This window comes from Anthonomus grandis, chromosome 6 (genome assembly GCF_022605725.1).
Source record: "Anthonomus grandis grandis chromosome 6, icAntGran1.3, whole genome shotgun sequence".
Classification (NCBI taxonomy): domain Eukaryota; kingdom Metazoa; phylum Arthropoda; class Insecta; order Coleoptera; family Curculionidae; genus Anthonomus; species Anthonomus grandis.
In genome coordinates this window covers 7114740-7360160 of record NC_065551.1, presented here as the reverse complement: position 1 = coordinate 7360160, position 245421 = coordinate 7114740, and the positions used below count along the sequence as shown (strand labels likewise).

General features: G+C 32.7%; 9 protein-coding genes and 2 long non-coding RNA genes across 16 annotated transcripts; 7 read left to right on the top strand and 4 right to left on the bottom strand.

Moving 5' to 3' along the window:
- Positions 1-4829: 4829 nt before the first annotated feature.
- Positions 4830-88191, bottom strand: LOC126737765 (enoyl-[acyl-carrier-protein] reductase, mitochondrial). 2 transcript variants are annotated; one of them, XM_050442809.1, is made up of 3 exons: positions 88172-88191; positions 21495-21906; positions 4830-5508 (listed from the first exon to the last, which is right to left on the bottom strand). In XM_050442809.1, the coding sequence occupies exons 1-3, from the start codon at positions 88174-88176 to the stop codon at positions 4936-4938; spliced, it is 990 nt and encodes a 329-aa protein (XP_050298766.1). In that variant the 5' UTR covers positions 88177-88191; the 3' UTR covers positions 4830-4935. The 2 variants fall into 2 exon arrangements, with proteins under 2 accessions (XP_050298766.1, XP_050298765.1); XM_050442808.1 differs by lacking the exon at positions 88172-88191 and having other exon boundaries at positions 21495-22200.
- On the top strand, positions 41366-59578 carry LOC126737761 (chitinase domain-containing protein 1). Its single transcript, XM_050442800.1, has 6 exons — positions 41366-41762; positions 50810-50990; positions 58579-58782; positions 58836-58994; positions 59046-59271; positions 59332-59578. Exons 1-6 carry the CDS (start codon positions 41475-41477, stop codon positions 59474-59476), a joined length of 1203 nt encoding a protein of 400 aa, XP_050298757.1. The 5' UTR covers positions 41366-41474; the 3' UTR covers positions 59477-59578.
- LOC126737755 (sialin-like) lies at positions 66354-70473 on the top strand. Of its 2 annotated transcripts, none has more exons than XM_050442784.1 (7): positions 66354-66568; positions 66774-66961; positions 67024-67272; positions 69026-69311; positions 69370-69672; positions 69731-69969; positions 70025-70473. In XM_050442784.1, the coding sequence occupies exons 1-7, from the start codon at positions 66499-66501 to the stop codon at positions 70193-70195; spliced, it is 1506 nt and encodes a 501-aa protein (XP_050298741.1). In that variant the 5' UTR covers positions 66354-66498; the 3' UTR covers positions 70196-70473. The 2 variants fall into 2 exon arrangements, with proteins under 2 accessions (XP_050298741.1, XP_050298742.1); XM_050442785.1 differs by having other exon boundaries at positions 66431-66568; positions 66741-66961.
- On the top strand, positions 76652-102218 carry LOC126737757 (major facilitator superfamily domain-containing protein 12-like). The gene is made up of 10 exons (XM_050442787.1): positions 76652-76725; positions 92373-92570; positions 93574-93657; positions 93710-93908; positions 94260-94368; positions 94432-94613; positions 94663-94858; positions 94911-95019; positions 95096-95246; positions 102058-102218. The coding sequence occupies exons 2-10, from the start codon at positions 92396-92398 to the stop codon at positions 102206-102208; spliced, it is 1356 nt and encodes a 451-aa protein (XP_050298744.1). The 5' UTR covers positions 76652-76725; positions 92373-92395; the 3' UTR covers positions 102209-102218.
- LOC126737746 (integrin beta-nu-like) lies at positions 102210-127085 on the bottom strand. The gene is made up of 13 exons (XM_050442767.1): positions 126710-127085; positions 120529-120718; positions 120328-120459; positions 120073-120272; positions 119721-120014; positions 110461-110615; positions 110227-110398; positions 110009-110172; positions 109490-109573; positions 103071-103288; positions 102807-103016; positions 102596-102754; positions 102210-102543 (listed from the first exon to the last, which is right to left on the bottom strand). Exons 1-13 carry the CDS (start codon positions 126869-126871, stop codon positions 102365-102367), a joined length of 2319 nt encoding a protein of 772 aa, XP_050298724.1. The 5' UTR covers positions 126872-127085; the 3' UTR covers positions 102210-102364.
- A 270-nt stretch (positions 127086-127355) lies between these two features.
- LOC126737774 (uncharacterized) lies at positions 127356-159052 on the top strand. The gene is made up of 3 exons (XM_050442825.1): positions 127356-127522; positions 136633-136993; positions 158828-159052. Exons 1-3 carry the CDS (start codon positions 127459-127461, stop codon positions 158928-158930), a joined length of 528 nt encoding a protein of 175 aa, XP_050298782.1. The 5' UTR covers positions 127356-127458; the 3' UTR covers positions 158931-159052.
- Positions 137161-142313, top strand: LOC126737780 (uncharacterized). Its single transcript, XR_007661101.1, has 3 exons — positions 137161-141384; positions 141658-141802; positions 141868-142313. It is a non-coding gene; the product is annotated as an uncharacterized LOC126737780 (long non-coding RNA).
- Positions 143379-144157, bottom strand: LOC126737782 (uncharacterized). The gene is made up of 2 exons (XR_007661103.1): positions 144074-144157; positions 143379-143865 (listed from the first exon to the last, which is right to left on the bottom strand). It is a non-coding gene; the product is annotated as an uncharacterized LOC126737782 (long non-coding RNA).
- A 100-nt stretch (positions 159053-159152) lies between the features above and the next one.
- LOC126737756 (aldehyde dehydrogenase, dimeric NADP-preferring-like) lies at positions 159153-210753 on the top strand. The gene is made up of 10 exons (XM_050442786.1): positions 159153-159300; positions 180958-181066; positions 182765-182961; positions 189327-189567; positions 189632-189736; positions 190309-190483; positions 196680-196765; positions 196821-197025; positions 210249-210424; positions 210484-210753. The coding sequence occupies exons 2-10, from the start codon at positions 180970-180972 to the stop codon at positions 210684-210686; spliced, it is 1485 nt and encodes a 494-aa protein (XP_050298743.1). The 5' UTR covers positions 159153-159300; positions 180958-180969; the 3' UTR covers positions 210687-210753.
- Positions 210754-210815: 62 nt separating this feature from the next.
- Positions 210816-219165, bottom strand: LOC126737776 (uncharacterized proline-rich protein-like). The gene is made up of 2 exons (XM_050442827.1): positions 218998-219165; positions 210816-211164 (listed from the first exon to the last, which is right to left on the bottom strand). Exons 1-2 carry the CDS (start codon positions 219011-219013, stop codon positions 210941-210943), a joined length of 240 nt encoding a protein of 79 aa, XP_050298784.1. The 5' UTR covers positions 219014-219165; the 3' UTR covers positions 210816-210940.
- Positions 219166-219302: 137 nt separating this feature from the next.
- On the top strand, positions 219303-235531 carry LOC126737777 (proline, histidine and glycine-rich protein 1-like). 4 transcript variants are annotated; one of them, XR_007661097.1, is made up of 4 exons: positions 219303-219317; positions 223071-223260; positions 227351-234740; positions 234900-235531. XR_007661097.1 is itself a non-coding variant. In XM_050442828.1 (2 exons), the coding sequence occupies exons 1-2, from the start codon at positions 234719-234721 to the stop codon at positions 235109-235111; spliced, it is 234 nt and encodes a 77-aa protein (XP_050298785.1). In that variant the 5' UTR covers positions 234574-234718; the 3' UTR covers positions 235112-235237. The 4 variants fall into 4 exon arrangements, 1 of the variants encoding a protein (XP_050298785.1); XR_007661098.1 differs by lacking the exon at positions 219303-219317 and adding an exon at positions 219491-219505; XR_007661096.1 differs by lacking the exon at positions 219303-219317 and having other exon boundaries at positions 222868-223260.
- The last annotated feature ends 9890 nt before the right edge of the window (positions 235532-245421 follow it).

Genomic DNA, 245421 nt, shown 5'->3' with positions numbered 1-245421 from the left:
AGTACGTTTAGCAACGTAGTACGGAGCAAAGCAGTTTCATCAACTAAGACGGGTCCATTGTTAAAGTTTTGTCATGAAGTGTTTGGTACTTTTGGTACGCCAAAACGTATCATATGTGACCGAGGCACGTGCTTTACAAGCAAAGCTTTCCAAGATTACATGAAGAAGCTTGGAATTAAGGTGGTGCATAACGCAACTGCAACACCAAGAGCCAACGGGCAGGTTGAACGATACAACCGGACGATCCTGGCTTCCCTGTCGACAACGGTCGACGACGAGAGGAAGTGGGATACTAATATTGAGTCCATACGTTTCGGAATCAATGCCTCCGTACATAGTGTTACGGGAAAGAGTCCCCACGAGCTTCTTTTCGGATATCAACCTCGAGGTATGGATGACGCATTCATAACTCAGGAGATCAGTCTAAACGAAACAGACTGTAATAACGTAAATGATGTCCGAGAATAGGCTAAAGAACCAATCTTGGCTGCACAAGCCAAACAAAAATTACGTTATGATGCTAAACGAAAAGGCAAGCATAACTATAGCACAGGTGACTATGTGGTTTTACGTAAACAGATAGCATCTAATGAGGGAAAAAGTAAGAAGCTTCTTCCTAAATACAGTGGTCCATACGTAGTGACCAAGGTGCTTGATTTTGATCGCTATGTCATTGAAGATCTTCCGGGCGCACGACGAGCTCAAAAAAGATATCAGGGCATAGCATCAATTGATAAGTTAAAACCCTATGTCCCTGATCACGAAAGTAACTCGTCAGGTTCCGATGACGTTGACGAACTTGATGAGTAGATCATAAAACGATATATCTTGTTTATTCAAAGTATTTTACCAAAATAGAACTCATTCAAAGTATTTTACCAAATAGAATTCATTTAGAGATTTAAAGTTTAATCTTATCTCCTATTTAACACCTCTCTATTTAAAATTATTTCGAATAAACAATATATGTCGATGTTTTATTCTCATTCTGGTTCTAACATTATTCTGTTTCCTTTCACAGGAATAGTGTTTTCCGAGGACGAAAAATAGGTAGCATGGCCGACTAAAAGAAACCACAAGCGAGCCGGATTGTGATACGACCTTCATACAGACCCCATCTGCTAGGTAAATAAAACCCGCCCGAAAACTACCCACGCAGACAAACAGGCAGAAGGGTAGATAAGAAAAGTGAAAGTTACCATTAGTCTTCGTTCGCTATTCGGTGTAAAAACCACAGCTGTGTTAGATTATTTTTGAAACGTCTCGGAATATTATATTTTGGTTTTGAAGGAACTTTTGTTTTTTTATTGATTAGATTTTACGATCTTACATAAGAATTAAAACCAACATGTTACTAATTAATTAAATTTTTTAATAAAGATAAATAAAACGTTAATAAATGTACTCATTTAGGTATTTTCAATTTATATTGCGGAGGGTGGGCTCAGAAATAAAACAAAAACCTGATTACTTAAATGATCTGAGTGTTGTTAAAATCAAATTAGTTCAATCAACAAAACCTTACTAGAAATGGTATAGAGATATAATAAAGTAATGGTATAAAAAAGTACAGAGAAAGTATTAACAAAAAACAAGACATCGATGATCTGAGTGCAAGTTACCATAATTTAATTAATTTATTACCAAAAAGATAAAACTAAAACACAAAATTTTATTTTTGTCAAAGAGTGTATGTCCCAAATGTAGATCTCACAGTTTATTAAAAAATAAAGTTTCTGGTTTTGAACGTATATGTAGGGGGAGTACAGGGAATATCAATTATTAATCAATTAAACAATTAATTATAATATCAATATTAATAATATATTGGGTATTGTGTCCTAATTTTTTCAAAAAAATATTAGTTTTGGGAATAGAAAAATAATGCATAAGTAGCAAAATATGTTTTAAAAAAGTTTAAGTTTTATTGAAAAAAATAGTGTTACCATATCTGGTCGATATTAACCATATGCATTGGGTAATATCGACCACCTGGTCGGGTAATATCGACCATGAGAAAAACAGTATAAACGCCTTTGTTTGCTTATAACATTTAATAGGTATAAAATAAACATAATTCTGGAAAATAAATTACCTTATAAACTAAATAAACTTAAATATAATATACTCAAATTAACACTAAAAAATTACCACTTTAGGGTTGGCAAAAATGACATATATACACCTGTGTGATTTCCACCCCGGCACAATCAGCGTGCGAAGATTTTCCACAAGGACAGGTCACCCACCATTCCTTATCCTTTCCAAATTGCGTACATATGATACATGGTTCAGTAGCTTCTTCCAGTTAAACTTTCTTTGTATTATTTTTTTCTTCGTTCTGATTACCACTGCTTATTATTTTTCTTTTTGTTCCTTTAGCTTTTACTTCTTTTTTCTGACTTTCATTTTGTCCTTAACTTCCAATTCTTCTTTGTTGGGAGTTAAAGTAAAGAATTGAGAATGCTCTTTCTTTCGGAATGCTGTTTCTTGCCTAATGTTTTGTTTTTTACTTTTTCTTGTGTTTCGTTTCCTTCCTTTTCTTCAATGACAACAAATTCTTCTTCATTTATTACCTCTCGATTCATTGGGAATATTCCTGTGGTCTCAAATCCTTTTACACCTTTTTCTATTGTAGCTGTTTTATTGTATGCTTTTTTAAATAATTCAGCAATATCTGTCTGACGAATTTTTTGATAATTTCTAGCCTTTAAAAAATAATCACACTCACGATTATACGCGGTTTTTAAGGGCCCAAAAAAGCAAACATCTAATGGCTGCAACCTGTGTGATGTGTGAGGAGGCAGGGTTACTATGTCTATTCCATTTTCTCTACAAAAGTTGTAGACATTTATTGTGCAATGGCTGCAATGGTTGTCGATAATAAGTAAGATCCTATCATTCATTGAGCACTTAGTGTGTGTAGCAAAATGTTGAAGCCATTCCAAAAAGAAATCTTCATTGATCCACCCATTTTTAGAATTTTTGTAAATTGCATTTACTGGGCCATTTTTCGTAAGCTCATACTTCATTCTTGCTCTGCCAAATATAAATATAGGGGGAATTATAGTCCCCCGCAGCACTCATGGCACAAAGCACAGTAACTAGTTTGCCACGCTCCCCACTCGTAATGGCGCCAACTTGACGTTGTCCTTTGACAGCTAGAATTTTGGAAGGAATATGAACAGGAGTTATTCCGGTTTCATCTGCATTGTAAATGCGGTCAGCTCTGAATTTATGCTTTTTATACGCTTGAGAGAGATTCATAAAAAATAAATCAACTTTTTTCTTGTTAAATCCCTTAACTCGAGTTAGTGATGTACTTTCAGGTCTTCTAAGGGAGATCTGAGGATGACGTTTCAAGAAACCATAATACCAAGCATTGCCACATACTCCTTTTCCCTTATTGAAGTTATTAGGTATATTATTAGATTGAAACGCAATTTGCAAATTGAAACGCAATTTTCTTGACTTGAAACCTAGACAAGACATAAAACATTTTAGACATTTTAATTATATAGTTTGCTAGGTCTTCCTCTTGAACAGGACTTAATACTGTCTGCCTTCCAAGGCGCTTTTTTACATTATCAACTTTTCCCCTAAGAGGGTCTTGTAGAATTCCATAGGGCACATTATAGGTTCTGGCGGCCTTTCTTATGCCTAAAGTATTATTTTGAACGGCATTAATGGCTGACGTCATGTCTTCAATATTCCAGGAAGCTCGATTAGTTTTCCTGTGGTATTTAAAAGGCATGTTGAAACAAATCTATTAGGAGAAAAAAACTTTGTTAATAATCGGGTAAAACCAACCAATGTCGGGTAAAACCGATCAGTATGGTCGATTTTACCCGAAATTATAGTCTTATTACATTACCCTAACCTACAAAAAATCAAAAACATTTACATGGAAAAATTTATAAAATCTATACTTCAAAAGGTGTTATCTAAAATATAGTATCAAAAAAATGCCCTATTTTACAATGATTTTAACATATTTACCTATTTTGTGGGACAAAAATAATACATCAACACGCTGTAAAAACAACTTTAATTTACCACAGACCATAAACATTAGATAAAGTGGTGGCCACAATACTGGCTTCTAGATTACGCAAGCGGTCATAGGTGTCGCTGTAGTAAAATTGTTTTAAAGGATTTGATCAAAAATGGCCTGGTCGGTATTGCCCGTCTGGTCGGTTTTCCCCATATTACCCCTACATACATCTTCCTTATCTACTAATGCTTAGCTTATCAACATAACATCGAATCATAAAATTTAAATAAATAAACGCTCGGAAGAATAAAAACATTTGTTTCTTGGCTTATTGTTGATTCTAGCTTGCCCACAATAACACCTACAATTTAACCCATGTTAAAAATAATTCTACGCTCCTATTATAAATGTATTTTAATTATAACTAAAAAAAACTTAGACTTAGGTAATAGGTGTAATGTATATAAAATACATTTTTTTTTAACGGATTGTACCTGAATGTAATTTTAATTGTGGTTTTTGTTGTTTTAATTTTTGTACACGTAGAGAACATTTATTTTAACAATGTTTTTTATGTACTTGAAATTATTTTGTATTACTTGAATGTTTTTTTTTGTTGAAAAAAAACATTATCCATTTCAGTGTCCTGAGGATGACTTAATATAAGTCAAAACGTGGACATTTAAGTAAACAGGTTAGGTTTCTATTTTATTTCTGACCCCACCCAACAACTCTCCGCAATACTGAAGATATTGGGTCACAAAAACGAAACTGAAAATTTTCAATTTATATTAAATATTATTTATCAAATAATTTGTACGAAAAAAAGACAAAATTATTGATAATAAATGTATTTTCTTATTTAAAAAAGATTTAGCAATCAACATAAATATAGCAACAACAAACTTAACTATAAGCTTAAAACTAACAAAATAAGATAATTACTCGAACCTCAAAATGAATTTCTTGCCAATCATCCCTCGAATAGTCAAAGTATTAAGTAAAGCTCTTTTAAAGTCCTTAAAATCTACCATTTCATAAGCTGGTCCCTTCAACTCATTACTGGTCATCATAGAGATCAATTCTGAAAACATTTCAAATCTATCTATGCTAGTGGAATTCTCTTTAGACCATCTAGTCATCCAAAACCCCCTAAATTGCAAATCTTTAAAAATCAATGCTGAAGTGGGTACTGTAAGAGGATCCCTTGACATGCCGCCATAAGTTACCATGGAACTGCTATTTTTCAAGTATCTGAGGCACTCAAGTGCGTTTTTACCTCCTACACAGTTTAGTGCTAGCTTTGGTTTATCGAGTAACTCATTTTTGAAGATTTGTGTCGTTCGAAGCTCTTCTTCCGTGAGTACGTAGGTGGCTCCTAGTTTTGCTAGGTATGATTTTAGTTCTTGGATATTAGGGCGATCCCTGACTATGTTAACGGTCCTTAAGCCCCAAGCTCTGCAAATTTGAATCACGTTTTGACCGCAGGCTGAGTTGGCTCCGTTTTGAATCACCTAAGAACAAAAACCATTGTATAAAAAGTTATTTTCAAATATTTCTGCTAAAATATAACAAGTACATATAAATAAAATCTTACAAATAAAAAATAAGATTACAATTTAAATATATTCAGCAGTTAAAGTATTTTCTTATTTTTTCCGGTCATAATTTTTTATACTTCTGGAGCTATGTATCTTTTACGTTTTCAAACGCTATCTGTTTTTTTTGCATTACGGTGGTGGATTTGCTTTAGATCTAATTATTGTTCTTAGTTAAATATAAATTACGTCTAGTAATAGCTATTTATGTATCAAGGGCATTGTAACGACGATCATGCCCGGAAGGTGGAAATAGCAGCCCGAGGGCCTTTGGCTCGAGGGCTAGGTTTCCGCCTGATGGGCATTAGAGTCTAACAATGCCCGTGGTGCATACAATGCTTTATGTTTTACCTAAAAATTGATTTTTATGAACAAAAATAATTTTAATATTAATTAAAAAATAGGGTCTAAGTGTACAGGTAGGTATACGTACATACCTACCTACAGAAATTTATCAAGTGACTTGCAGTGATTATTTAAGTTTGACTTTGATGTTTCTGTCAGTTAGTCAGTTGGCATTTTTTGCTTAAATATTTGCTTAAAATGGAAGAAATTCCACAAAATATAAGAGAAAAGGCCATAAAAGCGACCGAAAATCTTTTGCCAGTTAAATAAAGGCAACAGTATGATCGGGAATATGGCATATTTGGTATTTGGAAAGATGCCAACGCAATTGTTCAAATAACCGAAACCGTTCTAATGACATATTTTCAGGAACTAGTAAGTTATTGATGTTATTTTAATAGGTACATATGCTTAACAAATTTTAATATTTTTAGTCGGAAAAATACAGTCCGAACTCTCTCTGGACCAAGTATTCTACCCTAAGGTCTACGTTAATGGTCTATAAAAATATAGACATCTCGCAATACCATCGTCTCATATCTTTTTTAAAAGTTAAGTCGAAAGGATATGTCCCGAAGAAGTCTAAAGTTTTGGAAAGAGAACAAATAATAAAATTGATTAAGAAGGTTCCTGATGATATCTACTTGGTACACAAAGTCATATTGGTGAATTGAATTGAATTGACGAAACAGTGGGCTGCCAAGGCAGTTGTGCATATAGGTCTCCTGATGGACCCGTCATGTCCCACCGGGGGTTACCAGAGCCCAACGGCCTTAGAGAAACCTATAAGGCTCTCTGGTCTGAAGGACTTAAAGTCGCTCGGTACACTGAAAGTGTTACCCAAGTATTTGAACCTGGCGCGCGTGAGTGCTGGGCTCCCCGACTACATGGTCAACGGTTTCATCCTCCTCACAGCACCATCGGCATTCCGGGTTGTCCGCAATACCGATAGTATGGAGATGGCTTCTTAAGTGCCAGTGACCGGTTAAAAGACCTGTCACTAGCCGAATTTCGCGTCTTTTTAGGCGTAGTAGATTTTTGGTGAGAAAGGCAGAGGGCCCACCTATGTGCGCTTTGGCCTGTCTCATACCAGGGGACTCCATCTTCGGTGTCCATCCAGTCCATCTTCGGTGGGTCCACTTGTCCAGCAGACCCTTCATTGATGCGACCGCAACGCATTTGGCGATACCAACTATGGGTTCCGGCCCCATCGGCACATTCGCGGATCCCAGTCTGGCAAGAGAGTCCGCTTGTTCATTACCTGCATGGCCTGCATGGCCAGGTATCCAGACGAGCTGGACCCTGCATCCAACCTGTACCAGTTTTTTCAGGACTTTTATGCACTCTAGTACAAGCTTGGAGCTTACCTTTGCGGCCGTGATAGCCTTAATGGCAGCTCTGCTGTCCGAGTATATTGATACGACTGTATTGCGGTGTCCGCAGCTTAGGATTTTCTGTCCGCATTTTAATACAGCGAATACTTCGGCCTGGAAGACAGTGGCGTGCTCCCCCAGCGAGTATGCCCTACTGGTATGTGGGATCCCACCAATAAGCCCTGATCCAGCTCTGTTATTCATTCTGGAGCCATCTGTGTACCAGATGGTCCCCCTATTTAGCAATGCAGGTCTGTTGGAATGCTGCCACTCCTCTCTGCCTGCAATATGCGTCACGAATCCCTCGCAGTCCACAGTCACTGGAGCCATGCAGTCACTGCCCATCAGAAGGAGAGGACATTCCTGTATGGCCCGTGACCAAATTTTTGCGTGACCGGTCTCGCCAGCACGTAGTTCGCCGAGGTCGTATAGCCTGTATGCAGTCCTCATTGCCTCGAATTGCACAACGAGGTCCAGAGGCGGAAGGCTCAGCAGAGTCTCAAGCGCTCTAGTTGGCGCCGTCCGCATGGAACCCGTTATGCTGAGACATGCAAGACGTTGGACTCTGTCCAGTTGTGCGCGAATTTTCGCTTTCTCAGTACATGGCCACCAAACGATAGCCCCGTATGTGAGAAGAGGTCTCACAATGCGCGAGTAGCCACCTAGAGGTATAACAGGAGGCGTTCCAAAGTTACGTCTCCTCGTGAATAGTAGGAGCTCTGCTTTTTTGGGGTTAATCCTGAGACCTCCCGAGAGGCATCATGTGTCCACCATACGCAGGGCTCTCATCATAGGGCCCCGCATTAAGACGGCGTCTTTCCCTGGGCAAAGGATTACCAGATCATCAGCGTAGGCCTGTGTGTATAGGCCAGCATTGTTTAAAAGATTTATCAGGCTGTCGACCACAAGGCACCACAAGGTAGGGGACAATACTCCTCCCTGCGGGCAGCCCCTAGCCGCCAACGTTTCGACAATCTCGTTGTTGAGCTGGGCAGATACATGACGTTTCGAGAGCATGGCCTCTATCCAGCTAACCAAACAGAGAAATAAAATTGGATAAGCAATAAAATTTCCGGACATTATCATAATGCCCTAGGTGTGATAGCAGGTATTATTGCTACCATAACATATTCCGTTTCTAAGGTATTATAAATCAATAATAGATAGGTAAAACATAAATTAAGTATTTGCCTTTAATTTTTCTCAAAATAAATCAATATTAGAAACTGCAGTTCATTTTAAGCTTTTTGTTTATTGAGGTTTTTTTCTAATCAAGAACTAAGAATGTCTGTAGAGATATCCATACAAGCAGAACTAAAATAAAAAATCTCGTCTAGATAGTTCTTTCGATATTTTCATTTGGTCTGTGTTTTGTCATTCTTCATTCTTCTACCATTTAGTGTAGGAAATAAGAGAAAATGAATCCCTTTACAACTCAATTATTGGAAAAATGTATGCTCTCACACTAGCTGAATAGCGAATGACTGCTAGAGTGGATGAATGATGATCCTAATAGCGAAACTCAGCTCGTTGGATAATTTTTTTTTCATTTGACACAACAGGGCTAAGATTATTATAAAAATAATTATCCGGTATTTTAGAGGCAGCATCATTTTAAAGCTTCACAGTGCAAGGCTTCGATGTTAGAAAAATAGTTCAAACATATTATGTAACACTCTGGACGTGTCTGTAACACTCTTTTCGAAAAAGACGTCCAGATAAGTATTCTTATCCCACATATGACAATATATAAAAATTTAATAACTTTTATTTCAGCTTTAATGTTTTTGGCATATCATCGGCACTTGTATCAGGTTCTGAGGCCCGACTATACTCTGTGCAACGGTCTCGTCTAGTCCCTGCATTAAAAAAAAAGTTAAAGCCTAGATCGTTATTTTTATATAAATATATTTCTACTTCACCTCTATTTGTAAATTATTGAAAATTGTTGTAAGTTGATTTTCGACTTGATACGCTCAATTTCTTAATGAAGGTGATTAAGTGAAGGTGATGTTAATGTTTTGTGGTGCCATACTATTTATTAGAACAAAAAGAGAAATTCCTCGATATATTCAACAAGTAAGGGAAACAGAACAGTCGAAGGATAACAATTGCTAGTACATACTTGTGCTTATTAAAAACCTGGATACCAAAAACAGGAAAAAAGATATAGCAGAGATTGCATCCAGGACTCAATTTTGCAAGATATCAAAAATTTAAAACATCCACCATAAGAAACATATACTTTGGTCAAGTTCAAGTTCAAAAAATTGTGCTTGGTCAAAGTCAAAGTACATAGATTGAAACAACGTAGCTAATGAAATATAATTTATGAAGATTTACTACGTATTGGAGTCTGGATTATGTAAATTCTGTGATTATTTTAGAGAGTTTTGACATATAAATTTGTAAACACAATGCACAAAAATTATCAAGAATTCTTTTGCTATAATTGCATTCCAAATATAGTGGAAAAAATAAGCAAAATGCAGACTTTCTTTGTAGACAACTACATCCCATCAATCAATCTTTGTAGACAACTACAAAGAATGATGGGATGTAATTTAAAATAGCTCAGATGGAAAAGGAACTAAAACTAGTACAGTACAGAGTACAGACATGATAAAGACGAAACAAACGGTGGTAGTGGCTCAAGGCGTATTAAATTTAAAAAAATTAAAATAAAAGTAACTCTATCCAAATACCGGGTAAATTTCTACCCAGCAAGAAAAACGTGAAACCCATAGAGATCCCATAAAGGCGGCAAGGTGCCGTTGCGAAAAATGCACGAAAACAAAGACAAGCTATCTTTCTTTTCGTGTGTTTTCGAAATAAATTTTCTTATTTTAAATGAACATATTTCGTGTTCTAAATTTATTTTTTTCGTGAATCAGTCTTTTATTTTTATAATAAAATGCTCAACGCATCCTGTAAGGCACGACGACGTCACGTCGATGCTGTAGGCGCAAGACTGAGTACCAAAAGCAATGTCTGCTTGAACATACATATTAAGTCGCGCTGTCGAATTTTGGGTTTTTAACTTATACACTAAAGTTGCAAATTATAATTTAATACAATAAAGTACTGTGCAAAATTATACAATTAAGGGAGTTGTCCTAAACGGACAATATCAGCGACCGGGGTCCCATACTGGTGTAGTATAATAATAGAGGCTTTAAGTTATATAATATTAGTTAGAATTAAGTTCATTATCAGATTATTTTATATTTTAGCATATAATAGGTACCTACATACGTAATATTTTATGTTACTATAATTACATATATTAGTCAATAGCTTAGTCAGGGTTCATGCTAGTTCATATGCAGAAGTATGTCAAATAATGTAGAAATATGTTTATTAATAATTGTTTTATGTGTAATAGTTTAGCTAAGTAATTTTGGATTCTTTGTACTAAATTATTAAATTAAAATATAGACTTATTTTAGACATGATGGAAACAAGTTGTTTTAATACAATATAAGTAAACCTCCCGTTATCACACTGGAAGGAATCGAGACAACCACATGTAAGTTCATTTCCATTTTTTACGTTGAGCGTTTATTACGGTTGTTTTCTAAACCATAACAAAATATAAAGTCCACTTTGATCAAATTAACTTCGTAATTCGGTGTATATTATATTTTCACCTGTTAATTTTTTTCGTAACACTAAAGTTAACTTTTTTTTTAAATATTAACATGGGCATAAAAAATTTTAATAAACAGAAACACGACGAGCAATAAAAAATTTTTGTGAAGATTTGGTCTTTTTATTCAACACTATAATGACTTCACCCTATAGCAGAATTCAACAAACTGGAGGTGATGTTATATGTATGAATTTGTCTGATTTTTATGTATTTATATATTTTATGTATGAATTTATAATCGTTAAATATTGCGCCTTTAGGCTATATAATTGGTAAAGTTAGTTTTAACAAAAAAACACATGACCTAAATTTTTTTGTAATAAAAAATGCTGCAGGCTCACCTCTCTTAGGACGTGATTTTTTTATTTGTTTCAGTTAAAAATATCTGATCTAAGTTATGTTGATTACCCTTTAGAAGTACAAAATTTAATAAAAAAAATATAACATTGTTTTTTCTCCAAGGTCAAAGGGTCTATATCTATCAAATTTTTAGAGCACGTCCTCATCCGTTTGCAATAAAGACAATCGTGGAGAAGGAATTAAATCCTCTTAAGGGGTTGGGAATTATCTCTAAAATTGATTTTAGTGAATGGGGATCACCTATAGTACCTGTATTAAAAAAAGATGGTTCTGTAAGGATTTGTAGTGATTTTAAAGTCAACATTAACCCAGACATCGAAATAGATCAGTCTCTGTTACCTAGGATCAACGAATTATTTATTAAATTGCAAATAATGTACAGTTTAGTAAATTAGATCTTTTAAGTGCTTATCAGCAAATATGCCTAGACCAAAGCTCAAAAAAGTTAGTAACTATTTCAACTCATAAAGTATTTTATCAGTATAATAGAAGACCTTTTGGGGTAAGAAGTATATCTGCAAATTTTCAAAAAATTAAAGAATCTTTATTGGAAGGGCTTGAAGGCGTAATCGTTTTTATTAATGATATTTTAATTTGTGGTAAGAAACGTAAACAATATTTAGAAAGATTGAATGTAGTATTAAAAATATTGAATAAAGCTAGTTTAAAAATTAGCCTAGAAAAATGCCAACTTTTTATGGATAAGGTTTCTTATTTAGATTTTCATATCGACAAAAATGGTTTACTTACTTCGCTAGACAAAGTGAAGGCTATTGAAAATGCTCCTTGTGCTTCCAATATCACTCAATTAAAATTCTTTATAGGGCTTATAAATTATTATGGCACTTTTGTGCCTAATTTAGCGAGAAATTTGCATCCTTTGGATAATATATTAAAAGATAATGTGGACGGGGTGTGGTCACTAGATTGTAATAAAGCTTTTAATCAAATTAAAAAAAAAATTAATATATGCACCTGTTTTAGTACACTATCAAACAAAATTACCAGTAAAACTAGAAACGGATGCTAGTGATTGTGGTTTGGGTGCAGTAATTATGCATATTTTTCCCGATAAAAGTGAAAAACCAAACCAAACCAATCTGCTGCTGAAAAAATTATAGCCAGGTGGAAAAAGAGCGCTATTATTTTTTCTTTGTTTAAATTCAATCAATATTTATATGGAAGAAAATTCATTCTTTTGACGGTTTGAAAAGCACTTACTACAATTTTCAATCCAGATAAACATATTCCTCAATACTGAGGAAACAGATTACGCAGAGAAGCAGTAATTTTATCTAATTATAATTATGAAATTCTTTATGTGAAGTCGAATGAAAATTGTGCTAATTTTTTAAACTAGTTTTCAAAAAATCCAGATTTACCGATACATATTGAAACCATTAGAACAGCCACTCTTGAGGATGAATTACTTTCTGACATAAAAAAATACGTTTTTTATGGGCATTTGCCAGTTAAAAAATCAGTAAACTAAGAAATGAACTGAGTATAGAATCGGAATGCTTAATGTGGAATAATAGGCTTATAATTCCATTAACAATGCAAACAAATATTTTAAGCTAATTACATTTATTTCATATGGGAGTGGTAAAAATGAAAAGCCTCGCGCTTTGCTTTTTTCGGTGGACGGATTTAAGCAAGGACGTCGAAATATTAGCTAATAACTGTGCATTACATTAGTCGAGGTCAGTTTTTAATAATGCTAAAACATTCTGTTCACAAGAATTTTCTATTGCATAATAATATTAAGCACACAACCTCTCCACCTTTTAACCCTTCTTAAAATTGCGCCGCAGAAAATTCGGTTAAAACTATAAACAATGCTCTAAAAAACGCTTTGGGAAAGAAAAACACAATTGAATTTAATAGAGTATTATGTAATTTTTTATTTGATTTTCGAAATGCGTCGCATTGTACTACTGGAATTTCTCCTGCTAGTATAATGTTTAATAGAAATTTGCGCACTAGATTCGATATTATGCTGCCATATACTTCAATTGGTAAATGTGACAATTCTAAAAAAAATAATGAAGTAAAAAAAACACGTTCTATAACAAAAAAAAATATCTTAAGGGTACTCGTTCAATAGAGTTCTAAATCCACATGGATAAAAGGAATTATTTTTTTAAAAATTGGCAAGTCTGTATATTATCTAAGAATTCATGTTTTAAATGGAATTATTTGGAAACGTCATATTAATCAAATTAAAAAAATTTATATTCAAGACAGTTGTATTTCAGAAACAAATGTTATGAGAAATGATAATAGTGAAAATTCAAGTAAAATGTAGATTTTAGCGGATAAACCAGGCGAATGTAATATTGATAGTGATAAAAATGTTCCTGTTTTATCAGAAAATGATGTTTTATCAGAATATATATTTGGCAGAAATAGGTGCTAGTAGTTCAAATTGTAATAATGTACGACCAATAAGGATAACCAAAATAGTAAATAGATGAATGTATACATAAGTGAAATTTTTATTTTTTTTGGTAGGAGGAGAGAAAGTTGTATATTAATTTATTATAACAATATTACATATCATATGGTCACTTGGTATATGTTATAAATAAATAGATTTGCATACCAACGTGTACCACTTTGTATAGGTAGGCATTTATAGCATGCGGAATGCGCTAAAACAGAACGATGTGTTGCGAGTCAGGAAAAGGCAGTTAAACAAAATTGTTATAAATACAAATCTCTTATGTTCCAATATATGGATTAGTTATAAGGAATTTGAATATTTTATTTCTTGTACCCAAGAATATTACGCCTTCAATTACTTGTATGGACGTAAATTTGGATTCAGAGCTGGACTTTCGATAATGGATGCAATTATATCTTTACATACCAGAATTTGAAATAACTTTAAATGAAATGTCTGTTGGTATTTTTTTGAATTTTGTCAAGGTCTTTGACACATAAAACACATCATCCTTTTAAATAAAATATCTCATTACATGTTCAGCTTTAGACTAACTGAGATCCTAATTATCTAATAGAAACCACACTGTTAGGCTAGGAAATAGGCATCAAACCAAACTTTTGGGTTGTGCAATTTATTGATAATGGAGTTCCACAGTATTTGCGGCCCATTCTCTTTCTCTTATTTATTAATTACTTGCCTCTTTCTGTTGATACGTCAACAGGTCAAGAGTATAAAACTCTACTATATAGCCAGTAAATGTTATAAAAAGAGTCAAAAGGTGTGTTAAAATAGTCTAAAAACAAACTACATAATCTTCACTCTGATCCGTGATATCTAGGATAGGAGCTTGTTTTTAACCTAATCCAGTACAACTCTGCTAAGTTTTTAAGTATTGTTGTAGATGAAAATTTGACCCTTAGGTGGAATCAGTCTGCAACAAATTGGCTTAATGTAATTTTGTTATTTTACAACTAAGGAATTGTGTCAATTCTTTAAATCTTTTACCATAAAAACCATTTATTATGCAGCAGTTCATTCTACTCTTCTATAGGGTATGTCTACTTGATTGTTTCAGGTGCATGATTGTTCTATGAATACCTCTATGACAATAATCAATTATTTGCCAGAACATATTCGTAGTATTGGATCCTTACCGGAATTCAAGCAGGCTTTAAAAACTCTGATATCTAATTACCCTTTTTACTCTCTTAATTCTTCAAGTGTACTTAGTTTTAATTAGTTCATGTTAGGTACTATCTACTATATGTTCCAAATCCTCGGAAATCTTGGGTTTAGTGGCAATTCCAATACATTTTAAATTATGTCTAACATACTAAGGTTGGTAGTCAAGTTGCCTATGCAACATACTAAGTTGGTAGTAAGTTAAAAAACGTTTATGCATTTCATTTAGTCATTTCTTTCAACTAGTTTTTGCTCACCACTGATAAGAATTATAAGAATCTATAATAAGTTTAATCTTAACACTTTTGCAGAAAACCTAAGATCTTTTAAGTCTAAAATGCATTAAAAAAAATAAACATTTAATTATTGTTGCAAAAACCAAATGTATGTGTAAAAAGTTCTAGATTACTATAGTTCTATATTCGCTTTCCCTTGTTTAAGATGATCATTTGCTTAAAATATTTTTTGTAAATTAGTCCTGCAGTTGAAATTTTAGAAAAAATTAATAATATGCAATGAGAAAATCCTTAAGCCTTTAATTTACCTTCATTCTATCTGCATTTCAATCACAAATATTTTTTTTTCTTGAAAATACATGCATATATACAATACTATATTGGAGACCTACTCAGAATTAAATAGAAAAACAAAAAGTCATAATATACAGGGCATCCCATTTAATAAATCAAAGTTACTACTATTTTGTATTTAAGCAGGAACATAGAATGCTCAAAATATTATAGTAATTCAACTCCAAAGAAAACTCGGGAGTGGGACATCCCATATAAATATGTATAATGTACCATGATAATGAATCACCCTGTATATACTTGATGTATTTTATACTAATTTCAGAAAAGTTCTATATTGTATTTTCAATTTACACAAAAAATTGCTCTTCTATTTTCACAAATCAAATTAATATTTCTGTATAATTTAGCTGTAAGTTGGTAAGAAACTATTTCCATTTTGTTTTGATGACAAAATTTTTAGTTTGATTTACATTTGCCAGCATATTTGCTTAATTAACTCAACTTATTATAAAGAGGGTTTGTTTACTCTTGGATGTCACACAATTGGTGCATTTCATTTGTGTTTGTAGTTTTTTAGTCTATGGGTCTTTTGGGCCAAGGCTTAGGGTTTTTGTTGCGTAAACAAGGAACATTTTTCATGAAAACTTGATATTTTGACTTTCCCATTGCAACACATTTAATAAGCACTCAAAATGTATATGCTCTTAATATGTCTATGCATGTTTCAAAATAAAAAATATTTATATGTTTTTTACATTTTATGCCATTTTGCAGTATTAGATGTAGTATTTAACTTTTATCACAATAGTTTAGTGCAAATATTTGAATCCTACTTAGTATTTTATTTGAACCACACTTTCTCTTTAAAATCTGTAGATTAATCTTTCTAAAAGCTATTGTTGACAAGTAATATATTCTATTTTATTCATGAAAACTTATATAAATTTAAAAAAACTTAAATTTAAAACTTATTAAAAATAGAAAAATTATATATTTTGTAAAAGAGATGCGAAATCTTGTATTCAGGTTTAATATTTTCATGTGTGGCTATCTACATATACAGTGCATCCGTAAAGTAATGGATAAATTCAATAAAAATGAAATGGACCGTTTCTGAAAAAAATGCACGAACCGATTTAGCTATTTGGTTTAGGGTTTTTCTACATAGAAATTAAATATGCAGGGTGAATCAAAAAAAGATATGACGTCATCAATATGTTTTTTAAATGGAAACCACCATTTTTTAATGCAGAATCAGAAAGAACGCATTTTTTTACAAAGAATATGGTACAAATGAATAGTGGTTACATAAGCAATTTTGAACGAAAAATTATAATAAAGTGGAAAATTAACGAAAAACCTATCTAAATTAAATGTTCGAATTGAGCACCGTTAACAACCTGACAATAACCAAGGCGATTTAAAAATTCTTTATGAACGTTGTTAATGACATCTGATATAATATTTCTAATTTCCTGGCGTACTTGTTCTTTTAAATCTTCTAAACTTGCTGGTTTCGTAACATACACATTACTTTTTAGGTATCTCCATAAAAATTAATTGAGGGGAGTTAAATCTGGCGATCTGGGTGGCCATTCAATGAACCCCCGTCTACCTATACAACAATTTAGAAAAACTGTATCTAGATAATTGCGAACGGGTAAAGCATCAGTGAGTCATCAGTGAGAGTCATCAGTGAGAGTATCATCAAAAAAATAAGGTCCTAAAGCTCTTCCTTCCACTATACCGCACTACACATTGACTTTTTGAGGGTGTTGTGTATGACAATCTGTGAGCCAATGAGGATTTTCGGTCACCTAGAATCGACAATTCTGTCTGGCCCTTTAGAGTAAACGTTGCTTCCTCAGAAAATATTATCCGTTTTACAAAATTATTGTTATCACAAAATTAATTTCGCCGATCAAAATCATCTTCCAATAGCTCTTGAAGTAAGAGTATTTTATAACGGTGAAACTTTGCTTTGTTGTTGATAAATTAACATTAGAAGCCGTGCCTGTGATTCTGGCTTTGGGATTATCTTTTACCATTAATAGAACTTTAAGCTCATCTTCTTCAGTTATTGAACCCCGACCAGCTTTTTGAGTATCCCAAACATGCCCGAATTCACGAAACTTTATTTAAACCCCACTTCCCATGCTTTGGCTAATAGGCGACCAATCAGGATGAGTTGCATTAAACAACTGAACCACCTCCTTTTGAGTACGCGATATATCTCAATCATGCACAAGATTTCGATTCTTTCACGTTCGTTTAATTTTCTCATATTTTATACAAACAGTAGGTAATAAAGTGTAGTTACTAATAAAACGCAGGATCACACTGCTTTCGCCTCTCAAAAAGAATGAACACCACTTGCAAATGTAAAAATACTTCAAATAGTCTCACCAAAATACATTTACTTTTTGACACTAACAACAACTAAAAAACCAAAATACCAACATTTAATTTAGATAGGTATTTCTTTAATTTTACATTTTATCATAATTTTTCTTTCAAAATTGCTTATGTAACCACTATTCATTTATACCATATCCTTTGTTAAAAAAATGCGTTCTTTCTGATTCTGCATTAAAAAAAGGTGGTTTCCATTTCAAAAACATATTGATGACTTCATATCTTTTTTTGATTCACCCTGTATATTTAATTTCTATGTAGAAAAACCCTAAACCAAATATTAAAATCATCTGGTTCAGGCATTTTTTTAAGAAAAGGTCCAATTATTTTTTATTGAATTTATCTGCTACTTTATGGATGCACTGTATACATAATATAGAGCTTGTAGAATAACTCTTTATATGAAACTAAAAATATTGCATAACAAGTTTGCAAAGTATTTTAATTGTGTATTTGTTTCTGATTAACCAAGTAGTTTAACTTTTAAAAATTACTTAAAAATTACTTTTGCAATAAATTATTTGATAAAAGAATATCTCAGATGCCATTAAAAAACTTAAGGGAAAAAACTATAGGACCTGATAGACTGTCTGGCTATGTTATTAAGGGCTGCAATGATATATTAATAAAACTTCTTATTCACATTTTTAATCTGAGTTTACAGATTTCAGTATATCCTATAGGTAACAGGACTAAAGTGGAAGAAGCTTGTTACAATACATGAAGTTATGGAAACTAATAACCTCTGTGAAGAACTTTACTGATTTGACAGTCAACAGTAAGTGACTGACAACCCATATTTTTTGACTTGTCCAAGGATTTTGATACCTTAGACCAGGCTATATTTTCTCCTTAGCCTGAGCAATATGAAAATGAGCAAGCAGAGTTGGAATTTATTCTGTCATACCTTCAACAGCATCCACAACAGGACTAAAGTGAAACAAACTTATTATGGAAAATAATAAACTCTGTGAAACACTTATATTTGATAATGAAATACCCATATCAGACGATCAATGAATCAAAGTAATATCATTATTTAAGAATGGTGCCAATAATAATGCAATAAATTATTGCCCAGTTATGATTCTCAACTTAATTATTGCATATGATGACATATAATGAATTCAAAGTTCAACAGATCTGAGCACACACATGGATTTTTACCTAAGACATCTACATCAACTAATCTTATATGGCTTTTTAAGTTTGTTCACAAGGCCCTAAATGAAAAGCCACTAGTAGATAATATTTATACTGATATGGAGAACGCATCTGATAAAGTAAAGCACAGCAATATTATAAAATCTGTTTATGAAAACAAGATCACTATTAACTTGATTTACTTAAGCTGTAAGTTCCTTGGTATTACCATTGATGGTCGCCTTCGCTTCAAAGATCATATCCTAAATCTTGCATCAAAATTATCCTCTGGATGCTTTGCAGTAAGAATGGCGGGGCATGAGCTGGGAGGGGTAGTTGCACGTTCAGTGTACTTTTCTCTTATTGAGTCCCACCTTCGTTATGGCTTGCCTTTTTGGGATTTAAGCAACAAGGGATTATTAAACATAATTTTTGTGATTCAAAAAAAGGCAGTTAAATACCTATGTTCCGCTGGGTTAAGAGATTCTTGTAAACCTCTCTTTATATCTCAAAAAATCCTAACTCTTTTTTCTCTTTTTATCTTAGAAACAGCTACTCTTATTCATAAATGTCCTAAACCTCCCTCTAACACTGGTCATATGACTCGCCAGGTTAATGATTTTCCCTTACCAATCCCTACATCCTCCCTCACCAAGAACTCACTTATATACCTTAGCAAAAAAATTTACAACCATGTTCCTCTATGTATCAGATAAATTTTAGAAATTAAGAGATTCAAAAAGGAATTAAAATCACTTTTATTATCCAGGGCATATTATAGCCTTGACGATTTTTTTAATGATACCTTTTAACCTGTGCTCTGACATCATTTTAGTGTTTTAGTTTTGTTTCCTGTTAAATAATTTAATTTACTTCTTCTAAATTCTGTTTTATTGACAGCTTTACTTATTTTTTAATGAAATTTATCAAAAAGATGCTTTTTTTTTCTCAATCTGTTTTGTTATGATTAATTTTGGTAATGTGTGTAAATTTTATGGTAAAGTGTTTTAGATGTTATGTTTGTTTGAAATTTGAAATTTAAAATGAATTTGGAATTTTTTAGTTTTTAGGTTGCTTGTACACAAGATTTTGTTGTCTTACGTAATATAGCACATTTTCTTTCTTTCTTCTTATTCACATATTTTTTAATCAGAGTTTACAGATTTCAGTATATCTTATAGGTAACAGGACTAAAGTGGAAGAAGCTTGTTACAATACACGAAGTTATGGAAACTAATAACCTCTGTGAAGAACTTTACTGGTTTGACAGTCAACAGTAAGTGACTGATGACCCATATTTTTTGACTTGTCAAAGGACTTTGATACCTTAGACCAGGCTATATTTTCCGCTTAGCCTGAGCAATATGAAAATAAGCAAGCAGAGTTGGAATTTATTATGTCATACCTTCAACAGCATCCACAACAGGACTAAAGTGAAACAAGCTTGTTATGGAAAATAATAAACTCTGTGAAACACTTATATTTGATAATGAAATACCCATATCAGACGATCAATGAATCAAAGTAATATCATTATTTAAGAATGGTGCCAATAATAATGCAATAAATTATTGCCCAGTTATGATTCTCAACTTAATTATTGCATATGATGACATATAATGAATTCAAAGTTCAACAGATCTGAGCACACACATGGATTTTTACCTAAGACATCTACATCAACTAATCTTATATGGCTTTTTAAGTTTGTTCACAAGGCCCTAAATGAAAAGCAACTAGTAGATAATATTTATACTGATATGGAGAACGCATCTGATAAAGTAAAGCACAGCAATATTATAAAATCTGTTTATGAAAACAAGATCACTATTAACTTGATTTACTTAATTCAACTATATTTTCAATGAGGAAACAATTGGTTTATCATCGTAACAGCTCACAAAAACACTCAAATGCAATCTTTTTGACCCAAAAACTAAAAAAAAAATACAGAACTTCACAAATGCTGAATGTAAACACAACGCCCTTTGATGAGATGACATTTTGCAAGATGACATCATCATCTTTTGCTAGTGGTGTTACCATTCCAAATTTTTTAGAAAAGGTTTCAGGAATAAGAATGTGTAATCTTTTTTTTTTGCTTAGAAGATGTTATTTTTGCTCTTAAAATAAGATATACCTATTTCTACTTTTCATTTTTAAACCAAAATTAACCTAATACCAATAAGTTGAATTAACATTATAATATGTCATGATATATAGCTGAAAATGTTCTCTTTTGAAAATTTGTGTAAGCTTGACAACAGAGAATCAGTGAATATGTTTGCAAACAAAACATCCCCCTTGTCCTTGTGCACAATCACAATTTAATGTTTTTCAGACAGACAAAATTAAGTCTTTTAAAATATACAGAGATTCTGCTGTTTTTATATTGCTTATATTGATGATAATGTATTTTTACAATAAAATTATAATAATCAAATACTTACAGTGTCTCCAGGTTTTAAATCAGCAAAATCTTTAAGCATTCTATAAGCAGTGCAAGGGTTCACTGTAAGAGTAGCTGCTTCAACCAATCCAAGTTTCTTGGGTACTTGCAATAGAGTATCTTTTGGTAGCAAAACATGAGTCCGCCAGGTGCCCAAATTGGGGTTTAAAGGAATCACATGGTCACCTTCAGCAAACTCTATAACATTACTTCCTACTTTAATTACTTTGCCTACTCCTTCATTTCCTGGGACTGCAGGAAGCTCTGGTTTAGAAGGATATTTGCCTTGGATTGTATTTATGTCTGCTGGGTTAACTGGAGCTGCTAGGAGTTTGACTAAAACCTCATCAGGCTTGGGATCAGGCAATTCTGTTTCAGTAAGTTGTATAACCTTCAGTGGGTCTCCATATTCTCTGTAAAAGAGTTTTTGAGCTACGGTACTGTTAAGTCTTTGAAATCTAGATAAAACAACTCGATTCTTTGAAAAACTAAGGAAAGCCATGGTTTTGTTTAAAAGGCCTGACATTGCTGCTTCAGGCTTTGGCAATATTTTTAACTATGATGTTCTTTGGAAATTAGTGAAATTGTTAAACTACACTTAAAAATTACCATGGAAGTTTAAATAAACAAAGACTTTGTATTATTTGTTGACTTTGTCACAAATAACATATACATGTATATATATAAATAAATTAAATTGTAAGGTTAGGTTAAGTATATTTTGATTTGAAAAATTGAGAGGTTAGGTGAAGGTTGGGGAATCGATCATTAGGATTAGAGCAGTGCCACAGCCGCGAAATGATAACATCGGCAACATGGCTTTCAGATCCGTTTTCATTTCATTTCTCATGGGACTTAATGGGGATCGTTTGAATGTTCGAATGATCGTTTGAACTTTTAAATGATAATGTTTGAATGATCTTTTAAATTTGAGTGTTTAAGTGAAATTTCGGAAAAGAAGATAAAAAAAAGAAAGTGAATGCAGTTATTATTAAGAACATACTAAGTCTTAGTAACATCTCCCAGCCAGTGTCGGTGTGTTATATACTATAAAAACAGTAATAAATGGTTATAAAGATAATTATTTTGAATAGGACTCTATTTGTATTCTGTTTACAAATAAAGAACTTATTTGTAAACAGAAACAGGTCGAGCCCGCCGGCTTCTTAAGTGAGTCATTGTGCTATTTATCGATTTTCAAGTTTATTATTTTATTTATAAACATATTTGCAGGAAATCTGATAGGAAAAACCCATAGTATTAGTAAGTATAGGTAAATCTATTAGCTTTATTTATATATAGGAATTATTTGAAGAATTTGTTTGCCTTTTGAAAAGTGCTAAGTCCCTGCTGTGTTCCTGAATGTACATCTAAATATTTCTGTTTCTGGCTTTCCCAAAGATAAACCACTTAAAATTAAGTGGCTAAAAGCCATACCTAGAGATAATTGGGCTCCTACTCAATATTGTGTTGGTTTGTGTCAAGCATTTTGACCCGAATGATATTATCCGCGAAGATGATCATCTTTTACCTGATGACACATTCACTAAGATTAGAGTTAAAGCAAGAGTAGTTTGCTCAGCAGTGCCTCAAATTTTTCCAAATGTACCTGCTTATTTAACAAAAACAGTGCTTTTTCCTAGAAAATGTCCAGACGAAAGAAATAGTGAACCACAAAACCATAAAGAACTTGCCAATGGAGCCTCTGAGCAACTTGATTTCATAACAAATTTTCAATATCTTATGAGTAATTATTCCCAAAAAATATAATAATATCTGACCTGTGGAATGTAAAAATTGTTGGAGATACAAAACTATATTTCTATACTTTAAACTTGTATAAATATTATTAATCAAATATCAATAGATAGTGACCTACATGTTAAAGTCGTTTTATAAAACAATGAGTTGTGCCAAAATGACCTAAAATGGATTTTACCTTTCGAATTGAAATTAAGTAGGTGACATTGCTGACATTTCATGCTTCTTGCGTGACTATTGGAGATTTATGGCTTAAAATAATCGTTGATTATCCTAACTTGCACTGGTTATGTGATGATTGTAACAAAAAGCACATTCTTAATTCAACCGCCACCAGCTGTGATAATGTCTTGCTAGAAAAGGAGGTGGATTGTCTGAAGAGATTAACCAAAAAGTTGCTTATAAGCTCTGAATATACTATAGAGTTGCAAAAAACAGTGCTTAATTCTCATAATTTACATGATTCCAAATCAAGGGACGTCTGACCTCCAAATAGTAGTAACTATATCTCTACAGCAGCTACTAACTCATATAATAATGTATTAAAATCGAGTTCTGTTCTTCTTATCAAAAACAATCGCGGAAACGGTCAGGACAATATCTTGGCTGAAATAGCACATTCAATCAATCCAGGGGATATAAAGGCTTATATTAATAACACCAGGAAAATACGTGGGGGTGTTGCTGTCCATTGTCAGGATGATAAATCGTTACAGGCTTTAAAAACCTCTCTAAGTGCTACAGTAGGCGACAAATACAAAATTGATGAAGCGCTAAAGTACAATCCAAGGTTACTTGTAAGGGATGTGCGATTGGAGGGATTGGAAACACCTGAGCAGATAATCAATAACATCACTGATTTAAATGATAACTTGGAGGCTGTTTCCTCTGAAATCAGGTTTATTACCAAGCTAAAGCACTCGAATAACATATATGACTTGGTAATTGAAGTCTCCCCTACGGTTCGGGAAATGCTTCTCAAAAAGGAATTTATTTTTATTGGATGGAGGACATCTAAAATTGAGGACTATTTACGTGTTATTAAGTGCTACCGTTGCTGTGGATACGGCCACACAAGTAGGGACTGTAGGGAGCGCAAGGATATCTGTCCCAAATGTAGTAAGGACCATAATCTGAAAGAGTGTAAGTCCAGTGAGAAGAGTTGTATAAATTGTGTTAGACTAAACAAGCAAAATAGGCATAAATCACCAATAACGTTATAACAAGGATTGTCCGGTATATGTAGGTTATCTTTCGAAACTAAGATCTAAAATTAATTATAACTGTTGATTTCTGTTTCTTTTTTCTTAAATGGTTCAAAATGCGCCTTCTTTGTTAAATATTGCCAATACAAATGTTAGATCTATTTTGCCTAGCATTGCAGAGATTAATAATTTAGAAACTGATGTATATGATATTGTAGGTATATGATATTGTTTCAGAGACTTGGTTAAATCCAGCTATCTCATCCAATAATGTATCTTTACCCGGCTATTCATTTTATAGGAAAGATAGAGTTAACAGTAGAGGTGGTGGTGTGGGGGTTTATGTGAGGTCCGTCATTCCCTGTGAGATTGTCAACATCGAGATCGATGTAAGTTTTGAGCTTATTTTTCTAAAACTAAAACTAAATGTCTCTAGTGTAGCATTGATTATGATTTATCGTCCTCTCCACACAAGGGTTACTAACATTAGTTAACTTGAATTTTTTGATGAATATATTCCTAATTTGCTTACTTTTTATGACTTTTCAATTATAATGGGTGACTTTAATATTGATATGCTTAAGCCAAATTTATTATTCAATGTTCTAGATGCTCACGGATTCAATCAACTTATAAATGATCCTACACGTATAACTAACTCATCAGCTACATGTCTCGATCCAATTTTTATAAGTTGCAGAAATATTTGTCACAATAGTGGCACTATAATTTCAAATATAAGTAACCATAACTATATGTCATTCTGTACTTTAGATATAAAAATGGAAAAACCGAAGCAAAAAATTATTAGTCTCCGTTATTTTAAGAATTTTAATTTAATTAATTTCGAAACTGATTTGCAAAATATTGCTTGGGACCACTTATTTTACATTAAAGATATAAACGAAAAGGTTTTATTCTTGCAACATAACATAACTTTCTTAGTAAAAAGCCAGCCCCATGGCTAACAGATAACTTAAAATTAATTCTTAATGAAAGGGATAGAGCACTTACGAAATATAAACAATGTAAGACACCTGAAAATTGGAGTCTTTACAAGGATAGACGTAATTTTGCCCTTGCATCCATCAGGCGTGAAAAAGCGGCATATCTACACCAGTTGGAAGGTGTCAAATCTGGTAAGGGACTTTGGAAAGGTTTAGGTAACTTAAATATTAAAACAGAATCGGAACTACCAATTGAGCTAGGTCAGCCCAATACAATTAATGACTATTTCATAAGCATTTTCAATAAGTCAAATGCTTGTCTTAACAAAATTAACTATTACCAAAACCATAAGTTTTGCGTAGATCACACCTTTCATTTTGCCCTGGTGGACCAGATTACTGTTTCTAAAGTCATTGATGATATTAAATCCAATGCAGATGGAATTTCTCTTCATATGTTGCGTTTATGCTTGCCACATCTTATTAATCATATTACTTACATTGTAAACGCTTGCTTTGTGAACACTTCCGGATTTAGAAAAGGTCATAGCACTACTAGTGCTCTTCTAAATATTACAGATAATATCATTACAGCCTTAGACAAAAAGTTGGCTGTGATTTTGGTGGCACTGGATTATTCAAAGGCATTTGACTTGATTGATCATGACTTGCTGGTTGCCAAGTTGTGTTATTTTGGTTGTGATGTTTTTTGTTGTCTTATCGTTTTTTAAATCGTATTTATGGAGACGGTCGCAGCGAGTACGGGTACAAAATGAATATTCTGAATCAAAAGTAATAGTTTCCGGATACCGCAGGGATCTATATTGGGGCCACTTTTGTTCCTAATCTATACCTCTGATCTACCTAACGTAGCCTTAAACTCGGACGTCTACCTGTATGCGGACGATACTCAGGTTCTTCACCTATTTAATCCACATAATGTTCAGCTTGCAGCAGACTCCATTAATTTTGATTTGGAGCAGATAATGAATTTTTCCAGTGAACATAATTTGCAGATTAACCCTATTAAAACTAAAGTTCTATTGTTTGCGAGTCGCAATCAACTGCATAACATAGAAAATACACTTAATGTTACGATTAATAATACTACTCTCACTTTTTCAAATCACGTAAAAATTTTGGGTCTCATTGTTGACACATCTCTCAGATTTAGGGATCACTGCAATATGTTATTACAAAAATGTTATTTACGCTTGCGACTGCTTTATGCAAATAAATGTATTTTAAATTACAAAACAAGAAAAAAACTTTCTGAATCCTTGGTTATATCTATCATTAATTATTGTATAATTGTGTATTACCACTATTTCCATGTCTAGATAGAATAACGCAAAATCGCTTGCAGCGTATTCAAAACACATGTTGTCGTTTTATTAATAATCTTAGGAAATACGACCATGTATCACAAACTATACTACAACTTAAATGGCTAAAAATTGTGAATATATTTAAGTTATATTTATTAGTATTTTTATATCGCCTATTTAAAACACGCACACCTTTGTGTGAAAAGATGATTTACAGAACTGAGGTTCATAGTCGTAATATAAGGTATAATATACTTTCAATGCCACGTCATACTACATCAATGTTTGAACGTTCTTTCACCTATCAAGCAGTCATTCTATTTAATCGTTTCAGGCCAAATTTTCATTTTACCATTTATTTTTGTCGAAGATTCTATAAAGATCTATTCTTGGAACATCAATGATTGGTTGTTCTTGGTTAATTTATTTAATTGTTACTTAGCTGATGGAACATATGTTTTACTTTAAAGTAGTATTAATTTTAGTTTGTTTATTTTTTTAAAACTGGACAGGTTAAGAGATAAAGAGTAGCTTTTAGCTAATCTTCGCCTGTTCAGGCAAATACTGTAATTTGCAGGGTTTGTTAAATAAAGACGATTTATTATTATTATTATTATTATTATTATTATCTCAACTTAAAAATCTATTAACTAGGTATAAGTCTTCTGATTATTGTGAGCTTAATATACCATACTCTTCATCTCTAGAGAAGTTTCATGACTTCATTAACCAAAATTCAGATTTCTTAAAACAGGCGTTAAATTTATTGGAAAGTTCTGATTCACACAACTTTAGAGGATGAAAAGACATTTGTAATCGAGTAATACTTTTAATAAACCAAATAGCTTTAGCCATTTTAAAGCAAAAACGTTATTGACCATTAACTATAGTAATGTCTTTTATGTTATATGTTATATCCCCTTGCGCATATGAATTGCTTAGAGATTAATTTAATCTACCCACCAAGAGGTACCTATAGTATCTTTCTTCTAGCTTTGATGTGTCACCAAATTCTGACTTAAATAAAACTAACGACACCACTATTTATTTAAACATTGTATCCACTTCTTTAGCACCGACTGACAAACTTGTTAATTTATTAATTGATGAAATTTATATAACTAAAAGACCAAAATATAGGGGGAAAAGTCTAATAATGCATTTATATAATTATTAACGGCGCCTATACATATTTGAAACAATAAATAGAATATTCTCAATTGTAAATAAAGCAAAATCAAAATTGAACGTCCATCTCGGCAAAGCCGCGCTTTCAAAGCGTAAACGAACAGATCCGAATCGCCCACGTGGTGTGACGTTGCCAACTGTTATTTCGCGGCTTGAGTAAAGTTGACTGTGGCGATAGCGTCAACCGAGACGTCATTAGATATTTTTGACAGTTCATACCAGACTAAAGCTGCATTCTGAATAGGGCGAATTTCGCGGATTTTTGACAGAATGTGTCAAATCCAAATTTAAAAATATTCGCGGCGGGAAATTTTAACTTTTCTCTGATGTTGATGTTTATCATGGGAAATATTCATAATCTAGAATTATTATTTGTTGATGTTTTGTGTTGTGTTACAACAGTTACTGTTAGCCATTTGCACTTATAAAAAGATAATTTAGTGATGAATGCACATCTTAACTATAATTATTATTTACGAAGATATTATTATACATTTTTTGTAATTCACATGTTTCATAAAAATCGTAGATCTGCCACCTCCTGGAGTCTCATCCTGCTGTACGTGAAAATGTTGGCAGGGATCTAATTTTGACCATTTTCTTACAAATGTCACAATAAATCTACAAAACACCAGAAATTAATATTTATGACATTACATAAGGTGCTTTATGTTACTTGGGTATCACCATCTAGGTCTGCGTATTCTATTATTGATTATTGTTCCAATACTTTGTTATTTACGTCAGTTTTTGCACAGAGCTCACACACCACAAAACAAATAGTTAAAATCTTTGAATAAAAAACAACCGTTTATTGTTTTCTATTTAAAGGTTAAAATAAACAAATCATAACGTAACAAAGAAAAAACTGACAATTAATGATAGCTGACAGAAGAAGTTTGCCAAATAGTTGAAATCGTTTTAACTTTCTTGCAAATATCCGCTTTTTCGCGTAGACGAATTTCGCTTTTATGTGGATGGGTAAAATATGCGAATGTGCGAGATAAAAATTGCTTGTCAAAAATCCGCGAAATTCCCCCTTCTCAGAATGAAGCTTAAAGCATTCCACAAACCGGCGCAAAATATTCGCTTTGGCTGCGAAAATTTCGCGGCGATGAATTCGCAATCATATTAAAACGCGGCGGTTTACAGACAGGCTCAGACTTGTGCGAAGCGAATGCGATTGTTCCAGCGTTTTTATCGCGGTGTATTTCAGTTCGCGCTTTTTGACCGCTTTTTTGACGCTGTTCTTCAAAAATTCGCAATGGCAAAAACAGAATTATTGATAAAAATAGTGAAAAAGTATCCTTGCTTGTATAATTTGTCGAATGATGAATACAGGAATGTGAGAAAGAAAGACAAGATTTTGATGGAAATAGGAAAAGAATTAAATACAAATGGCATGTACCTAATATTTTTTATTAACTTGTTAAATAATTTACGGTCTACACAAATGTAAAAACAAACATTATATATATTGGGCATTGGCATATCAGAATTAAAATAATTAACGAATTTGTCACGAGTAGAAAATGCTAGCCTTGCTGCCTGTCGAGGATCATTTGCTATATCAGTAAAAGCTCCAAGCACGGGCTCTGGGGATCTAAGAATTGAAAATATTTGTCATCGCTACTTTTACTTCTTAAAAAATTGTGTAAAACACATGCCGTACGTACAATTAGAATATCTACTTTAGTTTCTAATGGCCTGTAAAATATTCGCCATTTTTGAGACAAAATCCCAATAGCATTTTCCACGATCCTTCTAGCACGACAAAGTCTTACATTGTATTTCTCTTTTCTGACGTCCGTTAAAGTCTGCTTATAAGGAAATGGTCTCGTAAGGTATGGGTTTAAAGCAAATGGTTCATCATCAATTAAGACATACGAGCAGATTTCATATTGCCCAGGGAGAAATCTAGGTGGACAGTCATTAAATTTTGTTCAAATCGTTTTCCCATGCTTGAGGTTTCAAAAATACCCCCATCACTATTTTTTCCGAAACCACCAATATCAACACATATAAATTTATAGTCCGGGCCAACAATGTTCATAAGTATTATTGAATATTTATATAAATAGCACCAGTAATTGGAGCCACTGTAGTAAGGTCTCTTGATTGTTACGTATTTACCGTCCACGCTGCCAATGCAATTGGGAAATCCCCATCTATTTTCAAATTCTTCAGCACATTTTTTTCATATATTCTCTGTTGGTTCTGGTAAATATATATGCTCCATATGTCTGCATATCGCTTCACAGACTTTGGTTACGATTGCACTCACTGTTGTAAAGCCAACTGGAAAGCTATGCCCAATGGTAAAGAAGGTGTTACTGGTGGCAAGAAATCTATAAAAAAAAGGTTTTAGGTGTTTGAACTTTAAATGTCGAACGTGCATATATTTTTTTGGTCACAGTAGGAACTGCGCTTAGGTTCGCGCCGCGCAACCGGACGCGAGAGCCGAACGTCGTCGTCAACCTGAAGAGACAGACTAGAGACGTTACTAAGAACGGTTCATTATAATTTTGTGGTTTACAGTCTTGTAATTTTAATTGAATAAAGTCCACGACTATTAGTGATAATAATTGGGGTTAGTGATTGATTCCCAACAATTTTTGGTCCTTCGTCGCCGCATATAAGAAAAAGCCGGCATTTTTCAAGCAGAAATTCCTGAGTGTCGTTAGGTAGCCATCTTGCAGCATAAACGACCAGCCGAGACTCGAGATCAAACAGCGCAATTTGGTGAGTTTGTTCCTTTTTACCAATATTTTCCTTTTTTGCCTGCTAAAACCGCTAACAATCACTTTGTATTGCTATTTTTACTCTTGTCTGTTTCGTATTTAGGGTTTACTTACCGATTTTTGATCGATATTTATCTAGTAATTTATTCATTATTGCATTCCTTATCAAATCGATATTTTTACACAAGCTAAACGTAGAGCACTTAAATGGGATTTGTTTAAATACATTTTTTTTTGCTGCTCTAGTCTCAAATGTTTTTTTGAATCTTGCCAAGCGACTACTTACTTATGCGTAGACCCTCTAAATCTATATTAATTTAACACTTTAGATCGATATTTTTATTTGATTTTCGAATGCCCTAGGCCTTATTTACCGAGTTGCGATAGTTTACCGATCCTTGTATTTTACCTTTGTCAAATATCGATACTGTTTTAACGCTTTCGAATTTATTATCGAGTTTTGCCGCTCAACCGATTTTACGAATTCTATCGATTTTTCTTGGGCTCTAATATTGTTTGGAGTTATACAATATCCTATATTTTTATACTTTAAACTTGCTACCGTACTGAGCGCGTTCGCGATTTTTTTGAGTGAACTAGTGAAAAATTATATATTTTTTTTTTACCCAACTAAACAGTGAAAATCTAAAGCCGATATTCTTATTTTTTTTGTGTGTGTGTGTAAAATTATTATATGAGTACGCCATCTATAACGACACCTAAGAACCAACCAAATATTCGCTCTAAGCAGCTGATTACTAGGGATGGGCGTATAAATGGATATAAATACTAAAGCGACTGACGTTGTAAGTGGTTCGTTGTATCACAGATGTTGTTTATTTATTGCTTACAGCTATTGAACCGAAACTAATAAATGGATTTACCTATTTCATGCGGTGTTTTATTTACCCTAAACCCTAAATAAAGATATTTACCTGTGTTTTACTATTTTTTACTCGAGTTGATGCTAAGAGCTACTAGATGTTTTGTGGCCGAATAGGTATATGGTATATGGTAAGTATCTATTAATCTATTCACATATTTATTATGTATTAATACTCTAATGTTTTTTTGATTGATTTTTCCTTTTCTATTTTTACCTACAATTTATACATAATGACAGAGGATCCCGTTAAACTTTTTAAAATCAAAGCAAAAAATCTAAAGGGAAAGCTACGCAATTTTCTAATTATTTAAATAGTTTTAAGCCCGAACATGACCTAAATGATTTATCTGCTCGTCTTGAGAAGGTAAAATCGGTTTTGCTCTATGATTATGATGAATGTCTAACCCAATTGGAGTTTTTAGCTGTTGAGTCGGATTATGAGACTGAAAGAGAAGATTTTGAAAACAAATATTATGATAGTATTTCTCGTGCCAAATCTTAACTTTCAGCTCATAATTCTCCACCCTCTAGTGTTATAGCTGAGCGTCAAGCCTCTAACACCTCACCAGACATTCAGGCCGTTCGTTTACCCGCTATTAATCTCCCAGTATTCGATGGTTCCTTTGATCGATTTTTTCAATTTTTTGACACGTTTAAAATACTTATCCATGACAATAAAACCCTAGCACCGACCCAAAAATTTTATTACTCACAATCTTCCCTTAAGGGCGAAGTCTTACAAACCATTCAATCAATACAAATAAGTAATTAAAAGTACTCTATTGCTTGGAAACTTCTCTGTAATAGGTATCAGAATCAACGAATTATTATCAACAGCCACATCAAGGCTATTTTTGACATTCAATCATTAAACCGTGAGTCCAAAGATGGATTGCGTAATATTCTAGATTCAGTGCTAAAAAATGCACGACCCCTTGAAGCTCTCGGGCAACCCGTAAGCAAGTAGGATTCAATCTTAATCTATTTAATCAATTCTAAACTCGACAACAACACCAGAAGAGAGTGGGAGGGTTCCATAAAAGACCCAAATTTACCAAATTTTCAAGAACTTGTTGATTTTTTGAACAAGAAATGTCAGATGTTGGAAACACTTGTGCATGATAGCTCGAAATGTTCCGCACTAAGTTCTACGCCTAAACAAAGGGTTTTCTAGTATGTTTCCAATGCCTCAGGGGCCAAATACTTTTATTGTAAAGGCACGCATTGGCTTAATCAATGCAAAGATTTTCTTGACCTTTCCCCACAAAATCGATTAAACCAAGTTAAAAAACTCCATCTTTGCCTTAATTGCTTAAGAAACAATCATACTTCGAGTGAGTGCCGTTCGTCAAGTTGCAGAAAATGTAATAAAAGGCATCACACCCTGCTACATTTCGAATCCAACCACGTTGGGCCACAAACCTCTTCTGGTGTGCCTCAATCCAATTTATCGATTGAAAACTCTAGTAATCCCATATTGTGCGATTCGCAAACTATAAGCGACTCAATCGTGACTGGCGTATCGAGAAAAATATTTTCACACGTCTTACTATCCACAGCCAATGTCTGTATTTTTAACCAAGCTAGAGAGTCCATTTTATGTCGTGTTTTACTGGATTCTGGCTCGCAAAGCAACTACATAACCTATGACTTAGCAAATAAATTAGACTTGAAGCTAAACAAAATAAATTTACCTGTCAGTGGCATAAGTCAAAATCTAATTAATATAAAGCATTCTTTGACAGCGACAATAAAATCGGTGTACAACGGTTATACAGCTAATCTTGATTTTTTGGTGATAAAAAAGATCACTGAAAACTTGCCGAGCATTTCTATCAAAAATAATGTCCTATCTATTCCCCAAGATATTAAATTGGCCGATGTCAATTTTGATGAGCATGGTCCCATCCACCTTTTGTTAGGTGTTTGCATTTTTTACTCCCTATTATGTGTTGGCCAAATCAGACTAGGCGAAAATATGCCAATCCTACAGAAAAACCATCTAGGCTGTTTTTTTTTTGTTTTTTTTTTGTTGTTTCTGGACCATTGCCTTTATTTACAACTAACTCCCTCCTTTCGGTTAATTCTTTATCTACCAGTTGCAATTTAAATGTCTCCAACAAAAACATTGAAAATCAACTCGAAAGGTTTTGGGAACTGGAGAACTGTTCGAGCAAAATCACAAGGTATTCCCGCGAAGAGTCCGAATGCGAGGAACACTTTTGCAATACCTTTATGCGTGACGAAACTGGACGCTTTGTTGTGAGTTTACCGTTTAAGCAAGATGTATCAATTCTAGGAGACTCAAAGGAAACTGCCATTAAACGTTTTTATGGACTTGAAAAAAGGCTCAATAAAAACTCCCTATTGCGCGAGCAATATTCCTCTTTTATGAAAGAGTATTGTAGTATGTATCTCCTTGGGTCATATGTCTTTCAAAAATGAATCGAATCCCAATGAAATTGTTTATTTTCTTCCGCACCATCGTGTCTTGAAAGAAACAAGCCAAACGACAAAGTGTCGTGTGGACATTCGACGCTTCCGCAAAAACCACAGATGTGGTTCAGGGATGTCTTTAAACGATATCCTAAAAGTTAGCCCTACGATTCAGGTATTTTTAGGTAATTTTACGTTTTCGAGTACACGACTATGTAATAACCAGCGACATTGAAAAAATGTATCGCATGGTTGAGGTATCAAACAAAGATCGCAATCTTCAACAAATTCTCTGGCGGTTTAGTCACGAGAAAGAGCTCCAAACCTACACTCTTAACACCGTGACATACGGCACTGCTCCGGTATAATTTCTTACCATCAGGTGTTTACATCAGTTAGCCTATAAGAATATGGATAAATTTCCTGACGCGTGTAAGATTATACTTAGAGATTTCTACGTAGATGACCTAATCTCAGGAACTTCTACTAGATCTGAAGCTATTCAAATAAAAAACGAGATTTTTCAAATTCTGGAAAGTGTAGGATTTATTCTTAGAAAATGGGCTTCTAATGACGAAGAAATTTTAGAAACTTCGAAAAATAGCATTGACAATCTGCCTAACTTCTTTATTAGTAACGATAAAACCCTTAAAACTCTTGGTATTTTTTGGGACCCTAATAGCGATATTTTGCAATACCAAGTCAATTTTTCCTCAAAAATCGAAAATAGAGTAACAAAACGATTTATTCTAGGAGCTTTATCTCGAATTTTTGAAGGAATTGTGGAAGCAGAAATTAGAATGGGATGAAGTAGTTCCACCTCAACTATTTTCTGTGTTCATGCAGTTTTACAATCGACTTGTGAACTTAAACGATATATCTATACCAAGGCATTCTTTAAAAAAGGATGCAATTGAAATCACCTTGCACATGTTTTGCGACGCTTTTCAGCTGGCTTACGGAGCTTGTGCATATTTGGTTTCAGAGGATGCCCACGGCAACTACTCTTCACATCTCCTTACCGCTAAGTCACGAGTAGCCCCTCTAAAAGTCGTTTCATTGCCAAGACTGGAACTATGCGGCGCAGTTGTAGCAGCCCAGTTGGCAGAAAAATTTCTACATTCCCTGAGTAACATTTCCATTAAAGGGATATTTTTGTGGACCGATTCCACTATTGTCCTCAATTGGCTTCGCATAGAACCAAGCAATTTAAAAACCTTTATTTCAAATCGTGTCTCAGAGATTATTACTCTGACTAATCCCGATGACTGGAATCACGTCAGATCATTTGAGAACCCTGCTGATATAATATCACGCGGCATGTACCCAGACGAATTAGTCGATGCTAGTCTCTGGTGGTTTGGTCCTACGTGGCTGCAGTCCAGGCCATCTAATTGGACTCATGCAACCTATATTGACGTTAACATACCAAAGGAAAACCTTGAACTTAAAGCTAGTACTACTTTGAATTTTCTGAACACCTTTAATGATTTCAGGATTCTCCATCAATTTTCCTCTTTAAGCAAATTAAAGCATATTGTAGATTACTGTAAGTAATTCATTAATAATTGTTCCAAAAACAAGTTAGAAGGCCCTTTCTGGTCCACTTTCAGTGGAGGAACTTCAAGAATCCCTAAAGACTTTAATCTACATTGCGCAAATGCAAGACTTCTATAGTGACATTCAAGCACTTAAAAGGAATTCAATTTGTCGAAGTAGTAGATTGGGTCCTTTTCTTGATTCTGACTTGCTTAGAGTTGGAGGCAGATTAAGAAATTCAAGCTTGTCAGTCGATCACAAGCACCCTTATATCTCAGATAATAAAGATCCTCTTTCTAAATTTATTATAGAAAATGAGCATAAACGATTTGTGCACGCTGGTCCACAGGCTGTATTAATAAGTTTAAGATCTCAATTTTGGATTTTAAATGCAAAAAACACTATAAAGGGTGTCATATGAAAATGTCTAATTTGCTTTAAGGTAAAACCACGATTTGTAATACCTAAAATGTCCGATTTACCCTCGTCGCGAGTATTAATAAATAGACCGTTTTCCATTTGCGAGTTGGATTTTGCCGGTCCTTTTCTAATAAAAGACGGAAAGGCAAGATCAAGAACTATTGTTAAGGCATATTTGTGCGTATTTGTCTGCTTTGCGACTAGAGTGGCACATCTCGAGTTAGTGAGCTATTTCCCTTGACGCGTTTTTAAACTCTTTAAAGCGGTTCGTATCCAGAAGGGGTGTTCCCGCTGTGATATACTCGGATAATGGTACCAATTTTAAAGCAGCGGATAATGACTTGAGCAAAATCTGTACATTTATTCAAAACCAAGATTTAGAAGGCATTCGCCACTATCTTAACGAGCACAATATTAAATGGGTTTTTATACCTCCAAGATCACCCCATTTTGGTGGCCTATGGGAGGCTTGTGTGAAATCGGCCAAATATCACTTAAAAAGAATTTTGGGCGATGCTCATTTAACCTTTGAGCAATTATACACAGTGATTGTTCAGGTCGAAGCAATCCTTAACTCTCGTCCTTTAACTGCCCTTTCAAATGACCCTAACGATCTACAACCCCTTACCCCTTCTCACTTTATCATCGGGGATGTATTAACGAGTCTGCCACAAACCGATGTCTCCTTAATGCAAACCAACCGACTCTCGCACTACCACAGGCTACAGCAGATGATCCAGCATTTCTGGTCCAGATGGCGATCCGAGTATCTGTGCAGCCTGCAGCAGAGAATGAAGTGGAGAAAATCTCAAGCAGCCTGCGAAACGGCATGATGGTTTTATTGAAGGACGACAATGCACCTCCATACCAATGGAGCATTGGAAGAATTATCGGCATCCATCCTGGCAAGGACGGTGAAGTGCGCGTAATCGATGTGAAGACTGCAAAGGGAACTTATAAAAGGTCTTTTGCTAATGTGTGCCCACTTCCCATTGACATTCAGTAAGTGCCCTATTTGAGTAGCTCTTAATCGCCATTTTGTGTAAAGACTATTTTTCGCGATTTTGGATGCTCTGAACTTTGAAATTTTTTGATACCGTCTAATCACCGTGTTTCAAGGGGGGCGGTATGTTTGAACTTTAAATGTCGAACGTGCATATATTTTTTTGGTCACAGTGGCAACTGCGCTTTCTTCGCGCAGCGCAACCGGACGCGAGAGCCGAACGTCGTCGTCAACGTGAAGAGACAGACGAGAGACGTTACTAAGAGCGATTCAGTTTATATTTCTTACTTATAATTTTGTGGTTTACAGTCTTGTAATTTTAATTTAATAAAGTCCACGACTATTAGTGATAATAATTGGGGTTAGTGATTGATTCCCAACATTAGGTGATGAAGTAAAAAAAGGTGGAAGAATATCAGAGACACATATATGCAAAATATGTATAAAATCTATCCAACCAAAGACCGGCGCCAGCAGCGGGCCAATTTTTCCGTCCTTTTTTGGCATTTGCCAAAACGTCTAATGTGAAAGATTTTTTCTAATGTGATTGACGTCATAGATTATGAGACTGCCGAATCTAACTCAAATATATATCAGGAAAGGGCTGAAAATTTAGAAACCGAAAATTTAGCACACCGCGGCCATGGAAAAGATGAAAATGCTAATGTAGATGCAGAAGATACACAGAATGCCTCGTCAACACAGACAGCACATCCTTCTTCATTGAACACTACAGCAGTGACTACTCCAGAGAACACCTTTCCGCAGACCGCAACTACACTAAAATATAAAACGAGCAGAAAACGCTATGAACCACCATCTTCTTCTGTGCAACCGTTCATTAATTATTTTGAAGGTGAAAAACCTCAAAAAGAAGACGATGCCATTGATTCACTCTTCTTGGTACATGCACAGACTGTGAAAACACTTCCCTTAAAGCGTCTAGCTTGAATAAAACTAAAAATAGCCGAATTAATAGCGCACGAAGAATTTGAACATATTGAAGAAATGTCTTCAGCGTCTACCCAGAGTTTTGCAAGAATGTATGCTAGAAGGTGTTGTTCCTTCCCAAGCGGCAATGAATTTACTCCAATAATATACGCACCAAAAGAGGAAAATTCAGCCTCGAATTATCTAGCAACATTTAATCCTAGTGGTAACATTAGTCCAATTATTACAATAAAATATTTATTTCACGATCCCTAAAGTTTTCGTATTCCATAAGCCTACTAATTATAAGACATATAATTTTTTTACCTGAGTGCAATAGCAAGTCGTTCTTCTGGCGAGATAGCTTCACGATAATTTGTGACAGATTTTCGTATTTCATCTTTCACCAAGTTCAATATTTCGTCGAAACACTTTGGAGTTATTCTAAAATATAGGTAAAAGCGCTGTTCATCCAGCCGAAGGTATGGCGTCAAGGTATGGTATTCCCGAAATTTATTTCGTTCCAAGTTAATATCATAAAGCAACTTCCTTCGTTTCCTAAATAAAATTGAAATATTTGTTTTATGTACTTCGTTAAACTTAGTACATACCTAACTATCAAATGGCGTTAAATAAACAACTTACCGTGCATTTTGTTCCTCTTCTATTGCAAAAGACAAAAATAAAATTTACGCAACCTGTCGAAACCTTCACGTTCGCGGAGCGAATAATAAATAGGCTTTGTTATGGATAAACAGATTGCGAATTTCGCTCTGAATTTTGTGGCGAATACTTCGCCGCGATTATTTCGCGCCGGTTTCTGGGATGCTTAACGCTTGGACAAGCTATATAAATAGGTCGCTGGCAAACGACATATGCTGCGTACTCGATTTGCTGAATATGGATATGATGCTAGTTCACACACACACTCACCGGTATGAAGGTTGAATGTGGCGGGGCGGAATAGTCTGCCACCCAAGATGGCCGATTGATTCTGATTGTCTAATTTTTGACGTACATCAAATATGACATTATGACAATAGTGAAATTTTAACTGTCGTATTTGACGATTGTCTTTTTTAGGTTTTCTTTGGGTGGAAAACAAGCCAAGCCTCATGATTTTCTTCCAATTTACAGTTTTTAAGTAATTTTATAGCTTTTTGTAGTTTTTTTGAGTTCTGGGTTGATACATCATTTTACAAACGTGCCAACATCGAATCATCGTGCAACTACATAGAGCAGGAGACAGGTAAATTTCAATTATGACATACCTAAGTGTTTTCTAATAATGTTTAGGTGTATCTTGGATGTATTATCATTTTCCAGGATATAATTATAGATTTAATCCTATTTTGGACATATCTATGTCACTGTTCTCAATTTAACTTTTTTTTTACAATTCAGTTTTAATTCTTGAACCTTCACCGGGAAAATATGAAGTATTTCCTTTTCCTTGTCTTCATCTAGATTAAGATATTCATACAAATATTCTTTATTCACTAGTTTATATATGAGGAATTGCCCAGACAGTCACAGAAATCATAAATTTTTTTAATTGCCATTGAATCCATCCTTACAAAAATCTTGTCTGTCATGTAAGTCCGACTAAAAATGTTTGCTCCAAACACTTTTCTGGTTCTTAAGTAGAAATGATATTCACATGGAGTACAATACCTATTTGTTTAATTTAACGAAAACAGATTGACATATACTTCTCAAAAACTGATTTCCCTAATCGACTTAATCCACCTTAAGTTTCTACACATTTATGGATGGATAGCCATGGTCATTTAGTCAATTTAGAGAAAAAGTTTTGGTTGGTTTATAAATATTTAAAGTATAAAATCAAAAGCCAACTTCAAAACCACAACAACAATCTTTAAGTGTTGGTCATTCTAAAAAACAGAAAAATATTTGACAATCTAAAATGCCTTTAAAAAAACAAAAATCCTGATTATCCTCATTTAATACTCATGATTCTACACCTACACAGTCAGAATAATTTTGTTTTTTAACTTTTTAGCTAAGATTTTAGTATGTAATATCTTATTTTTTAAAATACCTAAATTACCTGAGACATTTTGATAGTAAATGCTTTTACAGTCCTATTTTATTTTTACTGACCCATAATTAAATTCATATTATTAGCTTAAAGTAAAATTATGGACTAATATCAAATCCTTTATGGTATTATTTAGAACCTTAATAATTGTAATCATAACTAATGTGATAATCAATACTTACTAATAATGAAAACTTATGTATTTTGGATCATTAGGATGAAATACTTTTAGGAGATTTAATTTTAACCCAATAGAATATATAATATTGTATACACAATACACTGTTTTAATCTGTTTTCTTATGTTTCATGTTGCATACTTACTGGAGACAACCCCACTGACTTGTGACATCTTTACCCGATTGTGACTAATCAAAAGTTATATTTTGTTTTTATTTGCTTATACTAAAGAAATAAAATGGAAAAAAACATGCATATTAACTCGTACATATGTATTTGTATTATATCTAGTTATTATTAATTAACTTATTTACAATGAAAAGCCAGATTTATTTCAAGAGATAGGTTCAGTTTCTGTCTTTATAAGAGCTTATATTTTGTTTTCCATAATTTGTGGATATATATTATTTTATTGCAATTGTATAGATGGTTAAAAAATATATATGTTTAATTTTTTTTATTTAGGTATGTTTGTTACATATTTCTTATCATGTTTTATACCATATTTTTTGTTTCTATAAACAAAAAAAGCAGGTAATTTTTTTCTGAAACTCCAGAAATTAGGATTTTTAGTTAAAATACGCTTTATACCTGCAACAATTCTATTTTTTACATAAAAGGTGTTATTAATACCATACTTACAGTTTGCAGTATTTCATTTAGAATATATTGTAACTTTTTTATGCATTTTAAAATCCTTTGTTAAATTTATTTTAATTCATCTTAAAATAAAACATTTAAAAGACAATTTAGCTTTGTTTTTTTTTAATTTAAAATTTAGTCCCATATCTATCGGGCCAATTTATAATTCTTGGTAAGTATCTATAGCTAAATATCTTAAATAAGCAATGTCTTGAGAACCAAATTTAAATTAAATAATATTTTAGTTGATGTGTTAATTCTTGATTAAAGTGATGAGGGATGTCTGAGATGCAATATTTTTATTTTTCTCAACATTTAAAATTAACGATTTTAATTAAATGTAGGTATTTCTAAAATAAAAGTATATTGTTTTTTTTTTTAATTCAAATAAAATTCTATTTAAATATATCTCATCACTCGTCAGTTAACGCATCAACTTTGTAATGCAACTGCAAATTACTTGAAATTTAAATACCAGGCAATGGATCAAGCTTAAATTTCCCGCCACACGCCACCCAAGATGGATGCCCCCGTCTGTGTCAACAACGTCAATAAACCTGTCAACAGAATTTCTGTCTGTTCATTAGGCAACACACATTTCTCTATATTTGTGTTCTGTGCACACACTTTTGAGCCTTGTTTATTGTATGATATGTAATCAGTGATGTGGTAGTACTTATTTGTGGTAGGAAGTAGGAACAGTTTAAATAAACATGTATTTCTTGCGGGCCTTGCTCGGATGTTTATTGATTTGTATTCTATTACTTGAATTAGAAGCTAGCCAAACCCTAACTCCAAGGAAACGAGGTGATAAAAAGCCTCAGGATGAGAAAAAGTTGAAAAAACCGGCAAAAGTTCGGTTAGGGCCCCAGAAATATTCCATGCTTGAAAAACTAACGGAAAATATAACTGCGGAGTCTATTTTAACCAATTATCAAGCCTTTTATGAAGAAACTGATGAATTTAACTTTGATGGACCTGTTTTAGGATATGTCACACCTGTAAGTTAACTAATATATCCCGAAACAGTAAATAATAATGCTTAAATTAATATATTATACAGGTTTTTAGGTTGAGTGAACCAAATTTTAACTATTACATCTTAATAAATAAATGTATTTTTTAAGTAAGCCACTGGGAATAATAAACCCTTTTTAGTTAATTTAAAGTTTGATGAAAAATGTATTTTTATCCAGAAGGGTACACTCAAGTATCAGATCAAGGTCTTTTCTTGCCAAGTTGAATATGCCAGGTGACACAAAAAAAAGGAAACACTTAATAAGTTTTTTACTTCTTAAGATAAACAAATGAAATTTGGTATATCAATAGAATAGTTTCAAGAGCATCTTTTGACATATTTTATTGTTTTCCATTACTTCTGGTTTAACTAAGTCAAAGTCAAAGATAGCTTTATTATCATAACATAGTTGTTGACAAAGCCATTTGGTAAAACAAAAATTTGAATGTAGATATAAGATATAAATTATAATAGTTATAATAGGAACCATGAAATACTAAAAAATACAATAAGAACAGTCATACATTAAAATTACATACTTAATACAACATAACACATAAGTAACCTAGATGTAATAAAATGAAAATTTCATCAATGGTGATAAACATAAACATTAAAAGAAGCATCAGATCAAATTTTCTGCATAAAACTCCTCCAAGCTATAAAATCCCTTATTTACCAAATGTGTCCTTGCTGCTCTTGTAAACTTTTTTGTGCACTTAAGTTGTCTTATGTTTAAGGGTAAATGGTTAAACAGTTTCCTACCTTCAAATACAAATGAATTTCTAACAAGACTAGAGTGAGGAATAGGCAACCCAACCAAACAGACCTGGCGGGTCCCATAGTATTGGCCAAGCTGAAGGTCCCCTCTAAATTTCTCAAAAATCAGTGTTACCGTTTCCAAAACAAAGAGGCAGCATAAAGTCAAAAAAATTTGTTCCAATTTTTAATATTGCTCTCTCTGTAATTTCAATACTAACGTTTTCTCACATACCTATTTCAAACACTTAAACCTCCTAAGCCAAATATGATTTAGATCACAATTTTATTAATTTACTGGTCATCCCAAACTCGAGGGTGGCCATTGGGATATTCAAAACCATAAAAGATAAAGCTTTACTTTAATTATGTCAAAAGTTGTGTAAGTCGGTTCTTATTAAAATGGAGTTTAAATTTTCAAATGGATAAAAACAAGAACATTTGTTTTTTCTCTTTCTTTCTGACAGTCTTTTTTAATTTTCTTCTCACATTATTTGAAGCAATAGAAAAAAATAAATTACTTTGTCATGGAACTTTTTCCACCCTACATGATATAAAAGTTTCATTTATTTTCAGAGTTTTAATCAGCATAAAAATACACCACTTTGCTATAATTTCATTTGAGATATTGAAGTTGCTGCAATAATTTTACTCGAAATGCTTGTATTTTAAAAATAATAAAAGATTAATATAAACTTAGTAAATTTTTTGTGTTTTCCATCAAGTTATAAAAAAAGAATTCTGTGTTTTGCAACCAAATATGATTTTTGTAAATGTATAACTTGGTCTACTTTTAAAAGAAATCCTGAATAAAATATAGGTTTTGCCATTGGCTATTACATTATAAAAAATTATCTTTTCCATTTTTTTTAGTTTAAGATTATTAATTATAATATTACTGTGTGGCCTAGGATGAGGGGAACACTACAACTTTACGTTAAAAGCGAAACAAGTGAAATTTGTTATTTAGCAATGTAAGATAAAGTAGCATTTTTTGACATATTCTATTCTGACTAAATTATTTTTTGAAAGATAATCCAGATTTTTTTCAATTTACATTTTACATTTAACAAATAAAGGATGACAGGACTGATTAGCAGACCTTACCCCACATAAATAGTGAACTGTAAATAGCTCTCTTCTGAAAAACAAACAAGCCATTAAAAAGATACTGAGAACAGGACCCCTAGAATGGGATATCATACCAAAGGTGCGGCTCAATTAGGGCATAATATGGGTTTTTAGATATTGCAAAATCCAAATGATTTGTTATCACTCTAAGAGCATAACACCCAGACGAGACCTTACTGCAAACACAAGAGATGTGTTCCTCAAATTTTAAAGTATCATCAATGGTTAAACCCAAAAATTTATTAAACTGTTGGGTTGCAGCAAAATGAGAGTATATAAGAATATTATTAATGGAACCTTTAAAATTGACAATATTAGTCTTTGAAACATTAAATCTGAACAAATTTGAGTCACACCAGGTTTTTACTTTGTGAAGACTCGCAGTTATTTTTCTGCTTAATTGAGATGGAATTGTATCATGCCATAAGATAGTTGTATCGTCTGCAAACATAGTGAACTTCCCTTCAGCAAAAATTTGGGGAAGGTCTTGACATACAAAAACATACAATAACAGTGGGCCCAAAACTAAATCCTGGGGAACACCAGCATTGACAGATAACTGCCTTGATATTTCATTATTGAAAAGTACTCCCTCTCGGAAGAAGCGCAATGGGACGGAAATTTGATGGATCATTAGGATCTCCACCCTTGTAAAATAGGATAATGACAGCCTTCTTCAAGCATGAGGGAAACACACCCCTGACGAAAGAGGTGTTTATCGCAGCTACAAGAATCTCCAGCACGTCTGTAGGAAGAGCCAGAAAAATATGCAAGGATATCTAATCCCAACCTGAACTAGTTTTATTTTTAATTTTAGAAAGAATCTCCCTTCTAAAACTAGTGACACTAACTGTCTTATTTTAAATGAGACATTTGGTATATTATTACCTATTTCAATAGAAAATAATATTCTGAAAACAATGATACTGTATTTACTACTTTTTATTTTAAACTCATAAAAAAAATCATTTTTTTATATTTTAAGATAGGGCGCCTTTTAAATAAAGTTGTATATTTCTCTATCTTTCTTAGCTTTAAAGATATAATTTTTTTTTGAAAAATAGGAGTTTATTAAAATAATTATCATCAGGTGGCCCAGGATCAAAAGAATGTTCAATAACTTTCTTGCATTTTAAGCTAAACAGATGATATTATAACATTGTAGATATGTAGGTTTGTTATTTAAAGGGCTTGAAATAAAAGAACAATGTCTTTTTATATGTAGATTTTTTCCAAACGTTTTGGTTTAATATTTTTCAAAAATCCCTTAAAAAATAACTCCATAGCAAGAAAACAATTAAGTCAATTGAAAACCAATCTCTTAAAGAGTTTAAAAGTATAGGTTTTTCAGGATATTGTGTAACTTATTGGATCTACTTTTAGGGTATTTTAAATTTTTAGATGTTATATTTTTCTGGCAAATTATTTTTATTTAATTTTAATAAAGCCTACACCAAAATATTTGAAAAAAATCTGGATTATTTTTCAAAAAATAATCTAGTCAGAATAGAATGTCAAAAAATGCTATACTTTCCCTTACATTGCTAAATAACAAATTTCATTTGTTTCGCTTTTAAGGTAAAGTTGTAGTGTTCCCCTCATCCTAGGCCACACAGTAATATTATAATTAATAATCTTAAACTAAAAAAACGGAAGAGATAATTTTTTATAATGTAATAGCCAATGGTAAAAGCTATATTTTATTCAGGATTTCTTAGATTTTTGTAGACCAAGTTATAAAAATTGTATTTGGCTGTAAAACACAGAATTCTTTTCTTATGGAAAACACAGAAATTTATAGTTCATATTAATCTTTTATTATTTTTAAAATACAAGCATTTCTAGTAAAATTATTGCAGCAACTTCAATATCTCAAATGAAATTATAGCAAAGTGGTGTAATTTTATGCTGATTAAAACTCTAAAAATAAATAAAACTTTTATATCATGTAGGGTGGAAAAAGTTCCATGACAAAGTAATTTATTTTTTTCTATTGCTTCAAATAATGTCAGATACAGTCTATTTTAATAAGAACCGACTTACACAACTTTTGCCATAATTAAAGTAAAGCTTTATCTTTTATGGTTTTATGATATATAGATTTACTTAACTCCATCTTAAAAATGCCTCAGTTGGGCTTACAAAAATCAGTCACATTTTCTTACTTTTACTATATAAAACTGTTATTGCTTTTGCACTGGTTTAAGTCACTGGCAAAAAGGTTCTAAACTTATAACATATTTTATTTAAAAAATTGTCAAGGACAAATAAGTATGACCCTTATATGAAATGAAAACACAAAAACCTTCAACAAACTTTAAAGAATACAAAACCTTTATAAATATTTTATATAAAACATTAACTATTCAAGTCTGCATTCAAGAATAAGAACCACATATACAGTCTTTTCATTTCAAAACGAACCCAACCCCCATCGTTTGGGTAATTAAAAAGTAAACAAAAATTAAATCGGTTGATGTACCAGAGAATAGTAACTAAAAATGTCTGGGAATAAAGAATATTTTATTGACCCCAAACTTTTGATTTTCAAATGGCTACCCTAAAAGGGTATACAACCTTCTATCTAACCAAACCAAAAAAAAAACAAAATCGGTTGACGTATAATCGAATAGTAAGCAAAAAAAATTGTTTTTAGAGAATGCTAATTTATTGCTCATTAATGCTTACAGTGTAATATTCAAGAAATTAAATTTAAGCACCCTGAGCTAACTTAAAAACTAGGGTAATGATTAGTATCAGTCCTACAATAAAATACAAGGACATTGCAGTAACAGACATACACAGACTAATGCTAAAACAGTAATTGAGAATTAAATTTTTTAAAAGAATAGACTAAATAAAAATTAGGTACAATAAATGTAACAATTAATAAAATAGTTTTTAAATTGCAATGGTACATAACAGTTAAAATTCGGGTTTTTAATACTCGTCCAGACTGTAAAACGCTTTACTGACTAAAAGAGACTTAATGTGTCTTTTAAATAATTCCAAAGATAGATTTCTAATAGCTTCAGGCAGCCGATTATAGAACCGCACTCCCAGACACCTAGGACCATCCCTGCATCACTCCAACAGCTGTTAACTGGGAACAAAATCTTGTTTGTTTCTGGTATTATGAGAATGTACCTGTTCATGAGTCTGGTATTGGAAAGTATGGTTTTTATTATATAGGAGACTTTCACGAATAAAGGCAGCTTTCAAGGAAGAGTCAAAATTCCCAGGGCAATAAAAGCAGGCCTGCAGTCATCCTGATAAGCAAGACCCGCCACAATCCTAACCGCTTTACGTTGCAAGAACACCCTAGAAGCCCCCGGACTATGTCCCCACACAACAATCGCATATGTGAGATGGCAGTGACATAAGGAATAGTAGGCCTGCTTAAGCGTCGGTGGGGAAACACAATTTGCCAGACCTCTTAAAAATAATATATTGCTTCCCAATTTCGCGATGCAAGAATCAGCATGAGCATTCCATCTAACCTCTGGCTCCAGATGGACACCAAGAAATTTAACATTTTTTCCAGTGGTCGCTGCATCTCTAACACGACAAGAAAAGGTCATTTCCTGAGTTTTGGAAGAATTTAGAAAAAGTTTATTGCAAGAAAACCATTGCTCAGCCCTCGATAATGCCTCCCTCCTCATACCCTCAGCCTCTGCTCTACTTCCAGCAGAGCAGACAATTGTAGTATCATCAGCGAAAAGGACAAAGTGCAATCCAGGGGCGGTCCAGAGGGTAAGTGATTGATATAAATCAGAAACAGTGGTTCAAGGACCGATCCCTGTGGCATCCCAATCTCCTTCGAATCAACCCCACCCACACGAACTCTCTGGAACCGTTGACTGAGGTAACTTTTTATGAAAAAGACACTTTATGTGTCAAAGCAACAATCAGGCAGTTTCTTGATGAGGATGTCATGGGAAACATAAGCAAAGGCCTTACTAAGGTCGCAAAAGCCAGCAGCCACAGAATCACCTCTCAAAGAAATCATAGATATAATTTGAAAGATCTAGTATTCCCATTGATGTACTCAGGTTTGCTCGGAAGCCAAACTGCGTATCGGTGAAAAGGTTGTTGGATTCAAAAAACTGGGCAATTCTGATAGCCAAGCATTTTTCAAATATTTCTGAGAACAGTCATCCACTGCACCTTTTTTAAATATTGGGACAACAGTGATTTTAGGATATCTGGAAAAATGCTATTTTTTAAACATTGGTTAAATAGCCTGGTTAGGGGTGACACCAACAGATCTTTTATGCTTTTAATAAGGTCAACAGTAAAGCCAAAAGTAAAGAGACTTGGTTGATGTTCTCTACAGGATCAGTATTGGATGGAGGGATTTGGGTCTGGACCTCTGAGGCAATGATCCAGACCAAATTAATTTTCTGAAAATGCTAGTTAATGCACTGGTATTTTTGTACCTAGTAAGGTGGATTCATAAATTCCGTAAGGTATGCAGTAAGAAGTAACACGTAAGAAGTAAGCTCCATGCAATAAGGATCGTGCGAATTCATAATATAAAAACGTAAGAAGTAAAAAACGTAGCAAAATTCATCCTGTCTCTTTTTCTGAATATTTTCCTCTCTGAAATCCCTACTAGCCTACCCCTTTTGATTGGTTATTTTGGCAAACATTGACGATCATCTTGGAAAGAATACTACATGGTCAACTGATGGATCACCTTTATGAGACTAATATTCTGCCAGCTCAACAATACGGATTTAGAAAAGGTCATAGCACTACTAGTGCTCTTCTAAATATTACAGATAATATCATTACAGCCTTAGACAAAAAGTTAGCTGTGATTTTGGTGGCACTGGATTATTCTAAGGAATTTGACTTGATTGATCATGACTTGCTCGTTGCCAAGTTGTCTTATTTTGGTTGTGATGACTCCGTCTTATCGTTTTTTAAATCGTATTTATGGAGCGAGCGGGTACGCAGCGAGTATAGGTACAAAATAAATATTCTGAATCAAAAATAATAGTTTCCGGTATACCGCAGGGATCTATATTGGGGCCACTTTTGTTCTTAATGTATACCTCTGATCTACCTAACGTAGCCTTAAACTCGGACGTCTACCTGTATGCGGACGATACTCAAGTTCTTCACCTATTTAATCCACATAATGTTCAGCTTGCAGCAGAACTTAAGAAGCATTAATTTTGATTTGGAGCAGATAATGAATTTCTCCAGTGAACATAATTTGCAGATTAACCCTATTAAAACTAAAGTTCTATTGTTTGCGGGTCGCAACCAACGGCATAACATAGGAAATACACTTAATATTACGCTTAATAATACTACTCTCACTTTTTCAAATCACGTAAAAATGTTGGGTCTCATTGTTGACACATCTCTCAGATTTAGGGATAACTGCAATATGTTATTACAAAAATGTTATTTACGCTTGCGACTGCTTTATGCAAATAAAAGTATTTTAAATTACAAAACAAGAAAAAAGCTTTCTCAATCCTTGATTATGTCTATCATTCATTATTGTATAATTGTGTATTACCCATGTCTAGATAGAATAACGCAAAATCGCTTGGTATTCAAAACACATGTTGTCGTTTTATTAATAAATCTTAGGAAATACGACCATGTATCTCAGGCTATGCTTCAACTTAAATGGCTAAAAATTGTGAATATATTTAAGTTGTATTTGTTAGTATTTTTGTATCGCTTATTTAAAACACGCACACCTTTGTGTGAAAAGATGATTTACAGACCTGAGGTTCATAGTCGTAATATAAGGTATAATATACTTTCAATGCCACGTCACACTAAATCAATGTTTGAACGTTCTTTCACCTATCAAGCTGTGATTCTATTTAATCGTTTCAAGCCTAATTTTCATTTTAACATTTATTGTTATCGAAGATTCTATAAAGATCTATTCTTGGAACAGCAATGATTGGTTGTTCTCGGTTAATTTATTTAATTGTTATTTAGCCGATGGAACATATATTTTACTTTAAAGTAGTATTAATTTTAGTTTTTTTGTTAAACTGGATAGGTTAAGAGATAAATAGTAGCTTTTAGCTAATTTTCGCCTGTTCAGGCAAATACTGTAATTTGCAGGGTTTGTTAAATAAAGACGATTTATTATCATTATATCACTTACGATTCTGTAAGAAGTATGACACAAGAAATGAAATTGAACCATTTCATGCGTCTTGAATAGCTCTATTTTTTTATGAATAGCTCCATTTAAATATTAGTAGTTTATTTTTCTTGCGTCATACGTGTTACTTCTTACTGCTTACCGTACGGAATTTATGAAGGCTTTAGTTACAACAAAGAATTTTGGAAAAATTTGCACATTTAAAAAAATATATTTGGATGCAATGAACTGTTTTTAACCATACATTTCTAATGGTAAATCACTTCAACTTGCATCAGTTTCTTTGGCGAACTAAGATGGAAAATTGTTGCCATTTAAAATAATGGGGGCTCCCATTTGACATATCAAAGTGAGGTTAGCTAGAGGTGATTGACAGAACTATGTCAAGCGTCCCCCTGTATATCTAAATTGACGTGTTTTTTTTTAAGAACTGGTTCGTTTTGCAATGAAAGCACTATATCTATCTACATGATTTTAAAACCACTCTGTATAGAATATATGAACCTTTCATAATGTTTGAAATCACAAAAAAATATGATATTCATCTATTTTTCTAATTAAATTAATAGTAAAATTAAACTTATAACATAAAAATATTTTAATTCTTCAAAACTAGACTGTTTACGCACTCTATGTTAGTCTATTTGCACGGATGGTTAAAATTATATTTAGCGTAAAATTTTGAAGGGTATTTTATTTTAACAGCCTACAAACTTTCGAAGAATATAGTTTTACAAAACATTCCATCTCAGTCTATAAATAATTGAGCCTTGCTTTATAAAACAATATATTTTATTTATTTATGTTGATCTTGTTATGGTTGAAATTTGATTCTCAATTTAAACTTCCTGTATACCACCCTTAGAACAGGACACTAAGTTAATATAGTTACAGTTTTATTCACAATATTACCTATTTAATACAAAGCAACTAGTGTCAATCTAAGGTTATACTATCCTAAAATAAACTAAATAAGTTAATAATAGTCGCCGTAGTGGAACAACCATGGCTATGATATAGCAAAAATTTTTGGCAACAAGTTTACCAGTATAAGCCCTGTGTGGCTTCAAATAAAGAGGGAGAGATATTTGACTTATAAAGTCACGGGCACTCATGATATTGATACGAAGTGGATGGCTGATGTCAGGAATGCTGGAAGAGAAAGGCAAACTAAAGGTAAAAATAATAGTCCTTCATCTTAGTTCTTTCTTTTTCTTTCAATATCTAAGCAGAAGAAACTGTCTCATATGTAAATATTAAATAAATGATTAACTGAAGGCCCTATTGAATTTAAATACGGGTAGAATCACATAATTTAATGTGAAGGTAAAAAAAGGTCTTATTTCTCCAGAAAATTCCTAATTTTTATTATTTTGTGACGACCGGTTTCGCGATTACAAAACTTATGAGCATTATCAGGTCGAGGACTAAAAATAAAAAAGAGGGGGTGTTGGGTAAATAGATTAGGTTCTAATACGCACACTCACTTATTATTATAAAAGAACTAAGGTACTTACATTAGTTAAAACGAAAATTGTCAAATGTACTAAGGCTAAAAGACGACAACATATATTTCTTAAAAAATTATAAAATTTTAAAATACAAATATACTTTTAAAAGGTTTCTTTAAAAAACATACACCGGACAACACAGTTAAAAGGTAATGAAAACAATCATGATAATTGTCATATCCCTTCAAAAGGAACAAGTGGAGATACCTAGTTAAAACTTATAAAACGATATAAAAATCATACAAAGAAAACTCTGCCTTTCTGGAGAAATAAGACCTTTTTTTACCTTCGCCTTATTAACAAAATCCCAGAATATGGACATAACTCTACAAAATATAATTTAATTTGTTTATTAGGATTATTTCAATTTCTCCAGAACAATTGAGTGAAAACTGGTTTCAGCTCGCGGTTAATGTACTCGTGTATGTATAATTAGCCCACTGTACGTATTTTTGAAACCATTCGACTTTGATTCGCATACGAAATTAGAGGATTTCGCACAAAAAATGGATATTCGTATTTTCGACCGCATCGTTTGCGAACTTTTTCGCATGCGCTGTTTTGAATGGATATATACCAATTCATGTGCGATTTTCAATTTGATTCTGCCACTTATCTTGTTTTGAGTTTAAACTAGCTTTGTTTTTTTTTTAAATTTGTGTTAGTTGGTTAGGTATTTGTCGAATTTTTTTGTTGTTTATTGAAAAAAAAAACAATAATCAAATGGCAAGATTAAACAATCTTGTGCAAAGAAACGTCGTCGTTGTGCTGGAAGAGACTGAAACTCTGGCAGATAGAAGGAATAAGATGTACTCTTCATTTCTTGACCTATTTTAAATGTATTCAGATGCTCAATTTAATAAATTATATAGATTAAGCGAGCCTATTACGCTGGAATTGATGTGCTCCAGAGACTGTGTAATCTCTCCGCTACTTTTATCCACAAGGCTTGTGCAGTTTTAGCTGAAAAATCTTGGGTGAATTTGCCCCACTTTAATTCCGGGTGCTCTTCCATAAATGAGACTAGTTCTTTCTTTTGCTCACTCGACACAAAACCGCAATATTTTTTATTTTTTGAATCCATCTTAAAAAAAAGTCAATTCGACAAACCCCAAAAATGCCATAAAAAAAACCTCAAAATTCTCTGATGTTTTTAAACTTATTTTATTAGGTTAGGTTAAAAAAATGTATCGTCTTCATCCCGTTTGACACGGCCTCCAATAGCACTCGACTTTGCTACGTTGCCACTACATTTCATGTTCGTATGCGAATGAAATTTCAAATGCTGTTTAAAAATGTACTTTTTAATTCGTGTGAGAATTTTGCCGCTCGACTTTGTTCGCATTCGAAGATTCTAGCATGGTTTCGAAAATACGGACCCAGATGTTTCACAAAGATATATAATATGCATATCGAAAGTTGAAGTGGTTTTTCTTACCACATAGGCAAATTGAAAATGGTGGAATCTTGTTCATTTAAATAGAAAGGTAGCTAGCTGGTACTAGGGATGCGAATTCTAGTTCCTCGAGCGAAATAGTTCATTGAACTAGTTCTTTAGTTCACCACCAATACCGTCAATATCCTATGTATTATTAAAGGTAATGGTTTTTCGATGCCACTAATCTTTGTTTATGTTATACGATGTTATGTTATATGTTGTTTGTGTTATATGATGATTATCGAGGCCTCTTATCTTTGTTATTTGATATTTTATGAACCGAATTGAAGAAGCCGCCGGGCAAGAAAATCTGAGAACCTGATGTAGCATATTTTTGAATCTGAAGGTCTTGATATTTTAAGCATCATGGATTGCTTGAACTTGAAAAGGATTACATATTATGATGACTACTGAAAAATAGATTCAAGTCTCGGTGCTTAGACTAAGGGCCGCTCATTACGTGCCTTGTAGATGTTTATTATTGAATAAACAATAAATAATTTGAAAGCTATAATGAAACATTATAACACATGTATAACTAAACTATCAAAGTAAACAAAACAAAAAACTTATGTGAAATGCTCGGCTACATGGAAAAAACCAAACAAAAAAATCCACTTGTAAGGGCTGTGTTTAGCATTTGCAAACAAGTATATTTTAAACTTAAACCAATAATAAAACAGTTACACATTAATATAGGGTATAATATTAAACTAAATAAAACATAAAACTAATGCAACATGCTCAGTAACATGGAAAGACTAAACTAAAAATTGCTATTTAAAAACAGTTTTTCCATAATAATTTGACCCGCTTTAGAAAAAGTGCGTTCACAGGGAACTGAAGTGGCCGGTATACAAAGACGTTTTTTATATATATTTATAAAGAGTTGGATACACGTATCGCCGTCCATACCACCATCCCAGCGGATCATCTTCACGGTTAATCAAAGGTTCGCTAAGATAATGATCCAATTTTATAATAGCTGCTGCTGTAGGTTTCACTTCTTGAATTAAATTACTTAGCTTTGTCGAAAAGTGACCATTTTGTTGGGGGTCTTAATTGCTCTTTCTGGACATCCTGAGTCGTTGGAACTTTAGTGGTTTGCGAAACATTAGTCTCGGAACTAATTAAACTGGGGTAGATACAAGATAATTTTTTCCTTAACATTGAAACACAATTATTATATTTTCTTTCGTTTTTAAGTCCATATTTTTTAAGTCTTGGATCTAGTACAGTCGATTCTGTGAAAATTTCATTATCTTCCACATTCTGAAATCTTTTGGAAAAATTGTCTCTAAATATTTTGAGGACGGCTTTCAATTCTGGTTTTTTAACTTGCATATAATTTTCCTGAATAAGATGATAAAATAGCATTAACAAATATCAAAACTTTAGATATTGTGACGTTTTTTTCAGCACTTATCTCCACAGTAATGTCTTTAAAAATATTCAATAGAACCACCAGTTTTTCCAAAATAAACCATTCTTCTGTACTTACTGTATTTAAGTCGGACTTTTCTAGTGCTAATGTAGAATTCAGTGCGTCTTTTATTGTTATTGCCCTTTCAATCATATCCAGTGTGGAGTTCAATCTGGTAACCCTATTTGATTTTGGATCTGTTTCAATTTTGCAAGAGCTGCCGAACTTTGCTTAAAAAAGGTTACAATGGCTTTAATTTTAGTAATAATAACACTAGCGGCAGTAGCCTTTAATCTATTCTGCACTAATAGATTGAGGGAGTGTGCGAAATAGCTGCCTGACTTCCAACCGCTGCTAGAATATTTGCCGCATTACCGCTGTCAACACAGACCACTTTCTCGCCTATTTCGAATTCTTCAAATTTTGCTCTTAGAAGGGCTGTTAAATGTTCAGCAGTATGTCGATCACAGTATGAAAAACAATCTATTAGGTGGGATTTCAACGCAAGATTATAATTTTTTTCTAATAAATAGTGAACAGTTATGGCTGTATAATTTTCATTGATTATCGAGGTCCACGAATCTTATTATGTTGTCACACTTAGGGAATCAACAGAATTCAGTTGCTCCTGTATAAATGATCTAGTTTTTTATTATATTTGCTAAATTAATCCTTCAGTTAAAGTTTTCCCAGTCGGTACCTTATAACCGGGAGCAGCCATTTTCATCAGTTTAATAAATTCAGGATCTTCAACTAAGGAAAATGGATAATACCTTTTAACAATCATGCGCAACAACTGGCAGTCCAATTCTTTGCTTTTATGTATTGACATCGGTTTGGTACTCCTCAAATAAATCGATATGTCCTTTTGCAAAACCGAAGGCGACGGTTTACATTTCTTACAGGCTGACTGGCGCCGCTGCTTGTTGAGGGTGCTGAAAAATATCTACCCTTACTGTGGTCCCAAGCATGCTTAAAAGTTACCATCTCTAGTACCATTACTTACAATCATTATTAATTTGAGATTTTTCGGAATGTAAATGCTTGGAAGCTGTTGAATTATCTGTGTCGGGAAGAGAGGAGAATCTAGTGATTGGAATGGTGGACTGCATTCTTTTCATATGCCTATTTAAGTTCCCGAGCGAACCTCCGGCGATCAAAGAAGAATGCTTACAGTAGCTACATTTCGCTCTATTATTATCATCGGTTAAAACCTCAAAGTGCATCCACACATCACTGGGGTTTTTTGACATTTTGAATATAAATATAAGAAAAATAGGTCAATTGGTATTGTATCACAGTCCAGACAACAGTATTCACTATTTTTGTAACCCAGAAAAAATATTTAAAAAAATAAACTTCTTGAAAAGGTTATGTACCTGTAAAATTCCGAAAAGCGATCAGACGGTGTATATTGTCAGTATTTTCTGTCTATTGTATAGCGTACGTGTAAATAAAAAATTAAATAAAATACGTTCATAATATTTTTGCCGACGTCATCTTAACAGGATTTTTTTTTGAAATGGGACTAGTTCATTTCGTTCCGGGTAAGGAATAGTTCATTGGAACTAGTTCGTTTACGAACTACGCACTTCTGGTACATTCATTATGTAAGTATAGCAAATGGCTCCAAAACTTCCTTAATTTAAATGTGAGTATGCCTATCTAAAGCCTCTCTACTACCTCGGCTGATTCCACCCCAAGCCATCTAATGATCTAAGGGTAAATATTCTTTATTAACAGCAAATTTCACAAAGCGTTTTTCACTCTTCAATGCCTGACTTTTTTGACTATCGTGGGTACATCAATCAAAATCTAAATTTGTCTAACAACACGATGATATTCGATTATTTCGCCCAGGGCTGGGATTCTAAAATCACGATTCGACACGATTACTCGATATGACTGATTCTAAATAAAATTTTCAGTCGTGAGTGTCCAATAGTCGTTAACCTTGCTGACCGATTAATTTTTTAAATATAAAAGATAAATTAATAAATTAACATTTATAGAGAGATCCAATTTCCCTGGTGTTTTAGGTCCTATTGATTGCACCCATGTTGCCATATTAAAACCAAACGTGGATGAACACAACAAGTTTTTGTGATTTTCCATGAATTGAATTATTATTTTCCAATGGATAGTGGTAGTTTTAAACGATTTTTTTTATTTTATAGAAATAATATAGGCATATATTTAAACAAAAAAACACGAAGGCGAAAAAAATTACCAAAATAAATGAAAATTCTTAGTGTTTACTGGTTTATCAATAGAAAAGACAATTGACGTTTCCATGGGTCAAATATTAGGAAAAATAACAAATATATACCAAGAAACCTAAATCAAATCAAATAAAACGAGTTTAGCCGACGATTGAAATTTAGAATCACCCTTGACCAGGTTGGCTATGGTTTGGGATAGCCATAGTGGGAACTGTAAGGACCAAATTGCATGCAATATAAGACCTGTTATTAGACATTATATATTGAAATGAAAATATTATTGTTATAAACATGTCAAGATATAAATAAAGTTTTTATAATATATGTTATATATATTTATGTGCTTTCATTTTTGACAAAATCCCAATTTTCTTTAAAAAAAAATCAAAATTTTCCTTCTTATCGAAATAAGTGGGACACCTAAAATTACGCCTTTGCATACATCATCAATCCTAGAAGAGGAGCTTCACCGTCCCTATTCATTTAGTGTGATAATGAATCAAGTATCTTAGAGCAGACCTTCCTCTTAGTGTTCAGTTCTTTGCATTTCTTACTTAAGTGGTATTGTTGTTTAAGCTATCAAATACCTTAAAAGCTGTAAAATGATTTTTCTTATATGTTGATTGGTGACAAGTTTTCCTTGATAAATGTACAAAAACACAATCGGAATATACCGGGTGACAGAAAAAATGGAACACTTTTTTATAACTTTTTTACTTTTCAAAATAAAGAAATGAAATTAGGTATATCGATAGAACAGTTATAAGAGCATCTTTTGACATATTCTGTTACTTCCGGTTTGCCAGGAACTGACACAAATTTTTATTTTAAATGGGATAATGGGTATATTATTACGTATTGTGATAGAAACTAATATTCTGAGAATAATGATACCGCATTTGCCACTTTTTGTTTTACACTCATAGAAAAAATAATTTTTTTTAATTTTTAAATAGGGTGACATGAATTCTTTGAAAGTTTTAATTTTTAATCACGGAAAAATAATATTAATTGTACTTTATTACTTCAATCTTTTACACGCCTATATAAAATTTCCTAACTAGTATTTTTGGCATTTACTTTATTTTTTTAAATAGCACCTTATTATGAACAACTACTATTGAAATGCAATTTTTCAGAAATATAATCAGTAAACATCTGAATATTAGTAAACACTAAAATTGCACTTGACAGATGTCAAATGATATTCAAGAAGTCAAACCCTTCTATGCTATCTTTATTAAATAAATGCGTTTATTTATGTGACTTTTTTTCTTCTTATGGGCTTATTTATCAACCGATTTAAAAATTATTCGTATCTAATTATATGGAAAAAAAATCTGCATTCCAAAGCGGTTGTTCCCAATAACGCGATATTGAAAAAAAAAATAAAGTAAATGCCAAAACTGCTGGTTTGGACATTTTAAATGAACATGTAAAAGATTTAAGTAATAAAATGCAATGAAACCTATTTTTTCGTGATTACTTGATTAAAAATTAAAACTTTTAACGCATTCATGGTACCCTATTTTCAAATTTAAAAAATTGATTTTTTCTATGAGTCTAAAACGAAAAATAGTAAATGCAGCTTAATTGTTCTCACAATATTATTTTCTATCAAAATACGTAATAATATATCAAGTGTCTCACTGAAAATAAGAAAGTCTTCCGGTTAACCAAAGAGTGACGGAAAACAACTGAATATGTCAAAAGATGCTCTCATAACAATTTTATCAATCTACCAAATTTAATATGTTCTTCAAGATACAATTTCACTGTAAAGAGTAAAGTAGTTATTAAGTCTTACCTTTTTCCCAAGTCACATGGTATATGACAAAATAATCTGTATAAGGGATATTATTAAGGCAACACCATAACTTCAAAATATTGAAAATGAGAACCTGACTTGTAACTTGTTACGAGAAAACCTAACTTTCTATTTATTAAGGAAATATGCATTTTTCTTTAGAAGTAAGACTCAATAAACATCATAATGAGAAACATAAAACTGTAGAAAAAAAATCAACAATTTTATGAATTTCACTTGAATAGTATTAAAATCTGTGGAAGGGGCGAAAAATAGAAAGAGTATGAGAAAAACAAAGTCTTAAATATATTATTCATTAACCGTCACCACAACATCCAATAATTTTTCATATATATTATTTAGTTGTTCCCAGGGTACTTTTTGATGGTTGGACTGGTGAAGACTACACTGCTTTACTAAGAAATCCAGATGAAGTAAAAGCATTGGCTGAAACCTTAATTAAAACATGCAAAAAATATAAATTTGATGGATATGTTTTAGAAGTTTGGTCTCAACTTGCAGGAGCAGTAAAATCTGATATTTTGGTTGGTCTTGTAAAGTCTATAAGTATAATAAGTTAAAATACTTTTGGTATTTGATTATAACTTACATGTTTTTAGGTAAGTTTTTCAAGCAAGAAAATTTAGATTTTATTTTGGTAATACCGCCAATGCATGGACAAACGAAATTGTTTACAAAAAACGAATATGATGCTCTTTATAGCCACGTTACAGCATTTTCTTTAATGACTTATGATTTTTCAAGTCCAAAAAGACCAGGTAATACTTGTTTTGACATTATTTTCAAACATAAATAAGAATTGTTTGTAGGTCCAAATGCTCCATTGAACTGGATAGAGGAATCAGTTAAATATATTTGCCCTGACGAGGCAATGAGATCTAAAATTCTTATGGGTATGAATTTCTATGGCAATGATTATAGTGTCAATGGTGGCGAACCGATTACAGGAAATGATTTTATTAGCATATTGAAGTTAGTTCCCGATATTACTCTAACCTACATTGCGGATGCTGGGGAGCATTATTTTGAATATCAGTTAGTAGTACACTCTATCGGTTTGGTTAAACATAAAGTATGATACTATTTATATTTTAGGGATAAAAAAAGGGAGACACATCTGGTATTTTATCCAACATTATACTCTATATATAAAAGATTGGAATTAGCTCATAAATTACAAGTAGGTATTTCAATATGGGAAATTGGTCAAGGGCTAGACTACTTTTATGATTTACTGTAATTATTGTAAATATTTTGTTTTATTTCTTTACACTGTGAGGTCAATAAAATTTAAGATATAATTGTTATTTTGTTGAAAAAAATATATAAAATTAACGAAGAATTGCTTTATTTTATAAAACTTCCTCTTGATTCTTATTATTATTATGGATGCTTTTGGCACTTTATGTTAAAAACTTTTTGGTTTTCGTCAAAAATTACGGCAAGTATCTTTGCTTAGACCAAATAAATCGTTACCGCCTGCAACGCGTGCAGAATACTTGCTGTAGATTCATTTTTAACCTCAGAAAGTTTGATCATGTATCAGACTCTATATTTTAGTTGAGGTGGTTAACGCTACCTTATCTATTCAAATTCTTCACTACTACTTTCATTTATCGATTTTATGTTAGTCAAAGTCCTGAATATCTTTTTGAAAAGTTAATACCAAGAAACCAGGTTCACACTCGAAATATTAGATACAATATCTTGACCATGCCTCACCATTCCGCGGCTCTGTTCGAGCGAGCTTTTACTTATGCCGTTAAGCTCTTTAATTCTTATAAACCAATATTTAATACTTCGTCAAATGCTTTATATATACTGGTTACTTTTTTTTTGTTTTTTTTTCTCGTTTTCTCCATTTAAGCTGTGATTGTTAGGAAGGTTAAGAGTTAAAGAGTAGCTTTAAGCTAATCTTCGCCTTCTTTGGCAATGTAGTATTAAGTAATATTGTAAGATTAATATTGCTTTTTTTTTAATAAAGACATTATTATTATTATTATAAGTATATTCTATACAGTGCTTTTCTTTAATGTCCGTCCCTCTTTATTTTTTGAACGGATCAATTCAAAATATTGAAACTTGAAGTAATGCCATTGATGAATGAACTATGTTTTAAAGCAAAATTGACATATTAAAAATTTCAAGATGGCTGCTGGGCGTCATCTTGGAAAAAAAATTAAACGGAAATGGTGATCTTGTGGCACATCATTTTGAAGCTCCTGACGAGTACTTTATAACCCTAGAATATAAATTCAATATCTTTACCTACTACAAAATGGTGGTACATTTAATAATTACCTAAATACCAAAACACTGACATGCATATCTCTACAAATAATTGTTATTCTCTATCGTATCCACAGCGACAGCGATAATTTCGATAAACGTTTTGGTTTTTTTGGTTGACAGTGGCAAAAATATCAGTAGGAAATTACGAAAACAACTATTATTGTGCAGTTCAAATATTCTCATTTAGTTTTCGATTTTAGTGGTAGTAGTTTAAAATGGTTAATTCTCGTCCATTGGAAGAAAAAATGAAAGCGATTTTTATTTACGGTGCGACGCGTAACTTTCACGAAACCGAAAGGATTTTCAACGATCGTTTCCCGAATTGTCCTATTTGGAGAAAATATTTACGGGAACTCGTATCTAAATTTACAACTACTGGTAGTGTAAAAAAAAAAGCACCCAGGACGTCCGTCTATTTCGGAAGAAAAGGAAGTTCAAATAATTGGTGAGTTGATAGTTAATCCCCAACAATCAACTTCCTCCATCGCGAATGAACATGAGGTTTGTCCTTCTACTGTATCGAGACTTTTGAAAAGGAATAAGTATCATCCGTACAAAATCCAAATGGTACACCAGTTGACAACTGAAGATGACCCTGATCGAAGAACAGAATTCTGCGAAACTATGACGGAAACCATGCACGGCATCCTACCTATCTCCATAATATTTGTTTTAATGATGAATGTACATTTTTTCTCAACGGTAATGTTCATAGACAAAATTGTTATTATTGGAGTGACACTAATCCAAACGTCTTCCGGGAAACTCATACTCAATATCCAGAAAAAATAAACGTTTGGGCAGGGTTATTGGGAAACCATATTATGGGGCCTATATTCATCGAACAAAATTTAACAGGGGAACTGTATTTGGATATGCTGGAAAATACTATTGACCCTCTAATCACCGAAATTGTCAAAACGAATCCTAATGAATGCGATATGGATATTGTATTCCAGCAATACGGAGCTCCACCGCACTACTCTAGACAAGTTCGGAACTATTTAGACAATTTCCCCGGTCGTTAAATTGGCCGTCGAGGACCTGTGGAACGGCCAGCTTGCTCGCCAGATTTGACACATCTAGACTTTTTTTTATGGGGCTATTTAAAGCAAAAGGTGTGCGAAACTGAACCTGCTTCAGTATTGGATTTACGACAGACAATAACCAATATTTGTAGAAATATTGATGTTAGTGTATTTGAAAATGTTCGGTGACAAATTTCGGACCGACTGTTCTTGTGTCAAGAGGTTTAAGGCAACCATTTCCAGCATCTTTTCAATTGAACTCAATGTATTTATTCAATATATTAAGTTAAATGTTAATGTATTAAATGTACCACCATTTTATAGTAGGTAAAGATATTAAATTTATATTCTAGGGTTATAAAGTACTCGTCAGGAGCTTCAAAATGATGTGCCACAAAACCACCCTTTCCATTTAATTTTTTTCCAAGATGACGTTCAGCAGCCATCTTGAAATTTTCATCTGTACCTCAAGTTTCAATATTTTGAATTGATCCGTTCAAAAAATAAAGAGGGTAATGTCCCCCATTAAAGAAAAGCACTGATTATATTTTATTATGTTTGAAGAGTAATTGTAGTGGGTGCCTAAATTGGGTGCTTTTATTGTGGTTAAATTCAACTAGACTGGCTGAGATTTGTTCAAGACAACTGGCAGCTATGTTGTTTTATATTATTGTAGTGGGACTTTTCTTTACAAATAACGATACCGTAAATCGCATTATCTATAGGTTGTAGCCCCGGTCGTTAAATTGGCCGTCGAGGACCTGTGGAACGGCCAGCTTGCTCGCCAGATTTGACACATCTAGACTTTTTTTTATGGGGCTATTTAAAGCAAAAGGTGTGCGAAACTGAACCTGCTTCAGTATTGGATTTACGTCAGACAATAACCAATATTTGTAGAAATATTGATGTTAGTGTATTTGAAAATGTTCGGTGTCAAATTTCGGACCGACTGTTCTTGTGTCAAGAAGTTCAAGGCAACCATTTCCAGCATCTTTTCAATTGAACTCAATGTATTTATTCAATATATTAAGTTAAATGTTAATGTATTAAATGTACCACCATTTTATAGTAGGTAAAGATATTAAATTTATATTCTAGGGTTATAAAGTACTCGTCAGGAGCTTCTTTTGTCATTATTTTTCACATAAATCATTCAGAGAATTTATTTATCAGGTTTGCACTGCCAATTTTTTCATTTTATTTTATGCTCATATCATACCACTTCCTATGTTCAGTGAGACGAGACATAGGTATAGAAAGTAACAGAGCTGAGCACCCAGAATGGCTCAGAGTGAATGTTTTTGTTATAACTTTTTTTTTTCTGTAGGGATTTGTCTTTGAATTAAGTTTTTGTTTAAATAATATAGTTCCAAGTTATGTTGTTAGTATTATCAGAGACCAACAAATATATACAATATATGTGATATATGCCATACTATAAGTTAGTTTCATTTTCAAAGAGTTTATTTGGTATTGCAGATAGATATATTATTTTTTAGATAATATACTCTGTTATAGAATTTCTAATTAGTTTTTTAGAATATGTTTAATTTTTTTTTTACAAAGAAGATTATTATAAATTTTTATAAAATATTTAATTTAAGTGTAGTTATATTTTATGTATGTATTTTTTTGCTCTTTATGTCTGGGTCTGGCATGTTTTGTTTTTAAATAATTTTTAGTAATATAGATTATGTATTCTTTTAACTTATGTAGGTTTAGTACATGGATGTTAATACTTGTGTAGGTACTACTCGTAAGTATTATCTGAAACCATTACCTTAATAATTGTCTATTCGGTGAACTATATACTTTATAAAATGTTCCTTTTTTTCGGGTCACAATGTTGAAGACTAGAATCTTCACTGTAGAAATTTGAATTTGTCGGCCTTTTATTTGGATATATAGTTTTGTACTACACTCATATACAAATATTTTGTGTATTGTATTTTTGCAAATAAAAAACATTTATTATTAATAAATTATTATCCTCTATGGAATCTGTTTATGTTCAGTGCTAACAAAATACTTTTAAACATTTTTAGATTACTTCTAATTTACATAATATCTTTTATAATAAATTATTGTATATTATGTATATAATTTTAATTTTATTTTATGTTTTATTATACATTTTTAGGTAATTATTTCTCAGGAAAATTAAATAATAAATGTATTAAAAGAAAGACATATTTTAGAAAAACATTGTTTTATTTCCATTTTGAAGTTGGTCATACGTTGTACACTATTGTTATAACTGATTATTGGAGTACATTAACTCATTTAGATATGTATGTGAAATAAAGCTAAATAATTTTATTTTTTCCTGATCAATATCTGATGCTAACACCTAATCAAAAAGTAACCTTCATGATTAGGTGTTTGCTATGGATATTGCGATTAAATAATAACATGAGATTTCTTATTAAATGAAATTTGAATTTTCCCGCCCTAATTTGGCCGCGCCTTTCTACAATTTTGATTGGTCCAATTAGTTACGTCAAACTATCAAGTTAGTTACAGTAGTTTCCGTTGCCAAGCGAGAGGACGCTAGCAGATTTGTCAGAAGAATTTCGATCAGTTTGAATGCAACCACCACTTCTCTATATATTTGTGTGCTGTGTCATTTTAGATCAATAACTTTTCTAAAAAGTTCTTTTTCAATATTTTTGTATTATCAATTTTTAGTCTGTAATAAAATCAAATTCAGTTGGTTTCAATCAAGATGTTACACCTTTCAAATATTTAATTATTAACTTGATTATCATAAATACGTATTACAAAATGTCTGGCTTCTCATTTCCCTTTCCACAATTAAAAAATTGATTAAGATTTTCCAGTAAATATGCTTCATGTAAGAGAAGGTATATTTTAAATGGTTCTGATAAATATAGTAATAAAAGATTTTTTCTAATTTCCTTCAGTAAGCTATGTGAATTTTATTATACCTCAACAAATTTTATTGCTGATACTGCTGGCTTTACACTACAATACATATTTATTTAAAAATTTGTTTTGTCATTATTTTTCACATGAATCATTTAGAGAATTTATATATAAGATTTGCACTGCCTATTTTTTATTTTATTTCATGCTCATATCATACCACTTCTTGTGATCAGTGAGACGAGACAGAAATTTAGAGACTAAGAAGGCTGAGCGCCCAGAGTGGATCAGAGTGAATGTTTTTGTTATAACTTGTTTTTTGTTTTTAATTTATTTTCTGTAGGCATTTGTCTTTGAATGAAGTGAAAGACATGAAATGAAACAACGAAAATATGTTTAATTTTTCTTTAGGAAACAGAAAAATTAAATGTTTTTGTTAAATATATATTTAACAAAGATAATTTATTCAGCAGTAAAATTTAGATTTTTTTTTACAAAGAAGATTATTATACATTTTTATAGAATATTTAAATTAGGTCTAGTTATATTTTATGTATGTATTTTTTTGCTCTTTATGTCTGGGTCTGGTATATTTTGTTTTTAAATTATTTTTAGTAATTTATTAATTGTGTATTCTTTTAACTTGTGTAGGTTTAGTACATGGATAACGTACTAAACTATAGTACAAGGAGTACAAGACTAACGACTTATGTCGTTAGTTTTATCCGAAAACATTACCTTAATTGTCTGCTAGCTGAATTATATACTTTATAAGATCTTCACATTTTCTAATCTATTTGGGTTGACATAGTTCAGTGCTAACAAAATACTTTTAAACATTTTTAGATTAATTCTAATTTATATAATATCTGTTATAATGAATTATTGTATATTATGTATATAATTTTAAGTAATTATTTTTCAGGGAAATTAAATAATAAATATATTAAAGAAAAACATTGTTTTATTTCCATTTTGAAATTGGTGATATGTTGTACACTATTGTTTATTTTATCCTGATCAATATCTGATGACAACAACTTATTAAAAAGTAACCTTTTCGATTAGATAAACTTTGGATATTGTAATTAAATAATAAAATTATGAGGTTTCTTATTAAATAAAATTTGAATTTTCCTGCTTTAATTTGGCCACGCTTTTCTACCATTTTGATTAGTCAAATTAGATACGTCAATTTCAAGTTAGTTACAACAGCTTCTATTGCCAAGCGAGAGAACGCTATCAGATTTGTCAGAAGAATTTCGATCAGTTTGTATGCAATCACCACTTCTCTATAATTGTGTTTTGTGCATTCGCCAATCTATAGACTTTGGTTTCACTGATTTCCCGCTTCTGATGACCACTGAGAGCTGACAGGGCAAATTTATTTTTTTGCGTAGTGGCGGCATAACCGCGTGCAACACAATTTATAATCGGACATCCCAATCGTATATTCCAGCCTGATGTATTCTTGGCTACATTTTTACGTTGAATTTGGGTTCTACAGGAGCGCTATCGTTTTCTTTTTAGCTTTATACTTAGGTTTGTTATTTCAAGTTAATAAATTGCTTTCCTTACCCAAGACTTAAGTGGAGCAAATCTGTATAGGTACCAAGTATGCGAGAACTTTACAAGCTCAGGATTAGTCTGCTTAGTTTTCGTCATTGTGGAGTAGTCCAAAGAATTATTAAAGAGTTGTTACAGAAGCAAAGCTTAGAGGGAAGGAGTGGAATATGTTTGTGAGAACAGCTGCTTATTACGTACTTAGCATTATAAAAATATGCTGGTACGCAACCAGTCATTTGCTGATTTAGAGTAATCCATGGTACTTACGGAAAATTTTAAAAGGTATAACTTATGAACATACCAATACTTTTGTAAAATTGTCAGAATGACAATATTTATATATATTCAGGGCTGTCTATCATCAAGTTTACTGAAAAAATAATTCTTTGGGTGCAATTTTTCTAATGTAATTTTTGCAGCACATGCCTTAAACTGATGCGTCGAAGAGAGAATTTTGAAAAGTTCTGCTTATTTACACGATTTTCTTATTATGCCCGGTTCTGAGGAAGAACACCCAAAAGTCCAGTTTTTTTGCAACCCTCTATACTGTCGATGTGGTCGTAAGTACTAAATAAAATACCACAATAATTATTGAAAAATTATTATTTACATAAGATAATATATCAATTAAAAGGAAATATTTATTATCATCTTATTCATTATGTTCTAAAAGCAAATTTCTATTATTTTTTCAAATTTTTTCCAAGTTATCCTTTAGTTATGAGTTTTTAGACTTAACATAATAAAACTATCTCTGTATTAAAGGCTATCATTTTCCCCAAAGAATCATACTTGCATTTTTGCTACATATTTGTCTACAAAATAATTTAACGTCCAGAATAGTACTCAATGTAGCAATAGTAGAAATTATGAAAGAAAATAGTGTAAAAGTAGGTAAGGCTGCTTGTCCTGAGTATATACAACATCACACTGTCAATTTTACCAAATCTCAGGTAAACAAAGAAAAAAGTAAATATTTATTTGAAGAATTGATTTCAACTAAAACTTTTCAAAGGTAAATGGTGCTAAGAAGCAGCATGCATGGCCAAGTGACGCGAAATCCATCTTACTTGTGTCGTTTTATTTGGGTTACTTAATATCTCAGATACCTGGAGGATGGATATCAGATAAATTTGGAGCAAGATATGTATTAATAGGATCTGTCACTATTACAACTATCGGAACTGGAGTTTTTCCTGTAATGACAAACCGATGGGGTTGGATGACAGGAGTTGCACTTCGGTTTTTTCTTGGAGCCGCTCACGTAAGTTAATTCACACTTTAATAACTATTGTAAAATTGTTTTTGGTCTGATTTATTTAGAATATTATATTTAAAATTTATCATGAAACTAAGTTATATGATAAATTGTTCTCGCATATATTTTTGTGTGCCCTTGTCCTTCGTTTTCTTTACTTCTTTAGGTTTGATTATTATTGATTGTTGGTTGATTTTATCATCTTGCTCTTTGAACATGTCTTTTCTGAGAGATCAATTGGAAGAATAACAAAACTAGCTAAAAATATGGTACTTTTAGAATAAGGAGAATTATCATAGATAAAACTTACCATTATTTGGGCTGTAAAGAGCACAGCAAAGTAAAACGTATTCCTTTTTATTTTCCGCAAGGAAACCGTGGTTTTCCACAAAAGGATTGAACTTTAGATTCTTTTGGATTCTCACCACTGCGTTAGCTAATGTACCGATTTTGACATACAGATTTTTTTGCTGCTGTGGTACCTAGTGCTTCTGGGTCCAGCATGTCCCTCCCAAAAATTTCTTGTTTTTTATAGCACAGGACCTCAGAGTTGCCAATGACATGTCAAACCGTTTCTGGTTCCTTTTCGTACATTCGTCCATTAAGGTCTCCATTATACACTTCAATTCTGTACAGGTGTCTTTTAATGGCCACGTGTCTCGTTCTGATACCTATCAGTGTTCTGAGTTTGTTCTTCCCAAATGTAAGGTTTCTAGTAATTTTTTCGTCTATTTTTGTAGCAGTGACTGGAACATACTACAAGAGGAGCTGATACTGTTGGTTACCTAACTACAACCCATAGCAGCTTAACATCACCTAGTTACCTAGTTTTAAGTCAATAAATATTGTTCATTTTCATTACGTTTCTTTAATATCTTTTCTTTATTAAATATTCATTAAATTATTACCCCCTTAGTTTATGCCCACACTTCTGCTTTATTAAGTGTAGCTTAATTTATTGCAAAAACTTGTGAAATACGTATTATCATATTCGCTACGAACTAAAAGGTGTAACTAGACAACAATCTAATTTATAATTTGTCATCTTTTTTAATTTAGTTACTAAACTGGTACTCACCGCCACAATTTTGTTGCAATGAATTACACAAATAATGAAATGTGCGATATGCCTTTTATTTATGGCCTGACCAACATTAATTTATTAGCAACAATGAGAAAAATTAGACTCTAAGTTAAAGTCTCATAGATGCTACGCCTATTTGTAGTCGTCTAATGCATTTATGAGACTTTGACTTAGAGTTTAATTTTTGCCTTGTTGCTAATGAATTACCGTGATGCTTTGTATTATCTATAGGAGGAACTGCTGAGGATCTGTCATTAGTAGTTTAGATTGTGATGAATGATTTCAGACAGAGTATTGTCTACCCTGAAATTTGAGATGTTGCTTATCTTCAGAAATGGCAAAGTTTTTGGGACATCCTATATACAAGTAGCATCGCCTATTTAAAAACCCACGAACCGCCACTGGTATTATGTTTTTCATAGCGAATGACATTACCAATTCCGTACAAGAACAAAAAAGATTAAAGATGGCTACGAACGGATATACTCTTCCTTTGCCTGGATAATATCGGAATATATGATACTTCCATTTAATTTTACACACCACTTAATGTTTCATCCGCTATTGACCTACCTTACTACTTACTGGCTTATGTTTAATACACCTTATATTTATATATACGCCTTATATTTGTATACATATATATATCAATTTGGCTTAAGTAGTCATTTTTAGGGTCCATGTTTGCCAGCGATAAGTTCTCTCGTAAATGCTTGGATACCTCTTAATGAACGACATTTGTGGGGAAGCATTGCGTTCTCAGGATCCAACCTAGGTAATCTCCTAGGAAATACTATTAGTGGGGTCTTGATAGACACATTTTGGTGGGATGTCGCATTTTACTTTTGGGCGGCATACTCGCTGCTGTACTTGATTTTTGTTGTTTTGCTCCTATACTCTTATCCCGAAATGCACCCGTTTATAATGACGAAAGAGGTAGAATATATTCAGCAAATGGGAGGTAAAGCATCTCATTACATTTTGTAAAAAAACTTTTTTTAATAATGTATTTTTTTTAGCCGGTGAAGCGGCAGTAAAAAAGAAAGATCTTAGAACACCATGGAAAAAAATTCTGATGAACAGACCTTACTGGGCTAATGTACTTGCCCAATTTGGTCATAATTTAATATACATCCCCTTAGTCACTTATTTACCAACCTATATGAGTGATATTCTGCAGTTTGACGCTGAACAAAATGGACTTTCTTCTGCGATGCCTTTTGTATGCCTGTGGATAACATCCTTAATTTTAGCATCGACTGCTTGTTACTTTTTAAGATGTATGTCTGAAAAATTTTTTGTTACATTTTTTGGGGCAGGATGTAAGTTAATTTTTTTAATTTTAAGCACTCTGTATCTAAATAAAGTACATTTTTATAGGCAATGTGGCTTCATCAATATTTCTATTGGGAGCCGGATACTCAGGTTGTAACAGGTACTTAGCTATCGCACTGTTCAACTTTTGTATGATTATTAAGGCTTTCTATTACGTCACTTTACCTATGAACATTGCCAATCTTTCTAAACATTATGGAGGGATTATGTTTGGAATTTCTAACACAGTTGGTGCAATTAGCGGTATCATAGGAAATGTGAATATTGGGATTTTACTAAAAGAGGTAATTTTTTGTTTTGTGGTATAAAGCATTATAATATATTTTTGTTAATTTCTAGAATCAATTTCACGAATGGCAAACCGCTTTTTGGATAACATTTGGAATCTGTGTAGTGACAACAATAATATTTGCTATTTTTGGTTCTACTGAAAGGCAAAGTTTTGACTATGAAGAGTCGGATGAGCGAGCATCAACGAAAGCTACAAATACAGCAGATGACATTAAATAGCTTTTTACAACTTAACAAATAAATATTGTATAAAATGATGCTAATCTTACACGAAATACTTGCAAACAGTTTTAAGAAAGTTTAATAGAATGCTATCTATTATTTTGTGTTACAGCACATTAGCATAATATTTTGGCTAGGAAGCTGATGACCTTTTCTTGGACAAATAATATTTATATGTTCCTTCCTATTAATTGATAATAAAATAAAAAATACAATGAACGAAAATAATGAAAAATACGAATGGATGAATAATATATATTTATTTTATTAACACATATGTCGTGAAATAATTTATTACTAAATTAGTTCTGGATCACAAGCTTTTATCATCTCGTTAAGAGTACTCAACATTTTTTGGAAGTATCTTATTATATTCTGTAGATACATTTTTTTCGGGGGAGAAGCACAGAAGGGAAAAGCACACTGATTACAGGCTTTGTCAATATTTTAAAGAAGAAGTGGGAAGTGGCTGTGTTGCTCGAAGGACAATACAAATTAATCAAACCAGATGTATTCAGAGCAATTTTATTTTAAAAGCTTAGCAGAGCGCTTTCGGCGTATGAGCCATCATCAGTGCTAACTGAAATGAGTTGGGTGTTATATGCGTAAAAAAACATTATAGTTTAAGGCGAACGAGTGGAAGGTACTCACTTGTCAGTTAAGCCCAGAAGTTTACCATAGTGGGAACACGTTTGATATTATTAAAATTATACAGGGTGAGTTTTTCAAAGCGCGGAGTAGTATTATGCATTGATGATATTATTTATCGATGACGTGCTCCTGGACTATTATTTGGTTAAGCATTCTTCACATTTTAAAAATATTTTGGACTATACAGGGTGTTCCGAAAAAGCAGGGCACTACAAAAGTTAATTTTTTTAAATGGAACACCCTGTATTGCAAAACATTTTTGAATTCTTTGCGTAATTACCAATCTTTTTTGATAATGGTTTAATATGCCAAAAATTAATAGTTTAGGAGATAAATCAAATTTTGTTAAAAATTTAGAATTTGCACGCATCTCTTTAATATTAAAATTTAGCACCTAAATTTTGAATACAGACTTAATTTTTATCATCAGAAGTAAAATAAAGTTACTTTGATATGCGTGCTATGTAAAATTATTTTGTTATACAGGGTGTTTTTTTTGAAAGGCCAAACTTGCCCAACTTTAAATATAAAAATCTCTCTTATTTTAAATGAAACACCCTGTATATTTTTATGTCATCTAATAGCTTACTTAAGAGCCTATACATTTTATTAATAATGTCCTATCTCTATATCTAACAGTTTTTGAGATATCATGGATTTTTCTGTTTTTCTCCTGTAAAAACTGACAATGCCGACTTAAAGTTTTGAAGCACCTCGTATTTTTTATGTATCCATCAAGGCGCCGTGGAAACAAATGAAAAAAATCTCAATAACAAAAAGACAGTTACATTAGTTAATTAGAGATTAATAGTTAGATTTGTTTTAAGGTGTTTTTTAGATATTTGTTTTCAATATTAAAAATGAATTATTCAAGAAATGAATTTATTGATATGATTTTTGTTTTGGGTGAAGCAAATAAAAATTGTCTGCTAGCTCAAAGGCTATATAGAGAAAAATATCCTCAACGGCGCACACCCGAATCTCGCAGTTTTCGCGTTGTTATGGACCGATTTATGACGACTGGTAGCGTGGATCTGCCAAAACGTAATGTTGCTAATAGGGTGGCAAATGAAGGTAAAGAACTTAAAATTCTTTTGCAAATTGAGGAGGATCCCCACATTGGTAGCCGTAGGTTAGCCTTACTTTCTGATGTTTCGCAGACAACGGTAAACCGGACAACACGGAAATATAAATACCACCCATATCACATTAAGTTGCATCAAGAACTTCACAATCAAGATTTTCAGCTACGTGTAACTTTTTGTGAATGGTTACTTCGTAAAATTGAAATTAATCCAAATTTTGTTAACTATATTATGTATTCCGACGAGGCGACATTTAAAAGCAATGGTGCTGTCAATAGGCATAATATGCACTATTATGCAACAGAGAACCCTCATTGGGTACGGGAGGTTCAGCACCAGAATCATTGGTCCCTTAATGTATGGTGCGGCATCCATAATAACCGTATAATTGGACCATATTTTTTTATTGAACCTTTGAATGGGCATTCATATCGAGTATTTTTACAGCAGCAATTGCCTGAATTATTAGAAGAAGTCAATCTCCAGGAACGGCAAAGTATGTGGTTTCAACAAGATGGTGCGCCTCCCCATTTTCATCGTGCAGTAAGGGAATATTTGGATCAAGAATATCCTCAAAGATGGATTGGTCGCGGAGGATTTGTTGCATGGCCGCCAAGGTCTTGCGATCTTACGCCGCTAGATTTCTTTCTGTGGGGTTATCTCAGAGATAAAGTCTATGCAACAAAACCAACTACAAGGGAGGATATGATTATTAGAATTAGGGATGCCTGTCAAACCGTAACACCAGGAATGTTATACCATGTTCGACAAAATATAATTAAAAGAATTAATATTTGTATCGAACAAGGAGAACATATCTTTGAACATTTGTTGAACAGAAATTAACTTTTATTATATAAAAATAAGTGAATTTAATAAAAAGAAACGTCCATAAATTTGTTTCATTTTATAAGAAAAAAATAACACGAAATGAAGAAATATAAGTATATTTCAAAAACTATTAGAGATAGGGATAGAATATTATTAATAAAATTTATAGGCTCTTAAGTAAGCTATTAGATGACATGAAAATATACAGGGTGTTTCATTTAAAATAAGAGAGATTTTTATATTTAAAGTTGGGCAAGTTTGGCCTTTCAAAAAAAACACCCTGTATAACAAAATGAATAATTTTACATAGCACGCATATCAAAGTAACTTTATTTTACTTCTGATGATAAAAATTAAGTCTGTATTCAAAATTTAGGTGCTAAATTTTAATATTAAAGAGATGCGTGCAAATTCTAAATTTTTAACAAAATTTGATTTATCTCCTAAACTATTAGTTTTTGGCATATTAAACCATTATCAAAAAAGATTGGTAATTACGCAAAGAATTCAAAAATGTTTTGCAATACAGGGTGTTCCATTTAAAAAAATTAACTTTTGTAGTGCCCTGCTTTTTCGGAGCACTCTGTATAGTCCAAAATATTTTTAAAATGTGAAGAATGCTTAACCAAATAATAGTCCAGGAGCACGTCATCGATAAATAATATCATCAATGCATAATACTACTCCGCGCTTTGAAAACTCACCCTGTACATAACATTTAGACACACTTAAGACTATACAGAAAACTAAACAGGACGAACATTATTTCAAAAGGGGAGAACGTTGGTCTCCTTTGTGTTTTGTTTACATTTCATTATGGTTTCTTAGATGGCGGGAAATACTATGTCAAATGAGTTAGCCCACAGTTAACTTTACTTTAAAATTAATATTTATATTATGCGAACCTATCAGAGTGGTAGTAGCAACAGATCGGTCTAGATGTCATTATCGTAAATGATGTGCGGTAGTGCGAGGTGGTTATACCAAAGTTTACAGAATAGAATCGTTGATTGAATAATAGGTCAATCAATCAACGATAGAATACACGTTGGGTCACTTGACGCGAGCTCTTTGAAAATCATCGTACAAAGACGCGCCGCTTCTGCAGGTGTGAGCTATAAAACGACAGTGGAGACCGAGGTAATAAAAGCCAAAACTTGGCCATTGATAGTGTTTACCAGGGGAACGCTGGAAATTCCATAGGCTCCTAATACCAATATACAAGTACCTATTTGCATCAATTTGTTACCTGTTTGTACTTATTTGGTCATGAACATATTTGGGATTGTAGGATATAAAACTAGGTATATAGGTTATTATTGTAAATGAAACAAAGATAATAATTACAAAGAATGGTTAAAGTTTTATTAAAATAAGTAGGTACATTATAAATGGACGGAGAGGCTGACCATTTTATTGATATAAAAACTTTATTCTAAACATATTTTTTAATTATTTTGTATGATACATAAATACTACGAGTATTTACAAATGTTTTAATATGTTAAGCTTGCTTACATAAACATCTTTACCTTTTTTTTAGATTTTTCTTTTTTAATATCGGCATTTATAAATTTTAATGTATAATAAAAACGCACCCTTATGCATAAACTTAAAAAATAGTCAATGGGAAATTCATTACAGAGATGCTTAAAAGTAATATTAGAAAATAGTTTTTTAAGATTATAGCCAATTACTTCTTGCGCTAATAATTTATTAAATTTAGCGAAAAAATACTTTCTAATTTTATTATGTACTCAATAATGTGTTTTGGAGGTATGGTTAGACCACCAAATAAGGTATTATTTTCATATGCTTTTAATTTACAATAGAATAACTCTTCATTAAACAGGGCATTTGACTCAGTTGTAAAATTATTGCATATATCACAAGAGTGACGTGAGACACATTTTTTTAAATAAATATCCAGCCACATTTACTAAAGCATTTCCTTCTGCGCTTTTTAAATTTTCATAATCGTTGGTAAAAACTCGAAGAGGAATATATTTAGTGGGAGAATAATTGCAATATTATTGCATCTCTTAATAAAATCGAGATTTAAATTCAATAGGGCTTTAGCGCCATCATCTATACAATTAGCTGTTGAATTTCCAAAACAATTTCCAATTTCATCAAAGGAGTGCTCGAGGCAATCTTGTTTGAGATTACGTGTAAATAATTTTCTATAACCTTTTTTTTGTAACATTTCCTAAATAATTAAAATTGTTCTTATTGTAAGTCGCCACTCAGAAATAAATTTTGTGCTATTTCTCATATTTTTCAAAACTTCTTACTTTTAAGTTTTTAAAAAGGTTATGCATATCTTGCAATAACGTTTTTTGTTTTTCAGTTTCCATGAAAGCTTGAAAATCTTGTAAGTTGTTGAAGTTGAATAAATCAAATAGATTATTCATTTTTAATGTAAAATTGGCTGTTATAGTTGCTTCTTTTGGCCAGGCGTTAAATTCAATATATGTATGTATAGCTACCGCTACAGAGCGGCTAAATACTTGCGGAGCTAACTTTACTTTAATTTTTTGAAATTTGATAGGATAAATGTGGTCATTTGTTAATTTATGGGCCATTTTGCAACAGCTTTTTGTCAATATTATACATCATTTCTATATATTTTATACTTGTTTCTCCTTCATTTAAACAACGAATGTATTGAAAAAAAAATTCTTGTCGACCTGAGTAAGTGGGGAACATGAAATAAATAAACTATTTTAAATTTTCATCGTCAACAAAGAATGTGGGATTATCTATTGTCACTTTTAAAGAACTTTTAGCTAGTTTTTGAAAATTAGTACCCTGATACCCAAACCGGTTTTGCGTATCCTTCGGACAGTTTCAAATAAAATATCATTTAAATGATTAACGGATGCAGATGTGTTATAAAAAAAAATAGGCAATGAGTTATTTCCAATTGCTAGCAAATCTCTTTGCCATTATCGGTAATGCACTTCCTGCATTTTTATATGACCCTGAACCAAACCCTACAATTTTGTCTTTAGAAATATCATAAAAAAGGTGAGATTTTAAAGATATTTCGTCCATGCATAAAATACAGTCTCTTTCTTTTACCTGCAACAATAATTTTACTCTACATTCAATTACTTTAAAAACAAACTTGTTAAAACCTGGATTAATTACCCATTGTTGCGTAAAACGGTTTAATGTAAATTTTGATGGTAGAGGATAATAATAATTTTCCCTCTTATTAGCTTTTAATGGAACTTATTATTTTGGAAATTTAAAATAATGTTGAATTTTGTTGCTAGGTCTAAAATTTTTATTCAATCTAAAATTTTGTTGGTCCTTGCGTTTGGCATTTATTACCGTCTACCAAAATAATGCAATTTTTATAACTGCTGCCTAAATAATTTTGATGTCCATATGTAAACCTAATAGTTTAAAAAATATATATCGTTAACTGTACACAATAAAATTTTATTAATTACAAATTCACTACTATATAGAAACATTAACGAAAATCATAATTTTAAAAGCAACCCAATATATATTAGTAAAAAAATGATATATGATAATAGAGAATTTTGTAAACTATTGTACTATTTGTATAGTATGTCTTATTTAAGTTAATCCAGCCATCAAAAACAGCTATCCAAATATTTTCTGAAAATAGTAGATAAAATAAACGTAAACAAAAATAAACAACGATACTTACTAACTATATGTAACCACTATTATACCTACTACCTATATGCAACCTTAATGAAACAATACAGAAAATTAAAAAAACTTAGTAATGAAGAAAGGTATTGGAAATTTGATATCGGCCCGGTAATATAATACGAAGAAACCTTAGAAAAGTATGATTATTATATTCAGTAACCTGAAAGTATCACTGTCTTTTGAAGTTCATTGAATCTTGTGTTAAACATGAAACAGTCCAAAAGAATTGTTTAAACATAGTATTATTCATTTATAAAAAGTGCGGTGAGTATATTCTAGATTCATTAAAATACTATATATTTTATGTCGTAAAAAGAGATTTTTTTTTATCTACATAGTATCGTTTCTTTTAGACAAGTAATTCATATTTTGTGACAATCATGGCCTTGACATAGTTAATTTTGTAAAGAAATTGGTAGAACTAAAAGGAATTTCTCATTATACAGCAGGGTGTTTTATTGAAGGTGACGAGGTACCATACCTGAGCAATAAATATATCTATCCGTGTTACAAATTAAATTCTTTTAACTATTTTCGCCCACCTGCGAATCTTACGAATAGAAATTCTGTTTTTCACCGTTCGTGCCGCGTAATCAATATCAATATTGCAATGATATTTATAATTTATATATATAGCTATTTTTGCTACATTATATAGCTACATTTATACCAATATAAGAACTTAATCATATTTTAACGTTATATATTTAGTGATTATGTGAATGACTCTCTATGAAACATTAAATTTTTCTTTGATGCAAAAAATATACCGCATGTATTGCAAATTTGTGCTGGGATATGAACTTCAATGCTTTCTTTATTATCACCCAGAGTTTCTAAATTTTTTTAAAATAAACACTGGTAAACTTAGCTTAAAAATGTTTATTATAATGTAGCATTAGTAAGTTTAAAGATTTCGTATTGAGGTAATTTTCGCTGGTAAAACAAACTTTCTACTATACAGGGTGGTCCATCGAAAACAGTCCCGCAAGGTTTGGGGCTTTTTTTTTAATTTTAAAAAATGCTCGGAACCGTTGATTTTTGTTTTAGGGAGACAATTTTTTTTAATACCTCTTTAATCCCTTAACATCAACCCCTTGGCGGGGGTTACAACCACCCTCAAAATCTTACATAGGAGTGAAGATCAAGTGATAAGTGATACAACCAGAGAAAAACAAACCACCACAGGTGGTTTGTTTTTCTCTGATACAACTGCCAAGTTTGAAATTGCTAACTTGAGTTTTCGAAGTATGGCCGCTTGTCAGAAGATTTTGAAATAATACCATTGTTTAATACTTTAAGCGCTAGTTTTTAAATGTTCTTGACAAAATAAAAACACTCGCACCCGTCGATTTTTGATTTTAGAGAAATGATTTTTTGTTTAAATTTTTAACCCCACAAATTCAACTCACTAGCGGGCGCAACATTCACCCTTATCTTTTAAATGGGAAGGGGGTGTTGTGATACATCTTTTGAAAGGGCATTCAATTTTCTTTATAATAGCGTTTTGTCTTTTAAATTTGAGCTACGCATCGGCAAGCAATGGAATTCTAAACATTTTACTGGATATTTTAGGTGTAAAAAATTGATTTTAAACCATCAAAAATCAGTTAACAATACACGAACGACAGTTAACGACTTTATCTTCAGTAAACATGCTAATGTGGATTAGTTATTTCTGTGCTTTTCTTTCGATTCGATAAAAATGGTTTATTCTATTGCAAAGAGAGTGGAAATTATTGAATTTTACTTTACAAAACAATCAATGTGCCAGACTAATGGCAACTTCGTTTAATGAGAGACATGCAGATAAACACGTACATCATGGTTACATTCTTGAGTTAGTGGTAAAATTTCGGAAAACTGATTCGGTGGTAAATAAAAAATGGAATATTGAAAATCCAGTGAACTGAGGCAGTAGAAGTTGGTTTTCTCGGTGAAGTTGGTATGCACCCTACATTAAGTACCAGAAAACTTTCTCATGTAACGGGAGTCTTGCGGACAACTGTACAGAGAATTCTAAAACATAATAAATGGCATCCATACAAAATTCAACTTCTTTAAGAATTAAATGAAGATGATAACGACCGCCGTTTACAGTTTTGTGAAATAATGTCCGAGCTAATTTCAAATAATCCCAACTATCTTTTAAATGTTTGCTTCTCAGACGGATGTTAATTTTTTCTCAATGGCACTGCCAATCGACAATCGTCATAATTGTTGGTACTGGTCCGATACGAATCCAAGGATCTACCAAGAGGTTCATACTCATCACGCTCAAAAATTAAACGTTTCGGTTGGTATTTTTGTTTTTTTTATTTTTGGTTGGTATTTTTGGTGATCACATAATTGGACCATTTTTCTTACCAGAAAATTTTAATGGAGATACGTACTTAGACCTTTTGGAGAATGCCGTTAACCCAGCATTGATTGAAATTATGGGAAACAACCAACGCTACCATGAAGAAAATGCGATATTTCAGCAAGACGGGGCTCCTCCTTATTATGCATTACCAGTACGGCAGTTTCTGGATGAAACGTTTCCTGGTTGATGGATTGAAAGAAGGGGTGTTATCGAATGGCCCGCGAGATCACCCGATTTATCTCCTCTTCATTTCTTTTTGTGGGTACATCAAAATTCGATAATTTATGTCACCCAACCTGAATCGTTAGAAGATTTGCGGAACCGCATCATTCATGAATGCCAACAAATAACACCTGATATTCTTCACAATGTCCGGAAACACTTTGAACAGTTACTCTAACTATTGTATAGAGGTAAACGGCGAACATTTTCAAAATTTAATAGGATAATGCGTAAGTACTAATCAATAAAATTAAATTAGATTTCTCTGGAATTCGCAGCACAAATTTAAAAGACAAAGCGCTATTGTAAAGAAAATTGAATACCCTTTTAAAAGATGTATCACAACACACCCCTTCCCATTTAAAAAATAAGGGTGAATGTCGCTCACTAAGAGGTTGTAATTGTGGGGTTAAAAATTTAAACAAAAAATCGTTTTTTAAAATCAAAAATCGACGGGTGCGAGTGTTTTTATTTTATAAATCAAGAACCTCTAAAAACTAGCGCTAAAAGTATTAGACAATGATATTGTTTTAAAATCTTTGACAAGCTGTCATACTGCGAAAACTCAAGTTAGCAATTTCAAACTTGGCAGTTGTAACAAGATATAAGAATAAAACATATAAGACCTTTAAAATAAGCTATCACTTGACCCCCACTCGTATTTAAGATTTTGAGGGTGGTTGCAACCCCTGCCAAGGGGTTGATGTTAAGAGGTTGAAAGTTAAAAAAAATGGCCTCCTAAAATCAAAAATTTACGGGTCCGAGCATTTTTTAAAAAAAAACCTCAAACCTTGCTGGACTGTTTTCGATGTGCCACCCTGTATAAGTAAATCTCTCAAAAAAAATTAAGTTAAAAAAATGTTTTTAAGGGAGCTTTACACTTTTGGTCACTACCCCCCATTCTCCTCCTGCGTAAGATTTTTTAAGATCAAATCAAGCTCCTCTTCCGAATTTTCGTTTGGTTTGACATTAAAACCATGAATATACGCATTCTTATAGCCCTGATCTGCCATCAATTTTTAGTTTAATTTATATTGCCTATAAGGTAGGTAACTAATAAAAGAAACTCTTTGGTTACTGTTGGACTGAATTAAAACATAGACTCAACTTTCCAGTGTCAGACTAAAAAAATATTTTGTTTTCCTTCGCCACTCAGGATCTATTATATGGTTGTCAGCGTTAGTTTAAATTATTTTATAAAAAAATATACGTTAGCTTATATTCGGAGTTATACAAAAAAACTCTATTGTAAAACCCTAAATTAGCGAATCTTCCGGAACAATGGTCTAGCTAGTAATAAGGTGCCGTCGCCGCTAGAAGGCCAGTTCAAGTCAGAATATTGGCATATAATAAAGAAAGTGCAAGAAATTTTAGACCCATTGCGGTGATGAAATTAGGCAGTCGTTACTACTAGCACATTCGCCTAAGCTAATAGATTCACTAACACAGGTCCTTAAATTCGAAGCTACTAAGAACATGAATAAGAGCCAGGCTAGTTTCTGGAAAATTATTGCAGGAGAGGACGACTTTGATGAATCGGTCAAGCGGATCATTAGGGAGGCTATTGGAGGACGTAGCCGTCAGGACCCCCCGTCAAACTCAGGAAGGCTTTTTGACTCAGCCCATCATACTAAAGGAAAGTCGATACGAAGGAGCGAGTCCATACGAATGGTATCAAGAGGACAGTATTCGGATTACTGCAACTATTATCAGCGAAGAGAAAAATGCTCAGTTGTTAAAAACCACCATCTTGTGATACTTGGCAAAATGGTGATCTTATAATCGACTAAGAGGAAGATACCAATATCCAGACAATATTAAACTGGATAAAGGAAAAGAACAAGCCAACTTAGGAAGAAGTTGTCGAGTTTTGTCGCAATATCAAATCATATTGGAAACAACGTTCCCTATTTTGAAAGATGGACTCAGGAAATTTCAAGCTCCTCTTTATATAAACAATTTTTTTTCCTTTTTTTGGAGGAAAAATATAGCAACTACACTAAGGAAGCATAAGATACTAGGAATACGACTTTTACTCGAGTCAAATGTATTTTATGCAATAAAGCGGTTAGCTTGGAAAGTTATACAAGTAAATAGCGAATGCATATATTAGTCAGGATATTTCTGGATTCAGAACAGACAAAATATAGATGGTACTTGCGAACTCCCTTTTCTGCTTATTGATTTCTTCAAGGCAAGGCAACCAAAGATAAGAAAAAAAAAGACAATCTAAGCTGACATCTTTCCGATGTGAATTTTGACAACTATAATCATTCGAATTTTATACTAGTTGGGTATATTTTGAAAACAACTACTGAATAGATTTTTTCTGAAATTCTAAGAAGTGCATGTTTCAGTGCAATAAGAAGGACCATATTAGCACTAAATTTAGAAATTTTCATGAAATATATTGAAATTACTTTAATCGGTCTTTACGATTAACAATGTATCTATTTAAAATAATCTCATCAGTTACATCGAAACAGTGTCAGGCGTGTGTAAGGCTTCCATTTAATATATCAAACGACTTTTATATTTAGTCATATCACTATGACCATCAAGGTTATAGTCTGTAATTTCAAAAATCAATATTTGTTTTATTTGAATATTATTTATTATTTTGTTTGGGTTTTGAGTTTTAAACGTCTTTTATGAGTTGAATGGGCAGTTTCGATAGAGCTGTTGCTATTGGAATTTTCTATGTTTTATGTAGTGGAGTTCACAAACATCATTTAAATAATAGGTTTTAAATTTGGTGGTATAATCACAAGTAGTCTGATGAGGCCCCCAAACCATGGTGACTTATAAAAAATAAGACACGAAAATTATTTTTGGAGATAAAAATTATCTAAATTTTAAGCACTTATCTCACACAACTGATTGCAACTTCCTCTCTAGGGATGTCGATACTGAGTTTTTTAGGTTTACTAAGGTCATTTTTCAGCCTTGCTTTCAAAGCCTTTCCTCTTACGTCTATCGAAATCAAATATCTGGTCATAAACCCTGGTCTACAAATGCTTACGTTTATCTGCAAAGAAAATGCACTCATTATCAAACGTAATAATTATGTGAGACTTTACAAAAAAATGTATCACAATTCTATAAGGGCTGTCAAGGATATTTATTATAACAAGAGGCTAGCCAAAGCAGGTACAGGTAGTGTCAACAGGGAGACATGGTCTATTGTGAATGAATTAAGAAATAATGCTTCGTCTGGCTCAATATCTAATTCACCTAAGTGCTTTAATAATCATCTTGTAAATATTGCAAAAAACATAATGGATACTATAATTTCTACCTAGAAATGCTCCTTAAACCATCTTACGAATAATACTAATATGCACAAACGATGCTTTGTTTGCCCTTTTTAGTAGAGTATACTCCTACGAAAAAATCATCACTCTACAGTTACAATTTTACGCAATTTCTCGAAAATTTTCGGTTGTGTAAATCATATTTTTCAAAGAAAACCTTATAAAAAGTTACAGTACTACTCGGCTTGTAAGAGTTGATATAACGAAATTGTCTTGTAAGTCGATAGAATGTGGGGAATCATAAGGTTCAATTCTAGGACCTATTCTGTTTTAACTGTTTATAAATGATATCGCTATTCTGAACATCTGTCTCTTTGCAGATGATTCAAGTCTTACTTGTACCAACCCGGCACTGAATAGAACCGTATTAAATAACCAAGTCACCATTAAATCATAGTGCGATTCGTATCTTAACATTTCTAAAATTATAATCTTGTCATGTAAAAATGCATCTAAACCTTTTGTACTTATACCAACAGCTTATAGAGGTAGCTAAATTTACAAAATGTTTGACTTGCTGTAGTCCTTAAAATGGAATTTGCTCATGGATGGCTTTCCTAAAAATTTAAAGTCTGCTTGCTTGGTACTTACATTGGTTTCTAGAGAAGAAACCTGGCATCGTCCAAATCAGTCTTAAGCGTGGGTTACTGCGACGGGATACCTTATCTCATATGAGATTGGTGCCAAACTTAGAACATTGAATACCTATATTATTCCTAGCTGCAAACCATAGGCGAGGTGTTTGAGTAAACCATCTCTCAGACAATTATGTCAGATGCATTTTCCAATTTTTCGTACATGATATATTTTTCTTAATCCATGAATATTTTTTCTCGTGTTGTATTTTGTAACAGCTAGAAAATATACTCTTTAAAACGTTCTTTTATTTGCTAACAAATAATATATACTTTAAGAATAATCAACAAAGTTTTCAGAATAAAAAAATATTCTTAACAAAAAATTTAATGAATAAAAAGCAACTTGACAATGTAGAATACCTTGTAATCGTTTTAAATTCATTTTCAAATGGCATATGGCGTTGTACCTTTGTAAAAGAAAGGTTTTAACTCTTTTTGAAACTCCACAGGTCAGTATAGTATTATATAACTATAAATTAATTTTTTGTTTTCATCATATTTATGCTTTGAATTGTATATTCCAAAAACTGTTTCGCATCAATTTCGTTTTTTTTTCCTTTGTGTAGGATGAAAATAAATTTTGAAAGTGGTGAGAGGTATTTGATTACATTAAGAAAGGTGTTCATGTATGCGAATTGCACTTTCCTAAAAAAATTTTCGCTCAGGATATGTCGTAAAGTGATCGATTCTGAAGGGAGTATAGAATATTTACCACACACGAAGGCAACTTTACGACAAATGACATGTCGACTACTTGAAAATGCCGAAAATCGTCATTTAATGAACCAGGAAATGTTAAATCATCGTTATTACTTTTTTTTTATTAATAATGCAAAAAAATATATAAATATTAAAACCAATATAGGATACAGTCATTTTTTGAGAACCAGTTTTAGTTTTTTTTTTATATTGGTTAATAATCAATTTTATAGAAATAAATTTTTAAGCATATATTTAATTATTTTCACATTGGTTTCAATTAATAACTACTTTATCTAAAGAAACTTTTTTTTCCTGTTAATTTAGTTTCCTTTTACTGTTAAATTTTGCACTTTATTAAAATAATTGTAACTGCAACAATTATTGCTTATATTGTGCGATGATGAATGGTCTGCGGTTGTTTGGACTTGTTATGTAGGATGATCTTGAAATCTTATTGAGCAATCATTATTGAATTACAACAAAATTGATTTACATCATAATGATGAGGAAGATACTCAGAAAAAATTCAAATGCAGAGCTTGAAGTCTCTTTTAGAAGAAAATTTGTATTGTTTAACTTACATATTTAATTTGTGCATTTTTTCCCTTGCGTCACTCTAATTTTTTTTTAATATAATAAAAAAAATTTGGGAGTAAACAACACATTGCCAAATTTTATATTTACATTTACTTTCAGCTGCCTAATTATCATTAGGTGTATATAACCATAACATTATAAAAAGTTGGGTTCAACCAATCCTTTCTGATCAACAGCGTCGATGTGGCAAATTCCTGAAACTAGTTTTCGTTCATTTTTGGGTACACACGTTTAGCATGCAGATCAGTCTCCTTGGTGTGAACTGTGAAGCTAGCGTCTGATAGATATCCAGCAACCAAGTCGAAAACCCAGCATATGTCGTTTGCGATCAACCTATTTATAGTACGCGTCCGCTGTTATTTAATCGATATTATAATGCCTGTGTCTCCAATAATTTCGACCGTACACTAGCTTCTAACACATTATTTTGCAGATAACTTTCTTTTAGGACCTGTCATTTTACCAGGTAATTTGACTGGTGATTCATTTCTGTTGTTTCTACAAAAAATACGGTCCGATTTGCTTGATGATTTGCCTGTAAATTTAAGACAAAATCTTTGGTTTCAACTCGATGGTGATCCGGCTCATTTTGCTATAAATGTTGTGTATATAAATGAATGGAGGTCACGTAGAACAAATAATTTAGGGTCATTATTCTTTGATTTTTATTATAATAAGTAATTTAGCATTAATTTAGAAAACATAATTTACGTTTATTTTGTTAACTTGTTCAAATGTATCTAGATTTTAAAATTAAGATATCTAATAAACGGATTTTCAGGCCGAAATTAACTAGGAATACTTTTTTTATAAGAAAAGTTTGGATAATTAGAATTTTTTTCTAGAACTTTATTATACAGGAGTACAAAAAAGTTTTAACATATGCAATATACCGCAGATGGCGCCCTCTGCATGGTTTAGCGAATCCGTGAACGGATTTCAATTTCTTCGTTTCAAAAAAACCCCTCACACCAAATTTTAATTTAATATCTGATGAAACACTCTTTTTACTTCAAAAAAACGATTTTATATTTCTCATTTTGACGCCCTATATATTGAAATATAATATAATTCAAAAATGGCATAACGAAAGTCAATATTTTGGTCCACCCTATATGTCGCCGGCGGATTGGCCTCCTTGTTCCGGACACCGGAATATATACATATATATAGTGACTAACAGTGGCAGTACAGTTATTATAAGTCCAAATACGACTTTAATCTATGGAGAAAGGTCATTAGAAGATCTTATAAGTTTCCTCTCACCTAAGATAAAAGCATAAACCATAAACCGAACCATTATATGACTACACCGATTTTCCGTAAGATTTGCGAGCATACTTAAACACTTTAGGATTCTCTAGAGTAAGAACCTCTGTCACAATATAACCTGAGCCCTTCGAAACTTTTTTGTTTGAAAACACTATATTTCTTGACCACCTACGACCAGACATACGAACCATAACTGGTCTGTTTTTCTGCGAGCCAGGTGTGCTTTTTTACACCAGCGCCAGCGTATGGGTACGCAGTGAGATATGTCGTTTTTATTCGTTTATTTTATTGTCAATTTTTAGCCGTTCACTAAATATTTGTACAGCCGATTCGACATCTTATACTGTTACCTTCCTGCATCCCGTAAATTATAAGGAAGTTCGCATTGTATTTGGAATTTGTCAATCTGGGCCTTAACTAGGCTTAACTACTTTTGAAGGTGGTAGACAATGGTACAGTAAAAACATCTTGTAGGACTTGCATTGTCTTATTTTTATTTAATGTAACACGACGTTTCGGTTGGTAAGTATCTCCAACCGTTATCAAGTGTAAACTGACAGCAAACTACTATTCTATAGGCTTATATACTAGATGTGTGCAGCGATGTGGAAGGGGAGGGAAGGGAGGGAAAGTCATCCGTGAAAAAGAGTTAGGGGGGGGGGAAGAGCATCTCTCTAGATCCTACACTGTCCTAAGAGTAGAGGCTTCCAGATGTTGGGTATATCGACGCTTGGCTGGCTGAAGATCCTCTGATTCTGTGAAATGAAAGCTGCCTCTACGAACTTTCGCCAGTGCTGTTCCTTGTGCAGAATCTTGGCTTCTGACCAATGGATATTGTGTCCATTATGCCACGCGTGCTCTGCTATTCCGGATTTGGAAACCTCTCCTCTTTGGGTCCAGCTGCGATGTTCCTTCGCTCTGATTTCTAGGGGGCGCTTCGTTTCACCTATGTATGAGTCACCGCACTCACATGGGATCCGGTAGACGCAATTTTTGGTATCCACCATGCCATCTGGTTTGGTCTTTGATACCACGCTTCTGATAGTGGTGCTAGATCTAAAGGCAGTTCTAATATTGTACTTGCTGGCAATGCGTCGGATTTGTTCCGATGTACCCCTAATGTAAGGTATGGGTAGAAGTCTGGTTGTCGTGGTGGCCTCGTCTCTGATTTGATTTGGACGCGTCCGTTGGATGGTCCTACTTATTAGCTTCTTTGGATATCCATTCTGTTGTAGGTCTTTGTAGATGGTATCCACTTCAGTCTTGAGATCCTCGTCGTTTCTACAGATGGTTCGATTCAGTGTAGGATCTAGAGAGATGCGTGTCCTCCCCCCCCCCCCCCCCAACTCTTTTTCACGGATGACTTTCCCTCCCCTTCCACATCGCTGCACACATCTAGTATATAAGCCTATAGAATAGTAGTTTGCTGTCAGTTTACACTTGATAACGGTTGGAGATACTTACCAACCGAAACGTCGTGTTACATTAAATAAAAATAAGACAATGCAAGTCCTACAAGATGTTTTTTAGGCTTAACTAGTCCTAGCTTCGCGCCTTTGAGATTTCGGACTTTTTAAATTGCGAGAACTGTTCTTGGAGCATGTTCAGACCAACATTAAACTCATTTGACAGTTGATCAACCCAACTATGCAATTCCTTTACACTGGTGGCTAGTAGAGGACGTGGCTCAATTTCCTCTCTTAATATCGTTAAAAAAACTTCTCACTGGTTTCGTACATAAACTTGCACTTTAAATATTATTAAAAAACTTATATTTTTTAGAGCTATCTAGCACGCGTCTATTCACTACAAGGCGCCATCTATACTCCCGAGGGCATTGCCTGCAAGTCTTTAATGGAGTTATAGGACATGGGCACTTTATAAGTTTTTTAAAGACCTTAAATCATGAACACGAATACAAGAGATCTATACTTGGTTGGAGCCAGAAAACCAGAGTTTAACAAAGAAGTCGTTAAACCCTGAAATTCTTTGACTGGATTTTTCATGACAATTGAGAGTTAATGAATTCTTTAGTTACCTCGTTAAGATTTTCTTCTATAAACTGCAACTTTTCATTATAAAGAGACTTTAAAGAAGCAATTTACGCTCTTTAATTTTTTAAAAGTAACCTCAATGTATATAACGTGCTCTTGGTGGATTATGGACATTATACATTGCTTTTGTATAACAATTTCCTGCTTAGGAGTTAGGCTATCTTTTGAATTTTTTTTGTTTATAAAGCATCACAAATGTTTCTGTGATGCTGTAGATTTTGTGTTTTTTATAAAAGTGTATGACCAGCATCTTTGGGATAATGGATGAATTTTTCGAGTTATCTTTTGAAAAACCAGCATTAGTAGGCATAGGAATGCCTTTTCCATTCTCTAAGGGAAAATAATATTTATCAATAAAATTTGTTAAAATATTGGAGCAAACCCTGATAGTATTGATGGTGAACTAAGGATTAATTGATGGTAAATTAATACATTTTGAAAAAAAAGACCCGTTAACTTTCATGTTTTTCCACTCATTTAGCTCATTTTAGCCACAATTTAGCCCATGTTATCTTCACCAAGAAACCCTATGTGTAAAAAACTTACCCCATTACAAATTCTATGCCCTCATTTCACAAAAAATAAAACTTGAAACTAGAAATTACGGTTAATACTTATTTATTCAAATTTTTCTTGAGAGCCACGACGCGATACCTTCCCAAAACTAAAAATAAAAAAGTTAATGTCAAAAATTATCAAAAGTGTCACTAACATCACTACTGTCAAATTTTCCTAATGTCAAGTCACCCTAAGATGGCCGCCGAAAAATTCCGTTTTGGCGAATCAAGTTTCATGGGGCTGACTAATACCAAATACCATACACAAAGCTATAGAGAAGTAATGGTTGAATACAAGCTGATTCTTTTGACAAATCTGCTTGCGTCCTCTCGCTTGGCAATGGAATCTGTTGTTATAACTGGTGACAGGTGACAGTTCAGTGACATGCCTAATTGAACAAATCAAATTGATAAAAAGGCATTGCCAGATTAAGGCGCGAAAATCAAGCAAACGCATAATCAAAAAAGTTACTTTTGGATTAGATGTTAGCATCAGATATTGATCAGGATAAAACAAAACTCTTTAGCTTTATTTTACATATCTAAATGAGTTAATGTACTGCAATAAATAATCAGTTAACAATAGTGTAATATATCACCAATTTTAAAATGAAAACTAAACAATTTTGGTTAATACATTTATTATTTATTTTTCCTTAAAAATAATTAAGTACTTAAAATTGTATACAATAATTTATTATAACATATATTATATAAATTAGAATTAATCTAAAAAAGTATTTTGTTAGCACTGAACTATGCCTCAATAGATTAGAAAAGATTGTGACGATTTTTGTGCTATTTTCTTATCACACATCTAAAGACATTATTAGTAGGTTAACAATATCTCTATTTTATTATCATATTAAACATAGATTCAACAGAGGATAATAATATATTAATAATGCAAAAATACCATATATAAAATATTTATCAGTGAAATACAAGACTATATATAGAGTGTTCCATAAATAATGATAAATAATTAAACAGCAGATTCCTTAAAAAAATGAGGTAAGTTAAATTTTCTAGTCCGAAAGTCAAAGACAACCAAGCTCTAGGGTGATAAACTTAATGTAATTTTTTTGATTTTTTTTAATCATTTATTCTTCGTTTTTAACAAAATTTGGACAATAAGTTTTTTCCTATACGGCAAATCTTAACATTAAACTTTTTTAAAATATCTCATAGAGGGCAATTTATTAAAGCAATTTAAATAGTTTATGAATGTCATTTGTTTTGAGTGTCATTGAAAACTTTAAATGTGAAGATCTCGAAAAGGATTAATTATAGCGAGATTTTTGTAGTGTACGTTTCTTAAGCAAAACTGTGTGGACAATGAACGTTTTTAATACAAAATTAAATTTTGCTAAATCTAAAAAAATTAGGGAGTTTAAAAAATAATCAAAATGTTGCTAGTGGTGCCCTCAATGACAAATTTTTAAAAAAGGTTAATTTTAAGACTTGCCATATAAAAAAAACATTGTACAAATTTTGTTAAAAACGAAATATATTTGCTAAATTTAAAGCCAAAAGTTCAAAAAAATTACTTATTAAATTTATTAATTTAGTCTGTCACCCCGTATTTTGCTTGCCTTTGAGTTTCGGACTAGGAAAATTTAATTTAACCTCATTCTTTTCTTAAAAGGAATCTGCTGTTAAATTATCTACCATTATTTATGAGACCCCTGTATAATATAATAATAATAAACGCTAATTATATGTAAATAAAAGGCCGACAAATTTATATTTGTGTAGTGCAAAGTCTGATCTTCAGCATTGTGACCCGAAACCCGTATATAATTTTTAAAGTTAAAAAAAAAAGTTTAAAAACAGAACATGCTAGACCCAGAAAGAAAAAAAAGAGCAAAAAACATAAATAAAATATAATTACACCAAAATTAATTATTCTATAAAAATTTATAATAATATTATTTGTAAAAAAAAATCTAAATTTCACTGCTGAATGAAATTTAATATATACTAAAATATATTTTATTTAATATATACTTCTTTCTGTTTCCTAAACAAAAATTAAACAGATTTTAAAAATTAATTCAAAAATCTATAATAGAGTAATAGAACAATATATCTATCCGCAATACAAAATAGACTCTTTGAAAATAACTTATAATAGGTATGGCATACAGTGCTTTCATTTCAAAACGGTCCACCCTTTATTTAAATAAATAAATAAAATATTCATTATTTTTAGACATTTTCGCTAACTATTTCCTTACACATTTACCGATTTCATTTTTTTTGGTACCGTTGAATAGAGAATTTTACGCTGCTTACTATGATGTATCACACGATGGGGGTTCCCAGTTGACATATTAAAGTGAGGTTAGCTGAAGGTGAGGAGGTGATTGACGGAACTTCAGTAAATGCATAATTAAACGTCTCCCTGTATATCTAATTTGACGTGTTTTTTTTTTTTTTTTTTTTTAAGAGTTATTTTTTTGAAGTTATTAAGGGTGGATCGTTTTGAAATGAAAGCACTGTATATCACTTACATAGTATATATTTATTAATCAAAAAAAAACTTAAATGAAAGACAAATGCCTGCAGAAAATAAAAATAAACTTAAAAAAAAAAAGTTATAACAAAAACATTTAATCTGATCCATTCTGGATGCTAAGCTCTTTTAAAAATCTAAACTAGATTCTAAATATCTGTCTCTCTTCAGGGAATACAGGACGTGCTATGATACGAGCATGAAATAAAATTAACAAATAGCAAAGCAAAGCTTTAAATAAATATGTATTGTAGTGTAAGGCCAGTAGTATAAGTAGTGTTATTAAATTTAGTTTTTGTAATAGGGTCTGAAGTAAATTGAAAAAACCTTTTATTACTATTTATCAGAATCATTTAAAATGTACATACTCTTACAGGATGGATATTTAAAGAAAAATTTTAATCTATTTTTTTGGTTGTGAGAAAAAATGAGGGTCCGACTGTTTGTAATATGTATTTATAATGATACAGTTAAATATTTCATTTAACAAATATTTAAATTTTAACAAATATTTAATTTAAATATTTGAAAGGTGAAACGTCTTGATTGAAACCACCTAAATTTGATTTTATTATAGACTAAAAATTAAAAATACAAAAAAATAACAGTAATAAATAAAATAACATTTTCTTACCGAAAACCTAAAATTGCTGCAAATCAGTTCAAATATAACTTCTGATATTGAACGAGACCCTTGTTAGGAATAAAAAGTAATTAATTTAAAATAGCATCCTTAAAACAAACTCAACCCACGAATACGGCATTCATTGAAAAGCAAACTCAAATGATGTAGTCAATGTCAAAATTGAATCAATGCCAAACCACGTCATTTCTGACAATTTTGCCAAGTGAGATGGCCGACATACGATTCCGATTTAAGCCATATATATCTAGGTATAAGCTTCATACTTGTGATACCATACGAAAGGTACACCATCCAAGCCTAAACAACGAGCGCAGTTGCCGAATACCTTTATCGAGGGTATATTTCCGGCAAAATTGACAGCGTTGCCATTCTGTATGGAAATTTGGCGATTTAAAGAATCCAAATTAAACATATTAATTGTTTTTAGTGATTAGTATAAATATAGTACAAAATAGTTTTAGTTATCAAACTCTTTTTTTGCTTTATAATAAAGAATGAAATTCAGTTTCTGTTAATTACAATAAATTAAACACTTATTTTTTTCTAAAAGCAGCCAATGTTTATTTTAGAGTATTCAATATTGTAATTAACAATGAAGATATAACTTAAGAGAACAAAACTAAGTTAAAAATAACTTTAATTTAGGTTGGGATTAGCTAAAATTATAGAAACTTTTATCTGTAGAGTTTCCCCCTCTTTGACAAAAAGTGCTTAATCGATAAATAAAAATCGACAAAAAATATTAAATTATCGACATATTTTGTTTTGTTATATTTTAAGAAGATTTTGTTCAGAAGCTGGCATCTCTTTCTTAGCCTAGTTACGCCCCGCTATTGAAAAAATTAGAATTAAAAAAAATAATTCCAGTAATATCACATTGCCATTTTTATTAAGTACCTCGGTCCCCAATTATTTATTTTTCAAAAACTCAAAGACTCGCCCCTTCAATGAAACACCCTATACATCTCCCTTTAAAATATATTGGACTGTAGTTTTAAAAAATAACTTTATTAATAATAACCCTAGATTCAGAATCTAATGAAGTTACGATGGAAATTGAGGAACCATTTACGCCGACATGCGGTATAATCCAGAAAATGAGTTACGGCTTGGGTCATGTTTTAAATGACCTTTGTGCTGCTATGTGGTTCTCTTATACTCTTTTTTATCTCCATGTAGTACTAAGTATTCCTAGTACTACTGCTGGAACCTTGCTAATGATAGGTAAGCATAATTTTACTTTACATTAATTCTTTAATTTTTATTTGATTTGAAATTTATGAAATCTGTACAATTTTACCGTCAGATCGCTTAAACAATCCTATGTAGGTATAACCACGTAACGACCGTTTTTTTAAGTTAAAAACTATACATTTTAGCAGTTCTAATGTCTAGCAACGGCATTATTGGTATATATGCTATAATTATTCCAGTTGCTCTGGCTTTCTCGATCTTTTAAGCATCTGTATATACCACAATTTTAATCATCTTCAAACTTGCTTATGTGAATGCTACTGTTGTACTGTTAAGATTCTTGCGTTAGATTTTATTCGCCAGAAGGAATAAAATTTATTTTTGGTTTAAGGCTCTGAAGACCACAAAAGTTTAGCTGTTTTTTGTTGAAAAGACGTCAAAAAAAAAGAAGATATTTAGTTGTTCCTAGACTACTAAAATCTGTATAAAGTTACTAGATAAGGATAGGCTATTGAGAGGTAAAAATATATTTCCCCTCTCAATAGCCAATACCAGTTGGAATCGGCATAGCATTTTCTTTTTCGCTTGAGTTTTTGGCTTTTATATATTTTTGTTATATGTTGTACCCAAGAAAGAAGTTGGTTAGTCACGTATATATATAGATCTAAACACAAGTTATATAGAATTTTTATTTTAATTACTGAAAACATTGCTGTCGTTTTGGTTAATCTTTGAGATACTAAATTTTAGGTGTACTTGTAAAAATTGCTAATTTGGGAAAAAATTATAATTTTGAAATTAAATAAATAATAGCTAGTATCACAGTAAGCCTGACCTTAAGCTTATGTTTGAATGATATATGGATAAAACTTATATCTTAATATTTCTTCTTATTTTCCTCTATTATCTTAATATATTTTGACTTAAAATATTACCAAATGGTGGTTTACTTTATTATCATAAAACTTTAGTAGAGACTGTCTTCTATTTAATCAATGAAAATTAATAGAACTTTACTTTCTGTGTATTTAAGGACAAGTAATCGATTCTGTAGCTACTCCTCTGGCAGGATGGGCCATAGACCTTACAGGACACAGAAGGGCGTGGCATTTTGGAGGTATATATTTCATTTCAAATTTATGTATACTACAAGTAAGATTTAATTTTAGGAACTATAGCAGTAGCTATAGGGTTTTCATTACTATTCTCCATAAAACCAACGGAACTAACGACGTCTATATTGGCCTACTATATTTTAAGTATATCGATGTTCCAGATTGGCTGGGCAGTGGTGCAGATATCGCATCTTTCTATTATACCGGAGATTTCGAGGAACCATAGCCATAGTTCAGACTTAACAGCCATAAGGTAAAATATTACAAAATAAACATTTTAGTTCTTTAGCACCCATTTAATATTTGAGACTAGCGGCTCACGGTAAATTTTTCGAAGGTCAATTTGCCAATTATTGATGTCCTTAAATTGATATAAAAATACAAAAGACTGGTTCGTTGGGGTCTTGCTTGTACTCGAGGCAGATTTATAGTATGTTACAAAGAATACATACATACTACAAGAATACATTCCATAATGTATAATACGTTTTAAATTATAATTATGTGTAGCAAAAATGAAAATAAGACCGTTTTAATATAAAATGAAATGAAAATTTAAATAAATATTTAAAACATTACAACAATCAATATAATCCTTTTTTAGATACACCGCGTCAGTAACCTGTAGTATAATAGTTTATCTAATTACTTTGGTCGTTTTGCAAACCGATGATAATTCTACAATAGGACCACAGGATTTTTATAAGTTTAAGGTAATACAATTTAATTTCTTATTCTATTGAAAATTTAATTACTATTTAGTCCGTATACTTCAGGAAATAGCATTATTAATAGTCTCCATGGGATTACTAACATCCTTATTCTTCTATTGCGGACTTTTGGGTACCTACGAAACGGAATATGAAGTAATAAGAGAATCCGATGACGTAAATAACTTGAATACTAAAAGTAACCGCCATTTCTTAAGACATTCTATAATTTATTTGGTTGCTTTAATGTAAGTACACATTTACAATCAGTTTATTCAATAATACAAACATTTTTAGGTACATGGCTTCAAGATTATTTACTATTCTTAACCTTATTTACATACCACTATATCTAGATGAACGAGGGGCAACAGAAGTGGTAGAAAAAGAAAAGATGCGTCAAAGGATTGCAACAATTCCATTGGTGTCTTATATTGCTTCGTTTTTAATGTCATTGTTTCTTAAATTTAAAGGCCAATGCTTACCCGATAAGGTAAGTATATATTGACACTCATAACCCAAAACTAATAATAAGAACTTTTGAGCTTACCTATTTGATTGGTGGAACTGTTGGTATAATATCTTCAATATGGCTTGGAGTAGGTATATCACCGAACTCGGATTCTGAACTTTATGCAATTGCCACACTTCTAGGTAAAATGAGTTCACTAATTTTTAAGAAATTAGTAATAATAAATGTTTCCAACATATTATTAAATCCTTGTTTCAGGTATAAGCGGATCTTCAACGATGGTTGCTAGCCTGTGTTTGACAGCTAATTTTGTCAAAGCTAATGGATATGGTGGAGGATTGGTTTATAGCATTGTCACGTTTACTGACAAGCTTATATCTGGAGGAGTTGTCTTACTAGTTCAAAATTTGTGAGTAAAATATTAAACAGGAATATACAAGAAACAAGAATAACCCCAATATAGTTGCCTTTAACGATAATCTATTTTCTATTAGGATTTATACGGTACATTAAATTGTACCAATATTTTTCACGGAACACAATCCAAGTATCTATAAAATCGATTAGAAACCAATAAATATCTTTTTTATAAAAAATTGACTATAATTCAATAAATAAAATAAAACAATAATAATAATAAGGAAATTAAGCATCTGAAAAATGATGATGAAAACCCCTTAAGGAATGCATCTATAAGCTAATGCAGAAGTCGACGCTATTATCCACATCTCGAATTGTCAGAAAGTTCATTGGAAACGCAGATAATGTCAACTAGTTTAAGAAACATATGTAATTTTAGTTTAAGTGTATTATGTGTAAATAAAGGTAACGAACAGCATCCGATAACATGGAAAGGACTCCATCACAGCTGCATCAATTCTATAAAATGCAAACTTTACGCTTTATTGGGATCGTACTATTTTAACTGATCAAACTGTGAGTAGTAACATATCTGACTTAGTTTTAGTGGATAAGCAGCATAAGATAACAACAAACTCTTATCGAAGTGGCTATTCCCAATACTAACAATTTAGTTCAAAAGCACGCAGAAAAAAATTCAAAGTACCGCGACCTAGAAGTACGGCTACAGAAGCAATAGCAAATGAATGTTGTTAACTCTAATTTGCTCTGCCTGTCGTAAGATGCGACTAAAATAGCAATCTAGACTGCCAGGGATAAACGGTGATACACTAATGAAAATAGAGAATATAGAAAGCTATGGCTCCTGACCCGTTTACTTTGTTATTTCATGTGCTATGTGACAAGATCAATCAGTGTTTTCCTAAAAAGAAGCTTAAAATGAAAAATAGAAAACACAGCAGGCCTCAGAACTTCCGCTTTTTGGCTAAGTTGTGCAAGTATACAACTAATGCAAACATTATTCTTTATCATCAGAAATATCGTAGTCTGTACAGAAAGACGATAAAAGCAGCAAAAGTTAAATATTATAGTGACCGCTTGAATCTGTCCTCAAATAGGCAGAGAGAATGTTGGTCAATTATAAATGACTTCAGGCATTCTCACAAGAAAGTTTCAGAACCAGAAGTAAGACCAAATAGTTTAAATGATTATTACTGTAAAATTCCTCATTTATTGCTCAAGGATGTGAATACTAATATTGATCCTTTGCATTATATTCAACAAGTGTCAGTTCAAAATTCTTTTTTCTTTTATCCTGTTAGCCTTACTGACGTTAGAGATGCAGTTAAAAGCTTAAAAAACCATAAATCAGCTGGAGCTGATGGGATATCATCAAAATTACTACTCCTTTTGCCTGACTCAGCATTGAATGCCTTAGCTTCAACCATAATCAATTCCTTTCATAATGGCATCTTTCCAGCATGTTTGAAAGAGGCAGTGGTTATCCCTCTTTATAAGGATGGAGATTTGAGTGAGCCTTGTAATTTCCGTCCAATTTCTATATTATCTACCCTCTCCAAGATAGTTGAAAAACTTGCAAAAATCAGAATTTTATCTTTTTTGCAACATAATTGCATTTTATCTACAAATCAGTTTGGATTTCAAACGGGAAAAGGGACTCATGACGCTGTTTTCGGCTTTTTGGAGAGTGTCTATGTGTCCTTAAATTCTAGGGAGTCCGCGGCGGCAGTGTTTTGCGATTTATCCAAGGCATTTGATTATGTAGATCATGGAATACTGCTGTCTAAGCTCAATAATTATGGCTGGAATCCTATCTGTCTAATCGTACCCAAAGAGTTACAGTATCTGGATGTTTATCCGATTCCAGATCCCTTAAAACTGGAGTACCTCAGGGTTCAGTGTTAGGACCACTATTATTTTTGCTCTATGTAAATGATTTGGGTTCATTAAAACTGCAGGGCAAAGTGGTTCAGTTTGCTGATGATACCACCATTTTATGGAATCATAGAGATTCTGATAATGTTAGAGCCCAGGTTTTTAAGGATCTTAAGATTTTATCGGAGTGGTGTGCTGCTAACAGGCTTGTATTTAATGTGGGCAAAACCTTTATTATGGGATTAAAGTGTGACATTCAGGGCCTTATGTTTAGTGAAAACTCCCCCTTGCAAAACAAAGAAAGCTGTAAGTTCCTTGGTATTACCATTGATGGTCGCCTTCGCTTCGAAGATCATATCCTAAATCTTGCATCAAAATTATCCTCTGGATGCTTTGCAGTAAGAATGGCGGGGCATGAGCTGGGAGGGGTAGTTGCACGTTCAGTGTACTTTTCTCTTATTGAGTCCCATCTTCGTTACGGCTTGCCTTTTTGAGGTTTAAGCAACAAGAGATTATTAAACATAATTTTTGTGATTCAAAAAAAGGCAGTTAGATACCTATGTTCCGCTGGGTTAAGAGATTCTTGTAAACCTCTCTTTATATCTCAAAAAATCCTAACTCTTTTTTCTGTTTTTATCTTAGAAACAGCTACTCTTATTCATAAATGTCCTAAACCTCCCTCTGATACTGGTCATATGACTCGCCAGGTTAACGATTTTCCCTTACCAATCCCTACATCCTCCCTCACAAAGAACTCACTTATATACCTTAGCAAAAAAATTTACAACCATGTTCCTCTATGTATGAGACAAATTTTAGAAGTTAAGAAATTCAAAAAGAAATTAAAATTACTTTTATTATCCAGGGCATATTATAGCCTTGACGATTTTTTTAATGATACCTTTTGATTTGTGCCCTGACATCATTTTAGTGTTTTAGTTTTGTTTCCTATTAAATAATTTAATTTACTTCCTCTAAATTCTGTTTTATTGGCAGCTTTACTTATTTTTAAATCAAATTTAGCAAAAAGATGCTTTTTTTTTCAATCTGTTTTGTTATAATTAATTTTGATTAGATGTTATGTTGTTTGAAATTTAAAGTGAATTTGGAATTTTTTAGTTTTTAGGATGCTTGTACACAAGATTTTGTTGTCTTACGTAATATAGCACATTTTCTTTCTTTCTTTCATCGGAGAAGAGCTGCCACCTGGTGATCGCCAGGCCATGTTTGGACCAGCACTGGACGGACATGACAGTTTACCAACCGTCGTTGGCAAGGTGCTGAGAAGGCAGGGTCCTGTTATACAAAAGGTCATATCTTTACCTCAATGTAAAGAACCATATGGAAGGCATATTTCTAGCATAGTCCTACCTGTTGAAGGTCTAGAGACTCATCCAACCAGGAATTGGTACAGCTCGCTTGAAGTGGACAACGTCCATGAATGAACCAATAGTACATATTTTCTGAACATTGTGTTATTTTTAAGAACAACCTAATCCTGGAAACCCATTTTCATTGAGCGAGAAATTGACGCTGAAATAAACAATGAGAAAACTTTAAATGGGCTATAGGATTACATACGAAATGATAACAACCAACAGTGCTACGGAAGAATGAAACCTACAACATAAAGAAATAGGAGAAGTTCAAGAACCGCAAGCTGAATTTTGAAGCGACTACAACGAAGAACAACTGAAGAAGTTACTGTTATGAATAGCAATGCTTTTTAAAATTGTGACCATTATTTTACTTGATGTTCTTCAGAACTGAAGAGCCAACACTACTGTGGGAAACAAGATTAAATAATAATAAACTACAAGTTATCAGAAAAGATATAGGGCAGCTAACGGGATTTATCGGAGAACTGCGAATTCGAAAAGTGCACAAAAATGGAGGCTGTTGTGCATCAAACATACATGCATAATAGGACACACAAAGTCATAGCCTAGTCCAGTCATAATTGTTAAAGGAGCGGTTGTTATAAATCAAATCATAGCCTTCCAAAAAATAAAAATAAAACCACGTTAAATTATACTTGAAGTCTTAAGTCAAGACTATAATATTAAAACTAGAGTAAACCTGTCCCAACAAACAGGACTGTCAGATATGTCTGTTCTTTTCCATCGACGCCCATGGCAGACTCCTTACAACAATTCACCTTGTATTACTAACGTATTATATTGAACTTAGTAAACTTTGGATATTTTAGGTCTGAAGATTTGTCATAAATATGTTTCTTACTTTAACACTACATCATCACACTTATACTAGATTATATTAACTGAGTTCCACTCTTTAAAACTAATAATGCCATTACGGTGACCAGAAAATATCTCTAGTTATCCTTTTCGTCCTTTCTTTTTAAGACAATATTGACATGTTTTACTACAAGGTCTTTTCAATAAGCATTTTTTTTTCATGTTCGCTTTTCGGATATTCTATTGTAAAGTGATACTCTTGCGGTCGTTGTAGTATACCGTAATTGTATAACGATATTTGTCCTTTTTTAGGGTTTTTGAACTGAAACAGCCATTTCAGAGAAGACTAGTTCAGGCCTAATAATAAATTGTTGACCAGACAAATATTTGTAGAAATGTACACTAGCTCTAACTGTTACTAATAGCTCTCGTATGATTACACAATAATCTCATTCTGGCTTTGGCAGCGTTTTACTAAAATAAGCCCAATATCACTTGCACGCTATCTTCATATTTTTGTGAAAAGACAGCTTGAATTCCAACATTGCTGGTATATCCCAAATACGATTCTTCATAGTCTGTTGTCCAATTAAATACCATTTTGTCCTCCGTGAACTTATGTATACATTTTGTAAGGTTGACAAATTTCTTACAATACTTCTGTAATATATACAAAGGCCCAGAAAGCTTCATCACTGGTGGTTTTCACTGGATCGTGGCCAATTTTCGATTTTTTATACTTTATCTGCATCAATCTTGATACCATTTTCTCTTATACCATGGCCGAAGTAGCAAACTTTTGACTCAGGAACACACTCTTAATTGACAATGTCAGATTATAATTTTCAGTTGACTCGCGCTGACTGTTTATTCGTTTTTTTATTAATTGCTTTTAATGACAGGAACTTTCTGTAGTGAAAACCTATTTTATTTAAACTATCAATTTTCGTCATCTGCCTACGTGAAAATTCCCTTCCGATAGTGAAAAACACCGAGTTAAAAGAACATATTAATAAACAAGTCATTTCAAAAGTCGGTAAAATCAATAAGAACTTGCTCTGGAGCAGAAATAAATAATGATCATAATTTGAATATTATGAAAATCAATAAGCGTCGTCTTAAATACGTTAACCGCCCCAAACCACCAAAACGCATAGACATCATAAACATTAAGAAGCTCTCCACCAATTTTACCATCGAACATCAAGTCAAGCTTAGTAATTTAATAGAAAATAAATTGCTGGAAACAATACTTTAGGACCTTATTTTAGTGACCTTATTACCCGTTCGTTAAGTGTCAATGAAAATATTCGATGCACAAAAATAGTCAAGTAATTTATTTACACTACTAAGCACGATCACTTACGATTGTTATAAATATTAATTTATACCGTATTCATTTACTACTGTTTGTGTCCGATTTAAATATCGCGCCAATATCCCAAACTCAACTGTTGCCCTCCAGCGCCAGCGGCGCCGCGTCTTTGTATACTCGGCAAACCACTGTTCCGGAAGGTTCGCTAACCTTTCACACGTCTCCAGAGATGTCGTTCGGTGTGCCCACATGCGTTATTTTGGAATGACGAAATAGCTGGTATTCCCAGCGTTGCAAATATTGTTAACTATTAATAATAAACGGCCAAAAACCTTAAAACTACACCCAAATTCCAATAAGATCAACCACCGTCTCTAAAGAAAAGGTAAAATATGATATAAATATATTCATCAGGCGGTATTTAGATTTAAGAATTTAGATGCATTGCGTCCCTTCTACTGCTTCTCTAAGACTTAATAGGAGAATACTAAACATTTCCTGAACTAAGAATAATAACATCAAATAGTATACCTAAAACCTATACTTAAATAGACTGCTCTGCATCCCTTTCCAATTGGCAAAAACACGTTAGGATATTCGCAGAACGTTTTACTAAGATTTGGAAACTCATGATGAATTCCGTTCAACTGAATGAATTTTAGAAAAGCATATTTTCCTAATGCATAAGGTGCCTAATCTTTAGCCTGAAAACATTATCTAAAAGCATTATCTATAGCTGCATTATTATTAGTCTATTGTCGTAGTGATGTAATTTTAAAGTTCTTGTAAATCCATATTTGTTCCCATTTTCAGGTATCTAAATATGCCATTTTTATTCATTTTTTCGCTTTAACCTTTTAACCTTGTCTGAGGCACTAGATCTATAAGATGTATTGACGGAACCACTTAATTTAGTGATGGACATGTTATATGTCCGAAATACGTCGGATTAATATTATTTAGATAAATTTAGTGGAGGATGACTGAAGTATCTTTAGTTACCCATTGATCTATTAACTCCACTGCAAGAATGGACTACTTCTTCAACATTATCCAAAATGTCTTAAAATCAAATATTTGTTAAGTATCATTTCATGTATTTTCGAGTCAATATTGACCTAATAAAATATGAAAAACGAAGCTCATTTTACAATACTGACAAAGCTCATCGTCTATATAAAGACTTAGATTAAGGAAAGGCCTTGGGGAAGAAAACTTGAAATGTATCTACTGAAAATATTTATCCTTATAGTGAGGTTATAGGATTATATATGGGAATTATATATTTTTTTGTTATAACTTTTAATTTTATTACTGAATTTTATTCATATTTAATTGACTTTTATGGTGTCCTAATATTATTATACGAAAAACTAATGAAAATACTGTAAATTTAAAATGTATTCCTTTTACGTGAGTATTATACATAATGTTATGGTTTTCATTTTTAGACAATGTACCCCGAAATCGTTGTGCCCTCACTACTACGAACATGTCCTCTCATATATTTGTGGAATTGTTTCACTAATTGGCATTATATCCTTGCTGATTTTGGAATTAGAAATTAAGAAAAATGGAATGAAAACTGAAATAAAAGACTAAACCAATAAAAGTTGTTTTATTTGTTTTCACGTATAATATTCTTATAATAAATCATACTTAATTTTTATGGTTGATTGGGAAATAAAAACTGGAAAATTCGACTTTAAATCCAATATACTATGTTTTTCTATGAAATTAAAAAAAACACTAAAGTTACTATCTCGCCATTGGATTTTTATACTCCGAAACTGGCGATATATACAAGGGATTCATTTCATTAAGTTCTTTATTTGTTTCCACAAACCTTTTATATTCCGCCTTTTCTTCTCGATAGATTTGCCATTTTTTTATTAAAATCATTATTATTCCGCCTAAAAATACAGCAAAAAAAGCCGCTAAAAAAATAATTTTTACTAAAAATGTTCACTCAAAAGCTTAAATGCAAACCTAAGCCAGCACCAATTCCTTTAGCTTGCTGTGTGTAAACGCAGTTCTTATTAGTTGTAGTAAGATGAATGGTGTTATTATTGCCCTTATGATAACAATAGTCTATGATGCACCTCTGAGTATTACTATTATAGTATACTAGTTTACATACTTCGCTTTCTAAAAAAAACATTTAAAGCTACTAGTTCTCTATTATTTTCTATACACATACGACAAGTTTCAGACTCCTTTTCAGCAACTAAGACGCCATCTGCGTAAAACTCCGTGGTATTCTCAGACAAATATTCTTTCATATAATTATCGTATTTTGCGCAAAAAGTATTCTGCTCTTTAATGATTTCACAATACGTTCCTGTGGCGCCATCGGCGCAGTGACATTCGTTGCACTCGCATATACCGTTTTTATTACAATAAGAACCATCTAAAATAGAGCTATTAATTGGGAATACGAACAAAATTATATACATTCTTATACCTTCTTCAAGATGACAATTGTCAGTAGACTCCTCACAGCTACAGTCATCCTTAGTATAGCCTTTACGACAATTACAAACTCCTTCATAGCAAGTACCTCTCCCACTACAAATTACAGTAGTCTTTGTTTTTGGATCTAGGCTATGAGGGCATTCAAACTCACAGAATTTGCCATTGTACCATTCTGGACAGCTACATTGTCCGCAAAGACAATCACCTCTAAAAATACATTTTTAATTACAAGAAAATTATGTTTTATTGGTGTAATGATCTTATTGGTCTAAGTAATCTGTATATTATAAACATGACAAGATTTCTAAAAATACGGTTGCGATGATCGAAGTCTTATGGAATATACCGACTAACCTATCTTTTTGTTATATAAATTTTCCTGCTAACTTTCTTTTTTAAGTAATTATGCTAAAATACCTTACTTTACAATCTGAACTAATAAGAGCTTATTAAAACTTATTATAAATATTTTTAATAATAAGTTTTATTAATCGAAAGATTCAAGGTTTTTTCGATTAGCTTATAAAGGTCGTTATTATAGAAAGTCCACAGGAAACCAACATATACAGACCGATCTCTACCAGTTCTCATAATTATTCAGCTCCAAGAATTATAGTTGGTACCTTTTTATTATTTCATTATTTTAAAAGAAATCGTTTGATTTTTAATTTTTAACATTTAGATTATTTATTTTGTTTAACAAAGAGAACATCACCATATCATCAAAAAATCAGTAAAGCACTGTTCAGAGTGGGAGCGACGAGCGATAGCGTTGCGTCGAGCGACGCGACGAATGTAAAACAACCTAAAGTTACTAAATAGAAGCATTCAGAGTGAGAGCGATTAGCGCGGAGACGCGGTGACGTGACGCGACGCGACTGCGACGAAAACAAACGGAATTGTTTTTCTATTGCGATTTGGCGCGATTAGTGGCCCTTATTAACCCCTATAAACTGTTTATCTATGATTAGTGGTTAATATGGCTTCAACAGAGGAGGACGTTTCTGAAGTTTTAATTGCAGAAATTCAAGTAAGACCTGCACTTTGGAACACAAAACTGGCGTCATATAAAAATAGACATTTAAGGGACAAACTTTATACTTTTTTTTTAGAGGTGGGAGAGAGTTTGGGATTATCAAGTAAGTAAAAAAACACTAGTATAACTTAGAAATTATTTTATTAATTTTAAGTTACAAAACTTATAATAAAATATATAAATTCTAATAAATTCTCCTCGGCAAAATACTATTTAAATAAATTTCGAATGTTTATCGCCGTATTAGCTGCTCTATTATTTCGAACTGTCATTCTTAGGTTTAAGTTTATATTGTTTTGTTTATTCTCTAGAATACATGCGCAACTATACATGCGCATTTAATAACATTAATAGCGGTTTGTTCTTTAAGTAAAATACTTGTATCAAAAAATCTAAATTTTTGATATAATATACCAAATGCATTTTCAATCCATTTTCGTGCACATGAAACACGGTCATTGAAACGTTGCTTTTCATTATCGAAAATTCCATTTCTTGATCTTAGATACGGCCTCATTAGATAGGTTTTTAGCGGATATGCCTCATCACCTATCAGGACATTTAGTATAATAATATTAGAATTTGGCAATGCTCGGTCTGGAGGTACATTTAGTCCATTTGTCTCTAACAAATTGTAAAGTATCGAAGACTGAAAAACACCACCGTCACTTTCAGATCCTTTTGCACCCACTTCTATAGTGATAAATTTTTTGTTAGCATCGGCAACCGCTTGTAGTCCGAGAGAATAATATTTCAAGTAATTAAAATATGTCGTTCCACTTTTGGGAGGACATTTTATTTGGCAGTGCTTTCCGTCAATAGATCCAAAACAGTTTGGAAAATTCCACAATGCATTGTATTCTTTGATTATTGTTTCCAACTGCTCTTGACTAGGAAATGGCATGTAATCTCCTTGTAATTTTCCCCAAATAATGGCACTTGTTTCCTTTACGATCTCAGAAGCTGTGGAGTATCCAACTCTGAGTTCGTGTCCCAAATGTTTATAGGTTGTTCCCATGACAAGAAATCTATAATAACAAATTAAAGCTGAGTGAAATGCAAATTATATTTTTATACTAGCGCCCAGTTAATATGCGACAAAGATGCTTATATGTCTTTTTATTTTTTTCTCTTAGTTTCACTTATTCTTGTTGTTTAAAGAAAGCATTTTTCTTTTATGTATCTACAATTTTATCTATTTTTTCACCCAATTTCTTTTTATGTCCTATATCGATAAAATGTTTTAATACTCTTTGTTTCGTACGTTTTCAGTCTAAGAAAGATCTAGTAACAACATCGCAAAACAAATAAGAACTTCTATTTATTTTGCTGTCCGAATTCCCATTATTTCATTTACTATAGAATGGTAATGCTTAAGAACTAATAGATGTAAAATTATTTTAGAGGAAACTGTAGCCGCTCGTTGAAAGAATAAAGGACACGTATCGCCGTGAGTTGAAAAAAATTCCAAAATCTCGTTCTGGAGATGGAGCCAGGAACTTTTCGTCTTCTTGGCCATATTTTCATATGTTGTCGTTTTTAAAAGATATTATGACTCCGGCCACCAAATATGGGAACTTATCTTCTTCCCAGCATAAAGATAAAGATAATTCTGAAGTTGACGAGGACTCAGAAACCCAATCCAATTTTGATCCAAGATCTCCGGATCCGGTATCAGAATCATCAGCGTCGCAACCTGTGACCAGATCATCATCTTCGGCTTCTTCTAGAACGACCAAGACGAACAGAAAAAGGCTGTATGACATCAAAGAAGACCGTTTTTTTTTAAGTTGAAAACAAGAAGCTGCAGCTCTTATCCCAAACCTTGGTTCAAGATCCACCTGTAGCAGCTCCAGAATGTGATGATTTAATTTTTTTTAAAAGTCTGATACCATATATGAACAAATTTCAACCGATTCAAAAACTGAAAATAAGAAGTAAAATCCAGCAAGTCATTATAGACGAAATGTCGGGCACCGAAACCTGGAAACCTGAACCACAACAAATCCATTCTGCCAACAATTTTTAACACCACTGCAGCCACTATATCCTAATAATAGCATTATTCAAGAGAGTACCACATCAGCATTTCCACCGGAATTTTCTAATTACCCATATACATAATCAATAAGTAAGTTCCCGATATATGTATCTATGTAGGTAATACATTTATATTTTGTATATTGTGTATATTTTGTTTAAGTTGTTTCTTTTATTACTTAATAAGAATTCATGTTTTTTTTTTGTTAAATAGATTTTTATATACGAGTATGTACATTTAAATGTTTTTTTCACTTACCTTATAACAATGACAAGTCGTTCTGCAGGTGATATGTAGCGGCTTCTGACGAAGTTTGTTTGTGTCTTCTCCAGATAAGAACCAACGTTTTTCAGCAAATTATCAAACGTTTCGATGGACATTCTCAGGTAGTTCCAAAATCAGTCTGGATATTTTCTTAATTTAGAGTACAGATGGTGAAATTCACCAAACCTATATCTAAACCTATTTATGGGGTGAATTCCTACTTTTTTGTTTAACCATTTAAACTTATAATAGCGTGTCCACTAACAAAAACAAACGAACTGCTTTCGTTGGAGCCACTTTATGAACTGATGAAAATAAATTCGTAATTTTATTAAATTTTCAACGCGTCGCGTCGCTCCGTCACTCTGAATTACTAACCGCGATGCTCGTCGCAACGCTATCGCGACGCGACGCTCGTCGCTCCCACTCTGAACAGTGCTTAAGACTTAAGAAAAAGGTTCCTAAAATAAAAACCTTACATTCCTATTATTAAATTTCTTACCCTAAAACAAAATACTGCAATAAAAAAGAGCACACAATTTTTTAATTACAAATTACAAAAAGTAAACAACAAAACTAGCTAAAAGTACTGTGGTCAAGATATAGAACTATTGAAGGTGATTTTTGAAAAAGAAAGCAGAATAATATTTTTTGGAACCTAGATATCTAAAAACATTTTTGCTTAAAGCTCAGATAACTTGAAATTGAAAATAAATCAAGTTAATTGCTTTATCTAGAGAGTTTAAAATGTATTATACATTCAAAATATAATATTTTATAAGTAAAACTAGAATAATAAAACCGTAATTTTAAAGGTGTACCAAAACAAAATCTTAAAGATAATTCTAAACAAAAAAAGCTAGTCTCCTACAATCAATCTTCATCTTCATTCTGAATTATTTGTTTTAAACCTAAGAGGATCATTTGTTAGTACAAGTCTTTATTTCTACAAAAAATAAAACATATTTTCATTAAGCTTGATCATCAATATAGCACCCGTTCCCGTTTTTTAAATTAATATTATGACTAAAAGCTCCCTTTTTGCTGAAAAATTATAAAGAAGTCTGATGTGTGTCACATATATTGGAAAAAACGAAATTTAAATCGTACCTTTCACAGGCGAGTTAGGTGTCAATGGTCATCCTTTTAGGATATATTATAAAAGCCGGCATATTTATGAAGTATCTATTAAGTCTTGAATATCAAAATATTAATAAACATGTGTAATTAGGTATATTATTAGATATAATCTAGCAAGTTTATTGCTTATTCAAAAATGCTGCAAAAGTGTGCAAAAATGAAGGTAGTATCTGGTCGATATCCAGCGACCAAAATTCAGAACGCAGCATAATGTCGTTTGCCAGCAACATATTCATAGTCGGCGCCCATTATTATTTAATCAATATAATGCCCGTATCTCCTAGAATTCCAAAGGAGTTTTAATAATTTTTTGTCTAGATTTTAACAACGGATAACTAAATCGGTCTATAGTGGGTATAAACCCCGACAAACTAAGGTTTTTTTTTTTGTAAAATTTAATTAAAAGGTTAACTTCTAAAGGATTTGAATTAAACTTTTTTCTGCCACTGTGCGTACATTTTTGGATGAAACCTTTCCCAATCGGTGGATAGGAAGGAGAGGACTCATCGAATGGCCTGCTAGGTTGTCTGACCTAACACCAATGGAGTTTTTTGGGTGGGGATACCTCAAGTCAAAGGTATTTGTTAATAGCCAAATAACCATTTTGAACATTTAACTTAATTTTTATCTTTTTTTATTTGTTACATGAATCGTCTTTTTTTCGATAACTGTTGACTTTAGGTATAGGACATGATGCATGAAACATACGTAGAGGTTTGCAACCATCTCAAATGCGCTTAGATATTAATTATAGAAAAAAGAATAAATCAAATCTTTTGGGAGCCTTTTTCATTTCTTTAACATTCAACTTTTTAGTAATTTTCACAAAAAAAACTTTAGTTTGTAAAGGTTTATAACCATCATAAATCGATTTAGTTATTAATTGTTAATATCTGGACAAAAAATATTATAAAATTTCTTGGGAATTTTAGGAGATACGGCCATCATATCGATTAAATAACAGCGGCCGCGGACTATAAATAGGTCGCTGGCAAATGACATATAATGCGTTCTAGATTTTTGGTCGCTGGATTTGATCGGGCGCTAGCTTCACAGATATGAAAAAAATATCTCTAGAAAAACAACACAAAGTGGCAACATCGGATACGTGCATTGCAAACATAGAGGTATTCTACGTTGCCAAGTTGCTTTTCCTTTCATTGACTTTTTATCAGGAATCTTTTTTTTTATTCGGAAAAATTTGTTGATTACTTTCAAAGTATATATTATTAGTCAGCAAATAAACGAAACTTTTAAGGAGTACATTTTTTCCTGTTACAAAATACAACACGTAAAAAAAATATGTAGTGGATTAAGAAAATTATATATTGAATAAAAAATTAAAAAGTCGTTTTGACATCGTTGTCTGAGAGATGGTGAACTCAAACAACCCCGCCTATGGGTTGCAGCTAGGCTTATTCTTTTGAGAAATTGATTCAAAACTAGTTATCTTAAATGAGTAATGAGATAATCAATTATGAATAACATAGATTCACTTTGAAGATATTTATCATAATAGACCGACTTGTTTTGAGTACCGATACCGTATCTAGAGTAGATTTTAGGTGGACTCAGTATACACACTTGATTTCACTAAAGACCTGACAAGTAGAATTTTGAATCTCGAAGATATCGAATAGATACTTTATTCTTTTTCAAAATTGCTATTTGTTTCGTTGATCATCATTTAAATTTTAATATTATGAAGATAAATTAGTTTTAATAATAAGCAAAAAAAATGCAAGGATATATGCATTACTTAGGGAAGGAGCGAAAACTAGGGCAATTAGTTTAAGATATTAAAAGTTTTAGAATTTTAACTAATATGAATGTCCGATTAAGCTGCTCAATACGATTTTTAAATCCTACATTCTATTTTGTAAATTTTTCCTAATCAATATGGTATAAACAAAATAGGCGGGTTTACCTTCCTGAACAAATATAAGAATATTCATCTTTTCGGCATGCTCGAACATCTTCTTGGCATTCTTCAGAGCAATTTTCTCCCTTCCTAAAAATAAGAAACTATGATTTATCACTGTCATTTTTACATAACAGTTTTTTGTTAAACTTGACCTAATAATCTTGGCTTCTTAATATGAAAATAACTTTCATTGTCAATAGATGTAGATTTGATTGCAAAGAAATTTAAGAATTTACAGTTTTACATTTTTCAGGATGTAGCAAACAGAATTTTTGGTGAGTTAAAAGGATTTAAGATTTAGACAGTACTTTGTCTATTTGAAACTCATAGATCGAAAATTGAATTTTCCCCACCAGACAAACACCATTTGAAGGAAAGCGAGAAGGATCCTCGTTTAAGTGCTTTCAAAAAATAGCATAGGATTGTCTTATAATACTAATATGTCTAACTAAGCTCTTATTATCATAGCCTTTCGCCCCTTGTAATTTAAAAATATTATAAATAAAAATATTATGTACCTACCACCCCAAATCACACACACATCGTCCGCAATCCAATCTTCCATTTTCGCAATTTAAACTGGCAGCTGAGTCAAGCTTTGATGGACAGTCGCAACTGCCCTCTGCATAAACTATATTAATATCTATAACATCGTTTATATTTTTTTCTCTAATATAGATTTGCTCCTTAAAAAAAATTATTACAAAAAAATATTTGCAACTATTAAGAGTTTAAACTACCATTTTTTTCTTGGTCAGCTCTTTTAGTTTAATCTGCACCTTAAAAGTAATTGGTACATCCTCTTTTACATTTTTACATCCGGCGACCTGCTTAAAATGGCCATCGCAGTCTGCGAAAAACTGAACATCCAGTTCTGGGGCATGAGTTGTATTAACTGAGAACTCAACTTGCCTAAAATTACCCATAAAGTTAAGTAGAGTTTTTTGAGTGGATTTTATACATATATTACTTACTGAATAAAATCATAAAAACCTTTATTCACTAATTCCAAAATATTTCTGGATCTGTTCTGAAGTATTCCTACAAAAGCTTCTTGTTCAAGAATATCATGTTCCATTTTCTCATAATGATTTATTTTATCTTCGGTAACAGCCACAATTAAATTGGTCTAAAAATATTGAAAAAAAAACATTCAGTACCCGAACTATTTGGCTTTAGAAATTATTGCACTTTTTAACCTGTGTGAGGTCGATGTTAACTGCTTTTAAATATACGGGACAGCTAAGTAAAAAGCATAATCGCTTTGCTATTAGCGCAGAGACCATTTAAGGTTGTCTAGATTGTTTGGGATCATTAAAAACCCCTATTTGTGGACTGTATATCACTTTATTTACTTAAATCTTGGTTTATTTGCTGGACAAAACAAATGCGTGCACTCTCACTTTCGGACGACAAGAGACTGACTTATGCAATGTTGTCACGTTTAAAGCGTTTTAATTTTTACAGAAAAGAGTTGGCCATAACATGCCGCCCGCCTTGAAAGTACAAAGTACTTTCAATAAGAAAAAACTAAACAAAATTTTAATTATTACAACTTAAAAAACAAACAGATAATTTTTTAACTGTGCTTACTCACTACTTTCTTTTATAGAACTGGATTTAAAATTAACCTTAAAAATAGTTTCCTAATTCTAAACGAACATTCTAAAGGTAAAACACATATTCGATTAACGGCACGACTTATTGTGCGGTTGCGAGTTTTTATGTCCACTACTCGTATTATATTTTCTTTTCCCGGATAAGTTTTCACTATTCTACCCAATTGCCACTTTAACGGGGGTAAATTTTCGTCCTTAATAAGTACAAGAGTCCCAATTTTTAAGTGGATATGTGCATTTTGCTTCCACTTAACTCGAGTCTGTAGTTCCGACAAGTATTCCCGTTGCCATCGTTGCCAGAAGTGTTGCATCATATGTTGAATGTGCTGCCATTTAGACAACCGGTTTTCAGGAATAGTGCGAAGATCTTGTTCTGGAAGACCCGTGATGGTTCTTCCAAATATGAAATGCGCCGGGGTTAGTGCTTCTAAATCTGGGTCCTGAGTAACCGGACACAGGGGACGCGAGTTCAGTATTCCTTCAATTTGAGTCAAGATAGTAGAAAATTCTTCGAACGTAAGTCTTGTCTCACCAATAACCCTTTTAACATGATGTTTAACACTCTTTATTCCGGCTTCCCACAAACCACCGAAACTGGGAGAGCGAGCCGGTATAAAATGCCACCGAATTTGCTCTTTGGCAGCGTTATTTGAAATACAGTTTAAATTATTATTTAAAAATTCATATAAATGTATGATTTCATTGTTTGCTCCTACATAGTTCAATCCATTATCGGAATATATGTTAGTAAGCCTACCCCGTCTGCTAATAAATCTTTTTAATGCAGAGATAAATGCTTCTGTAGTGAGACTAGATACAATTTCAATATGCACAGCTTTCGTGCTCATGCATATAAATAAGCAGATGTAAGCCTTAACAATTTTTGCCCCACGCGTAACTCTATCTTTCAAAAGAAAAGGACCACCAAAATCCGTACCAACATTTGAGAACACAGTAAAAGGACTGACACGGACCTTAGGAAGGTCTCCCATTAAATACTGATTAGAGTCCTTCGGACAGGCTCTAAAGCAGGTTATACATTTCCTGATAATACCTTTACAGGCATTTCGCCCAGAGATCAGCCAGTACCTTTCCCGAATAGAAGATAATAAGGCTTGAACGCCACAATGAAGTAAACGCTTATGTTCATGTCTTAAAATTGAAATAGTTAAAATATGACTACTGGGTAAGATAATTGGGTGTTTTTTATCATAAGATTGATCTGAATGCCTAATCCTACCACCTACTCGTAATATACCATTTTCAAAAAATGGATTAAGTGATAATATTTTACTAGACTTGTGAATTTCTTTACCTTGACTTAAATTGGCGTATTCTTGAGCAAAACTTTCAATTTGCACATTCTTGATTAAAAGAAGTAACGCTTCATTTAATTCTTATGGCTGTAAAGGACCACACGTTTTGGTCATTTTATCAACTTTCAAATTAGAAACAAACCGTAAAATATATGCAGTTACACGTAGCAATGTTGTAAGAGAAGAGAATTTTGAAATTAAATTAATTATTTCACTACTTAAACTTAATACAAGGCAAGAAACGCTACGCTTTTCTGGAATTACAGCCATATCAAGCACAGAAAATTTTAAACTCCATTCAGAATTAGGTTTTAAAAGTCAGTCAGGACCATGCCACCATAAATTAGAATTGCTTAAAAGTTCAACAGAAGTACCACGTGACAGCAGATCAGCTGGATTATCAATTGACATAACATGATTCCAATCTTGAAAATTTGTAAGACTTCTTATTTCGCTTACCCGGTTGGCTACAAATGTCTTAAGTTTATTAGATTCATTTCTTATCCAAGACAAAGTTATTTGGGAATCAGTCCAATAATAGAAGTTATTAAACTTTATTTCCAACGACTCTGTAATTTTTTTAACTAAATTAGCTAATAATAGCGCTCCACACAGTTCAAGTCTTGGTAAACTAAGTTGTTTTAAAGGAGCGACCCTTGATTTTGCGCATAGCAAAGTTGAACTATAAGTCCCAAATGGTGCTAAGCATCGTATGTACAGGCATGCCCCATAGGCCTTAATGGAGGCATCAGAAAAGCCATGTAATTCGATTTCAACATAACTTGAGATTATTGAACATCTTGGAATCTTAATTTCAGCAATTAAAGGTAAGTTTTTATAAAATTTTAGCCAGGTATTAATAATTTCAATAGGAATATCGTCATCCCAACCAACTTTAAGTTTCCAGAGATCTTGCATAAGAAGTTGATTGCAATGATTATTACTGGGCCCAATAAACCTAAGGGATCGAATATTTGACAAATTACAGATAAAATTCCCCTTTTTGTTACCTTGTTTAAACCCTTAGAAGAGTTAGCCCCCAAATTCAATTTATAACATATTAGATCCTTATTAGCATCCCAAAATATGCCCAAGGTTTTATTTGCTTCATTCTCACCTATATTTAAAATATTTACATCCAAATCTTTATTAGTTTTAAATTCGGCCAAACTTTCCTTACAATTACACAGAAATTTTCTTAATTCAAACCCATAATTTTTTAATAAATCAACAATATTAGCTTGTGCAATTAACAATTCATCTTTAGACTCAAAACCTGTTAGGAGATCATCCATATAAAAATCTCTTTCAATTATTTTGGACGCAACCGGAAATTTAGCTTTGTTCTCTTCTGCAATTTGAAATAAGCACCTTACTGCAAGATATGGTGCCGAAGTAGTACCATATGTTACGGTATTCAATTTATAAATCTTTATCTTTTCATTGCTATTTGACCTCCAAAAAATCTTTTGATATTCTCTATCATTAAAATCTACCCAAATCTGACGATACATTTTGGAGATATCACCCGTCATAACATAGGAATGAACTCTAAATCTACCTAAAATAGCAAAAACATCCTGTTGCAACGTAGGCCCTACAAACTGAGCATCGTTTAGCGACAAACCTGTAGTCGACTTTGCCGATGCGTCAAAGACGACTCTACATTTTGTGGTTAGACTGTCATTCTTTATTATAGCATGATGTGGAATATAATACCCAAAATTAATATTTTTATCATCGATCTCTGACATATGGCTCATTTCAATATATTCCGTCATAAATTTGACATTATCTTTTTTTAAATCTGGATTCTTCTCTAATTTATTTTCTAAAAGTTTAAATCGTCTTAGAGCCATGTCATGGGATTCCCCTAATTCACATAAATTTCTCTTAAATGGAATTTTAACAATAAACTTTCCATCATCATCTCGAGAAATTGATTTTTTAAAATATTCTTGACAGTACTTTTCAGACTCGCTAAAATTATGTTTATGCTTCACTAATTCTTCTATCTCCCAAAATTTAACCAAGTTTTTGTCTAATGATTCTTCTAAATTAACACTCAAACAATTTATTGAAACTGAAGAAAAGGTAGTATTTAAATTCCCTGCAATAATAAACCCGAACTCTGTTTCTTGCAAACTTGGTAAATTAACCCCGAGACGGAAGTGCCTTGCCTTAATTATTTTCCAAAAGAGATCAGATCCTAATAAAACTTCTATATCCCCAGAAATATTAAAATTTGGATCGTCTAGTACTATATCATCAGGTATCTTTAAATTTTGCTTCTCAAAAGACATCCTCGGTAATTTATCTGTTATTTCAGAAATTACTAAACAATTTAAATTTTCTTTAAAGGCATTATAACAAGAATTTATATTAATATTTACTTGACCTTTAATATTAGTTAGTAGTTGCCCTACACCTTTAACTGCATGATTAATTTTTGACTGCTTTAAAGTTAATTTAGTACATAAATTTTCCGTAATAAAATTACTTTGCGAACCGCTATCTAATAAGGCACGCAGTACAACAGATTTATCTTTATTTGTTAAACGTATTAATGCAGTTGACAACAGAACCTGAGAAAACTCTCCTAACGATGAAGTCTTGGCAACACCGCATTGGGTGATATTTGGATGGAGTGTAGTAGTCAGCGAGGCCAACGGCGGTTCCTGGAATTGTTGATTTTCTGCAGCTTCACCTGAATTGGGATGGGAGTTATTTTCACCATCGGTAGTGTTAAAGGACTGAGTATTAGAATTTTTAAATGTTTCTAAATGGAGTAATGAATTGTGTGGTTTTTTACACTTAAAACAATTGTATTTATTACATTTCCAGGAGGGATGAGAAGCACGTAGACAATTTAGACAGAGTTTTAACCTTTTTGCTTCTTTTATACGATCTTCAATATTTAGATTTAAAAAGGACTGACATTTAAAAATCGAATGGTTAGCATTACAATATGAACATTTAAATTTTTTATCATTAGTAGTGTTGTTAGTTGATACATGGGTAATGGAAGTTTGCCTCTTAAACATCTTATTACTCGTATTTGTTTTATTATATTTTACATCTGTTAAATTGCAAGACAGTTCAATTTTTTCCAGCATCTCACACTTTAATTTAAGAAAATTATTTAAATCTTCCATTGTAGGCATATCACCCATGTATTTATAGGTTTCCCAATCACGATGTGTAACATAATCAAATTTACTACACATTATATATATAATTAATCTATCCCATGTCTCAGTTTTTTCCCCAAGACAATTCAATGCCCTTAAGTGCTTCGTTATATTGTCATATAAATTCCTAATTTCATCATATGATTCTTTTAATATTTGAGGATATTCAAATATGGCACGAATATGGCTATGAACTATAATTTTTTTATTTTCAAACCTCTCTATTAAAAAATTCCATGCAATTGGATAATTCAAAGAAGAAATTTCAATAGATTTAATTATTTCTAACACGGAGTCACTCAGCGAAGACCTTAAATAATAAAACTTTTGAATGGGACTGAGCGAGGAATTAGTATCGACTAAGGCAACAAACGTGTCTTTAAATTCAAGCCAATTACTGTACTTTCCATCAAATGTTGGCAGCCTAATTGGAGGCAATTTAATTAAAGGTTGATTATTATAAGAATTTGGCATTACATTATTATTTTCAGAGACATTACTTTGTCTTAATATATTCGACTGAGCACCAGATACAGAACCATTTAAGTCATTATTAAATTTTTTACAAAATGCTTTCGTTTCACTAATTAATTCAAAATATTTTTTCTCAAACGAATCTCTCTCAGTTTCGTCGGTCTCAATATAGTCAGAATCTTCATTACAGTTTTCTGATTCTATTTGAAATTGAATATCATTAAATTCTTCCCAAACAAATAACATTTTTTCTAAGCGCGATTCTAAATTTATTATAATGTTTTCATCTACATTTTCTTTATTCATTGATTCGAAAAAATGCTTAAACCTACTTAATTTGGATTTAATTAAACCTCTTTGGGCTTTTAACTTGGCAAGATTAGACATAATTCACAAAATAAGTTGACTCAAACTGAAAGATACCTACTAAAAATATTAAATCTTACTCGAACCACCGGTGCAAATATATTTCTCCGCGATTCCTCCAACTGTTTATTTGTTAGTCATCATGGCTAATGTGCACAGGAAAACCAACCAATCACGGGGTGCTACCTTTCTGCCTCTCGCTCGCTCTCTAACGTCACCGCTCACCAATTATTCTATAATCTTCTGCTTCACGTCAACTCTCGGAATTTGCTGGTGCGAATGAATGCCGTGCCTCTTGTCGTCTTAATAATTATAATATTTTTATAGAATATGTAGCTTTACTCACTTTATTTATTTAAATACATATCCTGCTCGATTGGACCAATGTTTGGGATCATTAAAAACCCCTATTTGTGGACTGTATATCACTTTATTTACTTAAATCTTGGTTTATTTGCTGGACAAAACAAATGCGTGCACTCTCACTTTCGGACGACAAGAGACTGACTTATGCAATGTTGTCACGTTTAAAGCGTTTTAATTTTTACAGAAAAGAGTTGGCCATAACATAGATTTTGTGATAAGTTGAAGCGGAATTAAGGAAAAAGAAAGATCTATTATGCTTCAGAGTATCATGCTTGGTGATGAATTCTTCAATGGCCGCTTCCATATGGGTCCACTCTTCAATCAACGATATTATACAGGGTATTACAAAAGTCCGAGCCGCTACTTCAGGCATATAATTATATTTTTCCGTCTCAGATAACAACAGGTCTCTGCCGGGAGAAAAATTGTTTCAGAAAATTCTTTCTCTATTGTGTAAAACAGAATCTTTGAATTCAAAAGACATGCATATCTGAAAAGAGAAACGTGGATGATGATCATTTAAAAGAGCATGTGCTTCAGCGTATTAAAAAATAACTTGGTAATAGTACTAGACAAATGCTTTAACGGAAGAAACGTATCATATAAAAATATGACGAATTTGAAAGGTATGTCAGTTTTATCCCTAATATGACCAAAGAGTTGAATGTTTGCTCCGTTAAATTTTTTTATTCGTGGAGTTATTAAAAAAAATATTCCACACCTATTAAGGATATTAATGATCTTTGTGGGCGAATTAAAAATTAATTTAAACATATTCGCAACATACCGCAGGTACTTGCGAATAAAAGATGTGGGGATAAGTGTTTTAACGCAGAGGGCAGTCACTTGAGTTTTTGCCACAGAAGAGACTAACAAATTTATTCGTCTCTTCTGTGTTTTTGCTTTGATGTACGCACTCGAGCCGATGTAGTTAATGAAGTATAATGAGTATTTAACAGTAAATTAAAATTTGTAAAATACAGGTAATGTAAATTAAAATTTTTATTAAAGTAATTTTTAAATTCAAATGCGTGATGAGGCAAGACAGGGATATTGAAATTTTCCATGGTGATCAACTATTAGAATTGCATTCGTATAACTAATTTTGTTCAAATACTCTTTGCTCAAAAACGGTAAGTTTAAGCGGCTTTTTGAACAAGCATCTCTTTTTTATGAAAAAATTGTTGCTTTCTCCGAAATAGGCCTTTCCGACAAATATGCCAAAACTAGGCTATGAAAAATTATGGTAGTCACAGGTTCCTAAAGTCGAAATACAAAAAATTGCTAAAATGTATTTAAAATAAGACGAATAACTTACCATATTACCAAAGTATTGGGTGAGATTCAAGAAGCAAAGCAACCATATTTGTGCTTCTTCTGTACTTTGAAGCTTTTGATTTACTAAACTATTAAATTCTTTTACGTTTTAAAATATTTATTATGAAGGTTATAATAGGTTTGGTTCTAGTATACACCTCTACGATTGAAACATTTTTAAACGAGAAATCACAAAAAGTAGGACTGGATGGGGAAAATTCTAGAGAAATTTCAGTTTACTCCTGCGTCCTACAGGAAAAAGTGCTAAGGCTTCGTCAGAATATTGAGAAATTTCTGAAAACCTTTCAATTGCCTTAAATTATTTTCATTTTTCAATAAAATGTATTCCATTTCTATTCAAATTAAGTGATCATGTAGGCAAGCTGTTACAAGAAAACTGATTCTGCCTTTACATCTCTCTTGCAAAAACTCTTCTCTGCTAAAGCTCTCTTGTATTATCCAAATTTAATTTTGCAGATAGGGTTTATAGCCTATTTAGATTAAACTAGAGATATGTAGGGTAGAAGGAGCTATTTTTAATGACGGTACTTAAACGCCCAAAGATACCTGAGTTGCTGTAAAATCAATTTTTGCCTTGCTATTTAAATATCCTCCCTAATTTAGACCTGGCAATCCTGGCATCTCTGGCTCTATTTTCAACAAGACGGCTGATGCTCATAATGCGGTTATTATAAAGGAATGTTTAACAAATACTTTTCCTAACCCTCTTAATTACATTTATTGTTGGATTTATCTTAAGCACACCATTTACAAGTACGAAATTAGTAGGCCAACAAATTTAGAAGAGAATTAGATTACGAGAGAAAATGGTTGAATGTGCCAATTCCATTTCACCCGAATCTCTTTCGAAAATAAAAAAAGGCTTTTATGATAGGTTATTATTATTTAACTAAAAAATATATTTAGTGAGTTGAGTCTTTTATTTAAAGAATTAAATTTTTTTATCTTTATTTTTAAGAGTTTAAATTTTTTTTTATTAGAACAACGCTTTACATTTTTTTATGCTGTATACAGCATAATAAACTTTTTGTGATTACGATCCTATGTGGGTTGGGTTGGGTTGGGTTGGATACTCACTGACATGTAAAGGTTGCATCAGAAAAATATTTTAGAAATGCCTAAACTTTCGCATAATTTTTATCGCGTAATTTTTGCAAAATTTTATTGCAAGTAATATTATCAAAGTCAGATGCTTACTAACATAGATAAAGACTTAAAATTCTAATTGCTGAAAAGCAACGACGTAGCAGGCGAGTAGCAGAGCGCACGAAATGGATACTTGCACGTTGCCATATTTCGCTTTAACCCCTTCTCTATGCGTAACGATCGATTCCCCAACCTGTAAGTGCTTGGTTCATTTGTTTGTTTAATATTAGTATGTCTGGTTAAAATGGCGTTTTTAGCAAAATATATTATTTTATTTAAAATTGGGTTTCATAACTATAAATAAAAAAAATAGGATAATTTTTCTTTAAAATTGAATTTTTACATAACTTGAAGTGACACATACGTGAGAACAATAAAAAAATTTAAAAATAAAAAGCTTCAATCTTTAAGAACTCACCTTATGTTTCCTCAACAATTCTTTTATTTGTCCCAAAGAAGGATAATCATATTTTAACGGATCTGTATGGTCTCCAGTACTATTTACCAAACACAACTCTCTGCTATTGACTTTAGTAGCTCCTGCCAATATTCCATCACCTTCAGTATGTAAGAAACTATCGGTGGATAGCAAAATAATTTTTCTAGCATATTCGGACCATCCAAACTGCGTGTCGCAAACAAGAATTTGGAAGATGGCTTCTAAAGCACCATCGAGATCATCGGTGTTTGCTGATATTTTACTGTTTCTTACCTAAACGTAAGAACTGCGTTTGTTTTTCTTTGAAATGTATTATTTTTATCATTCTCACCTGTTCAAAAAACTTACTCATATCATCGGTAAAATTTAAACTATGCTTAAAAAGGTAGGTACTATCACATTTCGCATTTTCGCCTCGACATGGATTGTTTCTACTCCTCTCATCAGTAAACATGAAAGGCATTCCAGGCTTATCCAAGAAAGATCCGTAAGCTAATTTGTAATGTTTGGTAAGCTTTTCTAAGCTTCTTCCTGAAAAATAAAAGATCAGATATATAGGGTTAAGCCAAGAGAAAACTTCTTTTACCCAATGCACTGCCAAGATTTTTTAGAATTTCCAAGTGGGTTTTCATAGAATAACTAAGATCTCCAAGGTAATAGAGTTCTAATGGATAATTCCGGGCTGCTTTATAGGTGAATGTTAGTTCAACTGGCGTATCTATAATAAATTTTATTAGCATTTTATACATAATAAGTAAGTTTATTTAAATTCAAGAATCTAACTAACCTTTTCTTAAAGTAATATTAAATGCTTGTGGTTTAATTTGGATAGCGTTGACAGCATTTTCAGAACTGTTAATTACGGTAAATTCTAAATTACGTTGAATGGTCATTTGAGAAGGTTTATTTTCATATATGTTTCCTTCACAATTTGATAAACTATCTTTAAAATCACATTGGTATGCCCCGGAGAAATTCTAAAAAGAAATAAAAAAATTAAATTCACACGATTTTTTAAATACGAAATTATATAAGCAAAAAGTAAATAATTTCTTTATTAAATAAAATATCTACAAACAAGCTTAGTCTAGCTTTAATAGTTACTTGAACGCTAATTAAACAAATATGGAAGACAATTTATGATACAGAATTTACTTTTTAAATTTAAAACTTAATAGCATTCTTCTTTAGCTAAACAAAACTAATTTGAATTATATTACAATTCCAATTGTTTCAAAAGAGACATTATGAAGAAGGAGATTTCAAAAACCCATAAGTTATGGTTTTGACTAGTGTTTGTTTCAGGTAGGCCACCATAAGGAGACGTTCCCATATTACGTCATCAATTTGTAGAGCATTTTGGACCTTTTCCTACCCCAGAGTAAATGGCGTGAACAATTTTTTTATTTTTGCTTTTTTACATCAATTATACTCAAATGTATCCATACATTAATTTGTAACTGAGAGTAAATAAATAATAGTTGAATAGAAGTTCATACTTTGTAGGAGAATTCATATACACATGAAGATTACAAATAGGGGAAGTCTTTTTCTCCAAGAAAAATGCATGTAGGTCATTTAGATAAATGCATAGAATTTTAGAGTCTAATCATGCCAGCAACTTTGGATCAGATTTGGCATCATTACTGTATACCCATATTTTAAAACATTTCAAAAGTAGCATTTCATCAAAAAATGTGTCCACAATAAAACCAAGTAATCAATCCGGACTTCTAGATACTGACTGTGATAGAGATTTTTTTTTATAGATAAATACACCAAAGATGAAGCTCATTCACATTCTATAAATAACATTAAAAATAAGCATGCGAAAAGTTTCAGTAGTTTTATTTTAAATATACAGTCTCTAAGAAATAAAATAGACGAGCTTCATCTTTTACTTGATTCATGTGATTTTCCTGATATTATATTACTAACTGAGCACTGGTTAAAGCCTAACGAATGTTTGTTAATATCTGATTATATTCCTATATCAATTTTTTGTCGGCAACACTCCATACATGGAGGAGCAGCTATTTTAGTTAAACAAACAATTGAAGCTTTTTTCTGTAAAATTAATAAGTATGATAGCTTTCTGTTGGAGAAGGTTTTTGAATTCTCCCTTTGTTTTTGTAAGCGATTTAATTTATATGTTCTTTGTGTTTATAGACCACCCACAGGAGATATTGGTATGTTCCTGGACAAACTTGATTCTCTATTATCCCAATTGTCTCTACACTCCATAGTTATATTGGCTGGTGACTTTAATATTAACTTCACTGATGTAAGCTTGCCATCTTGCCATCCCTTTTAAGTATATTGGAATCTTATGACTTAAAGATGCATGTTCTTTCACCCACACGTATAACATCCTCATCTGCAACTACTATTGATTATTTGTGTACAAATTTAAATGATGTGTCATGTAGATTACTCTCATCTGGTATTTCTGACCATGAAGCCATTCTCGCTAGGATTCCATGCAACACTGTATTTCCTTTATCTCATTATATAGGAAGAATTTTCAGCAGAGCAAATTTTAATGCTTTTTCTTCTACTGCAGCTTTGGTTAATTGGAATGCAGTTGAAATGGCTCCTAACCCGTTTACTTTATTATTTCATGTGCTATGTGACAAGATCAATCAGTGTTTTCCTAAAAAGAGGCTTAAAATGAAAAATAGAAAACCATGGGTCACAGCAGGCCTCAGAAATTCAGCTAAAAACCTCCGTTTTTTGGCTAAGCTGTGCAAGTTTACAACTAATGCAAACATTATTCTTTATCATCAGAAATATCGTAGTCTATATAGAAAGACGATAAAAGCAGCTAAGGTTAAATATTATAGTGACCGCTTGAATATGTCCTCAAATAGGCAGAGAGAATGTTGGTCAATTATAAATGACTTTAGGCATTCTCACAAGAAAGTTTCAGAACCAGAAGTAAGACCAAATAGTTTAAATGATTATTACTGTAATATTCCTCATTTATTGCTCAAGGATGTGAATACTAATATTGATCCTTTGCATTATATTCAACAAGTGTCAGTTCAAAATTCTTTTTTCTTTTATCCTGTTAGCCTTACTGATGCTAGAGATGCAATTAAAAGCTTAAAAAACCATAAATCAGCTGGAGCTGATGGAATATCATCAAAATTACTACTCCTTTTGCCTGACTCAGCATTAAATGCCTTAGCTTCTGCCATAAATAATTCCTTTCATAATGGCATCTTTCCAGCATGTTTGAAGGAGGCAGTGGTTATCCCTCTTTATAAGGGTGGAGATGTGAGTGAGCCTTGTAATTTCCGTCCAATTTCTATATTATCTACCCTCTCCAAGATAGTTGAAAAACTTGCAAAAATCAGAATTTTATCTTTTTTGCAACATAATTGCATTTTATCTGCAAATCAGTTTGGATTTTAAACGGGAAAAGGGACTCATGACGCTGTTTTCGGCTTTTTGGAGAGTGTCTATGTGTCCTTAAATTCTGGAGAGTCCGCGGCGGCAGTGTTTTGCGATTTATCCAAGGCATTTGATTGTGTAGATCATGGAATACTGCTGTCTAAGCTCAATAATTATGGCTTTAGAGGTGTGGCATTGCAATGGCTGGAATCCTATCTGTCTAATCGTACCCAAAGAGTTACAGTATCTGGATGTTTATCCGATTCCAGATCCCTTAAAACTGGAGTTCCTCAGGGTTCAGTGTTAGGACCACTATTATTTTTGCTTTATGGACATGATTTACGTTCATTAAAACTACAGGGCAAAGTGGTTCAGTTTGCTGATGATACCACCATTTTATGGAATCATAGAGATTCTGATAATGTTAGATCCCAGGTTTTTAAGGATCTTAAGATTTTATCGGAGTGGTGTGCTGCAAACAGGCTTGTATTTAATGTGGGCAAAACCTTTATTATGGGATTTAAGTGTGACGTTCAGGGCCTTATGTTTAGTGAAAACTCCCCCTTGCAAAACAAAGAAAGCTGTAAGTTCCTTGGTATTACCATTGATGGTCGCCTTCGCTTCGAAGATCGTATCCTAAATCTTGCATCAAAATTATCCTCTGGATGCTTTGCAGTAAGAATGGCGGGGCATGAGCTGGGAGGGGTAGTTGCACGTTCAGTGTACTTTTCTCTTATTGAGTCCCACCTTCGTTATGGCTTGCCTTTTTCGGGTTTAAGCAACAAGGGATTATTAAACATAATTTTTGTGATTCAAAAAAAGGCAGTTAGATACCTATGTTCCGCTGGGTTAAGAGATTCTTGTAAACCTCTCTTTATATCTCAAAAAATCCTAACTCTTTTTTCTCTTTTTATCTTAGAAACAGCTACTCTTATTCATAAATGTCCTAAACCTCCCTCTAACACTGGTCATATGACTCGCCAGGTTAACGATTTTCCCTTACCAATCCCTACATCCTCCCTCACCAAGAACTCACTTATATACCTTAGCAAAAAAATTTACAACCATGTTCCTCTATGTATCAGACAAATTTTAGAAGTTAAGAGATTCAAAAAGGAATTAAAATCACTTTTATTATCCAGGGCATATTATAGCCTTGACGATTTTTTTAATGATACCTTTTAACACAAGAAGCTCAGGAGCCACAATGCACTTTTGCTCTTTTGCTTGCGCATACGTAGTACGTACACGAACCTAACCTCAGTTTGTCTTTTGTGTATTGCGGTTGTTTGTTAGTTGTTTACTTTTCGTTTATGTATCTTAATTATTCGTTTCTGCAAGTGATACAAAGATTAAAGTATTAGATTTTTAGACTTTTAGGTTTTGAGCTTAGAGGGTGGTAAAGTTTTAACAAAAAAATGATTTTTTTTCAATAACTTAAATACCCCTGTAGATATTTGTCCAAAGACTGGTATGCAGGGTCTGTGTATCCAGACCCATTTACCAACATACTTTTAACATTTTTATGTTCTCCAGTAGCGTGTGTGCGGGTTTTTCGCTGAATACTTTTATAAATAAAAATGGTATGCCACTGGTTTTTCTTGTATTAAAAAATATTTTTAAACTCCCCGTTTTATTTGCAACATTTTTGATCACTTGGACTTTGTCCGTTAGATACACGGTTTTCGCACAAAAAATTAAAAAACATTTTTCTACTTTGACTGATTGCTATAATTTAATGTAAATTTATTTTATTTTTTTTTGTTTAGGACCTATGTTTATAGGAACTTTTTTTCTTATTTTTGTCCAAAGAACACGTTCCTGAACAGACTAGTGTGTAAAATAATCAAATAACTACAAAGTAATCATTGCTAGTGAAGAATTTAAAAAATGAGTCCCGATTTATGAAATGTAATGTTAATTTGTGTTACTTCTTTACATCAGTATTAACTCAGAATGTATAGGTAAAAATAAAATAAACTTTAATAAATTTGAACGATGAACAGCCTCGCCTGAAACTGACTTCCAAGTAACATTAAATAGAAATAAAATTAACGAAACATTTCTACTTACCAGTATGAAATTTATTTACATGAGCTCGCAAATTAGAACTTTTGAAATAATGTTTATTGCAAACATTGCAAAATGTTTTAGTCTCCATTCTAAACACGTTATTCGACTTTATTACTTTAATCTTTGTATCACTTGCAAAAACGAATAATTAATATACATAAACGAAACGTAAACAATTAACATTAAACAACCGCAACACACAAAAGACAAACTGAGGTTAGGTTCGTGTACGTACTACGTATGCGCAAGCAAAAGAGCAAAAGTGCATTGTGGCTCCTGAGACTCAGATACTAAAATAAAATACAGATAATTCAAGACAATTTTGAAAAAGAGCTTATTCGCTATAACAATATAGATTTAGAACTTACTAGAACATTACAAAAAACATATACGTTCACCAAATAAAACAAAAATTACCCGTTATCGGGAAAAAAACAACAATAAATAAAAGAATTAAAATTAAAAACATATTAGCTAATGGTCATACTGATTACAAGTCGGTCATGTCAGTTCTCTCTTTGGACTCACTTGAGTTAAGGCGTAATAATTCAGACTTGTGTTTTATTTTTAAATTAATATCTGGCATGACTAATTGTGATTATCTTTTAAATAGGCTGAATTTTCGGTCATAGTTTTTTAAGTCAAATATTGACTAGACTTAAAAAACTCTTCTATGTAGATTTTGATAGTCATTCTTATGGATAGCATAATCCTATAACTAGAATGCAATGTTCTTTCGATAGGTATAGTCTTGACTTGCACGTTTCTTTTAGCAGTTTTAGGAGTTCTCTTAAATTAATTAATTAATTAGTGACTCGTTACTTTAACAGGTTTTTTTAATTAATTTGTAACTTTGATTGATTTATGTCTTACTATTATCTAGCTTAAGTTGTATTATTATTAGTATCTTTTGTGTTATTTTATTTTTGTAAAATTGGTGGATACCGTTAAATAAATAAATAAACTTTGAGCAATTGAAAAAAAATAATTAAAACTTATTCGATGTCAAAAATAGATATGTTCCTCTTGCATTGGAATAATGAATGAAGTTAAAGCCCTTAAATAAAGTTTAAAAGAAGCGACGATCACCTAAGCTCGTCATAAATGCTAAGCATTGGCAAAACGGTGAAAATTGGGGTTTTTAGTTAGATTTGTATTATTTATAAATATATGAAAATGTAACATACGTCTAACTTTTGTTTTACAACTCTTCAACTATGTTTATACGTATACAAATCTTAGCCGTGACATTTTTTTCTTACGTTGACGCTCTAATGAAAGAAGAACAATTATACATTTTTATTCACAAAAAGAGATAGAATTTACCATCTTAAGGACTATCATACTATTCTGAAACCTACAAGAGGTTATTTACATACAAAAATGTTACACAGCATGAATGCATCCGTTTTATACGGTTTTGGGTACAAGAAAAATATGTGAATTTTTTTTATTTCTTTAAATTAAGAAAGGACAAGAAAATACGTTGTACTACTTACCGCTTTGTAACACCAATGACAACAACTATCAGCTAACATACAATCCCCACAAAATTTTTGAACCCGGCATAAGAGTCTTATATTTTCTGGACACTCTTCGGCACTTAAGATACTAAATACTAAATATTCTAGAAACAAGATATATAGCAACTTTGCCGACATTTTTTAAACTATTTATTTCTAATACCGGCGAGATATTATGCTAAATAATATTCACAGAAAAAATCTACTAACTTCTACTGTTTATCTACTAACTTTTTTAAGATATGGCTGATATCTTATCTAACTAGGTATATCTCTCATAGGCAGAGCGAGTAAACCATCAAGCGCATAACCGAAATAGATTTTAGTGCAAATAGGAATAAGGTATTCAGGAACGATAAGAAATGTTTTCTATCGTATTATTCTATAAAGTATGTAGATATGCATATATTTCATACAGCTATAAAAGATTCATGACGAGAAAAGTCTATGTTATACCGAAATAAATTTATATCTTAGAGGCAAAATGTATAATACGTAAGATATTAATTTTGTAAATAATTGTATTTAAAAAATACATTATTTTTGGAACGTGATGCATTGAGTTTTTCAGAAACACTTGACAAATAAACATCAGAAGGCGTCGTTCATGAAAGATAAGATAAGAGATAAAAATCAAATATTAATAAAATTCATATATTATGATCTCAACATCACTGTTTATTTAATACGTGAATAATTGAGCTGATTGTTAATCAAAGAATAGAATGCCACCACCCTTTCACCATAGCCATCACCATCACCATCATGGTGAGAAGAAAGCCATTATTGGTAAGTAATTAGTAAATCTATAAAAACCGACAAATCATTATCGTTACAGGTATTGTATATTACTGCGCACTTAATTTTGGTTTTGATGCAATTTCTTATGTTCTTTTTGTTGTGATGCTTTTTTACGAGATGTTTTTTAAAACCATTATTTTATTTAAAATCTTAAGTTTTTCACCGTTAACTTTGAAAGGGACTTCAAATCTCTATTTACGAAAAAATATGCAATTTAAGTTTAAGTAAAAGGCTGAAACTTAATAAATCATAATTACTTTTTGCATTTTTATAGTAATAATGATTTAATAAACCTTGCAAATAATTTGGCAGGTCATTGTGATCATTAAGCCTATTTTTAAATTGTCTAATTATGTTTTTAATTAATTTTTATTAACTATTGCTCTTTACGATAAAAAGCTACTAAAATCTCTACATCTAAAAAAATAGATCAATTTCATTTCTAGATTTAATTTATATTTATTCTTAGTATTCTTATTAATTTTGACTTACTAAGTTTTAATAACTTTTGAGGAACTTTGTTCCAAAAATATGTAAAACAGGTTTTTGAAAATGTGCTATTTATACTTTTATTTCTACTCTTTAGAATAAGAAGTTTACCAAAACTGCTGATTGGAAAAAGCCATGCTACATTCATGGCAGCATTTTATATATTATAAGACTTTTTATCAAACTGATAAAAACCAGAGTTAAATATTTTTACTAGCCGTGATAAAATTGGGAACTTGTGACATACGATTTCACTCTCAAGTTATCAAGTTAACTTTTTCTTTTTTATTAAAGTATTTCTAAGCTCATTTTCACGGCTCATTAATACGAATATACTAGAGAGTTTAAAAAAAGGTCCATAGTAAACCATCTCTTTCCTCGATGACTTCTTGAAGTCTATCAATATATATATATATATATATATATATATATATATCAATTCTTAAGATAATTCTTAAAGGTATTCTTAATATATATATCAATTCTTAAAGGTAAATAAAATTCCACGATTTTTCTTTCTATTTGATCTTAATTCTTCAGATTTTACTATATAGGTTGGGGAATCCATTACGCATAGACAGGTGCTTAAAGGCAAAATGTGACAACGCGCATGTAAGCATTTTCTGCTCTCTGCCACTCGCCTGTTACGTCGTTAGTAAGCGGCTATAATGGGGGTGACTGTTAATTACAAAAAAAAAATTGCCAAATATTAAACAAAAGTTTCATAAATTACGTAAATTAGTATTATTACCCACATAAAATTGTAATTTTATAATGTTTATTATGCTGGGTGTATAATAAAACATAAAGCGTTATTCTAATAAAAATAAAATAAAAGGCGTTTCTAAGAAGGCAAGATTTGAATAATGCGCCATTTTTGACTGATAATGTCACATGATTATGACTTGACAGATCTAAAGTTAACAGATAGGAGTTGAGTAGGAATGGAGCATTATGCCGTGTCCTAGGTCAATGCGGGTATGTGCGATGCGATAAAATGCACGCTTCGCATGCTGCTGCAGTGCGTACGTTTTCACATAGGTAGCAAATTTAAATACGATATTTTAGTTCAAAAACAATGGCTTTAACGTAAATTCGTGTAATTTTACTAACGGAAAACAGTGTTGTTAAATTAAAATTATTACAAAAAATTAAAAAGAGATGTGAATATAGAAAAAATACTCATAGAATCTATAGAAATAGGGCGGTTTACGGTGAATTTCATCACCTTTATCTTGAATTGCGACTAGATGGAAGTGTTTTGCGACAGTATACTAGAATGATAATAAATACATTTGATTTGTTCACACAAATTTTCTATTTCTATTGAAGAGAGGCATTTGTTAACCTTAAGGTAAGTAATTTATGCAAGGATGTACATTTTAATTATTTTTATTAAAGTTAAATGTATTAAAGTATAACTTACTCTTTAAATATTTTGAAAAAGGTCTTATTCGTGATTTTCTTCGTTATATGTACTATTTAAATACAGAGTAGTAGTTTCAGCAGGTGAAGTAGGCGAAGACATAGACATACTCGATTAGGTGGAGGGCCCCGATGGCATAGTTGATAGTTAAGCAGGGAAATATGTAACAGGATCAACACTGGTACTACTATTAGTCTGTGGTGACATTTCTTGGACTAATACCTCTTGGAATTTGTTTCTTGTTCGCAGCTGCTGTATTAGATTCATTTTTTGGAAATATGAGAGTAGAAACCTCAAAAATAGGGAATTCTCGTCTTCTGGTGTTCTGGTGGTCTGCTCAAGCAAAGCAATATTTTTAGTTTCTATATTAAGAAACTTTTCTTCTATATCCATATTCTTTTTGCGTACCATCTTTCTCTTTGGAGAAAGGTTTGAGGAGGGTTTTTCTTGGACGAAGACGGTATATTTTTTGATTCCAAGCCTGTATCTGTACAGGCTCGGTTTTTTTGCGAGCCATCATTGTTAATATTTCCTTGTTAAACGCCATGCTTAGCAATGGCGAGTGGAACAATGACAGTGGCAACCACTTGCGGTGGTTGCATCAACAATCATCTACATTGCATCAACAATCTTCTAGAGTTGCCACTTACTGGTGATGAAGCACTTGGACTAATAACGTCAACTAACAAGGTCTGCAATTTTTCCAATACCTCAGTGTGGGGAACAGTTCCTTCCGTAATTCTAGGAGCTACGATGTACTTCATAAACTGTAGATTAGAAAAATACTGGCATTTGCCTGTATATTTCTCTTTATATGCAGCATCATCTGAATGAGGTTTACGAACTTTCTTCAATTCTTTTGCAAACTGATCGCGCAAGTTTCTCCATTTCTTTTTCGCTTTTTCCTCTAAAATAGAAAACAATACATAAATAAATACGCTGCGCGTTAGTCAAGCGGGACACCTGTTTTTTTAAGGAAAATTAAAACCGCTGTAACTTTTTTAAAATTGAATTTTTTTTTGATTTTCGGTCATAGATACGTTACTTTATCGTTGTCTTTTGCCTAGCTGAAACTTTTTTTAGGTTATTGGTATCTTTATAATACAGGCTGTTAAACGAGAAATGGTAAAATTAATAAAAGCTTTGGCATATGGGAATTTGACGCAAAATTTTTTCATGGAATTAAGATGGTGCAAAAATTGACTTATAAAAATATCTCGAACCGTTTTCGTCATTTTTTTTAAATTCACTCTAACCTTAAACATATTGCTGAACTTAAACTAAGTCAAAATCTGGAATTAAAAATGTTTAATAGGCTTTAATCGTAAGATGTATTAAAAAAAACTTTAGTTTCAAGATATAAATAAGTATAAGATAGAAATCATTAGTCACATCGATAGTTATGGAAGTCTGAAAGGCCAGGAAACGCATATGCCCTTGCCTACGGTCAGTGATTTTAAAAATGTTGCAGTACAGTATTTTAATAAATGGAACTTATCTAACTGTTTAGGCAGCATCGACGGAAAACATACCAGAGTTAAATGTCCAGCTAAATCAGGCAGCATGTTCTATAATTACAAAAACTTTTTTTCAATAGTTCTAATGGCAATTGTGGATGCAAATTATCGATTTTTAATAATTGATCTGCGTTCAGATGGTAAAGATAGCGATTCAGGAGTATTTTCTAATTCAGCAATTTATAAAAACATCGAAAATGGCACTTTACTGTTTCCAAGAGATAAGCAGTTACCTAACTCTGAAAAAAAAACTCCCCTCGTGTTCATAGGAAATGAAGCATTCCCATTAAGAACCCTATTCTATCCTAGAAGATCCTATCCTAGAAGAAGTCTTCAAAATAATGAAGCTGCCTCATATTACAATTACCGTTTTTAATGGGCCAGAATGAGTGTGGAATGTGCCTTTGGCATAAGTTCTGCAAAATTTAGAATTTTTATTAAAATCTATAGAGACAAAAGTTGAAAATGCAGTTCAAATTGTAAAAGCGATTTATATTTTACACAATACTAAAATCCACATGGAAGGAGACCCATTTGTCAACGGGTCAACCACTGAAAACAATCATAGTCATAACAATAATAATTTTCGTATTTCAAGATCTCACAATCATCTGACCGAATGTACGATTTTTGAATAAATGCAATAAAAATTGATTAAAAATTTACTAGGTACTCTTATTAGACTTATTTGAAAATCCAATATTGTGAGCTACGCATCCCATTCTTTATCAACAATTAACCGCTCCTTGTATCGCGGATTTCATTTATTTCACAAAACATTTCTTCTTTGAACTTCACAAATTAATGCATCCATCGCGAAAATCGGACGTGGAAACTGCGGGGAAAATATAACCGATTTTGAATTAAAAACAATGCTTGCGTTACGGCAATCTAGTTGCTTGCGGAATGACCGTCCGACGTGACCGCACCGCAAATATCGCATTTACATAGGAAATAGCTTTACACGAGAGAGCAACGGTGAGACAAAATGATGAGAGTTTAATTGCCACTATTTGAAAAGTACGCCCAATGTTCGATCGAAATAATGTTCCTAATTTATCTAGAGTGAAAAAAAGAATAAAAAAAAAACGAAAGTACTGGTTTGGTTAGTGATGTGAAACACATGATACGCGCTCATAGAGGTCAGAAAGGCCAGGTACGTCAATTCGTAGTCGGGCACAAGAATTGGACTGGTTCAACAGACACTCTTCAGCGGTTTCTCTCTAAAGTTTTACAGCTGCATGCCTACAAAATCCAACTGTTTCAAAAACTTTCATCCTTCTGCCAGTAGACCATGAGCAGCGAAGAGAATTCACCAACTGAATTCATGAGCAACCTGCTGATTTTCCAAATCAAATAATTTTCAGTGGTGGGGCTCATTTTTACCTCGAGGGCTTTGTAAATAGGCAAAACCGCCACATTTGAGCCTTAAAAAATCTACGAATGATTCATAAGAAAGCAATGCATCCACAAAGTGTCACATGTATGGTGTGCGTTATGGTCTGGAAAAAATAATTGGATCGTTTTCCTTCGAAAGCAATTAATTTTGATGACATATGGTTTTTGGCATGTCGGTTCCATATGTCATACCGCTCTTGAAATATTGACGATCTTGTACTAGTTTGCTTCTGGTCGTGTCATTTCCCGATTTAGTGACCAGAATTCGCCTCCATGCTCTTGCGATTTAACGCTTTTATATTTAGGGCTGTGTGGTTATGCAAAGTCATAGGTTTATGCCAATTAACTTGAAACCATTGAAAGCAGTAATTGGACGCTGTATTAATAAAATACCACTATATGTATACAATATGTATAGTTTCTAAGTTAATATAATTCCCATATAATTCTTATATAATTCCCAAATGTATAATTTCTAAGTTAATAAATATTTTAATACTTTGCTAGTAAAAAAACAAACATATATGTTTAATATGGTTTTATCAAACACTGAAATCTTGGCCTCTTATTAAAACACATTTTATAAACTTTGTAAAGAGTAGAAATATTTAAACACTATACAAAAATAAAATTAAAAGTCTTAAAAATAAAGTTAACAAAAAGTAAGTCTTTAAATAAAAGGCTTAAACAGGCCTCCTTCTTTGAAGAAAAAATAAGTAGATTCATTTCGTAGTTCCAAAAAACTTTTAACTATTTTTACTCGCAACCCCTCTAAATTTGTTGGCCTACTAAACTCGTGTTTCTAAATTGTGTGTCTAAATGCCGTCTTGTTGATAATACACCGATCCTGGGTCTAAATCAGGAAGGATTTACTTGGCAAGAAGAATATAGGTTTGCAACAACTCAAGGTCTAAAAATATTTTACGTTTAAAGTACGATCAATAGAAAATGGCACTATAATATGGTCGCTCAGAATACCAGCAATTTCACCACCAACATTCAATTTTTGAGGATACTTCTCCTAGTATGGAATTGAACAACAGAAGAATTGTGTTTCCTATTTAAAGGAAAAGAAAATTCATTTGAAAATAGAATATGTGGTAAAACTTACTCTTAAGATATAATTATTCTTAATTATAATATTTATTTTCATTTGCTTTTCGATCACAGGGATTCACAAAATTCCATTTTTTACTGCTGGTCTTCGAAATATATCTCCTCTAGGGTTTTATATTTGAAACATTTGTACCCATATTTTTTTTCCAAATACTGGTAGCAATTTTATAGTCTATACCGTTCCAATCAAATACTAGTTCCTATCTAATCCACTTCTACTTTATCATGTTGAATCCACTTCTAGGGCACTACAAACCATTTAGTCGTTCTTGCTCGTGGACCCTTTCGAAAGAAAGTTCTTGCACTTTAATGTGACATTTACAACAACAACAATCCTGAAAATAAAAGCATTTCTCAAAGTTCGAAACCAAATTAAAAATTGTTTTTTGCAAAGAATCGGTCAATTTTCAAATGTAATTGAAAACAAATCCGGATATTGTATTGCCAAATTGTAAACCACAACATTGTATCATATTAATTGGCACATCTGATGAACTTCGTCGTAATTACTAGAAACGTAATAGGCACAGTGTAATATATGCAGACTTACAAACTATACAAATCATTTTAGAACCAAAAGAATCGCAACAGGATGGGCAAACGAAACGAGTTTAATCCTGTCAATATACCCCCCTGTGTAAGGACAGTAAAGTAAAATGCTCTTTAATAACTATACTGCACTTTATTGGGATTCTGTTGTCTTGTACTGGGAACGTACTTGGTCTTGGCTGATATAAGGTATCCGGCACTGCTAGGTATTTATTTTCTAAATTAGCTTTGTGGAGTTAGGCTTACAAAACTAGCCCTTGCAAAATTTTAAGCCAAAACTTCAAGCAGCCGATGAGCTTGCCTGTGGTTGACCTCTTCTTATCCAAAAAACTTAAAAATGTGGGCCGTTAAAATATGAAAGGCTTGTCAACTTCGGCCGTTCAGATCAGACAGCTAAACGTGTTCTCTTCAACAAGAAGCCCAAATGCAGATTCACCAGAAACTCGAAAAACACTTTAAATAAATTTAAAAAAAATTGAATATTAAAAAAATTAAGTATTCTCCCGAACCCCCACCTAGTAGCATGGCGCTTCCAGATAATCAAATGACTGACTTTTTCAGGGATGAAAGTTAATTTACTAAATTTAAGAATAAATTTTTATACTGAAAAATCATAATATATAATTACATAAGTCCGGCGAATCTACATTGTTGTGAAAACAAGGTTAATTAAAAATACAGTAATTCTATCTGATCTGAATAATTTCCCGGCATCTGACAAGCTACCCGAAAGGTCAATATAATATAACGTCACAGGCAATGATATTGACATGATATATAAATATAAATATAGAGACAAATGTCTCTAAATGTTGTCTTGAAAGTAAGCGTAAGTCTTGAAATGTCTGTGTAAATAGACAGACATGGGTAGCTCGAATTTTATCATTTTAAAAGAGAAATACTGAGCTTAGTTACTTATATAAAAAAAATAATAAATAATATTGACAATATAAACTGATGTCACAGGTAAATTCTGAGGTCATAAGATTGCCAAGTAAGTTTCTGTAAATAGCAGGTAACAAATACATAGAAAATAATATAATGAAGATGATACATAATATATGGAAATAATACAATTAGGCAATAAATGAATTCATACATTAATAACATATTACATAGTTAACTTAAAAACCAAAAATCTTGATCTAGTAAGTAAGCATCTTAAAAACTAGGTGTAGATGGTTACGTAAAATTGCTATTAACGTATCCAGTGCCAGCTATACACACATGAATGGTATTATTAATTTGTATGTTCACCACTTTGTGAGTAAAAAGGGAACATTGAGTGTGTTTAAATATTAAAATATTGATGATGTTACAAGCAGCATACCTTAATACTGATTGAATTCATGCATTTTCAATACGTTCCCATCAAAAACTTCTAAAAGTTGTAGTCCAGCAAAATTTTACAGTTATAGCACACAGTCTGAATTTGGTTGTTTAAGATAGGTGCTCATCGATTGTATGCCTCGAAAGTTAGTGGAGTCTTTCAAATCCAGACTTTTGTATTAAATTTTAATCAGAAAACTAAAAGACAGAGTGAATCTTACTACTAAGACTAAATACTAGAAAATTAGTTTTGGTGTTATTTAAGCAAAAACCGTTTCTATTATGCCAATGATTCAGATCTTTCTATCTATTGTATATGTAATGGATTACATACGTATAATATATTGATAATAGTTTTGATACTAAGCGTATTAGAGCACAGCCACTTAAAGTAAATGACTAAATCTAAGTGTGATTTTATTTTCAACGTGTTTTATGTCTTTGTCTGAGAATACTAGAACTTTGTGATCAGCGAACATAACGTATTTAGTTCTTAAGTAAGCATATTTTAAGCTGTGTACATATAAAAAGTACAGTAATAGACCGAGCATTGACTCTTGCACCACGGCTACACTTAAATTCTCTGCATCACTTTAATAACTTTTTCTGTTGTGTAGTGGCTTCTTCCAACTACAGAGTTCTGTTTGAGCATGTTTTCAATAAGCTTTACATACTCCTAGAAATTTTACTAGTTTTCTCCAATTGCAAATCAGTATTAATCGTATCAAAGGCTTTTTGTAGGCTAATATAGGTCACAACGTACTTTTGTTGGTTCATGTTAGTTAATGTGTATTTTAGAAGATCCGATACAGCGTAATACTCTTGTTTTTTAAACTTTATTACTGATTTCAAATTGGAAATACTTTTCTATAAACTTAACCGTTCTTGTTTTAATTATCTTTTTTACCAATTTTAAGAATGTACTTAATAGAGAAATAGGCTTATAGTTACTGTACTCATTTTTGTCAACTTTAAGCCCAGCCCCTTTTTTCAGCTTAAATCAACCTTAAAAGTTCACAGCCTTTTCAATAATCTTAGTTTAAGATTTATTGCAGTTTCTTTTCTTAGAAACGGCTATATCAAACTAATAATATGCATCAACCCTTTATTATAAAATATATTATCGCTTCGTCTGGATGCCGTAAAGTTTTTTCTTTCCGAAGAAAAAGATAGAACTACAGAATATATTTGAATTCTAAGTGTTTTTCATTAAAAAGAAATATGTCTGTTACTATCTAAATATTACCTAATTCCATTGTTATTTTATATTTTAGGAGGACTAGTTGGTGGAATTGCAGGTGGCTTAGCAGCAGGCGTCGCTAGTGGAATAGTCCATTCAATGGTGGATGACCGTAGAAAAAATGAGGTGCACCATCACCATTATTCCCCATCTCCTCCGCCACCAAAAGAGGTACAGCCACCGCCATACTGCGCTTCTCAATCATCCCATATGCAATCTGCTCCACCACCACCATACTCGCCCGCTCCAACAGTTACCACGGTTCACTATGTGCCAGTAGCTCCTCCGCCTGGACCAGTTTATCATCCAATTTATCCATCAGTACCGCAAGGCTACCCAGCTTGCCATCACTATGCTTTTACGCATGGGTGCTTGCATTGTAAGGGATGGACATGGTAAGTGTTATCTCAACGTTGTTCAACAAACCTTTTTATGATACAAACTGTTCAGAAATATGTTCGACAATACTGATATAGGGGAAGGTGTCCTAAAATGATATACTTTTTATTTAAATCTTATTTATGCAAAAACCATTTAAGATAATTAAGTCAAAATAATACACCACGTTGTTTGAAATAAACTTTATTGACAAACATAAACAAAAATATTTCAACTCTATTTAAAACTTGTAAGAAAATGCATTTTACAAAATGTTACACTATGTCGTTTTACAAACATGTATATTGTAAAATGACACAGTCGTGGGGTATAAAATGACATATACTTAAAACAAGTGATAACACAAATAGAACTTATAAAATATAGTTAAAGAAAGTAAGCTAATAAGGAATTAGTCTTCGCAAATCTCGCAAATAAACTTTTTGACTTTTGGAGAAACTCCAGCACATTCGCAATGTGCCCATTTGTGGCACTTCAAACAACTAATCCGAGACTCCTTGGATCGAGAATTTTTATTACTTTAATTAATTTTTATCGCAATACAGGCATGCCACTTCATCCTCATAATCCTCGGCTGCAAAAGGATCTTCTTCACTTTGGCTTCGTGCAACAAAACTTGTCTCACCTGAAAGGTTCTTTTTAAATTGACGCACATTTTTTCGCAATTTCTTTTCTTCCTTTAGCTTTAACTCTTCTAAATTGGGAGTAGTTGTTAAGACTCCGGTTATAGTTTGTCTGGTCTTCCTTTTGTTTGGTTCCTCTTGCTACAGGCACTGGCGAAATTTCCTGTAGAAAAAACCTTTTCCTTAATGGTTGATTTTATTTTATATTGCTTTCTGTCTGACCACCTCTCGGTTCATTTTCTTTATCGACACTTTTGCCTTGTTTTTGTCGCATTGCTTCCTCTGTAACACCAATTACTATTATTTCATTGCTTGTTGATGGTTGTTCTGAGCGATGGGATGCTCCCTCTTCTATGGTCGATTCTAATAATCTATTTGTTGTCTCAGCCGGCTCAAAAAACTCGTCTGGGAAAATATGTGGATTAAATGAATAAATTCCCATATTTAAAAATGCGCTTGTGGCATTTTTAATTGTAGCTGCTTTCCCGTAAGCGGACGTAAACAGTTCACCAATTTGATGTAGTGTTATTGCTCTCCCTGGATGGTTTTTCAACCAAAGTGCACATTCCTGGTTATAAAATGTCTTTAGTGGACCATAGAAGCTGACATTCAGGGGCTGCATACGATGGGTACAGTGGGCAGGAAAGCATAAAGGGATTATTCCATTTCTTCTGGCAAACGTCAAGGCATTTAATGATTTGTGGCTAGTGTGCCCATCCAGAAGTAATAATACTTTTGAGTCGGGAGAAGCTTTAACAAAAGTCTCAAAATGCTTTAACCACAAAGCAAAGGAATCAGATGTCATCCATCCAGTGTAGTTAAATAATCCCAAAGAACCTGGAGGTAAAGCATCTAAAAGTTCCTCCTTTCTATTTTTCCTAGGGAAAATCAAAGCAGGTGGCACAAAATTACCTACACTATTCATGCAGCAAACACATGTTACATGCTGACCTCTTTCAGCACTGGTTAATGATCCTACTTGTTTTCTCCCAGTTTTGGCAAAAATGTTTGAAGGCCTTTGCACTGTGGACAAACCACTTTCGTCCATATTGTAAATCCGATGCATATACATTTTTTCTTTTTTTAGGGTATTTTCCAACGTATTAAAAAAAATTTGCACTTGTGGCCTATTAAATGCCATGGCTCTAGCCGCAGACACAGCTTCAGGCTGCCTTAGAGATATTTCAGGATGTCGCATACGAAATCCTCTCAGCCACTCTCGTCCAGCGCTACGATCTTTAAATCTATTTGGAATGCCATTTTTAGTGGCAAACTCATACGCAAGTTTCTTTATATCTGTTATTGTTATCCCGAACAATCTAGACTCAAGTAATAGTATACGCTCAACTAACTCTCTTTCTTCTTCTTCATTAAATGTGGTTGGAAACCGACCCAAAACTTTCTGACAGCCCTTAGCTCTTTTGTTTGTATCATTTGCTCTTTGCCTTAATGTGGCTTGGGGGACATTGAACAATTTCGAGGCTTTCAGCCACCCCATTTGGCCACCTTTTACAGCGTTAATTGCACTTAGCATTGCTTGTTCATCTCACGATTGTCTAGTTGATGTTCTTTCACGTTTTCCCACCATAATGTAGCTAAAAATAAACAAAATATACAAAATTCCTTAAATTTAAATTAATTTTATGTTTGTTTGTAAAATGACATAGTATGCCATTTTACCTTCATGCCTATCTGTGTCGTTTTACCAGCAGTAACAGATAGTCCTTTGTTAATGCAGAATAATCTTATTTCATATTAAACGATATTTCCGCGCACGTGAATCTGAAGTATACACTTTTACATTTAAATACTAACCCTGGTTTTACTTTAAAATCAGCACAATTTCGTAATAAAAACAGACTTTTAAAACAGCACATCCAAAATTTCTACACCGCTAAAAATAATTTTTTGAGGTTATCTTTTACATATCATAAACGTAAAACAAATAGAGTGCCCACATGACGGGTATGTACCGTTATCAACTGTCAGTACTGAATTTACTGGACGTCGTTCCGATATTTCTTTCAGTTTACTGATTCAGTACTGAATGACGTCATAAATGCGTCAGTGACGTCATTAATCTTTACTGGATTGACTGGGGATAAAAGCTACTGTAGGTACAGTAAAATAGTGGGGGAATGTCAAAACTGTCAGAAGTGTTGTTGATGTTGATTTCTTGAATCTTCTTGTTTACGTTGTGGGAATAATTGTGGTTTTAAAATGTTTAACAATAATAAAATTTACCACTTAAAAAGCTCTCATACAACGCTCTCAAAAACCTGTTTGGGCTCTTTCGTATTCTTCCGGTGTAACTTCAATGTGGTATTCAAAATTATTTTCTGCGTCTATTATTCTTACCATCTTGATTTTTCAGTCATATTTATTTTATTAACAAATGTGGTCTGGTTTTAATAAAGCAAAACACCGTACCGGAAAACAAAACAGAAACAGGTAATTTGGTTTTATAGGTTATGTTGTGGTTGTGAAAACAGTGCTGAAAACTGTTCCTTTTTTGGAGCAAAACAGCACGCTGTATAAAATCGGAACGACAAATTACAGTAAAATCAGCACAGTACAATCCTGCACTGACAGTTGAAAACGGTACATACCCGATATCTGGTCTTGGTTTGTGACATGCAAGCAAACTATTGACTAGATGGAGAATAAATACCGCTGCAGCAGTTGAAGAATAAATACCGCTATGTCACTTTACAATCTTTACATGCTATGTCATTTTAGGACACCTTCCCCTATTATATAGTCCCTTATTCACTGGAGTATTACTTGAATAAATTGCATGAGAATAATCTATCCAAGTTTAACTACTCATTAATTTTTAATTTATCCATAAAAATATATTCTCACTCAAACTTCTAGCTACCTAAGAGGTTAATAAAATTATATTGACATCAAAATGGTCTAAAATATAATTTCCCGTAACCGGTCCTCCAATGTATGAAAACATATCACCGGCGGTGCTTGCATCGCGCATCTCACTGCTCCTGTGTACATAGGAGTATAAGGGAAAGGAACAGTCGAGTCAATCCTAGGGCCTTGAAAGCTTGAGCGATTTACGGAACACTAAAAAACTTCTACTTCCTAAAATTTAGATGGCGCTAAGAATGCAAAACTTCTTAAACTACCGCTTTTACCGACGGTACACGGACTGTCAACTATCAAATTATATCATATAAAATGCGGCCATTTTTTATAGTTCTTTAGCTTGCACAGACTTCTTTTGCTTCTACTGAAAACTTTCATAAATGAAATTTTGCGAAAAATCTTAACAAAATTGATTTGTTCTCATATTTCGCACAAAATTTTTCCAGTTATTTAGTTCAGTGTGTTGTGTGGCAGCTGTTATTAGTTTTCATTTAGATGTGCTGACACGTGGGATACAGAATTTCTAAAAAAACAGTGAATTATATTGGTGTAAAGAACTGAGATATAAACAGTAAAAACTTTGAATCGAATATAGATATTGGCGACATTGAATTTGCAAAAATAGTTATTGCAATAAACTTTTTTTTGTGAAAATGAGAAATGCAAATGTAAATAACAAAAGTAAGAAATTGATTCTAAGAAGAAGCTTTTGTGTTAAATCTGTGGACAGATTCTTCAGTCTTGAAACCATTAAAATCTCTGTGATAAACAATTCTATGCATATGAAAATTATCTTACTACAAATTTATTCAGGCCCAATTCAAGCAGGGGCCTTAAACCAGATGCCATACCTTCGGTTAAGCTCCCAGATTTAATACAAAGTAAGTTAAAATAGTTTTCTCGTAAAAAGTGACCACACCAGAGGTGTAAGCTTAAGCTTAATTTAATGATAAATTGCTTGAGTTAAACTAAGATCTTTAATTATGTAAAACAATATTAAACTTAACTTAGTAATATGTCTCTTAGACTGACATCACTGTTGTGTGGCCAAATATTTTGTATCATATATTTTAAATTAATAAAATAATATCTTTTTATTTCTTTTTGAGTCCAAGATATATAGAACATTCCATTTAAAAATGTTTTTTTTTTAGATCATGATTATAAGGAACTGACCACTTTTAATCACATAAAGCAACAGTCGACAACAGAATATGCTGATGAATTAAAAGTTAAAAAACTGCACATAGGTCTTTAGTAATATCATAGGATCCTAGACGAACAATATGGCAAAATCGGGTAAGATTTTATTTTTTTGAATTATTTTAAAAATTAATACTTCAAAATATGATTTCTATTTCTAGACATTGGATTCCAAAATAAATGGCGCAGTGAAGCTCAATATGGAGCAGAATTCATCTTGTTCCTGTATAGTTCTTGACAGGCTCAATATAAAAAATTACTTAAAATATGATGCCAAACCTGAGAACAGAGCAATTTCAGCAGTTTCAATGCATGAGCAATTTTGGATCTTATACAAATCATGGAGTCTAAAATTATTAAAGACAAATAGAAAAATGATAACTCCTGAAAATTTTACTTATCTTATTTACTATTATTATTTCTTTCATTACTTATTTAGCGGTAGTTATATAACCTATTTAATCCTAAAACTATTTTTGACAAAATCTTTTTTTTTTTGCCGAGTTTTGTTTGGAATGGTCACCTAAATAAGTAATAATACTTGGTGACCTTTAAAAAGGACAATAGGTCTATATACTACTGTAATAAAACACTAGACATATTTTGATTAATGTCTTTATTTATAGTTTATTTTTACAGCTACCCTTTTATGTTTCTACTTTACGTGATAATTTACAAAACACTCTTTGGGTTGCAAGGCAACATCACATTTCTGACAAATAAAATTAGCCTTTATGACCTTTTTGCGCAATGCCGCTGACTTTCACAGTATAAGAGTAAGTGATCAATTCTATCGTAACGTGAAAATTCGTGTAAAATCGCAGATGGTTTTGAACGATCTCTTTTCGAAATTGTTTTGTAGATTTCAAGTAACTCTGTAGCCACTGATAGTCGAAACTCTAAGTAGTCAAGTTTGTTGCCATTATGTTTGTGTAGGCGCCAGGAATTTTGTAAAGTCATATCTATGCAGTGTGCAAATAAAGGAAAGTACCACTTTTTTCCGCTTATGGACACTGTACTAACTCAAATTTTGATCACTCCTATCCACGCCTCCCATGTTTTCGTTGTAAGCCTCAGCAAGACGGGGTTGATCAACCTAAATGTGCTTTCTCTGACTGGGAAAATCATTTATAGGAAAAACTGGCAAATAATTAGAAGCTATATTGACCACATTCTTATCATTCCATTTACAAATAATCATTTCGTTAATTGCTAAATAATATTCAAAGTAGCCGCGTTCCTTCTTTTTTTGGTGTGACTGTATTTGATAATGGTAAATTAGGAATACGGTTTTCTTGAATCGTACTAGTAGCTTTTACATTTCTCAGTTTCAATCCTCGTAAAAGATACAGGGATGTGAAATAATTAAAAAAAAAAAAATTAAATGGTATATACGGCATTTGCTTCAGAACATAGTTAATTAGACAGAACATAAAAAATATTGTAATACTAAGCCCCACGTCCCAAGTGTTTGTATTTAGTTGGTAATGTCGTTGAGGAACCTACATACGTAAAGCGCCAACCCAAATCTTATAGCCCTAACGAATGGGCTTTCTCCTGATAAATTGTTTGCCACTATGGCGATCAAAATATGGAACCATATAGATTCGTCGATACTATAATTTTCTTAAATAGGGGCCAAATCGAAAAACTTTTTATTCAAAACATCAAATTAGGGTCTCATTGTTGAATATCTGTCTTCTTTATTTATGTTCGTATTATTATTACAATAAATATCATTCATTATATATTGAAATCTGTTGCGAGAAATAGCGTCACACACAAGTTTATTATTCGTGTCATTTCTATTCTGCCAATACATTCTGTCTCTAGGTAGATGAACGTATCCACTTAAAACTAAACCACCAATAAAAGAGAAAAGTTTTTCTTTAGTTAGGTCACCTGTGCGATCACGGCTTTTCATCCTCGCCATCCTAATGCTCTCCTACTTCTAGTTCCTGCACTCTACATTAGTTCGTAGCTGAGGTCCGGGCAAATCATTTATATCTACTACATTTTCATCTCCCGAGTCTTCATCAGTACCACAGTCATCGTTAGCATTTTCAGGCGGGAAAATTATTATTTCTTCAGGAATATCAGCAGTATCATCATTTTCTAGCTCGTTGGCCAACTCCGCCAAAGTCAATGGTTTCCAAAAACTGAAAACAAAATTATAAAATGAAGGAAAAAGTAGTGAATAAGCCTATCGCCCTTTTTAAAGGACGGTCATACTTGAGATGAGAAATTCTAAAGTTATTTTACGATACTGTTTGAGGGTATAATGTTTTACACATTTATTTAACTCTACCTAAGATAAACAAATTCATAGTAAACCTAAAAACTATAACCAAAACCTGAAAAACTTACCTCCAATTGCTCATGTTGTAGGCTCGTAAATGTTGCGTAAACAAAACCACTTACGACTAAATAAAAATTCGTTTAGGATGCAGCACGTGTTAATTTTCTTTAAAATTGTTTGTAACGATTAGAATAAGTAGCGCGACCTTTCGATAAATTTTAATAACGACGTAATTGCCTGATTTGTATAAGGTCATTTTTAAAGAAAGGTAGGTCTATATGGGTCAATTTATAATGTTTAGTAAGGAACAATCCTAGGGAATTAAGTAGGGGTAATTCCTTGGTGATTTTATATACATTTTATTGCTCTTGTACATTGACTATAACCTTGTGCCACACCCTGTATAAGCTCTATTTTGCAAACTTTGCTCTTCATACAACAAACTTTCTTATTAAACTAAGTTTATACATTATAGAATTAAAAAATATATATATATTTTATTTAATATTTTAACAAGCATGCCTAACTGTTAATTTCGATTTTATAAATTGTGAATTTTTTTCTATAATCTCTTTCATTGCTAATTTGTTGACAATTATTTAATTTATAATATTTACATTACTGGTGAATTGAATATGCAGTAATTTTTTAGTGATTTTATTAAATTTTTATTGACCTTAATACATTTACTTTGTCCTTTTGCAACACCCTAACTTACACTTACGTACTTAGTTACACTTACTATGTGAAGAACACAAGTTTGTTCTTCATACAACAAAGTTTCTAATTAAAGTTATAAGCTTATACATTAAGGGATTTGGAAGAATTTTTATATTTTATTTAATGTTTTCTGTTTCAGTCTGCCTGAAAATATGTTAAATTGGGACTTTTTTGTCCCCATATTAAATAAAGTCCTCGATTTGTATTTTTTTTTATTTTGGTACTATAATTTCTGAAACAACCTCGCATTTCTCACTAATTTTAAGCGCACGGTATAGTATATCGAAATTCAAATTCGGCACCATAGTCAAATTATAAACTATCCGCTATTATGACGTCACAAACCCATTTTCACTTCCGGTTAGTACTACTCCTCGAACTTCAGAGGGCGGAACAATTAATCGACGTCCAGTGTTCTATTGGCTCTTACGGGAGTGTCCTATCTAAGTAGAATTAATCTATGGTCAGTTCAGAAGTAGTATCAATCACGAACTTAAAAATATACCTGGACTGCCAATTCAATGAAAGGTAAATGACCACTACTAGGGGGCCGCCATTTTGCGTGATTGTGTCCTTTCGATGTTGGTCACTCTGACAAATTTTAATTGTGCCAACTGTAGGGAAACAAAACAATTAAAGTTTTTGAGAGGTTATGTTTACAAAAATAAAAAACAGAAAGTTACATATAGGTAAGAATTTAAGATAGTTGCGTTAGATCTGTGATTTTTCTAGTACTTCTTTAAAAATTTCGTTAAAATTTATGAAAGAAAGTAATCTTCACCTAAAATGAGACAAAGTTTCAATCAACTTGGAATAGATGCGTCAGATGCGTGCACTTTAAAATATTTGTTTTATCATTCTGATAATCTTGAATTTTATAAATCCTAATACCATGAAAATCATGATATTCATTTAAATTTTTGCTTGTATTTACTTAACAAATGCAGTTAAAAACACTTATGTATTTTCTTTCTATTTTTACTATTATAAGTTTTACTTTCCTTCCATGTACAGTGTTTCCCATTAATAGGTACAACCATATATAAGAATCAAAATATAGATGATTTTATGAGGGTTTGTAATTATAAAGGGTTTATATAGAAAAAATATATTATTCTGTCAACAACTCAATATATTATTCTATTATAAACAACACAGACGGACAATTCACAATAATTCGGTTTTGAGAAACTGAACCAAATACCTTTAAATAAAGATGGTGATACATTATTCACGTATTAAATAAGGAGAAAGGTACATCGCCTCTTCCAGACGATATACCCAAGCGTCGTTTACAAACGTCAAAAACTAGGCAATCCGCTATACTCACAAGTCAAATGTCAACTTCATTACCGTTATTTAATACATTTTTTGTTGGCAACACTAAAAATTTTCAGAGTGACCAACATCAAAAGGACACAACCACTATAAAAATGGCGGCCACCATGCAGTGGTCATTTTTGGGTATCGTGGCCATATGCATTAGCAGTCCAGGTATATTTTTAAGTTCGTGGTATCAATCCATAATAATTCGTAGGATCGATGAAAGGGGAGAGTCTCGCGCATCATTAAGCTGAAACGTATGCGAGATGACGTCGTTTTGTATTTCCCTCAAGTAATAACGTTTTTTCTTCGTTTTGTTCAAATTTCAATTTTTTATTCAAATGTCTAATAAAAATACAGTCGTTATCATTAACTTGTGTTATTGATTAAAGTCCATCAATAACACAAAAAGTCCAATTAAAGTCCTATTATTGAAGGTGATAACATATTGTGGTCCCTCGAGTCGAATGTGTGAACATAGCCACTTTCTTATCGGACTTTAATTTGGTGGCCGTACTTTTGTGTTTTTTGTGGACTATTATATATTTTATTGAAAGCTTTATCCTTTTTTAGTAGCAAGTTCTAATTTACCTAAATATTTTCTTAAATAGCAGTAGGCATTAGTAGGGTTATTATTTTGATTTGTTTGACAATCGTATACCTCAATATGACTGGGGAGGGATCTAAAAAGTAGAAGTTATTAAATCTTCAGATTTTAGCGCTGAAAATTATGAAAATGCGTGGATGACTTTATGTGAAAGATGCAATAATAATCGTCTGTTGGTACATATGCATTTAAAATCGTTATTTGACTTAGAAGCTATAGACCGTGAGGCGGCAGACAAAAGGGTTTAAATGCGTTAAAAACTTTAAATCAGAAAACTGGTCAATGGGACGTTTTTATTGCATATTTGGTTAGCACTAAACTTAATAGAAATACAGAATGTGAGTGGAAAAAATTAAAGGGTACTCGTATGACAATATTGAAATAGAACGATTTAAAAAAGTTTTTAAAAACGAAAGTTGACTTTTTAGAGGCAGCTAACATACTATAACAATCTACTAACTAAAATACAAAAAATACTTTACCAAAGTGGGTACAAAAGGAAAAGTCTTCGTCTCAAAATCGCTATGACAAAAATAAATAGAATTCTAGTTTTGTGTCAAATCAAAAAAAGAAATAAAATGTATTGTTTGCCAAAAGGATCATGTCATATCTAATTGTGAGTGATTGACATTTTTAAAATTAGCAGTTAATGATCGCGTTAAAAAATCTAAAGCACTGAGGTTTTTTCTGTCATGTTTAAGACCAGGTCATTTTAGTAAATTTTGTAGAACTGGTGGATGTACAAAGCTAGTATGCAAAGGTAAACATAATGTTTTATTGCATATTGATTATGGTACTAAATAAAATGTTAGATCTTTGCATGGTAGTTTCAAAACTACTTTGAATTGTTTAGTTATGCCACACATCACTAGTAGCATTCCAGTTATTTATGTAAACACAAGCAGGCTTATGATTGCCAATAATGTGACTTTGGCTGACCCTTTCTTTAATAAGTCAAATAAAATAGACTTAATGATTAGCAACAATTTGTTTTATTCACTTTTGCGTATATGTCCGATACGTCTGGGAGGTCAACATCTTATTTTGCAAAAAACTAAGATTAAATGGCAGTTCCATCTTCCGTATGTACTTATTTGCAATTTTAGCGTGAATGAACCAAAAAATATTGAATTTGATTTAAGAAAGTTTTGAGGAAATATAGCAAGAATTTTCTAGCAATAATAAAATATTATCTAGTGAGGAGAATGAATGTGAGGCTCATTTTCAGGGAACTTTTCGTATTGATGTAGACGGCAGATTTATTGTGTCTATGCCGCTTAAGGAATCCCTAAAAAGTTTAAGTGAATCACAAGATAAGGCTTTTAAGAGATTTTTGAATCTATAGAGAAACTTTGCATCTAATCCATGTTTTGTAGAAAAATATGTTTATAAAAGAGTACACTCCAACATATAACTGAAGCTAGTGAAGAAGAGTGTGACTTCGCGTATTCTGTGCCAAATCATGATACAATAAAAGAAGGGAGTATCACTACGAATATTTTGTTTAGGTTTCGTGAGTATCAGTTTGTGGTGTCTTTTGATGTTGCTAAGATGTATGGTCGTACTTCTTGAGCCAAAACAGCGACCGTTAAAAAGAATCTTCTGGCGCGAATGACCCAATGATAAGGTTAAGATTTTTTTTATATTTCTAAAATCATTAAGAAATCTTTCTATGTGGATGTTTTTTGTGCTCCGTTGACTCTATATAGAAAGTGTCTGATGTTTTAAAATCTGGTTGCTTTTTTTTAGAAAAATGGCTTTCAAATTAGCCCCAAATTTTGAGACTGTGAGTAATGTGGATAAAAAATTTTGAATTTTGGAATTTGGTAAAGACGAAAACACCAAAAGCCTCAGGTTGACGTGGTCATGTAAATCTGATTATTTGAGATATAAGATAAAGACACAAGAAAGCATGGAGTTTTGAGTGAAATAGCTTCAATATTTGATCCTTTAGGACTTCTCGCAGCATGTGGTGTTGTTGCTAAAGTTTTGGAACAAAAATTGTGGCTTCGGAAATTATCCTAGGATGGCAGTTTTCCAGCTCAAAATCAAAGTTTTTAGATGCGTGCGCTTATAGCTAAAGCGCTTGTATATACCTAAGATCAATTGACGCCCATGGTATTATTACAGTCAGATTTTTGTGTGCCAAATCAATGGTTAGTCCACGCATAAAGAGGCGTATTTTCTTGGCAGATGTTAAAATTACCTACATGGTGGAATGGTATGTCGTTTTTCTACTAACTTGAGTAAAATTAGTTCACTTCCATTGTGACCATTCAAAACCTTTCTGAGCTATTAATTTTCAAGAGCAGGTACTTAGTCAGTTTTCCGAATTTTCAAAACTAGTAAAGTTTTTTGCTATTTGGTTAGGATATTTTCAGAACTTGCGTTGTAAACTTTCAAAAAAACCGAATGAAGATAGAAATGATCGTATTATTTCTTTGAGCTTATTGAGTCTAGAAATACGTTAGTTAGAATATCTCAATAGACTTAGTTTCCGCTATGAGTATTTTTCATTGTTGAATGAAAAACACTGCTCCTAAAAGTTATTAAGTTATTAATCCTAAAGAATATTAAGCTTAAGTCCATTCATGGATAAGGATGGGATAATGCATGTAGGAGGTAGATTAAATCATTCTAATTATGATTTTAATAAAAAGCATCCTATGTTAATTTTATCCAAGCATCGCTTGGCTAGTCTTATTTTTGAATTCGAACATAAACGTTTGATGTATGTGGGACCACAGTTATTACTCTTATCTGTAAGAAAAGTATATTGGCCTATTGCTGGCAGAAATTTAGCTAAGGCCGTCATAACAAAAAGCTTGACATGTTTTCGTTTTAAGCCACATAAGACTAAGCCTGTTATGGGTCATCTACCGAGAAACATATTAGTTTTTAGTAAAGTATTTGACGTAGTTGGTGTTGACTACATGGGACCACTAAGTTTTAAAAATAAAAGGGGACGCGTGAGCAGTTGCAAAAATGTTAAGTCAGTGTTCGTATGTTTCATAACAAAAACTATTTACCGTATCAGATTTGAATAGTGTTGCCTTTATTTTGGCACTTCGCAGATTTGTTTCGCGTAATGGAAAACCTAGTAATTTGTATAGGGATAATAGCACTAATTTTAAAGGTGCTAACCGGCAATTAAATGCCCTTGTTTTAACAGTTATAATTAAACGAGCGGGATAAATGGCACTTCATTCCAATTTTTCAATTTTTCCCATTTATTCCATTATCTCAACGATTATAATCCCCTTACTCTGGCCCACTTCTTCATCGGGAAAAGCCTCACCGGAATACCCGATTCTGATGAGACACAGATATCCGAAAATAGATATATCAGCGCATTCAACAGGTTAGGCAAAATTTTTCTTTAAAGCAAGTTTTAATTCAAGGTTTGAAATACATTGTACATTGCTTTAAGGCGGTCATTTTAAGGACTTATATTTCTGTGTAAAATATAATTGCCCGTAACCTGTCCACCGATATAAAAACCATATCACTGGCGACGATCGTATCGCGCATTTCACTACGCATGCGTTCATGGGAGTATAAGGAAAAGGAACAGTCGAGTCGAGTCAGTCCCCGTACGATTAAGAAAAGGCGAAGGTCGTCACCAAACTGGAACTTATGTGAGATGACGGCATTTCGTATTTCCCTCAAGTAATAACGTTTTTTGTACGTTTTCTTTAAATTTTATTTTTCATTTATATATCTTAAAATTATATTGTTAATTAAATTCTACTATTATCGAAGGTGATAAGAGGAATTTAACCTTTTTTTTTTGAAAATTTGTTCAGAAAATATTGAAATTAAACAAATTTAAATTCATTGTTGTATTCATGCATGTTTGGCATGGCCCCGAAAATTCTAAATGTGTTATATTGAAAATGTCGTTTTGCTTATTTTGTAAACATTGCTCCTGTATATAGCTCATAATCCCTAATTTTTAAAGCCTTAATTTTTAAGACCATGTAACAAGCCCTACATTTTTAGCAGAGTTTTAAACGATATAGTATTATTGTTTAAACGCAAATTTAAATTTTCCAAGATATATGCTCGTTGATTATCACTACAGAAAAGAACGGCAATTGATTTAGTAGGGTTAATTTTTAAGAGCAGCTTTTGGGCATCAAGGTATAGCATATTTAAATCTTCATTAATACATTGATTAGCATTAACTACCTCAGAACTTTTGAACAAAAAGTAAAGCTGCGTGGCATCTGCGTAGTTATGATGTTTGCAGTGTGTTAAATTATTAGTGATTTGTGATGTATAAAGGGTATATAATAACGGACCCAAAACGCTACCTTGAGGCACTCAAGGCAAGTACATCAGATACTCTACCATCCAGTATAACCCTTTACTTACGGTTAGATAAAAAAGATGCGACCAATGCTAAAGCTGAATTACCTAATTTATATCATCGATATATTCCAATATATCTAATAATATCTCATGGTTTACCATGTCAAAAGCCTTTGTGAAGTCTAGGAGTACCATAACTGTAGCCTGATTATTGTCAAGGGCCTTAAATATATTGTCAGTTACTTGTGACAGAGCAGTGGCATAACTATAACCTCTATGGAATCCAGACTGATTCTCGGGTAACAGACTGTTTTGGTTCAAATATTCCAATATTTGGCTTACCACAATCTTCTTCAGCACCTTTGAGAATACTGGAAGAATGGATATAGAACGAATTTGGTTAAACTCCGTTGGATTTTTTATTTTAGGAAAATGTATGACATTGGCTTCTTTTCATTGATTAGGGAAATAGCTTTTTTCCAAACATGCATTTACAATATAAGTTAGTGGATCTAGAATAGCAGGGCAACATAGCATAATTAAATTTATATTTAGATGGTCAGCTGCAAATGGTTTATTTTTTATTTTGTTTAAGATACTTATAACGGTATATTGTATTACTAACCTTAATTGAAACTCGTTTAATGTAATTTTGTGCTCTTTAAAGAACCTGATAAACTCCTCATTTGAACTATTTGCATTGTTAGTGTTTATGCTGTTAAAAAATTTATTTAATTCATCCACATTTTGTAAGGATATAGGCAATTGTTTATTTTTTTTATAAGAAATGTTATTTTTTTTTAGTTCTTTCCAGGCTTCTTTGTTAGTACAGTTCTCGAATCTGTAGGTCAAATAGGCTTTTTTTCTGCTCTAATTGCACTGGCAGTAAGATTGCGGTATTGCTTCTGCATAATTCTAAGCCTCTGCATAATTCTAATGTTGGTAGTAATCCAAGGACTACAAGGTTTATTTTTACCAGTTACGGTCCTCAAAGATGCGTGCAAATTCATAACCTGAAATACTGATTGAACCAGAAAATCCACCTTGCCATTTACATCTTCCATATTATACATTAAATGCCAAGGAACAGACATCATATCGATTACTGTCGATGGTATTTAAATTTCTGTAAGTGAAATTACATTGAATTGGCTTGGGTGCCTCCAACCTAAAACAGCAATAAACTAACATATGATCCGATATATTTATATCTCGTATTCCACTATCATCTATCAATTCATTGTTAGAAAAGATTAAATCAATTAAGGACATGGTTGTATTTGATACTCTCCTGGGGTCAGATATTAGTTGTTGAAGACCATACACCTCAATTGATGGTTTGTAAGCTAGACATGTTGCTTGAACCATCCTAATCTACTTGGGCGGTATCCACGGGACAGTTCTACAGCTCTAAACATCTGGCGTAAAGATTAATTTCATGTAACCTTTTTTTTTAGTTTCACATTCAGTGACACTAATGCCATCGGTATTTTAAAGCTCAATTCTTAGTTGGTTGGATAAATAGTAGGGTCGTAATGCCTGAAGGTGAATAAGTCTATCCTGTATAGGCTTTGTTGCTCTTGTTGGATAGTTATATCCTTCTTTCAAATTACCAGCCTCTGCAACAACCTTCCTATAGTGCTCTTAGTTGAATTTACAACTGCGACGTCGCGAATATTCATACCACATTATATCATACCAACAGTTTGTAACTATGTTTCACGATTGTTACGGAGCCTTTGCATATTGACTATGTTGGACAAATAATTACAGCAAATTCTTACTAAACTGGAAGCAAAAATTGTACTGAATTAATTTTTCAGATTACAAATACGCATTTGAAAATAAAACTATTTATTCATTATCAACAAAAATAACTTAATATGATGAACGTGAACATGCCTTATGTTTAAAGATATGTGCAACAAATAATAAATAAAATGTGTCTTCGAAATTTTTTCGTCTAATTCTTTCCTTCGTCCCCTAGACCATTTTACATTAAAGATACAGAGCCTGACTGGTAAGTGGACGTATTTTTTTAAAGAAATGAAAGTATAGATTATTTGCTGTCGATTAAATATAATTTACTTCTATACATTTCTGAACGGCTTGGACAATATTTAATTTTTTTGTATTTTTTGAAATATAATTTTTCTCCATACAAATTTCAAATTAATACATAATGAAAGCCATTTTAAAAGTCGCTTTTTAAATTATACCCAAACATACATACATAAACTTTTGCAATAAAAATTATGTAAAATATTAATGTCAACCATACTTTACTTCAGCTTAAACTTAACTTCTCTTGTCAAATTTTCTAACTATTCTATCAATTAGTCTTGAAAATGTCAAAAGTAATATAAAAAGTTCTCCAGTCTATAGTCTTTAAAATGAGTTACAAAATTTTAAGATTAGCTATTTGCTTTATTGTTACTTAAATAATTTTTATTTGGAAGTAATGAGAAAAAATAGGTTACACTTTTTTTCTCATTTTGTCTTATTTTCAAAATATAAGAAAATAAGACAAAAATACTCACTAGCAATTTTGTCTTATTTTCTTATCGCATTTTGGTATCATATTCGCCAAAAATGTGGGTATTTATTTAATTTTACCAATATGCCAGCATTTCTATTATTTTTTTTTCAAAATTATTAACAATAATAGTGTTCAAAATGGCAACGGTTGCTAATGGTAAATATGCTGATATTTTATTTATTTATGGTTTTTGCAATGGGAATGCAGCTGAAGCTCAACGTGAATATGTACGACGCTTTCCAAATAGACGCATTCCGCATGTAAGCGTGTTTGGTCCAACCACAGATTTAACTAGCTACGCTCGTAGCTAGGTTAGCTTAGGCTACGAGCGTAGCTAGTTACATCTGTGGTACAACCTATCGCCGCATTTCTGAATTTGGCAGCGTTCAGCAAATAGAACGTGTAGGAGCGCCTCCTGCAAACGCCAATCTTGGTGAATTTTTAAGACTAGTTGAAGAAGAGCTACTACAAGCACAAGAAAAATTTCCCAACAGATGGGTGTGTCACAGTGGAAAGTTTGGTCAGGGGTTCACCAAATTGGTCTTCGCCCGTTCCATTACACTCCTATGCAAGGTCTGGATGAGGGTGATCCGGTGCGCAGAATTGAATTCCGTAGAATTATTTTGAATGCGGACATTGATGATGCTACATTTTTAGCAAGAATTTTATGGACCGATGAATCAAAATTTTTATAGGGAATGAATTACAAATTTTCACAATTTGCACTATTAGGTCGAGGATTATCCTCATCAGAAAAAGCAAGTGGTTTCCAAAGAAAATTTAGTATAAACGTTATTGGAAATAATTTAATTTGTCCTCATATTTTACCGGATAACCTTAACGGCGAAAAATATGAAGCATTTTTACCTAACAGCCTGCAAGAGTTACTAGAAGATGTCCCTTTTGCTAACAGGCAACAAATGATCTTCTAGCACGACGGCTGTCCCGCACAATATCGACTAAGAATAAGGGAATTTTTAGACCAAAGATTTCCAATAGATGGATTGGAAGGGGTGGGCCAATTTTTACGTTTGGGAAAAAATTTTAACCAAATTAATCGTATATGCAACGGAAGTAAATACGAGGAACTAATTCGAAGTATACAAAACGGATCTGATATTGCAACAGAAATTTTTAATCGAATTACCCAGACAGAAATAAGACAACGGGCTCGTGCTTGTATAAGGAATGGAATAACCATTTTGAAAAGGAATAAGTTAATTTACGTTACATGACTTGTTTTACAAAGTTCAAGTTTTTGGTTTAACTGTAAGAATGCTATTTAATTTATTATAAGTTGAGAAATAAAAATTATTTTTTAATGGCAAATATTGTTTTTTATTAAAAAGAGAAAATAAGGTACAAATTTTAAAGAAGCTCCTCTCGAATATTTGGTAATAAATTAAACGTTCAATTTAATAAATGCTAAAGTGTTTTACCTTGTTTTAAAGATAACATAATGGTGAACTTTTTACAATCATTTGCAAGTTCCATGTACTATAAAATTGTCGTGTTTTTGAGCATAATTTAAGCATTAGTTAGATGCTTGATAAAAAAAGTAATTTTTAAATTGAAATAATTTATAGTTAACAATAATATTTTACTTAATTTTCATTGATGCATCTGCGCTGGTCCGAATACAGAACATGGAAACAATTGATGTATCTGCTGGAAAAGCCTTAGAGGAACTTAGCAATTGGTTTATTTTAAATCAACTTTACTTGAACAATAGAAAGACTAATTACATGATTTTTTATGCATGTCATGCAGGTCACATGTATGCAGGTCAGATAAATGGTGATATTGATTTGTGTGTAACCAACGATAACGATTGTTTGAAACGCCAAAAATCAGTTAGGTTTCCTTAACATTGGATGATTCACTTTCTTGGGAATCTCATTGTGCTGAGTTGTCGATGAAGCTCGGTGGCTTGTGTTATGCCATTAGGAACCTTAGGGTGGTAATGGAAATTAATCAACTAATTTGTCTATACCACGATATTATGCACTCACGAATTTTGTACGGTATTCAGCTCTGGGGCTGTACGTCGCATGCACGTCGAGTGTTTATTAGCCAAAAACAGATTCTTAGGTGTATTGCCGGAGTATCACCGATGACTTCCTGTAGATATCTTTTTAGGGAATATAGAATTTTGACGGTCCCGTGTGTGTATATATTTGAAGTTTGCTTTTATATTTCTAAGAATTTTAATTCCTTTACTGTTAATGGTAGTTTTCATAATTACCCAACTCGTTCTAGACATGACTTGTCCATGCCTCATAGCAGGCTACATATTTCTAAAAAATTTGTATTAAGAATGGGTCCAAAACTATACAACAAATTACCGAATGATATAAAGATTAGCAAAACCGTTTCGATATTTAAAAGAAAGTTAAAGGAATTCCTAGCCAATAAATGTTTTTATGATGTAGATAGCTATCTAGCTGATTAGGCAGTGTATAGAGTATTATAACTTTTTTAACGATGTAAGGTCACTTTACTTTTGACTATTTTAACTTTTTTTGTAATATATAGTATATGTGGATATTTTTGAATTTTAGTTATCTAGGTAGTTAGTAATATTTTTTTTTGTGACGAAATCTATACACTTTGTGTCTATTTTTTTTGGATAATAAAAGTTTTGATTTTTTTTTAAATTTGATTATTAATATTTGTGTGTATATGTCACTTTTAAGTTAAGAAGCGCCGTTTAAAAATAGCTCTTATTCTTTCTTTTCTCATTTTAAATATTTGGCTTGCAAAGCAAAGAAATTATGAAAAATAAAAAAAAACGAAATATCTTGAAACCCATTGGTAATGGTATAAAAGAGGTAAATTATGTTTTATTATATTTATTTATAGCAAATGGGCTATAATTTTATTATCTTGAAAGAATACGTCCACTTACCAGTCACCCTGTATATGTTTGGATGCGTCATGTACGCATGACCTTCATGTTAACTATTTTTACAAAGCTTATTATTTATAGGATATTGAAACGCATATTAAAATAATTTAAGACATCTAATAAAATTTTACGAAACACAAAATTAGTACTCTTGTGTTCAGTCCTGGATTTACACTTGGGGCAGTCGGGACAAGTGCCCAGGGCGGCATAATTTTGAGGGGCGGCAAATCTCAAGAAAGAAAAGAAAATATTTTGAACGGCTATACTTATAAATTACCATGAAGAATGTTTACATGTCAAATATTAAGAGTAAAATTTGCTTTAATGAAGTAAATCAAAGTCCTGATAAATACTTTAAAACGTAACAACTGGCAACATCTTTTTAACGTTCTTTGACCCAAATATCTATTTTTGCTTCTGAATGAAAATCCATATTGATAGTAAATAATAAACTTTTTGAATATAATGTAAATTACCTATTGAAAAGTTCATGTATACATAAAAAGCAGACGCGTCTTTCGATGAAAACGACACGCTCATATACATCTTTAGATTTCTATAGATCGTTTTTCGAAACAGATAATAATATTTTCATTTTCTACATGATCAAACAAGCCTGTAATTAAAAATCCGTCTCCATTTTGCAATTGTATTAAATAACAGAAGATTCGTGATAAAAAAAGACGAAAGCAAATTATATTTAATTGGATACAAATTAATTTCTAAAATAAGGATTTTACTAGTATTTCAATATAATAGTTTTAGATAATATGCAATTTAATATTCAAATTGATCTAGCAACCGCACTCGTCAGGCCAATAAAACATATATAAATACCTTAAAAAAAAAAGAATGATCAGCTAGGATGTTGTATTACCATAGAGGTCAGATACAGAGTTTTCCTTCAACTACTGTAGTACGGCACGTTATTATATAGGTAGTGTTACAGATTTGTGAGTTCTACTTTCAAGTTCTTCAAAAATTATGTTAGTTTTCTTTCAAAGTTAACTTAGGTTAAAAAAGGAACGTTTGACTCTTAAAAGTGTAAAAAAAATGTAATAAAAAAACAGATTGTATGAAGCAAGAGATAGATTGAACGATAAAATATAAGTTTACAAGTATTTTTATCTATGTCGTATTATTGATAAGGCACAGTTCACAGGCCACAAATATAATCTTGTCACTTTTTACTGTTTATTTTGCTATTCCTGTTTTGCAGAAAACACAATAATATGTACATCTGTGATATAAACGTAAATGTACAAAATAAATCAGTTGACCAGCAATAAATAACAAACCTCAGCATACGATTTTACCTACCCTAACTTCGCAAGCTAAAATCACCTCAAAAAAAAAAGGGCGGCATTTTTCACAGTGCTCAGGGCGGCATTTTTTGTAAATCCGGGCCTGCTTTTGCTCTTAAATAACGAAGACACAAAATTCGATTTCTTATATTCATTCAAAGAAAATTACTTGATGCATCCCTTTTAGCAATCGAATTAACTCGACTTCTCTAATTATTCCTAAGACGGTATTTTTTATTTTAACTTCGAAAAGCTCATTATTTTATCTTGCCTATTGATTATTATATTAATTTTAATTGATATTTAAAATAAATTTTTCATCAATACATGTTCAGTTAAGATATGACTAAAATTTTAAAAATAAGGAATAAAATTTGGAGAAGCCTAACTTATATATATTTTGTATTCAATAAATAAATAAAGAAAATTCATAACAACATTTATTCTGGAAAATGTCAATAAAATATAGACGTGAACTTTCCGTGTGGTTAAAAATTCATTTGTTTTAAAAATTACCAAACTCAATCCAGATTCATGTGTAAAAACCTAAACTTGATCAGGATCAAGATTCATGCTAACAATTTTAGTGACTGAATGACTGTAATTTCAGTAATTGATCCAGCTTAAGGCCGATTTGGTTTTATAATTAACTTAGAGAATATATTTAATAATTTAAACAATTAAGTACATATATGCAACAAATGTTCCAAAAAATATTCTTGCTAATTATATTTTATGCTAATGATAATGAACTAAGGAGAAATGCATGCATATTTTTTAATCAATGAAATTTATAAAAAACAAATTATTCAAGATAGTAAGGCAAACTGGTTTAAATTTCTAGGAAAGCAATTTGCCTCGAGAAATGGACTTTGAAAACTAATAAGGATTATATTTGAACATCAACGATATGGTTTTTATTGATGAAATATCATTTTTAATAATTAAATATATTTATTTAATTTATAAATTATGTTGTAAGCAGTAAATATATAAAAAATACTTATTGATTGAAAGGTACGCCCGTACGCCCCTCCCCGTACTTTCTTTATTGCCCCGACATCTTTGGACCTGGCCATGATAATTTATATAAATTAAATTTTATAGGTCCGCACATCCACCAATACCTCGACATGGAATACCACCCTGTCAACATTGCGTCTACACCAGTGGTTGCGAACATTGCGAAGGTTGGAAATGGACAGCTTAATGGATAATGGCCTTTACTACATTAAAAAATATTCTATGTCATATAATTATTTTTGTTTATTCAATTACAAGTAATATCTCAAAAAAAAAACTTTAAATAAACCATATTGTGCAATTAAAAAATGTTTTTGTATTATTACGATCTGAGTGCATAAACGAATAAAGCGAGCGATTATTAAAATCTTTTCGACCTTTGACTCAATTAAAATCAACAATTAACTTGACAGTTCGTGCTAGACCCACATAACATTATCCAGTTTATTTGTACAGTGATAAAAGTTCGCTCATATTTATATAATATATTGGTTTATTTGGCATATTTTGCTTGTCTGAAACGTTTATGTAGTAGTGTTTTATAATTACTTATAAAGGTATTTATTTTATTTTTAATATTTAAGAAAATATATAAGCACCGGAACTTAAGTGGTAATAGTTACGAGGCCGATTTAATTTAATTAGAGAAAATTTTAATTTTAAAATACTTTATTTAACGTATATTCAAAGAGTTTTATCTTGTTTAATTTTGTTTTTCAAAATATAGGGGACAATTTTAAAAAGTGCCTTAAATATTATTATTTAGGTACCAAATATTTTAACTTTATAATAATTAAAAATTTAATGATTACTCTTTTCTTTAAAAGGGGATTAACATGATATTTAATGAATATTACGTCACTATTAAAAAAACATATAAATTAAATAAATATATTTTACATACTTATTAAAAAAAACAGTTTTTTTCCTAGGCTGAGTGTGTATATACTTTTCACTATTCATGCTACATAAATAGAAAAAAAACCAAAATAAGCAAATTTGTGATAGATATATCTGTACTAAGACCATGTTTGTGTACTCTATTCTATATTTATATCCGTTATATCCGTTATATTTATATAAATTACTATTTTTTGATACTGTAGGTAATTCTTTTTGCATGCTTGGTTAAACAAGCAACAAGGGTGGTATTTGCCGAGTAAAAAATTAAACGTTTTTATTTCATTCCATATATTCTAATTGCAATGGACTAATTAGTTGAAACTTAAGTTGTAGGAAAAATGTTGAAGAGGATTAAATAATTACGGCATTTACAAACAATAACTTATTTGCTTTGAATTGAGGTTCTAATTAGTTATCCATCAAACTATATTCGCATAGAGGTATGATGACTGTAATGCTATTACATAACACCATTGCAGTTTTTAAAAAATTAATCGACCTATCTGAAGGAGAATGGATGGTAATGTTCCAAGCTTGTTCGAAGATATAATTACTATGCAGTTTCTAGTAGACCTATTCATCAGCATTGTTCAAAATAAAACTTTCTTATTCAATACTTGTCACACTTGTTAAGGTGCCTAAAAACTGTTTATTGTTTGGGGTATAGAATAAGGAAATTTTGGATTAATGTTCTTTCCTGTAAGTCGTATTTTTCGTCGCTTGTCTTCAATATAAATAGTATACCGGGTGGTATACTATTTATATTGAAGATGATAATTTTAAGGGAGTCAATTATTGGCTTCCCTGTACATTTTACAGAAAAAATGTAAGATAACTTTTTGAAGAGACCAATCTGGCAAACCCTCGTGCAAAGTTTCAAAAAATTTTAATAAGCGAATCTTGATTTATTAAAATTTTCGGTTCAGGTAAAACCTGTCACTGATTTATTGATACTTTTCCTCACGTCGGTGACAATATTCATTTTACTCGTTCCCGTTTGGTTTTACCTGAACCAAAAATTTGGTAATTTTGCAATTACATTTAATTGAATAATTCAAGATTCGCTTATTGACCCCCATAAAATTTACATCGGTTTTCCTATGTTCCGCTCGGCGACGCACCACCGAGTATAGAAGTTTAAAGTTAAAGGTAAAAAGTATTTTTTTATATTTATATTACAGGTTTTTACATTTAGAAATAAAAGCGAATATATTTTTTTGTTATCATTCTTTCATATCATCACGAAGTGGTGTTCTCATTATTAATTATTTTTAATGGCTACTAGTTTCGGATCTACTACAGCCATCATCATGCAAATATTAGGTACGACTTCCTTCTTTATTGGTAGGTATTTGTTGTTGAAGAAAATCGTGGTATTGAGATATATCTTTCTTATTGTAAGTTCCTTAAAGTTGTAAGTTGTCTCTGCTAGACAAGCATTATTCAAAAGTTACATGATGGACAAATGTGAATCCATTTTTTATTATTCCCCTCAGAATTATTTTATTATATGCCTTATTTTAACTTTGGATTAAACGTTTAAAAGTATTTCTCTATTAGACTGCCCAATAGTTGTTCATGAAACTCTGTCCTAACATTAAGTTGTATCTCTGATGTTATGGAGTCGGATGATAATGTTACAACCGGTGTTTGCAGCCAACAAGAGGTTTAAAATTATTTCCGGGTGGCACACGTTGAGCTTGGGTACTCAAAGTTCAATCGTCCAATCCCTTTCTCTATACTTTCAACTCTAAAAAATACCATTTTATTTTAATAGTAAATAATTTTGATTTTTAAACCAAAACTGAATTTCTCTTTAATATTTCTCTTGTTACTGGCAAAAGGCTGAAATAAATAGGCGCAATCTACGTGCGTCGCTTATGAATGAAATCAATTGGGGTTAAACTCCAAATGGTAGAAGAGGAAGTTGGAAAACGCAATTGTTCTTTTTATAGTTGTGAATTTTTATTGCAACACGTGGATTTTCGCATTCAAGACCTCAGTTGACTGGGCCAGTATTTATTGTTACTAGTAATTTGGTAGGTACATTATTGTCAGTTATTGTTACTATACTCTATTTCAGAAGTGTGTAGAGCAATAAAACCTCATTAGGTATGCAAAAGTGGTACCTGGTGATCCACCAATATTTTATACCACTACCTTAGTTGGGTATTAGTTTCAATGTAAAATTCTTTCTTTTCGTTGATTGCAGGTAGTGCCACCCGGTTTTGGGTCAATTTATGAGTTTTGCCCATTGTTACCCACTGATAAACATTGAAAACGGTTCGCCAAAGGCGTGCAACTGGGACTTGTTTTTTACCTTATTATTAATGTACTTAAATGCTATTTTATTTTAGAAAGTTACTTTTGTTTAAATGGAATAATATATTTTTTTCACAAATTTATTGAACATAATATGTAGAGTAAAACAGTTGAAAATGTCACTTTTGGATCTGGCACTTTTTGAACAGTGTATAACAATTTTAAATTATAATAGATTGTAGTCTTCTTCGTCATCTGACGAACTGTCATCACCTCTTGACATTATAATTAAAGGATCGACTGTCTGATCGATGAGGTTGTCAAGATCCCACATTTTGTCCTCTTGCTTAATTACATGCTGGACTGCTTTTTGCCAATTCCCTGGTGTCGCTTCCGTAATGGCTTGATCAAACAGTAGCTTAACATCTTTCATTTTAAAAGTCGTGTTTTGTCTTGCTACAAATCCTTTTACCTGCGCCCATATCAGTTCTATAGGATTTAGTTCGCAATGATATGGCGGTAAGCGCAGTACAGTTATATTATATTTTTCGGCTATATCTTCCACGGCGTATTTCATGAAACGAGTTTTGTGTAAGTTTGCTATTGCCAGCAGTTCTTTTTTTATCAAATTTGCTTCAAACGCAATACCTTTTGCAGTCAGCCAATCGATAATTTCTTGCTTTCTCCAACTTGAAGTTGGCGTCTTCTCTATTCGCCGTGAATGATAGCTTGCGTTATCCATAACCACCACCGAATTAGCCGGAAGAAATTTTATCATTTCACCAAAATAGTCCTCGAAAACGTCTGAGTTCATGTCTTCATGGGGGGAAGACATGAACTCAGACGTGGGGGAATATTATTGAGCAGGACTATTATAATGAAATTAAGTATTTATCACATTTTTATAATAAATTAGTAATTCTTATTCAATACTTGTCACACTTGTTAAGGTGCCTAAAAACTGTTTATTGTTTGGGGTATAGAATAAGGAAATTTTGGATTAATGTTCTTTCCTGTAAGTCGTATTTTTCGTCGCTTGTCTTCAATATAAATAGTATACCGGGTGGTATACTATTTATATTGAAGATGATAATTTTAAGGGAGTCAATTATTGGCTTCCCTGTACATTTTACAGAAAAAATGTAAGATAACTTTTTGAAGAGACCAATCTGGCAAACCCTCGTGCAAAGTTTCAAAAAATTTTAATAAGCGAATCTTGATTTATTAAAATTTTCGGTTCAGGTAAAACCTGTCACTGATTTATTGATACTTTTCCTCACGTCGGTGACAATATTCATTTTACTCGTTCCCGTTTGGTTTTACCTGAACCAAAAATTTGGTAATTTTGCAATTACATTTAATTGAATAATTCAAGATTCGCTTATTGACCCCCATAAAATTTACATCGGTTTTCCTATGTTCCGCTCGGCGACGCACCACCGAGTATAGAAGTTTAAAGTTAAAGGTAAAAAGTATTTTTTTATATTTATATTACAGGTTTTTACATTTAGAAATAAAAGCGAATATATTTTTTTGTTATCATTCTTTCATATCATCACGAAGTGGTGTTCTCATTATTAATTATTTTTAATGGCTACTAGTTTCGGATCTACTACAGCCATCATCATGCAAATATTAGGTACGACTTCCTTCTTTATTGGTAGGTATTTGTTGTTGAAGAAAATCGTGGTATTGAGATATATCTTTCTTATTGTAAGTTCCTTAAAGTTGTAAGTTGTCTCTGCTAGACAAGCATTATTCAAAAGTTACATGATGGACAAATGTGAATCCATTTTTTATTATTCCCCTCAGAATTATTTTATTATATGCCTTATTTTAACTTTGGATTAAACGTTTAAAAGTATTTCTCTATTAGACTGCCCAATAGTTGTTCATGAAACTCTGTCCTAACATTAAGTTGTATCTCTGATGTTATGGAGTCGGATGATAATGTTACAACCGGTGTTTGCAGCCAACAAGAGGTTTAAAATTATTTCCGGGTGGCACACGTTGAGCTTGGGTACTCAAAGTTCAATCGTCCAATCCCTTTCTCTATACTTTCAACTCTAAAAAATACCATTTTATTTTAATAGTAAATAATTTTGATTTTTAAACCAAAACTGAATTTCTCTTTAATATTTCTCTTGTTACTGGCAAAAGGCTGAAATAAATAGGCGCAATCTACGTGCGTCGCTTATGAATGAAATCAATTGGGGTTAAACTCCAAATGGTAGAAGAGGAAGTTGGAAAACGCAATTGTTCTTTTTATAGTTGTGAATTTTTATTGCAACACGTGGATTTTCGCATTCAAGACCTCAGTTGACTGGGCCAGTATTTATTGTTACTAGTAATTTGGTAGGTACATTATTGTCAGTTATTGTTACTATACTCTATTTCAGAAGTGTGTAGAGCAATAAAACCTCATTAGGTATGCAAAAGTGGTACCTGGTGATCCACCAATATTTTATACCACTACCTTAGTTGGGTATTAGTTTCAATGTAAAATTCTTTCTTTTCGTTGATTGCAGGTAGTGCCACCCGGTTTTGGGTCAATTTATGAGTTTTGCCCATTGTTACCCACTGATAAACATTGAAAACGGTTCGCCAAAGGCGTGCAACTGGGACTTGTTTTTTACCTTATTATTAATGTACTTAAATGCTATTTTATTTTAGAAAGTTACTTTTGTTTAAATGGAATAATATATTTTTTTCACAAATTTATTGAACATAATATGTAGAGTAAAACAGTTGAAAATGTCACTTTTGGATCTGGCACTTTTTGAACAGTGTATAACAATTTTAAATTATAATAGATTGTAGTCTTCTTCGTCATCTGACGAACTGTCATCACCTCTTGACATTATAATTAAAGGATCGACTGTCTGATCGATGAGGTTGTCAAGATCCCACATTTTGTCCTCTTGCTTAATTACATGCTGGACTGCTTTTTGCCAATTCCCTGGTGTCGCTTCCGTAATGGCTTGATCAAACAGTAGCTTAACATCTTTCATTTTAAAAGTCGTGTTTTGTCTTGCTACAAATCCTTTTACCTGCGCCCATATCAGTTCTATAGGATTTAGTTCGCAATGATATGGCGGTAAGCGCAGTACAGTTATATTATATTTTTCGGCTATATCTTCCACGGCGTATTTCATGAAACGAGTTTTGTGTAAGTTTGCTATTGCCAGCAGTTCTTTTTTTATCAAATTTGCTTCAAACGCAATACCTTTTGCAGTCAGCCAATCGATAATTTCTTGCTTTCTCCAACTTGAAGTTGGCGTCTTCTCTATTCGCCGTGAATGATAGCTTGCGTTATCCATAACCACCACCGAATTAGCCGGAAGAAATTTTATCATTTCACCAAAATAGTCCTCGAAAACGTCTGAGTTCATGTCTTCATGGGGGGAAGACATGAACTCAGACGTGGGGGAATATTATTGAGCAGGACTATTATAATGAAATTAAGTATTTATCACATTTTTATAATAAACATATTAATTACAGTAAAAATACTTAATTCTGTTAGAAATAGAAAATAGAGTAGTACTTGTTTGTAGCAGCGTCAGCGACTATACAGGTTGGCGTTTAGTCGCTTACTTTCTGGTTGATAAGTGGCGCGGTGGAATCCGACCGTATGGTTTGCTATTTTCGGCAGGGCACAATCAGCAGACCTCATTTTGTGTGATTGCATACTGCACTATGGAGTCTTAAAGCGCTAGTTTAATTTTTGTAAATATTTATTTTTAATGCTGTTTATATCCCTTCTGAAAAAATTTAATTAATAAAATGGTTTTATGGAGGCAATTCGGTGGTACAATGCAGGGTTTTATTCTGAGTAAATTTTGAAAATAGACTGATTTCTTGTGCTAAAGTATTTAAAATGCCGTGCTACATTTTGGGACCAAGAATATAGAAATTGTCACATCAAAGCTCAAGAACCACCTATTGAAATGGTCCACGAGATAGAATGGCGAATAAAAATGGTTTGTAGTGCTTTAGTTTTGGATTCAATACGATCGAACAAAAGTGTTGGAGAAGGAACAGGTATAGAAGAGATAGGAGAAAGAAATACGTATGCACCATAAAACTGTGACGAGTACTTGGAAAAAACATGGACACAAATGTTTTAAATATTCCAAAACCCAGATGTTTCCTGAAGACCAGTGGCACTTCCTGATATAGACCTGGAATCAGTCTATTTGCAACAAAATTTCTGTCCTACTTATTATGCGGTTAAGAATTTTTTGCAAATACTCTTCCTAACCGCCTCATGAGTGGGGCTGGCAATATTAAATGGCCTCCAAGATCTCCCGATTTGTTACCAAATTACTTTTGTTTCTGAAGTTATCTTAAGAGCTATTTATAAACATCATAACAGTAGGCCAACGAATTTAGAAGAGTTAAGAAACAAAATTGATAAATCTGCTAATTCCATTTTACGTTGAACTCTTTTTGACAGCTTTTACGATAGCTGTTTCTTACTTTTCACCTTTTGTTTAGCTAAGGAGGGAGGTCTTTTTGAGCTTTTTATTTAAAGAATTATTTAGCGGGTTGGGAAGGGCGGGAAAACTTTTCTCCATAAATGAAAATTCCAATATTTTTGTAAAGATGTATTTCAATGAGTTCACATATTAAAATAACAAACAGTAAGTCAAAATTAAAAATAAGCAAAAATTAACGAAATTACAAATAGAAGTCAAAGTTTTAAAAAAACCTTGCATGATGGATCCGGAAGCAATTTATTTTTATACGAGGGGGGCGGTACCGCATTAAGGTCGAAAATACGTAAAAAAAATTGTTTTGTGTCATTTTTCATTTTTTCACGAGATCTCAATTTTGTCATACTCAAATAAATTGAAATTTTAGGTCTAAAGGTCTATAGAGAAAATATGTATACTTTTTGGGACAGGTCCGTATATAGATTGAGTAATTATAAGCGATTAAAAGTGAGTAAAAAAAAAATTAATTGCTTCAGAGGCTAAAAGATACTTTTTATAAAAAAAGTGTGTTGACGAAAAGACTTAGTTTTATAAGAGGAATGATATATTAGAAACTTTATTATTGAATATTTTGATTTTATTCAAAAAACAGCAAATGCCCGAACTCGATTCGGAACTGTGTAAATTGTAACTGTGTAAATTAAGCATCTTGTGAAAAACTGCCCTTTGCAAAAAACTCCTGAAACCTCTGAAAAATGCCAAAATTACTCAATGATATAAGGAATTCTTTGTCCATTGCATAAAAATGAAACAGTAAAAACACATTTCTAATATTATTGTCTTCAAGCTTACAGTTCTGAGAAGGCTTTCTACATTCTAGTTACTCGTTTTGATAAAACCTTTAGTTTGAGTGTGACGGATGTTACCATTAAGCAACTTATGGCAATTAATTTAATGGAGTTTTAGTGAGCATTTAGAGCCGAGCGCCGAGCCTCCCTCTAACCATAGATAGGATCGACCACCAGGTAAAATGTTGGTGTTGTTTTAAATACGCGCAAAATATGATATATGATGAAAACTAAGATTCTATGCTCTAGCTCCAGGCGCTATAGTCGAAGTACGATGCTATGGTTGGAGCGAGGGTCGGAGCTCCGTTGTGGCGACACCCTATAAGTTGTGAGTAGTCCAAGTATGGTATCGTAGAATAAGCATATATAGGCAAACTATGTACACCTAATATCTTTGGTATACCAAACACTAAAAACATTTTTAGCAATGTATTTTGTGAGGATGCAATAAATAAAGTGCTAAAAAAAACTGATTCCAGATGGTCAGGTTGGTTCAAATTTGTCATATGGAACTGGAAATCAATAAGTTCCACCTGTCCTTTCTTTCCATTCCATTTCTATTCTTTAGTTATTATAGGCTTTACCTACGATTTCTTTTAATGTCTGGCAGTTTTAGATGAGAATATACTATGGTTTTTACCCAGAATGTAGAAAAATAGCAATGAACCAGGTAACCAAATTTGGACACTTTTGTAGGTTATCTCGGTTGATATAAGAGATAAATTTTTGCGGTTTTTAGATTACTTTGATAGTTTTTTATGAAACGACATATGTCATTCTCAAAAATTTGACAGCTGTCATAATTTTTAATCTATAAAGTGAATTTGAAAATTTTAGATTTTGGGAATCTCCTTATATCTTCTTTTTTGTATAGCACACAATTATATAATCTGCTTAAATATAATAATTTAGAATTTTGGGATAAAATACAAATTTATTTATTTTTTAATAGAACGCTCTGTATATTTTTAAATACAAATAATATTTTTTTTTCTTTTAAAAATATATAAAACAATGAACTTATTTTCAAAAGTTACTAAATAAATGAGAATATTCGTAAAATAATAACCTATTATTTTACGAACTATATATTTTAATAGTAGGCCATGGTCACGCATCTCTATGGAAACAATGTCGCATTATTTTTAGGATGGCCAAGGCAGAATGACGGATAAGTAAAAATTTATCAATTTTAAAAAAGGTTGTTTCTCTCTATTTGTACAGCGCAATTTGCATTTATTCAGATTCAGAATGGCAGCACAAAGAAATCACGAAAATTTTGAAAAATATGATATGTTAGTTTGCTACATAAGATGTAATGAGAATTCCATCCAGGGGGCAGATCTATATTTTAACAGATACCTACAACATTTTTTTTATCCATTATATACCTACTTATTAAGGAGTCGCATTACGTCTAGTAGTTTCGAAACTAAGACGAAAAAATTATCAAAAAGAGAATCAATTGGATGAAATTAATGTGTTGGCATGCGTGGCTGCAAATCCATCTACATATTGTAGTGTCATTGAGTCTAAAGTCGGTGTTAAGAAAGAAAAACAAGGCTCATTTAATTCTAAAAACACACAAATTCCACCCCCTCAAAAAATTGTTCAACAGTTACAACCTGGAGACGGTGAACGTCGCTTACATTTTTGTAATTGGTATATTGCCTAACGAACTTTTAAATATACCTGGACTGGCCACGATACCCAAAAATGACCACAGCATGGTGGCCGCCATTTTTATAGTGGTTGTGTCCTTTTGATGTTGGTCACTCTGAAAATTTTTAGTGTTGCCAACAAAAAATATATTAAATAACGGTAATGAGGTTGACGTTTGACGTGTGAGTATAGCGGATTGCCTAATTTTTGGCGATTATACGTGAATAATGTATCACCATCTTTATTTAAAGGTATTTGGTTCAGTTTCTCAAAACCGAATTATTGTGAATTGTCCGTATTGTATTGTATATAACTATATATTTGTGTTCTGTGGTTTATAATAGAATAACATATTGAGTTGTTGACAGAATAATATATTTTTACTATATAAGCCCTTTATAATTACAAACCCTCATAAAATCATCTATATTTTGATTGTTATAGATATGGTTGTACCCATTAATGCGGAAACACTGTACATGGAAGAAAAGTAAAACTCGTAATAGTAAAAATAGAATGAAAATAAAGCTTTTTAACTAAATTTGTGAAGTAAATACAAGCAAAAATTTAAATGAATATCATGATTTTTATGGTATTAGGATTTATAAGATTCAAGATTATCAGAATGATAAAACAAATATTTTAAAGTGCATGCATCTATTGCAAATTGATTGAAAACTTTGTTAGGTTATTTTAGGTGAGGATTACTTTCTTTCATAAATTTTAACGAAATTCTTAAAGAAGTACCAGAAAAATCACAGATCTAACGCAACTATCTTAAATTCTTACCTATATGTAACTTTCTATTTTATATTACTAACTTAAACTTGTCAGAGTGACCAACATCGAAAGGACACAATCACGCAAAATAGCGGCCCCCTAGTAGTGGTCATTTACTTTTCATTGAATTAGCAGTCCAGGTATATTTATAAGTTCGTGGTCTAGACCGTAGCCGATCGATAGTTCTAGCCTGGACACTTATCCCCGCTTCCATCGATACCTCACAACAGAAGCCGAAATCATGCGAGGCGACGACCGCATCGCGATGGCAAAAATTCCGCGCTGCGGCACATATTTTGCGTTGATTCGAAATAATATTTTACTGCAGGTGCTTGCTTGCTTGTTTTATGGCACTGCAACGAGGCAATTGCCAGCACAATTTGGAGCGACCTCGATGTTGACTGGCTCTGGACCAAATCGGGACCGCTGACTTGTACTTAATTACTTCAGACTTCCTTTATAGTGCTGTGTGGTATTCCTTCATTTGTAGTGATTAAGTCTATTAGTATGGACAAACACAATATAGGTAAATTGGACAAACATAAGACATCACAGGTTCTGGGATTCTACGGGAAAAGAAAACATAGACAAAACACGAATTGTTGAGCAGAACTATTATAACCGAATTCGATTTATATTCAAAAATGACATAATTAGATCAATTGACTCCTCATTTGGTTCAGACAAAACAGTATACATTGTTAAGGGGGTGGGGAAATTCCTTTTAACAAATTCTTTATACAGATCAATATAAGGAATGTAATTTATAGGATATTCCAGAAAGAGATGATTTAAGTCTTCAACAGAGCCACATTCACAATATGGGTTATCTTTAATCTTAAGCTTATATAAATGCTCTTTAGTCAAACAATGGCCCGTCCGTAATCTGATTATTGTGGTTATGTATTTTCGATTTTTGAAAGGTACATTTGAAAACCATTTGGTTTTTGGGAAAGTATTTTGTATTTTAGAGTATTGATAGTTCTTACTATGTACTAAAGTTTTCCAGTATACTTTAAACTGATTACTCATATCATCCTTGATCAGGTTAAAAATTTCCATAGAATCCACTTTCATATCTTTAGGGACATTCAGGTCTTTACCTATTCTTGCCAATAAATCCGCCACCTCATTACCAGGAATGCCTGAGTGTCCAGGAATCCAAGCAATTCTTATGTCAAAATTGTTCTTATTAGCTAGAGAAATTAACTGCTTGGTTTTGATAGACCAGAAATCGCTTGAGGTTAGACCATATTTATTAGTTTTTTGTATCGCGCTTCTTGAGTCTGAAAAGATTATTACCTTCTTCAAATGCTTATTTATAGCAACCTTTACAGCATCGTGTATAGCCACGCATTCTGCTTTACATATACTTATTGAGTCTGGGAGTCTAGATGAAAATTTATAGTCTATGTCCGGAATATATATCCCATAGCCTAATCTTTTATCTTTTTTTGAGGCGTCCGTGTATATATAGGTATAGGAGTTTTTAAATTTTTCTGTAGCAGTTACGAAATATTGTTTTAACATAGTGTCATTCTTGTTCATTCCTAAGTCTAAGATTTTAATTGGATTGTTCAGGATATCAAAATCAATTCCATAGCATGCATAATTTGTATCTTTCCTTATTCTGTTTAGGTAAGGAATGAATTTTTGTAAAGCGAATATCAAATATGGAACGTTATCAGAGTTAATGTAAGTTGGCAATGTAATCATTTTTCTCCGGATTCTCTGCAAAATCTCTAGTATAGGATGATTAGTTATTGAGGTCAACCTGGCAATGTATTTATTTGCCAAGGTTTTTCGTCTCTGCTCCAAGTTTACCATTGCCGCTTCCGCTAATGAAGCCGCTTTAGGAGTCGATTTCATACAGCCCAGGCATATTCGCAATCCTTCAAAAAAGACTACATTCAATTTATTTAGACCCTTTTGGTTTACAGGTTTTAAAAATATCGAGCCAAAGTCCAGGTGGGATCGAATCATTGCTCCAAAAATTGTTAACAGGGTAAGAGGGTCAGATCCCCACCAAACCCTACAGACAGCGCGCAGAATGTTAAGTGCTTTTTTAGCCTTATCAGCTATATGGTCAATGTGAATGTTCCACTTTAGATGTTCTTGCAGAATATGTCCCAGATATTTAACATGGGGTTTATAATCAATAAGATAATTGCCAATATGTATAGGTGGAGGGGGATTTTTGTGATTACCCTTTGTGAACCAAATTGCTTCACACTTCTCGACGGAGAGGGAGAGATCATTATCTTTTAAAACACAATTAATCATTTCCAATGCTCCATTTATTTTGTTTGTCATATCACTGACATTGGAACCTTTCACAAAAACAGCCAAGTCATCAGCATATCCAATTATTTTTGCAGAATCTAAGTTCAATTAAAATAGCTCCAAGATATACAAATTAAAAAGTATAGTGCTCAAAGGAGAACCCTGTGGGAGTCCTTTTGTAGCTAGATATGGGCCCATGAATGTGCCATCAGCCTTTCTGCTGTATAGAAGTCTATTCACAATAATTTGATGAATAAGATTGTTAATTTCAATAGGAATTTGAAGCTGATTTAATTTATTATACAATTTATATATATTAACATTATCAAATGCAGATTTAATGTCTAAAAATACTGCAATGACAGATTCAGACCGACCAAAGGCCTCAAGGACTGAATTTGAGAGATAAGCAATATTATCATATATGCCCTTGCCCCTCCTAAAACCTAGTTGTTCATGTGTGAAAGTATTTCTGTTTTCAAGGAACCAGTCCAATCGATTTTTAATCATGATTTCAAGGATCTTACAGCCACACATTGACAGTACTATAGGCCTATAATTTACCGGTAGGATAGGGTTTTTCTTTGGTTTTAAAATATGAATAATGTTATATTTTCTCCATGCCTCTGGAATATGTCCCTCAAACAGACATTTATTATATATATTTAGTAAAGTTAATTTTGCTCTTATTGGTAGATGTTTGTACATTGGGTAAGCTTTGTCATCCATGCCAGGGGCGGACAATCTTTTATTTCTTAATGCGTTGTTAAATTCATTTAAAGAAAATGGAGTAACACTATTTTCATCCCGTGGTTGCAAGACAACAAAATTGGGATCCAGATTACATACAGACACACTAGACATATTTTGGAGAATTTCTTTTTTAATATCATCTGAAATAATATAGTTGCTTGAAGTATTATTTATATTATTTGAAAATTTTTTAATTTTATTCCACACATATCTAATATTTGACTCTCTGTTGAGTGTTTGACAAAAAAGCTTAAATTTTTCTTTTTTGTTAAATTTAAGTCTCTTCTTTGTAGTCGCTATGCATTTTTTTGCAGTAAGGTAATTTTCTAATGTAGGGGTATTATTAAAGTTATTTATTGCATTTTTCCTTTCTTTGATCCAGGTAGAACATTCTTTGTCCCACCACGAATTGCCAATGTTCTTAGAAACACCACACTTTTTAGTAGGAATAGCAATATCAGCCGCTCTATCCATGATGTCCATTAATTCATTATAGGTCATATTAAAGTCTTCTACGTCTATTTCTAGTATTATATTATCATGATAAAGTCGCCAGTTCGCTTTATTAAGGTTTCTGGCCATAAAAGGTGCCGTAAAAATTTTCCTTGCGTTGAATTTTAGCGATAGGTTTAGTTCTAAACAGGTCAGGTAGTGATTGCTATTAGCACAGTCATGTATGACTTTCCAGCAACTGTTTACTGCCAATATACCACTTACCATAGTTAAATCAAGAGCACTAGTATATGAGTTTGGACTTTGTACCAATGTACATGAGCCATCATTGATTACCACTAAATTATTATCTGAGATAAAATCTGCAATTAGTTTTCCCCCTTTGTTGACAGGAGAATCATCCCATAAAGGGTGGTGTGAGTTAAGATCACCCATTATAATGGTTTGTTCTATGTTTACACCCTGTATTAGGTCTTCCAATAAGTTGGTAGTAATATTTTTATCAGTATTGACATATATATTTATAAGGTAAAGTTTACCTAGTTGAATGGTAATATATTGGGTTGAGTCAGAGTTGAAGGTTTTTAATTTGTTATAAATGATATTCTTTTTAATACAGGTTGCAATCCCACCATAACCATCTGGTTGATCTTCCCTGATTATATTATATGTTGGCAGAGTAAAATTATAATGTGATTTAAGCTAAGTCTCATTTAGGAATAAAATATCTGGTGATTCCCTATGAATTAATGATATCAAATTATCCCTATTGGAATTAATGCTACGAATATTCCATTGTATAATTTTAAGATTGAATTTGATGTATAATTTTTTAATTTTAAATATCTGTGTGGGAGATATTAAATGTTGTGTGTTAATTGTATTTATTTAATAGTCTGACAATTCCAGATCCATTTCTAGATCTGGGTTTTGACGGGATAATATGAGTTTTTTTAGGGTGTCAAGATAGTCATCATTTGTTGTATTCATAACAAATTGTATACATGTTTCCATGTTACAAGGTAAATTGAAATTATGCTGTGCACTAATAGGCTTTTGAGAAGTTACTTGAGAAGGACTTGAAGAATTTGAGCACGAGAAAGACTGTGAATTGATTTGAATTTGAGAAGTGTGGTCAGGATCGGATTTATTAGGTCTAGAGTTAGGAAAAAATAAGCTTTCTTCATGGAGTTTTCTGTCGTAGCCTTTTTGGACTATTCTTTTTTTATTGTTATTAACTGTAGCAACTTGAGAGTATACCCTTTTAATAGTGCTATTGTTCATGTTTTGGGTTCTTCGTTGGGAGGTGTTGAATTTTGGGGGTACTGAGATTTGTCTCTTAATATTGTGTTGGGAAAGTCACTTGGATTGTAAACAAATTCTCCTTTGGTGATATAAGATTTTTGCATGCTTCATTTGCATCATGGAAAGTTAAATTTTCAAAAGCCATCAGTTCCTTAATATTTTTTTGTCTTATATATTCTGGACATTTTTTTGAAATTGATTTATGGTTTTCTTTACAAAAGAAACATTGTGTGGTACATGAATATCCATTTTCATCATCCAAATGATTTTCCTCCAGTCCACAGTTAAAACATCTTTCCCGGCCTTTGCAGTTTGTTTTTGTGTGTCCAAAACGTAGACATCTATAGCATTGGGTCACTGGAGAAACATATATTGTGACAGGTCTTTCTAGTCTATATAAATTAATAGATCTTGGGAGAAGGATACCTTTAAAGGTGAACAAAACGGAACCTGTGGGTTCATAAGATGTTGTTTTATCCTTAATTACTTTTCTATTTAACCTTTTAACATTAAGAATTTCAATATCTCCATTTGCACTGCATCTTTTTATAATTTCATCCTCTGATATGTCAGTATCTATTTGTCGTACAATTCCTTTGCATGTAACAAAGTTAAATGGGATAAATATTTTGTAACCCTTATTTATAAGAACAAATTTGTAATCCTTATTTATAAGAAAAAAAAAAGAAAAATTTATTTTTAATAAAATCGTTGGCTGACTGAAAATTAGTAAATTGAATGGATATTCTATTTAGTCCTTTATTATAAATTTTTTTAATGTCTGTTAAATTTAAATTAAATATGTCTCTTGCTATTTTAATATTATTGAATTTTCCTATATTGAAGCCAACCTGTTCTGTAGATTCCAAGTAAACAACAAAGGGACCGGAATCTGTTTTTGAGTAAAAGACTGTGTTATTTATTGAGGAATGTGACTCTGACGACCTTGGATCTATTTGGTTCACGTTTAACTCACATTTACTAGTATCATTAATAACAAAATTACAAGGAATATTTCCCAAAGATTTTACATTTGATTTGGATACTGGTTGTTTAGATGGGGGGGATCCGTCCCCCCCTGTGTCACTCATTGTGTAAAAGGATGTAAATTAATGTATTTTATTAATTACCCAATTAGAAGCCAAAAAATATTTCAAAAAAGTCAAAACGAAAGCATATGAAGAAAAATCAAGCTATAAATCAGTTATGCTCAACTTACCCTTTTATAAACAAGCACCACCCAAGTTAGTCGTGAGGAAAAGACTTTTCTTAGGTCGCGAAAGCTTATCTCAGATAAGGCAAGAATTTACGTTGCTGCTACTACCACGGTATTCACAGCACTGTTTACTGCAGTTATTATTGTAGTTTATAGTAAGTAAGGTTACGCATTTAAAATTTTAAATTACCAAATTATTTTGATACTCGCTTTGAGTTTTAAAAAGAATAAAAATTCGGTATTTAAATTAGGTGGGTAAATTAACAATTTTATTTTTAACTTACATTTTACAATCTTAATTTTATTTAGAATAATGCCTACCTCTTGCTGCATTCCTGTTTCAGCTCAGAAAAAATTAAAATGAATTTTAAATATTTTTTTTTGGTTTTTTTTTTGATTATCTTCAGAATCATTCAAACTTTCGATTTTTTAAATAAGCAACAAAAATTTGGCGTAGGTACCTACCTAATTTTGTTTTCGGCATTAACATTTTTACGAAAAAGTAATACAGCAATGCAAAAACTTTCCCATAGCAACCAAGATAACCCACAAAAGTGTAAAGAATAAGTTTTTGAAAATTTGTTTTTTTTCGATAATCTTCAAAACCACATAAAATATAATATATATATTTTTTTATATGGCATTCTTTTACAAGTAAATAATGTGCAACTTTGGGGTAAATTATCCATTTTCGTATTTTGAGGGTAGACGAATTTAAAACACCGTTTATGTATATTTTTCCAATAAAATAAATAATAAAAAATATTTAAAACATTTATCATATACCTAAAAATACGTAATAATAAAAAAAATATATTATCTTGTAAAATGTAAAATATTAGGTCCCGCGGTATCTTCACTTAGTCGTTCCACTGTACGGCGTGCGCCACCAAATCTCGGCTTCAATTTTGACGCCACGAAACCAGTGTCACGGCTAGAACTCTCGATCGGCTACGCCTACACACAGTTGAATATTAACTTTGGCCAATTTGTAATAAGGAGCGATGAAGCCTATTTTTTTTATTAAATCGAATCTTTAAAAGGCATAATAGCAGACATTGACATCAATAATTTATTTTTTATTTATTTATTATTTTTATTATTTATTTATTACTCTTGAACGTCAGCGGCAAGGAAGATTCGGGTTTAGCGTTGCATGTTTCATTTTCTATGGGTAACTAGTGTTTAAAATGTTTGAAAGAGTGCTAACAGCAGACCGATATTTGAACATACTATAAGAAGAAATTCCCGAGCTTTTAGAAAATGTTCCTTTGGCAAATTTAAACATTATATATTTGCAACAAGATGGACCAGGACACTGCTAATATTATTCGGCCATTCCTAGAGAATTCGTTTCCGCAAAACTGGGTACGAACCATTGGTTCCATAAGGTGGCTAGCAAGATCTCCCGATCTTTTCATCTATCTTAAACTTTTTTTGTAAGGCCTCTAAAAAAATTAAGTTGGTGCGGCATACAAATTCTGAACAATTATAGCAATAATAACAGCTATAGAGAATTTGCATGCGCGTCCCATTATACTTTCAAATGTGATAAAAAAAATTAAATTAATGGATCCTTGAAGGCCAAGGATCGCGCGGTAAATTTCATAAAACTATTAAGAATTTAGCTACAAAATGAATAAGAAATTAAACAATGAGTCTGTCTAAAAAATATAAATTATTAAAAAAATTAATTATTAAAGTCAATTTAATATTATACAGGGTGTTTCAGAACTATGGGATCAAACTTCTGGGGGTTGTTCAGTGCAACAGAAGAATCCATTTGAGTATAGGAACACATGTCCGGAAATGCGTCACTACGCCACTACGGCTCTAAGACGCGTTAAAATTTATAAAAATGTTAATTACCTAAATAGGATCTGCTGCATTCATTTTTACCTTTTGTACATGATACCATAACAACAATTATTTAAAATCAATGCTTATCAATGTCAATTCTCAATGTCATGTTTAAAAATTTTATAGCTTACAATTTTTAAACATTTATTGCTAATGGAAAACTTTACCAATCAAGAATTGGCGGATATGCATTTGGCATACGGAGCAACAAACTGCAATGCACGAGCAGCATCGCGGTTGTATCATGAACGTTATCGCGAAGGACAGCATCCTGGATACAAAAAGTTTATTGCGGTTCATGGGCGGCTCGCTGAGACAGGCAATTTTTCCAAGAAAACATCAGAGTCGTTGGTCTATCAACGTATGGGCAGGCATTGTGGATGATTATTTAATTAGATCATACCTTCTACCGGAACGGTTAACAGGACCTATTTATCTGCGTTTTTTGGAGGAAGTTCTCCCAGAACTCCTTGAAAATGTTCCACTAAACGTTAGACAGCAAATGTGGTTTCAGCATGAGCAAGTGAGCCGGAGCTCCAGGCTCACTTTGCTGTATGTACAAGTACGTGAGTATTTGGCTCAGCGGTTTGGGCACCGTTGGATTGCCAGAGGTGGAGCAGTTTCTTGGCCTCCTAGGTCACCCGATTTAACGTCGCTCGATTTTTTCTTGTGGGGACATTTAAAGTCTTTAGTCTACGAAACTCCAGTAGAATCAGAGCTAGACTTAATTGGACGAATAACAGCAGTATTTGAAATCATTCAAAACGAGGATCAAATTTTTAGTGTAGTCCGCCGAATCATGTGCGGCATTTAAATCGGTGTATTGAGGTTGGAGGAAGACATTTTGAACAATTGTCGTGATGGTATCAGATACAAAAGGGAAAAATAAATGCAACAGATCCTATTTAGGTAATTAATATTTTTTCTAAATTTAAACGCGTCTTAGGGCCGTAGTGGCATAGTGACACATTTCCGGACATGGGTTCCTATACTTAAATGGATTCTACTGTTGCACTGAACAACCCCTAGAAGTTTGATTCCATAGTTCTGAAACACCCTGTAGATATAATTGAGGGCATATTATACTTAGTTTACTGAATTATTTTTATGATATGGTCTGTGAGTCAAGAACTGATCTAATGACGACCCAAGTGTTCAAAATGACCTCCGTTATTCTGGATGCCCATCTGCAGAGGCTGATGAGTTGAAAGAACAGTAGTCTCAATTTCAGCTTGGGATGTTCCAGATGGCATTCTTAATTCTTGAAATCATATTCTCGCGGGAAGATGACCTTAATGCAAAGACTATATCCTTAATTCTTCCCCAGAGATACAATTCAAGGCACTAGGGCAAGGACCTAGAAATATCCATTAATTTTTAATATGTGCGCAATTATAAACAGAGCTATTCCAACAGGCAGCATCTAAAAAATCTTGTGTTAAATATTTGCCTTGGAGGCCAAGGGAATAGACTAAGAATAGACCGAGCCAATTGTTCGGACAGTGGTTTCAGAACTGATTAATATTATGACAAAGCAGTGGGCACTATTTTATTTACCAGTAAAATGTGATTTTATTTAAAATATTTTTGTTTAAGGTAATTGATATGAGTGAGCTATTCTTACGTAATAAAGAAAAGTTTTATTGGTTTTTTAAGAACAGACGTTGGTAGGGTAGGAAAGATTTCGTGAGCTTATGTTTTACTATTTTTTTGTCATTGGTGTGATTTAATTGAAACTTATTGTTTAGCATTTATTTAAATATTTATTAATTTATACATTTAATGGATTTTGACATAACCAGATTTTCTGAGATTATGTGTCTACTAAATGTTAGTAGTTAAGTTGATTGTCAATTGTTATCCTTGATATTGAGCTGATTTGATTATTATAACAAGTATTTAAGATAAATTTGAGATACAATTTCTTCAAAGCATTTTTATCTAATTTTAATTTTAATGTGACTTAATAAGTCAGGATGCGTTTAACCCCTTTGGAGCAACATGAATGTTTTGATGATATATTTTATAAATTTTTATACTATTTATATATATTTTTTAACTATTCATATTTTTTAGACTTACAATGGCTACTTTAACGTCTTATTCATTTAAGGATAAATATTTAATAGTTTTAGGAAATTTACCGAGCGATCGTTGGCCTTCAAGGCCTTCAAAGGTCCATTAATCTTCCCAATATTTGAGGTTAGGAACGAAATTTTCAAAAACAATTTTCACTGGCTTCTTTGGATATTATTTGGCTACTTTTTTATAAAGAAAAAGTCACATCATTCCATTTGATTTATTTAGGATTTTGGGATGGTATCAAAACTAGCCTCCTGGCGGAGCAAGATTCAGCTAAATCAACTATATTTTGATCGCTTATTATTGCCTAAGGATCGCTTTTTTTAACGATATCAAATTTGTGAAAATCGGTCAAACTGTTAAGAAGTTAAAGCAAGTTATTGCAAAAACCCTTAAACGCCCACCATCATCTTTATTTTTAAAATAACTGTTTTTTTACAAAAGTCATACGACGAACGGTTCTTGACATATGTCCGAGGAGCAGTCTTACTAGGCCAGATATTTTTAAAAAAGGAAAAAAATAAAGCGGATTTTTTTATTAAAAAATATATAGTGTTCCATTTAAAAAAAAACATTTTTTTATCTCAAAATCCTAAATAAATCCTAAATCATTATAACAAAAGAGATAAAATATTCGTGTTCTACGGAAAAATTCCAATCAAAAAAATTTCTTACTTTTTTTAATATCTTAAATAATAACGGAGATACAAAAGACGTCCTAAAATCCAAAAAATTTCAAAATCACTTGTAGATTAAAAACTATGACAGCTGTCAAATTTTTGACAACGGCATATTTCGTTTTATAAAAAAGTAGCACAGTAATGAGAAAACAGCATGGGTCTATCTTCTATAATGACCAAGATACCCTACAAAAGTGTTCAAATTTGGAAACCCTGTACAGGATGAACATTTTACATTAACGATGTTGATTTTTATGTTCCGTATAACCGTAAAACTGTAGGCCGAAACTTTCAAAATATAAATTTCAGTATTACGTCTTCCAATGACTTTGTCATGTTGATTGGTTTGAAATTTTCTAAATTTTATTAGTCATAATTTTAGATAAATGAAAAATAAACAATGAATTTCCAGAGAACCACCCTATGTATAATTTACATTTTATAGTTTGCTGTCTTAAGCACACAGCAAACATATATTTTTAACTATTAATTGGTTATTTTTTTAGCATCTCGTCGATAAAAAAATAAAATACAAAAAAATATATCAATTAATATGCGTTAAATGATGCGTGGCAATGAAAAACTAAGAAACTTGTTAAATATGTTTCGAAACTCTTTGAAGTGGGTGGACTTGTATTTTTTAATCATATCCTAAACTGCAACATAACAAAATCTTTTTTTTTTTAAGGTTAATGCTACAATGTCAAATAAAGCGGCAGAAATTGTGCAGGATGCTCGAAAAGCTTTTAATAGCGGCAAAAGTAAAACCTATGAATTTAGATTGAATCAACTTAAAGGTAAGATCGATTACTGTAGGTTTTTTCATAAAGATAGATAGATTATTTTAATAAATCCTTGTTTTTGACATGTTATATGTAATAAAGCAATCTACCTATATCTGTATCTGTAAATGCAGAGGCTAATGCGAACACCACTGCACTTAGGTCTCAGCAGGTCCACTGTGCACCTCTGTTAATTAAGTAAAGGACCTTTCCCTCAGCTCGTTGTCCAGTACAACAAATTGACGAAAGCGATAGAGCCAAGAGACCCCTTGGTCTTTCCAAGGAATAGGTGGGATACGGGAGAATTTTTTTGTATGTTGATGAGATAACAGGGCAATCGCTCCATTGTATCATGGTTGCGTACCCCACATAAGAGATTCTTGCTTAGTTTCGTCTTAGGTGGTCATTTAATTGACAGTGATTAGTAAGAATATGCCTGTTATAAGACGTTTCCTTTTATGATCCTTTGCGGATTACCTCCTATTTGTCCAGATAGTTGAGAAACTTCTTGGACAAATTTCAGCCTAAAATATCATCTCACCGCTTATTGAAAAAACGTGTGAGAGTATGGTTTTATTATTTCATTGATATTCACCATAACCAGACCAAAGGGCTCCGACCCTACTGGTTGAAGAGCGGCTGTTCTTTTAGCAAAGGAGTCTTGAACATTGATCCAGTGGACTCTCACCCTGTTTTTGGAAGAAGCTTCCACGAGTATGCGATGGCATTGTTGCACTAGTTCTGTCGCGAGGCATGGTCTTGACATCTTAAAAATTGCCTGTCTGCAGTCTGTGTCAATACCTACCGTTTTACTAGTAACGTTGCTACTTATTAGTAGTATAACCAACCATCGGACAGCATAACTTTGAAACCAAAGAAGCACAAAACCATTTAAGCTCTGGTTAGTTGGTTCCCATTGCTCGCGTTATGTTAAGGCAATCCATAAAGAAATATAAAAAATAAATGCATGACACGAAATATATAATATCAGTAGTTAAGAGACTTGGTGTAAAAATTATAAAATTATTAATTAGGAGAAAAATCAAATTTTCCTATAAAATTGCACCAAACAAAAATATCATTATGATCATCTCGACTTACCTCAATACAGAATTCAAGTTAAATAAAAAAATATATAATAAAAAAAACTTATAAGTTGCTTGTATTACTGAGTTAAAAGGCAGTTAAATTTTCTAACAAAATATTGGTATAGTCCATACCAAATAAACTTTGATGCACATACGTCTGGCGTGTATCAAACAGAGCCAAGCCATCAGGATCAAGGGGCAACAAATTTAAATTGATATAATTAGTCAATCTATTACCAACCTCGATTTTTTTGGTAACCCAGTTTGATTTATTTATTTGCGTTTCGTCATGTAAATAAACCTTGTATATTTTAAACTTTAAACTTTCAAGTTGCAAATAAAAAAGGTTCATTTCTAAAAATGTCGAACGAAAATATGTATTTAGCTAGAGTAACTATTAGTACGATAACATATTTTTCACTTGTAAAACATTTTAACTCAAGGAAAATATGTACAATATGGCGACGCTGCACATGTTACGAGTGATAAGGTACTTCAAAATTTATTTGGTATGCGCTATAAATAATATTTTGAATATACCAAGTATAAAATAAAACCCAATAACTTTAAAGTTAAGCCTACATCCAAACTTTGCAACTAATAACATCATTTTCAAAAATTTTAGGTTTACAGAAATTCATAGAAGTTAATGAGAAGAAAATAGCCGACATTTTGGAAATAGAAAATACCAAACCAATATTTGAATCCTATTTAGGAGAAATCATTTATATGAAAAATGACATTCAGAACGCTATAGATAATTTAAAACGATGGATGGAGCCTGTCAAACCATCAAAAAATTTGATGTTTATTATGGACCAGGTAATTAACAGTGAGCAAATATTTGAAAACTTATTTGATAAAAAAAGTTAGCAAGTACAAATATTAAAATAATTTTATATTACATATACATTTTTTAAAAGAATTATCTGATATTCCGTTATTACTTTTTAGCCATTAATTTTCCTTCTTAATTATTATATTTTGGCAGATGTATATTTCAATTTTTAATCAAAGATTCAATGGTGACTAAACTATTCTAAATCGTTTAGATGAACGTATTTTCTAAAGTTAAATAATTTCTTCTTCTTCTATGTGCAGTCCACTAATTTATTATACACCTACATATTACTAGAAATATTTATTTACACTGTATTGTAGGGGTTCCTTATATACCCACTAGATCATTCATTCCAAAAATTCGCTGATCCTCTACGTATATCCAGAGATGTGTGCCTGCCGCTTGCGCGACCGTGATGTTTCCCGAATGTCGGAGAATAGGTGGTATATTTGCGGCAGTTAAGATCTTTACAATACCCGTCTTTAAGCTTATTTTGTCCTGAAATGGTCCTAAAGATGGTGGATGTCGATATGGGAAAAAGGTTCTCCCTTTGCAACAAACGACTTCTCGACAATCCACGCTTTTCTCCAGAGAACGACGTTGAGGAATATAACAACACATCAGAACTTGCAATCCACATTCCAGGTTGGGAATTGCCTTCTCAGGTCCTCGGCAAGCAAATCCTTCTATAGAGAACACAAAGAATCCCAAACATCCCTTATTGGTTGGCTTTTAATGTGACGCCTCTTTCTACCAGTCTCTTCATCAGTTATCTTCAGTGATTACACGACTCTGGGTTTAGACTCACCCAGCTCTTGAATTTTCTGCGGAAAATCTGAGCTATTCCTCCAAATATTTGCCAATTCTTAGCCACGCAATGCCAAAAGCCAAAGCATACTCAGCTGCAGCAGCAACCAAGACTCGCTGCACTTTGCAGATCACACGTCTTCGCGTCTCTTACGGCCATTAGAATGATGTCGTCTTCTTGGTTTCCATAATAACGGTGGAAGTAAATAACTCAAATTTTACCCCTCGGCAATTTTTGTATTTTGTAATGTACGTTGATGACTTCCAGACCATGTTTTCTTCTTTATGTTATTGAACCTCTGGTCTTTGATATTGACATCATATGGATCCTTCATCTTTAATAAAATCGCAAACTTGACCATGAATGATATATATTCATCTATACAGCTTACTGATGTAGTCCTCCGCGTGCTTTTATAGATAGCCTGGCAATAAGGCAATAGGAACAAATGAATAAAGCTATCCCAATTTCTTTGGTGATTGAAGGCTACTTTAGCCAAATACCGACTAATGGTTCTATTCACCGTTACACCCTGAGCCATCATTTGACTGTGGGTGTACTGCAGTAGTCCCCTGTTGGAAGATAGTATATCTCAACCCATTTGTTCCAGTAGTCACGACATCGATATACTTCAACTCAAATTCTTACGATATTCTTATTCCCCGCTTCTGGTTCGGAAAAGAAGCCAGCGACAATCGCAATCCTTTCAAGCTGCCTTACTTTGCGTATACCACGGCGTTACAAAAAGTATTCCGTTTTTTCTGTGGTTCATGTATTGACATACAAAGCATTTTCTACACCAGTCCTTTATCTCTGCCTTGCTACTGACCCAGTAAAATATATCTTTCATTTTTCCCAGTATCTTTGTTAGCGAATGATTTTTCTAGCAACTGTGAAACTCCACATTAAGGCACAACGATTTGCCTTTTCTCCTCTTTCCAGTCATGGTCTGCAGTCGTGGTCAACTATTTTCCGCCACAAGAATTCATGTTCCAAAATAAGGGAGTCCTAATATGACATTAGAAGAAAACTGTTTTTAAGTCGAATTGTTTTCAAACTGGCTTCCGGAAATGTGTCACTACGCCACTAAGGCCCTAAGACGCGTTTAAATTTAGAAAAAATATTATCAAAATTAGTTAATTAAATAGGATCTGATGTATTTATTTTTACCTTTTGTATATGATACAATCACAACAATTGTTCAAAATGTCTTCCTCCAACCTCAATACACCGATTTAAACGCCGCACATGATTTCGGCGGACTACACTAAAAATTCGATCCTCGTTTTGCATCATTTCAAATGCTGCTGTTATTCGTCCAATTAAGTCTAGCTTTGAGTCTACTGGAGTTTCGTAGCCTAAAGACTTTACATGTCCCCACAAGAAAAAATCGAGCGACGTTAAATCGGGTGACCTAGGAGGCCAAGAAACTGCTCCACCTCTGGCAATCCAACGGTGCCCAAACCGCTAAGCCAAATACTCGCGTACTTGTACAGCAAAGTGAGCTGGCGTTCCATCATGCTGAAACCACATTTGCTGTCTAACGTTTAGTGGAACATTTTCAAGGAGTTCTGGGAGAACTTCCTTCAAAAAACGCAGATAAATAGGTCCTGTAAACTGTTCCGGTAAAAGGTATGGCCCAATTAAATAATCATCAACAATGCCTGCCTATACGTTGACAGACCAACGATTCTGATGTTTTTTTGGAAAAATTGCATAAGGAGTTTCTTCGTCCCGCTATTCCTACTATTAAAAATACCCTCTCTTGTGAAAGAGGCTTCATCGGTCCACAAAACAAATCGTTAAAAATTTGGTTGTGCAATGATGTGATCCAGAAGGCATCGACAAAATTAAACTCTAGGATGATAATCGGCTGCAGTCATACCTTGAACTTTCTGGAAGTGGTAAGGATGGAATTGTTGCTCGTGTAGTACCCGCCAGACAGAAGCCTTACTCGTATTTATATTCTTAGCGACGTCACGTGTGCTATTTGATGGTTCATCGGCAACTCGCTGAAGCACCTCTTCTTCAAATTCGACCGTTCTTACGGTTCGAGCAACACCAGTATCATGCCTCTTGGTCTTAAACGTGCCTGTTTCAACCTGTCTCGCCGATGAACCGCAATAAACTTTTTGTATCCAGGATGCTGTGGTTCGGGATAACGTTCATGATACAACCGCGATGCTGCTCGTGCATTGCAGTTTGTTGCTCCGTATGCCAAATGCATATCCGCCAATTCTTGATTTGTAAAGTTTTCCACTAGCAATAAATGTTTAAAAATTGTAAGCTATAAAATTTTTAAACATGACATTGATAAGCGTTGATTTTAAATAATTGTTGTTATGGTATCATGTACAAAAAATCAAAATAAATGCAGCAGATCCTATTTAGGTAATTAATGTTTTTTATACATTTTAACGCGTCTTAGGGCCGTAGTGGCGTAGTGACGCATTTTCCGACATGGGTTCCTATACTCAAATGGATTCTTCTGCACTGAACAACCCCCAGAAGTTTGATTCCATAGTTCTGAAACACCCTGTATATCGACCATCGCCGCTTCGCATCGACCTTCCTTAGTTTGGCGGGAGTGGAAGTAGCGCCTTTCGATGGTTTTTTCTGATGTGATCTGCTTTCTCACATTTTCGTCACTCTTGGATGATTTTGCAAAGTCGCCCACTTCTAAATCAATTGTTTTTTCACTGAGCTTTGTTTATGTTCTTAGCAGCTTCAAATTTAACTGCATGTGTTAGCGCATCTACTAGCCTAGATGGATGTGCTAGTAGTAAGTCCTGCTTCATTTCACTATCGCGAAGTCGTACAATATTAGCTTCAAATTCTTGCAAGGGTTTCCCTGATTTTTTGCACAGATTTTTCAGCTGCGTGTTGTAGATATGTTCCAGAACTGGCCATAATGCATCTCTAAATGCTTCACGAGATGATCGTTGATTTCTTCCTCTTAAGGGTACATTTATTGTAGGGCAACTGCCTTATTCTTGGATGACCAACCGTTTGCTCTTACAGTCGCTTCAAACTAGGGGTGATAAACGTTTCCTGATGGAGTACCATGAAATTGAGGCGGCTTGAATGCATCAGCCCAACAAATTTCGTATTGGTGCATACTTCGTTCTTCTTGTCCACTGCTGAAGGTCGACAGAGCTTGAATATTAATTAGTTTTTAACTTCTAATCTGGAAAACTGAAGTCATAAGTATTTTAATTTTCCATAGCATGTAAATGTAAGAAAAATCCATAAATTCAATTAAAAAAATATTAGAAATAAAATAGAAGAAAACGAAAGAAAATACAAGATAACAAATGTTAAATAATTAAATAACATTTTTCTTAAAAAGGAGTTCTTATATATTTTAAGATTTGTAGTATTTCAGATAAATTCTAAACGCATTCCTAAATAAATTGTTCAAGCTTAATAGCAATAAAAAATATATTTCTTACAGGTAAACAATGCTCTGTAGATAGTTTTATTGGGGAATTCGGACTCTGCTAACAGAAAAACCATCTTATCCTGGGTGTATTCTCACACACAGCTGTTCTGACAAACTTTTATCACCGTGGACCAGTCAATATGTTCCAAGTTTTTAGTGTTGTTGTCCATAATTAACAACTAACTTTTGCTTTGTATTTCTAATTCAAAGCTTATATAATATTTCAAATAACTTTCTAAAAGCTTGTGATTGTCAGGTTTTGTCATATGGTTTTCATGAAATTGAATACTTTAGAGTATATGTATTTTATGTCTTTCCTGCAAAATTTTTAAAATTCAGTATCCCCGTCCGCTTTGTCTTGTTTTTTGTCAAAAGCATGGGTGAGATCTATCGAGCACATAAACACCGGCTTGTTAACTTCAACAGCTTTTTCGGCTATTTAATCGAGTATGAGTACGGTAACTATAGTCGATCTATTGTCTCTGAACCCCTATTGCTCCTCACATATTTCAGTTCTAATTCCTTCTTCTGCCAATATCTTTGTAAACATTTTGAAACTAAACTTAAGTCTGATTACTGTAGTTTTGGAGTCTGCTTTCTCTCTCCTTTTTTGAACATTGGAATTGTAATGATGTCCTTCCACTATAAAGGTACTTATGTAGGTATAATATTTTATTATAAAGATTCTTTAGTCACTCATGTTGTTTCATCTATGCCTCTTGATTTTTTGTTTATTAGAGCTGTTCCTGTTTGCTTGATCTTCCCTATGGGTTCCAGTTCTAGTTGTAGGTTCTAGTAAGTTCTGCTCTCTTCTGCCTTCCATGTAAGTCGTGTTTCCTATCTGATTTTTTTTCCCAATACCGCCGTTTAATTGACTGGATTTCTGCATTAACCACAGTTTTTGACAGCTCTATATACCTCGTCCGTAACGAGTTCGATCGGTATTGAGAGTACGATTTTCGTTTTTCAGCTGCTAAGTTCTTTACGACTTTTTCAAACCATAGCTTAGTATTTCGTTTTCCGATTCTAGTTGTATTTGTCATTCTTTCTGACCGGTTCATTTTGAGTTTTCTTTATTTAATAAGTCGCGACTCGTATGCTTGTCAGTACGAGATTTTGATTGGCATTTGCTGAACTAAGAATTCTTACGTTAAGTATTTGAGAAGGGTTAATGTTTTTATTTGTTATTATATAATCTATTATGGACTTTTGATTTCGTGTTTTTTGAAATTTAAATTGAGGTTGCGGCTTATGTTGAAAGAATTTGTTATTTAGTAGTTCATTTAAAGCGTATATCTGTACCAGTTGTTCACCACTGACGTTGATTGTTTGGTTATTAAATCGGTGTTTGACCTTCAGTATAGTTTCATTGCCTATCCTCGCCCTAAAATCTTATAAAACTATAATTTCATTCTGCTTTCGGATACCGACGAGAGTTTTCTGTAGGTTTTGGTAAAAAGTATATCTACCTAGGATTTGGTGATGTCGGGCGCGTAAGCACTACTTATCTTACTTCGTTTTTTTCTAGAATATCTTTTACTGCTTACTGTGTTTTTCCACTTTCCATTTATCAATATACCTATTCCCGACGATGCTATTTAATTTTATTCTTTCCCGCTGTATATAAGGATAAAGTTTCCATATCTGGCATTACCTTTACCCTTCTTTTTTGTTATCGATATCGCACATTCTATTATTTTCCACCTCCGTTATTATTTCTTAATCCTTATTTTCGAAAAAGGTGACATTCCAAGTAGCCACTCTCAAGGGTTTAGGTTTGCTTGTTGTTTTTTTTTCTTTTCGCATTCGTATATTGTTCTTGCCATGTCGTCATCGAAATAACCAGTCCCATCCGATTAAGTCGTTGGTTCTAATAGTTTTACAATTTTTTGATTAGCCTCTCCCATGAACCCTCTTCTTTTATCCGAGCTTAAGACCGGCAGCTTCAATGGTTGAGTTACTTAATCCATTGAGCCGCTGACGCCGGCAGACTTTGAGAAATTAAATTTCTTTGAATATACTCCAGTGCACACTTATTTTTCATGTCACCTGCAAAGTTTTTGAATTTACCTATTTCTCCATTTTACCATTACTAGATCGAGCTAATTCCAGAACCATATGGAGTAGTACTAATAATTGGAGCGTGGAATTACCCCTTTGCTCTTACCTTATCACCATTAGTAGGTGCTATTGCAGCTGGAAACTGTGCTGTTATAAAACCTTCCGAAATAACTCCAATGTCGGCTAAGTTTCTGGAAGATGAACTACCCAAGTTTATTGATAGCTCCTGTTATTTTATCTATAATGGTGGAGTACCAGAAACCACTGCATTATTAGGTAAATAAATTATTTATGTGAATAGCAAAAAAAATGGTTTGAGCTTTTTATTTATTTCCTACAGAAAATCGTTTTGACTACATTTTCTATACGGGAAACAGTGCAGTGGGTCGAATAATTTACTTAGCAGCAGCAAAGCACCTTACTCCAGTTACTTTGGAATTGGGCGGTAAGAAAATTAAAATCAATAGCTACGTTTACAACGCGTGTACCAAATATTTAATTCTTGGATCAAATGACGTCACAAAGACTACCTTTTCGATGTTTTGATTTGATGCGCGAATTTGAGGTTTCTTAAAAAGGGTATATTCATTTTTTTTTCGGTGTAAACACCTAGGACCTATTTTGCAGTACCAAAATAACAAGTTTCATATTATACTGGATGTTAGCTTAGAAGGTTTTTATTTTTGTACACAAAAATATAGAAGAAGAAAAAAGAAGGACAAGCTTAAGCTTTGAAAAAAAATATCAGTTTATTTTTATTATTTTAAACAAGAATAACACTGTTAAAGATTTAGAGATTATGTCCTATAATTATTCCTCTAAACTAATAAACTGCCCTAAACTGAAACTTTGATCTTCTTGATTAGAGATAATCCTGAGCTAATTTAACTGTCAAAATCCATCCTTGTAAACATGGCTCTACTAAATAAAAATTGTCTATCATTTGACTCGTGGACCTAAAAGACCTGCGCGTTGTAAACGTAGCTGTTATGATTGTTTTAATATATATGTTTATAGGTAAAAGTCCGGTTTATTTGGATGATTCAGCTGACGTAGAAATAGCGGCTAATCGTATATTATGGGGCAAATGCGTAAATGCTGGACAAAGTTGCTTGGAGCCAGATTATTTGTTATGTACTGAATATATGAGAGATAAGTTTGTACGGGCTGCTAAAAATACTATTCAAAAATGGTAAGATTGAAACGTAACATAATAAGTATTTTTATAGCTAATTTGATATTATACCTACGGAAACTGCCGATATTTGTCGCTTAAAGGGGTTTGACGGTATTAAGCATCATCAAATTATATTAAATAAGATTTCCATGCAAGGCTTAATAAGATAATCTTATACTTTTTCTCAAACATTTACTGGTCTACCAAACCAGTACAGTTTTTTAGAAATTATGATGGATTTCTCCAAGGTGAAGTACCATTATGCAAAGCAAAATGAAAAACAAAATTCTTTTTTACTTCACATTGTTTTTGATGTATCAGCTTGAAGGTTTTATTATTCTTGGTGAAGAAAGCAATTTTTTAAAACTCAATAAAGCCATTTATGGGTTAAAACAGTCTTCTAGGGTGTGGTATTAAAGGGTTGAAATTGTTTTATTTAGATTGAGCTATGAAAAATCTAAATTTGAATTGTGCGTTTTAGAAAGAAAAATAATAAAGGGTTCACAATCATCGCATTGTATGTGTATGATTTTGTTTTCTACACTCGCTGGCACAAAATTCCGCCACCCTGAAATATTGGCCAAGTTTGATGTTTTATAAATTTTTTATCAGATTCTCACGATTTTGTTATCAGTTTTTAGATACATTTGTTGTGATTTTTTAAAATCATTTTGTAAAGTAGCATTTTTCAATTAGGCTATATTATACAGGAGTAAAACAAACTGTTGTTTTTTCTCGTAATTTCAAAAGACCCTGTAGGAAAATTAAGGTGGATATTTCTGTTTACATACTATTCCTTGTAATCTTTGATATATTCTAAACATTTCGATTTTTGATTCATTCCATTATCTCATTTCTGCTGCGAGCTGCAATTTTTTTATTAAAACGCTGATTTGGAGCGTATTTTTATTAGGAGAAACAAACACTAGGTATATCAAGTTAATTAAAAAAAAAACAATTTTAATAGCGTGTATTTCTTCCTCTCGCAGCAATAACAGCTTGCAGTCTTCGCGGCATCGAATGAATAAGGTTCCTTATTCTTTCTTGAGGAATAGCCTCATATTCTTCGATCAGCGCTAGTCGTAAGTCTTGCAAGGTTTGTGGTTGTACAGGACGACGACGAACGGCCCTTTTAAGTTGATCCCAAAGATGTTCTATTGGGTTGAGATCCGGGCTACATGCGGGCCATTCCAATCTTGGGAGTCCAACTTCATCCAGATATTCGCTCACTACATGTGCAACGTGAGGTCTATAGTCGCCTTTACTTTTATCTTGCGGGTTCAAAGGTCACCACGTAATATGAATCAAATTGAAAAATCAGTGGCTGCCAAAATGTTATTTCCTTAAGAGTTTGACAATACATTGAACGCCGTCATGTGACATATTAAAGCCGCGTATACACCTTAGATCATAATTATTAACTGACGTGATGCCTTTAACGCCGTAAAAATGTCTGCGGAATACTACGTATCCGAGATTCGACATGTGAAACATACGTTGGTTATTTCCTTTCATGACGTGAAAAAGCCCATAAGTATAAAGCTCGTTGGGTATACGCCTCATCGGTATATGCCTAGAATCCCCGATATTCTGCTAAGTTGCCAGACATAATATTTACTTTTCTTTTTTGAAAAATTGTCCGAAATAGACGAAATTCTCAATAACAATTTTTTTTACGCAATAATATCTAAATCTAAGCATTTTATATTTTTTTATGGGAGCAAAAATGCCTCCCTAGCCTTTCATTAAAATTGTACATATTTCATTTAAAAATGGTTGTTACCTAAATTTTCGAGAAATTAGTATACGACTTAGCATGATCCTATGTATGTGCATAACATACTAATTTGTCGATTTCCGGGCACAGCGTCTAATTTTTAACGATTATTTGATCTTGTCTTCTTCTTTATTTATGTGTGATTGTGTTTTTTTGTAATAATTATTGGGAAACTATACATTTTGGTATAATGACAAACAATTAATTTGTATTGTGTGTGATGCAGTGCAGTCAGAGACCAGAAAACTACTTTCTTTGTTTAAAGGCAAGGGTATATCTATCTCCCAGCGCATTCACCAATTTATTTACTTAGCTTTGTTTGAAAAAAAAAATTTTTACTTTTTAATCATACCTAAATAATAAACGAAATGCAAAAAGCAAACTAATTATTTTAATAACGAAAAAGAAAATAAGGGATTGCTTGGAATGTACAAGAAGAAGTAGCTAAAGCGCTTGGAATTAGTTTAAGAATGGTGCAAAAGGTTGTATATGAAAACAAGAACAATCTTATTTCCAAACAGGAAACAAAGTGTAAAAGGAAGAAGCCGAAGTCCTTTGTGATGTGATTCAATGCCTCATTCCAAACAGCTTCAACCTGGTCAGATCTAAGCCCAGCACCCACATGCTTCTCATAATAAGATTTTGACCCTGCCCATATAAGCTCAATGGCATTAAACTGACAATGGTATGGTGGCAATCTTAAAACTTTATGGCCATATTCACGTACTATTTCGTCAATAGTATATATTTTTGGTCTTTTCAGCGATTTTGCAATTGAAAGAAGTTCGGATTTTAGCATATATGGCAAGGGATTCTGATTTTCTTTTACTAACCATTCATAAATTTCGCTTTTTCTCCAACTTCTATTTGGTTGTTTATTCAAAATTCTTAAATGATACGACGCATTGTCTAATACTATTCTTATAGGAAGGTTCTTACAAGTTCGGTATTAACTGTTCCTTTAACCATTTTTCAAACATTTCGCAATTCATATTGTCATGATAATCCATACTTTTAGACTTAGAAGAAAAAATTAAACTTGCACCTGGAACGAATCCCGTTGAAGACCCGGCATGTAAAATAATAAACCGTTTTCCCTGACCACATCCTTTTTTTCTTTTCACACTTTTCACAGATTCATCTTGCCAAGATTTTATTCCACTCCCGTTTGAAAATATCAAAGTTTCATCTAAGAATACCACTTTCCTTAACTTTGATTTTTCATTTTGTGTATATTGTCTTAAAAATCCTATTCGTTGCCTCACAATATTTGGTAGTTCACACAAATATCTTCTATTGCAGTCTTTTTTATAGCGAAAACCTATGCTTTTAATTAATTTTGATAAAGCAGAAAATCTAATTTCCAAAGTGCCGCGTTGCTTTAAAACATCCCTCAGAAATGGCAGCGTTATATTTGTTTTTAGCCTATATACTTCATAAATCCTAAACTAATTCCAAGCGCTTTAGCTACTTCTTCTTGTACATTCTTAGGTAACCCTTTATTTTCTTTTTTGTTCTCGAAGTAATTAATAACATTAAGTACCATTTTTTTGGCTTGAGCATTTAGAAATCCACAAAAAGGCTTTTTCTTTTCTATAATTTGAAATTTAAATTATCTTGTGACAAATAATGTCATCTGTCAATCGAAACGAGACAGGCATGTTTGTTATGAAAGTAATTGTTTTAGAACCACAGACATTTAACATTTTATCTTCTTTTGATACATTAACGCTGCATATATCTGTTTCGTGTATCTGACGCATTGTAGTTGAAAAACGTTGTTGCGCAAATTGAAATGAAACGTAACTACAAAAGTTTGTCGTTGATAATCCGATACGCCCGCACGATAAGAGTGATTATAGCATTATTATGCATTAATGTAAATTGGTTCCCAATGAATGGAGCAAATGGGACAACAACTTCTTGAAGGATTTCCTCAATGTAACGGTGGGCGGTTAGAGCTCCATTTTCAATAAATACAAGATTGGTGCGTGCTTCGGTAGAAATATCCGCCCAAATCATGACTGAACCGCCACGATATGAGATTTGTTCTGAAATGGTGCAGTCAGCATATCTTTCATTTCTAAGTCTATATACCCGCTCACGACCATCCGGCGTCCTTAAACAAACCTAAACTTAGATTCATCTGTGAATAGTACGTTTGCCCACTGTTCTAGAGTCTACTCAAAACGCGATCTTGCAAACCTCAGTCGGTGTTGTCGATGCCGAGGAAGTAATTGTGGACATCTTGCTGGCCTTCGTGAATAAAGTCCAGCTTCTGCTAATCTTCTACGTATCGTTCTTTCACTTACACTTACTTCACGAAGTATTCGCAAGTCATCTTTTAGATCTTCGATCTCTTAAAGGACTAATGGTGACAAAGTGATCATCAGCTGCAGTGGTCATTCTCCTTCTGCCAGAGCCTTGTCGTCTAGTAAAAATGCCCGTCTGTAAATACCTATTCTAGGCATCTCGAACTGTAGACCGCGGAAATCTCAGAGTACGGGCGACATAACTTTTGCTACGGCCATCCTCTATTAACGCAACAATTCTACCCACGTCTGCTGGAGTTAATACCATATTGACATACAACAAATTATAATAGTGATACTGTCAAACTTTATGTCACATTAATTGCGTCCTTAGCCAACGTCGATAATTTTTAACCGAAAACTTGACATTAATTATCTAAAAATAAGCTTCAAATCAGCGTTTTAATAAAAAATTTGCAGCTCGCAGCAGAAATGAGATAATGGAATGAATCAAAAATCGAAATGTTTAGAATACATCAAAGATTATCCACAATTATCCACCTTAATTTTCCTACAGGGTCTTTTGAAATTACGAGAAAAAACAACAGTTTGTTTTAATCCTGTATAATATAGCCTAATCGAAAAATGCTACTTTACAAAATTATTTTAAAAAATCACAACAAATGTATCTAAAAACTGATGGCAAAATCGGGAGAATCTGATAAAAAATAAAAAAATTATAAAATATCAAACTTCGCCAATATTTCAGGGTGGCGGAATTTTGTGCCGGCGAGTATAGTAATTCTGAAGAGACAGAAAGTCTTAAAAACAAATTGGGTTCAGAGTTTAAAATTAAAGATTTGGTGGGTAAAGCCGAATGATTTAATATGCATGACTGTAATGCTGTGACTACGCCAATGGAAAATGGGCTAAATCTTAGAAAAAGCAAAATTTGTAGCTTCTCAGTGCCCTATCAAAAGTTGATCGGCAGTTTAATGTACCTAGCAGTTATGACTAAACCCCATATTTCGTATGCGGTTAGTTATCTTTCTCAATTAAACAATAGTTACAACGAAGAGCATTGGAAGGCTGCAAATCGTGTTTTGCGATATCTCAAGGGTACCAAGAAGTTAGAATTATACTTCGGAAAGATAATTTAAAGAATCCAAATTAAAAATATTAATTATTATTAGTGTTTAGTATAAATATAGTACAAAATAGTTTTGGTAATTAAACGAGTTTCACTCTTTCTTTTGCTTTATAATAAAGAATGCAACGAGTTTCTGCTAATTATAATAATTTATTATATCACTTTATTTTCTACTGTTAAACTTGAGTAATCACTGGCAACATGGAATAATAAGCATGTTTATCAACAAAATATCCCCTCTGCCCTCTGTGACAATGGTGTAAAAACTGAAACGGAATTAATTGAAAATAAACATTGTTAAGTAGAAAGGACTTTTGTTTTTCATTTTGCTTTGCACCTTTTTATAAGTTTAAGATATAATGTAAAAAAAGAATTATTAGGATCCTGTTAGAAAATTTTACAAACTCGGCAGCTCTTTTTTTAATGATGGCATAGATAAAATAAACTCGGCTATATTATTCAAAGAGATGTATAATAGTTGAATAAAAAATAGAAAAACTATGCATCATTAGACTTAAATAGTCAAAATCATTAAATCGTATACATCATCTCAGATGAGACTGGCACATGAGTGTGTGTAGACATTTTAAGTAAAAATATATCCTTAAAACCAAGACTTCTTTCATTTCAACACTAATTAGTTCAAATTCTTTAGTAATTAGTAACACTGCAAAAATTCTCAATGACATTTTGTTTAATCATCTGAAACTAATCATTGCCGTACAGTTTAAAGTAAACGACTTTATATTCGACTTTCGCTTTGATCTTTAAACGTATTAAGTGTTTTAAGTAAAGCAGCCTTCTGTTTAATTTTGCAAAGGAAAATGCATGAATAATAAATATTTCAGCTAATAAATATTTTTTTATAGTTTTTTTAGATATAGATCTAATAATTTTAATAATATCCTTATTAACTTAAATACAATTTCTATATCTTTTTCGTATTTATCTTTCTAGAAATAATAATAACTCTTAGTATTTTATGACTACCTCTTAAATACTAAAATTTCATAAAATATTGTTAAATTTTAGGTACAACAATGAACCTAAAGAAAATAAAGACTACTGCAAAATTATCAATGCCAATCATTTTGCAAGACTAAGTAAACTTCTTGCAGGTACACCTATTTTATTATTTACTCCAATTAGTTTTACAACAGTTTATTCTTATAGGTCAAAAAATTGTAATGGGAGGTTACACAGATTCTACAAAACGCATAATCGAGCCAACTATTTTAGTAGACGTAAAGCCTGATGATGCTATAATGAAGGAAGAAATATTTGGACCTATTTTGCCTATAATTACTGTTGAGTCTGCTGAAGAAGCTATCGAATTCATAAATAAGAGGGAAAAACCACTTGCTGTATATGTATTTAGGTAAAACTTAGTGATGTCTAGTTACCCAGTAAGAAAGTATCTTTCTTTCATTTAAAGTAAAAAGGATAATCTAAAAATTTAATAATTTATAGTGTGTTCTATTCACATTAAAGAAGCTGACATATATATGTATATAAACACATCAGAAAAGTCTAGGGATATTTTTATAAATTGACCTTATTTTTTTTTTAATTGTTCTGGATAAATAATAGCTGAATTATAGTAATTAAGACTCTTTTACTATACTAAAAAAATAACCAAAATTACAAAAATAAAGAACTGCCTATAACTAAAATTAAAAAAAAAGTCTACAATTTCTTTAAAAATTTATTGTTTTGTATTATGAAAAAAAAATGTTTTTTAAATTAGATACAAAAAAAAATCTTTATAAAAAACGCAAATTAGTACAAAGTATGACCTCCACGCTGGTTTATGACGGCTCAACATCTATTGTTCATAGACAAAATAACGTTGTCGATGTTTTGTTGGGGTAATTTTGCCCATTCCGCTATTAGTCGCTCCCGGAAACGAAAGGCAGTGTAAATGTCACCCATCTGTAGAGTCATTCTTCGTTGGAGCATATCCCATACATGCTCAATTGGATTAAGGTCAGGAGATTGTGCTGGCCATGGCAATACATCAATCCCCTCGTTCTCCAACCAGTCTCTCACTACGCGTGCGACATGTGGACGCGCATTATCATACATTAGGTGGAAGTTTCGGCCAACAGCGATAGCAAACGGACGAACAACAGATTGAAGAATGGTATCGATGTACTGTTGAGCTGTAAGGAAGCGATCTGGAAAAACGAGGTCGGTTCTACCGCCCATCATTATTCTAGCCCATACCATAATTGTACCCCCTCTGTATGTATACACTTCCTGGACATGTCTTAACCGTTCTGCATTTCCAAATCGTCTCCATACCCTCACTCGACGTGAATCTGGATGAAATCCAAATCTGGATTCGTCGGTGAATAAAACTGTAGCCCAATCATGTTTATTCCAGTTTTGATATTCTTGGCACCATTCTAACCTCGCAGCGCGATTGCCTCTGGAAAGATGCGATAAGCCACCAGAAACAAATGAATAAATTACCACCTGAATGCGGATGTAATACAGTAGTTTTCGTTTTCTTGATTCCGAGCGTCTTACAGATGTTCTGGAACAGGCTGAATTCAAAATTTCGTCCTTGGTTTGAATATTGCTCCAAATATACACGCCTCAACCATTTACTGAAGTAGTCGATTAACACCACAATGAACTTATTCGCTGCTACTGATTCGGAAAATATAGCAGCAACGTCAATAGCAATCCTTTCAAAGGAACTTCCCACGTTGCACTGACGCATCAAAGCATTCTACTTTCTCTCCGGCCCATTACTCGCCAAACTTATAACGCATTTCCTGCACCAGTCTCTTACGTCGGCCTTTCTATTGATCCAGCAAAATACTTTCCTTACGTTTTCCAGGGTGTTTTGTTACTCCAAGGTGTCCTCCTGAGAGACCGGCATTGACTTTGTCTAGCAACTCTGGAATCCAACATTACAGCTCAACAATTTGCGTTCTTTCCTTTTTTCTTAGCATGGTCAACCCTCTGCCCCAAGAGTCCATCTTCCAAAAAAAGGAAGTTCCATTGTGCTCCATATGACTTATCATTGGAAGAATTCTTGTAACTTCTTCCTATATCGCTTCTTCCCCTCCTTTATTCAAATGGGATTATATGCATATCGGGATTACCTTATTTGATTAAGCATTATTCCCCTCTGCCTGCTGACAATGGTTCCAGTCCTCTGGACAGGGTCTTCTTGATAGGCCATCTTCTGCGTTTTTATGGATTCTCCCTGGTAGGTTCACTATCAAAGTCAAACTCCTGTAGCCTTTCTATTCATCTGGTTACTTGACCCTCTGCATTTTAGTAGGAAGAAGCACTGCATTCATTCAGGCAGGGGATAGCTCAGGACAGGTGCGCTTGTCAGAGCCTCTTTTAGGTGATGACAGTTCTGGGCTTTTGGAATTTACGTTCTTCTTCTGTCAGCTTGATCAATAGTTTTGCGATGTTGACAAATCCCATAATGAATTCACATAGCAATCGGTAGTAAGTGCATAATTTTAAGAAGCTGCATAGCTCATACTTGTCTTTGGGAACTGACAAATCTTTGACAAACTTTGAAACACATGACAATTTTTTGGGCTTAACTTTGACTGAGAAACTCGTAGCCTCAGAAACACTTCTCCCAGATTTTTTATGTAGTCCTCAACTTGCCAGTATGTACTTCTCGGATTTTCGATCCAACCAGTGTGTCCAAAGTGTCATCAATTCAAGAAAAAGGATAGCACTCCTTTTCAGACACGTTAATAAACTGCCGATAATCTACGCAGATTCTGGTCGAGCAGTCTTTTTTCTTTACTTAAAAACCATGACCTGCTAGATGGTATATGACATCTTCCTTGGACACGATCTCAATTATCTTATAAGCTCCCACTGTCTTGGCCAGCCTCCTTCTTTAGCCTAACTTAAGACCGGTGCCCAACAATTATACTAACTCTTCTTATTCTTTCAGAATCGGAATTCCGGTTAATGTCCACAACTGCAACTTGTCGAAGTTTTGCTAAGACTGCTAATATGCCCTTCTTTAACTTTTTATAGCTTAGGTGGATGTGCTAGCAGTAAAGCCTGTCTCATTTCACCATCGCGGAGTCCAGCCAAGAATGTTTGAACTGTCAAATATTCCATGATCCTTTCCTGGCTATCTAAATACATCGGTCGAACCAAAAGTACTATATATGTGATAGACATATTCTAGATTGGCCATAACGCATCTCTAAATATCTCATTAGGTGATCGTAGACTTCTTGTTCTTCGGGAAACATTCTTTGTGGGATGGCAGCAGTATCTCCTCTTAAGGCCAATGTATTGTCAGTGAATTTTTTCCTTAAAAGAGGAACAATTGGCTTTTGCAGCCTCAAACTGGCACTGATAAGTATGCCATGATGTAGTACCATCAAACTGAGGTGGTTTGAGGCACATTAGCCCAACAGATGCTATATTAGCACTTTGTTCTTGTGGTCCGCTGCTGAAGGTCTAAAGGGCAACTCATCGAACGTGTTGACGTCCAATGGTGCCATTTTGCTTTGATCTTCCTGTATTTTGCGATATATTAATGAAAGAGTCTCCTTTCTTTATAAAGAAGATTTTGTAGAGTTTCTACTATTAATTTCGTATTTTTCCAATTTGCATTGTAGTCCAAAATTTTTTATTCCAACCTGGAAAAATTGTCTCTTAGTGAGGCACAGTTTTCTTTGTTGCAGAATTTTCTTGCAATTTCGCTGCTAGACTTCGCAAAATTTGACCGATATTGATTGCACCAGCAAAAATACAGTTGTCCAGGTCATCGCTTTCTTTCAGTAATGCATTACGAAGCCGCTCCTATAAGTCTGCTTTATTTCCCGTCGTAGCGCAGTCCCTTTCCATCAGCTCAGCAACTTTTAAATCAATCATTTTTTAGCTACATCATTTTATGTCATTCATTCACCATTTGATCATTTTTATGGTAATAGGATTCGTCAGATACAACTTTAAGAGAACAATAAAATACATATGTTAAAGTGCATGCATCTATCATGATAATTGGAAGTTCGCAAATTTTAACTAGATTCTTAAACCAGAACAAAAAAAATATCAGAATTAATGCTTCTTCAATTCTTAACTAAATGTAACTTTCTATTTCATTTTTGTAAACATAATCTTCCGAAAACTTTAATTGTTTTGTTTCTCTACGATTGGCACCTCTGAAATTTGTCAGGGTGACCAACATCGAAAGGACACGATCACGCAAAATGGTAGCCATCTAGTAGTGATCATTTATTTTTTAATGGATGAACAGTCTATACTTTCAGAAGTGTATAGAGCAATAAACTGGGGAATTCCGTTCTGTTTGGCTACATTTCGTGGTAGTTCATAGGCGCAGGTACTTATAATATTTATGAATTTAATTTTTACGGATTAAATGCCTTTATTTTGAAAGAGATTAAATACTAAATAAATACTTTTAATCCTTTTGTATAGGTACCTGAATAGTATCTTTTAACGCTTTGTAACTTGCAAAAATAGGGTCAGGTAATATATACAGACTATAAAAACTTTTAAATCATATTTTAAACGTTAGTAGTCACTGCTACGCTGTAGTGTAATCACAATATTATTATCCCAATATTTAAAAAATGGAGGTATTCAGTCCAACGAAAAGATGTACTAAAAATTCTCCACTATCGCTGAGTGAAAAAGTTATTATTTTAAATGTACATGATTGCATAAAACACGATTACCCTAGTTTTACTGTGCAAGAAATTGTTGAAAAATGTTCTCGAATGAGTGGAATTGGAAAGTCCACCATTTTGAAATTGTTGCGGGAAAGAAAAGTAGCAGGTCAAGTGGAATCTCCCAAGCAAAAGCCAGGACGACCTACAAAAGTCCTTGATGAAAATGCTAAATGTATAATTCGAAGAAAAGTTCACTCTTTTTGTTTTAAAAAGGAAATACCCACCCTAGACAAAATTTTAATGGAGCTTGGCCGAGATGACAGTATTCCGTTGATAAGTAGAAAACTTTTATGGAAAACTTTAAAAAATATGGATTTTGCCTGGGAAAAGCATAACCGCAAAGCACTTTTACTGGAGAGCGACGAAATTGTTTGTTGGAGACGACAATACTTGAGAAGTATCAAGCAGTACCGCAGGGAGCAAAAGAAAGTTTTTTATCTTGATGAGACGTGGATTAACGAAGGTTATATAGTCCAAAAAATGTGGCAAGACAAAAATATAACCAGTGCTCGCCAAGCTTTCATAGAAGGCCTGTCTACGGGTATTAAAGTACCTTCGGGAAAAGGAAAAAGACTTATAATCACACATATTGGAAGCGAAGAGGGATTTTTAAAAGAAGGTCTGCTAACCTTTGAGTCGACTCGCACAGGAGATTACCATGAAGACATGAACTCAGACGTTTTCGAGGACTATTTTGGTGAAATGATAAAATTTCTTCCGGCTAATTCGGTGGTGGTTATGGATAACGCAAGCTATCATTCACGGCGAATAGAGAAGACGCCAACTTCAAGTTGGAGAAAGCAAGGAATTATCGATTGGCTGACTGCAAAAGGTATTGCGTTTGAAGCAAATTTGATAAAAAAAGAACTGCTGGCAATAGCAAACTTACACAAAACTCGTTTCATGAAATACGCCGTGGAAGATATAGCCGAAAAATATAATATAACTGTACTGCGCTTACCGCCATATCATTGCGAACTAAATCCTATAGAACTGATATGGGCGCAGGTAAAAGGATTTGTAGCAAGACAAAACACGACTTTTAAAATGAAAGATGTTAAGCTACTGTTTGATCAAGCCATTACGGAAGCGACACCAGAGAATTGGCGAAAAGCAGTCCAGCATGTAATTAAGCAAGAGGACAAAATGTGGGATCTTGACAACCTCATCGATCAGACAGTCGATCCTTTAATTATAATGTCAAGAGGTGATGACAGCTCGTCAGATGACGAAGAAGACTACAATCTATTATAATTTAAAATTGTTATACACTGTTCAAAAAGTGCCAGATCCAAAAGTGACATTTTCAACTGTTTTCAAAGTCTAGCAGCGAAATTGCTAGAAAATTTGACCGATATTGATTGCACCAGCAAAAATAAAGTTGTCCAGGTCATCGCTTTCTTTAAGTAATGCATTACGAAGCCGCTCCTATAAGTCTGCTTTATTTCCCGTCGTAGCGCAGTCCCTTTCCATCAGCTCAGCAACTTTTAAATCCATCAGATTTAGCATTTTCACAGAGTTTAATCCGATTTATTTCAGTCCACTATTATTTATTTTTCAGCAATGTCTAATTCACTGACGTCGTATTCAGACCTGACATCAATATAGCGTTTTTACCATTCGTTAAAATGTGAATTAAAAGTTAAAACAATCAATGCACAAAAATAGGCAATTGATTTATTTACGCACTTACAGACTAGTAAAAATATTAATTTTTATCGTACTTATTTAGTACTATTTATGTTCGATTTAAATATCGCAAACTATTTGCGTAATATTCCGAACTTCACTGTACTGAACTCACGAACTTAATAAATATTCCTATACTCTATTTCAGAAGTGTGTAGAGCAATAAAACCTCATTAGGTATGCAAAAGTGGTACCTGGTGATCCACCAATATTTTATGCCACTACCTTAGTTGGGTATTAGTTTCAATGTAAAATTCTTTCTTTTCGTTGATTGCAGGTAGTGCCACCCGGTTTTGGGTCAATTTATGAGTTTTGCCCATTGTTACCCACTGATAAACATTGAAAACGGTTCGCCAAAGGCGTGCAACTGGGACTTGTTTTTTACCTTATAATTAATGTACTTAAATGCTATTTTATTTTAGAAAGTTACTTTTGTTTAAATGGAATAATATATTTTTTTCACAAATTTATTGAACATAATATGTAGAGTAAAACAGTTGAAAATGTCACTTTTGGATCTGGCACTTTTTGAACAGTGTATAACAATTTTAAATTATAATAGATTGTAGTCTTCTTCGTCATCTGACGAGCTGTCATCACCTCTTGACATTATAATTAAAGGATCGACTGTCTGATCGATGAGGTTGTCAAGATCCCTTATTTTGTCCTCTTGCTTAATTACATGCTGGACTGCTTTTCGCCAATTCTCTGGTGTCGCTTCCGTAATAGCTTGATCAAACAGTAGCTTAACATCTTTTATTTTAAAAGTCGTGTTTTGTCTTGCTACAAATCCTTTTACCTGCGCCCATATCAGTTCTATAGGATTTAGTTCGCAATGATATGGCGGTAAGCGCAGTACAGTTATATTATATTTTTCAGCTATATCTTCCACGGCGTATTTCATGAAACGAGTTTTGTGTAAGTTTGCTATTGCCAGCAGTTCTTTTTTTATCAAATTTGCTGCAAATACCTTTTGCAGTCAGCCAATCGATAATTTCTTGCTTTCTCCAACTTGAAGTTGGCATCTTCTTTATTCGCCGTGAATGATAGCTTGCGTTATCCATAACCACCACCGAATTAGCCGGAAGAAATTTTATCATTTCTCAAAAATAGTCCTCGAAAACGTCTGAGTTCATGTCTTCATGGTAATCTCCTGTGCGAGTCGACTCAAAGGTTAGCAGACCTTCTTTTAAAAATCCCTCTTCGCTTCCAATATGTGTGATTATAAGTCTTTTTCCTTTTCCCGAAGGTACTTTAATACCCGTAGACAGGCCTTCTATGAAAGCTTGGCGAGCACTGGTTATATTTTTGTCTTGCCACATTTTTTGGACTATATAACCTTCGTTAATCCACGTCTCATCAAGATAAAAAACTTTCTTTTGCTCCCTGCGGTACTGCTTGATACTTCTCAAGTATTGTCGTCTCCAACAAACAATTTCGTCGCTCTCCAGTAAAAGTGCTTTGCGGTTATGCTTTTCCCAGGCAAAATCCATATTTTTTAAAGTTTTCCATAAAAGTTTTCTACTTATCAACGGAATACTGTCATCTCGGCCAAGCTCCATTAAAATTTTGTCTAGGGTGGGTATTTCCTTTTTAAAACAAAAAGAGTGAACTTTTCTTCGAATTATACATTTAGCATTTTCATCAAGGACTTTTGTAGGTCGTCCTGGCTTTTGCTTGGGAGATTCCACTTGACCTGCTACTTTTCTTTCCCGCAACAATTTCAAAATGGTGGACTTTCCAATTCCACTCATTCGAGAACATTTTTCAACAATTTCTTGCACAGTAAAACTAGGGTAATCGTGTTTTATGCAATCATGTACATTTAAAATAATAACTTTTTCACTCAGCGATAGTGGAGAATTTTTAGTACATCTTTTCGTTGGACTGAATACCTCCATTTTTTAAATATTGGGATAATAATATTGTGATTACACTACAGCGTAGCAGTGACTACTAACGTTTAAAATATGATTTAAAAGTATTTATAGTCTGTATATATTACCTGACCCCATTTTTGCAAGTTACAAAGCGTTAAAAGATACTAGTCAGGTACCTATACAAAAGGATTAAAAGTATTTATTTAGTATTTAATCTCTTTCAAAATAAAGGCATTTAATCCGTAAAAATTAAATTCATAAATATTATAAGTACCTGCGCCTATGAACTACCACGAAATGTAGCCAAACAGAACGGAATTCCCCAGTTTATTGCTCTATACACTTCTGAAATAGAGTATAGACTGTTTATCCATTAAAAAATAAATGATCACTACTAGATGGCTACCATTTTGCGTGATCGTGTCCTTTCGATGTTGGTCACCCTGACAAATTTCAGAGGTGTCAATCGTAGAGAAACAAAACAATTAAAGTTTTCGGAAGATTATGTTTACAAAAATGAAATAGAAAGTTACATTTAGTTAAGAATTGAAGAAGCATTAATTCTGATATTTTTTTTGTTCTGGTTTAAGAATCTAGTTAAAATTTGCGAACTTCCAATTATCATGATAGATGCATGCACTTTAACATATGTATTTTATTGTTCTCTTAAAGTTGTATCTGACGAATCCTATTACCATAAAAATGATCAAATGGTGAATGAATGACATAAAATGATGTAGCTAAAAAATATGTACTTTATGGTTTAGATAAACACCAATAAGTTAACCAATTTATTAAAATGTAAAAAAGGGTTTTCTTATTTAAACAAAATTTTAAAAAGGGAAATTAGTTATTTAAGAAAGAGAGAAAGAGAAGTTCTACAAGTAGATGTTTTAAACAACTCAACTGGAATAGACAAGGAAGAGATATAAATAAAAATGGTATAATGTTTCAAAATTTCTATTTACTGGCAACTAGTTTCACACTAGTTGGTAATAGTACTTTTTTTTTTCTTAATATAGCTAATGCTTTTAATCAATGAGCACATATAGGACTGTTGCAAATAATAATAGATTTTTGATAAACATTAAAGATTTAGCAAATTTAAACAAAGTTATAATGGGGAACCTTGTCCCAAATAAATGATTATTGATTATTTTAATGATCCAATTTATTATGAACATTTCGTGGGTTGGAAAAAATAGCCTTCTCATTCATTGATCACCGAGATATATCGTAGCCCACTTTTTTCTTGATTTTTTCTTTGATGGAATATAAAAAATAAAGTTTATGATACACAGCCCCAATCTACAGAAATAATTTGTCACCATATTAGGAAAATATGCACGAATAGAATTCGACAATAGTTATAAGACATGTTACAAGAGTTAAAAAAATATTTACAGAATTTGATGAATTAATACGTTGAATGCATTGATAGATGAGCTTAATAAACCATTTCTTATTTTTTTTAGGATTATTTTTATGTATGGTGAACCAAATTTTACCTTTAGTCACGACGCCTTAATTTGATTCACCTTATAGCAAATGTAACTGATTGGTAATGCATTTTTAACTACTATAGTAACACCATAGGTAAAGATGTTACATTTGAATACATTTTAAAAAAATTGAAGATATTAATTTCTAAAAACGGGTATTCGACAAAATTCATCATTCAACATTTTTAAATACAAACCACCAACACAAGATTCCCAAACAGTAAAAGCTTTGACAACATAAACAAGTTTTCAGAAAAATTTCAGAAAGAGTGGCTAATAGACTTAATAATGAAAATTTTACTATAGCTTTTAAATGTGAAAATACCATAAAACACGTGTAAACTTCACAAAAAACCCGTAAAGAACTAGTGAATGGGGTAGTTTATAAGATTCACTGTTCAAATTGTGAGGGAGTTATATTGGAAAAACTGGGATATACATTAAAACAAGAATTACAGAACATAAAAGAAGGGTCAAAGCAAAAAGTCTTTTAACTTCAAAAAATAAAACGGCATTTAGACTGAAGCAAAAAGACTATTGCATATTATAAGCATTGTGAGGTTCACTACGCTTTTTACGACTTTAAAGTATAATGTTTATGGACAAAAGATTTTTACTTTTTAAGTTTACCATAACATATTTATATATAATCTTTGTTCCTTCCCTTATGTAGTCCAAAAATAACAATAATGTATCTTGTTGTCTATATTAAGTTTTATTTTATAACAATTTAAACTTCAGGAAAAAAAACACGAATTATTTTACAATTTAAATAAGCACCAATTACATTTATTGTAGCTCCCTGAGGATGGGCTCATATCGGCCGAAACGTCGGCAGTATTCAAATCTAAAATTTGAGTTTTATTTGACCCCCTCATCCAACTCTCTTAGCAAGAAGCATAAAAGATTTTTAGGGTCGCAAAAAAAACAAGAATTTATAATTTGGTGGAAAAAACTGACATTTGAATAATATTTTGGCGATATTGGCATATAGGTTGATGGATTAACACATCGCAATTGTGAGGCCTTTTTAGACTGGTGTTTTGCGGTTTTAAATTTTGCAAAAATCTGAATGATTATTATAACTTCCCATCATCCACTTTTATACCTCCTTAATGAGAGATACAGTTTCTTTTTTACGGCCATCGTTATTAGCAAAGCTTCGCAGTACAATCAATGACATTAGAAACAGAATATTATCTGGAACAGATGGGCGTACCCTGAAAATGTTCCCAAATGATTCCAATCTGCCTGAAGACGGCAATTATTATTCCATTGCATAAAGGAGGTGATAGAGATCAAGTTTCGAATTATGGTCCAATTGCAATTCTCCCTACGTTATCCAAGGTTTAAGAGTTCGATGATTTGACTGGGAGAAGCATTCTTAATGTCTTCCATTTTAGGTAAGGCATTGCCGAAGAAGGCCTGCCTGATGCTCTCTAGTGTCGGACATCTGCATAGGATGTGCTCTGCAATCTCGTCGCCCTCCATGCCCTCTCATAGTCTGCATTGGGCGACTTCCACTAAGCCAATCCTATTCATGTGGTGACAGTGGCCGGTATACATTCCGATTAGGGCTTTTAAGTGCTTCCAGTTGAGTTCCCTTATGGTATCTGTTACCTTTCTTGTTACGTCCGGTATAAAAGCTTTCGCATGGTTGTGTCCTGGTAATCCCTCCCAGTAACGCTTTGCTTTGTTGTGCACCAGGTTTAAGATTGTGTTTGGTCGTATTATAGACAATTCCTAATGCTGGTTCTTTTTTGGCTAGCTTATCAGCCGCCTCGTTTCCTGTAAGCCCAGCATGTCCCGGAATCCATGTTAGGGTAATTTTGTTTCCTTCCCCAAGCAGTATGAGCTCGTTTTTGCAGCTCCATATTGCTCTAAATATGCAGATCGTGGATTCTAGCGTTTTTAGAGTCGCCTGACTGCCACTGTAGATTTTGTTGGTTTTGTTTTCAAGTTGCATTTAGTTAAGCATTCTTGCACAGATTTCAATATACTTCCGCCTGAAAAATTGATGAGTCTTTCCCAAGGCAGATAGATCTTTCTGTCCTTGGGTTATATGTATAGTATATTCCAGCTCCTACTCCAAAATTGGTTTTGGAGCCGTCTAAATATACTCGGATGTTCACTTTCTCTAGTTCCATCCGTTTCTGATATCCACTCCGTCTGGTACGTTGACCGAGTATGAACTCGTGTCTAATATTTTTTTTTTGGCATTAGGTCTGATGGCATACCAAGTGTGCTGTGATTGTTCACCTTCTCAACCAGTTCAGTTGATTCCATCGAGACTTTGTTTGCCGAGATGCCATTTATGACATGGTGCAGCCTGTAAATGGTTCTTATGGCTTCCCCTGCAGGTATATGTGTAGAGGAGTTCAAGTAGTACTTCTATGCCGGCTATCGGGGTGGTTCTGATCGCCCCAGTAATGATCAAGCAGCCCTGTCTTTGAAGGCTGCTAAGTTTTGGTTTGACCACTTGTTGTGTTGCTTTGCTCTACCACACCACAGAGCCGTAGGATATCGTAGGTCTGATGACCTGTGTGTAAAACAACTGCATCTGTTTTGGGTTCATTTCTCCATGTTTTGCCGCATATTCTGCGACAGTTCTATAGGGACAGTTTTGCTTTCTTGATTGTTTTGTCAAGATATAAGTTCCAATTAAGCGTCCTATCTAAGGTTATCTCAAGATATTTCGCCTCCGTTGCAAATTTAAACTCCTCTCAAAATTGACGGTTTGAGTTCTATTACCATTTTATGCGGATTAATAGACATTTCCTCCCTTTCGCACCATTTTAGAATGATGTTCAGCACTTCTTGTAATGCTGTTGAGATTGATTTCTAATTTTTTTCTTTTCGCAAAACAAGATATCAGCATAAGGTAAAATCTGTATCTTTGCAGACGATAAACGTTTTGCTTGGACCTTTTACCCGGATATTAAGGCACTACAGAGGACTGTATGCAAATGACCTAGTTACCATTAAATCGTGGTGTGATTTAAATCTTCTGTGTCTTAACGTTTATAAAACTAAAGTCTTGTCATATGAAAATAAGTTGAAACCATTGTCGTCATACTTAGTAACGCCACTATAGGCGTCGTTGAACCTGTTAGGTTTTTGGAACTTATTATAAACAAGTCCTGAAAATAAGACTTTCACGTCAATGCCTTACTCCAAAAATTAATCAATTTAAGTGCAACAGATGCATAGAATGACAGATGCATAGAATTCTAGTATGTGTTGCACTTAAATTGGTTTCTAGAGCGCTGAACGTGGCAACGTGGTAGATCAGTCTATTACGTCCTTTTTGAGTTGCGTCCGCAATACGCCCTTCCATTCTGGGCTATATGTTTTGCAGCTTAATTAAGCGCATTTAAAAAAAAAGCTGTTCATTATTCAGTGGGACTAAGTAGTAGGATTTCTGTCAAGAATTCTTTAAAAAATTATAAAATAATGACTCTTCCTTCTTTAACCACATTTGAATCTGTTTAATTTGCAAGCATGTATCAGCAATTCCAAAAAAGCCCACAATTTTCTAATCTTACAATTCTCCACTTAGGAACTGCGAGCATAATCTTTAGTTAAAAGCTCTATAATGTAGTACATACACTCCATTAAGAAATCAGCTCAATCAGGATACTTTTAGAATTTACTGATATATTAAAATAATTTTTACTAATAAAGTTAAACTGTAACAAGAACGTTTAGTTTTTGTATATACATTTTTGATGATCTATGATATAATTATAACTATGAACATATCTTGGTTTTATTTTTTTTAATTTTCGCGTTTTTTTTTCTTCTTTTTTTTGAAATAGTTTTTTGTTGCAGCAAAAGTAAAGTTGAACAAGATAAATTTATAAAAGGAACTTCCAGTGGTGGAATTTGCATTAATGATGTCATGGTGCATTACTCCTGTGATGCGTTACCTTTTGGAGGGGTTGGTAATAGCGGAATCGGAAGATATCATGGAGAATACAGTTTTAGAACATTTTCACATGAAAAAGGTAGGTTGTACAATTATTGAAGAAAAATTTTGAGTTTTATTTAAATGGTAATATTTTAGCAACATTGATTAGAACACTAAACAAATTTGGAGAGTATATTCAAACAATAAGGTATCCACCTTATTCAGAGAAGAAGCTTAATATGATCAATGTGATAACTAAAAAGTTACCTCCGATTCCAGGAGCTGAGTTCTTTAAGCCCTTATTTTTTATATTTTTGGGTGTCATTCTTACTTTGCTAAGTTTTGGTTGCAGGAAGTGATTTTAATTTTAAAGAATATTACTTACGTTCTGTAATATATTTCACAAAATAAAAAACAAAAATATCATTCATTTGGTTTGGCTTGCTTAACATGTCCCTTTGTTAAAATTAATTTTTTGATTAAAACAGTTTTTGAGCTAACTAAAGTCTATATTAAAATCATAATTGTGCTTATATACATACATATGAATAAATAGAAATATTATGTTTTTAATAAAAAAATATCATATTTAAACTAATCTTTCCATCTTCTTCTACCATCTCCAACCATGACAATGATGGCAACCATAAAAAACACTGCTATGTCCGCATGGTGGGCCTGGTGGTGGTGGAGGTGGGTGCCAATGGTAATGATGAGGTGGTGGCGGAGGTGGTCCACCAAATGGTGGTGGAGGTGGCGGATGATGTCCGTGAAATGGTGGTGGCGGGGGTCCGCAGTGAGGTGGAGGTGGTGGCGGAGGACCGTGATGGTGATGACCTAGTTGAGATTATTTTGTTTATTTTATCGTAAAACTTATTGTTATCACTTGCTTAAAATTAGATTACATTACAAAAATTAAAAATTTTATACTTGAAAAAATTATATTTGACCGGCATCACTTATGATTATTGAGTTGTCTATATTTAGTTTATTATTTTGTGTAAAAATAAATACATATATATATATTATTTTATTATTATTTTTACATAATTTTGCTTAGAACTGTGAAACTGTGACATAGTCCCGTATTCATTGCTATGCTAAGAGCCTTTTTGAAACAGTAAAAAACATATTCGAATTTATTCCATCATTTTAATGATTATGTTTAAAATTTTAGAAACAACGTGGCATGAAAAAAGTTATATAAACTACCTACATAAAATTTTCCCGATTCCTGACCTTACCCCTTCTTGAGTAATTAAAACAAAAGATCGTGAGTGTAGGGTGATAGTATCAAACGTAAAAATGTTGTTAGAAGACGAGTAGTAAATTTTATACTCGAAATATACTTTTTTCTTCACCATTCTTCTAAGATTCCAGAGTTTTTATATAAAAAACCACCACATACGTCAAGGCATATATATAATAAATCTGTATAGAGTGTTTCATTAAGGGTGGCGAAGTACCATATCTTAGCAATGAATAATTCAGGAAAAAATAGTATTAAGTGAAAGTAGCCAAAAGAAATTTCTGCAACGCTATTTAGTTGACGTAAAGCTGGATTTTCTTGTCCAATTCTCTGCTATTTCCTATGTTCAAACCATCATTTAAAATGCTTATCTTGAGATATTTATGGTTGTCAGTATATTCGATTTGTGTATCTCTTAGTTCTAAGTACTTTCCTTCATCTCCCACCATTTAATAAAATTTTATTGGATGATATTAATAATGAAGAGATGAAAATGAATAATAATCAATGAATAATATATATAATACATGAATAATAATAACGAAAGAATACTTTGGAAACTTTGAAAAAAAGAAAACTAAATATTTAGGAGTCATAATTAATCAACACCTCAAATGGGCAGAAGACATTAATCATCTTGCTGGAAAAATTAGACATTTGGTTCAAACATTTTACATACTAAGAGAAATTTGAAGCACTAAACTTTGTATTCTCTTTTATAAGTCCTTAGTAGAATCTTTAATAATATACTGCATCATAGCATGGGGCGGTACCTACAAAAGTACATTGCTGCCTTTAAATGTAGTACAAAATTATGTTTTAAATAAAATTAATTTTAATTTAAAATTTTCATTTATAAAGAAAGTTAAATCATCACACTGAACTTTTGAATGAAAATATGTATAAGCAATATAGTACGTCTGTATATTTAGTATGTGTGTTAATTTTTTCATACCTCTGAAATATCTAAAAGAATTACTCATTCACAATTCACCAGAAATAATGCTCTTATTGTCCTTTCCTTTAAACATGAGAAGCATAAATTTAAAGTTTATAGACAGCTTGGGACCCAAATTTTACAATTTGTTGCAAAGGAAAATTAAATTAATAAAAAACAAAAAAAAATTAATGAATTATGGCCAAAGAATAAATCTTTATAAATATAAAAATGTTCCAATCATGCATATTAAATTGATTTAGGAAAATTGTTTTATGGTAAATATTTTCATTCTGTAAACAATATCTATTTATTTAAAATACAAAATTATTATTAATTCAAATTACTATTCATTTACTTATTATTATTTTTTATGGGTGTTTTCTAGATTTAAAATTGAATAGTTGTTTTTTTGTAGATATAGGTTTTTTTTTATCACTTGTGAATGTATATAATAGAAAATTTATTCATATTTTTTTTGCTGTATCTTAGCTAAATATTCCAATGAAAATATATCTTTAAATATAAAAGCACATACAGGTATTAGGTTACCTAGGTGCTTAGGGTTAAACAAGAAATGTTATGTTGAATACTTTATGTAATATATTTGATTTGATTTGATTTCATACTTTTTTTAAATGGCTTAATTGATAACCCCACTTGATGTATTCTTCGTTTATTTTAATACTTACTTAGTTACTTCGTAACATGTAGTGGATATCATCCCGATCTTTTGTAAATATTACTTGGTCATCAGCAAAATGCAAGCTGTGCAACAGTTTATGATCTCCAGTTGAAATATACGTATGTAAATCCACATTTATTTTTCTAAAATCCTCTCCAAATAAATCTTAAAGAGCATAGGTGCAATGCAGCAGCCTTGGTGGAGTCCTTTGATCACCTTTATCTCCCTGCCACTCTTTCTCCAACCTTTACTAAACTAGTCACATCTTCATATAACTTCCTCATGGCAATAATGTATATCGGTGGAATTCTTTTATCTTCTAGCACTTACCACAACTTGGCTGGGGACACTATAATACATTATTTGAAGGTCGGCAAATACCAAATGTGTCTTCATATTGTGTTCCAAGTACTTTCCTATTATTTGTTTTAGAATCAACGCATTGTCTATACAAGAACGACCAGTATGAAACCCACTCTGATCTTCAGCTCCTTCCTAACAATCTTCAATTCGGCTTTCCGTACAACCTCGTATAATTATTTCTATCGCCTTTGTTCTTGTATAGATTGCTGATATATGCAGTTTTCCATTCTGGGGGTAGTTTTTCGCCTCTCAAGAATAAATTAAAGGCATAAGCCAATAGCTGAAATAGTTTGTCAGGGCCATTTTTAATCAGTCCTATGGGCACTTTTCTAGGTCCTGGAACCTTTTTTTACCGTTTTTATACCGGTATGTTTTTTTAATTTCTTTTAGTGTTATTTATTTCAGTTGTTGCGCAATAGGTAATATTATATTTTGTATTATTAATATCTTGAATCAATCTCTTGTCAACATTTTCCCATAGTATTTTACCTATGTTTTAGCAACTGTTCGATTATCTTTTACCTGTAGCTGTTTTCCAAGCTTCTTTACTTTTAACGTTATCCAAAAAATGCATATATACTCTATTGAATATTTTTGTATTTTTTACATACTAATTTTTTTAATTTAGTAACTTGTACTTTTTCGTATCTTGCTTCGTTTCCAAGAAAGAAAAATTTATTGCATGTTCTTAATTGCCAATATATTCTACGCAACTAACATGATGTTAAGATCTGAAGGGCATATCCCCTTTATAGTATAAGAATTTTTTTTGAGACTCAACTTTAATGTCCAAAAACCTGATAAAGTTGCATCATTAGATAGGTAAGATCGATGCAATTGAGGTCGAGAATAAATTAATAAAAATGACAGAAGGTTACAATAAATTTTTTAAAGTGCGTTTATTTATTTGGCTGCATAATATCACTATTATTTTGTTAAGCTACAATCAATTCCCAAATGGTCTTCCATTCATCTCAATACATTTCTTCAAACGACGTTTCATTAACCTTCTAACTCAATAGAAAATTTCTCGTTTGTTATGTGTTTTGCGGCAAAAATCTATGACTTGCGGTTCTAAATGGTACAACTTGTCAACAAGAACCGAATAAACTAGTTATATTAAATAACTCTAAAGGAAATAATCCAGAGGGTTTAAATTAGGCAAACGATGGGGCCACCAAGTGGGTCCGTTCCGCCCGATCCGTCAGTTTATATAAGTTGTATTTAAATAATATTACACTAAAATGAGGTGATAAACCATCGTGCGTGAAAAATATTTCTGCTCTTGATCTGATTGGAACTTATTGCAAAATATGTCTCAAAAAATTTAATAATGACGGCCCGTTTAAACGCTGAGGCATAACATATAGTCCTATTAATTATTAATCTATCTCCCAAAATATCTGCCCAAACGTTAATAGAAAACCTATTTTAAAATCGGTTTTCAAAAATCCAAGAGCATCTTATTTTCGTCGGCTAATACATAAGGAAATTAATAATACATTTACGCGTAAACCCTGCTTCGTTTGGAAACCACACGTTATTAAAAAAGAAACGGTCCTAATTATATTATGTCTGCATCCATTAAGAAAATTTTACTCTAAGTTATACGTCTTGATCTTACAATGCTTCAAATCTTCGCAGATGATATGGATAAAAAAGTTATTCGTATAAAATTTTTAAAACACTGCTTTTAGGAATATTTTCTTGTATAACTTCTCGTATTGATCGCAGGGATTCACTTCATCAGCATAAAGAACTCTTTCCTCAGTGTTCAATTCAGTACAATTTCCTCTATAATCAATCTTATTTGGTAGATGCACTAAAACACACTAAGTAAATAATATTATTTGATACGACTTTGGTTGCATGTTGCTATGTAAACCTCCTGTGATGTTTTTTTTTTAAATGCCTATATACCTATTTAAATACTGATTAGAAGTTTTTGCCGAGTAAGGACTATTAAATTGGTATTTATTTTTTTCTCGAAAACGAAGCTGGATACGAAACAAATTTTAATAACAAGAAAGTTGCATTTTTTATTGCTTAAATTTAAACAAATTGGTAAAAAAGTCAGAGGTGCACATTTTATTTGTCAAAAATATTCCTTGCCTTCCGGGACTCCACTGCACTTTATAATTTTAGCTTAATTTATTCTAAATGCCTCTAATAACAACAAACAATACTATCCAATTTTAATAAAATCGGTTAAGAGGTTTGACACACTGTTTTTTGAAAACTATGTATTTTCGTTTACAATTATTACAATAGTTCCTCTACGCTGCTTATAGCGCTCCATGTTCCTCAGTCAGTCACTTTCTTCCCACTTCTCTACGTTATTCCACTTTTTCCATCATGATCAATTCTTTGAAGATAGGTTCAAGATTTGGGATTTACCTGTACTTAACTGAAATATAACATACGTGTATCGGCCCTGTTTAGTACTATTTCGTTGGTGTGCATACCTGTCCACGGTATTCGCCGGTGTGACGCCATATCTCAATCGCTTCTAACCGATTAACCTATAGTGGACTTAATTGTCCAGTTCTTTGCCCCATACAGCAACATTGACCATATGGAAGATTTTAGTATTCTCTGCTGCCGTAATTTCAAAAGGTTCAGATTATCATAGCAGAATAGTGGTTTAATTTTTTTGGAATGTTGTTCGTTGTATCAATATTCTACACCTTATTTATTTATCTGGTCTTAGATGTTTGGTGATATACCATCAGAGGTATTGAAACTGCGTTACTCTATCTATATTTTTTATATCAAGCAGCATCAGGATAAAGTTGTCCACTGAAGACCAAAAATTTATGTTGAGCCGCTTTTTTTTTTCTTTAGTATTAACACAGTTTGGTACATAATGCAGGTCTTCTAGCTTATCACATAGGATGATAGTGTCGTCAGCATATCGTATCGTATTTATTAACAATAAATAATGTACCCCGTTTTAGAATCTTCCAAGAAATTCTGCATACTGCATGCACCTTCAGGAAGTATGTAATTAATATTAGACTTATAAACAAATAAAATTGTTATTTACTTAAAATTTAAATTTAAATTATATTTATCGCATTACTATATTTATTAGATAAGATTATTTTATACTTCATGACGGTAATCATGTGTTTACCTTAATTTAAACTATATCTAATTATATGAAGTATTAAAAAGAGTAAAATGATGAATCATGTTGTTAATATTATTGACATTAATATCTTTATATAGGGTGATAATGTCATGCAGGTATTTTAGGCGATTATAGTACTCGTCAAAATAAAAAAAATGCAATTATGCTCGAAAGGGTGTACTTTTAGTTTCTAGAGGGTGGTAAAGTTTCATTTATTTGTCTCGTATTTTAGTTTTCTCTTTTATGTTTTGTAATAATGGTTTCAAATTTGTTACTCAAAATAATTGGTCGCAGTATCCATGGCATTTAATTTAATTGGCTACAATTTCGTTTTCCAGAACTTCTTTAAAAATTGAGTTGCGAGGCTCAAAAATCTGAAATATGCTTTTGGAAAAAAGCTATTAGAATAATAATTAAACGTTGCATCAAGCGTGAATCTTGCTACATATGCCCAAGTATCAAAAAAGAAAAAGAAGAATTTCTATCTTTATAGGATTCGGTTAGTACAAAAACTAAATCAAAGGTTTTTTGGGCCCATAACTAAGTGCTCAGATAAAATCTAATGTGACAATCAAATGAGTATTAAATGTGGATTTACTGAATAGCCACAATTCTCGATGCTAGGCTTATGTCGAATCTAGGGATTCTTCAGGAGACATATGCACAATGCCTATTGATGCCTATGCCAATTGATAAAGTAATGCTTATCAGTAACATGAACTACTTTAACAACAGGATGAAGATCGTTAATAAAATATGTAGGCAAACTTTAACCATTGAAACCTTGGCAATTTAAAGACGAAATGTTCATATGAACATAGGTCAACAATAAATGCTTAAAGTGGTCGGCTTCAACTTTAATCAACTTCGGCATCTAGTATTTTAAACATTGACTGAGGAACTCTCCTGAAAATACTCGGCGTATTTCCTATAGTCAGATATCACTCAACAATTCAGACAGTCTTCCGCACCCAACGATTTCAAATGTCCCCATAAAAAGAAATCAAAAGAATTAATGTCGAGCGATCTAGGCCGCCATGGCTGCGGTCCTCCTCTTCAAATCCAATGATTTCGATAATTACCTACCATCTAGGACTTCTCACGCAAAGACACTGATGTGTGTGTCTTACCGTCATACCTGTACTACATGTAACGTCGTTCTCTAAAAGGAATTTCCGCCAATAATCCAGGTAGCTTAAGCCCAAACATCATCAGTACTCTTCGCAGCTAAGTTTGGGGGAAGGAAATGAGTACCAATCAAAAGGTCATAATTCCAAGTACCAATCAAAAGGTCTAATAATTTCAATCCAAATATTTATCGAAAAGCTGCCGTTCTTATATATATTCTGGATTATTTTCAATTACAGCATCGGAATTTTCTTCTTTTATTATGCAAATGTATAATTGCTGTTCGTGAAAAACATACTTCATCCGTGAATAATATTTGATTTAAAATTTGTTGATTTAATACTAATTTTTCATGTAACCAGTTGCAAAAATCAAGTCTTGTAGGAAAATCTGGTCCGCAATTTTTCGTGTCCTTGTTGTAGAGTACAACTCAATAGAGTTTAGCTTAACTTCTTTGCTTTGGATGGTTTTAATACTTCCTACATGTGCCGATATCTTAAAAATATCTGTTTCACATAGTCGAGCGTAAATATTGATGAAAGTTTATACATTAAGCAGCAGGCATTGTGGAAATCAATCACACAACCACCCTGCTCGTCGAGCATTATCCAGAGTCATTCCGTGAACGAAATGCATATCTATCATTTCTTGATTACTGAACTAGACCATCATGACAACTAGTAATCACCAAAACTTATAGAGAAATATTTAATAAGAGTATAAGAATATTTGAAATTTTAGAGTGAGCAGATAAGAAAACAAACATTTAGCAGTTGTCAATTTCTTCGAGAAAATAAATAATTAATTCAATTGATTTCACGTATTTTATAGGTATCTAGATATTAAATCTAAATATTAAATATTAAAAGTACTATAATAAAAACAAATCGATGTCATGCTATTTTGTTAAAAAATGCTGGCTAACATTATCCATATCTATTCACAGTTGCTCGTGGAGCAACTGTGAATCATAAGTTATTTATCAGAGGGCATATGTAATTAAAATAAAATACGTTATATTCGTTGCATTCTTTCAACATTCTTTAGAACAATATGATCATTTCTTTTAGTTTACTCTTACTAAACTCGTTTAGCTTAGAATTGGAAAAAAAAATATATATATATATTAAAAATGTTGAAACAAAATGTAATAATTTAAATGCAATTTTACTTACCCGGATGCCAAGGCATTATGAACTGCGAGATAGTAACCGTTTAATGGGTTTTATTCTACTTTAAACAAATTAATAAATATTTGTTATTTATTAAATAGAACCTATGCATAAGCTATATCATCTATATTCTAAATTTAATATTGATTGATTTTCCCGCTTGCCTAACTTTTGTTTGATAAACTGCCAATCTTATCTTATCTACTTATTTTTCACATTAATCATAAGCTAAATTTAAAATGACTAATATATAATAATAATAATAATAATAATAATACCTAGTAAGTGTTAGATATGTTAGTCATTTAAAATATTAAGAATAGGTATAAATTACTTAAAATAAGTAGTATTATTCTTTAAAAGATTTTAGGTGATACGAGACAAGTGATATTAACTAAGTTAAATCACGAGCCTTCTACCAATGCCAAAAGACTATACAGATTGGCGAATGGATCACTACATATATAAAGTTCCCAACGAGATGTTGCAACGCCGCCACCGCAACAGTAGTGTACGTGTTCGAGGTTTGAGCTCAATTATTTTAAATTTTATCTTAGTAAGCGTTTGACATCGGTGAGAGCTGTATCTGTTGCGGCAAAATTTTGGAAAATTTAATATTACGTGGCATTGATATAATATTTTTTCTAATGATGTGTAAAATCCGCATAGATTCGTAATTACAATTTTTTTATGCTGTGCATTGCATATTGAAAATTAAAGCGTTAATCTTATTAAAATAAAATACAAACTCTAATAAAAATAGAATGTAAACGTTATAAAAAAAAACTCTAAATAATAAACCTAAAAAATAAATCTTTAGATAAAAGGCCTCCTTCTTTAGCTAAATAAAAGATTAGCTTATCGTAAAAGCTGTTTCTTCCTTCCAAAAGAGTTTGAGGTAATGTGGAATTGGCAGCTTCAACAATTTTGTTTCTCAACTCTAAATTCGTTGGCCTACTATTATGATGTTTATAAATAGATAAGATAACCCCACAAATAAAAGTCATTTGGTGACACATCGGAAGATCTTGGAGGTCATTTAATAAGGCGGTTAGAAAAAGTATTTGTTAAAAATTCTTTTACTCTAACCGCATTATGAGCAGGACAGCCATCTTGTTGAAAATAGACTGATCCTAGGTCTATATTAGGAAGAAGTTGAACGGGAAGAAGAACTTGGTTTTGTAGCAACTCAAGGTATTTTTCGGCGTTCAAAGTACCAACAATGAAAAATGGATTAACAATATGGTCACCCAAAAATACCAGCCCAAGTATTTAACTTTTGAGGATACTGAGTATGGAACTGAAAACTTCTGTGTTTGTTTTCCTGAAACCAGTAACGAATAATGGAAGGTTGTCTTTACCATGCAATGGACAAGAGGACTTATCTGAAAACAAAATGTTTTCTAACAAATTGTCATTTTCATTTGCCTTTTCCATCATGGTTTTACAAAACGGCATTCTTTGCCACTAGTCTTCAGGAAACACCTCCTGAGTTTTGAATATTTAAAACATTTGTATCCATATTTTTTTTTTACTCGTCACAGTTTTATGGTGCATACCCAGTTCCTCTCCAACACTTCTACTAGATCGTGTTGAATCCAAAACTAAACCATTTCTTCCCGTCGTTCTATCTCCTGGACTTTTTTAATAGGTGATTCTTATGCCTTGGTGTAACAATTTCTACATTCTTGGAACCAAAAGTATGTCTCAAAATTTAACACGACGTTTAAAATGGTTTCAGCACAAGGAGTCGGTATAATTTTAAAATTTACTGAGAATTAATTTCTGCATTGTACTGCCGAATTGGCTCCTTAAAACCATTTAATCATTGAACTTTTTCGGAAGGGGTATAAACAGCCATAATGCCAAATATTTGAAAAAATTAAAATAGCGCTTAAAGACTCAATAGTGAGCTATGCAATCAGACAGCAAAATGCGGTCTGCAAACTGTGCCTTGCCGAAAATAGCAAATCAGACAATCGGAATCCACCGGGCCGCTTAGCAACCAGAATGTAAGCGAGAAGCGGTGTCGGCATTTATAATGCCTATGTATAGTCTTCTATTCGCCAACCTGTATATGTAAAAACACATAGTCTCACCTATTACACGTTCACTATATGTGCACACTTACAGTAATCTCTCTCCTCTCAACCTTAAAAGAGTATATTCTAAAGTAGGTAAAGAATAGGATAATTTAGTGTAGGACGCATTAGGCTAAGGGAGCGGCTCTACGAGGGTAGAATTTAAAATGATGCACATGTTATAGGGTATACTATTTTACGACTATTAGTTAGTTTTGTTTCAATATTTATTTTAATTCGTATACAGTACATGCATAAAGTAGCGGATAAATTCAATAAAAATTAAATGGACAATTTCTGAAAAAAACATTTCGATATTAATATTTGGCTTAGGGTTTTTCTACGTGAAAATTAAACATGGTGACTCAAAAAAAAGGTATGTCATCATCAATATATTTATTAAATGACAAACACAATTTTTTAATGCACAATTAGAAAGAACGCATTTTTTTAAAGGATATAGTACAAATAAATAGTGCAATAAGCAATTTTGAACGAAAAATGATGATAAAATGTAAAATTAAAGAAATATCGATCTAAATTAAATGTTCGAATTGAGCACCCTTAACAATCTGACAATAACCAAGGCAATTTAAAAATAATTTTTGAACTTTGTCAATGACATCTGTAGTAATATTTCTAATTTCCTGGTGTATTTGTTCTTTTAAATTTTCTAAACTCGCTGGCTTAGTTACATATACTTTAAGTAAAAGTAATCGAGGGGAGTTAAATCTGGCGATCTGGGTGGCCATTCAATGGACCCTCGTCTACCTATCCAACGATTTGAAAAAACGTCATCTAGATAATTGCGAACGGGTCAAGCATAGTGTGGCAAAGCTCCATGGTGCATGTCGGGTTATCTTCCAAGTCCGGATACAAAGTTATCAAAGCGGCAATAATATCATTTTGAAGAAAGTCCAAATACCTCTCACCAGGGAGAGTGTTATCAAAAAAGTAAGGTCCTAAAACTCTTCCTTCCACTATATCGCACCACACACTGACTTTTTGAGGGTGTTGTGTATGACATTCTGTGAACCAATGAGGGTTTTCGGTCGCCCAGTATCGACAATTCTGTCTGATCACATGGCCGTTTAGAGTAATTGTTGCTTCGTCAGAAAAAATTATTGGTTTTATCAATGGTTGTTATCATTACATAATTGCTGCATTTGCTCACAAAATTAATTTCGGCGATCAAAATCATCTTCCCATAGCTCTTGAAGTAAGTGTGGCACTTTGCTTTTTTCAATACTTTATGCACAGTAGATCGCGATTAATTAACATTAGTAGCCGTACCTGTGATTGTGGCTTTGGGATTATCTTGAACCGTTAACAGAACGTTAAGCTCATCTCCTTTAGTTATTGAACCCCGACTAGCTTTTTGAGTATCCCGAACATGCCCGAATTCACGAAACTTTACGTCAACTCCGCTTACCATGCTTTGGCTAATAGGCGACCGATCAGGATGAGTTGCATTAAACAACTGAACCACCTCCTTTTGATTACGCGACATATCTCCGAAACCAATCACGCACTAACCAACCAACCATTAATAATTATAATAGGTATTTCTTCAATTTTATATTTTATCATCATTTTTCGTTCAAAATTGCTTATGTAAGCACTATATCCTTTGTAAAACAATGCGTTCTTTCTTATTCTGCATTAAAAAATTGTGGTTTCTATTGAAAAAACATATTGATGGCGTTATATCTTTTTTTTGAGTCACCCTGTATATTTAATTTCCATGTAGAAAAATCCTAAGCCCAATATTAAAATCGACAGGTTCGAGCATTTTTTTCAGAAACGGTCCATTTCATTTATATTGAATTTATCTATTACTTTACGGATGCACTGTATAAATAGTTTGCCTTTACGATTTTAGATACTCTAATTTATGTTTTAAAGCATGACAATTACAAAGCATTACTGTTACATGGTGCGACGGTATAAAAGTGAAAACGGGATATTATTTGTTTGGATGATTTATTTTTTCAGATCCAGTGATGGTATTTCAAGTTTGGAAACATGAGTTTAAGACGCCATAAATATTCATTCCAAAACAAAGGCGGGATAAACATTCTTTACAACATACTTATAAATAAACTTTTAGTGTATTATTCCATCCAGTGTTGACAGAGCGTCCACCAGCCAGGAGTATTGCTTAAAATCGTTTGTATCCGAATAGGTACGCAGTAAGTAAAACCTTGTAATAACGTACTTTATTTTGTCCTATCTGTCCTATCTCAAGTGACAGTGTATTGTCATTCAAGTACTGTTATCTGCTTTAATAATATGTATATTATCTGCTAAGTGTGCTAACCCAAAAAACACATTTTCTAAGGGCCAGCATTAATATCATACTGATTTAAAATCCAAAGGGGTCTGAAGAAGTCTCGGTCTCAAAGAATTTTTTTTTTATTTTTTATTTAAAAAGTCGGTTACACTTGTTGCGCTCTTAAGATCACCATGGAAAATTAAAAGGAAAAAACGAATTACAATAAAAAATAAGCTTAATGTGGTACGGCGCAAAATTTTTTTACGTCTGTCAAAAACGATAACAAACAAACTAAAATTAATAAAATAACAAATGTAAAAAATATTATCTTAAGCGGGGTTCGACCTACTGCTAGTCCCGAAACCCACTTCAAATCAGCCGTGTAAATCGCTTATGAGACCGAGACTTTGTCTAGTCTCCTTTAGGTTTTAAAATCTAGGGTTTTTTGAGAAAACGAGCGACTTCTTTTAATTTAAATCATACTGCTTTGCTGGTAAACAAGCATTAGGTTGACGACAAGATAAAGATGTTGGTCCGGCTCACAGTGCTTCGACCAATGGACAAAAATCGAAAAAGTGACTTGTTTTTCAGAAGTATTTAAATACCTTATCTTAAAGACCACAAACTAATAGCCACTATTCCACAAAAATGTTATCGCAAATAGCATTTTTTGTTAATAAATATTTGCGCCAAAAATAATAAAATCTCGTGTGTTGACCAGTACCTTTTTGTTATTAAAACTTGAGTATACTTTGTTGGTGTTTCAAGACAGGCGGTTAAAAGTTAAAATCTTTTTTAAACATGGACAGTGTACAACAAGGTATGTACTTTAATATCATGTATTCAAAAATTTAAAAGTCGTTTATCATTTAACCATAATAAATGTAAAAGTAGTTTGCAATCATTTTATATTTCTCTTTAAATTTGAAACTTTGAAAAGGCATATAAAAAAAGCCTCTTAAAACCATTTGTAGTTTTTACATTTTATTGTTAATACATTTATATATTATCATTTCATATATAGTTTATCTGCGTCAGTCTGCGACGAAGCTTAAATTTTTTTTTCAGAGGATGTCAAATCAATAAAGAAAGCTGATCTTTTTGAGACATGGCTAGAACATCGGAATTAAAATCCAAAACTATTTATTCATGAAAAAATCCATTCCCTTTTAAATTTGAGCAATCCCTTGCCTCAAGTTGAAACTCACTTCACCAAGCAAAGCAGAAATAAAATTAATGACCTTAATAATTTTATTTTAAAATTTCAAAACGGAACTACTTGTATAGTATCATTTAAAATGTTGTTCACTATGATGGATGGTAGTGTAGCAAATATTCTCTCTGACACAAACGCAATATCCAGATGCATCATCTGTGGATCAAGTCCGAAAGAAATGAGTTTGCCAAATACCAACCGTCCTTCAAAAGTAGAAAACTACAGCTTTGGTTTGTCCACATTACCCTGCTGGATAAGATTTTTTGAGTGCTTACTTCACATTAGTTATCGATTGCAAATAAGATCTTGGCAAGTTAAAGGAGTAGAAAAAAAGAAAATAGTGAAAAACAACAAAAAGAAAATACAGTCAGATTTTAAATAAAAAGTGGGCCTGATTGTGGACAAACCAAAGCAAGGATACGGGTCAAGCAACGATGGCAATACAGCTCGCGTTTTTTACAATCCAGACTTAAGCTCTGAAATAACAGGAATAGACAAGCGTCTTATAATAAATTTTTTGACTATTCTTGGAACTCTTTCTAGTGGCTGTCACATTCAGGTACTAGAGTTTAAGAAACTTTTAGATGAGACTAAACAATTATATTTCGATTTATATAATTGGTATTACCACCGTCTATAGATTACCACTATTGTAATCTATAGACGGTGGTATTACATGCCAAGTAGGCATAAGGTTCTGGTACACGGATCTGAAATACTTGATTCATTTCCTTTACTTATAGGACAACTGTCCGAGGATGCTTTAGAAGCGAGACATAAAGAGGCAAGAAAATATCGATTATTTCAAATCGGCAAGTATTCTAGAACAAAATGTAATATGGATTTATTAAAAAGACTACTTTTAACATCAGAGCCCATTATCTCATCGCAAAGGACAGTCACTTCAAAGAAAAATGAGAATCGAAACCGGGAAGTCGAAAAATATATTATACGAGAGGAAAGGACATTAATTGATGATATAGACATACATTAAGAAGATTCTGTCAGCAGTGATTTTAGCGATAATTCTGATTCAGAATAATTTTCCTTAAACCTATATATAATATGTGTACATATTTTCCATATCTTTTTTAAGTTAAGATTTTTTTGTTATAGTTTTCAGTTTTAGTTAAAATACAAACAAAATTTTAGTTTTGATTAGATTAATTTTCACATAAAACTTAAAACATTTTCATGTTTAGCATTAGTACTGTTTATTTTTTGCTAAATTTAGGAGTTATTTTTTCCCACTTTTTACATTTATTATTTGTATCTATAATATTTTTTGCCGTATTTCCTTTAAAGAAAAATTTGTAGTTGTGTGTATATACCTTTTTATTAATGTTTTAAATACATTATATGTATAGTGATAAATTTCTCTCGTAAGAAATACCAGCATACTAAAGGTTACGAAAAAGAAATCAACTTTTACACTTATGGAAGTTATAGATTTCGTGTACTTTAAATTTGTTATGTAATTGTATTGTTGTTATTAAAAGTCAAGTAAATAATTTAATTTTCATAGGGTAACTCGGCAAGTTACTGTTATTTTTTTTATAAGAAAACTAAAAAGCAACATTTTTATTTGTCCAGCTCTTAATGTATTGGTCGCATATTTCCCTGTAACATTAGATATTAAATTCTCTAAATTCTTTCAATGAAAGGGCCTTTTATTAGTGCAAAGTTGCATAAGTTTCGGAGCATTACGCTTACCCCAATAGAAGTAACTGATTTTTGTCCCAAGGTCCTATATACTCGAAGCACTGTGCGGCTCGTATATGACCGTCTGTCAAAATATAGCCGAACAAATAGAATTAAGATAAAAGTTTAGTACTTGGTAGTTAAAGTATGTCTTGGTACATAATTTTTTAGCAAAAGCTATTTATGTAACGATGGTCTAGGATTTTTCTTTGTTTCAACAGAGTGGTCCCTTTGATAAAGTCACGGCCTACGGCCGAAAACACAAGGCGGATATTAGTACATTTTTTCTCACGCTGAATACTTATTTAATTTTATTTGAATATCTCCGATAGCCTATTAGGACAGCGTACAACTGACAAAGTCTAATTACTTGCGTGTCTATTAGCCGTATTAGCAAATATTCCAGAGACACAAATGTCATTATAAAAATGAAGTTTACATAACAAAATTTAAGTCATTGTGAATTTTATGGCATAATGTATATGATATATATCTTACCATGCTTTCCGTCTAATAATACAGGATATTAGTTAAAAAACCTTTTTAAAACATGCATTTCCGTGAAATCATCAGGTCAACTTATACACATAAAGTTTAGCTTTTGATACTTTAACTAAAATCTATAACAAGAATATTTAATTGACCACAAATATTGCCGTATACATAAATAAGTGATTAAAGGACTATTCTATATTTAAATATTATTCCAAAATCCGCTCCTAAATTTGTCTTCCGAGAAAATGCGCATAAACGGGATCTCAAATTTCTCATTGTATTTTTTGTTGACACAGTAATAACCCGAAGATAAGATTAAAAAGTTAATTTAATATATAAATCTAAAATACAAAATTCACTTTTAGAACTGGCTAATCATTAAGTAGAGTGTCTAAAAGTAATTGTTTTATTGTTATAATAATGCCACCACCACCATTTGGTAAGCTTATTATTACTATATTACTATTTACATTTTAAAAATAAGAAATTTCTTAGCTTTCAAATAATATCCTGTATGTCGTATAAGTAGAGTGATTAATATATATTTTAAAAACTTCTTAGTGCATATTATGTTTTTTACTTGTTTAGATCCTCCACACCATCACGGACCTCCGGGTCCTCCACATCATCACGGACCACCACATCATCATGAACCACCACATCACGGACCTCCACATCACCACGGACCTCCACATCACCATGGACCTCCACCGCCACCCCATGGCTGGCCTTCATGTGGACATCGCTCACATTTCCCTGGTTGTAATCACTGTCACGGTTGGAGGTGGTAGTGATGAGTTTTAAAAATTTTTACTGTACTTTTTTTATTGTTAGTCTCAAATATCAGGATATATCTTTAATATAAAAATGCAAAGATCGTTAAGTTATGATAAACAGTTTTGTTGTAGTGTCTTTAGAGGGCTTAGCGAATAGTAGACTATCTGTCCATTATAATTTTTATCACGATGTTCAAAAATCTGAGAAGATTGTTCAAGACAATGTTGGCAAGCCTACAAATGATGTTTTCATGTAAATGTTATTTTCTATTAATAAAAAACTTGAAAAGATTTAAATATTTGTTGAGGGTGTCAGAACGTTAGCTTCTAAATTTGCAAAAGCTAATAATAAAAACATATCAGATACTTGAAAAGATGCTGAAATCGCCGGCAAAGAATGAATGAGAGAACTTGTAAAATGACGTGAAAAACAACTTTCAATTCGAAAACCAGAGGCTAGTAGTTTAAGCCGAATGACAAGTTTAAACAAACCTAACGTTGGACTTTTTTACGACAATATTAAACAGGCGCATAGAAAATATGGTCCAATTTCCCCAGATAAAATTTGGAACCTGGATGAAACAGAGCTGAGCATAGTTCAAGAACAAGGAGCATAATTGCTTCGAAAGGTGTAAAGCAGATAGGCAGTGCTACTTCAACTGAAAGAGGGACTCTCGTAACTCTTCTTGGTGCAGTGATTGGAATCGGTAATTCGTTGCCTCCTATGTTGATCTTTCCACGAGTCCATTTTAAAGAAAGAATGCTTTTTGGAGGACCAGTAGGATGCATCGGCACAGCAAACCCATCAGGTTGTTCAAATGAAAAATCGTTTATGAAATGTTTGATATTTCATGAATTCTATAAAAAGCTCTACGGATGATTGCATCCTGTTAATTCTAGAGCTTTAAAAAACTATTACAACCAAGCCGTTCGAACCTGGCTTCTCAACAACAAAGGAAAAAATACATACAACGTTGCAGTGGCCTTGGAAACAGCATATTCTCATGCCTTTAGTCCAGGTAATATCTTGTCCAGATTTTGAAAATTAGGAATATTCCCGTTAAATGAAGACATCTTTACTGACGATTTCCTTTGTTCCACGTGACCGATAAAATAAGTCAAATATAATTGTAATTAATTGGTTAATTGATTAATTAATTCAGGCAATTAGGATATAAATTTAATTAAAATATTTGCAATTTTAAAGAATCTATGGCTCAACTGCCTAGAATTGTAAAATAACATTAATTTTATAGTAATTAATTAGTTAATTAGTCCAGGCAGTTGAAATATAATTTTAATTAAAGTAACTACAATTTTACAGAATCTATGACTTAACTGCCTAGAATTGTAAAATTTTTCATTAACTAATTAGTCCAAGCAATTGGACCACAATTATTATTTTTCAATTCCAGGCAGTTGAGTCTTAATTAAAATTTAAAGCTCTTTAATTAAAATTACGAATTTGCAGCCTGGTCAGAGATATCAATATGCGATTTTGAGAACTTTTTAAGTTTTTATGCCTTTCACAACTAGTTAAAATTAGGCTATTATACATACATATGTTATATTACGATTCAATTTAAAATTTTCAAAAAAAGACGCAAAAGTTTTAAGACAGCGCCCAGTAGCGTCTACGGTCAAATGCAATTCTTAATTTTTATAAAGTATGATATATACCAATAAGCATTCCTTTAAACGAGAAAAACTAATGAGTTCGATTACCCAATCAGTTTAATAAAGTTACATCAATATTTGCGAAATAATCAAACCAGATATATTAGGAGTAAAGTGTTTATTAATATCTTAGCAGAGCGCTTTTGGCTTTCAGCATATGAGCATTTTAAGCAAGACTACAAATATCACACAACTAAATGTAGATGAATGTACAATATTTGAAAAAAGGGAAGACGTTAGTACTCTCCCATGTTGAGGTTTACATTTAAATTAACTGACAATTAGCACTGTTGATGGCTCATATGCGAAAAGCGCTCTGCTAAGATATTAAAAAACACTTTGCTTCTAATATATCTAGTTTGATTTTTTCGTACTATCCTGTGAGTAACATTTAATTAAAAACAGATCTAACCTTCCTTCACCATTTAATTTTTCTGGATAGGTTTCTAGGAAGGCCTAAAGAAAAAAATTGAAATTTGTTAAGGATTTTGGTGCCATAATGTAGAATTTCTTTTGCCTAAATTTGTGAAAATCCCATTCTAAGAAATACTAATAATTTTCACAAATTTCTCATGGCGCTTTATTATTTTTTTATTAGGCCTTATGACTAATATCCGAAACACAGCTGAGAAAATATATTCTTAGTGGAACACCCGGACATATTCTATCAAGTCACTTTAAAATGTAATTAAATAGAAACTACAATTATTTGACTAGCATAGACAATAAACTTTAATAAATTAGTCTTTTATAATGACCACCCACTAGCCTTTGACAAAGCTGTGCGTTCAAACAACTCGTGTCGTACTTGGGTACGAGTTTTACAATCTACAATATGTAAATGGTTTATTCGTACAATTCTATTAATTTGTTTAGCAGCTTGTCTTATATAGCTGATGGTATATCGTATACCTTATTTTTTTATAAATCTAATGAGGTAAGGCATAGTGCTCTCACACATTTAGATAATACGAGTAGTAATAATAATAATAACCCCCGTGGGAGACCGAGATCAAAGAATAGTACTCCGTTATGCTCTGCTTGTCGTAAAAGGCGACTAAAGGGGAAACCTGGGCAACCAATGTTAAATGGTAGCAGCACGAACTTAATAAATATACTGCTAATACATATGGCCACAATACCCAAAAATGACCACTGCCTGGTGGCCACCATGTTTATAGTGGTTGTGTCCTTTTGATGTTGGTCACTCTGAACATTTTTAGTATTACCAACAAAAAATATATTAAATAACGGTAATAAAGTTAACGACGCTGACGTTTGGCGTGTGAGTATAGCGGATTGCCTAGTTTTTGGTCGATTTGTAAACGACGCTTGGGTATATCGTCTGGAACAGGCCATGTATCTTCCTCCTTATTTAATACGTAAATAATGTATCATCATCTTTATTTGAAGGTTTTTGGTTCTGTTTCTCAAAACCGAATTATTGTCAATTGTCTGTGTTGTTTATGATAAAACAATATATTTTTACTATATAAACCCTTGCTAATTACAAACCTTCATAAAATCATCTATATTTTGATTTTTATAGATGGTTGTACCTATTAATGTGGAAACATGAAAGGAAAGTAAGACTCGTCATAGTAAAAATAGAAAGAAAATAAAAGTGTTTTTAACTGAATTTGTTAAATAAATACAAGCAAAAGTTTAAATGAAGATCATCATTTTCATGGTATTAGGATTTATAAGATTTAAATTTAAGTTTAGATTTATCAGATTCAAAATTATCAGAATAATAAAATAAATATTTTACAGTACATGCATCTAATCCAAGTTGATTGAAACTTTGTCTCATTTTAGGAGAGAATTACTTTCTTTCATAAATTTTAACGAAAATCTCAAAGAAGTACAAGAAAATCACAGATTTAATGCAACAATCTCAAATTCTTACCTATGTGTAACTTTCTATTTTGAATTTTTGTAAACATAACCTCTCAAAAACTTTAATTGTTTTGTTTCCCTATAGATGGCACAACTAAAATTTGTCAGAGTGACCAACATCGAAAGGACACAATCACGCAAAATGGCGGCCCCCTAGTAGTGCTCATTTACTTTTCATTGAATTGGCAGTCCAGGTATATTTATGAAGTTCGTGGGTAGCAGATACCCATATAAATGGAGAATAACCGAAGCCTCAGAGAAAGGTCGCCAGGGGATCGCCAGGGCATGTCTGGAGCCGGCGCTGGACATAACAGCATGCGGACTGTTGGTGGCACGGTGCTGAGGAGGCTCAGACGGGCTTCTGTCATACAAGAAACTACAGCTCCATCGCAACTCCAATTTGCACATGGTCTACAAACATCAACCAGGGCCCAACCTGTTAAAAGTGTTGCACAGGAAACTTATCCAGTGCTCACTCAAACAGGGTTACCGAGACAGCGCTTAAAATATACATTTGCCATGAATTTATCTATAATGTGCATTTTCAGATGATTGGCTACAGAAAACAGCTACATGCCGAATTCTGCAGAAAATATCCAAATGTGCACGTGACTGAGAGTCCCTGACCAATACTGCGTCATTCTTAGAAACAACTTGATCCCAGAAACTCGAATTAACTCTATTAAAAGGGAAATTGCAGCACAAATAAATTATCAAAAGGCCTTAAATGAAGGAAGGGACAATTTGCAGGACAATGACGACGAAGAGAGATCAGAAGTGAAGAAGAAAACTTACACTCACCAGACCAAGCATCATTACCAGAAGTGATAATAAATTAAGAGGCCTAAAACGAAGACCAGAATAATGAACATAATGATAAAGTACATTTTTAGCTTAGAACAAAGTTTAGAAGGGTAATGACAGAGTATGAAAGCACAAACCCCTCAACAAAACCAGCTTTTCCTAGAGTTAACTCTTTCCGCAAATTGGCAATTTTTCTTAATGCTGCTTACAGTTACGATACTTGAACAGCTTCAAAGCTGCTAAAGTGTTACACATAATGAAAGACCGACACCGCCTTAGGAAAGCAGACTATAAACAAAGATTAAAGATATTAGGAAAGACATTGGCCGGCTAAAGGAATATATCGGAGATATCAGAACCAGAAAAGTATAAGAAAGAGTAGAGGAAACAATGCGTCAGACCCAACAATATACGCAGCAGGACCCAGAAAACTGTACTCCGGAACAATGCCTAGACACCCTTAAACAAAAGTTATCTATTTTTTCAGGTCGCTTAAGAAAGTATAAATCCAGTAATAAAATAAAACAAGATAATTTCCTTTTTTGAATGCTCAGAGAAGCAATTTTATCAAAAGCTTAACGACAAATTTCTCACTAAAGAAAACATGTAGGGGTTCTGGGGACTCAACTAACAACACCTAGTGAATGCAACCTCGACACTGAATGCTTGACTGAAGAACGAGCAAAGTGTCAAAAATGGTAGTTTTTCCATTTTCAGTTGAGGAAGAGACTAACGTCAGAAAAAAGCTACATAACGAGAAAGCTGCAGGCCCAGATCATGCCCAAAATTACTGGATAAAGAAATTATGATCAACACATCAACAACTGACCGACAGGACTGAAGGTAACATTTACCTCTTGTTCAAGGACTGCCAAAACACTCAAGATTCGGCTAAATATTAATCAAACAGAACGTATTTACAGACATTAGTGACCAAAATAGCATCATAGCGGCTCAACAGACAGGATGTACCACAGGTGCCATGGGGTGTAAAGAACAAGTGTTATTATTATTATATTATTATTGACTCCATAGTTTGCAATCGGGCATTTAAGAAACAAGAGAAACCTTTTTGTAGCATACATTGACTACCGAAAAGCTTTTGATGCAGTTCCACATAAAGGAGTTACTAATGTACTTAAATTGTACAAATAACTACATAATTTCCTTTTTAGAATTTACTATGGCATCTTGCCGAACATCAATAAAACTTCAGGTGCCTAACGGTAACTGCATTGGAACTAATATGATTTCTATTCGTAACGGTATATTCAAGGGAAAGTCTATCTTATTGTGGTCAAAGTAAGCTGATTTAAAGCAACTTATCTTGGTCCAAAGTTGCTTCTTTTTTTAGTTATAGGGTGTTAAATTTAGAAAATCAAGATCATATTTATTTCATATTTTTGAACATTTTGCGATATACCAATTTGAAAATTGGTACCTGAGAAACTCGAAAATGGGCCTCTTTTTACTGTCTTTCTAGATTTGTATATTAGTATATGAGACATTGAGAAACATTAAGAGCGACAAAAAAAAACGAAAAATAAAAAATGCAAAAGTCAACAAACCAAAACCTACCTCTATATAAAACAACTTAATCTTAAAAACAATAAGAAAAAAATAGAAAGAAACCCTACGAGTTTATCCTTACATTTAATTGATTGCAGGAATCTCGTTGTAGATAATTACAGCATTTTACGAAAATCTAAATCTGAAATATGTTAAATAATACCGAGGAATGCCTATCCTTGTCTTAGCCTATCAAAAAATCTGTTGACATTATGTACTTCATCTCTACGTCGCAATTTGTTAAACGAATAGGAAGATGAGTATACAGGTTGGGAAATTAAAGATCACGCACTATCTAAAATGGCGAGAACATTTTTGGGGCTATTTATAGATTTCTCTCGAGCTTTCGATTATGTCGATCATAAGATTCTAGTGCAAAAAGTAATATCTTACGGACACGATACAATATGATACGATACAATACGATTTCAATTCTTGATCAGAAGGGAGATAAGGTGGAAGTGAGATAATGCAAATTTCCCTCCTTGAAAAACAGAATTTCCCTCCTGCATATCTAAATTAACGTGTGTTTTTATAGGAGTGATTCATTTTGAATAAACTCCATAGCTATACTCCATATTTTAACTTATTAAGTATTTTTCTCATTTATTCAGAAACAGTAAAAAAAGTGCTAATATTAAAAAGGTAACTTTTAAAATAAGGTTACAATTTTCATTCGCATCTATAGTTAAAGGGGTGAACTTTATGCGTGTTTGAATTTTTGAAGTAAAACTTGGGTTGGGCAGGAAACTGGCGAATGCGTTACGAAAAGTGTGGTCAGGTGAGGCGAACGAGAAGGAGATATGAGTTAGTGGAGATAGAAAGAGTATATACAAACATATGATATATATATACTTATAAATAGAGATAAATAAGTTTTACTTCAGTCGTGTGGTCTCAAGCACTAATTTTTATTTTTACATTTTTTATAAGAACAAGATTATTAGGAGTGATATGTCATTAAATCGACACTTGTAACGATACTGTAAAATTGTAAGTATTACATTCTCTATTTTTAAACATCGTTGCAAAATACACTCCTAAATTTACCTTCCGAGAAAATCGGGATAAACGAGTTGTCATATTTTTCATTGTTTTTTATTGACGCAGTAATAAACGAAAGATAAGATTAAAAAGTTAATTTAATATATAAATCCGAAATACAAAATTTAATTCTAGAACTTGTTAATCTGTAAGTTGTTTTGTGTCTTGAATTAATTGTTTTATAATAATGCCACCACCACCACCATTTGGTAAGTTCATTTTAAAAAAGGTTTTAAGGTTAAGTATTTTTTTAGGTTTTAAATCTTATATGTGCTATATGACGTAACTATTCATGGAGTCACTAGTATATTATGTTTTTAAAACTTGTTAGCACGTATGTTTTATCACTTATTTAATCACTTCTTCAGGTCCTCCACACCACCATGGACCTCCAGGTCCTCCTGGTCCTCCACATCATCACGGACCTCCACATCATCATGGACCACCACATCACGGACCACCACATCACCATGGACCACCACATCACCATGGACCACCACCGCCACCCTACGGCTGGCCTTCATGTGGACATCGTTCGAGATTCTTTGGTTGCAATCACTGCCAGGGATGGAGGTGGTAGTGATGAGCTTTAATATTTTTTAGTGTTATTAGTTTTTGCTAATTTAATAATCTACTGGATTTATACATGATGAAATGTTTTAACTTTTTATTTTTATATTATAATATAATGTTTCAGCTTTAGAAAGAGGTGCTACAGAATATTATAATTAAAATAGTCTAGAACTATCTCGATACACACCTTTGGTAGATTACCCTATAACAATATATCGTAATGTTGTTATAGCGGTGTTGATACATCGATATGTATAGACATTTTTAATATCATGAGAAAGTCCTCAATAATTTCAGAAGTTAAAATTTCCTATTGCTTGGTATGCAATTTTTAAGAAGAATGATTAAATACTGATTTAAAAACTTTACATATTTTGGTACATATAGTGTTTTTGTTTTTAATAAAATCAGCGACGTTAATGAAGAACTTGTTTATTGTCATTAAAAATATTGTAACCCCATTATTAAAATTATCTAAATGTATACTGGCTTAACAGCCATCCTTTACTAGTATGGGGTGTCTTCAACTAGAACATATCCATACTAATGCTCAACAAAAATATTCAAAGGAAATTTATGGAAATTAAGGAAGGAAGGGGAGATTGGATTTTAATTTTTTTTCCATAGTACTTTTCATTTGAAAGTTTTTTCTTTAAATTTAATTTGCTTTTAGTAGATTTAATATATTATAGGGTGTTTGAAAACTTGAAGATTAATGATCTACTTACATTTCATTTTCTAATTAGGATTATAACTTGTTAAGATTTTCTTTTAATGTAACGTTTTAGCTAGACAGGGCTAATTAAACAAATAACTTATAGTAAATATTTGAGGCGGAAAGTACCCGTGTTCACTTCTGCTAATGCCAATGATGTCATAATTCCGTTAGGTTCCGATGATCTAATTAAGAGTTTTTCGACAATTTCAAAATGGCAGGTAGTTCTGATAGTGTTACCAATTTTATTGAGCGTCTATGAGTGAAGAGCGTGTTGAGTTGTGTTTTGCTTGTGGAATATCTTGGAATCAGCTGCTCTATTGTGTAGTAATTTTATTTTCGGACACAGCCTTGTCTTGGTATAGATCTATACGCAGTGATATCAGGTCATGGGAAGAATTAAAATGTAAACTTAGGTCTGCCTATTTATCGTCAGAATATTACGAGGATATTTGGTGTGATATAAGGAATAGGACACAAGGTCCAGTGGAGAAGTCGATCATCTTTATTGCACAAATGCGAAACTTGTTTCGAAAGTTACGTGAACCTTCATCCGAGGAAATGCAACTTCGCATTATATACTGAAATTTGCTCCCCTTATTGCAAAATCAACTTGCACTTCACAATTTTACCAACATCACAGAGCTGGAACTTCCAGCACAAGAAATTGAGAACATCAAATTCCGAACTCAACGCATGCAACCTCCTCCAGTAAACCCTAATAATGTCTGTATATATTACAATGTTCAGATATACAATTGTTATCATCACCTTTTTGCCAGTGCAATTTTGGAAATCATAGTTCTAGTAAGGTGATTGGCGCAATAATTAACTTACCTATTGTTTTGTATGATAAGGTAGCAGCTTACAATGTTTTGGTAGTGGAGAAATTGTGTTGTCCTCTGATATTGGGTACCGATTTTTGGAAAACTATTGGTGTCGTTTCTGATTTGCAAAATTGGTTGTTGGTATTTTGGTGAGCCATCTCAGGAAATCTGTACTGAAGCCATTATTCTCCAGGAAAATTTTAACCCCAGCACAGCGATCCGCCTTGGATAAATTGACTTCGAAATACTTTTCTTTAATGGGTGGTAAGCTTGGTTGAACAGATTTAGTAAAGCATTAGATTAATACTGGTAATGCCCAACTCATTCGTTTGCGCCCTTATAAATACTCACCCGCCACTCTAAAGATTATGGATGAGGAAGTTGATAACATGCTGCAACTCGACATTATCGAACCATCACAATCTGCCTGATCTTGTAAAAAGTGAACCGTGCTGTCCGCTGTGACGGAGAGAGATTAATCGTGTCGTGAAATAAATTTCGTATCATCTCTCTCCGCATATTTTTAGCTAAATTAACAGCAAAAACTAAATTTCATTAGTGTTTCTTTACTCTCAACCAATTATTTTTTGAAGCTGGATGGTTTTTAGTGGTTCGATGCCTCTCGAATCTTCGTGAGTAGTTTTCACCGTTGGTGACATCTTATTTGGTGTTCCGTGTTTCCATTGAGAAATCTCTCTTAGGGCTCCTTAAATATAAAGTTGTAAACCGCCGGCCATGACCTAGCAGTGGTAAGGATTTCGCCCTGAAGCCAAAAAGCACAGAATTTCGCCGCCCTTAGCCCTTTCAACCCACATCATGTCTTAAGCGCTATGTGGTGAGAAATAGACCATCGGGGGCTCTCGCCTCTAAAACAAGAACATCATGGAACTTGACCCGTAAGCCCACTAGTCTTTTTTTTTCTCTTTAATTGATTTCAACTATATTGCTTTGATTTCCTTGTCATGATTTAACATGATTTTATTATTTTATCACCCTCTTATTTTAATCTTTAAAACTTAATTTATATTTATCTTATAATTATGTAAATTAAAACAATTTAATGTTAGGTTTTATTATGTAATGCTTCCAAAGTGATCACTGACGAATTCAGGTACCTTTAGTTTGTACACTTATATATATGGAAAGTAAGTATACATGATGGTATTAAAAATGTAAACAAAAGTAAAGAATATATATATCTATATATATATATATATATATATATATATATATATATATATATTTTTACATTTTTAATACCATCATGTATATTTACTTTCCATGTAGGTTTTTTTTGTCTCTGGTCAATTAAAATATTAACTTTAATAAACACCCTATTTAAATTGAGTTATTGTGTTTTACTACTGATTGAGTGAGTGTGACTGAGACAACTGACCATACAGAGAACCCACGAAGACGGCCTGATAGGTTCTTTTTTTTATCATTTAAATTTAACAGGGTTTCTGGAACCTATCAGATCTAGGGAGTTGTTCTTGTTATTTTTTATTTTAAAGTTTTAAAATCAAGACTGTCGAATAAACTCAACTTCCTAGAAATAGTCCCTGTAAACCGGTTAGTCTTGCCGGACTATTATTTATGACTTAACAAGATGGTAGGATGTAGGGTTTTGTTATTAATGCCTTAATAACAAAACCCCACTTTTGCAAATTTCGACATCACAAAAATTCTGCCAGAAAAAACATTACTAGCGAAAAGAAATGTGCTTAATAAAAAATTTGTACTTGGAAAGCGCTCATCAAACAAGAATACACCCAATATTCACACTCCTAAAATTATGTTTATTATTTTCCAGAAGATAAAGTTCACCATGAAATGCCTTTGTAAAAATCACCAAGAGGAAAGTAGAGGGAAAAAAGGTATAACATTTGAACTGAAAAATAGGTCTTAAGCTTCTAGAAAAGACTATAAACCGTTTTTTGGAGATATCTCATTATACTTTCTGGATAATTAGATATATGTACAAGTGAGAAATTATGAATAAAAGTAGAACTAAAGAATAGGCATTCAACCAAGTAAAGAATCTTATTGGATAGCCTGTACCTCTTGCAGATCAATTTTGATTAGTAGTAATTGAACTATTTTTTTTTTTATAAGATTGATTTCCCATGTAACTGTCATATGTCTGGACTTACCTAGATCGTATCATTAGCTTTTTAAAAAACGCTCGGACCATCGATTTCATTTACAACGGGGTAACTTAAAAATCACAAAATCACCTTTATATCGATTATCTCTTAAGAAAACGTTTCATCCACCCTAAACTCTTAAATGGGAAGGCGGTCGAGTAATATGTCATTGGAGAGATCTTCCGGTTCTCTCTACTTCAATTTTTTAAATAACTCATTATGCGTTTACTTTAGGCATTCTGATTATTAAATGGTGTTAAATCTAACACCAAATAAGGTAAACAAAATTGGTTTAGTTGAATTGGTTACTATCCGAAACCAAGTGCGTAACAATAGTAACTTATTTAGAGTGATAATATTATCAGTAAAAAAAAACGGATCAACTAGAGTTGTGTTTCAAATATTTGTGAAATTTCTTTGGTTACAAGAGGTAAACAAGGAGTTATTCTTATTGATTAATGTAGTACGTTATTCGTATGGACGAAATTTTATTACGTTATTTTTTTTAATACTTACTTTTGGAAATTAAGAACGGTGCATATTAGGTCGGAATTATTTAACGAGCGATACGAGAAGGATGCAGCGAAAGTATGTATTGGAACTTGAAGATATGGAGGTGGATATTCTAGGATATGTTAATGTAGATCCTATGTTAAGTATCCGTCAATTGGAAACTGAAACACGTGTTAGTCGATGAAGTATTCAAAGAACTCTAAAAGCTTCTATTGACGAAAATAATTTCGATCAGCGATCACAATTTTGTGAAATTATCTGCAAAAGAATTAATAATAATGCAGAGTTTTTGATTGATATCTGTCACTCTGATAAGTGTTTTTTCCTAAGTAGCATGGTAAACTGTCATAACTGCCGATATTGGTCCGATGCTAATCCCAGAATATATCGTGATGTGCACATCCAATACCCACAAAAATTAAATATTTGGGCTTATCTTTTGGCATAATTTAGTCGGTCCATGTTTCTTGCCTGGGAATTTGGCAAGTGAAATCTAATCTGTTTTTGAAGGTGGTAGACAATGGTACAGTGAAAACATCTTGTCGGACTTGCATTGTCTTATTTATTTATTGTAACACGACGTTTCGGTTGGTAAGTATCTCCAACCGTTATCAAGTGTAAACTGACAGCAAACTACTACTACAATACTACTATTCTATAGGCTTATATACTAGATGTGTGCAGCGATGTGGAAGGGGAGGGAAGGGAGGGAAAGTCATCCGTGAAAAAGAGTTGGAGGGGGGGAAGGACACGCCTCTCTCTAGATCCTACACTGTCCTGAGAGTAGAGGCTTCCAGATGTTGGGTATATCGACGCTTGGCTGGCTGAAGATCCTCTGATTTTGTGAAATGAAAGCTGCCTCTACGAACTTCCTCTTCCGCCAGTGCTGTTCCTTGTGCAGAATCTTGGCTTCTGACCAATGGATATTGTGTCCATTATGCCACGCGTGCTCTGCTAGCCCGGATTTGGAAACCTCTCCTCTTTGGGTCCAGCTGCGATGTTCCTTCGCTCTGATTTCTAGGGGGCGCTTCGTTTCACCTATGTATGAGTCACCGCACTCACATGGGATCCGGTAGACGCAATTTTTGGTATCCACCATGCCATCTGGTTTGGTCTTTGAAACCACGCTTCTGATAGTAGTGCTAGATCTAAAGGCAGTTCTAATATTGTACTTGCTGGCAATGCGTCGGATTTGTTCCGATGTACCCCTAATGTAAGGTATGGGTAGAAGTCTGGTTGTCGTGGTGGCCTCGTCTCTGATTTGATTTGGACGCGTCCTTTGGATGGTCCTACTTATTAGCTTCTTTGGATATCCATTCTGTTGTAGGTCTTTGTAGATGGTATCCACTTCAGTCTTGAGATCCTCGTCGTTTCTACAGATGGTTCGAGCTCTATTGTAGAGGGATCTTATGATGCCTACTTTGGTGGTTGCAGGATGGTTGGACTCATAGTGCAGATACTGGCCCGTGTGTGTTGGTTTTCTATAAACTGAAGTTCGTAGATTTCCGCCGACCTTTTTAACGAGAACATCTAGAAAAGGTAGAGCTGAGTCCTTTTCTGTCTCCATCGTGAACTTGATTGTTGGTCTGAAACTGTTGAGGTGAAGCAGAAACTCCTGAAGTGCTTTTTCCTCTTTGTCCCAGATGATGAAGGTGTCGTCCACATATCGAAGCCAGAGCTTCGGTTTGCACCGGGAGGCATCTATTGCATGTTCCTCAAACCATTCCATGAAGATGTTTGCTATTACTGGGGAAAGAGATGAACCCATCGGAAGTCCTTCGTCTTGGGCGTAGAATCTATCCTTGACCTGAAAGTAAGAATTACGAAGACAGATCTCCAAAAGTTCCATCACCCCGTCCAGAGGTAGTGTGGTCCGAGTTGAGAAAGCTGCATCCTTGCTTGGTTTGTCTCGGATGATGTTAAGAGACTCTCCTATGGGTACATTGGTGTAGAGACTTTCGACATCAAAACTCACCAATCTGTCATCGGTCTCGACTTCGATCCCTCCAAGAAGGTCTCCAAAGTGGGCAGAGTTTCGCACGAAAGACGCTGCATTTCCCTGGATCGGTCTAATGATCTCCAAAAGGAATTTCGAGAGTTCTGATGTCGGCGAATTTCTAGAGCTCGTGATGGGCCGCAGAGGCATTTGCTCCTTATGAATCTTGGGTAGTCCGTATAGGTGTGGAGGTTTGCTATAATGTGGTGTCAGCCTAAAGCGTTTCGCATCCGACAATGTTGAGGAGTACTTTTTAAGTGCTCTGTAAATTCGACCTTCTATGGTTGTCGTCGGATCCTTAGATAGTAGCCTGTATTCGCCTTTGTTCAAAACTTCCTCAACCTTGTTTTCGTAGGTTTCCAGGTCCATAATCACAGTTGCATTGCCCTTATCTGCAGGAAGAATTTTGATGTTCTTTTCACTTCTGAGGTTCCTGAGAGCTATTTCCTCTTCTTTGCTGATGTTCTGCAAAGGTTTCTGTTTTTTAAGTGAGTCTAGAGCAACCCTTACCTCGTGTCGAAATTCATCGGCCTCAGGACGTGGTAGGTGGATTGATTCTACTGAGGACACTGTGTCTATAAAGGATGGTTTTGAGGATATAGCGAAGTTTAGTCCTCTGTTTAACATCTTCTGTTCAGCATCGGTAAGGGTTCTTTTTGACACATTAATGATGGTGGCGGGGAGGTTAGAGGTTGGTGCTGGTTGAGTCCTGTTGGTTCGTCTGGATTTAAGGTTTTGGAGTTTTGAAAGGTGGCTTGCTCTTAGCTTTTCTCTTAGTTTTTGGCAAGTGAAGTCTATTTTGTCAAAGATTGGTTGATAGTCTTCCTCCAATGTAACTTCTTTGATTTTTTCGAATCGCTGAATGCATTCGATTTCTATTTTTGCTTTCTTCCAACGGTGGTAGCTAAGTTGAGATCGCAGCAGCTCCATACTAGCACGTTCAAGAATACGTTCTGATCTTCTACCTGGTATAGCGGTTTTGAGACGTAGACCAGTAGGAATGACATTGGCGTCTCTTGTCATCGCAAACATCTTCATGGAATGGTTTGAGGAACATGCAATAGATGCCTCCCGGTGCAAACCGAAGCTCTGGCTTCGATATGTGGACGACACCTTCATCATCTGGGACAAAGAGGAAAAAGCACTTCAGGAGTTTCTGCTTCACCTCAACAGTTTCAGACCAACAATCAAGTTCACGATGGAGACAGAAAAGGACTCAGCTCTACCTTTTCTAGATGTTCTCGTTAAAAAGGTCGGCGGAAATCTACGAACTTTAGTTTATAGAAAACCAACACACACGGGCCAGTATCTGCACTATGAGTCCAACCATCCTGCAACCACCAAAGTAGGCATCATAAGATCCCTCTACAATAGAGCTCGAACCATCTGTAGAAACGACGAGGATCTCAAGACTGAAGTGGATACCATCTACAAAGACCTACAACAGAATGGATATATAAAGAAGCTAATAAGTAGGACCATCCAAAGGACGCGTCCAAATCAAATCAGAGACGAGGCCACCACGACAACCAGACTTCTACCCATACCTTACATTAGGGGTACATCGGAACAAATCCGACGCATTGCCAGCAAGTACAATATTAGAACTGCCTTTAGATCTAGCACCACTATCAGAAGCGTGGTTTCAAAGACCACACCAGATGGCATGGTGGATACCAAAAATTGCGTCTACCGGATCCCATGTGAGTGCGGTGACTCATACATAGGTGAAACGAAGCGCCCCCTAGAAATCAGAGCGAAGGAACATCACAGCTGGACCCAAAAAGGAGAGGTTTCCAAATCCGGGATAGCAGAGCACGCGTGGCATAATGGACACAATATCCATTGGTCAGAAGCCAAGATTCTGCACAAGGAACAGCACTGGCGGAAGAGGAAGTTCGTAGAGGCAGCTTTCATTTCACAGAATCAGAGGATCTTCAGCCAGCCAAGCGTCGATATACCCAACATCTGGAAGCCTCTACTCTCAGGACAGTGTAGGATCTAGAGAGACGCGTGTCCTTCCCCCACTCCAACTCTTTTTCACGGATGACTTTCCCTCCCTTCCCTACCCTTCCACATCGCTGCACACATCTAGTATATAAGCCTATAGAATAGTAGTTTGCTGTCAGTTTACACTTGATAACGGTTGGAGATACTTACCAACCGAAACGTCGTGTTACAATAAATAAATAAGACAATGCAAGTCCGACAAGATGTTTTCAAGTGAAATCTACTACAAGCAGCTACTTAGAGCTACTATAAGCGGCTACATACTTAGAGCTACTCAATTGTCTTAAAGATTGGGTAAGTCTCATCACTGAAGATATCTATAATTTGAGACCCATATCACTTGTATCAAATATATCCAGATTATTGATAGTATGATGATATTATTGATGATGGATATGGATATATGATTGATATTATTGATGATGGATGCCATTTTAAAGTGAAATTTTTTCGTATACAGGTTGGGGAATTGATCATTACCTAAAGAGAGGTGCTTGATGGTGGAATATAGCAACGCGCGTGCATGCATTTCGTGCGCTCTGGTACTCGCCTACTACATCGTTGTTTTTCAGTATGACGTTAGTAAGCGTCTGACTTTGTTGAGGGTAACTGTATTACAGACTCCCTTATTTAGCTTAATAATAAGTTTGTCCTATAAGTTATCATAAAAGCCATTTCGTACTTCCAAAGAAGTTTATGGTGGAATAGAATTGGCTCATTCAAAAATTTTCTCTCGCCACTCCTTTAAATATGTTGGCTTACTAAATTCGTGTTTGTAAATGGTCTCCTTAAAAGAATCTCATGCATATAACTCAGTTGAGGACAAATCTAGATATCTAGGAGGCCATTTAATATCACCAGTAGCACTAATAAGAAGATTAAGAAAAGTATTTCCTTAAAAATTATTTTACCATAATCGCATTATGATAATACATAATTAAAAAACATACACAATAGTAGGTTCAACATCAACATACTAGTATAAACAATAATATCACAAAATTTTATTTAAAATTCAAGACGAAACGAGTCAAAATTTTATTAGAGTAAAATCACAAATTCTAATCTTTACATCTTTACTAAAAACTAATTATATCTTATGGACCTATTCCCAATTATCTTTAAAAAACCCTGTTTTTACATAAAAATATTTGCTTTTAAGAAGTTCCATTAGGGACTTTTTAAAACGAGGAGGACTCTTAGAGACTTTATGCAATTTGGAAAATGGTTAAAAAAATTTATGGTCAAGCATATAAGGAATTCCATGTTAGTTCACTTTTCGCGATGGTCATTGGAATATTGTACTTTTGTCTGGTATTATAATGTTTTAAGGAGCCATTATTTTCAAGATACGACTTACATTTTTTTATATTAGGCAAGTTTTTATAAACTCAACAATAAGCAAGCAACACAAGGTAAGTACCTTTAAATGTTTAAATAGGGATCTACATGAGTCTTGTGGAGATGTATGACGCATATATTTAATGGCTCTTTGCAAAACAATCACAGAGTTCAAAGACCCTTGACTATAGAACACCCAAATACTATTCCGTACCGTAGTAACAGCGTAACATCCTCTAGCCAGTTTTCGCCTCAATTATAATATATGGTCAAAAAACTTTACTTTACCATCAATAACAATTCCAAGAAATCTGTTAAAATTATTCAGTGTCAATTCTTTGTTGTGAATCCTTAACTGGTCTGAACATAAAAACTTAAAACTTAACAATTTAGTCTTACCTATATTTACAGAAAACAGATTAGCATCACACGACTGTTTAACCATTAATAATTCTTTGGTGCTATTTAGAAGGGTGCCATTGATTAGAAAAGGGTTCTAATCAATTGAGGCCCTATAGACTGTAAAATTTATAAGTTGCGATGGTCCATGTACCTTTGGACGGTTTTACACCACAGCCTGCTGACTTAAACGAAAAATATGAAAGTGATTGAATTAAATTAAAAGCAAAAAGACTTACCTAGGGGTCAGTCAGGATCAGGATAACACAGGAGGTTTTTGCGGAAGGCCGCGCGAACACTGGTCGAAAAAATGGTTATTACCAGTAAGACGATCTAGTACCGAGTATTTTTCACCTCGATTCCCCGCGT

Bases quoted from the DNA above. Each gene is read 5' to 3' on its own strand.
- LOC126737765 (XM_050442808.1), bottom strand. From the start codon at position 22,019: ATGTCAGGCCTTTTAAACAAAACCATGGCTTTCCTTAGTTTTTCAAAG. The intron at 5,509-21,494 runs GTAAGTATTTGA...TTTTGTTCTTAG, and splicing joins ATTTAAAACCTGGAGACACT to GTGATTCAAAACGGAGCCAA.
- LOC126737761 (XM_050442800.1), top strand. From the start codon at position 41,475: ATGTATTTCTTGCGGGCCTTGCTCGGATGTTTATTGATTTGTATTCTA. The intron at 41,763-50,809 runs GTAAGTTAACTA...TAGTCGCCGTAG, and splicing joins TTTTAGGATATGTCACACCT to TGGAACAACCATGGCTATGA. The intron at 59,272-59,331 runs GTTAGTAGTACA...TTTATATTTTAG, and splicing joins GAGCATTATTTTGAATATCA to GGATAAAAAAAGGGAGACAC.
- LOC126737755 (XM_050442784.1), top strand. From the start codon at position 66,499: ATGCCCGGTTCTGAGGAAGAACACCCAAAAGTCCAGTTTTTTTGCAAC. The intron at 67,273-69,025 runs GTAAGTTAATTC...AGTCATTTTTAG, and splicing joins TTTTTCTTGGAGCCGCTCAC to GGTCCATGTTTGCCAGCGAT. The intron at 69,673-69,730 runs GTAAGTTAATTT...ACATTTTTATAG, and splicing joins TACATTTTTTGGGGCAGGAT to GCAATGTGGCTTCATCAATA.
- LOC126737757 (XM_050442787.1), top strand. From the start codon at position 92,396: ATGGAAATTGAGGAACCATTTACGCCGACATGCGGTATAATCCAGAAA. The intron at 94,614-94,662 runs GTAAGTACACAT...AAACATTTTTAG, and splicing joins ATTTATTTGGTTGCTTTAAT to GTACATGGCTTCAAGATTAT. The intron at 95,020-95,095 runs GTAAAATGAGTT...TCCTTGTTTCAG, and splicing joins TGCAATTGCCACACTTCTAG to GTATAAGCGGATCTTCAACG.
- LOC126737746 (XM_050442767.1), bottom strand. From the start codon at position 126,871: ATGTCGGCAAAGTTGCTATATATCTTGTTTCTAGAATATTTAGTATTT. The intron at 110,399-110,460 runs GTAAGTAATATA...GGGTAATTTTAG, and splicing joins GGTTTTTATGATTTTATTCA to GCAAGTTGAGTTCTCAGTTA. The intron at 109,574-110,008 runs GTAGGTACATAA...TCTTATTTTTAG, and splicing joins TGTGTGTGTGATTTGGGGTG to GAAGGGAGAAAATTGCTCTG.
- LOC126737774 (XM_050442825.1), top strand. From the start codon at position 127,459: ATGCCACCACCCTTTCACCATAGCCATCACCATCACCATCATGGTGAG. The intron at 127,523-136,632 runs GTAAGTAATTAG...TTTATATTTTAG, and splicing joins TGAGAAGAAAGCCATTATTG to GAGGACTAGTTGGTGGAATT. The intron at 136,994-158,827 runs GTAAGTGTTATC...TAAATTTTATAG, and splicing joins CATTGTAAGGGATGGACATG to GTCCGCACATCCACCAATAC.
- LOC126737756 (XM_050442786.1), top strand. From the start codon at position 180,970: ATGTCAAATAAAGCGGCAGAAATTGTGCAGGATGCTCGAAAAGCTTTT. The intron at 189,737-190,308 runs GTAAGAAAATTA...ATATGTTTATAG, and splicing joins AGTTACTTTGGAATTGGGCG to GTAAAAGTCCGGTTTATTTG. The intron at 190,484-196,679 runs GTAAGATTGAAA...GTTAAATTTTAG, and splicing joins AAAAATACTATTCAAAAATG to GTACAACAATGAACCTAAAG.
- LOC126737777 (XM_050442828.1), top strand. From the start codon at position 234,719: ATGCCACCACCACCACCATTTG. The intron at 234,741-234,899 runs GTAAGTTCATTT...TCACTTCTTCAG, and splicing joins GCCACCACCACCACCATTTG to GTCCTCCACACCACCATGGA.